General features: G+C 46.1%; 10 protein-coding genes and 3 long non-coding RNA genes across 31 annotated transcripts in view; 6 read left to right on the top strand and 7 right to left on the bottom strand.

Annotated features, from left to right (window-relative positions):
• Positions 1-342, bottom strand: part of LOC309527386 (zinc finger and SCAN domain-containing protein 23-like) — an 8,654-nt gene extending 8,312 nt beyond the window's left edge. The window contains exon 1 of one of the 2 annotated variants that reach the window (XM_082214208.1): positions 227-342. The gene's annotated coding sequence lies outside the window, so the exon portion shown is untranslated. The remainder of the gene's footprint in view (positions 1-226) is intronic. The other variant, XM_082214207.1, reaches the window with a different exon arrangement.
• LOC309527321 (E3 SUMO-protein ligase ZBED1-like) overlaps positions 1-10,515 on the top strand; it is a 57,159-nt gene extending 46,644 nt beyond the window's left edge. Inside the window, exons 2-3 of the mRNA XM_082214064.1 lie at positions 6,428-6,488; positions 8,328-10,515. Coding sequence (XP_082070190.1) covers positions 8,344-10,296 — 1,953 coding nt within the window. The 5' untranslated portion in view covers positions 6,428-6,488; positions 8,328-8,343 and the 3' untranslated portion in view covers positions 10,297-10,515. The remainder of the gene's footprint in view (positions 1-6,427; positions 6,489-8,327) is intronic.
• A 7,264-nt stretch (positions 10,516-17,779) lies between these two features.
• Positions 17,780-61,929, bottom strand: LOC309527264 (uncharacterized protein). Of its 8 annotated transcripts, none has more exons than XM_082213924.1 (4): positions 61,766-61,929; positions 60,106-60,279; positions 57,712-57,885; positions 45,387-48,629 (listed from the first exon to the last, which is right to left on the bottom strand). In XM_082213924.1, the coding sequence occupies exons 2-4, from the start codon at positions 60,203-60,205 to the stop codon at positions 46,072-46,074; spliced, it is 2,832 nt and encodes a 943-aa protein (XP_082070050.1). In that variant the 5' UTR covers positions 60,206-60,279; positions 61,766-61,929; the 3' UTR covers positions 45,387-46,071. The 8 variants fall into 8 exon arrangements, with proteins under 8 accessions (XP_082070057.1, XP_082070055.1, XP_082070056.1 ...); XM_082213925.1 differs by having other exon boundaries at positions 60,106-60,269; XM_082213931.1 differs by lacking the exons at positions 45,387-48,629; positions 57,712-57,885 and adding an exon at positions 17,780-20,621.
• A 3,906-nt stretch (positions 61,930-65,835) lies between these two features.
• On the top strand, positions 65,836-72,170 carry LOC309527385 (uncharacterized protein). Its single transcript, XM_082214206.1, has 4 exons — positions 65,836-66,030; positions 68,342-68,486; positions 68,860-68,937; positions 70,496-72,170. Exons 1-4 carry the CDS (start codon positions 66,028-66,030, stop codon positions 71,740-71,742), a joined length of 1,473 nt encoding a protein of 490 aa, XP_082070332.1. The 5' UTR covers positions 65,836-66,027; the 3' UTR covers positions 71,743-72,170.
• Positions 72,171-77,919: 5,749 nt separating this feature from the next.
• On the bottom strand, positions 77,920-84,452 carry LOC309527384 (uncharacterized protein). Of its 3 annotated transcripts, XM_082214204.1 has the most exons (5): positions 84,387-84,452; positions 83,305-83,485; positions 81,329-81,455; positions 80,452-80,532; positions 77,920-79,869 (listed from the first exon to the last, which is right to left on the bottom strand). In XM_082214204.1, the coding sequence occupies exons 2-5, from the start codon at positions 83,377-83,379 to the stop codon at positions 78,671-78,673; spliced, it is 1,482 nt and encodes a 493-aa protein (XP_082070330.1). In that variant the 5' UTR covers positions 83,380-83,485; positions 84,387-84,452; the 3' UTR covers positions 77,920-78,670. The 3 variants fall into 3 exon arrangements, with proteins under 3 accessions (XP_082070330.1, XP_082070329.1, XP_082070331.1); XM_082214203.1 differs by lacking the exon at positions 84,387-84,452 and having other exon boundaries at positions 83,305-83,989; XM_082214205.1 differs by lacking the exons at positions 80,452-80,532; positions 84,387-84,452 and having other exon boundaries at positions 83,305-83,991.
• An 8,681-nt stretch (positions 84,453-93,133) lies between these two features.
• On the bottom strand, positions 93,134-116,759 carry LOC309527272 (zinc finger protein with KRAB and SCAN domains 3-like). Of its 7 annotated transcripts, none has more exons than XM_082213958.1 (10): positions 116,687-116,759; positions 116,271-116,473; positions 114,694-115,180; positions 113,496-113,622; positions 111,650-111,729; positions 111,016-111,130; positions 109,814-109,899; positions 101,682-101,808; positions 100,172-100,255; positions 93,134-97,644 (listed from the first exon to the last, which is right to left on the bottom strand). In XM_082213958.1, exons 3-10 carry the CDS (start codon positions 115,108-115,110, stop codon positions 96,089-96,091), a joined length of 2,592 nt encoding a protein of 863 aa, XP_082070084.1. In that variant the 5' UTR covers positions 115,111-115,180; positions 116,271-116,473; positions 116,687-116,759; the 3' UTR covers positions 93,134-96,088. The 7 variants fall into 7 exon arrangements, with proteins under 7 accessions (XP_082070084.1, XP_082070086.1, XP_082070085.1 ...); XM_082213960.1 differs by lacking the exon at positions 116,687-116,759 and adding an exon at positions 115,271-115,328 and having other exon boundaries at positions 116,271-116,360; XM_082213959.1 differs by lacking the exons at positions 116,271-116,473; positions 116,687-116,759 and adding an exon at positions 115,271-115,342.
• LOC309527467 lies at positions 93,134-268,280 on the bottom strand. The gene is made up of 2 exons (XR_014217247.1): positions 267,314-268,280; positions 93,134-93,333 (listed from the first exon to the last, which is right to left on the bottom strand). It is a non-coding gene; the product is annotated as an uncharacterized lncRNA (long non-coding RNA).
• On the top strand, positions 118,503-119,860 carry LOC309527470. The gene is made up of 2 exons (XR_014217250.1): positions 118,503-118,625; positions 118,679-119,860. It is a non-coding gene; the product is annotated as an uncharacterized lncRNA (long non-coding RNA).
• LOC309527334 (uncharacterized protein) lies at positions 122,280-135,395 on the bottom strand. The gene is made up of 6 exons (XM_082214102.1): positions 135,375-135,395; positions 131,888-132,476; positions 131,538-131,652; positions 126,304-126,380; positions 125,269-125,395; positions 122,280-124,087 (listed from the first exon to the last, which is right to left on the bottom strand). Exons 2-6 carry the CDS (start codon positions 132,308-132,310, stop codon positions 122,976-122,978), a joined length of 1,854 nt encoding a protein of 617 aa, XP_082070228.1. The 5' UTR covers positions 132,311-132,476; positions 135,375-135,395; the 3' UTR covers positions 122,280-122,975.
• On the top strand, positions 135,704-150,427 carry LOC309527345 (zinc finger protein 213-like). Of its 2 annotated transcripts, XM_082214125.1 has the most exons (7): positions 135,704-136,065; positions 137,825-138,429; positions 139,976-140,105; positions 140,458-140,502; positions 141,772-141,857; positions 148,318-148,444; positions 149,123-150,427. In XM_082214125.1, exons 2-7 carry the CDS (start codon positions 138,013-138,015, stop codon positions 150,076-150,078), a joined length of 1,761 nt encoding a protein of 586 aa, XP_082070251.1. In that variant the 5' UTR covers positions 135,704-136,065; positions 137,825-138,012; the 3' UTR covers positions 150,079-150,427. The 2 variants fall into 2 exon arrangements, with proteins under 2 accessions (XP_082070251.1, XP_082070252.1); XM_082214126.1 differs by lacking the exon at positions 140,458-140,502 and having other exon boundaries at positions 135,706-136,065; positions 149,123-150,426.
• Positions 188,251-246,891, top strand: LOC309527278 (uncharacterized protein). Its single transcript, XM_082213975.1, has 4 exons — positions 188,251-188,346; positions 190,292-190,465; positions 208,977-209,771; positions 243,799-246,891. Exons 2-4 carry the CDS (start codon positions 190,333-190,335, stop codon positions 245,373-245,375), a joined length of 2,505 nt encoding a protein of 834 aa, XP_082070101.1. The 5' UTR covers positions 188,251-188,346; positions 190,292-190,332; the 3' UTR covers positions 245,376-246,891.
• LOC309527393 (uncharacterized protein) lies at positions 256,476-263,355 on the top strand. The gene is made up of 3 exons (XM_082214232.1): positions 256,476-256,561; positions 259,412-259,584; positions 261,606-263,355. The coding sequence occupies exons 2-3, from the start codon at positions 259,452-259,454 to the stop codon at positions 262,892-262,894; spliced, it is 1,422 nt and encodes a 473-aa protein (XP_082070358.1). The 5' UTR covers positions 256,476-256,561; positions 259,412-259,451; the 3' UTR covers positions 262,895-263,355.
• Positions 268,281-274,892: 6,612 nt separating the features above from the next.
• LOC309527448 lies at positions 274,893-283,554 on the bottom strand. Of its 2 annotated transcripts, XR_014217227.1 has the most exons (3): positions 283,062-283,543; positions 278,949-279,118; positions 274,893-277,848 (listed from the first exon to the last, which is right to left on the bottom strand). It is a non-coding gene; the product is annotated as an uncharacterized lncRNA (long non-coding RNA). The 2 variants fall into 2 exon arrangements; XR_014217226.1 differs by lacking the exon at positions 274,893-277,848 and having other exon boundaries at positions 278,966-279,118; positions 283,062-283,554.
• Positions 283,555-284,113: the final 559 nt, after the last annotated feature.

The raw sequence follows: 284,113 nt of genomic DNA, 5'->3' as shown, positions 1-284,113 counted from the left end.
GAAAGAGAGAGAGAGAGAGAGAGAGCGCACCTTTAGGGAGAAACCCGTGTCTCTTCTATGCAACGAGGATGAATCAGCTGCAAACCCCCCCCCCACCTGACTCGCAGCTTCCCTGCCTGCTCTCTCTCCAACCCCACCCTCAATTCCACGGGTATTGCATTGCATTGAACACACACAAACACACACACCCGGGAGCTTGCTGCACCCCAAGGCGCTTTGCACTCACCCGACTCCTTGCAGGGCAAAGGAGGCGCGCGATGGCAGAGGGGGCGGGCCAGCTGTTCCGCTTAAGCCACGCCCCCTTTCCCAAGGGAAGAGGTTGGGCGGAGTGGGGGGGGTCAGTATCCAGCATCCCCTTCTCTCTCTCTTTTTCTCTCTAGCAGCTTGCACTCTCTGGCTTTAACTCTTAAGGCAACTTCGCGCGTGGGGGGGGGGGAGGGAGGGAGGGGAAGGGATGGAAACTCCCCCCCCCCCCAGCCCCGCCAGGTTTGCAGAAAGCTTCTCTCTCCTTTTGCAAGGCTAGTCTGCGGCAGCGCCCCTGTCCGCCTAGAAAAGGAAACAAAATGCAAAGCCTGCGCTGCTCTTCCTTTCATGTACGCGGGTGCATGCAAAAGCGGGGAGGGGGGGGAGAAGGGGGCGGTCAGGATAGGAACTGCAGCAGCGGGCTCGGCAGAGGCTTTTCAAGTGGCGAGCGGTTCCCCTGGCCAAGACACGTCTGTTGGGAGAGTCTGAAAGGTAGTAAAGCAAAGACCATCTGCCCCTGTGGGGAAGGGGCACTCACTGAGTGCAAATGATAGCCATGTTCAAATATATAAAAGGATATCATATAGAGAAGGGAGAAAGGTTGTTTTCTGCTGCTCCAGAGAAGCGGACATGGAGCAATGGATCCAAACTACAAGAAAGAAGCTTCCACCTAAACATTAGGAAGAACTTCCTGACAGTAAGAGCTGTTCGACAGTGGAATTTGCTGCCAAGGAGTGTGGTGGAGTCTCCTACTTTGGAGGTCTTTAAGCAGAGGCTTGACAACCATATGTCAGGAGTGCTCTGATGGTGTTTCCTGCTTGGCAGGGGGTTGGACTCGATGGCCCTTGTGGTCTCTTCCAACTCTAGGATTCTATGAAATAACATTTGCTTTATAGGGGGGTTGGGCTAGATGACCCTCCCATATCTACAATTCCGCATAGTAATCCCGGGCTGCAGGGTTGGCCGTCTTACAAAACGCACTGATCCCAAGTCCTTTAAAACAGATCCTTTCCTTCAAAGTGAAATAAAAAAATTAAGGTCATATATATATATATATATATATATATATATATGCTTTCGTAGATTTTCACGGGTACAGGAATGCAGGTTTTGGTGTCTTCGGGTGTCTTCCCGTGTAAGAGTCGGGGTGTCTGTGCGACGTTTCGACGAGGTCTCACTCGTCATCTTCAGGCTGGTGCTTTCGGCTTCTTGTTACTGGAACAGAGCAGAATCTGGTGTTTGAGTTCCTATAAATACTGTTGAGGGGTGTGGTGTATAGCCTCCAACGTTCTGGGCAGAGAGGAAGTTCCTAGATTAGTGTGCCTCTTCTTCTTTTGTTCCTTAATTACTTGAGGGATATCTTGAGTGATTTCATGAGTGATATTCTGAATACCACTGGGTGGGTCATTAAGTGTAGATTAGTTGCTAAAGCTTTTGTGTCTTGACCTCTTGAGCTTGTGAAGAGTTTTTCTGAGAAGATGGCTGTGCTGCATTTAGTTGTGCTCTGGCTTGGCTTCGTGTATAGGGGCGAGCTGTGGTTTTGTGCCTTGTGCCAGCCAGATCTGTGTAGGGATTGCAGGGGGGTGCAGCATCCGGAGGTGCCACTATAGTTTGGCTACTGGATGGAGTCTGTAATATGTCTGTGGAGAGGGTCTGGGTTTGGGTCTGGTGTGGTTGATTGGTGACGGCGTTCTGTGTGCCTCTGGTTCTGGTGTCGGTTTTTGTGGGGAGGGCTAATTTCCAGATGTCTGGCAGGCGGGACGTGTCGTCACGCTTGTTCATGTTGTGAGGGTGTTTCTCTATCTCGATGGCTTCCATGATTATTCTCTTGTGGTGATGTTCCATGTTAAAGAGCAATTTGGAATCTGCAAAATTAATTTCGTGTCCTGTTTCTTTCATGTGTTGGAAAAGAGAGGAAGTTTTTTCTTCTTTTTTGACGGCATTCTTGTGTTCTGCGATACGTGCATTTATTCGTCTGTTTGTTTGTCCAATGTACGTGGCTGGGCAGACTTTGCAGGGTATTTCATAGACCCCTTGGTTTTCCAGCTGGATTTTGTCTTTTGGGTTTCTGAGGATATTGGCTATTTTTTGGTTGGTGCAGAAGGCTGTTTTGATATTGTGTTTATGGAGGATTTTGCTGATTTTGTCTGTAGTGCCCTTGATATAAGGAAGGAGGGCCATGCCATTGTTTTCTTCTGTGTCTTGGTTTTTGGGGGGTGTTTCTTTTTGGATTAGAAGTAGGATTAGAAGTAGCACCTTAAAGACCAACTAAGTTAGTTCTTGGTATGAGCTTTCGTGTGCATGCACACTTCTTCAGAACATGCATGCACACGAAAGCTTATACCAAGAACTAACTTAGTTGGTCTTTAAGGTGCTACAGGAAGGAATTTTTTTATAAAAATAATGAAATGCTTTCAATATGTATATTATATATAAATGCTGAAACATTTCTATAGCACCTCCATCCATATTTTTGGAATGGTGTATGGAATCATTGACCATGCAAGGGAAATAACACCGAAAACTGAAAACATGGGAGATGGAAAAGGGTTTTGGCTACTTTGTGAAAGGAATTCCAGAAACAAAGAGCCGTTTTGGAGGAGGATTTTTCATTCCGTCCTTCCTCTGCAGTGGGAAAATTCCTGCCTTTCCCCCCTCCTCTATTTCCAGGTTGACCAATGGCCTGACTTGGCTTGTCTGGGGCTCATAGAGGGGGAGGAGTTCGGCTTCCAGGAAGGGAGGGAGAGGTGGGCGAAGTGGACCCCACTTTTCAAGGATCCCTCTCTCAGATGACTTGAAGGAGACCCCCTCCCCAGAGTCTCTCCTGCGCCCAGAGCCCCCCCCCCCCGGCACAGCTCACCCCTCGCTCTCTGACTTCTCGCATCTTGAAGAAGTCACATAATATTCTGAGAGATCCCACCCACCCTGCTCACAACTTCTTTGAACTATTGCCTTCGGGCAGAAGATATAGGACAATGAAAACACGAACCACACGCCTTCTGAATAGTTTCTATCCAAGAGCTCTGATTGCACTAAATAATGATCTCAGGGCCAGTTGCAAGGTTTAGTAAGCAGGGAGTAGAAGGAATAAGATAGGTTTTAGGTTATGTTATGCCTTTAATAGGTCATGCTATATTCTGGATTATGTTATGTTTTATAGATTATGTCTAAATAGGATGAGAGTTCGGAGATACGTGCAAATGTATATGTGAACCCGGTCTTTGGGTGGGTGTTTGATTTTCGTTGTTGTGTATACTGTGTATATACGGACAATGACAATAAATTTATCTAATCTAATCTAATCTCCGTGCCGCATTTCTCCCGAGCGCACCAACCTCTCCATCTGGAGGGACCACCCTAGACGAGCGGAGAAGGGAGGACAGATGGGGGGGACGGACAAAGGGAGTGTCCCTTTCCAGGCCTTTCAAGGCATCCAGTCCTCTCTCGCTTCCTTTAACCCCTTCGTGGACTCCTTCTCTCATGTCTCTTCAGCCAAAAGGCCAGCTGCAACACGGGCGCACTTCGCCGCACTTGCACAGCCAGGAGGGATCCCTGCCATGGGAGGGGGTTGGGGAACTGGAACTGGCAGAGGGACATCCTAAGAGCCAACTCCTAGGGGCCCAGGGGGTCTTCACACACCCCCAATAAAATAAATAAAAAAATTCCTTCCAGTAGCACCTTAAAGACCAACTAAGTTAGTTCTTGGTATGAGCTTTCGTGTGCATGCACACTTCTTCAGATACACTGAAACAGAAGTTGCCAGACCCTTCTATGTAGTGAGAAGGTGGGGAGGGGTATTACTCAGAAGGGTGGTGGGAATGGGTGATTGGCAGATAGCTGAGATGAGCCTGTTGACGACTCTTAACGACTGTAACAGGTCTTACAGGAAAAGGCACGGGGTGAGAAGGTGAGAAATGGCTTAGTATAAAATAAAATATTTTAGGGTGTCCGTCCCCATAAAGTTGATAGACATTGTCATTCAAATGGTGTGATCAGTTATGCAGGGCGGGGCTTACCTGCCCACCACCCCAATATTTTATTCAAGATGGCACCCTTGAGGGGCATCATGTCCCTAAACCTCAGAAGGACGTTCTGACAGTAAGGGCTGTTGGGACAGGGGAAGGGTAGCTGCCTCTCTCATTTTGGGGGGGGGACTGCAGAAATTTATTTCCCACCAAAAGTCAGTTTACAAAGAGAAAAACTCACTCTTGCGTTTATTTACAAACTCCTTCACTAAGACGCCTAAATCCTTTTCACATGGTACTACAGGGATGCCAGGTGTCATCGTCGTCCTCGTAGTCGTCCCCTCCCCAAATCTTATATTGGATTTGCCCCTGTTGAAATTCACATTGTTAGTTTTGGTCCAGTTCTCCAATCTGTTAAGGTCATCCTGAATCCCAATTGTGTCTTCTGCGGCTTTAGCTACTCCTCCTAGTTTGGTGTCCTCTGCAAATTTGATGATAATCTCCTCAATTCCTTTGCCCAAGTAGTTTATTACTTTCCCCCTGCAAAGTTTAGCTCATGCATTGGGCTCTGGCCTATTTCCTGCAGTGCAAAGCAATCATTTAGCTTTTCCTGGATCTCTTTATTATTATTATTAATAATAATAATAATAATAATGACAATGACAACAATAACTGAATTTATATACTGCCCTATACCTGCAGGTCTCAGGGTGGTTTATAGATAAAAATCAAAATATGAAACCACAAAATCCATAATCAAAATAAACCCCACATTTTAAAAGAGCAGAGGATATAGATAACCTCAGTGCTTTTTTCTAAAAAAAAATACGTTTAGGGGTATTCTAATTTTCCTACATGGGGACGTGGGTGGCGCTGTGGGTTAAACCACAGAGCCTAGGACTTGCTGATTAGAAGGTCAGTGGTTTGAATCCCCGCGACGGGGTGAGCTCTCGTTGCTCGGTCCCTGCTCCTGCCAACCTAGCAGTTCAAAAGCATGTCAAAGTGCAAGTAGATAAATAGGTACCGCTTTGGCGGGAAGGTAAACGGCGTTTCCGTGCTCTGTTCTGGTTCGCCAGAAGCAGCTTAGTCATGCTGGCCACATGACCCAGAAGCTGTACGCCGGCTCCCTTGGCCAATACAGCGAGATGAGCACCGCAACCCGAGAGTCGGTCAGGACTGGACCTAATGGTCAGGGGTCCATTTACCTTTACCTAATTTTCCTACTCATATTGAAATACTGCCCCTCAATGAGGCCAAACTTAGATTCACAAAATGTTTAGGGGTATGTCCCCCCCCCCCAGAAGAAAAGGCACTGGATAACCTCAAGGTTGAATCCTGGTCTGAGGGAACCTCCTTGTATCCCCTCCACACACAGAGGGAGCACAATGGATGTCCACAAAACCATTGTCAGCCAGACTTTACGTCTCCCCCGCCCCCTGCGGTGATGGCACCTACACAAAGCCCACAGCCCCCCACCTTGGTCTCAAACCCCTGGCATGTCGGGGCTGGGAAAGGAGGAGGAAGGAGGCTCTGTGCCCCCACTGGTGGGTCCTGACTTTTTTCCTTCACAGGCCCCCTGAGCAGTTTACACAACCTCCCAATACGTGGAATACTCTGCTTTGCACCAGCTGATAAGACTCTGGGGAAAATAATAATAATAATAATAATAATAATAATAATAATTATTATTATTATTATTATTATTATTATTATTTATTTACACCCTGCCCATCTGGCTGAGTTTCCCCAGCCACTCTGGGCGGCTTCCTATCGAATGTTAAAAACAACACAGCATTAAATATTAAAAGCTTCCCTGGGGAAAAGGACGTTGCATCAGTCGTCAACCCAGGAAATCCACGCAGGCTGCCAGGTGATACGGGAGGCTTGGGCGGTGGGCGGAGGGGGACCACGACGACAGAGGTGGTTTTGTGTGTGTCAGGTTTCGGCCTGTGCAATACATATCAACTCATTGTTTAAAACCGATATTTAGAAAAAATCGTGATAACCTTATATATCTATCTCTCTCTATATAAAGACATGGCAAATTATCGTGCATCAAGCCCGGTATTGGAAAAGCTGTATGCTTCCTGCTGGGCAGCCCTCGCTAACTCCGCCTAAGCTCCTCCCTGCGAATCCGAGGCTGAAAGGATGGAGCAACCAAGCGCAGCGTTTCCTCCGCCTCCAGGTCGCCTCGCCCCCAGCAGCTGCTGCAGCTTTAGAGAGAGAGAGAGAGAGAGGCTGGCAAAAGAAAAAAATCGGAATCTCTCTGCAGCAAATCTGGTAGGTTGCTTAAGAAGGCTGGTCAGGGCTGGCTCTTTACAAGTCCTGGCTTCCGGAACCCATTTCTCACCTAAAACCATGAACAAACAAAGCCCCCCCCCCCCTTTGAACCTCTTCCTCTGCCCCCGTCTCTCTGTGTGTTTGTCTCCCTGTCTCTCTCTCTCTCTCTCTCTCTCTTTCCCCTCCCCAGGTTTTGCTTCTGCGAAGGAAGCAGCCCTCGGCCTCACCGGTTCGCTGTGCTGCGTTCACCGTGGGCGCTCACCATCACTGCTGCTAGAATGTTTTTCATAGTTAAAAGGAGAGCACTGCTCTTCCCTCCCCCCATCTGTGTCTCTCCCCTCCCTCCCATTACGCTGCCCATTTTCTCCTCCAGTGCCGCTCCCTGCCCTAGAACTGTTCTCAGTTCTCCCCACAACCATTTTGATTTCTCATGCATTGGTTCCTGCCAACCTAGCAGTTCGAAAGCAGGCAAGTGCGAGCAGATAAATAGGTACCACGGCTGCGGGAAGGTAAATGGTGTTTCCTTGCGCTCTGGCTTCCGTCATGGTGTCCTGTTGCGCCAGAAGCGGTTTAGTCCTGCTGGCCACATGACAACAGAAAGCTGTCTGCGGAGAAATGCCTGCTTCCTCAGCCTGAAAAGCGAGATGAGCACCACAAACCCATAGTCGCCTTTGACTGGACTTGACCGTCCAGGGGTCCTTTACTTTTAACCTTTTACATTTGTTGTGCAGAAATTAATATAATATTAATAACAAATTAATATATTAACATTGATCTATTGCTCTGAAATCGGTAATGGTATAGTTGAAGCATGCTCTACCTCTCTTTTAAATCAGAACCAGTGAAGGCGGTGAAGGTCCTGCGTGAGTGTCTGGAGGCGGTTGGAGGATGCATGGTAGCTAACAGATTGAGGTTGAATCCTGACAAGACAGAAGTATTGTTTTGGGGAAACGGGGGGTGGGCAGGTATGGGGGGGGGGACTCCCTGGTCCTGACTGGGGTATCTGTGCCACTGAAGGACCAAGTGTGCAGCCTGGGAGTCATTTTGGGCTCACACCTCTCCATGGAGGTGCAGGTCCATTCTGTGTCCAGGGCAGCTATCTAGCCGCTCCATCTGCTGCGCAGGCTGAGACCCTCCCTGCCCGTAGACTGTCTTGCCAGAGTGCTGCATGCCCTGGTTATCTCCTTCTTGGACTACTGCAGTGTGCTCTGTGTGGGGCTACCTTTGAAGGTGATTCAGAATCTACAGTTAATCCAGAATGTGGCAGCTGGACTGGAGACTGGGAGTGGCCGCCGAGACCACACAGCACCGGTCCTAAAGGATCTTCACTGGCTCCCAGTATGCTTCTGAGCACATTCACAAGTGTTGGTGCTGACCTTTAAAGCCCTAAACAGCCTCAGTCCAGTATACCTGAAGGAGTGTCTCCACCCCCACCATTCAGCCCAGACACTGAGGTCCAGTGCCGAGGGCCTTCTGCTGGTTCCCTCACTGCGAGAAGCGAAGTTGCAGCGAACCAGGCAGAGGACCTTCTCGGTAGTGGCGCCCGCCCTGTGGAACACCCTCCCATCAGATGTCAAGAATATAAAGAACTACATAACTTTTAGAAGGCACCTGAAGGCAGCCCTGTTTATGGAAGTTTTTGATGTTTGATATTTTATTATGTTTTATATTTGCTGGAAGCAGCCCAAAGTGTCTCGGGAAACCCAGCCTGAAGGGCAGGGTATAAATAATAAAATGATTGATGTTGTTGTTGTTATTATTATGCTATCATTGAGTAAATTTTCATACAATTAAATACATCAAAATTAAGAGTTTTATTGTTGTTCAATGTTTCCCCAGGTTATTTGTCTTCAGTATGCCTCGTCATCACCGTGCTGTAGATGTTCCCAAATACCACCATTTGGTAGAAAAACGAAAAACCAAGAGTGCTGTCTGGATGCATTTTGGATTGCCTGCTGATGAGAGCGGCCGTGTTTTGACTGACAATGGCGCCATTTGCAAAATATGTTTACATTCGGTATCAGCAAAAGGCGGAAACACCTCCAATTTAAGCAGCCACCTCAAGTTTCACCACCCTCTGAAATTTAGGGAGTTGTCCACACCTCTGGCAGTACCTTCCTCATCAAGAGGCATTTCCGTTTCTTCACGTACTGCTGCTAATTCAGACGATCTTCCAGCTGTAACGGCGTCAACAGCTAGAGCTGCTGAGCCGGCAAGAACTGCTAGGGAAAGTTCTAGACGACAGCAAAAAACAGCATTGGATTCCCAGCTGCTCCCTTCTAAGATCTCAAGGTCTTGCACTCAGGCAGTCGCGCAGTTTCTGGCTACGTGTATGCAGCCTTACAACACTGTAGAGCACCCAAAATTTATCCAGATGGTGAACACTCTAAACCCGAGGTATCGGTTGCCTAGTAGGAAATACTTCACAACCACGGGAGTTCCAAAACTGTACAGTGACACCATGGAGAAAATGAAGGGGGAGATACAGCGGCTAAGTGAGAGTGAAGTGGCCATCACTACGGACAGCTGGACGTCAGTGGCAGGCACTCCCTTTGTGGCTGTGACGGTACATTTCATTTCCGACGAGTGGAAGTTGACAAGCGCTTGCTTGGCCTGTAAGCATTTTTTGGAGGACCACACTGCAGATCATCTTTGTGAAATGCTCACAGACACCTTATCGGAGTGGGACATCGATGTGAAGAACATATTTTGCAGCACAACGGACAACGGCTCAAATATTCTGAAAGCGGTCAGGCAGCTTGGTTTTGAGCACATTTCCTGCTTTGCCCAGAATATAAATATGGGGGTTAACCGAGCTTTAAGCCTGACACCGTTGAAAAGGGCAATTGGGAAACTGAAGGGTCTGCAAAATAGCATTTGCTGCAGCTGGAAGATGAGGAGGGACCTCGCCAGAGCTCAAGAGTTACTTCAGATGGACCAAGTCAGTTTGCCAAGCGCTTGCCCCACAAGATGGTGGAGTACGCTTCAGCTGTGCCAAAGGTTTCTCGAAAACCAAGTTCCACTCTGCAAGGTACTTACGGAGCATCCATCTAAAAGACTTTTGATGTTGGAAGGGGGCGACGTCTCAGCCGTGCAGGACTTTGTGTCTGCAACTACTCTGCTGGAGGACATTACCACAACTCTAAGTGGAAGCAATTATGTCGCGGCGTCAACCGTTCTGCCTCTTTATAGGCAAATTAAGAAAAGTCTCCAGCCTGATGAGGGAGACAGTGTGCTGCTGAAGGACATTAAATGTGCAATTTTAGGCGCACTGTCAGAAAAGTACGATAGCGCTCCCACGGCAACCACTTTAGGCCTGGCCTCGTTGTGCGACCCGAGGTTTCGCCTGCGTTTCTTAGAGGCGCCAGAGGCCGTCAGGCAGGAGGCCATCAAGAAGATGACAGACTTGCACGGGAGTCTGCATTCTGCTTCTACGGAGCCAAATACTTGCCCTGCTCCACCCAAAAAGAAAAAGGGGCTGGCGAAAATTTTTGATTTGGACGAAGAAGAGGAGGACCTGGCAGTGGCAGATGGTGAGTCGAAAGCAGAAAAAGAGCTAAAGGAGTATATAGCCATGCCAAGAGTGGACATTGATGGATGCCCTCTGACGTGGTGGAAGGCACACGAGGCTTCCTTCCCAGTGTTGAAGGTGCTGGCAAAGAAGTTTTTGGCTATCCCAGGGACGAGTGTGCCATCTGAAAGTGTGTTCAGCACGGCTGGCAATGTTTTTCAAAGACAAAGGTCATCTCTATTGCCAGAGAATGCTGAAATGCAAATTTTCCTTGCAAAAAACATAGATTTCATGTAGTATTTTTTTTTTGTTCTGTGAAATTTTATCCATCCTTTCTCGTTTGGCCTGGTTTATAAAAGAAATGCACATTTTCCTTGCAAATATATATATATATTGTTTAATATATTTTTTTGTTCTGTGAAATGTTATCCATTCTTTGTAGTTTGGCCTGGTTTGTAAAAGAAACGAAAATTTTCCTAGATAGATAGATAGATAGATTAATATTTTTTCTGTAAAATTTTAATCATTCTTTCTGGTTTGGCCTGGTTTATTTTTAAAAATGCACATTTTTGGCAATAAAAATATTGTTTAACCAACTTTTGTTCTGTTAAAATTTATCCCTTCCCTTCTTTCTATTTTGGCCTAGTTTAGAAAAGAAAATTAACTAACAATCAGATAACTGGTGGGATGTACACATGTTCAATTAAGACTCAATAGTTAATTATATTTGAATATCTTAAAGTGTGATGTTGAATTGGCTTTTTTCTTGTTTAGTAATGTAATTAAATTTTTAGGGAACATTGTCTCACCTCACCTTTTGATATCTATGCTGCTGATTATTTCTACAGCTTTAATTTTAGAGAAAATGTGCTAATTCAAACATTACTGGTATGGTAGTTCCATAACACAAGAGTTGTAACAATATTTTAAAGGTTAGCAAAAATTTACCAGTTTTAAAGTTAGACCCGTAAGTACAGTGGTGCCCCGCAAGACGAATGCCTTGCGAGACGAAAAACTCGCAAGACGAAAGGTTTTTTCGTTTTCGAGTTGCTTCGGAAGACGAATTTCCCTATGGGCTTGCTTCGCTAAACGAAGCTTGCCCCCGCACCCCGGACCTCTTTTGAAGCAAGGGGCGGCGGGGAGAAGATCGCTTCTCCCCGTTGCCAGCCCCGCAATCTCCGGGGACAGAGGGGAAGGCGCGCGCACGCCTTCCCCTCTCTCCCCAGACCCCTTTTGAACCAAGGGGCGGCAACGGGCAGAAGCAATTCTCCCCGCTGCCCCTTCCCTTGCTTTAAAACAGGTCCGGGGACAGAGGGGAAGGCCCGCGGCGCTTCCCCTCTGTCCCCGGACGGTCTCCATAGGAACGCATTGATTGATTTTCAATGCATTCCTATGGGAAACCGTGCTTTGCAAGACGAAAAACCCGCAAGAAGAAAAAACTTGCGGAACGAATTAATTTCGTCTTGCGAGGCACCACTGTATTAGCAGTTGCCAGGTCATTAGCATGTTTAGCTCTACATAGCCCCAGCCTTATTTCAGATATTGCAATACAGTCATACCTTGGTTCCTGAATGCCTTAGGCTCCTGAATGTCACAAACCTGGAAGTGAGTGTTCCGCTTTGTAAACTTTTTTTGGAAGCCAAACGTCCGACACGGCTTCTGCGGCTTCCGATTGGCTGCAGGAACCATCTCGCTGATCACCCCCTATTGCAAATGATGGGGGGATGGCCTGTCCCTGAACATGGCCTTCCACACTAGCTGAGACCTAGGACCAACTGGCTAAATGCCAGATGGCCCAAAATACCCCAAACAAACACCTATATGACTACATATAGGAAATTCTCTACAACCTACCCCCTACTCTTTAATCCAAATGTAACTCTAATCCCACTAGTCCCCCACCCACTACACTCTAGGTCAGTGCAACCCCATTGGTTCGTTAAACAACATGAAGTGAGAGACACAGGACAACCCGGATGGGCTGGCAGGGAATCGCCCCACATAATAGATAAGCAAGATGGCTAACGTAAAAGCAATTACATTAAATGTGACGGGGTTGGGAAACCCCATCAAAAGAAAATGCATCACTTCATACATAAATACCATGAAACCACACATCACCTTCCTAAAAGAAATACACAACCCACCCAAAAGGAGCAAACTCCTGAAGGACCCTCACTTCAGTCAACAATGGGTTGCACCTGACTCAGGGAAGGCCTGCAGAGTAGCTATAATACTCAGTAGAGACCTGAACTTCAACGCCACACAGTCCTAAAGGACAAAAGAGGCAGATTCATTTTTGCTAAAGGGACACTAGATGGCAAAATTAAACTGACAATCGGCTCCATATATGCCCCAAACTCAAAACAACTAGGATTCTTCCAGAAGACACTAAACAAGTTCCTCTCCTTCTCTGGGGAAGCAATCCTAGGAGGTGACCTCAACCTAAATATGAAAGGCATATCCCTGAAAAACATTCACCTTACAACCCCATGGGCAACCTTCTTCCGAAGGAAACCCCCAACAACTAGGGACTCTTACAAATTACTAAAAATGTTTTAAAAATGGGGTCTCTATGACATTTGGGGTGAGCAAAACCCGGGAGACACCAGCCATGCATTCCAATCCGGACGCCATGGTACAGTGTCCAGTCTGGACAGCATTCTGCTCACGCAGGGTCTGATCCCCTCAATGGAATCAACAAACATAGGTAACATTAAAATCACAGATCACACCCCAGTAGAAGTCACTGTTAAAATAGGAGAGGGAACACAAACCACCCCAGCATGGTCCTTCAGTCCCATCCTAACTACAAAGAAACAAATTAGAGAGAGTCTCACAAAAACTAGTTTTTACTTCAAGGAAAATGATGTAGACGCTATAACAACCCCCCTCTTATGGGATGCAATGAAAGCAGTCACCAGAGGAGCTTGCATAAAAGACAAAGCATTCCTTAAAAAAACCTCCTCAAAAATTAGCAAAATAGAGTAAGACATCACTGCCCTCTCATCACACTACAAACAGGATCCAAAAAAACTCCAAGACAATAATGACCACTTACACCACAAAGAACTCATAACCCACCTACTTTCAGCAGCCAGAAACATCATAAACAGACACTGGAGAGACCTGTCAGGAGTAAGCATGGACCAATGGTACCAAATAGTATGGGAAACAGCCTTACTAGAAAAATAAACCAATAAACTGAAACTGACACGGGGACAAATAGAAGAAGACGCCATCACCCCAGTATGGCTCCCCTTTATCACACACACAGCCCAACAAGACAATGACAAAAATCCACCAACAGCATACAAATCAATATGGCTAACCTGATCCAAAACACCCACCCACCCCACTCACACATGAAAACAAAGACCACCACAGCCAACCACAAATGAACAACCACACCCCAGGGCAACCCCAACCTCTCTCACCACCAAAGAAACACAAGTGAACAGCAGAGAACCTGCACAAGCAACGCTGACACCAAACCCTACATATTTTAAGTAAAATAGAAACATTGCAACCCAATCCCCCATCTCCACCCCACCTCTTTCTCCCTTTTATTCCTAATGTCTCAATAAATGAAACTGATTTGTAAAAATGTTACATGTGGGGGGGGGGGAATACGAGACATTGTACATACTTTTGTAAATCAAGAAAATCTTTAATAAAAATACATTTAAAAAATAATTCTCTGGTTGGTCTCTGTTATTTTCTCCTACCGAAAGAGAACCTACAAAAGGACTCTATGGGCTCTTAGATACCCCATAGGGGAAAACGAGCAGTTGTTTTTTTTATAACATTGGCCCAACGGAGGAGGCCTCTCCATTGGGACATGCCAGACAAGTGGCCTTGGGGGATCTGCCAGGTTCTGCGCCAGGACAGGCGAAGAGGGCGAGGAGGGCAAGGCCCTCTCTGTCTCTGAGGCCAAAAGAGAATAACAATAATAAGGGCTTTTATCCCCTCCAAAGTGGAGGGTTCCCTCAGGGGAGTTTGACCTCCGGACCAGTTTCCTTTGCTTCCCCAGACAAGACTGGATACTCCCCTTCTTGGTCCCTCAGGATCCCAGGAGCCCTTTCTGGATGGCCCTTGCTTGCCACCCAAACGGGCTAAGACATCTGTTCCTCCTCCTCAGGCGGTAGTTCAACAGAAGTCGCTCCCCTCTGGATCCCTGTGGGTCTCAGGGGGCCACTGGAGCCCAGTGGAGGGACTCCGGGGAACTGCCTGAACTGGGGTCCTCCCAGTCCAGCTCAGAAGAGGAAGCCATTGCAGAAAAGAACCGAACTTGTGCTGAGGGTCTGCTGCCTTTCTGAAAAGGTTTCCTGGGAACTGCCATGGCCAGAGGAGGAGACAGGCCCCCCACCCTGAATCCCCTGCAGGGCCATTGGGAGCAACCAAAGCCATGGCTCAGCCTGCCTCAGTTTCCTTCCCCAAAGCCTTGGAGGAACCTTGGGGTGAGGAATGAGGAACCCCAAATGGAACTTAGGCTCCTGGCAAATGGGGAAAGGAACATGATATGGCACTTTCCAGATGAGCCGAGGAATCGCCTCCAAGGTCCAGGGATTGATCCACCCTGGCGGCCCTGGTTTCCTCCTCGGAGGTCCCTTTAAAAGGAGAGGGGGTCCCAGGTCTCCCTTCGAGGCCAATCCTTTCAGGCTCCAGCCTCCTTCTCCAGGGTGTTTATGTCAGCTGTAGAGATGGGATCACATGCAGACGTTCCCAGGTTTACTAAGGATCACTTGAAAAAGATGGGCTCTGCTTCGGCATGTTGTGCCCTCCCCCCGCCCCAACCATCTGTAAACAGAACTGTAAACACTAAGGAAAACTTATGTTTTAAAATGTATTGCTGATTCATTTTTTGAATGTTTTAAATTGTTTCTACCAATAATGATATTCAATCTCATTATAAATCACTTTCAATTTTTTTTTTTAATCCTGTCATGTAGAAATTCAAAAAGAGGTTCCCAGACTGGAGGTTATCCACACAGAAACCCAAAAGAAAAGGAGGAAATCTGCAAGTAGAAAGATAGGCCTTTACTGAAATACAAATGTTCCTGCAAAGAACCACATCCGATAAAATGCTTTTTAAAATAAACTTCCAAATTGAACATCATTCCTTTTCTTTAATTAAAATATTTTATTAACATATAGAACACATACATTTACATAGTACATATGCACAATACCTTATTTTCCTAACATAAAGCATACCTACATTACTCTGTATTATGCCTACCTATACTATACATACCAACACATCTACGCCACACAAACACCCACAAAGTGACTTGACTTCCAGCCGTTCTTGTTACACTACTTTATTTTTCCAATTGCCTTAAACACATTTCATTATTTCTTTAATCTCTTCTTCTATCTTTACTCTCCTTTCACTCTAATCATGTTCTGGATTTACTCAATATCTGTCAAAAGTTCGACTTTTTCCACATAGCTTTTGATGTATTCCTTAAAGAAATTCACTTTTTCAACTTGTTGTAAATATTGTAAAATGCAGTTTTATGAAATTGTTATTTTCTACAACGTATACATGTTATAGAATCATAGAATCATAGAGTTGGAAGAGACCACAAGGGCCATCAAGTCCAACCCCCTGCCAAGCAGGAAACACCATCAGAGCACTCCTGATATATGGTTGTCAAGCCTCTGCTTAAAGACCTCTAAAGAAGGAGATGCCACCACACCCCTTGGCAGCAAATTCCACTGTCGAACAGCTCTTACTGTCAGGAAGTTCTTCCTAATGTTTAGGTGGAATCTTTTCTTGTAGTTTGGATCCATTGCTCCGTGTCCGCTTCTCTGGAGCAGCAGAAAACAACCTTTCTCCCTCCTCTATGTGACATCCTTTTATATATTTGAACATGGCTATCATATCACCCCTTAACCTCCTCTTCTCCAGGCTAAACATGCCCAGCTCCCTTAGCCGTTCCTCATAAGGCATCGTTTCCAGGCCTTTGACCATTTTGGTTGCCCTCCTCTGGACACGTTCCAGTTTGTCAGTGTCCTTCTTGAACTGTGGTGCCCAGAACTGAACACAGTACTCCAGGTGAGGTCTGACCAGAGCAGAATACAGTGGCACTATTACTTCCCTTGACCTAGATGCTATACTCCTATTGATGCAGCCCAGAATTGCATTGGCTTTTTTTAGCTGCCACGTCACACTGTTGGCTCATGTCAAGTTTGTGGTCAACCAAGACTCCTAGATCCTTTTCACATGTACTGCTATCAAGCCAGGTGTCCCCCATCTTGTATTTGTGCCTCTCATTTTTTTTTGCCCAAGTGCAATACTTTACATTTCTCCCTGTTAAAATTCATCTGGTTTGTTTTGGCCCAGTTCTCTAATCTGTCAAGGTCGTTTTGAAGTGTGATCCTGTCCTCTGGGGTGTTAGCCACCCCTCCCAGTTTGGTGTCATCTGCAAATTTGATCAGGATGCCCTTGAGTCCATCATCCAAGTCGTTGATAAAGATGTTGAATAAGACCGGGCCCAAGACAGAACCCTGTGGCACCCCACTAGTCACTCTTCTTGAAAGGATTCCTGAGATTCCTGACTTGCAGGGGGCAGGACCAAGTGACAGCCAGGCTCCCTTCCTGTGGGATGTGAAACTTATAGCAGTTAAGTACAACATTCCTACAGTGGACATGTTTGGGGATGTTTTGTAGCACTCTGGGACAGACTTCCACTGCATGTGACCTGAAGTAGGTGTGGCCTATTCTGGGTAGAGGAGCCCATGTCCTTCATGTTCTGCTCTTTTTCTCCATTTTGCCTTTCTATATGTTAGGAGAAGTGACAGCTCAGTTGCAGTCACTTGGGACTAACTCCCTTATGGGATAGATTGCATTGTGTCTTTTAAGGAAGCCTGCAACAAGGTAACCACCGTGCAAATTTAAAAAGGGGAATGTTTGGAACTCTGCTAAGTTAAAGAACTTGCTAATGCAAGTTAGGAAGGATATTAGTAAACAATATATCCTTCTCCTGCCTCCCTAAACATCCCCACACTTCCGACTCTCCCATTCTATGATTCTGTGATGGAAACTTGAGCCAAAGTGTTGCCACAGAAACTAGGGAGCTAAAGATGTTTTTCTGGCAGTGGGACAAAATGTCATGGCTAAAATCTTGAGGGCAGAAACCGGAAAATACTGGAAAACACTGGTTCTTCTCTTTTTTACTTTCATTTTCTAACTTTCACATCTGTGAAGTCTCCTGAAGCTTTTTTCTGTAACGAAGCTGAAAAACCTTTAGTAGAAAGTTCTTCTTTTGCCAATGAACTTTGCCTCTGCCTGATTTATGGAGAACCAGATGCATCCACTCCAAACAAGCTTCTGGGATTCTGCTCCCCATCCAGACATGGAGCACCTTGGCATTGAAGACCAAGATTGGTCCCAGAAATAGAGACTGAGGTGAATGTGTGGGTTGTAAGCCGGGGGTCATTGGAAAGGAGTCGCTGGGAGTGGCAGAAGGTTCTGTTGAGCGGGTGAGGGAAGAACAGGAGGAGAGAAAAAGAGCTCCATGGAAAGACAAGGCTGCGTTGGGATGAGCTGGTGTGGGAATCGTCAGCAGAGAAAAATGTACATCCAGCAAAAGGGGATGCAGTGCAACTCCTGAAACTGTTCACAACACAAGCTATGATCTCGTATGAGGAAAGGGATTTAATGTGCCTTCTTCCTCATCCCCAGTGGATTAGGAAAGAAGATTAGTAAAAGAAGAGGAAGCAGGATTGGATGAACATTGAAAGAGACAATAATTTTGGACTGTGACTTGACTGAGACTTGTTGGAACAGTTTTAATAAGGCTTTATAGAAACTGGACCTAAAAACTGGGGAAATACTAATTTGGATTATTAGATTATCATTATAAGAGTCATATTGCACTGTCTGAGAGGTTAAAATTTGAAGGCTGGGCTGGGGGGGGTGGAATGTAGGGAAAGTGTCATCTTGCTGAAGGGGAGGAAAAAGTCTGGATACTAAATACAGCTGGGTTTATCCTGGACTGCAGATTTTGAATAATTACTACTACAGAAGAATAATCACTCAGGATGGGAGAAGGGGAGAAGGGGGCACCCAGGGGAGCGCTGGGGGAGCCTGCCTTTCTATGTGTTGACAAATGATATGATACAAATGTGATAAAGGGCATTTTTAGTTATTCTCCCCCGCCCTTTCTCTCTTCTATACAAATGTGTTTTATAAGGGTTGTTTAATAATGTTGTTTAATAATGCATTATTATTTTTCTATTTTGGTTTTACCTCTGTATGAATTCTTTGATGGGAAGTGAGACTCTGTCTGTGACTGAAGCTCTTCCCACATTTCAAGCATTGATATGGTTTCTGACCTGAGTTCTTTGATGGGTCATGAGATAGGAACTCTGACCAAAGCTCTTTCCACACTCATGGCATTGAAAAGGTTTCTACCCTGTATGAATGCTTTGATGAAAAGTGAGAGTGGAACTGTGACGAAAGCTCTTTCCACACTCATGGCATTGAAAAGGTTTATCCCCTGTATGAATTCTTTGATGGGTGGTGAGATGGATCCCCTGGCTGAAGCTCTTTCCGCATTCCAAACACTGATGTGGTTTCTCCCCTGTATGAATTCTTTGATGGAAAGTGAGCCCGGCCCCCTCCCGGAAGCTCTTTCCACATTCAAAGCACTGATAGGGTTTCTCCCCCGTATGAACCTTTTGATGTGAAGCAAGACTCTGCCTGTAACGGAAGCTCTTTCCACATTCCAAGCACGGATAGGGTTTCTCCCCTGTATGAATTCTGTGATGGGAAGTGAGCTGCATCCTCTTACTGAAGCTCTTTCCACATTCCAAGCACTGATAGGGCTTCTCCCCTGTATGGACTCTTTGATGGGAAGTGAGGTTGGTCCTCTCCCGGAAGCTCTTTCCACATTCCAAGCACTGATAGGGTTTCTCCCCTGTATGGACTCTTTGATGAGAAGTTAGACGGGAACTTTGACTGAAGCTCTTTCCACATTCTAAGCACTGATAGGGTTTCTCCCTTGTATGGACTCTTTGATGAGAAGTTAGACGGGAACTTTGACTGAAGCTCTTTCCGCATTCTAAGCACTGATAGGGTTTCTCCCCTGTATGAATTCTGTTATGGGAAGCGAGACTCTGTCTGTGACTGAAGCTCTTTCCACATTCTAAGCACCGATAGGGTTTCTCCCCTGTATGGACTCTTTGATGGGATGTGAGGTTGGTCCCCTCCCTGAAGCTCTTTCCGCATTCTAAGCACTGATAGGGTTTCTCCCCTGTATGAATTCCTTGATGGGAAGTGAGACTGGAACTGTGACGAAAGCTCTTTCCACATTCCAAACACTGATGGGGTTTCTCCCCTGTATGAATTCTTTGATGGGAAGTGAGTTGCACCCTCTGACTGAAGCTCTTTCCGCATTCCAAGCACGGATAGGGTTTCTCCCCTGTATGAATTCTGTTATGGGAAATGAGACTCTGACTCTGACTGAAGCTCTTCCCACATTTCAAGCACTGATAGGATTTCTCGCCTGTATGAACTCTATGATGGCTAGTTAGATTGGAACTGTAACGAAAGCTCTTTCCGCATTCTAAGCACTGATAGGGTTTCTCCCCTGTATGAACTTTTTGATGCAAAGTAAGACTCTTCCTGTAACGGAAGCTCTTTCCACATTCCAGGCATGGATATGGTTTCTCCCCTGTATGAATTCTGTGATGGGAAGTGAGATGATTCTTTCGATTGAAGCTCTTTCCACATTTCAAGCATTGATAGGGTTTTTCCTTTGTATGAATTCTTTGATGGGAAGTGAGACTATCATTCCGATTGAAGCTCTTTCCACATTCCAAGCACTTATAGGGTTTCTCCCCTGTATGAATTCTTTGATGGGAAGTGAGACTGCAACTGTGACGAAAGCTCTTTCCACACTCATGGCATTGAAAAGGTTTATCCCCTGTATGAATTCTTTGATGGGAAGTGAGACTTTCCTTCCAACTGAAGCTCTTTCCACATTCCAAGCACTGATAGCGTTTCACCCCTGTGTGAATTCTTTGATGGGCCTTGAGATGGCTGCTTTGACTGAAGTTTTTCCCACATTCACAGCACTGGTATGGTTTCTCCCCTGTATGAATTCTTTGATGGGTAGTGAGATGGATCGCCTGGCTGAAGCTTTTTCCACATTCCAAGCACTGATGTGGTTTCTCCCCTGTATGAATTCTTTGATGGAAAGTGAGCCCGGCCCCATCCCGGAAGCTCTTTCCACATTCGAAGCACTGATAGGGTTTCTCCCCCGTATGAACTTTTCGATGGGAATATAGACGGGTACTTTGACTGAAGCTCTTTCCGCATTCCAAGCACGGATAGGGTTTCTCCCCTGTATGAATTCTTTGATGCGAAGTGAGACTATGCTTCCGAGTGAAGCTCTTTCCACATTCCAAGCACTGATACAATTTCTCTCCACTGTGAGTTCTTTCATGTGAAGTAAGGCTATCCCTCCAAATGAAGCTCTTTCTTTGATGGGAGGTGGACTGGGAGCTCTGATGGATGTTCTCTCCACACCCTGAATATTTATAAGACTTCTCCGCTATGTGAATTCTGTTGTGATCCCCCTTGTTCTTCCCTTCCAATTGATCACCATCTGCAATGAAGAGAGAAGCTAATTAGAGCTTCGGGCAGAACAAAATTAATGAATGCTTGTGATAGAGGAAGAACTGAAGAGAGTTAGAAGTGTTTAGCCTGAATTAGGTCTTGAGTCACTTGAGCTACTAGTCTCAATGCCAGAGCTGACTTAGCAGTTGAGCTGCTCAAATATGGTCGCAACATGTGGATAATTAATATAGTAAATGTGGTATTAATAGTAATAGATTATCACCCAAAATTTACAAATCATAAACTTCAAAATTTTATATAAAGGTAAAGGTACCCCTGCCCGTACGGGCCAGTCTTGCCAGACTCTAGGGTTGTGCGCTCATCTCACTCTATAGGCCGGGAGCCAGCGCTGTCCGCAGACACTTCCAGGTCACGTGGCCAGCGTGACAAGCTGCATCTGGTGAGCCAGCGCAGCACACGGAACGCCGTTTACCTTCCCGCTGGTAAGCGGTCCCTATTTATCTACTTGCACCCAAAGGTGCTTTCGAACTGCTAGGTTGGCATGCGCTGGGACTGAAGGACGGGAGCGCACCCTGCTGCGGGGATTCGAACCGCCGACCTTTCGATCGGCAAGTCCTAGGCGCTGAGGCTTTTACCCACAGCGCCACCCGCGTCCCATATATATATATATATATATATATATATATATATATATATATGCTTTCGTAGATTTTCACGGGTACAGGAATGCAGGTTTTGGTGTCTTCGGGTGTCTTCCCGTGTAAGAGTCGGGGTGTCTGGGCGACGTTTCGACGAGGTCTCACTCGTCATCTTCAGGCTGGTGCTTTCGGCTTCTTGTTACTGGAACAGAGCAGAATCTGGTGTTTGAGTTCCTATAAATACTGTTGAGGGGTGTGGTGTATAGCCTCCAACGTTCTGGGCAGAGAGGAAGTTCCTAGATTAGTGTGCCTTTTCTTCTTTTGTTCCTTAATTACTTGAGGGATATCTTGAGTGATTTCATGAGTGATATTCTGAATACCACTGGGTGGGTCATTAAGTGTAGATTAGTTGCTAAAGCTTTCGTGTCTTGACCTCTTGAGCTTGTGAAGAGTTTTTCTGAGAAGATGGCTGTGCTGCATTTAGTTGTGCTCTGGCTTGGCTTCGTGTATAGGGGCGAGCTGTGGTTTTGTGCCTTGTGCCAGCCAGATCTGTGTAGGGATTGCAGGGGGGTGCAGCATCCGGAGGTGCCACTATAGTTTGGCTACTGGATGGAGTCTGTAATATGTCTGTGGAGAGGGTCTGGGTTTGGGTCTGGTGTGGTTGATTGGTGACGGCGTTCTGTGTGCCTCTGGTTCTGGTGTCGGTTTTTGTGGGGAGGGCTAATTTCCAGATGTCTGGCAGGCGGGACGTGTCGTCACGCTTGTTCATGTTGTGAGGGTGTTTCTCTATCTCGATGGCTTCCATGATTATTCTCTTGTGGTGATGTTCCATGTTAAAGAGCAATTTGGAATCTGCAAAATTAATTTCGTGTCCTGTTTCTTTCATGTGTTGGAAAAGAGAGGAAGTTTTTTCTTCTTTTTTGACGGCATTCTTGTGTTCTGCGATACGTGCATTTATTCGTCTGTTTGTTTGTCCAATGTACGTGGCTGGGCAGACTTTGCAGGGTATTTCATAGACCCCTTGGTTTTCCAGCTGGATTTTGTCTTTTGGGTTTCTGAGGATATTGGCTATTTTTTGGTTGGTGCAGAAGGCTGTTTTGATATTGTGTTTATGGAGGATTTTGCTAATTTTGTCTGTAGTGCCCTTGATATAAGGAAGGAGGGCCATGCCATTGTTTTCTTCTGTGTCTTGGTTTTTGGGGGGTGTTTCTTTTTGGATTAGCTTCGTAACCCTGTTTTTCTGGTATCCATTGGCGATTAACACATTTGAGAGATTCTGTAACTCAGTTGTCAAGTGGTCTTTGTCAGCCAGGCGTTTGGTTCTGGAGATGAGAGTCTTGGCTACGGAGTCTATGAAATACCCTGCAAAGTCTGCCCAGCCACGTACATTGGACAAACAAACAGACGTGCAGCTTTGGCATCGCTCTGGGAGCTTGCGGCGCTGGAGGAGGGGAAGCCCTCCGCCAGCCTTCTCCTGCTGTCCCCCGAGTTTGCGGGGCTGGCTACGGGGAGGAGCAGGCTTCTCCCCCTCGCCAGCCTTCTAGCCAAGTCGGGGGACAGTGGGAAAGGCTCGCTGCGCCTCTCCCACTGTTCCCCGAGTTTGCGGGGCTGGCGATGGGGAGGAGCAGGCTTCTCCCCCCCGCCAGCCTTCTTGCCAAGTCGGGGGACAGTGGGAAAGGCTCGCTGCGCCTCTCCCGCTGTTCCCCGAGTTTGCGGGGCTGGCGATGGGGAGGAGCAGGCTTCTCCCCCCCGGCAGCCTTCTTGCCAAGTCGGGGGACAGTGGGAAAGGCTCGCTGCGCCTCTCCCGCTGTCCCCCGAGTTTGCGGGGCTGGCGACAGGGAGGAGCAGGCTTCTCCCCCCGCCAGCCTTCTAGCCAAGTCGGGGGACAGCGGGAAAGGCGCGCTGCGCCTCTCCCGCTGTCCCCCGAGTTTGCGGGGCTGGCGACAGGGAGGAGCAGGCTTCTCCCCCCGCCAGCCTTCTAGCCAAGTCGGGGGACAGTGGGAAAGGCGCGCTGCGCCTCTCCCGCTGTCCCCCGAGTTTGCGGGGCTTGCGACAGGGAGGAGCAGGCTTCTCCCCCCGCCAGCCTTCTAGCCAAGTCGGGGGACAGTGGGAAAGGCGCGCTGCGCCTCTCCCGCTGTCCCCCAAGTTTGCGGGGCTGGCCAAAGGCTCTCCTGAAGGCTGGAGAGCAAGAGGGGTCGGTGCGCACCGACCCCTCTCGCTCTCCAGGCTTCAGCGAAAGCCTGCATTCGCCCAATAGGACGCACACACATTTCCCCTTCATTTTTGGAGGGGGAAAAGTGCGTCCTATAGGGCGAAAAATACGGTAAAAGGTTATCCACAGATGTGGGAAATAACAAATATTTAAGGACAATGCAAGAAAATGTAAAGGTACAGAGTATCAAATCTGGCATCGCAACACAAGCTGAAACCATTATTTACAGACTTTAAATAAAACAATTGAAATCTAGCTCTGAGTTCAACCCCCCTGGATGTGTGGATTTGAATAAATAAATCAACCTAGTTTCTTCTTGTCGCAATAACCTCTCGTAATCTTTCCTGATCCCACGTTTTCTCTGGTTGACCCATAGAACCGTGTATAAATCTGTGTCTGAATGAAGGTATTTGATTAAGTGTTCAACTAGGGGTGCCTCTATTACTGCATTTCTTATACAGGATCGATGTTCACCTATACAAACACCTACCGCTTGTGTGGTGGATCCAATGTACAAGAAGTTGCAAGGACACATAATTAAATAAGATCCCGTGACACGAGTATTAGACAATGTAAGTAAATGAGCTCTGATCCACAAATATTACATTTACCTGTATGGATATTCTGACTAAAATTATTTGGTACGTATTCTTCATTTATTATTTATTCATTATTTAATTTGCAGGTTGCTCAGTATTATTTTTGTTGTCATTCATTGTATGTAACGTATTCAATTTCATCATCAGCTGACGAAGCTATAATGTCTTGGACATCATCCATTGAAAGGCGTTGTGGTGTTCCCCACCAGCAATCCATTACATTGACTACTTCTTGGTTATGGACTGAGATATATATACCTAGACAGCATCTTAAAAAGTAGAGACACCACTTTGCCAACAAAGGTCCGTATAGTAAAAGCTATGGTTTTCCCAGTAGTGATGTATGGAAGTGAGAGCTGGACTATAAAGACTAAATGACTAAACAGCAACAACATATATATTATTTTGAAGTTAATGATTTTAATATAATTATCTTGAAATATTAGGAGGTTTGTTGTTGTTTATGCTGTTAACGATACTCCAATATATTTCACTTTATTCTTTATCACCAATCCACTCACTCTCTGTAATTCATTTTTTGACTGTGCATCCATGCTTTTCATTAACACCTTAGTTTCCCCTCTATTTATTTCAAAACCTGCAGCATTTCCAAGCAGCCTTATTGCTTCTAATACACTACTAATCCGCCTCTTTCTTTCACATCTGTTAAAATTTTATTTTTTATCCTTGGCTTTTTCCCATTCCAGACAAATCTTGATATTTCTCTCTGCCATTCTTTGAAGCACACATTCCCTGTTATTGCTGGAACAGTTTGGAAGAGAAATAACATCCTTGGAAGTACATTCATTTTTAGAGTTGCAATTCGTCCCATTAAACAGAGATTCATCCTGTTCCATGTTTACATGTTTCTTTTAATTTCCACTTAGCCCAAAACCAAACCTTCACAGAATTCGCCATGATGCTAGAAGCTCAAAGGTTTCGTGAACCCATCTGCCAGGTTCTTATGGCTTGGACAGTACTGCAACTTCACCAAGCCTGATTGGACACTCTGACACACATTCTGGGAACATATGTCCAGATGTTTGGTTCTGGCCTTAAATTGCCCAGACTATGCCAACTTCAGACAGGGCTGATTGTCCTCCCAAACAGTGCTGGGCAAGCAACACTCCCCGCAGATTTCTTGAACCAGACATCTATAGAACTCCAGTTCCCCGCACAGCTCTGACAGTGCACTGAACTCAGCTTCAGTAGAGGACAGCGCAATGAGACTCTGCTTCCGGAACTTCCACCCAACTAGAGATTCCCCAAACTTTATGACCATCCCAGATATGGACTTCCTGTCATCCAGATTTGCCCACTCGCTATCTGTACAGCACGTGAGCTTGGCGTCACCTGTAACTGACAGTTTGAGACGGAGGTTTTTGGTATCCTGCAGGTATCTCAGCACCCGCTTAATACCATTCCAGGCATTTACACTGGGTTTTGTAGCTTCCCAAGAGAAGCCCCATTTCTAAACATGGCGAACTTCTTCGTTCACTCTAAATAGGGGGTTCTGAAGTTTGGCACAAGGACCCAAGCATCGCAGCCAAACACACGGAAGAAATGCACCTTGGGCTTCTTGCTGTGCAGCAGAAAATAGGGTGTGTCCCCACAACAGAACAGAACAAACGATTCAGAGTGAACAAAGAAGTTCGCTATGCTTCTCCCCAAAATCTCCGGGGGTGCCCAGCATCAAAAAGCAAAGATGCGGACATCTCCTGAAGCGTTCTGCCCCTGTGTTCTGCAACGCCATTCTGTTGGGGACGGTGCGGAACTGTCAGCCTATGACATATTCCCTTCTGGCGGAAGAAACTGCAGCACAGATCCGGTGAACTCCTCATGTTGGGGAGAAGCATGGCGAACTTCTTCGTTCACTCTAAATAGGGGGTTCTGAAGTCTCTCCCCGAGCTTTGAAACTCTGGGTCTTTGCAATGTTTCTTCAGAAATTCCTGTACCTGACTCTCTGACATTAATCTGAACCTCTCTCTCCTATAAGTAAAGGAAACTCCCTCCGGGAATTCCCATTTGTAATTTATTCCTGCTCCTCTTAGAATTGATGTCAGGTTTCAATACTTCCTTCTCTTGACTCTCAATTTAAATGGGATTTCTTTAAAAATGTCAACTTTCTGCCCTTCAACCACCAGGTCATCCTCAAAGCTTTCGGCATTACTGCATCTTTCCTCTTCCTTGTTGTAAAAGTCAAGGGTATGTCTGGTGGCTGTCTTTTCTCTCTTGAACCTCGGGTCCAAACTCTGTAAACATTCTCAAAACATTCTTCCATTCCTTCTTGTATCCCCATCCATTCCCCCAATATTCCACCCAGATAGCTAGCAAGGCCTTGCTCCTCTTCTCTTTCCAACAACCATGTTAGCATTCAATTTTAATTGTAAAAGTAAATTCTGTTGTTCCAGTTCATCTTGTCTTTCTGCCAGGCCCCCTATCGCCCCAACCAAAGCCAGTTGATCTTCCTTTAATCCCTCAGTCGACTCCACTCTTTTTTTTCTAATTTTTCTACCTTTACCTCCAAAGCATTTACTTTTTCATCCTGTTTATCAAATTTCTGCAACAATACTTCCTTGGTGTTCTCTATGTCTGATCTTCCATCCATAAATTGTTTGTTCATAGTCTGCTCCAGCCCTTTCCTGAATTCTGCAAAATGTAAAGCCATACGTTCAGCCATTTCTGTTTTTGGAGTTTTTTCTTTCTCTTGTGCTGAACCTCTCCTTCTTTCTGATACTCTCTGTTTTACTGGCTCTTGTTTAGATTTCTCTTCCATGTCAGTTCTCAAAACAAACTGTTCCCAAACACTTCTGTCTCAAAGACACTTCAGCCCTCCTGTCTTTTTCTCACTCTCGCCTTGTATACAACAGTTCTCCCACCAATCCAATTCCCACACCCTTTTAAACCAAACTGTAACACTTTCAAACTTACAGAATTATAAAAGTTCCACAATATCCAAGAGAGCGAAAAGAGGGCAAAATCACCTTTATATACAATCTACAAAAAAAAAGCAGGCCACAACAAAAGTCTAATAGTTACCATTGTTCAAACTTACTGTTACATTGTCTCTTGATTATGATTAGCACTTGCCAAGCTTCTAGTTATATTATAATCCACAATGCGTCTTATAATCCAGAATATTTCCACTGTGAGTCCAAAAATTTTCTAGACGTATTTATAATTCAAATTAGATTTGTAATCCAAATGGTAATTGTAATCCAATATACTGTGTCCAGTGTATAAGGCGACTTTTGAACCCCGGAAAATTTTCTCCAAAGTCGGGGGTCGCCTTATACGCCAGGTATGGGTGGCGCGGAACAGAGCCCGCCCCCTGTTGCTGCCCAGCGTATTAGGCAACTGGGCTTATAAGACGAACCTCCAAATTGCAGCTGCTAATAGGCCAGAATCTACAGTATATAGGATATTTCTATCAGTTTTTATTCAAATACAGGCCCCGTCCCCGTCCCGTCCCCCTTTCTCCTACTAAGGCTCTTACCAGGGACTTCCCCTCCCTGGGATTACCTCCCAGTTATGGAAGTGTCCTCCTGCCAAGCTTTGGTAGAACTTGCCAAGATCCAGGGTCCTTTTTAGAGGTTTTTTTAAAAAAAGAATTTGCAATGTTTTCAAGCCTTTCAGTGCTTTCATTCATAAAATCTGCAACCCCATTCAAAAAAACAGAGTACTCCAATCGCTTCCTGTATCTTCCTTTTAAGGAATCAAAGAACAAAGAGCTACAGTTTCTTCTTGTATCCAGAGTACATAGTGCTAATAGGTAGCTGTCAGGGAACTGACATCGGAGGAAAGGGAAGTGGTAGGGCTCCCAGAGACTGGGAGAGAGTCAACAGCTAAAGCAGGGACCAGTAGGGGGAGCGCGGGGTCTCTGGAGGAGGATCTCAGTAATGCTGAGAGAGACGCAGCAGCCCAGGCAGGAAGCAGAAGGGGAGAGAAAGGGGTGAGAGACACTTCGAGCGAAAATAGCGGGGAGGTGTCAGAAGCAACTGCAGGGAGACCTATGCTTCGCCGGAAGCTGTCACGTCGTGAGTCCAGGAGACGCGTTTCTGTTAAGGAACTTCTTTGCTGGAAGCGCTTCCGCAGACAGCCACTGTCGGACTCTACAAGTGACTAGAGCAGACATGTCTGAGGAGCTCTGTCACACACAGAGGTTTGTGGGGTCGCACAAACTCTGAAGGGGCACTATTTTAAGCACAAGCAGCTAATCATCCCCTGACAGCAGTCCGACAGTCTCTGTACGCTGCCTGTGCAGGAGAAGGCATCATGAGCGACCCAGCAGGAGCCGGAGCCGCAGGGGGTGGAGCTGGTCCAAGCTTGGAAGACAGATACCGAGCATTGGAGGTCCAACTTGCGCTGCAGACGGCGAGGCTCGAGGAGAGGAGGGCTCAAGATGCAGACAAGAAGGGGAGAACCACTCAGTTCCCCAGAAAGGTACCAGGATTAGTACAGAAGTTTGGGGGGGACCCCAAGGATTACCATGCCTTTAGGACTGAAATGCAATATGCCCTGAATGTACAGTTTGATGAGTTCCCTGATGAGGAATCCCGAGTTGCTTTCGTAATTGGGCATCTTGAGAAGGGGGCGCGAGATTGGGTTCGACCCCTGATGGCAACGCACAACGATATCCTGAAGGACACTATGAAATTCTTTCGTGCAATGGATATCATGTTCTCCAGCGATATTGAGGAGGGGGTAGTGCGCAGACAGCTAATGGCTTGCAAGCAGGGAAGCAGATCTGTCCGTGAGTACTGGACTGAATTTACCATGCTGATTCACAGATTGGGGTGGGATTTATCGGCAGCACCCATTCAGATGCTATTTGAAGAAGGTCTTTCTTCAGCTGTGAAAGACGAGCTGGCCAGGAGCCCCAGGGCGGTGTCTATGGATCAGCTGACCAAATCTGCGCTGACCATTGGAGCGCGCCAGGAGGCAAGAGCCTTGGAGAGGCGGGAAGGGAGAGGGGAACGTTGGAAGGAGTTACGCATTCCAGACATTCCTGAGCCAGCTTTCCCGCCGGCAGAGCCGATGGAAATCGGAACAGCCCGCGCGCGCGCAGTTTCAAAGCCCAGTGAGGGGGCGAAGAAGGAGGGAAAGGGACCCCGGAAATGCTATCTCTGCCAACAGCCAGGCCACTTTGCCAGAGTCTGCCCCCAGAGGAAGGAATGGCAAGGGATGGTGGGAACTGTTGAGGGGGAAGAGCAGGGAGAAACGGAGCAGGTAAAAGCCAACGCCTGGTTGCCAGCAGGGCACTGCAGCCAGGCCAAAGAGCAGTGAAAGTGCCCCTTTCCCAAGTGCCAGTGCCAGAAGCTCCTCGACCTGCTCTAGTGATTGAAGTGTCGCTAGAGTTGCAAAATGGACACCCCCTAAAAATAAAGGCGCTGTTGGACTCAGGCAGCTCCTGCAATTTCATGAGCAAGGAGTTTGCGGCTGAACACCAGATACAGACTATCCCCTTAAGCAACCCCCTGCAGGTGACCACGATCGATGGCAGAGAACTGTTGGGAGGAGGCGTCAGCTTGCAGACCATCCCAATGATAATGAGGGTGGCAAGGCACACAGAACTGATAGCGTTTAATGTGGCCACCTTGGGAGGCGCTCCCATTATTTTGGGAATGAGCTGGCTAGCCCTACATGATCCGCTGGTGGGCTGGCATCAAAGAGTGGTTTCCTTCGGTTCCGCACATTGCTTAGAACACTGCAGGGGGGAAAAGGGGTCAGCAGGGCCCAAGCCACCCTAGCAGGGACGGAAGTGATGGAGAAGGGGAAGGTGCCATCACAGTATGCTGATCTCAGCGACGTGTTCAGCGAGAAGGAAGCTGACCAACTACCCCCGCATAGGCCCTTTGATTGCCAGATCAATTTACTCCCTGGAGCACAGCTTCCTGTAGGCAGGTTGTATGCCATGTCAGACAGGGAGATACAGGAGTTGCGAGCGTTCATTGACAAGAACCTGAAGAGAGGCTTCATCAGAGAGTCCAAGGCAGCGGGGGGTAGCCCAGTGTTTTTTGTGGATAAAAAGAACACGGACAAGCCGAGACTGGTATGTGACTTTCGGGCCCTAAATGCAGTGACAGAGCCGGTGGCTTTTCCTATGCCCAGGATTGATGATATTTTGACCAGGGTGCGAAAAGGAAAGATTTTTACAAAGCTGGACCTAAGGGGGGCGTACAACCTGATACGTATAAGGAAAGGGGATGAATGGAAGACCACCATGTTCACCCCTTTGGGGGCATTTGAATATCTCGTTATGCCTTTTGGATTACAAGCAGGCTCCGCGTGTTTTCAAGCCTTTATGAACCATGTACTGGGGCCTTTGCTCTACAAGAATTGCGTGGCCTTCTTAGATGACGTGTTGGTGTATTCGGAGAATGAGGAGCAACATGTGAGAGACGTCAGAGAAGTGTTGAGCAGGCTGCAAGCCAACAGACTGTGGGTGAAACTGGAGAAGTGTCAGTTTCATACCAAGGAGGTGGAATTCCTGGGGTACCGCTTGTCAGACAAGGGGTTGGCCATGGACCCCGGCAAGGTTCAAGCGGTGCTGGAATGGAAAACCCCCAAGACTAAGAAGGATGTGCAGAGGTTCCTAGGGTTTGGAAACTTTTATCGTAAGTTCATCCGAAACTTCGCTCACCTGACGGCGCCCATCACGGACTGTCTCAGCAGCAAAAAGAAGTTTGTTTGGACGGGGGAGGCGGAGCGAGCGTTTGAGGAACTGAAAAAGGCCTTCGCCTCTGACGAACAACTTCTACATGTGGATTTACAAAAAAAGTTGAGGGTCGAAACAGACGCTTCTGACAGAGCCATAGGGGCGGTGCTTCTTCTGCAGCCAGGGAAGGAGGGGTCCGAGTGGCGACCGTGTGCCTTCTTTTCGCGAAAGCTGAACAAATCTGAGAGAAACTACACGGTGTATGACCGGGAACTTCTTGCGATTTATGAGGCCTTCCGGAGATGGAGGCACCTACTAATTGGTGCACAACAGAAGGTGCAAGTACGCACGGACCATAAGAATCTAGAATATTGGAGAACTGCGCGAGTGCTCAACCAACGGCAGTTGAGATGGGCCCAGGAGTTCTCCAAATTTAACTTTGAGATTTGTTACGTACCAGGCCAGGAGAACGTCAGGGCGGACGCTCTATCACGCAAACCTGAATATTTGGAGGGAGAGGGTGCACCCGAAGAGACCCATGTCATTCCCGAGGATCGCTGGGTGTGTGGGGCGGCACTGGTGGGGCTAAGGGAACTGATAGAGGGAACGGTGCAGGATGAATATGCCCAGGACAAACTCAGGGGTCTCAGGAGGGAGGGAGACAAACCCGGGGGTTTTGAGGAGAGAAACGGGGCGTTGTACTACAAGGGAGCGTTATACGTACCTGAAGGAGAATTGAGGGAAAAGGTACTCAAGCAACTGCACGATAGCCCCACAGCAGGGCATTTTGGGCAACACAAAACCATGTGGCTGGTTACCAGGGAATTCTGGTGGCCCAAGGTCAGGGAAGATGTGCGGGAGTATGTGAGAGGGTGTGACCGATGTCAACGAGCCAAGGGGGAGAGGCGGGCACCGGCAGGTTTATTAGAACCACTACCCACGCCGGAAAGACCATGGGAGGCAGTGGCAATAGATTTTATGACTGATCTGCCCAGGTCCAAAGGGAAGACAGCCATTATGGTTGTGGTAGACCTGTTAACCAAGATGGCCCACTTTATAGCCTGCTCACATGCGGTCACAGCAGAAGAAACCGCTAAATTGTTTGTGGAAAATGTGTTTAGATTGCATGGTGCCCCCTTGAGGGTGGTTTCGGACCGAGGGAAACAATTTACTTCCAGGTTCTGGAGGAAGCTCATGAGCTTATTGCATGTAGAGGTGAATTTCTCAACTGCCCGTCATCCAGAAACCAACGGGCAGGCGGAAAGAGCTAATGGTGTCCTCCAGCAATATTTGAGGTGTTATGTGAATGACAGAGAGAATGATTGGGTGGAGAAGCTGGCGTTGGCAGAATTTGCCTATAACAATGCGGAGAACGTGTCCACGGGAATGAGCCCTTTTTTGGCCAATCACGGGTGTCATCCCCGAGCCTTCCCAGGGGGGGAGGGGGAGAACTGGAGCGTTCCAGCCGCAGAACAGTTCGTTGAAGAAATGGAAGCGATCCATCGCCAGCTCCAACTTAATTTAAACAGGGCGAAGGAGGAATATAAGAGGCAGGCAGACAAAACCAGAAGGGAAGGAGAAAGCATTAGGGTGGGGGACCAGGTGTGGTTGTCCACCCAAGGGTTACCATTTAAAGGAGGTTGTAAGAAGTTAAGACCCAAAAGACTGGGCCCATTTGAAGTCACGCAACAGGTCAACCCAGTGGCTTTCAGACTCCGGTTACCTAACCACATGAAGTTGCACCCAGTGTTCCACAGATCATTGCTGTCACCGTATATAGGGGACAGAGAGGGGAGGGTCAATAGGGGACCAGCTATGGAGGAAAAAGAACACAGCTACCATGTAGCGGAGATTCTCGATTCCAGGTGGAGGGGAGAGCAAGTAGAGTATTTGGTAATGTGGGAAGGGGAGCCGGAGTCGGAAAACACCTGGGTCAGGGCAGAGGATGTAGATGACGAGGTTTTGATTGAAACTTTTCATCAGAGATTCCCTCGGAAACCCCAGCCAGTGGCGAGGTTCCGGAGGGAATACTTCGCCACCACCGACGAAGAAGAAGAGTTGGAGGGGTTCGCTGATTCCGAGGTGGAGGAGGATTCAGCGAGTCGGAACGAAGACCGATGGAGGGAAATGTTCGAGACGTCGGAAGATGAAGAGGATTCTTTTAGGGGTTTCAGCTCCTCACCGCCCAGAGGAGAGAGTAGGGGCGGGGGAGAGGGGGGCCCTGGAGGGGAGGTGGATGTCAGGGAACTGACATCGGAGGAAAGGGAAGTGGTAGGGCTCCCAGAGACTGGGAGAGAGTCAACAGCTAAAGCAGGGACCAGTAGGGGGAGCGCGGGGTCTCTGGAGGAGGATCTCAGTAATGCTGAGAGAGACGCAGCAGCCCAGGCAGGAAGCAGAAGGGAAGAGAAAGGGGTGAGAGACACTTCGAGCGAAAATAGCGGGGAGGTGTCAGAAGCAACTGCAGGGAGACCTATGCTTCGCCGGAAGCTGTCACGTCGTGAGTCCAGGAGACGCGTTTCCGTTAAGGAACTTCTTTGCTGGAAGCGCTTCCGCAGACAGCCACTGTCGGACTCTACAAGTGACTAGAGCAGACATGTCTGAGGAGCTCTGTCACACACAGAGGTTTGTGGGGTCGCACAAACTCTGAAGGGGCACTATTTTAAGCACAAGCAGCTAATCATCCCCTGACAGTAGCAAAGTAACAAAGTGCAGTTTAAAAAGTATCTAAAGACTGATGTGTCTCCAAAGGTTTTCTTCCCATTCACAAGCCTGTACTGCAAAATCTTCCCTTCAAACTACGGAAGTTGACTTCCTGTTTAGATTCCGTCTTTGACAAATCAAAATTAAATCCAATTCTTTTTATTTTGAAAAGTCCATTGTTGTTGACAATGCCTTTTTTCCTTTGAAAGTCTGCTGCTTCAGATGGCGATTTCTGGTTTCGGGTTTCTGAATTGCGCTGGAGCCATGGGTCGGCTCAAGCCACTGTCACACACACACACATTCGCTGCCAATGCAGCGTCGGGGCTCCAGCAATCACGACAAGCCTCCTCACGCCTGGCTGGTCCCCTGGACACCCCACTACCTGTAGGGCACTTTTTTGGGGGGGGTCTAACCCTGGAACTCAAACCCGCTGCTCAAAAGCCCCAGTAACGGTCGTCTTTTAGACGGACGACTCGCACCGCCTTGCCATTTCCCTTTGCAGACAAATCGGAAGCCCAGGATCAGGTTACTTTCAAAAGTCATAGCTTCCAGTGCTGCCCAATGGATCGGTAAGTTTTCTGGTAGAGCATTCAATCACGGTGTTGGTTTTAGACATTTTGAGCTGCCAATACATCGCAGTGGTCGGAGAGCTGTGATGTATTCCTAGCTCAAATTGCCTGCAGATGACAAAGGCGCAGGCAGGCAGGTGGAGGAGCCCAAAATGGTGCCCCCCTGAGCAATCCCCAATACCTCTCTGGCTCCATCCATCCATGTCCCAGTCTCCCCTCCCCTGGGACTCACCAGATATCTCGGAGGTCCCTGGGAGGGAACGCTCAGAGGCTGTGAGGAGGGATGCAGGAGACAACCTGACCAGGTCAACTGTCCATCTTCCCCCTTCCATCCTTACGAGCTTTGCAGGATCCGTCTCTTTCATCCTTCCTGAGCAGTCAAGAAGCGAAAACAAGATGCAGGGTCCTGGGAGAGAGGAAGAAACAAAAGGAGCCTCAGAGGCCCTGCAGGGATTCTCTTGCCCTAGATATTCCCCTGCCCCTGGAGAAGCGCAAATGGGGCAGCCCCTTCCCAAGAGAAGCCGCATATCTAAACATCTCCAGTGATTCCAATTTCTTCCGTATGCTCCTCACCCCACTTGCAAGCCTGGCATGGTCTGCACAGTAGTGACCTGAGAGTAGATCCCATTGAACTCAGTGGGGATAACTGACAGAACTTGGTACCAAAACCAGTCCACCGTCCTGTCCCCAAGCCTGAAAACTGAAACCCCAGAGCATGGGCAGAAAAGAGAAGAGTAGATATTACATATAAGTGCCCCCATGCTGGGTGCTTTGTATGGAGAGCCATATTCACAATATTTGAGCTCTCTCATCACAAGCCAGGCAGATGTTGTGGCCATATTTGCCTCTGTAAGGAGTTGCATGGGGACCAAATCTGTATGTGGAAGCAGAGGAGCTGGTGATGCCACATTTTTGAAATACCAGGAAACTAATACACCCCTCCTCCTTAGATATCATCTGTGCTTATACACCATCTTCGCAAGTCTTCAGTCTTGAAATGTGGTCCCCACCCTGGCATGGAGGCCTTCAAAGTATAGATCTTCCACATGTCCTAAATCTGTAGTGTTCTTAAGAACACCAGGCATGTATATCCTCCAAAAACTCCAGAGCTAAGCTTTATGCTCCTCTTGTGACAAGATTCCCAAAGGCTTAGGGTAGCTTGATAGAACTAGTATACTTTGAGAAAGCACCAATTTCCAATTCTTGTTTATCAAAACCCACAGACACTCTGCTAGATTTTTTTTGTAAAGGTTTTACAAGGACCTATCAGGACACAGGTGGCGCTGTGGCCTAAACCAATGAGCCTAGGGCTTACCAATCAAAAGGTTAGCGGTTCGAATCCCCATGACGGGGTGAGGTCCCATTGCTCGTTCCCAGCTCCTGCCAACCTAGCAGTTCAAAAGCACGTCAAAGTATTAGTAGATAAATAGGTACTGCTCCGGCGGAAAGGTAAATGGCTGGGCTCAGGGCGGCTAACACCAATAATATCACAGTAAAAACATAATTGGGGGGGGACCCAATTTAAATTACAGGTTAAAATGCAATTTAAAATGCAGCCTTGTTTTAAAAGTAGCCGATAAATCAAGACCATAAGGGGAGGGAAACATAAGGGTCAGACTGAGTCCAAACCTAAGGCCAAGCGGAACAGCGCTGTCTTGCAGGCCCTGCGGAAAGATGTCAAGTCCCGCAGGGCCCTAGTCGCTTGTGACAGAGCATTCCACCAAGTCGGGGCCAGTACTAAAAAGGCCCTAGTTGAGACCAATCTAACCACCCTGCGACCTGGGACCTTCAAAATGTCATTTGTGGGCCTTAAGGGAGCCAGTGTGGTGTAGTGGTTAAGAGCTGTAGATTCGTATTCTGGAGAACCGGGTTTGTGTCTCCACTTCTCCACATGCAGCTGCTGGGTGACCTCCGGCTAGTCACACTTTTCTGAAGTCTCTCAGCCTCACTCACCTCACAGAGTGTTTGTTGTGGGGGAGGAAGGGAAAGGAGAATGTTAGCCGCTTTGAGACTCCTTCGGGTAGTGATAAAGCGGGATATCAAATCCAAACTCTTCTTCTTCTGCGGGGCATACCAAGAGAGGCAGTCCCGTAGGTGCATGGGTCCTAGGCCGCATAGGGCTTTAAAGGTCAAAACCAGCACCTTAAACCTGACCCTGTACTCCACCGGGAGCCAGTGAAGTTGGTAAAGCACTGGATGAATGTGATCCCGTGGCAAGGACCCCGTAAGCACACTAACCAGTGTAGCTAACTGATACTGATAAAACAGATGTATAGAACTTATAAGCTTATCCACAGGTGTGGGAAATAACAAATAATTAAGGACAATGTAAGAAAATTGAAAGGTACAGAGTATCAAATCTGGCATCACAGCGCAAGCTGAAACCATAAAGTTACAGACTTTAAATAAAACAGTTGAAATCTAGCTCTGAATTCAAACCCCCTGGATGTGTGGATTTGAATAAATAAATCAACCTAGTTTCTTCTTGTCGCAATAACCTCTTGTAATCTTTCCTGATCCCACGTTTTCTCTGGTTGACCCATAGAACCGTGTATAAATCTGTGTCTGAATGAAGGTATTTGATTAAGTGTTCAACTAGGGGTGCCTCTATTACTGCATTTCTTATACAGGATCGATGTTCACCTATACAAACACCTACCGCTTGTGTGGTGGATCCAATGTACAATAAGGTGCAAGGACACATAATTAAATAAGATCCCATGACATGAGTATTAGACAATGTTGGTGTAAGTAACTGAGCTCTGATCCACAAGTATTACATTTACCTGTATGGCTATTCTATCTAAAATTATTTGGTATGTATTCCTCATTTATTATTTATTCATTATTTAATTAATTTGTAGGTTGCTCAGTATTATTTTTGTTGTCATTCTTTCTATGTAATGTATTCAATTTCATCATCAGCTGACGAAGCTATACTGTGTTGGACATCATCCATTGAAAGGCGTCGTGGTGTTCCCCACCAGCAATCCATTACATTGACTACTTCTTGGTTATGGACTGATATATATATATATTATTTAGAAGTTAATGATTTTAATATAATTATCTTGAAATATTAGGAGGGTTGTTGTTGTTTATGCTGTTAACGATACTCCAATATATTTCACTTTATTCTTTATCACCAATCCACTCACTCTCTGTAATTCATTTTTTGACTGTGCATCCATGCTTTTCACTAACACCTTAGGTTCCCCTCTACTTATTTTATAACCTGCAGCATTTCCAAGCAGCCCTATTGCTTCTAATACACTACTAAGAGGTTCCCCTAAAGATAATACCACATCATCTGCAGAGGACTTCAGTCTGTCATTTTGTTGCCCCACCCTCACCTCCTTTTATATCTGGAGTTTTCCTTATTCTTCTTGATAATACATAAATAAATGCCCCCTTCTGTATCTTACATTTTTCTAAGAGAGTATTAGTCACAATCATGCTAGCCATGTATAGATTATTTCCCTTTAGAAAAGTCTCTCCAATCCCTGGCTCCTGCGGGAGGGAGTTCCAGTTTTACCTACGTGAAAGTTATAACTTTAATGTAAATAAAGCATTCTGCAATGGAAACAAGACTGGGGTTCCTCCTTTGGGAAGGGATGGGCGACCAGGGGACTCCAAAGGCTATGGGCTTGTTTTTTAATAGTAGCAGCTGCAGAGAAACTCCAGGACAGGGAACATCCTTGAAAGCTCACTCTGGGATCGGAGAGAGAAAGGTTGGCAGACCTGCCACCCAGAGCCCCCCCCTCCTTCTCCTCCCTGCATCGCCTCACCCCCTTCAGGACAAGATCTTGGGGTCCTTCAGGCGGCTTTTCACCCTCTCCTCTCAAGGAAGGCAGCTCCCTTCCCTTGAACCCTGGCAAGCCCAGTGCAGCCCGCTCAGCCCTCTGGCTCTCCCCTTTTCTCCACGGAGGAGCCCCAGGCGTGGCCCCTGCCCAGAGAGGCTTCCCCTGAGGCTCTGGGCTGGAGGAGGATCTGGCAGGGGGGGGGGGAAAGGCCGGCCTGGCAGGGGCTCCTCCACTGGAAGGGGCATTCTGGGGGCATGCCCTCTCCCCCCCCCGGACCCCTCCCTCCTTCCCCAAAGAGGATGCCAAGGAAGAGCAGAGCTGCAGCCCCCCCCCCTGGAAACTGGCCCCCTCCCAGGCTTGGCAGAGAGGAATGGGGGGCAGGACCCCCCTCTGCCCCCAGACTCGGGGGTCTCCCCCTGCAGCCCCGGGACCCCCTTCTCCCATGGGCCCCCCAAGGGGGGAGAGAGAGGAGGAGACTCACCCCCGGATTCTTCTTCCCAGGAGGGAAACCGAGGCAGCGCGGGGAGGAGACAAGAGGCAAGAGACGGAGGGAGGGGATTCGGCTCTGGAGGACCCGCCCCGCCTCTCCACTTCCTGTCCTCTCTAGGACTCCGGCTCTGTTCCCTTTAACCCTTCGCAAGCTGAGCACAGCCCCCGGGCTGGCTGGCTGTCCTCCTTCCCTCCCAGAACCCGGGTGCTCCAGGGCATGTGCAGAGTTCTCTGTGATTCTCGGCTCAGAGGCCGCTTAGTGCCCTGCGCCCAGACGGGTGGGGGGCAAATAAAATAATAATAAAGATGCTTCCCCTGCTCACTCGCAGAGGGAAAGTCTGTTGCAATATTAGGAGGGTCCCTGGGAGAGAGACCCGGGTCCCTTGGGAGCAAAAGCCTCCGCTGACGAAGCAGGAGACTCTCGACTGGAGGGTCCTGGGTTCAAACCCCACTTGAGGCACCGCCAAGGGTTGGACTGCAGGACCCTCGACCCCCCCCCCTGGGAATCTGTGAAAGGCAAATAAATAAATCAGGACACCCCCCCCCCCAGTGGGAGACCTCGCTCCAGACTTGGAAAGTGACCTTCAGCGGGGACGAAGGTCGGGTTCTGCATTCAGGCAGGAAGACTCAGAGGCGCCAAGGTCAGATGGGGCGCCCCCCCCGCTGCTCTCCCTCCCGCCCGCCCCCAAATTCTGGAGGAGGAGGCAGCTTGTTTCCCGCTGGTTCCGATTCAACTTCAGAATCTTAGTGTTATGTACTGAGTCGAATAGGATCCAAACTGCAGCAGTCTGATTGGTCCTAGAACAATAGGATCCAAACTGCAGCAGCCTGATTGGTCCTAGAACAATAGGATCCAAATTGCAGCAGTCTGATTGGTCCTAGAACAATAGGATCCAAATTGCAGCAGTCTGATTGGTCCTAGAACAATAGGATCCAAATTGCAGCAGTCTGATTGGTCCTAGAACAATAGGATCCAAATTGCAGCAGTCTGATTGGTCCTAGAACAATGCAGCAGTATGATTGGTTGGCAGGAACCACCCAATCCTGCTCCAGATAGAAGTGAATCCACAACCTGATTGGCTTACAGTAGAATTCCAGAATTAGCCAATCATGTGCAGCCCATGGTGTAAATAATGTATATAAAGCAGATACTTTGAGGGGACTTTCATTCATTCCTCCTCACCACTATGAGCTGAATAAAGAGCATGAAATCACTTTGTGACTCTGAGTATATTTCACTTAGAATTCAGAGAACCGTAGAATTTTGGAGCTGGAAGGGACCCCTGAGGGTCACCTAGTCCAGGCGGGGGGAGGTGGGGCGGCATGGCCAGGATCCGGGAGGGCGCGGGGAGGAGGAGGGGAAGGTGGCCCGGGATAGCCCCTCCCCTTTCCTGAAGAGGGCCTCTTCGCGTGGGGGGAGCCTGGTCCCCTTTGGGCTCTGCTTTGTCCCCGCGATGCCCAAGGGGATCCTCCATGGACAGAGCCAGTCTACCTTGGAGCGGGGGAGAAGGGGAAGGGGAGGATGCTCTTCCGCTCCTGCTTGCGGAGTTCCCGGGGGGGGGGGCACAGGGTCGGCTGCTGCCAGGAGGCTGGGCTAGGTGGGAGGGGTCCCCTTGGTCCGGACCCAGATTCTGCTGCTGCTGCTGCTGATGATGATGATGATGATGATTTGGGGCTCTCCCGAGGCCCTTCCGCTCCTAGAATCACACCCAGGAGCCATCTAGTCCACCCCCTTTTCTCCTCCTCCTCGCAGGAGCATCCTTCGGCAGATCCTCGCCTCCAGTGGCCAAGCTGGGCTGCTGGATCCTGGAGGAGGCTGGGGGCAGAGGCTCAGTCATGCCCAGTGCCCTCAAGCAGCGCCCCGCCATTTTGTTCCTAACCCCACCCGGGAGACGCCTGGAAGAATCTGCCCTGGAGTCCGAGTTGCCCCCAGAGGTCAAGGCCGGCCTGGTCTTCAAGGTCCTGGGTCTGGAGACCCCCAATATAAGACCGCCACCCTTAAAATAAAAACCAGGCCCTTTGTAAAGCCCAGCCTGCCCCCTTCCCATCCCTGCTTCTCATTCACCTTGAAGCACCTCTAAATTCAGCCTCACTGTGATATACCCATTTCACAGGCGCCACAACTGAGGCTGGGAAACTGCACCCATTTCGCTGGTTAAGACATCTGTTCCTCCTTCTCAGGTGGTAGTTCAACAGGAGAAGTCGCTTCCCCTCCAGATCCCTGTAGGTTTCAAGGGGCCACTGGAGCCCAGTGGGGGGACTCTGAGGAACTGGCTGAACTGGGGTCCTCCCAGTCCAGCCCAGACAAGAGAAAGAACTCTCAGAAGAGGAAGCCATTTTGGAGAGGAACCGAACTTGGCTGTTCTGTGCTGAGGGTCTACTGCCTTTCTGAAAAGGCTTCCTGGGAACTGCCATGGCCAGAGGAAGAGACAGGCCCCCCACCCTGAATCCCCTGCAGGGCCATTGGGAGCAACCAAAGCCATGGCTCAGCCTGCCTCAGTTTCCTTCCCCAAAGCCTTGGAGGAACCTTGGGGTGAGGAATGAAGAACCCCAAATGGAACTTAGGCTCCTGGCAAATGGGGAAAGGAACATGATATGGCACTTTCCAGATGAGCCGAGGAATCGCCTCCAAGGTCCAGGGATTGATCCACCCTGGCGGCCCTGGTTTCCTCCTCGGAGGTCCCTTTAAAAGGAGAGGGGGTCCCAGGTCTCCCTTCGAGGCCAATGCTTTTGCCTTTCAGGCTCCAGCCTCCTTCTCCATGGTGTTTATGTCAGCTGTTGAGATGGGATCACATGCAGACATTTCCAGGTTTACTAAGGATCCCTTGAAAAAGATGTCAGCATGTTGTGCCCCGCCCCCCAACCATCTGTAAACAGAACTGTAAACACTAAGAAAAACTTATGTTTTAAAATGTATTGCTGATTCATTTTTTTGAATGTTTTAAAGTGTTTCTACCAATAATTATATTCAATTTCATTATAAATCACTTTCTTTTTTTTTAAACAAACAAACCTATCATGTAGAAATTCAAAAAGAGGTTCCCAGACTGGAGGTTATCCACACAGAAACCCAAAGAAAAGGAGGAAGTCTCCAGGTGGAAATATATCTGTTCAAAAGTTCAACTTTTTCCACATAGCTTTTGATGTCTTCCTTAAAGATAGCCCACTCCTTATTCACTTTTTCAACATGTTGTAAATATTTTCCCAGAATCCCACTATCTCTTTGCACTCCCACCCCATGTGTAGAAAGGTTCCCGCCCCGTTGTTGTATCTCCAACAAACATCACTACAGTTTTTATACATTTTTACCAGTCTAACCAGGGTCAGGTACAATCTGTATTGCATTTTCGTTACATTCTCTCTTAAATTATAGCATGCCGTAAATTTAATACCCCTGTCTCACAGCAGTTGGCTCATCATATTTTCCCCTAAATCCTGGGCCTACTTTACCATCACTGTCTTCACTTGCTCCTCCTTTACCTCCCATTCTAGGAGCAAATCATATAGTTTGGAAATATGTTTACTTTTAGATTGGAGTAAGTACTCATCCAATCTTGAAATTTATTTCTCAAATCCTTTTTCTTCCTCTTTTGTCATCTCTGATTAATTTGAAAGAACTGCAGCCAGTTGTTCAAATATTTCTTAACTTCCTTATATCCTTTCAATTTAAGTTTATTATTTTCCTCTTTCAGTAATCCTTATATGTTGCCCAGTTGTTATTCATATTCTTTTCTTTACAGTCATGATTTCTAAGGTGAGGTCCACCAAGGTGTTTTGGGTTCTAGAATCCCTTTATATTTCATCCATATTTTATACAATGATTTCCTTATAAAACCCATGTGGACTCTCTCCTTTCCATCTATTAGGTATGCATGCCATCCAAATTGAGTTCCTACTTCCTCCAGATCTAACACATCAGTGTCCTTTAACTTAATCCACTCCCTTAACCAGGTCAGACCTGCTGCAGCATGATATAATTCCAGGTCAGGTAGGTCAAATCCGCCTCTCTTTCTCCGATCAATAAGTAATTTATATTTTATTGTAGGTGTTTTTTGGATGGAATGGCAAATTGCACATCATTCCTATTCACCAATCAAAGGATCACAGCAATCCTTTTTTTTACTTCATTTTTTTATTGGTTTTCACAAAATTATAAACAAACAAACATAAATCATAACCGTATTAAAAATTACACTTATTAACATTGTTAAGTGCCTTCATCGCTTCCCCTTGGTTGAATTTCAATGCATATCCTTTTAAGGGTTTTCCAAATCACAGTTCTTATAAAGTTTAACTTGAACATTAACATCCTTAGATCTTTTCATTTTGAAATTACACCTATTAATTCATCACTTAACTTATATAAAATCCTAAGTCGATTAAGTATCTGCAAGCTGATTCCAATTCATCTAACTTGACATATTTAACTAAATAATCATTAAATTTAGTCCATTCTTCCTGATATTCCTCCTCCTTCTGGTCACGGACTCTTCTGGTTAGGTTGGTTAGGTCCGAAAAACCCATCATCTTCAAGGATCACAGCAATCTTAATAGTTGCAGCCCAATGTCATCATCCTGAACTAACCAAAATCATTTGGCTCTTCAGATAAGCCCTCATCATATCATATGATGACATATAACAAGTTTTTTTGTCTTTCTTTATTAAGACTTTGGCTAATATTCCTATTCACTAAATGTCTTCCAACGTCCTCTTTCATCCGTCTACAAAACAGTTCAAGATGAATCACAATTGCCATGCCTGGCTAATTTTCTTTTCATGCATACAACTCCCACTTTATTCTTTTCAGGGTACTGGAGCAGACATTTGCTACATACAGTACCTAAAAGCAGCTTGTTCTGTTCCGTCAAAGGTAGGCAGGCACAGGCCTTTTCAATTAAGTGAGGCCATAGGCTTAAAAGAAATCGGAATCATCCAAATGCAGTTTTATGAAATTGTTACTCTCTACAACGTATACATGTTATGAAAGGGCTGTCACCTGCAGGATGGAGCAGGGTGTTCAGGATGGAGCAATGGCTTCAAGTTACAAGAAAGGAGATTCCAGCTAAACCTCATGAAATACTTTAGGACAGGAAGAGTTCTTCCAGAGTGGAACAGACTTCCTTGGTAGGTGCTGGACTCTCCTTCCATGGAGTTTTTAAAGCAGAGGTTGGATGGCCATCTGTCTTGGACAAGATTCCTGAGATTCCTGGCTTGCAGGGGGCAGGACCAGGTGACACCCAGGCTCCCTTCTATATGTTAGGACAGTGTTTCCCAACCGGTGTTCCGTGGCACACTAGTGTGCCGCGAGACATTGCCTGGTGTGCCGTGGGAGGGAGGCGGGTGAGTCGGGCGGCGAGAGGCGGGGCGGCGGCGAGAGGCCGCCCAGCGCGGGGCTCTCGCCGTCTGCCTGCCTGGCTGCCTGCGTGGCGCTGACGTCACGGGGCTGTAACGTGCCCCACATAGGCACACGCGGGGCGGCGAGCGAGCTTCCTCCCACATCCCATCGCCGCTCGCTTCGGCCGGCCTACTGGGCTGTCGCAGGCGGAAGGCCTGCACATGCGTGAGGTTTTCGCGCCTTCGGGATTCCCTTCACGCCTTCCTCCTCCCGGGTCCTTGAGAGCGCGGGAAGCGGCAGCGCGAGACCGGCGTTGAGCCTGGTAGGTATTGCGCTTGCCAAGGCAGTCATTTGGGAAATGAAAACTTGCAAAGCAAGCAACCAGTTCAATCTGAAGTACGTGTATGCTTAATATCCTGTATCTGAAACCTGTTCTGCCCCCTCCCCCACACTTGGTGCCATTTTCATGTACACATGCAGCAGAGTAAGTTGACCCAGAATAGTACCAATTCAGATGGCAGATGGGAGAATGACAGTGCTGAATGCTTTCCCATGTAGAACACTCCCTGCAAATAAAAACCTAGCATATTTGGAAGAGGGATGCTAGCCTAACCATTACCTTCTATGCTGTTACTATTTTTTTATTTTTTTTTACATAAGTAAAAAGTGACCTTTCCCCATCTGGCATGGTGGTGTGCCTCGAGATTTTTTTCATGAAACAAGTGTGCCTTTGCCCAAAAAAGGTTGGGAAACACTGTGTTAGGAGAAGTGACAGCTCAGTTACAGTCACTTGGGACTAACTCCCTTATGGGACAGTTCATATAGTTATACACTTTTGTAACCTAAGTCTGCCTTCAGGGATGCATCTGTGAACTGAATGAGTAAACTACTTTTACATTTACTATAATAAGATTGTGTCATATCTTTATTAGGGAGTAGAAGGGATCTTACCAGGAATCCTATATTTCAAGAGGCTTAAGCAAGCCTGCAACAAGCTAACCACCGTGCAAATTTAAAAAGGGGAATGTTTGGAACTCTGCTAAGTTCTAGAACTGGCTATTGCAAGTTAGGAAGGATATTAGTAAACAATATATCCTTCTCCTGCCTCCCTAAACATCCCCACACTTCCGACTCTCCCATTCTATGATTCTGTGATGGAAACTTGAGCCAAAGTGTTGCCACAGAAACTAGGGAGCTAAAGATGCTTTTCTGGCAGTGGGACAAAATGTCATGGCTAAAATCCTGAGAGGAGAAACCGGAAAATACTGGAAAACACTGGTTCCTTCCAGAAGGTTTTGTTCTTTTCTGCTGAGGCAGCTGGATTTATTATGATTTGCATTTTGTTATCTCAAGGTCACACTGAGCCCATCCAGACGGAGCTCCTTGGCACTGAAGACCAAGACGGGTTCCAGAAAAAGAGACCAAGGTGAATGTGTGGGTCATAAGCTGGGAGTCGTTGGAAAGGAGTCTCTGGGAGTGGCAGAAGGCTCTGTTGAGCAGGTGAGGGAAGAATAAGAGGAGAGAGAAAGAGCTCCATAGAAAGACAAGGCTGCATTGGGATGAGCTGGTGTGGGAATTATCGGCAGAGAAAAAGGTACATCCAGCAAAAGGGGATGCAGTGCAACACCTGAAACTGTTCATAACACAAGCTATGATCTCGTATGAGGAAAGGGGTTTAATATGCCTTCTTTCCCACCCCCAGTGGATTAGGAAAGAAGATTAGTAAAAGAGGAAGAAGCAGGATTGGATGAACATTAAAAGACACAATAATTTTGGACTGTGACTTGACTGACATTTGTTGGAACAGTTTTAATAAGGCTTTATAGAAACTGGACCTAGAAACTGGAGAAATACTAATTTGTATTACAGTGGTACCTCGGGGTAAGTAGTTAATTCGTTCCGAAGGTCCGTTCTTAACCTGAAACTGTTCTTAAACTGAAGCACCACTTTAGCTAATAGGGGCCTCCTGCTGCCGCTGTGCTGCCGGACCACCATTTCTGTTCTCATCCTGAAGCAAAGTTCTTAACCCGAGGAACTATTTCTGGGTTAGCGGAGTCTGTAACCTGAAGTGTATGTAACCTGAAGCGTATGTAACCCGAGGTACCACTGTATTAGATGATCACTTTCTGAGTGGTTAAGATTTGAAGGCTGGGCTGTGCGGGCACAATGTAGGAAAAGTGCCATCTTCCTGAAGGTTACTGGATACTAAATACTGGATACTAAATACAGCTGGGTTTATCCTGGAGAGCATATTCTGAATAATTATTGCTACAGAGGAACGATCACTCAGGGTGGGAGACGAGGAGAAGGGGGGCACCCAGGGGAGAGCTGGGGGAGACTACCTTTCTATGTGTTGACAAATGATATGATATATATGATACAAATGTGATAAAGGGTATTTTTAGTTATTCTCCCCCGCCCTTTCTCTCTTCTATACAAATATGTTTTGTAAAGGTTGTTTAATAATGTTTGCGTTATTGTTTTTCTTTTGGTTTTCCCTCTGTATGAATTCTTTGATGGGAAGTGAGTATATTTTTCCGATTAAAGCTCTTTCCACATTCTAAGCACTGATATGGTTTCTGACCAGTATGAGTTCTTTGATGGGTCACGAGATAGGAACTGTGACCAAAGCTCTTTCCACACTCATGGCATTGAAAGGGTTTCTCCCCTGTGTGAATTCTTTGATGGGAAGTGAGCTTGGCCCCCTCCCAGAAGCTCTTTCCACATTCCAAACACTTATATGGTTTCTCCCCTTTATGAATTCTTTGATGTAAAATGAGATTGGAACTATGACGAAAGCTCTTTCCACACTCATGGCATTGAAAAGGTTTCTCCCCTGTATGAATTCTTTGATGGGAAGTGAGCTTGGCTCGCTCCCGGAAGCGCTTTCCACATTCCAAACACTGATATGGTTTCTCCCCTTTATGAATTCTTTGATGTAAAATGAGATTGGAACTATGACGAAAGCTCTTTCCACACTTATGGCATTGAAAAGGTTTCTCCCCTGTATGAATTCTTTGATGGAAAGTGAGAGTGGAACATTGACGAAAGCTCTTTCCACACTCATGGCATTGAAAGGGTTTCTCCCCTGTATGAATTCTTTGATGGGAAGTGAGAGTGGAACGGTGACTAAAGCTCTTTCCACACTCATGGCATTGAAAGGGTTTATCCCCTGTATGAATTCTTTGATGGGAAGTGAGCTTGGCTCGCTCCCGGAAGCGCTTTCCACATTCCAAACACTGATGTGGTTTCTCCCCTGTATGAATTCTTTGATGGGAAGTGAGACTACTACTCAGACGAAAGCTCTTTCCACATTCAAAGCACTGATAGGGTTTCTCCCCCGTATGAACTTTTCGATGCGAAGTAAGACTCTGCCTGTAACGGAAGCTCTTTCCACATTCCAGGCATGGATATGGTTTCTCCCCTGTATGAATTCTGTGATGGGAAGTGAGCTGCACCCTCTCACTGAAGCTCTTTCCACATTCTAAGCACTGGTAGGGTTTCTCCCCTGTATGGACTCTTTTATGCTTTGTGAGCTTGGTCCTCTCCCGGAAGCTCTTTCCACATTCCAAGCACTGATAGGGTTTCTCCCCTGTATGGACTCTTTGATGGTATGTGAGGTTGGTCCTCTCCCGGAAGCTCTTTCCACATTCTAAGCACTGATAGGGTTTCTCCCCTGTATGGACTCTTTGATGAGAAGTTAGACGGGAACTTTGACTGAAGCTCTTTCCGCATTCTAAGCACTGATAGGGTTTCTCCCCTGTATGAATTCTGTTATGGGAAGTGAGACTCTGTCTGTGACTGAAGCTCTTTCCACATTCTAAGCACCGATAGGGTTTCTCCCCTGTATGGACTCTTTGATGGGATGTGAGGTTGGTCCCCTCCCTGAAGCTCTTTCCGCATTCTAAGCACTGATAGGGTTTCTCCCCTGTATGAATTCTTTGATGGGTAGTGAGCCCGGAACTGTGACGAAAGCTCTTTCCACATTTGAAGCACTGATAGGGTTTCTCCCCTGTATGAATTCTTTGATGTCTAGTGAGAGTGTACTTCCGACTGAAGCTCTTTCCACATTTCAAGCATTTATGGGGGTTTTCCCTGGTATGATTTGGTTGATGCAAAGTGAGACCCTGCCTGTGCCTGATGCTATTTCCACACTCCAAACGCTGATAAGGTTTCTCCGTTGTATGAATTCTTTGATGGGAAGTGAGCTTGTACCCCTCCCGGAAGCTCTTTCCACATTTCAAACACTTATATGGTTTCTCCCCTTTATGAATTCTGTTATGGGAAGTGAGATTTTGTCTGTGACTGAAGCTCTTTCCACATTCTAAGCACTGATAGGGTTTATCCCCTGTATGAATTCTGTTATGGGAAGTGAGACTCTGTCTGAGACTGAAGCTCTTCCCACATTTCAAGCACTGATAGGCTTTCTCCCCTGTATGGACTCTTTGATGGGAAGTTAGATTGGAACTTTGAGTGAAGCTCTTTCCGCATTCTAAGCACTGATAGGGTTTCTCCCCTGTATGAATTCTTTGATGGGTAGTGAGATGGATCGCCTGGCTGAAGCTTTTTCCACATTCCAAGCACTGATGTGGTTTCTCCCCTGTATGAATTCTTTGATGGAAAGTGAGCCCGGCCCCCTCCCGGAAGCTCTTTCCACATTCAAAGCACTGATAGGGTTTCTCCCCCGTATGAACCTTTTGATGTGAAGCAAGACTCTGCCTGTAACGGAAGCTCTTTCCACATTCCAAGCACGGATAGGGTTTCTCCCCTGTATGAATTCTGTGATGGGAAGTGAGACTATCCTGCCGAGTGAAGCTCTTTCCACATTCCAAGCACTGATACAATTTCTCTCCACTGTGAGTTCTTTTGTGTGAATTAAGGCTATCCCTCCAAATGAAGCTCTTTCTTTGATGGGAGGTGGACTGGGAGCTCTGATGGATGTCCTCTCCACACCCTGAATATTTAGTTGACTTCTCCACAATGTGGATTCTGTTGTGGTCCCCCTTGTTCTTCCCTTCCAATTGATCACCATCTGCAATCAAGGGAGAGAGAAGCTAATTAGAGCCTCGGGAAGAACAAAGTCAATGAATGCTTGTGATAGAGGAAGAACTGAAGACAGTTAGATGTGTTTAGCCTGAATTAGGCCTTGAGTCACTTGAGCTACTAGTCTCAATGCCAGAGCTGACTTAGCAGTTGAGCTGCTCAAATATGGTCGCAACATGTGGCTAATTAATATAGCTAATGTGCTATTATTAGTAGTTGATTGTCATCTAAAATTTACAAATCATAAACTTCTATATATATGTATATATATATAATTTACAAATCATAAACTTCAATATATATATATATATATATATTACACGGGAAGACACCCGAAGACACCAAAACCTGCATATATATATATATATATATATATATATATATATATATATATATCAATCAGTCCATAACCAAGTACTCAATGGAATGGAAAGCTGGTGGGGAACACCATGATGTCTTTCATTTTTTTAAAATAAATTTTTATTAAGGTTTTACAAGTTTTTAAACAGACATAAAAAGCACAAATAAACACCACTCAAAAAAAGAAAAAAAGGACAAGTATAATTCCAGATCCTTATTTTCTTACCATCTTTCCCTGACTTCCCCACACCTCCCCTTCTTGTATTCCAATTCCAATAATTAACTCAGCAAGTTCTTATCCCCATCATTTACCTTATTATTTTTATATTTGATTCATCTTAGTTATCCAATTTTAAACTTATAACCCTCATTTTAAACAACAATATTCATTCTTAACATCTTTTTCTAAGGTCGACCCACGTTCCCTTCCACGAATTTCCCAATTTTTATAATGATTACCAAATAAAGATAGAAAAGAAAGATGACATATAAATATACACCCTTTGGGTTCCCAAGCTCATATCCCCCCTTCCCGGTTTCGATCCCCAAAAAGAAATGTCCATTAATCTATAAATCTAGCCTGGAGATCTTGTATCCGAGGCTCTCAAGTCCCTCTCAGTCCCTCTCTGCCGGTTTTTTTTTTTTTTTTTGTAGTCCTTTATATTAAACGTCAAGTCACGGAGAAGCTCCATTCCATTAAAGTTTATGTTTCTTCGAGCAAGACCTCCATATTCAAAAGTGGAGCCTAAATCTTGTTTCTTCTTTCTTTTAAATCCAAATGTCCCAAATGTCTCGACAGCTCCAACTTTCACCTTGGTCAAATTTGTAATCCCTGGGTCTTCAGATCTCCCCTTAGGGAGATCCTTCCATTCTTCATTTTCTATTTTCTTTATAACCATCTTAGCAGGCCTCAAGCTCTCCTTTGTCTTCTGCGACATTTCAGCTTCTCCTTCCCATTCCTCTAAAACAAAACATATCTCTTCTTGTTCAGCTGCAAATGTATCTTGAGTCAAGTCCTTGACAGATTCAGCAAGATTGTTTACATTTACTTTCAAAGTTGTAGCATTTGTAGCCAAAGCTTCATTCTGACCTTGTAACTTTCCCATGAGAAGAAACATTCTATCCAGCTCAGCCTGTATTTTTCCATCTGAAGCCATTGTAATGTCCAGAACCTCTAGAGGGATTCTGATTGCTTATTATTTTTTCCAACTCCAGTCCAACAGTCCAATTTTTTCGTTTCTAATTTAAAGTCAATTTGTATCAAGAATAACCAGCAAAGATAGCAAAAAAGGAATTTTCTTCTATTTTCTTCTTTCCAGCTTCGACAGCTGGTTTGACAGCTGTCAAACTCTTTATGGCTCCTCAACAGGCTCTCTCTCAGATCACTCCCGGGTCCCGGGGGGTTGCACCTTAGTTCTTAAAAACAACTCTTATCCTCCAGCAAGTTTGCTTATAATGCCAAATTGTGAAATTTGTAACTTTTATCCAATAAGGAGAAGAATGTTCTCTCGACCTTAGTTATAAAATTCTTGCTTTAATTTGTCCACAGGGGGTGGAGGCGGACTTCCTCTTAGCACTCCCCCCGATTGTGCCCAATTCAAAAGAAAAATTTTTAGTTCCAATTTCCGTACTACTCACGGGTTGTTGCTTTTTACCATGATGTATTTCAAAGGATGATGTCCAAGACATTCGGATTGAATCAACTATTTTGAAGATGAATCTTCATCAGCTGATGATGAAATTGAATACATTACATATAATGAATGACAACAAAAATAATACTGAGCAACCTGCATATTAAATAAAGAATAAAAAATAAAAAATTCATACCAAATAATTTTAGACAGCATTTCCAAGCAGCCCTATTGCTTCTAATACACTACTAAGATGTTCCCCTAAAGATAATACCACATCATCTGCAGAGGACTTCAGTCTGTCATTTTGTTGCCCCACCCTCACCTCCTTTTATATCTGGAGTTTTCCTTATTCTTGATAATACATAGATAAATGTCCCCTTCTGTATCTTACATTGCTCTAAGACAGTATTATTCACAATCATGCTTGTCATGTGTCAGTATAGATTGTCTTATTTCCCTTTAGAAAAGTCTCTCCAATCCCTGGCTCCTGCAGGAGGGAGTTCCAGTTTTACCTACGCACTGTGAAAGTTATAAGTTTAATGTAAATAAAGCACTCTGCAATGGAGACAAGACTGGTGTTCCTCCTTTGGGAAGGGATGGGCGAACTGGGGACTCCAAAGCCTATAGGCTTGTTTTCTAATAGCAGCAGCAGCTGCAGAGAAACTCCAGGATGGGGAACATCCTTGAAAGCTCATGCTGGGATCCGATAGAGAAAAGTTTCTTTTAATTTCCTGCCAAATTTTTTCATAATTGTCTTTAAAAATATTTATATATTTTTGCAGTTATCCAAACTCCTAAATATGTTACTTTTTTATATGCCTCTATCCCTACCATCTCTGTGTGAAATATTGCTCAGGGTGAGGGCCCTGCAGGCTTCCGTGGCGCCTCTCTGTTTCTTCGGATCTCTGAGCACAGTAGAGTAAACACAGCGAACTGGCCTTCTGTCCTCTGTGGCTTGCATAGTGTGCATAAATCAAGAGCCCACTCAGCTTCTTTCTATTCTAGAAGCTTTATTTTAAAAGCAGTAGAAATCAGCCAGTGTCCGGCAGGAAAAACATCTCCGGCTCGGACAAAAACGAAAGCAGAATACAGAACAAAGAAACAGATCCCGAATGTAGGATCTCTCCGCCCCTCAGAGGCAGGACAATGGAACTGAGCCGTTTAACCCTGTAAGCTCTGGTTCCCCTCACACCCCCTCTTGTCCTGCGCTGCTGGGGGGCTTGTAAGTACCACCATTTACCCCAAAACCAAACCTTCACACAACTCGCCATGATGCTAGAAGCTCAAAGGTTTCGTGAACCCATCTGCCAGGTTCTTATGGCTTGGACAGTACTGCAACTTCAGCAAGCCTGATTGGACACTCTGACACACATTCTGGAAACATATGTCCAGATGTTTGGTTCAGGCCTTAAATTGCCCAGACTCTGTCAACTTCAGACAGGGTTAAATGTCCTCCCAAACAGTGCTGGGCAAGCAACATTCCCCAGAGATTTCTTGAACCAGACATCTATAGAACTCCAGTTCCCCGCACAGCTCTGACAGTGCACTGAACTCAGCTTCACTAGAGGACAGCGCAATGAGACTCTGCTTCCGGAACTTCCACCCAACTAGAGATTCCCCAAATTTTATGACCATCCCAGATATGGACTTCCTGTCATCCAGATTCGCCCACTCGCTATCTGTCCAGGACGTGAGCTTGGGGTCACCTGTAGCTGACAGTTTGAGATGGAAGTCTTTGGTATCCTGCAGGTACACTGGGCTTTGTAGCTTCCCTGCTGAGCAGATTGGTAGCAAAAGCAATGCCTGGCCTGCTCCACTGGGACAGATACAATAGACTAACCAGAGCTTACTGAAAGACCTCAGCGTTCTCGAACTCAGCACATTCTGCTAGCTGACTGTCTTTCACGTAGCCTGTCTCCATGGGGGTCCTAACCCCTGCACAATCAGACATCCTGAACTTCTCAAACAACTGCTCAATCTTGCCTTTCTGACTGAGCAAGAAACTTCCATCTTCAGTCCTATCTGTACACACAGGTAAATCTTTACTGCACCCAGATTCTTGAGTTGGAAATGTTTTCCAAGCTCTTTGGCAAACTTCTGCACCTGTTTGTCTGCCCGTGAAACATGAATGATGTCGTCAACAAAGACCAAGACCAGTTATTGTGACTCTCCAGGCCCCTCGAGGTACAGGCAGCTGTCAGCAAGACTCTTCTTGCAACCTAACTTCTCTAAGGCTTCATTCCAACATAAGTCTCAATTCCTTGGTGATTGTTTTAGCCGGTAAATTGACTTGTGCAGTTTCCACACAGTTCCTGGCCCATTGCCCTCAAACCCTGGAGGAGGAAGCATGCACAGATCCTCCTGGAGGTCTGTTAAAATAGGCCATATCCACATCAAAGTGATGCACCGGAAAACCTCTTTGTGCAACAATGGCTAAGAGCATGCGCAGTTTCACTTCTGGAAGTGGGAGCATATACCTCAGTGTAATGCAGCCCCTTCCTCTGTGTGAACCCTCTGGCTACTAGTCTAGCCTTGTACTGTGGTTCTCCAGTTGCTGTGGGTTTAAGACGGTAAGCCCAGCGACTGCTCACAGCTTGTTTGCCCGCTGGCAACGTCATGAGGGAGAACACACCTAGAGACTCCATTGAGCCCATCTCCTTCTGCATTGCCTCATGCCATTTCCTGGCTTCATCCTGAGGCGGTTTCTGAACATTCTCAAAACTCTCAGGTTCACATTGAGCCATACCTACCCACACATTTGGGACTGCGGCCTGGGAATCTGATTCAGACGCTGAACCTGAGGAATCCCAGCCTGCACAGGAGTCCCCGCCTCCAGGGCCGGCTGAGCCGGGGCAGGGGCTTGAAACTGAAGGGCCCGCTCCTGTGCCGGATCCTCAGGAGCAGACACCAGATGAATCCACTCTGGCTCTGGAGGTGATCGAGGACCCATTGCCTGCAGGTGCTCCTCTCCCAGCCCCGTCAGGGGAAGGTGAGGTTGCCTCTGGGTCCACAAACCCTCCAGCCTCTCCTGAGCTGCAGAGGCTCAGGGCAGAGAGGCGGAGGGAACTAAGTTCTCTCAGGAGGAGTGCTCGCCTTAAGGCCAGGAGAGGCGAGTCACCTGTGGGCCGGGACTGCCCTAGGCCTCAGAGGAGATAAAGGCCAGTCAGCCCAGTCCCAGGTTGCGGGAGCAACATTGCTGGAAACCTGTTCCTGCCAGCACCCTGACCTGCTCTTCCAGAGTTCCTGACCACGCCCAGCTCCTTGCCTTGGACCTCGCTTCGCCCCTGATGGACAGCCTCCAGACCCTCGACCCAGGACCGGACTCAGACCACGCCGCATGGTAACACCCCCCCCCAGGACCAGCACATGTAACAATACATTCAAACTTAGAGAATTATAAAAGTTCCACAATATCCAAGAGAGAGAGAGAAAAGAGGGCAAAATCACCTTTATATACAATTGACAAAAAATAAAAAAGCAGGCCACAACAAAAGTCTAACAGTTACCATTGTTCAAACTTACTGTTACATTCTCTCCTTGATTTTGATTAGCACTTGCCAAGCTTCTAGTTATATTATAATCCACAATGTGTCTTGTAATCCAAAATATTTCCACTGTGAGTCCAAAAATTTTCCAGACGTATTTATGATTCAAATTAGATTTGTAATCCAAATGGTAATTGTAATCCAATATACTGTAGATTCCAGTGTATAAGGCGACTTTGAACCACAGAAAATGTTCTCCAAAGTCGGGGATCGCCTTATACGATGGGTTTGGGTGGCGCGGAGCTGAGCCCGCCCCCTGTTGCTGCCCAGTGTATTAGGTAACTGGGCTTATAAAACGAACCCCCAAATTGCAGCTGTCAAATTGAGGGGTCGTCTAATAAGCCCAGTCGCCCAATACGCCGGAAGCTACGGTATATATGCTATTTCACTCAATTTTTATTCCAATACAGGCTCCCCCGTCCCCGCTTTCTCCTACTAAGGCTCTTACCAGGGACTTCCCCTCCCTGGGATTACCACCCAGTTAGAATCATAGAATCAGAGTTGGAAGAGACCACAAGGGCCACCGAGTCCAACCCCCTGCCAAGCAGGAAACACCATCAGAGCACTCCTGATATGGTTGTCAAGCCTCTGCTTAAAGACCTCCAAAGCAGGAGACTCCACCACACTCCTTGGCAGCAAATTTCACTGTCGAACAGCTCTTACTGTCAGGAAGTTCTTCCTAATGTTTAGGTGGAAGCTTCTTTCTTGTAGTTTGGATCCATTGCTCCATGTCCGCTTCTCTGGAGCAGCAGAAAACAACCTTTCTCCCTCCTCTATGTGACATCCTTTTATCTATTTGAACATGGCTATCATATCACCCCTTAACCTCCTCTTCTCCAGGCTAAACATGCCCAGCTCCCTTAGCCGTTCCTCATAAGGCATCGTTTCCAGGCCTTTGACCATTTTGGTTGCCCTCCTCTGGACACGTTCCAGTTTGTCAGTGTCCTTCTTGAATTGTGGTGCCCAGAACTGGACACAGTACTCCAGGTGAGGTCTGACTAGAGCAGAATACAGTGGCACTATTACTTCCCTTGATCTAGATGCTATACTCCTATTGATGCAGCCCAGAATTGCATTGGCTTTTTTAGCTGCCGCGTCGCACTGTTGGCTCATGTCAAGTTTGTGGTCAACCAAGACTCCTAGATCCTTTTCACATGTACTGCTCTCAAGCCAGGTGTCCCCCATCTTGTATTTGTGCCTCTCATTTGTTTTGCCCAAGTGCAATACTTTACATTTCTCCCTGTTAAAATTCATCTTGTTTGTTTTTGCCCAGTTCTCTAATCTGTCAAGGTCGTTTTGAAGTGTGATCCTGTCCTCTGGGGTGTTAGCCACCCCTCCCAGTTTGGTGTCATCTGCAAATTTGATCAGGATGCCCTTGAGTCCATCTTCCAAGTCGTTGATAAAGATGTTGAATAAGACCAGGCCCAAGACAGAACCCTGTGGCACCCCACTAGTCACTCTTCTCCAGGATGAAGAGGAACCATTGATGAGCACCCTTTGGGTTCGGTCAGTCAGCCAGTTACAAATCCACTGAGTGGTAGCATAGTCAAGACCGCATTTTACCAGCTTCTTTACAAGAATATCATGGGGCACCTTGTCAAATGCCTTGCTGAAATCAAGGTAGGCTACATCCACTGCGTTCCCTTCATCTACCAGGCTTGTAATTCTGTCAAAAAACGAGATCAGGTTAGTCTGACATGACTTATTTTTCAGAAATCCATGCTGACTATTGGTGATCACAGCATTCCTTTCTAGGTGCTCACAGACTGTTTGCTTAATGGTGCTCCAGAATCTTCCCTGGTATTGATGTCAGACTGACTGGGCGGTAATTATTTGGGTCCTCTCTTTTCCCCTTTTTGAAAATAGGGACAACATTTGCCCTCCTCCAGTCTGCCGGGACTTCGCCTGTTCTCCAGGAATTCTCAAAGATGACTGCCAGTGGTTCTGAGATCACATCTGCCAGTTCTTTTAATACTCTTGGATGCAGTTCATCTTGCCCTGGAGACTTGAATACATCTAAACTAGCCAAGTATTCTTGTACTATCTCCTTAGTTATTCTGGGCTGTGTTTCTTTTGCTGAATCATTTGCTCCAAGTTATGGAAGTGTCCTCCTGCCAAGCTTTGGTAGAACTTGCCAAGATCCAGGGTCCTTTTTAGAGGTTTTTTAAAAAAGAATTTGCAATGTTTTCAAGCCTTTCAGTGCTTTCATTCATAAAATCTGCATCCCCATTCAAAAAAACAGAGTACTCCAATCATTCCTGTATCTTCCTTTTTAGGAATCAAAGAACAAAGAGCTACAGTTTCTTCTTGTATCCAGAGTAACAAAGTGCAGTTTAAAAAGCATCTAAAGACTGATGTGTCTCCAAAGTTTTTTCCCCCATTCACAAGCCTGTACTGCAAAATCTTCCCTTCAAAATACAGAAGCTGACTTCCTGTTTAGATTCCGTCTTTGACAAATCTAAATTAAATCCAATTCTTTTTATTTTGAAAAGTCCATTGTTGTTGACAATAGCTTTTTTCCTTTGAAAGTCTGCTGCTTCAGGTGGTGATTTGTGGTTTCAGGTTTTTGAGCTGCGCTGGAGCCACGGGCAGGCTCAAACCACTGTCTCTCTCTCTCTCTCTCTCACACACACACACACACACACACTTGCTGCCGATGCAGTGTTGGGGCTCCGGCAATCGCGGCAAGCCTCTTCACGCCCGGCTGGTCCCCTCGACACCCCACTACCCTTGGAGCTTTTGGGGGGGTATCTAACCCTGGCACTCACCCCCACATTAGTTTAATGTTAAGTAAACGTCCAGTGCGCTTCCAACGCCATAAATCCTATCTCAGCAAAGAATTTCATGCAGCGGTTGAAGGAGGCAGGAGAGTCAGTGCCTTTCAATGAAGAATCCTGGAGCAAGCACTTTGGAACTCAGGAAAAACTTTATTTACAAAAGAAAAAAACCCTGGTGATAAAGCACACATGCTTTTATCTCCGGCATAAAGAAAACGTTACTCTAAACTTAACTCATATCAGCAAACACGGGGAAAGAGCGGCCGAGAACACACGGGTGAACTGACTATTTATACAAACTAACTCACATTCCTGGATGCTTAATGACTTCCAGCTGCTCAGTGATTAGAGTGACTTGTTACCTCTTAACCCTTTAGTACCAACAGCCCCGGAAACGGTCGTCATTTAGACGGACGACTCGCACTGCAGCACCATTTCCCTTCGCAGAGAAATCGGAAGCCCAGAATCAGGTTACTTTCAAGAGTCGTGACTTCTAGTGCTGCCTGATGGATAGGTAAGTTGTCTGACATTGGTAGAGCATTCAATCACGGTACAGGTTTTAGGCATTTTGAGCTGCCAATACATTGCGGTGGCCGGGGAGCTGTGATGTATTCCTAGCTCAAATTGCCTGCAGATGACAAAGGCGCAGGCAGGCAGGTCGAGGAGCCCAAAATGGTGCCCCCCTGAGCAAGCCCCAATACCTCTCTGGCTCCATCCATCCATGTCCCCATCTCCCCTCCCCTGGAACTCACCAGATCTCTTGGAGGTCCCTGGGAGGAAACGCTCAGAGGCTGTGAGGAGGGATGCAGGAGACAACCTGACCAGATCAACTGTCCATCTTCCACCTTCCATCCTCGCTAGGTTTACAGATTCAGTCTCTTTCATCCTTCCTGAGGAGTTGAGAAGCCACCACAAGCTGCAGGGTCCTGGGAGAGAGGAAGAAACAAAGGGAGCCTCAGAGGCCCTGCAGGGATTCTCTTGCCCTAGATATTCTCCTGCCCCTGGAGAAGCACAAATGGGGCAGCCCCTTCCCAAGAGAAGCCCCATTTCTAAACAGCTCCAGTGATTCCAATTTCTTCTGTATGCTCCTCACCCCACATGCAAGCCTGGCATGGTCTGCACAGTAGTGACCTGAGAGTAGATCCATTGAACTCAGTGGGGATAATTGACAGAACTTGGTACAAAAACCAGTCACCGTCCTGTCCCCAAGCCTGAAAACTGCAACCCCAGAGTATGGGCAAAAAATAGCAGAGTAGATATTACATGTAGGTGCCCCCATGCTAGGTGCTTTGTATGGAGAGCCCTGTTCACAATCTTTGAGCTCTCTCATCACAAGCCAAACAGATGTTGTGGCCATATCCACCTCTGTCAGGAGTTGCATGGGGACCAAATCTGTATGTGGAAGCAGAGGAGCCGGTGATGCCACATTTTTGAAATACCAGGAAACTAATACACCCTTCCTCCTTAGATATCATCTGTGCTTATACACCATCTTCACAAGTCTCCAGTCCCAAAATGTGGCCCCCACCCTGGCACGGAAGCAATCAAAGTATAGATCTTCCACATGTTCTAAATCTGCAGTGTTCTTAAGAACACCAGGCATGTATATCCTCCAAAAACTCCAGAGGTGAGCTTTACGCTCCTCTTGTGATTATATTCCCAAAGGCTATGGGTAGCTTGATAGAACTAGTCTACTTTGAGATAGCACCAATGTCTCCTTCCCTTTTTTTATGTGATTTAACAAGAACCCCCTCCCCTAATGAGTCAGAAATCAAGGACAAGCTGTGGATTTAAGACTGTGTGGAGATAAACTTTCGATCCAAAGCAATGTTTCAAGATGAAGCTGGAAAGCTAAGAGTTTTGGGATGACGCAGTTAAAAATACCGTCGCCATTTTGGGAGGCATTGTTGGAGCTCTGGGTCTGGGAGGAGAAAGAGAGAAATAGAGTTGTTTACATATTGTGGATCAACTCCTTGGTGGGACTTATGAGCGACAAATGCCAAAATTTACGATGGAAAGAGCGATGTTATCTACGAAGGAGATATATAGAAACCATCTGGACTTAGTGGAGGAACGGGAAATCCACACAGGATCATTATACTTGCTATCGGCTTAAGGAGACTAACAGAAGAGATCATAAAGGAAAAAGAGAAATTATATGAATAAGATATGATGTGGAAACAACAAGATAAGACTGGATAGAATTATGAACTTTGTCTGGACTGATTGGGACTGATTTGGACATTAACGCAGTACTAAGAAGATGATCTGAATCCCCCTTTGGATCTTGAAGTATGGGTTCCCCAAACAAAATTTAAAAATTTGGCTTTGTAATTTGGAATTTCTGCGATGTGATTTAATTTGATGTGATTGGCCAGTTAATAATCATTATTTAAAAAAACAAAAAACAAAGTTTTTTTCCCAATTCACAAGTCTGTATTGCAAAATCTTCCCTTCAAAATACAGAAGTTTACTTCCTGTTTAGATTCCGTCTTTGACAAATCAAAATCAAATCCAATTCTTTTTATTTTGAAAACTCCATTGTTGTTGACAATACCTTTTTTCCTTTTAAAGTCTGCTGCTTCAGGTGGCGATTTCTGGTTTCGGGTTTCTGAGCTGCACTGGAGCCATGGGCAGGTTCAAGCCACTGTCACACACACACACACACACACACACCCCACGCGCTGCCGATGCAGTGTTGGGGCTCCGGCAATCGCATCAAGCCTCTTCATGCCTGGCTGGTCCCCTCGACACCCCACTACCAGTGGGGTTTTGGGGGGGCTGTCTAACCCTGGCACTCACCACCACTGCTCAAAACCCCCAGTAATGGTCGTCTTTTAGACAGACAACTCGCAATTTCCCTTTGCAGACAAACCGGAAGTCTATGTTTCAAGAGTCATGCCTTCCAGTGCTGCCCAATGGATCGGTAAGTTTTCTGGTAGAGCATTCAATCATGGTGCTGGTTTTAGACATTTTGAGCTGCCAATACATTGCGGTGGTCAGAGAGCTGGGATGAATTCCTAGCTCAAATTGCCTGCAGATGACAAAGGCACAGGCAGACAGGTGGAGGAGCCCCCCTGAGCAAGCCCCAATACCTCTCTGGCTCCATCCGTCCATATCCCCATCTCCCCTCCCCTGGAACTCACCAGATCTCTCTGAAGTCCCTGGGAGGGAACGCTCAGAGGTTGTGAGGAGGGATGCAGGAGACAACCTGACCAGGTCAACCGTCCATCTTCCCCCTTCCATCCTTCCACGCTTTGCAGGATCTGTCTCTTCCTTCCTTCCTGAGGAGTTGAGAAGCCACAACAAGCTGCAGGGTTCTGGGAGAGAGGAAGGAGCAAGATTCCCAAATCTTAGGGTAGCTTGATAGAACTAGTCTATTTTGAGATAGTACCAATGTCCCATTAGTAGTAGGAGCCACACAATGACTGATAATCCCTCTTTTGTCCCAGAAGGTGGGGAGTAGGTGTCAGCATCGCCCTAGAGCCAGTGCACCAACTGGACTCATGCACCTCAACCCCAACTGGGCTAGGCGAGCTGGGTAGCACCGCCAGAGACCTCCTTTCTCACAGGAACAGGTCACAGTGCTGTGGACTCACAGCTTATAGCTGAGAGCACCGGATTCACTGTCTCAATAATACAGTCGTTGCGCAGCAGAGTTTTGCACAGTCTTGCAGAGTATAAACCACTCGGAGAGCAGCTCTGTAGAATATCTTCCTTTTATTCTGTAACTACAACTATGATAAAAAACTATATACAGAGCTGAATATTCTAAGCATAAATCAATGCTACACTGAGAGTCTGCAGCTGCACTTAGCATCAATCTTATCTCTAGGATCTCCAACACTCTCACTTTCTCCGATACACTGACTGACTGACTGACTCTCTCTCACACACACAGATATGTTGCTGGGCAGAATAAGTAGATAGGCAGGACACGCCTCCTCCTCTCTGGAGAGTCAGCAGAAACCATCAGGAGATCATCAGGAGATTATTGGGTATGGGAGGGGTGAAATCTCCTCATCAGGTGTCTTTTATCCTTGCTTTATTCTTCTTGATAATACATAAATAAATGTCCCCTACTGTATCTTACATTTTTCTAAGAGAGTATTATTCACAATCATGCTTGCCATATATTCCGTATAGATTGTCTTAGTTCCCTTTAGAAAAGTCTGTCCAATCCCTGGCTCCTGCGGGTTGGAGTTCCAGTTTTACCTATGCACTGTGAAAATTATAAGTTTAATGTAAATAAAACATTCTGCAATAGCAGCAGCTGCAGAGAAACTCCAGGATGGGGAACATCCTTGAAAGCTCACTCTGGGATCAGAGAGAAAATTTGGCAGACCTGCCACCCAGAGCCCCCTCCTTCTCCTCCCTGCATTGGCAAGCCCAGTGCAGCCAGCTCAGCCCTCTGGCTCTCCCCTTTTCTCCACGGAGGAGCCCCAGGCGTGGCCCCTGCCCAGAGAGGCTTCCCCTGAGGCTCTGGGCTGGAGACCTGAGCTGATCTGGAGGAGGGTCTGCCGGGGGGGGGGAGGCCGGCCTGGCAGGGGCTCCTCCACTGGAAGGGGCATTCTGGGGGCATGCCCTCTCCCCCCCCCGGACCCCTCCCTCCTTCCCCAAAGAGGATGCCAAGGAAGAGCAGAGCTGCAGACCCCCCCCCCTGGAAACTGGCCCCCTCCCAGGCTTGGCAGAGAGGAATGGGGGGGCAGGACCCCCCTCTGCCCCCAGACTCGGGGGTCTCCCCCTGCAGCCCCGGGACCCCCTTCTCCCATGGGCACCCCAAGGGGGGAGAGAGAGGAGACTCACCGGATTCTTCCCAGGAGGGAAACCGAGGCAAGAGACAAGGGACTGGGCACGGAGGGAGGGGATTCGGCTCTGGAGGACCCGCCCCGCCTCTCCACTTCCTGTCCTCTCTAGGACTCCGGCTCCGGTCGGTTTAACCCTTCGCAAGCTGAGCACAGCCCCCGGGCTGGCTGGCTGTCCTCCTCCCCTCCCAGAACCCGGGTGCTCCGGGGCATGTGCAGAGTTCTCTCTGTGACTCTCGGCTCAGAGGCCGCTTAGTGCCCTGCGCCCAGACGGGTGGGGGGTAAATGAAATAATAATAATTAAGGCGGGTGTTCCCGCTTTCTAAAAACGGGGGGGGGGGGCCAATGTTCCCCCTGGGTTTCTGCTCCTTCCCTGAGTTTTGTCCCCGTTCAGTCCTCGGGACGCAGCCCTGCTTCCACCACAGATTCAGACCTGGGGGGGGGGTTCGTGAGCGAGGGGCCCTTCTCCCTCCCAGCCACTCCGGAGGGGTTTCCAGTCACAGTCTCGCGGGCCCAGGGGGTCCCCTCAGCCCTGGGGACTGGCCTGCGGGGGGGGGGTCTCCTTTCCCCCTCCTCACTGGAAGGACACTCCGCTTTCCTCCGCCTCCCCATGGCTTCTCCCCATAGCCTCTTCCCGCCTGACTCCTCCTCTCCCCAGACCCTCCTCTCCCAGGGGAGATTCTCCTCACCTTCCGCCCTCAGCCCATCCCTCTCCCAACCCGCCCTTTCTCTCCCTCTCAGAAAACTCCCTCAGAAATGGCTCCTTTTATTTTCCCTCCAAAAGGGCTGGCTCCGCCCCTCGCTGTCTTGGGAGCCAATCAGAGCGAGGCTCCAGACCCACGGTGGTATTTCTGAGAGACTACGCACCCTGACTGGCTTGGCTCTGCTGTCCATCACAGACCCAAACAAGGGGGGGGCATCCCGTCTTTCAGTAACTGTCTATTTTAAACCCTTAGGGTTTAAGGTGATTGAAAGTCACTGTGCCAGGTGCCAGGGCCCCGCAAAGCCTGGGGGAATCCCCCAGCAGAATTGGACTCCGAAGAGAGACCCACGGATACGAATAAAGCAAAGTTATTATGAGGGCCAACAGGCCTGGCTCCATGTTCAAACACACACACACACTTTAAATGGAGAACATTTGAATAATAAAAACAAAGAAATAAAAAGGGGTGTTATAGGGATTTTAAGGTCTTACATATATAAAATGTTCATAACTGTACAAGGCAAACACATACATAACTATATAAACCACATGTCTGGAAAAAGTACAGGAAAACAGTCCTAAAGTCATTTTGACTCTTTCAGGCACCTCAAATATTTCTCTGCAAAGAGGAAGGAAATGGAAAAGCCTCCCCACTGTCTCTTTATTCACAAATCCTGTCTGTGTATTAATAGGGTTGTGTCTGTGTATGAATAGGGTGAGCCTGTGAGCTGGATTCAGGAATTAAGTAGTTAACATCACAAAAGAGTGGCCAAATGGCCCAGGTAATGCAATCAGTGATCCAATATCCTGGCAGACAGGAGAAAAACAACACACTCGGATTTCTGCTGTAGACCACCCCTTCTCTGATGTATGTATGATGTATGGGAGTCTTGGGCTCCAGGGCAGGCAATTTCAAATATCTATCTTCTTCTTTGGCGATCCCTCATAGCCGAGTAAGATTGCCTTCCATAAACACGGTTTTAACAATGAGTCCAGAAGTGACTGTGGAGGCCAATTCTGGATCCACATGTCATTCCACAGTGGGGACATTGGTTTCAGGGCGAGAGTTGATCATGGTATGGATTTGCCAAGCGTGCAACACGTTTCTCCCTTGAATCCTGAGTTTGAGTGTCTTCAAAGCCCACGACACCTTTGGTAAAGGCTGTTCTCCAATTGGAGCGCTCGCAGGCTTGTGTTTCCCAGTTGTCAGTGTTTATATTATATTTTTTTAGATTTGCCTTGAGATAGTCTTTAAACCTCTTTTGTGGATCACCAGCATTACGCTTTCCATTTTTAAGTTTGGAATAGGGTAGTTGCTTTGGAAGACGATCATCAGGTATCCACACAACATGACCAGTCAGAGGAAGTTGATGTTGAAGAATCATTGCTTCAACACTGGTGATCTTTGCTTCTTCCAGTACACTGATATTAGTTCGCCTTTCTTCCCAAGTGATGTGTTAAAATTTTTCGGAGACACCGTTGATGGAATCTTTTGAGGAGTTGGAGATGACATTTATAAGTGGTTTATATAAGGGCTTGCGCGCCATTGTTCGGGGTCCCTCCTGCCTCCTGCGTGGGGTTGTGAGCACCCTGTTGCAACAGTTAATAAAGATCAGGCTTACTAGCTTCTTTGCTTCTCAATATTCTCTGGTTGGCCTCTGTTATTTTCTCCCACCGACAGCAAACCTACAAAAGGTCTCTATATGGGTTCTTGGGTACCCCATAAGTGAAAAAGAGCAGTTGGTTTTTTTGTTGTTACTTATATCACCTTCTCTCGCTTCTCTTCCAGAACAATGCTCATTTTGCTTAAAAGCACCCCACGCACACCCCATCTTTTCTGAAATAGGGGCTGGTGGTAGAATCCACCCCTAACAGCAGAGAAAAGGCAGAGGGAGAGGTGCAGGTGGGTGGGCTGATACCACGTAAAAGAGCTTTGCAGTTTGTTTGTTTGTTTGTTTGTTTGTTTGTTTGTTTATGCCAGTGGTTTTCAATCTTCTGAGTCCACGGCTCCCTTGACCAAGAACAGTCTTTCTGCAGCTTCCCTGTGGGGTGGGGGTGGGGGCAGAAATCTCCACTTACATTCAGGGCCACTGGGATGCACATCAGTGGCATGGGGAGAAGCAGGATTCTTGTGGGGGGGTTGTTTATGGAGACAGGCCTTTTTTGGGGGGCAGAACCTCGATTAGCTATGTACTTTTATTGATTTAGGGGTGGGCAGCTGCCTTTCCCAACTCCCCCCCCGGCTAGCCCCATGGACTCATTGGGGATTCTCCCGTTCTGCCCCCACCCCATTCCGCCCCCATCCATTTTCGGCATGGGGATGCCCCTGTTTTGCTTTTTACTAGTGCTTGCTAAATTTAAGCGCGTGGAATTCTGGAAGCAGAAGGAACAAAACAGCAGGCAACGTTGCACCAAAACATTACTAGCAGTCATGGGAGAATGCCATCAGCGCTGACTGACACCTGCCTTGATTTTGCAGTTTTATATATTTGCCCTTCCAACACTCTGCATCTTTACCTCTTTGTCCTCTCTGGCAATCAGCCCTCCCCTTCCGGATTTCCCATCCATTGACGCTCCCCCCCCCCCCAAGAGACTGCCTAACCCTAGAGCTATGGCTACAGAGCAGCCTGTGGTCGGTTGGGAACCAGAAGTGACGAGCTGCCCCCCCCTTGCCCTCCTGCTCTTGGGGCTTCGTTGGGAAACTGCCCCTCCCCCGCCCCAATTAACTGGAGGAATTAGAACCATAGAACCGGAAGGGGCCCCAAGTGTCATCTAGTCCGACCCCCTGCAATGCAGGGATCTCAACTAAAACAAAATGAAATACTTCTGACACAGTTTGGAATGCGTTATTATTTGGAATAAAATAATCGTGGGAAAGGGTATCCATAACCAGAAGAATGCCAAGAAGTGCAAGTGATTCTGTTGCAGGAAGGGAACACAGTATGAATGGAGGCCAGGGAAAAAGAGAACCAATCAGAAGAGACCCGAGAGGCGGCGGCGAACCAATCAGGGGAGCCGGAAGCTGGAAGCCCATTGAAGCCGTTGCGTCTTGGTCATTCATCTTCTTCCGCCCCGGCTGCTGCTGCTCCTCTCCAGGGGAGAGACAGGCTTCGCCTCCAGTCTGCATCTTCCCTGGATCCTGCCCTCCGAGGCAGTGGCGTAGCGGGGGGGTGCAGGGGGGGGCAGCCGCACCGGGCGCAACATGGGGGGGGCCCCTCGTACTCTCAGCTCTCTGACCCTACCAGGCTCACTCACTCTCTCTCACTGCAGTGCTGGCTGTGCGAATCCGATCCGGTCGCCGCCCACTGTGGAGGGGGGGGTGCCAGGCGTGCGGTGCGGAGAGAGCGCTAGGGACTATCTGGGGGAGGGACAGTGCAGCGGCCACCCAGCGCAGCGCTGAGCGCGGGAGAGAACCACACCAGACCAGACCAGGCAGCAGCAAGAAGAAGCTGGCAGCGGCGGCAGGTTAGGGGTTAGGGGGTGCAAATTACTTGCCTTGCCCCGGGTGCTGACAACCCACGCTACGCCACTGCTCCGAGGAAACCACCTGAGGCTGCCTAATGGTAAGGCTGCCCCTGAGGAATCGAAGAATTGAACCGGGCACCTCCTTCTGCATGAAAAGCAGCTGCTCTGCCTTGGAGCTACGCCCCCTCCCCTAATAGCATAGCCCAACATCCAGGACCCTGCCTTAAAATACAGTGGTGCCTCGCAAGACGAAATTAATTCGTTCCGCAAGTCTCTTCGTCTTGCGATTTTTTCGTCTTGCGATGCACGGTTTCCCATAGGAATGCATTGAAAATCAATTAATGCGTTCCTAGGGAAACCGCCTTCAGACCAGGTCCGGGGACAGTCTGTCCCCGGACCTCTTCTGAAGGCTGGGGGGGGGGGATAAGGGCTTTTCTTCCCACCCCCAGCATTTTAAAAAACCCCGGGACAACGGAGGACTTCTCCGCTGTCCGGGCAATATTAAAATGCTGGCGGGCGGCATTTTAAAATCGCCCCGGGACAGCGGAGGACTTCTCCGCTGTCCGGGGCGATTTAAAAGCCCCTGGGAAGGCAGGCAGGGGGGACAAAGACTTTTGCCCCCCGCCAGCCTTCAGAAGGTGTTCCCGCCCCCCCTGCCCCGCTTCGGAGCACCGTTCCGAAGCCGGGCGGTGGGGGAAGGTGTTCCCACCCCCCCACCCCGCTTCGGAGCACCGTTCCGAAGCCGGGCGGTGGGGGAAGGTGTTCCCACCCCCCCCGCCCCACTTCGGAGCACCGTTCCGAAGCCGGGCGGTGGGGGAAGGTGTTCCCACCCCCCCCACCCCGCTTCGGAGCACCGGGAGAAGCGATCTCCCCGCCGCCCCTTGCTTCAAAAGAGGTCCGGGGGCAGCGGGATTCCCGCTGCCCCCGGACCTCTTTTGAAGCAAGGGGCGGCGGGGAGAAGCGATCTTCTCCCCGCAGCCCCAGGTCCGGGGACAGCGGGAAGCGCTTCCCGCTGTCCCCGGACCTGGGGCTGCGGGGAGAAGATCGCTTCTCCCCGCCGCCCCTTGCTTCAAAAGAGAAGACCCGCTGTCCCTGGGGCAAGCTTCGTTTTGCGAAGCAAGCCCATAGGGAAATTCGTCTTGCGAGGCAACTCGAAAACGAAAAAACCTTTCGTTTTGCGAGTTTTTTGTCTCGCGAGGCGTTCGTCTTGCGGGGTACCACTGTAAAAGCTATCTATGATAATGACACCGGACTTCCCTTTAGGGTTGTCGTAAGGTACTGTGCATAACCCCTCTAGCAAAACGGGCCTAACGACACCAGGCTGCTCTGAGGGGCTGTTATAACGGGGGGGGGGTGACACCCTCAGACACAGCCCTGCCCCCCTTTGTAAACAGGTGTAATAATGAGGGATCTTTTCTCCCATGGGGTTAAAGGGGGGGGATGTAACACTGTGCAACCTTCATTCACATGGTGAGTTTTTTGGGAGGGGGGGTCTCTTTCGTTGCCTCTGCCAGGGATTGGACCTGGGACCTTCTCACAAAGCAAATGGGGAAATAGAGCTTTTTGGGGAGCAAGGGAATTTATGTTTGTAGTGAGGGGAGGGGGAATCGCCTGCCAACCACCCCTCCTCCCACTTCCTAGAGAGGCGGGTTTTCCATGAAACCTCATTAAGGGGTCTTGGATATGATCCTAAAACCTCACAAACCTGAGTGACTGGGCAAACCCAGGCTAAATGTCCCCTAAAGGCCAAGACATGGTTTTCTAAAGCTTCTATGTAAAGTTTGACATTCTTCCTGTTCCCCGTCTCTCCCTTGCAGTCCCTGGACTGGTCCCTGCTCCCCCCCCCCTTTAAATTTATATGTATTCTATAAGTTTTGTTTTTTCAAAATTGTTGAACATAACAAACATATAAAAACAACTCTCTATTTTGAAGAGGAAAAAATGCCCCACAAATAACCCAGAGATGCATTTTAAATAAAAGCATACATTCTACTCATGTAAAAACACACTGATTCCCGGACCGTCCGCGAGCCAGATTGAGAAGGCGATTGGCCCGCATCCTGCACCCGGGCCTTAGCTTGCCTACCCCTGGTCTAGCGTCTAGAGGCATGTGCAGTAACTGTTTGGTTTGTTAGAAAAGGTATAATTTGAGGCACATTTAGCCAGTTCCAGATGTTGTCTAGCTTTGCTTAATATTTGTTTGCCAGTCATAGGTCTGCCCTCTGTGTAAATGTCTCCAACCCTAAATGAATCTGTATTTCTCCATTGTTCACATCAAAGAGCTGCTCTCTGCTTTGAAGTGCATCGTGGCAACAAGTGAGAGAGTCCCAGAAGTAGCCCAGTTTACACTTGCTTGTGTGTCAAGTAGGGAAGGGACCTTAAAAAAGTTATCTTTTCTTCTTCTTCCAGAATCTGGTGACCATCCAGGCCCTCTTGACCTTTGAGGAGGTGGCTGTGTTTTTCACGGAGGAGGAGTGGGCTCTGCTGGATCGTGGCCAAAGAGCTCTGCACAAGGAAGTCATGGAGGAGAATTATGAGATGGTGGCCTCTCTAGGTAAGGGCAGATTTTTATGCCTCTGGACTGCTAGACGTTGAAGGTGTGGATCCACTCTTCTGTGCCATTTATTCATGCAGAGTAGGAATAAGAATAGCCTGCTGGGTCCCTCTTTATGTGTATGTACGATATTTGCAGCTTTGCTCTCTGAAGCTACATCCATTTACACACACACACACACACACACACACACACACACACCCTTGTAACAGTGGGAACCACAAGTCACTCTCCTGCTCATGTTGCGTGTCTTTATAGGATCTGGATATGCTAATCCCTCCTCTTTACCTTTGCAGTCGTAGATACGGATTGATTTGAAACGGCCAGGTGATTTGTGGCCAAACGTAGCAAATATTATCTCTTTGCTTGACAGAATCTGACCTCAGTTCCTATTGGGAAGAAGGACAAGATTCATTCCTCCAGAACCCCAAAGAAGGGAATAGCTCAGCAGGTATGCACTTAGCTGTGTTGTTGGGCCCCTTTTGCTCTAATAATAATAGTAATAGTAATAATAATAATAATAATAATAATAATAATAATAATAATACCCCGCCCATCTGGCTGGGTTTCTCCACCCACTCTGTGCAGCTCCCAACAGAATATTAAATACAATAAAACATCAAACATTGAAAGCTTCCCTAAACAGAGCTGCCTTCAGAGGTCTTCTAAAAGTCAAGTAGTTGTTTATCTCTTTGACATCTGATGGGAGGGCATTCCACAGAATGGGCACTACCACGGAGAAGGCCCTCTGCCTGGTTCCCTGTAACTTGGCTTCTCGCAGTGAGGGAACCGCCAGAAGGCCCTCGGTGCTGGACCTCAGTGCCTGGGCTGAACGATGGGGGTGGAGATGCTCCTTCAGGTATACTGGCCCAAGAAAGAGAAGTCCTGCTTCTGGGGCTTCCTATCAGTATTTAGTTGGCCCCTGTGGGGCCAGGTGGACAAATGCAGCCTTCAAACCTCTCCAACTGGCCCTTGGGACTCTCTTCTCCCCAGACCCTGACCGGCTTCCCATCTTCCTTGAGTGTTTTTGGTCTGGCTAGGTTGTTTCCTTGAAATCAGATGGGGCTTCTTGCCAGCCTGGATGGAGGACAGAGAAGGGTGTGTGGAAGCTCTGCTCCTGTCCAAAGGTCGCATTTACATTCGTTGTAAATGCCTCTGGCCCCACAGCATACAGGCAAGCCACTCTCAAGCCGCATAATGTTGCCCACACAGGGTGTTCTTCTAAAGAGCAGAGACGGCCTCCAGGCTGAGGTTTCCCTTCCATGTGCTGAGATGCACCCCAAATTAAAATGTCCTCTGTAGTGCCACTGAGCTGAGATCCTCTTCACGGGCGCCAGGGGGGTTCTGTTGGGCCCACGTGTCCCCTCTGCTATCCCTCAGCAGGAGAGCTAAGATCTTGCCTTTCCCTGCTTTTGGGAAGAGAGCCATGGCAGCAGTAGCACTAGGAGTGTCTGGCTATTTTGTATTTTGTCATTTGGGTTGAAGGATAATATCCAGTTGGATGGGGCTCTGAGGAAGGGGAGACATGAGCAGACACAGCTCAGCAAGTTTGAGGAGGAGCAGGAAGGGACTTGTGTTGGTGTCCTGAGACAACATATTCATAGCCAGAAGCATATTCAGAAGCTAACCTCAGATTCAGCTGGGCAGGGAAGGAAGGAGGGGGGCATGCTTGAAAATGGTAAACTCATCCACCACCCCTCACCCTTTGTGTTAGACTTCCAATCTACTCAATTGCAATTTCTTTGGATGGTGGATGGTGATGGGAATTATCTGTGGGATTGAGTGTAGGTATGTTGTAGGTATGTTGTATGTATGTAGGTATGTTGTATGAATTGTATGTATGTGTATTAATGTTGAATTATTTTAACAATAAAAAAATTAAAAATTTAAAAAAGGGGGGGAGAAAATGGTAAACTCAGAGAAGTGGAAAACTGGGCTCGATCTATGATGAGTGTCTCTGCTTCTGAGTTGTAATTTGAATTGCATTTTCTTTTTCTGACTCAAAACAGGTAGTGGGCAGAAAAGTGAGAATTATGGTGAGCCATCTGTGGTGTCTGTAGAAAATGTGGGGCATGAAGCACAGAAAGAGACCTTTGTAAATCAACGATCACCTGAAAAGCATGTAGGAAATGTGTTGAAGAACTGGAAAACCAAATCCCTTACTACTCACGACACTGATGTCCGTGTATCACTGAGTCCACAGGAAGAATGCACAGGAAGTAGCAGTGTGGAGTGTGGAAAGAGCTTCAGTCAGAGTGGAAGCATTAGTTTACATCAAAGAACCCAAGCAGGGGAGAAAGCGTTTCAATGCACGGAATGTGGAAAGAGCCTCAGTAGTGCTGGTAACCTTGTCAAGCATACAAAAACCCACAGAGGGGAGAAACCATTCAAATGCATGGACTGTGGAAAGAGCTTCAGCCAGAGCGGAAACCTTATTGCACATCAAAGAACCCACACAGGGGAGAAACCATATGAATGTATGATATGCAGGAAGAGTTTCAGTCTCAATCACCATCTTACTTTACATCAAAGAAGCCACACCGGAGAAAAACCATTTAAATGTATAGAGTGTGGAAAGAGCTTCAGCCAGAGCGGAAACCTTATTGCACATCAAAAAACCCACACAGGGGAGAAACCATTAAAAACTATGGAGTGTGGAAAGAGTTTCAATCTCAATACCCATCTTACTTTACATCAGAGAAACTGCACAGGAGTGAAACTGCATAAATGCATGGAGTGTGGAAAGAGCTTCACTTGTAGGAGTGCACTTACAGAACATCTACGAATCCACACAGGAGAGAAACCATATGAATGCATAGATTGTGGAAAGCGCTTCCGTATTGGGAGTGTCCTTACTTTACATCAAAAAACCCATGCTGGGAATAAGCCATTTAATTGTATGGAGTGTGGAAAGAGCTTCAACCAGAGCGGAACCCTTACTGCACATCAAAGAATTCACACTGGGGAGAAACCATTTAAATGTATGGAGTGTGGAAAGAGCTTCAGTCAGAGTGGAAGCCTTACTGCACATCAAAGAATTCATACTGGGGATAAACCATTTAAATGTATGGAGTGTGGAAAGAACTTCAGTCAGAGTGGAAACCTTACTTTGCATCAAAGAACTCATACCAGGGAGAAACCATTTAAATGTATGGAATGTGGAAAGAGTTTCAGTCTCAATCACCACCTTACTTTACATCGAAGAACCCACTGCACATCAAAGAACACTTACAGGCAAAGTGAACATGAGAAGTAAGAGTTTGGATTTGATATCCCGCCTTTCACTCCCCTTCAGGAGTCTCAAAGCGGCTAACATTCTCCTTTCCCTTCCTCCCCCACAACAAACACTCTGTGAGGTGAGTGGGGCTGAGAGACTTCAAAGAAGTGTGACTGGCCCAAGTTCACCCAGCAGCTGCATGTGGAGGAGCGGAGACGCGAACCCGGTTCCCCAGATTATGAGACTACCGCTCTTAACCACTACACCATGCTGGCTCTCCAGTAACTGGCCGACTTATAGAGAGCTGCTAACCGAAGTGCAAAATCAGTTAAAATTAAAATATTTTGAAGAGATAAGGGAACTAGTAACAGATTGGTTACAGTATTTTCTCCCCCCCTCAATATTTTTTATTAAGTTTCCATTTGCCAGATTAAACATATCATACCAATTAGTCCAAATTATATCAATACAGGGGGTACTCATGCTTCTCGATCGTCAGGAATCCAAACATCCAAATTCGTGCTGCTTTTCCTCACTGCAGTGATGTTTCCAGTCACATCTTCTCATCTTTGTCATTATTCATTTTCCTTTTCAGTCACCTCCGAGTTTTCTCCACAAGTGGATTGAAAGGAACAGTCTTATTTTGTCTCTGTGTGGGTTTTGTAATGCTTTCTTGTATGTCTCTCACAGAAATCCAACAATCAAGTTTTCGAGCAGACACGCCATCTTGTCATTCCAATGAAATACAATCTAAATGTCCACTCGTTTACTTTCCAGACCCGCTGCCTCATAATTAGTCTTCCAGGAGGATAACAGCCCTTTCAGATTTACGATTTCAGCCTGATATCCAAGCGGTTCTTCCTCCCTAGACCATCCATCTTGCAGCCAAAGTCTGCCTACGCATCAAAACATTTCTTGCTGCGTCACCGAGAGAGACTCACTTCTTTCCAAATCTTTCACAAACATATTATTTTTTCCACACAGTTCATTTTCTCTCCCACTTGCAAATTGGTCATCGAGACGGTTTTTTAAGGCGGAGGGTTATTAAATACTCACAAAAAAATAAAATAAAAAAGTCTCCCCCCCCCTTTCGTACCGTTCCACATACCAACATGTCGGCCGTTCTCTGATGTTATCTCTGTTCCTTCCTTCCGTCCTTCCGTCCCGATCTTCTTCTCAGTGGTAAAATTATTAGCAGATAAAAGCATTCCTGACTTCTCTTGAAGCATGTGCGTTTATTTATCCAATTCTTTTCTTTTTAAACATCGCAACCAGGCTCGCTGATATACTCCCCATAATCAGCCTCTAATTACCTCGTGCAAGCTGGACAAGATGTTATTGGCAGCCATCTTTCAAGGCGCCCCTAGCGGCCCCCCTGGTTACAGTATTTTCAATTGAATGATAACTTCAAGATAGACAAAAAAGAGAGGTTTTAGTTATGAGATATCAAGATTCCAAAAAGAACTTCTAGAAAATAATATTAAAACTGTCAAAAATGTATAACTTGCTCCTAGAATGGCATACAAAGGATAAACAGGTTAAATTGGCTATGATAAACTGGGCAAAGGACTTAGGACATAATATACAAATGGCAGATTGGGAGAGGCTATGGAGAACAGATTGGATTATTTTTTTTAATAGTAAATTTTATTACTATTTTCCACACAACAAAAAATGAAAAATAACAATACACAATACACAAAAACAAATCCAAATCTTACAAATTAATAATATAAACACTAAAAAGGAAAACAAACGTTGACTTCCACCAATCCCACAGCACCTCCTTTACCTCTCATTGTATCTTCCTGTTTTCTTTATCATATCGATCCTAGCAGCTAAATATATATCCCTCTTTCTTAACCTTTCACTTCACAAGGTTATTCCAGACTCAGCCAGATTTCTGTCCTCGAACCTTGTCTTTTAAGGTATTCGTTTAGGCATTCCCATTCCACTACACCTTTTGGTTTTTGTCTTATTATATCCGTCAGTTTGGCTAACTCTAAGTATTCTGAAAGCTTACATAACCATTCTCCCCTAGTGGGTAACTGATTCCCTTTCCAATACTTAGCCACCAGAATTCTTGCTGCAGACATCACTTATAATTCAGTTTGATCTTTTGGGATATTGTCGTTTAATATTCCTAAAAGGAATGCCTCTGGCCTTTTACTATATGATATTCTTAGTATTTTCTTTATTTCTTCATGGATCATGCTCCAAAATTTCCCAATTTTGGGGCATGTCCACCACATAAGGCAGAAAGTTCCTTTTTGTTTCTTACATCTCCAACACTTATAATTATATGTTTTATTCATTTTTGCCAGCCTTTCTGGTGCCAGATACCACCTGGGATGCTTTTTCATATAGTTTTCTCTTATTAGGTAACATGCTGTGAAATTTATATTTTTTTGTCCACAGTCTTTCCCATTCTTTATATTCAACTGAGTAGCCTAGATTTGTTCCCATTTTTTAATAGCGTCACCTTTTTCCTCCTTTTCTATTTTCCTATTTTGTAACAATTTATATATTTTTGAGAGGGACGCGGGTGGCGCTGTGGGTTAAAGCCTCAGCGCCTAGGGCTTGCCGATCGAAAGGTTGGCGGTTCGAATCCCTGCGGCGGGGTGCGCTCCCGCTGCTCGGTCCCAGCGCCTGCCAACCTAGCAGTTCGAAAGCACCCCCGGGTGCAAGTAGATAAATAGGTACCGCTTACCAGCGGGAAGGTAAACGGCGTTCCGTGTGCTGCGCTGGCTCGCCAGATGCAGCTTTGTCACGCTGGCCACGTGACCCGGAAGTGTCTCCGGACAGCGCTGGCCCCCGGCCTATAGATGTGAGATGGGCGCACAAACCCCAGAGTCTGTCAAGACTGGCCCGTTCGGGCAGGGGTACCTTTACCTTTACCTTTATATATTTTTGAGAGAGTCTGTTGGTTGTTGTATAATATTTCCTTTTCCCATACCAATATTTTTTTTATCAAACCCCTTAAATTTATTATCCTTCTCAAATATTGTTTTTAATTGGAAATATTCTAGAGAACGGCTTTGAAATTCACAGCACCTACGCTGAAAGAAAATTATATGAAAATGATGTATCGGTGGTATCTGACTCCACACCTATCAGCCAATCACCCATTCCCACCACCCTTCTGAGTAATACCCCTCCCCACCCTCTCACTATACATAAGTGTCTGGTGACTTCTGTTTCAGTGCATCTGAAGAAGTGTCCATGCACACGAAAGCTCATACCAATAACAAACATGGTCTCTAAGGTGCCACTGGAATTTTTTTATTTTGTTTTGACTCCTACTAAGTTATCTAAATTGTATAGAACAAGCTCCAATATTTGTTGGAAGTGTAAAGAAAAGGAGGGTACCTTTTATCATTTGTGGTGGTCATGTAAGTTAACAAAGTCTTTTTGGGAATTGATGTACAATGAATTGAAAAAAAATGTTTAAAATAACATTTGTCAAAAAACCAAAAGCCTTTCTATTAGGAATTACAGACTCCGATATCTTAAAAGACCAGAAAAGACTGTTTATGTATGTGACAGCAGCTGCAAGGATGCTACTAGCCCAAATATGGAAAGAACCAACAGTTCCAACAAGGGGAGAATGGCAATGCTGAAATGGCAAAACTGACTGGGAAATTCAGGAATCAAGAAGATCATGACTTTAAAAAAGAATGGGGAAAATTTATAACTTACTTGGGAGACCATTGTAAACAAACAAAAACGTTAGCTGGACTTTAAAAATAGCTTGCAAAGAAACAAAAGACATGGATGATTGAGAGAGATGAAAACCGTGGAGAACATAATATGTAGTTTTAGAAAAATTATTTTAAGGACCCATTCAGGGGCGGGGCTAGTCACAAGATTCAGAGTATCTCATATATGGATATGTTAATCCAATCAGGTAACCTGGCAGACAGGATAAAAACAACTCACTCAGATTTCTGTTGTAGTCCGTCCTTTCTCTGATGTACATATGATGTAAATAGGGGGTGGTCCTGGGCTACACCCCTTCTGTGATGTATGTATGATGCATGGAGGGGTGGTTTTGAGCTACAGGGTGGGCAGTTCAAAAGTCTATATAAGGGCTAGCACACCTTTGTCCTCCTCTTTCTTGCGTGTGGGGGGAGCATCCTGTTGTAACAGCTTTAATAAAGATCAGGCTTACTAGCTGTTTTGCTTCTCAGTATTCTCTGGTTGGCCTCTGTTATTTTCTCCGACCGATGGAGAACCTACAAAGGACTCTATAAGGGCTCTTGTGTACCCTATAAGGGAAAGGGAGCCGTTTTTGTTTACAACACAATTGATAGGAGTTTGTTGATATGAAGAACGAAGTGAACACTAGACACACTCCATACATCTAAATGGGTTTTCCCGTGAGAGCACAGTGGTACCTCCGGTTATGAACTTAATTCATTCCGGAGGTCTGTTCTTAACATGAAACCGTTCTTAACCTGAGGTGCACTTTTGCTAATGGGGCCTCCCACTGTGTTTGCTCGCATCCCGGGGCAAAATTCGCTTCAGGAGCACCTACTTCTGAGTTAGCGGAGCTCGTTACCCGAAGGAGGTATTTGCAAGGAGGATGGTATATAACCAGAGGTGTTACTGTACACAGATGAACTTCACTGAAGAACTATCCAAACTTCTTCCATGTAAATGGTTTCTTCTCTGAGTTTCTTGGTGTTTTGTAGGTGCTCCACTCTCATTGAAGCGCATTTCACACTCCATACATTAAATGGTTTCTCCCCTGTGTGAGTTTGTTCATGAACTGTAAGTTTCCACCTTTCTCTGAAGCTCTTCCTGACAGTAAGAGCTGTTCGACAGTGGAATTTGCTGCCAAAGAGTGTGGTGGTGTCTCCTTCTTTGGAGGTCTTTAAGCAGAGGCTTGACAACCATATGTCAGGAGTGCTCTGATGGTGTTTCCTGCTTGGCAGGGGGTTGGACTCGATGGCCCTTGTGGTCTCTTCCAACTCTATGATTCTATGATTCTTCCCACATTCCATACATTTAAATGGTTTCTCCCGTATGAGTTCATAGATGTATGTTCAGCTTTAAACCTTTAGTGAAGCTCTTTCCACACTCCATACATTTAAATGGTTTCTCCCGTATATGACTTTGTTGGTGTACATTAAGGATTCCATTCTGACTAAAGCACTTTCCACACACCGTACCTTTAAACATAGTTTTTTCAGGTCTCAAATTCAATGCTTTGCATGCAGAAGGTGGTCCCTTTGCCTGAAATCCTTGTCAGGCAAAGAGACCCTGTTGGCATCCGTCTGTCTTGGGGGGCGATGGAGGAGGTGGCCTTTGGGGGTGAAGTCCAACTGTGGGCATCTTGCAGCACCTGCTGTGTCTGCTTCATGTGAGGGGCAAATGCTCAATGCCGACAGAGGGGCAACTCCAGATGATCTCTGCTTTCAGCCTCCTATACTACCTGCTCCTTCTATGGATTTCTGAAAGATGGGCCAGTTATGGGGGAAGATTCCTCTCTCCACAGGGAAATGACTCTCCTGAAACGACTGGCAATGCCCACGTTTCCCTGTGCCACCTTCCCTCCCCATGTTGGTTGTTCCCCACCGCACCTCCTTTGTTCTGGCTGCCACCAGGGATTTTGTCCACTTTGCAGTTTAGTGACAGGGGCTGGTATGAATCGGAGGATTGGGGAATGCAATTTCAGGAAGATCAGCTTCTAACAGAAGAGGAGAGGGAAGTCGTCCCCCCCCCCCCGCTCTTCCAGAGTTTCATGAAGCAGAGAGACAGGCAGATTCAGAGGCTGCACCAATGAGACAGGAGCTACCCAGCTTTGAGATAATAGCTAGGAAACAGAAAGGAGAGAGGCAGCTGAGCAATACAACAATCAGAGTGAGGGTAACTCCTTCACACCCCCCCCCCCACTCTCTGAGATATGAGCCTGTCAGAGAACGAAGGAGAAGCTGGGAAGGAGGGACATCCCGTTGGACGTGGGTAAGAACTGCTATCCTTGCAAGGAGTTGCCTGTTTGTGCTAGTAACATGATACGGTAATAAAAAGAGCAGAAATCTACCAATTGCTCATTAATTCTCATCGGTGAGTTACCAAAAAAGGAGGGGGGACTTCTGAACATGACTGTAGCCATGAATGAGAAGGTTTTGTAAAACAATGAATTTGTAAAATATAAACAACGTAGGACGGTTTAAGGATTACTTTGTGCACATGAGACTATGCATTTTAGTCTTTCTGCATTTTCATTGTTCCTTTATTGCAACTATAAAAAAAGATTTATGCTGTTGTTCTTGTAACAAGGAGTTGGACTAGAAGACCGTTGGAGTCCCTTTCAACTCTACAGTTCTAGTTACAGGTAGGTAGCCATGTTGGTCTGCCGTAGTCAAAATAATAAAATTCCTTCCAGTAGCACCTTAGAGACCAACTAAGCTTGTTATTGGTATGAGCTTGGTGCATGCACACGAAAACTCATTCCAATAACAAACTTAGTTGGTCTCTTAAGGTGCTACTGGAAGGAATTTTATTAGTTTGTTTCAACTACAGCTCTACGATTCCAGAGCCAATCCTGCTTCCTAAACACCACTGTTGTGCTCCCCAACTCTCCATTTCCAACTCTCTCTGCCAAAGACCAAATATCAACGGACTCTCAGCACATGTTCACTCAAAATGACCCCTCCAGGGTCACATTCTGCACATCCCTAACTGTACATTGTATATTTCATTATACTTACTATTATGAGACACTTACATTCATTGTCTTAATACATATATGTACAACTTTCCATACAAACACCAGAACATCAAACACACTCCATGCATTTACAAATGATTTTTCCCTATATGAGTTTGTTGATATGAGAGACAAAGTGAACTCTGTGGGGAAAACTTGGCACACTCCATACATATAAATGAGTTCTTCCCTATGAGTCCATAGGTGTTAATAACTCCATTATAATTAAAACACTTTCCACACTTTTTCCATTTAAACTGTTGCTTCTCTGTGAGATCGCTGATGTCTTGTAAGAGTTCCACTCTCACTGAAGCACCTCCCACAATCCATACACTTATATGGTTTCTCCCCTGTGTGAATTCGTTGGTGTACAGTAAGTCTTCCATTTTGACTGAAGCTCTTTCCGCACTCCATACATTTAAAGGGTTTCTCCCCTGTGTGAGATCGTTGATGTGTTGCAAGAGCTCCTCTCTCAATGAAACCCTTCCCACACTCCATACATCTAAATGGTTTCTCCCCTGTATGAGTTTGTAGGTGTCTTGTAAGTTTTCCACCTTCACTGAAGCCCTTCCCACAATCCTTACATTTAAATGGTTTCTCCCCGGTATGACTTTGTCGGTGCACAATGAGTTTCCTACTACAAATGAAGGACTCTCCACACTCCAAACATTTATATGGTTTCTCCCCTGTGTGAGTCCGTTGATGTACAGTAAGTTTCCCCCCTTGACTGAAACCCTTCCCACACTCTAAACATTTATATGGTTTCTCCCCTGTGTGAGTTCGCTGATGTTTTGTAAGTGACCCACTTTCAGTGTAACTCTTTCCACACTCCAAACATTTATATGGTTTCTCCCCTGTGTGAGTTCGTTGATGTTTTGAAAGAGCTCCACTCTCAATGAAACCTGTCCCACATTCCATACATTTATATGGTTTCTCCCCTGTGTGAGTTCTCCGATGAATAGTAATGTGTGAATACTGACTGAAGCTCTTCCCACACTCCATACATCTAAATGGTTTCTCCCCTGTGTGAATACGTTGATGTACAGTAAGCTTTCCCCTATCCCTGAAGCTCTTCCCACACTCCATACATTTAAATGGTTTCTCCCCGGTGTGAGTTCGTTGATGTCGGGCAAGACTTCCATTTTCACTGAAGCTGCTTCCACACTCCATACAATGAAATGGTTTCTCCCCTGTGTGAGTTCGTTGGTGTCTTGTAAGAGCTCCACTATCAATGAAGCCCTTCCCACAATCCATACATTTATATGGTTTCTCTCCTGTGTGAATTCGTTGATGTGCGCTAAGATTTCTATTTTTACTGAAGCTCTTTCCGCACTCCATACATTTAAAGGGTTTCTCCCCTGCGTTAGTTTGTAGTTGTGTGCTAAGGTGTTCACTCATGCTGAAGTACTTCACAGATGGCCCCTCAAAATTTTGATTGTCTTCTCCATCACCTGGTTTAAAGTGGGGAAGGGGGAGATAAAATATTGTTAGGTATTCAAGGAAGAGAACAAGAGATCTTAACACACAGCAAGACCAATCACCACCTTCTATTATTTCAACACCTCCAGCGATCTTCCCTCTCCTATGTACATTTTTAGGAAAGGAAATCTAAAAATAGCCTCAATAACCCCTAGTATCCAGCTCTACCTTCAATTCCCATGTAACACTGAGCACCAAGAGAAACCTTCTATGCTGAGATGAGGCATCTATGGCCCTCCAGATGTGGTTGGACTCTAAGTACCATCAACCCAAGTAAACATGGTTGTAGTGCAGCAACATCTGAAGGGACACACTTTCCCCATCTTCCCCCTCCTGTGAAAATGCTACGCCTCTGTATTCAGTTTTCTCCTTCCTCCCTGATCTGTAATATTTCTCTGATACTTTCCAACCAGCAGTTCACATCACCTAAACCTGCACCAGGATGCTGGAAAAGATGGGCCCTCGTTCTGATCCAAAAAGGCTCTTTTTATATTTCTACACACTGAAAGGAGACATAGAAAGTTACAGTCTCACAGCAAAGTGGAAATATGTACCTCTGAATTGGTCCAGGACAACATCCCTGTATTTTTCTGTTCCAAGCGACGAGATGAGCTCAGACTTGAGTATCAGAGTCTCTGTTATGAGGAATAAGTAAAACAGAAGTGCTGTTTGTCATACGGGACTATAAAAATATTCAAAAATATTAATCTTGTGAAACAAAGACAGCAGAGTATCTGGTGGCCCATTAAAAGTTAATAAATAACACTGACCAGCAAACCATATGCCACCATTTTTACCCTGTGGAATAAGTAAAACACAGGATTTTTTTGCAATTCATGCAACAATATCAGCTTACTGACAAAAGTACAGAGTTGCTATAAACTACAATCTTCAATATCAACTTCATTGGGCTGGTCATGTTGTTTGGATACCTGATTATTGTCTTCAAAAGCATCTACTTTATTCCAAACTTAAGAATGGAAATTGATATACCAGTGGGCAACAAAAGAGGCTTCAAGACACTCTCAAGGCAAATCTAAAAATATGCAGTATAAGCACAGAAAATTGGGAAACACTGGCCTGCGAGTGCTCCAATTGGAGAATAGCCTTTAGCAAAGGCGTCATTGACTTTGAAGAAGCAGAAACTTGGGATGAAAGGGAGAAGTTAAGAGGAAAGTACATTTGGTAAAACGTCACTGTGATTAACTCCCGCCCAGAAACCTATCTCCCCACTGTGGAAGGATGTGTGGATCCAGAATTGGAATCTACGGTCACTTATGCACATACATTTAAGACCATGTTCATGGAAGACCATCTTACTCAGCTACGAAGGGTCGCCAAATAGGAAGACATGGCATGAATAGATGGCTCAAACAGCAGGTTCACACCTCCAACGTCTAGCAGCCAAGAGGAATAAAAATGTGCCCTTACCTAAAGAGGCCACCATCTCATAATTCTCCTCCATGACTTCCTTGTGCAGAGCTCGTTGGCCTGGATCCAGCAGAGCCCACTCCTCCTCTGTGAAAAACACAGCCACCTCCTCAAAGGTCAAGAGGGCCTGGAAGAAGAAGAGGAGGAGGAAGAAGAAAAAAACAGAGCTTCTCTTAGATCCCCATCAACCCCACTCAACACTGGAACTACCGTCACTACAGCATTGGCCACCAGCACATTATCAGAAACTACTACTGATAGACAACCACTTTTATTACAGACCTGTGACGTACAACGTGCCTTTCGGAGCATTAACATCAGGAAGGCAGCTGGACCGGATGGAATCATGGGACGGGCTATTAGGGACTGTGCTGCAGAATTAGCCGGCGTATTTACGGACATTTTCAACCTATCCCTGTTGCAGGGTTATGTCCCTACCTGCCTGAAGACATCGATTATAGTGCCAGTCCCCAAGCAGTCAGTGGTGGTATCTCTCAATGATTATAGACCAATAGCCTTAACATCTGTTGTTATGAAATGTTTTGAGAGATTGGTGCTAGATTATATTAAGGCTAGTCTTCCATCCACTTTAGACCCGTTCCAGTTTGCATACAGAAGAAACAGATCTACTGATGATGCTATTTCCATCGCCGTCCATACTGTATTGAGTCATCTAGAACGACAGGGAACCTACGCAAGGCTGTTGTTTGTGGACTACAGTTCTGCCTTCAATACAATTCTGCCAGACAGGTTATTTCTTAAAATGACCAACTTGGGTATACATCAGAAGATCTGTCTGTGGGTAAGGAATTTCCTGACTGATAGGCCGCAGACAGTGAGAATGGGACCTTACTATTCTTCTACTCTAGTATTAAGCACAGGAGCCCCTCAGGGATGCGTGCTAAGTCCCTTTCTCTATTCTCTGTACACATTTGATTGCACCCCACTGTATAAGTCCAACACAATCATCAAATTTGCGGATGATACAACAGTGGTGGGGCTCATCAGTGAGAACGATGAGACTGCTTATAGGAAAGAAGTACAGGGGTTAATTCAATGGTGTAAAGAAAATAATCTTATGCTTAACACCAAAAAAACCAAAGAACTCATAATTGACTTTAGGAGAAAGAAAAGTGTATTGTTACCATTGCACATAAATGGCGAGGAAGTGGAGAGGGTTGGTAGTTTTAAATACCTGGGCATTTATATCTCGGAGGACCTCTCATGGACTGCAAATGTTAATATGGTTGTGAGGAAGGTGCAGGGGAGGTTGTATTTCCTGAGAATGCTCAGGGGACTGAATCTATCCCAGCACCTACTCCTGTCCTATTATCATAGTACCATCGAGAGTGTCCTAACCTATAGTATATTATCGTGGTATGGGAGCAGCTCTGAAACGGATAAAAAAGCTTTACAGCGAATAATTAAAATTGCCCAGAACGTTATTGGGCTCCGACTACCAACCCTGGATGAGATCTTCACGTCTCGCATCTTGAAGAAGTCACATAATATTCTGAGAGATCCCACCCACCCTGCTCACAACTTCTTTGAACTATTGCCTTCAGGCAGAAGATATAGGACAATGAAAACACGAACCACACGCCTTCTGAATAGTTTCTATCCAAGAGCTCTGATTGCACTAAATAATGATCTCAGGGCCAGTTGCAAGGTTTAGTAAGTAGGGAGTGGAAGGAATGAGATAGGTTTTAGGTTATGTTATGTTTTTAATAGGTCATGCTATATTCTGGATTATGTTATGTTTTATAGATTATGTCTAAATAGGATGAGAGTTCGGAGATACGTGCAAATGTATATGTGAACCCGGTCTTTGGGTGGGTGTTTGATTTTCGTTGTTGTGTATACTGTGTATATACGGACAATGACAATAAATTTATCTAAATCTAAACACAGAGGGAGGCTGGGTTGTCCCATCTGTGCCTCTTCCCTCCTCCCTGCTCCCGTTGCTCTTTCCCTACCTGAGGAAGCTGCATGGCTCCTCTTTCCACTCCACCTTTAAGAAGAGACCGTTCAGAGGGGGTCTCGGAGGCCATTGCACTGCCAGTGGAAAGGACGGAGGAGGAGGAGGAGGCAGAAACAGGGCCACTTCTGAGACTCTCTCAGCTGTTGCCACGATGCACTTCAATGCAGGGAGCAGCCCTTTTAGGAGAACGATGAAGAAATTATTATTATTGATTGAATTTATATACCACCCTATACCCGGAGGTCTGAGAGCAGTTCATAGAAAGGCGGATTTATTTAGAGTGGGAGACATTTACACAGAGAGCATACGTTTTACAAATACTGTACAAATAGCAATAATAATAAATTAATACTCCCAAATTCTAATTATGAAAGCTCTGAAACACTTGAGATTATCACAACAGAAACTATTGACTTTTGGTTTAAGTATTTGTGTATCTGTCTCTCTCTCCCCTCCCGCCCAGACCGGCTCCCTGACGCAGGAGGCCAAGGGAGGGGGGTGTTCCAGGCTGAGTGTGAAGAAATACACAAAAATGGGTTAGGAGGCTGGGTCTAAAATGGGGGGGGGATGTCACCTGGTGACTTTCATTGCATAGGTGCCAGCTTCCCGGGTCCCTGAGCACCCACCCATTTCCCCATGAAGGGGCCAGGGACCCACAAATTTCGGTGCCAGGGCCATGCATACTGAATGGCAGCCCCAGCCCCAGGGGGTCCCACGGTCGTGGGGTGAAACTGGCACAACTGGTTCCCTGTCCCAGTCAGGTTGCACGGGGGGGGGGGGAGGGGAGGAACATCTCAGGAAGCAAAATGTCTCCCCCCCCCCCGGAGTCTGGTTGATCTCTCCGCTTCCAAGAGGATCCTGCAATGCAAACCTTGTTTGGGGGAGAGGACGCCCCCCCGCCTTGCTCAGATTGCCTCTCCTGGTTCCCAGAGGGAAAGGGGGGGGAGCCCTTCCTTGCTTTGATGACCCCCTCACCTTCCCCCCCCTCCCGCCCTGTTTGTAGATTCACGGGGAGGAAATGCAAATTCTTCTCCCTCCCTGCACCCCAAATCACGCCCCCCCCCCGAAACATTGCACCTTTCCCCTCCTCCTTTGCAGGCCTCCTTCTCTTCCGGGGGTGCGCATGGAGACCCCACCCCTCCAACATTGCCTCTACCCCCCCGCCCTCCTCCGTCACTTCCTGCCTCTCTAGGAAGCGAGTTCGTTCACCCAGGGGGAGGGGTCCTCCCGGCAAGACGAGTTATAGGAATGTAGTGGGAAGGGACTCTCCCCCCCCTCCAGCCCCCCTGGGTCTCGGAGCCGCGGGTCCCTCAGCCTTTTTCGGAATAGGGCCCCACTTTCAGACCTTATTTCCTTCCTGCTGTTAGATAGATAATTTATTACGGCTTATAAAACACACTTGGGGGGACAATCCCAGAAGGAAAACAAACATTTAAAACAATAGTAGATAGGTAGCCGTGTTGGTCTGTCATAGTCAAAATAAAAAAATTCCTTCCAGTAGCACCTTAAAGACCAACTAAGTTAGTTCTTGGTATGAACTTTCGTGTGCATGCACACTTCTTCAGATACTGTTATCTGAATAAGTGTGCATGCACACGAAAGCTCATACCAAGAACTAACTTAGTTGGTCTTTAAGGTGCTACTGGAAGGAATTTTTTTTATTTAAAACAATGTACAACAATAAATTTGAAATTTATAAATGCAATAAGCATATAGACACTTAAAACTTTAAGATAAGCTACAGCAGAGAGATGACCCAGAGTCACCCATTGTCAGGGTTACTTCCAGATCCTAGCTCACAGAGGATCACGCTAGCCAGCGATCGTTAAATAGAAGTCTTTATTGAGTTACAGTCTCCATTCTCGAGCTGCTGCGTGCAACCCTACGTCTTATGCTTAGATCGGCGAAGCTCCGTCTGAGTCTCCGCCCCTTGCGCACCAACTTAATATCCTAGCCCTGCTCCACCTTTTCCGCCTGACAGTTCTCCTCTGGGTCCCTCTGCCCCCCTGGGTCTCTTCCTTCCGGGATTCTTCTGACGCTGACCCCCCTGACTCTCCTGTCTCCTTGCGCCGGGCTTTAGGACCTGGCTCCCTTTCCGGGCTGCCTACTGCGCCACCTTCCTGTGCATTTGAACTTGGCGCGCGCGCCCAACCTTCCACTTTCCGTCTAACCGTCACTTCGCTCCCCGATGAAGGTGTGGCCACTCCTGACTCGTGCCCTCCCTCCTGTTGCGAGCTGCCAGCGCTTGCTCCCTGGCGCTCTTCCTCTTTCCTACTCTCTGGCGGTGACGTTGGTCCCGATCTCCAACTGCTCCCCTCTGAGTCCCCTCTGGCTCTTTCTTCCTGGGGTGTCCCCCTAGTCTTCCCCCTTGCCCTGGCCACTGGTGCTCCTTTTTGTGAATCTTCTGATTCACTGGAAAGGCTCGGAGATCTCGGGTCGTCGTCATCACTCATCCTTTCTTCTGCCTCCTCCCCCTCGCTCTCTGTTTCCTCCCTTGCCCTCGCCTCTGCTCCTGAACCCCTGACATCCATCCCCCCCTCGAAGCCCCCTCTTCCCCCCTCCCCTCCTTCCGGTGCGGGAACTGGGTGCTGCAGTGTCAAAGGGACGAATGTCGGGTACAGTTCGCTTCCCGTGGCGGGCCTCCATCCGAAGTCTTCCGGTTCTTCCTCCCTGCTCTCGTCGACGACGGTCACCTCTGCTTCCATCTCTGTGCCGCCGTGCTCGAGACCCTGGTCGTCCCCGAAAACGTCCATGTCCGTCTCTCCCTCGCTTCCTTCTGGAGGCGTTGCTCGTCCTGGACCCTCCAGCGACTTCCTGCGCCACTGCTCCTCTGGTCGATCATCCCACCAATACAAGGGTTCTGAAGCAGATCCCGAGGGCGACCCCTCCGGGGAACGGGCGTCTCGTGTCGGTTCCTCATCCGAGTCGAACCCCCGGAACGTGCTGGCTGAAAGCGTGGGCGTGAAAAGCCAGTCGTCGAAAAAGTCCGCTGGCATTGGCCTATGGGGGAAGAGGGCATGAAACTCTTCCTTGAGCAGAGGTTCATCTAAAGCGTAGCCCGGCACCCAGCTGTTGGCACTGGCCGGGGTGCCCTCCTTAGCGAGAAGGTATTCTACCCCCTCTTCCCCCCATCTGGAGTCCAAAATCTCCGTGACTTCGTTGAGGCGCACCTCCTGTGCCACTCCCCGTTGCCTGGTTCCCTCTCGGAGCGGACTCGGCGCCGTTCCGGGTTCCTGAAACCTGTGCGGTGCCTTGTAGGGAGTGAGCACCGATCTGTGGAACACCGGATGCATTCTGGAACCCTCCGGAAGCGCCAGCCTGAAGGCCACCGGGTTGACCTGCTCTTCGACTTGGTAGGGCCCCAGTTGCTTATGCCCTAGTTTCTTCTTGGCCAACGACCTGGCCGGCACTGCGTGGGCTGCTAACCAGACCCAGTCTCCCACATGGATCTCTTCGCCAACCCTTCTGTGTTTGTCTGCCTGCACCTTGTATGCGTGTTTGGCCAGCTCCAGGTGCCGCCGCAGCTGATCGTGGACCTCCTGCAACTTCGACGCGAACGCATCTGCTGTCTGCGGCTCCCCCTCCACCAGTCTTTCCAGTCCCGGGAAGGTTCTGGGGTGCCTCCCGTTGTTGGCGAAGAACGGCGTGACCCCCGTGGACACGTGCTTCGTGTTGTTGTAGGCGAACTCGGCGAGCGGCAGGTAATCCACCCACGTCGCAGGCTGTTGATTCGCATAGCATCTCAGGTACTGCTGCATGATGGCATTGACCCGCTCCGCTTGCCCGTTGGTCTGCGGGTGTCTCGCCGACGCCAGGTTGATCTTGACGTTTAGGAAGCCCATCAGCTTCTGCCAGAAATTCGAGATGAACTGCCGCCCGCGGTCGGACAGAATAGACCGTGGCAGACCGTGAACCTTGAACACGTGGTCTATGAACAGTTTGGCGGTTTGTTCCGCCGTGGCCACCTTCGCACACGGGATGAAATGTGCCATCTTGGAGAACAAGTCCACCACCACCAGCACGGCCGTCTTGCCCCTCGAGCTGGGCAGATCCGTGACGAAGTCCAGGGCGACTCTCTCCCATGGCTCGACCGGAGTTTGCAGCGGTTCCAACAGTCCGGCCGGCGGTCTGTGCACTGGTTTGGCCCTCTGGCAGGTGTCGCACCTCGCCACATAGTCCGCGACCTCCCCTCTCATTCCGGGCCACCAGAAATCCCTGGCGACTAATTCCACCGTCTTCTCCTTGCCAAAGTGCCCGGCAGTGGGCGCGTCATGCAGCTGATGCAGTACCTTGGCGCGAAGTTCGTCTCCCGGCACGTAGATGGCCCCTTTGCGGATGAGCAATCCATCTCTCAGCTGGAACCCGTCGGTCGCTGCCGTGCCCCTTTGCATCTCTGCCATCTTTGCTTGCGCGAAGGAGTCATTCTGCAACGCTCGTCGCACCGCCTCCAGGTCCACTGTCGCCGCAGCGCACGCCCACACTGTTGGTGCGAAGATGTGCATGGCGGCCGCTGGCGTGGCGTCCTCCAGATACTGTGGCTTACGGGAGAGCGCGTCCGCCATGATGTTGGTGTCCCCCGGGACATACTCTATCCGGAAGTCGAAGTTCGCAAAGAACTCAGCCCAACGTATCTGCCTCTGGTTCAGGAACTGTGCCGTGCGCCAGTGCTCCAGATTCTTGTGGTCCGTGCAGACCTGCACCGTGTGCTTGGCTCCAATCAGGAAGTGCCTCCATGCTTTGAACGCTGCATGAATAGCCAGCAACTCCCTGTCCCAGATGGTGTAGTTCTGTTCGGACTTGCTGAGCTTCCTGGAGTAAAACGCTCCGGGCCTCCAAACCCCCTGCGGGTCCTTCTGCAGCAGGACTGCTCCGACGGCCCTGTCCGAGGCGTCTGTTTCAACTCTCATCGGCCTGCTGGGGTCGACATGAAGCAGCTGTTCCTCCGACGCGAAAAGACGCTTGAGTGCCTGAAAAGACTGCTCCGCCTGCGCTGTCCAGATGAACTTCTTTTTCTTGGAACTGAGCGTGTCCGTGATGGCCGCTGTCTGCATAGCGAAGCCTTTGATGAACTTGCGATAGAAGTTCGCGAAGCCGACAAACCGTTGGACCTCCTTCCGGTTGCGTGGGCTTTTCCAATCCAACACCGCTCGAACCTTGGCGCTGTCCATGGTGAGCCCCTTGTCAGACAACTTGTAGCCCAGGAAATCCACCTCCGTCACGTCGAATTGGCACTTCTCCAGCTTGGCGTAAAGCCTATGTTGCTGGAGCCTGCTCAGCACTTCCCTGACGTGTCTGTCATGCTCCTGCTGCGATTCCGAAAAGATCAGGATGTCATCCAAGAAACAGACGCACGTCTTGTAGAGGAGCCCCGCCAACACGTGATGCATGAAAGCTTGAAAAACGTGGGAGCCATTTTGCAATCCAAAAGGCATAACTCTATATTCGTAGGTGCCCAGGGGCGTGAACATGGCTGTCTTCCACTCATCTCCTTCCCGCATGCGAATGAGGTTGTACGCCCCTCGCAGGTCCAACTTGGTGAACACGCTGCCCTTGCGTACTTTTGCGAGGAGGTCGTCGATTCGGGGCATGGGGAAGTCCGATGGCTTGGTGACACTGTTCAAAATGCGGTAGTCCACTACCAGTCTTTTTTGGGGCGTGTCTCGCTTCTTCACAAAGAATACAGGACTGCCCCCCGCTGCCTGGGACTCTCGGATGAAACCGCGCTTCAAATTATGATCTATGAACTCTTTGAGTTCCTGCAGTTCGTCTTCAGACATGGAATACAGCTTCCCTTTGGGCAGCGCCGCCCCCGGCAGCAGGTCAATTTTGCAGTCATATGGTCTGTGGGGGGGTAGCTTGTCTGCCTCCTTCTCGCAGAAAACCTCCAAAAATTCTGCGTATTTGTGGGGAATCGCTTGCAGCGTGCCTAGCAGCATCTGTGACTCCTCTTGCTCCCCTTCCTGCTGGGGCATGATGCAGTGTTCAGCACAAAAGGAAGAGCCGAAGGTCAGCTGCCTCTGGTACCAAGCCAGCGTCGGGCTGTGCTTGTCCAGCCAACTCATGCCCAATACAATAGGCGTGTCCGAGAGTTGAGTGACGTTGAAGCTGATGATTTCCCTGTGATTTCCAAGCTGCAGCACCATAGGTGGCGTCTGCTTCACCACTTGCCCCCCTAACAGCTCCCTGCCATCCACCGTGACAACCTGCAGGGGCAGCGTGGCAGGCAGCAACTGTATAGCGTGCCGGTCGACAAAGTCCTGCCCTATGAAGTCTGCATTGCTTCCCGAGTCGACGGTGATTGGCACGTCCATGGTGATTCCATTGGGTAGCTGGAGCGATGCGGTGAGCCTCACTACTGGCTTGGGCGGGAGGGGGTCCATGGGCGGTAAACTCTCTGGGGACTGCTTCACTGACACGTCTGGCTGGGCCCCAGTGCCTCTTCCTCCAGCCAGACATCGTCGTTTCCCTGCTGTGGTTCTCCGTGCTGCGTTGCTGCAGTCACCATTGCTGAGGCTGCAGTGTGCTTGTGGAGCCTCCGGGGACACTCTTTCGCCATATGCCCTGGATCCTCGCAGATATAACACTTCCTGTTCCCTCTAGGAGGCTTCGCTTTCACTGCTGCCGGTGCTAGGGCTCTGGCTGCTGACTGAGCCCTTGTACTCCCAACCTCCATCGGTTCCACCCCTCCCCCTGTTGGAGGCGTGGATTGCGCACGCGCTGCTTCTCTGGGAAGGAAGGAGGAGCCCCTGGCTGGTTCGCGCCCGCTGCGCCCTTCGTCCCTGCTCCACGGACGTTCTTCCAGCCGCACCCCCACCGCCAGCGCCCTCTGAACGATCTCCTGCGTGGTCCGGGGTCTCTCCCCCCTCGCAATCTCATCTTTAACCGAGTTGTGCAAGCCCTCCCAAAAAAGGTCTCTGACAGGAGCCGAATCTCTGTCCCATTCCAGGGCACTGACCAAAGCGAAAAAGCGGGCATGATACTGCCTTACACTGGCCCTCCCTTGCCTTAGTCCATGCACCTCCTTTAGGGCAAGATCCACGTCAATGCTTGATAAAAAACAGCCATCCATCGCTTTAATAAAGGCGTCCGCATTTTGGAGCGCAGGATCCTTATCTCTCCACAAATTGCGCAGCCATGCTTTTGCGTCTCCATGCAAATGGGACATGATGAACCCCACTTTTTCTTGTTCATCTCTAAAGTCTTTGTGCAGTAGTTGCAGTGCACACATTACGTCTGCTCTAAAGTTGGGGTACTGTTGCAAATTCCCATCGAAGTGCGAGACTAGACCGCCTGTGCGTCTCCCCAACCCAATCCCCTCTGATTTGGGTGTCTGTTGCCCTTGCTTCGTAAGCACGTCCAACCTGACCTGGAGATCCCTGTAGGCGGCAGCTGCTTCCTCCTCTCTCTTCCTGGACGCCAGCGCCTCGGCATTCAGTCGTGAAACTGCTTCTCTGAGTTCCGTTATTTGCTGTTCGGCCGTCATATTGTCTGCCGTTCGTGAGCTCTCTTGTAGGCACCCGCTTTCCCTCCTCTCCGCGAGGCCGTGGATGCCCACAATTTGATGGGACGGAGCTTACTGTCAGGGTTACTTCCAGATCCTAGCTCACAGAGGATCACGCTAGCCAGCGATCGTTAAATAGAAGTCTTTATTGAGTTACAGTCTCCATTCTCGAGCTGCTGCGTGCAACCCTACGTCTTATGCTTAGATCGGCGAAGCTCCGTCTGAGTCTCCGCCCCTTGCGCACCAACTTAATATCCTAGCCCTGCTCCACCTTTTCCACCTGACAGTTCTCCTCTGGGTCCCTCTGCCCCCCTGGGTCTCTTCCTTCCGGGATTCTTCTGACGCTGACCCCCCTGACTCTCCTGTCTCCTTGCGCCGGGCTTTAGGACCTGGCTCCCTTTCCGGGCTGCCTACTGCGCCACCTTCCTGTGCATTTGAACTTGGCGCGCGCGCCCAACCTTCCACTTTCCGTCTAACCGTCACTTCGCTCCCCGATGAAGGTGTGGCCACTCCTGACTCGTGCCCTCCCTCCTGTTGCGAGCTGCCAGCGCTTGCTCCCTGGCGCTCTTCCTCTTTCCTACTCTCTGGCGGTGACGTTGGTCCCGATCTCCAACTGCTCCCCTCTGAGTCCCCTCTGGCTCTTTCTTCCTGGGGTGTCCCCCTAGTCTCCCCCCTCGCCCTGGCCACTGGTGCTCCTTTTTGTGAATCTTCTGATTCACTGGAAAGGCTCGGAGATCTCGGGTCGTCGTCATCACTCATCCTTTCTTCTGCCTCCTCCCCCTCGCTCTCTGTTTCCTCCCTTGCCCTCGCCTCTGCTCCTGAACCCCTGACACCCATGGAACCAAGTTTGGGGATTTTCTTAACGAACTAGTTTGGGTCGGGGGATGGTCTATGCCTACAGATCTGTACACAGAATATGGCAACCATCCAGGTCGTCTTATGATCTTTGCCTAACAGGAAAAGGTCAAATTTTTGGTTTTCCAGGAGGTTGGCGAGCCTCACCAGTAGGGGATCAATGGTCTCACTACGTGCCTCTTCATAAAAGGGACATCTGAAGAACAAGGACTTCCTATATCCCCCAGTGAACAGGTGCAAAGTCTCTGAGCATATGGGACTGCTGCTGTTCATAAATGTACAAGGCAAACACACATGCATAAGTATAGTGTCTGAAGTATAGTACGGGAAAGCAATCCTGAAGCTGTTTTGACTCTCCAAAATTGACCTCAAATATTTCTCTGCAAGGAGGGAGGAAATGGGAAAAGCTTTCCAGTTGTCTTTGGACTGCAGGGGCTTAAATCTCCCTTTGCAAATACAGCCTGGCAAGTATCTGTTAAGCTGAGCAAACTACCAATATATGCAAGAGATTCATTATTAATAAATTATTATTACAGGGAACCAGGCAGAGGGCCTTCTCGGTGGTGGCACCCGCCCTGTGGAACGCCCTCCCAGAAGCAAAGCAGCTAGTAAGCCTGATCTTTATTAAACTCTTTCATCAGGGTCCCCCACTCCCCCCATGCAGGGAGAGAGGAGAGGAACCCAGAACAAAAGTGTGCAAGCCCCAATATAGACCAGGGGTTAGTAAACTTTTTCAGCAGGGGGCCAGTCCACCGTCCCTCAGACCTTGTGGGGGACCGGACTATGTTTTGAAAAGAAAAAAAAATGAACGAATTCCTATGCCCCACAAATAACCCAGAGATGCATTTTAAATAAAAGGACACATTCTACTCATGTAAAAACACGCTGGTTCCCAGACCGTCCGTGGGCCAGATTTAGGTGATTGGGCTGGATCCTGCCCTCGGGCCTTAGTTTGCCTACCCATGCTATAGACTTTTAAAACTGCCCACCCTGTGGCTCAAGACCGCCACACAACCCCCCCCCCCAAAAAAAAAATCATACATCACAGGGGGGCAGTATACAGCAGAAAATGTGTCTGTCCGGATACCAGATAATGGTCAATCGTTGCTCAACCTGGTAAATGGTAAATACTTTAGTTCCTGAATAATAATAATAATAATAATAATTTATTATTTATACCCTGCCGATCTGGCTGGATTTCCCCAGCCACTTTGGGCGGCTTCCAACAAAATATTAAAATACAACAATCTGTTAAACAGGCCCTTCCATCAGATGTCAAGGCAATAAGCAACTACCTTACTTTTAAAAGACATCTGAAGGCAGCCCTGTTTAATGTTTAATGCTGTATTGTGTTTTTAATATTCGGTTAGGAGCCGCCCAGAGTGGCTGAGGAAATAAATATTATTATTATTATTACCAAATGCAAGGTGGTTCTTTTAATGAGATTCAGAAGCAATACAAACACAAGTGAGTGAGAAGATTAAAGATTTTATTCTAAACAGCAAGCATTATATACATTACCAAGCAAGCACTTCAATCTGCCACTGGGGAGCCCTCAAGAAGAGGCGAGGTCACCTCCCCAGGTGGTCTCAGGTTGCACAATCTTCTGGCCATAAGTTCGTAGACGAGCTTCCTCAAAACCATCTGATTTACAGATTACAGTGGTACCTCTGGTTAAGAACTTACCGTATTTTTCGCTCTATAAGAGGCACATTTTCCCCTCCAAAAATCAAGGGGAAATGTGTGTGCGTCTTATGGAGCGAATGCAGCCTCCTTGGCTTCAGCGATAGCAACGCAAAGCCTCCGAAGCGCAGTGGGAGCGCTCCCGCCGAGCTCCACTGACGGGGCACTGCGCAGAGAGGGGGAGATTTTTCCCCCCTTGTTCTCCCCCTCTAAAACAAGGTGTGTCCTATGGTCGCGAAAAATACGGTAATTCGTTCTGGAGGGCCATTCTTAACCTGAAACTGTTCTTAACCTGAAGCACCACTTTAGCTAATGGGGCCTCCCGCTGCCGCCGTGCAGCCAGAACACGATTTCTGTTCTCATCCTGATGCAAAGTTCTTAACCTGAGGTACTATTTATGGGTTACTGGAGTCTGTAACCTAAAGCGTATGTAATCCAAGGTACCACTGTATTGATAGCTAGCCTATATGGTTTGCCCAACTGCCTACGGCAGATTATTCACCAGCCAGCCCTCTCTGCACATCTTTCCAAACAATGTCTAACATCAAAGGTCAGAAGGTACCTTGCCTTATCACTTCTTCCTTCCACCAGATTATACATTAAAGCAGGGGTCAGCAACCTTTTTCAGCCATGGGTCCCTCAGACCGTGTGGAGCGCCGGACTATATTTTGAAAAAAATATGAACAAATTCCTATGCCCCACAAATAACCCAGAGATGCATTTTAAATAAAAGGACACGTTCTACTCATGGAAAAACACGCTGATTCCTGGACCGTCCGCGGGCCGGACTTAGAAGGCGATTGGGCCACATCCGGCCCACGGCCCTTAGGTTGTCTACCCCTGCATTAAAGGCTGCTCTCAGCCATCAAAGAACTTTATGAAGAGATAGAGAAGGAAAGTAAACAGAAGCAGGAAGAGAAGACTAAGTTAGATCACTTATCTCCTCGAAGTACAAATGTTTTCCGGAAAAGGTTGCCCATTAATCCCCCTCTTTTTGGGGGGTGACCCTAAGAGTCACCTAGTCCAACCACCTGGCATTGCAGGAATCAGAGCTAAATAATCCCTGGCACATGGCCACACAACCCCAGTTTAAGAACATCCTTCCAAGGTAGTCCTTTCCACATTGAACAAATGGATTCAAATTACCAGGCAGCAGGGTGGATTTGATTTCAATCATCTTTTTACAGAAAGACTCATTTTTGCTGGTATAATCTTAATATTTACAACCAGATGCAGGTTTCGTTTTCGGAATAAGAAATTTTCAGAGTACTATTTACAGCTATTATCAAAAATTACTGATTTGTTTATACTATTAGAAACAGATAATTATGAGATTATTGTGAGGTTTAATAAGATAACTGTTTATATTTGGACAACTTTCCTGCTGTACTTTATTGGAAGTCATTCCAGTAATAACTTAGACTGATTTTTAGCACACATGAAAAACTTAAAACAAATCTTTATTTCCTGATGAATAGCCTTTGGACTATAATGTAACTGAGATAGAAAACTATCTTTAGAAATTTTTTTTGTCCAAAAGCATTTTATTTTAAAAATCCAATTTAAATTTTAAAAAATCTGATTTTCTATATTTTTTTAAAAAACTGATTTAAATAATAAAAAAAGCTGATTACTTATTTATTTATTTTAAAAAATCATTGCTTTTTATCCACCCTGGTGGAAAGGAGATTCCGAGTAAACATTAGGAATAACTTTCTGATGGCAAGAGTCAATCAACATGGGAACAAGATCCCTTGGCTGCCCTTCATTGAAGGTTTTTAAATGGATGTTGGGAATCTGCCAGGGAATCTTCAGTTGTGATTCCTGCATTGCAGAGGGTTGGACTATATGGCCTTTAGGGGTCCCTTCCAATCCTTCGATAACTGCAATCATGATAATAATAATTGCTTTCAACTCCTTGGGCCCATGGAAACAGCAGGATGCCATAGACTATGGGGACAAGTTCAAGACTGCCCCAGGCCCGGAGGGGGGAGAGTGCCGTCTCCATAGGCTGACCTATCGCCAAATGACTGATATTTGTGGAATACATTTATCTACATTGTAATATTGCAAACAGGTCTGCTTAACATTTAACTTGGAAGGTACTGGTTCAATAAAGCCCCAAAGGAAGGTTTGGACAATTAATGATTGGGAGTTGCTGCGCCATTAAACTTCAGATAACAGATTTGGACAACATCCCGGATCGGAACGGTGTCGGAGGAAGCTGCGCTGATAAAAAGACAGTCGGAAAAATATATACTAACAAAGCTGTATTCGACGGATGAAAGTACATGATGTTTGACACGACTGAGAATAAAACTCAGGGACGGGAATTATAAAACGTCAAAACCGATGTGTGGAAAATATGGAACGACGAGGAGAAGCAGGACTGAGATGTGGAGATATGCTTCAGAGATCCAGACTGTGGGGAGCCCCGAAGAATTAATAATTATAACTTGGATTATAATTTGTTCTTTTTTATTTTAGTTTTTTTAATTTTAATTGGAGTATTGTGATTGGATATATTAATTGGATGTTTTTTATTGGAAAATCAATAAAAATGATTTTAAAAAGACTGCCCCAGGCGAAACCGGCAGTCGGAAATTCTTCCTGCCACGTAGGGGAGTTTGAGGGACAGGCTTCCTTGCAGAGGGACCCCCTCCACCCCATGTCTTCTGTGTCCCTCCCCCCGAGCTTCAATGGATCAGCCACTGGCGGATTCCCAGCCCTCCTAGATATGTCAAGGGAAAACAAGAATATAAATGGTGCCTTGGGGAGGGGACAGCCTTGTGGGCATACAATGGAAGGTCTGTGCAGGCTCTGTGGCAGAGGGAGTTGCATCAGGGAAGGATGATGCGCGTGGTTTCTTCCTCCCGTGGATGCCCTCATGCTTATAAAGGCTCCCTCTGTTTCTGAAGCTCTCTCCACATGCCGTGCATTTATACGGCTTCTCTCCCGTGTGGGTTCTTTTGTGAGCAGTGAGAACCTCGAGCCAACGGAAGCTCTTCCCGCACTCCACACACGGATATGGTTTCTCCCCTGTGTGGATTCTCTGATGGGAGAGAAGTCTCGAGTGGCCCCGGAAGCTCTTCCCGCACTCGACGCACTGAAACGGCTTCTCCCCCGAGTGAACGCTTTTGTGAAAAGCGAGGCTCACGCTGTTGTTGAAGGCCTCTCTGCACTTCCGGCACTTATAGGACTTCTCAGCTACATGCGTTCTCTGATGTTGACAAAGGTTTCCTTTGGTCCGGAAGCTCTTTCCGCACTCCACACAAGGGTACGGCTTCTCCCCCGTGTGGATCCTCTGGTGTAAAGTCAGGCTTGACCTTTCGGCAAAGTTCTTTCCACACTCGGTGCATTTATGTGGCTTCTCTCCTGTGTGAGTCCTTCTGTGGTAAGCGAGGCTTGGTCTCTCGCGAAAGCTCTTTCCACATTCCACACACGCATACGGTTTCTCTCCAGTGTGAGTTCTCTGATGAGTGGTAAGGCCAGAGCTCATCCTGAAGCTCTTCCCACACTCCACGCATTTGAACGGCTTCTCCCCTGAGTGGATTCTTTTATGGAAAGTAAGGCTTGTGCTGTCACTGAAGTCCTTCCCGCATTCTGTACATATATATGGCTTCTCTCCTGTGTGGATTCGCTGATGTTTACAAAGGTTTCCTTTATTGCTGAAGCTCTTCCCGCAGTCGGTGCATTTATACGGCTTCTCCCCCGTGTGGATTCTCTGATGTTTACAAAGGTTTCCTTTCGTGCTGAAGCTCTTCCCGCAGTCCGCACATTTATATGGCTCCCCCGTGTGAGTTCTGTAGTGCGAAGTCAGCTTTGAACTCACTCTGAAGCACTTTCCACACTCAGCGCACTGATAGGGCTTTTCCCCCGTGTGAGTTCGGTAGTGTATCGTCAGGCTACCACTCTGAGTAAAACTCCTTCCACACTCCATACACTTATAGGGTTTCTCCCCTGTGTGGAGGAGCTGGTGCTTTTTAAGGTTCCCGCTATTGCTAAAGCCTTTTCCGCACTCCTTACATGTATACGGCTTTTCCCCTGTGTGGGTTCTGAAGTGTTTATTTAAGTCCGATTTAAACTTGAATATTTTCCCACATGCCGGGCACGTTCTCCTTCTCTTTCCTTTACAATCTCCTTGGGGGATGTGGAGTTTGTGGACATCTGCACCCTGAAAAGCAACGGATGTCTTCCTCTGGTTTTCCTTGTGACCTTTGCTTCCAAAGGTCTCCCCTCTTACTTTGGGCTTGATGGCTTCTGATGGAGGTACAGAATCCTCATTGTCCTGCCCACCTGTTTGGAGAGGGGCACAAATCCTGTTAGTAGTGCAAGGCAGGAACTAAGGGTCCCAAAACGGATCAAAAGCAATTGGCTGCTTCCCTTTATTTCAACATCCCTATCATGACCCGCCGAGTCCAGTAACCATCAAGACACATAGGCTGCAGAGCCTTTGACTAAGGAGCCAGACCAGGTAGCTGACTCTGAACCAGGTGAGGAGAGGGTGGCGGCACTAAAACAGAGATTGGTGGGTAGGAGATCCCTGGATCAGAACCCACAACATGAGAGCCATAATTGGACAACCCTCTAATGTCCACTTTTGCTAGCAGCCAGGCTTGAAATAACGAGACGCTGGAAGAATTCGGAGGGTACTTCTTTGACAAATGGGTACCATAAAGTACCATAGGGTCGCATCTTACGTGAATACAACTTGCACAGTTTCAACCCTATGTGGTTGGGGGAAGGCTGGTTGAAATTGTGCGAGTTAAACCCAAGCAAGATGCAGTGATTAGAGGTTCATCTTTGCACTGTGTCTTTGCTAGACCAGGAAAATCTCCATGATTCTTCCCTTTGTTGAAAGCTTGCTTATTTTGTTAAATTTATACACTGCTTGGTTGTTTGGGAGAAAAACCCTCAAAGCAGTTTACAAAGAGAAAGCCGAAGTACCCTAGGTCAATGGGATCACTGCTATCTATCTATAAGCTTGCTGACACTCTCAAAGAACTCTAACAGGATTGTGAGACAGGACTTTCCCTCGCGGAAGCCAAGCTGGCCCTGCTTCCGCAAGGCTTGTTCTTCTACAGGCTTCGCTCTTCTATCTTTAACAACGATTTCCACAACTAAGCAGCTACCTGATGATGTCTCCTCTACCACCTCTTTTTGGGGGTTCTCCTTCTTCCCACCAGGAAATGAAGTCTGGTTCTTCCAGGGGGAGAAAAAGACATGGTTGGTATGGAAATACCTCCATATGTACTTTAATTTTATTTGATGTAACTGACAAAGTGGAAACCTGTATTACAAGCTTTGTTTTGCTGTGTTCACTATTCTGGAAAACCAGTAAAATGCATTCTAAAAAATGACATGATTTGTTACTTTTGAGCACAAAGTATTAAGAAATCCCATATCAGAGAGTGTGAGGGTGAGAGAACAGCCAAACATCTGGGAAGGGAATAAAGCAACTTTTCTTCCTAATAATAATAATAATTTATTATTATACCCCGCCCATCTGGCTGAGTTTCCCCAGCCACTCTGGGCGGCTCCCAATCAAGTGTTAAAAACAGTACAGCGTTACATATTAAAAACTTCCCTGAACAGGGCTGCCTTTAGATGTCTTCTGAATGTCAGGTAGTTGTTTATCTCTTTGACATCTGATGGGATGGCGTTCCACAGGGCGGGCGCCACTACCGAGAAGGCCCTCTGCCTGGTTCCCTGTAGCTTTGCTTCTCGCAATGAGGGAACCGCCAGAAGGCCCTCGGTGCTGGATCTCAGTGTCCGGGCTGAACGATGGGGGTGGAGACGCTCCTTCAGGTATACAGGACCGAGGCCGTTTAGGGCTTTAAAGGTCAGCACCAACACTTTGAATCGTGCTCAGAAACATACTGGGAGCCAATGCAGATCTCTCAGAACCGGTGTTATGTGGTCCCGGCAGCCGCTCCCAGTCACCAGTCTAGCTGCCGCATTCTGGATTAATTGCAGTTTCCGGGTCACCTTCAAAGGTAGCCCCACGTGAGTGCGTTGCAGTAGTCCAAGCGGGAGGTAGGGTCTCATCCTGCGTACCAGATGGAGCTGGTAGACAGCTGCCCTGGACACAGAATTAACCTGTTCCTCCATGGACAGCTGTGAGTCCAAAATGACTCCCAGGCTGCGCACCTGGTCCTTCAGGGGCACAGTTACCCCATTCAGGACCAGGGAATCCTCCCCACCCACCCGCTCCCTGTCTCCCAAAAACAGTACTTCTGTCTTGTCAGGATTCAACCTCAATCTGTTAGGTGCCATCCATCCTCCAACCACCTCCAGACACTCACACAGGACCTTCACCGCCTTCATTGTTTGATTGTTTTGGCTGCCCTTTTTCTGAACCTTTTCCAACTCTACAATATCCTTTTTGAGGTCAGGCGACCAAACTGGCACAGTGCTCCCAATGCAGCTGTACCATGGGTCTATATAAAAGCACTGTGATATTGCCAGTTTTATTTTTGGTTGTTTTCCTAATGATCCCTAGCATGAAATCTGCCTTTCTCCCTGGTCTGCTGTCAAATTGAAGCACCCAGGCTGGAGATCATAGAATCACAGAATCGTAGAGTCAGAAGGGAACCCCGAGGGTCATCTAGCCCAACCCCCTGCAATGCAGGAATATGCAGCTGTCCTGTACCAGGATCGAACCTGCAACCTTGGCATTATCAGCACTGCGCTCTAGCCAACTGAGCTATGATTAGGTGCCAAGTGAAATAGAGTAATAGGGGCAAAATCATCAGGATCATTGGGAACAGGAGATAAATTAGTCAGTTCCACAAAGGGCCCAATGACACACCTAAAGACTAACCTGCTAATGTCCTTTCCTCCTCTTCTTTGAGGTCTTGGATGAGCAGATATTCTCCTTCTCCCCAGTTGGAACCGAGCTCTGATTCTGTCAAGGAAAACAGGGAAGGCTGTTACTTTTGACTACTAAACTCTTCAGGTCTCCTCCAGGCAGCTGTTACTTGAAAGCCAAGCCAAATATTTAACTTTGGGGAAACAGCTGGGCAGGTGGAAGGGGAGGTTCGACCTGCAGGCCAGCTCTCCTCTTTAAAACAAGAACTGGGCTGAATCAAACCCAAGTCCTACCTATCTATTGCTTCTGAATACCTATAGGCTGCGGAATATTGAACGCAGCCATCTTCGCTCTCAATCACATGTAACCTGCGGAACGTTTCAGTATGGGCATGGTTTTCAATTACCTTCATATCTTACGATTTTGTCAGTGCCCAGTTATCACAGACAATATACCAAAGCTGGATTAAATGTTTTCCCTATCACAGAGGTTTACCCCACTATACAGTGGTGCCCCGCAAGACGAATGCCTCGCAAGACGGAAAACCCGCTAGACGAAAGGGTTTTCCGTTTTTCGATGCGCTTCGCAGGACGAATTTCCCTATGGGCTTGCTTTGCAAGACGAAAATGTCTTGCGAGTCTTGAGATTTTTTTCCGCTCCCCCCTTTTTCTAAGCTGCTAAGCCGCTAATAGCCTTTTAGCCGCTAAGCCACTAAGCCTTTAATAGCTGCTAAACCGCTAATAGCGCTAATCCGCTAATCCGCTAATAGGGTTGCTTCGCAAGACGAAAAAACCGCTAGACGAAGAGACTCGCGAAACGGATTACCGTATATTTCGCTCTATAACACGCACCAGACCATAACACGCACGTAGTTTTTAGAGGAGGAAAACAAGGAAAAAAATATTCTAAACGAAATAGTGGCTATATGATTTTTGTGGTTCATGCTGTGGCCACAGACATGTGATCTGACAGTGGGTTTGGAGTAGCCCAATGCAAAAATCCTGAGGATCCATGTGGATCCATGCTTTGTAACCACGGAGGAGGAAAGGAAGGGGAACCATGGATTCTCTGCTCACGACTGCAGCAGATCCCCCCCCCCCCGCCACCCGCAGGCATTCGCTCCATAACACGCACAGACATTTCCCCTTACTTTCTAGGCGGAAAAAAGTGAGTGTTATGGTGCAGAATATACGGTAATTTCATCTTGCGAGGCACCACTGTACCAGTCTTTGGACTGTAATAAAGAGTGTGTGTGTTTGAATACCAGTTGTTGGAAACCGCAGGAAAGGGCCAGTGTGTTTTTCTGCTTGTACTTGTGGCTTTCCTACAGGCATCTAGTATTATTATTATTATTATTATTATTATTATTATTAAGCAGGACTCTTACTTTCTTATCCAGCGCACATGGCCCAAACACCCATTTTCATCACAGCATCACTGCACTGCAGGTTTAAGTGGCAAAAATAGCAGATTCACACCGACGATACCTATCAATCAAGAAGGGGCAGAAAAGAATTCTTACCGAGAGAGGCCACTGCCTTGTGATTCTCCTCCATGACTTCCCTGTGCAGAGCTCTCTGGCCCGGATCCAGCAGTGCCCACTCCTCCTCTGTGAAACGCACAGCCACCTCCTCAAAGGTCACTGGATCCTGGGGGGAAAGAACACACTCCCTACTCAGGAGGTAATCTCTCCCACAGAGACCATTGCTCCCAGTTTGAAAGGGGAAAGGGTAACAAGGTGAGGTGCTGGTGGGCTTTATTTACTCATCTATTTAATAAATAATAATAATAATAATAATAATAATAATAATAATAATAAATTTTTATTAATATCCCGCCCTCCCCAGCTGAAGCCGGACTCACAGCGGCTAACAACAATAAAAGTAACACAGCAGCATTTATTTGCAGCATTCAAGAGTTTGTTCTGTGCTGCAGCAGCAAAAAAGACTAATGCAATGCTAGGCTGACTCAATGGAAGTATAGTGCCCATGGCGTATAGAGGGTGGCAACACGAGAACGGGGCCTTCTCACAGTGGCTCCCCGTTTGTGGGATGCTCTCCCTAGGGAGTTTTGCCAGGCACCTTCATTATGCACCTTTTATCCTGTGAACAACCCTAATGTCTGCAGGCATTGGGCAGTATACAAATTGTTGTTGTTGTTGTTAACAACAGCAGCAGCAACAACAACTTGTATAATTATTATTATTATTGCTATTATTAATTGTAATAGTAATGGTAACAGTACCGCTCTATTCTGCCTCAGTCAGGACGGATGGAGGAGGATGCCCAAGATGATTCAGGGTCTGCAAACCAAGCCTTTAGAAGAAGTGTTGAGGAAATGGGTACGTTCGGGATGGAGAATAGGAGACTTGAGAGGAGAGATGACAGCCACCTTCCAATATCTCAAAGGCTGTCACAGGGAAGGTAGAGTTAGCTCATTTTATTGGGAGCCACCCAGAGTGGCTGGAGAAACCCAGCCAGATGGGCGGGGTATAAATAATAATTTATTATTATTATCCTGCTCTGGAGGGTAGAACTCGAACCCATGGCTTCAAGCTACAAGAAAGGAGATTCTGACTGAACCTCAGGAAGAACCGTGTGATGGCAAGAGCCGTCCGACAGCGGCTACCTTTGAAGGTGGTGGGTTCCCCTTGGCTGGTAGCTTTTAAAGCAGAATTTGGGTGGCCACCTGTCAGGGATGCTTTGGCCGAGATCCCTGCATTGCAAGGGGTTGGGCTAGATGACCCCTGGTGCCCCTTTCACCTCTACAATCCTATGATTCTCCGAATGAGGAAGGTCTGCAGAACCTCTTTCTGTGTGACCTTGAGAAACCTGCAATGTGCCGTGGGAATGTAAGAAAGTAAAGAACTTCTGGGAAATGATATATAATGAGATGAAAAAGATGTTGAAATATACATTCTTAAAAAAAAAAACAGAAGCGTTTTTACTTGGTATTATAGGCCAAGACATTAACAGACAAGATGTCAAACTGTTCTTATATGCAACAACAGCGGCAAGAATATTGTTAGCCCAGAAATGGAAGCAAGAAGAAATTCCGACGAAAGAAGAATGGCAGATGAAATTAATGGGCTACGCAGAATTGGACAAAATGACAGGAAGGATTCGAAACCTGGGGGACCAGAGATTTACAGAAGATTGGAAGAAGTATATGAATTATTTGAAGAGCAACTGTCATCAACAAATTACGCTAGTAGGACTACAAGACGTTTTGTAAGGAGAAATATACGAAGCGTTACCAAGTAGAAAAAGATAGAGATATTGGTTATGAGTTTGGAATGTAATAGGGAAAATAAGAAATGCCTACTAAGAGATTAGATTGGAACATTTTCAGACAGGGCTGATGGAAGTCAAAAAAACTGAATAAGATGTAAAAGTACCGGTATGTTTAATCACTGTTGAAAATGGTATGCATCTCTCCCCTCCTGCATCCCAGTTCTCCTTCCCTTACCTGAGGCGGCAGCACCTGAGGATCTCCTCCCACTCCCACTTCATCCCGAGAACCAAGAGAAGGTCCCAGGGATTCCATGCTGCTGAAAACTTGGCCACCTCTGAGACTCTCAGGGCTGCCCTCCCTGTCATAAAAGATTTGGAAAAGCTTCAGAAAAGAGACACCCAAATCACAGAATGGCAGAGTTGGAAAGGTGCCCGATGATGCAATTTGGGGGCACTGGGATGCAGTGGCGTAGCGTGGGTTCTCAGCACCCGGGGCAAGGCAAGTAATTTGCGCCCCCTAACCCGAAGGCTGGCGCGGGGAGAAGGTCTCTCCGCCCCACCGCCAGCCTTCGGAGGAGGTCCGAGGACAGTGGGGTTCCTGCTTCCTCGAGGAGGGCCGGCCAAACGCGCCCCCCCCCAAATGTTGCGCCCGGTGCGGCCGGCACCCCTGGCACCCCCCACGCTACGCCACTGCTGGGATGGTAATTCTGTCCTTTCCTTCTTTGGGGGGGGGGCGGACAGGGCGAGAGAGCACCCTCCCTCCCTCCTCTTCTGCCCTCCCCGTCCCAGCAAGGCTGCTTTCTCTGCACCAAGCCCCCCCCCACCCACTCCCAGCTCCGTATTTGGGGGTGGGGCTTCTAACAGGATCGTGCAATAGAAATCGTGCAGTGGGTGTTTCTTCCTAAACCTTGGGGGGGGGGTCTCCTCTGCACCTATGCATCTTTCTCTCTCCCCCCCCCCAATCCAATGAATTTTACTTGGCAGTGGGCTGGACGCGGCTCCTAGGATGCAAAAGCCACGCAGCTGTTGGGGGAGCGATTCTGAACCCGGGTTGCATGCAATGCATCAGAGCACCCCTCCCTTCTATAGGTTTCCGGGGGGGGGTTATGGAGAGGAGGGACCCCCCCTTCTCCCCCCCCCCTGCACCCAAAGCAAATCCCTGCCCCTTCCCTCTTGCACCGTCCCGCACCTCTTTCTCAATCCGCTGTCCGCTCCGCATCTCAGCTTCCCTCCTCCTCTCCGAGGGAGTTTGATCAAGCCTATTTGCCCCTCCTTGCCTTTCACTATTGTCCGCCTGTCTGTCTGTCTGTCTGCCCACCCCTTCCAACACTGCCCCCACTTTGGTTACAACATCCTGCCTCTCTAGGAAACAGAGTCCAATTCTTTACACAGCTGGAGGGCTGAGTGACAGATGAGCTCTCTCTTGCGCTTCGCTCTCTTAATACATTGCAAACTGCAATCAATATATTGCAAACTGCAGTATCAATATATTGCAAAGTGCAGTTGATCAGTTAATCTCTCTTATTGCTGCACTGAAGGGGTTTAGAGTAGATGGCTCTTGCGCTCCCTTCCAACTCTACCATTCTATAATCAGAGAATTGTAGATTTGGAATGGAATCTTTCGCCCAACATAGGACTTAGGGTTGCCATATGTCTGGAGTTAGGCTAAAGGTAAAGTAAAGGGACCCCTGACCGTTAGGTCCAGTTGCAGAGAAAGCTTAGACCACAGTGCTACCAGCATGGTGGAATTAGGCTAAAAGGTAAAGGGACCCTTGACCATTAGGTCCAGTCACGGACGATTCTGGGGCTGCGGTATTCATCTCGCTTTATTGGCCGAGGGAGCTGGCGTACAGCTTCCGGGTCATGTGGCCAGCATGACTAAGCCACTTCTGGCGAACCAGAGCAATGCATGGAAACGCTGTCTACCTTCCCGCCGGAGTGGTACCTATTTATCTACTTGCACTTGGACGTGCTTTCAAACTGCTAGGCTGGCAGGAGCAGGGACCGAGCAGCGGGAGCTCACCCCATCTTGGGGATTTGAACCGCTGACCTTCCGATTGGCAAGTCCTAGGCTCTGTGGATTAACCCACAGCGCCACCTGTTCTGTTAGGCTGAAATAAATTGTAATAAAATAAAATGCCCTCCAACCATCCCACCCTGCCCTGTATTTTTGCCCGAACAAAGGAAAGCCAAGCAAGACATTTGGCACCAGCTTGGCGCCAGGAATTGCCTGGAAGGAGGCATGCAAGGCACCATCTGACCATCTTAGGGGCTCCAGTCCAAACATTTGTGTAATGTTTACTCCTTAGCCTTTTCTTCCCCCTTAGAGTCATGCAGGCAACTGCATGGTGTTGGGGGTTGCACTTTTGGCAACTGTTTACTTACTTTCTGCTGGGATCCTTCCTGCAAGTTTTGGCAATGGTTTTTGAAATGCTGTTGATTTGTGCTTTTCGCATGTTGGTGGTGGCGGTGGGAATGGGTTGATGATTTTTAGGAACTGTTCAGATAACTGTGCGTGTGTGTTTGAAAGCTGCTGTGTGCTGCTGCAGCAGCACAAGAACGAGCAAGGCCTTTGCATCCTGTCATGAACTCATCATAGTTAACAGCCCAATGTGACTGACTGGGTAAGCTGCTCCAGGTTGCAGAACTGTGGCTAGGGAGGGGTCCCCAAACTAAGGCCCGGAGGGCCGGATAAGGCCCAAAGGACTCGTTTATCCGGCCTGCGGTGACCCCCGCCACCCGCTGCCACCGCCCACTTTTACCGCCGCTGCTGACTTCCAGGTCAGAGGAGCACCGGAAATACCGTATTTTTTGCACCATAACACTCACTTTTTTCCTCCTAAAAAGTAAGGGGAAATGTCTGTGCGTGTTATGGAGGGAATGCCTACAGGTGGCATGCCTACGGATTTTCCTCCTCTAAAAACTACGTGCGTGTTATAGAGCGAAAAATATGGTAGCTTGTGCACATGCGCAAGTGTTATTTGCACATGCACAAGTGTTATTTCCGGTGCACATCCGGGTCGGAGGAGGCCCGTACATGTGTGCACAAGCTATTTCTGGTGCTCCTCCAACCCGGAAGTGCGCCGGAGATAGGGTGCGCGCACGCATATGAGCACACGCTCTCCCACCCTCTGGCCCGCCGCACGATCAGCGCTGGAGACACCGGCGGTAAGTTTGCTGACGCCTGGGCTAGGGAGTGTTCACCAAGGAGAAAGACGAAGGCCTGAAGAGGTGGACTGGGATTTGCTTGAAGCTGTTACCGTACTAGCTTGGGTTAAGAAATATCACATTAGTGGAATTGAGGGATAGGGCCATTTTACGGAGGTCCCCACAGCTTCGGAAATCCTTTCCCACTGAACTCTGCCAACCACCCAAATGTGCTGGTCTTCAAATGGACCTCAATCCATTTAAATATATATATATATTTTAAAAATTAGTTTTCCAATAATCAAAGTGCCAATCAACTTCCAATTAATACATTTTAATTAAAGTGGCTCCCTGCATGGTGGTTTGGGTGCATTTCCGATCTTATATCACTGCGTTCCATGACCTTCATTAATGTCAGTTACATTTCAGTTATAATAATCCCTCAGTCAACAGCTACATAATTAATTATTTCCATTCATGATGTTACATTATATAAATTTATAAAGCTTCAAGTGAGGAACTCAAACTATTATCTTTATTCTGCTATGCGTGTGAAAACTGATGTCCATAGAGATTCCTTCTCTCCATATATGATATTATCTCTTTCGCTTCCCAGATGTTGTTTTCTCCCATCGTGGCTTTGGGCAGAACTGAATCTCGAAGTTTCTCAGTCTTATCTCTCCATCCCTTGCTTCGATGTCTTGGAACAGGTGACAGTCTGCTAGAAACCATTCTGTCTCACTGGTAAAACATGTTGCAGATCTTCTCCATTTCCCCCTCAGCCTTGGAAAAGGTGGACAGTTTTCGAACGTGCTGAAGATTTAATACAGTGGTACCTCTGGATGCGAACGGGATCTGTGTCTGCGCGTGCACGTGACATCATTTTGAGCATCTGCGCATGCGCGAGTGGCGAAACCCAGAAGTAACGCGCTCTGTTACTAACGGGACGCCGCAAAGCACAACCTGAAAATGCTCAACCCGAAGCTACTTCAACCCGAGGTATGACTGTACTCCATTCCAAATCAAAGAATCTTTGCAGCGTTCTTATCACAGCCGCCATATTCTTTTCCTTCCAGCAAGAGATTTGTGGCCCAATTAAATTTTATCTTAGAGTACCTTCCGTCAGTAGAACACACAAATATAAGATTCCATGATTCTAATACGATTTTTATTTTAACCTGTATGAATGCTCCTCCCCGTGTGAGTTCGCTGGTGCGAGGTAAGGGTGTTCATGTGGCTGAATCTCATTCCGCACACCAAGCATTTGTATGGCTTTTCTCCGGTATGGATCCGGTAGTGCCGCTTGAGGTTTGCAGTAACGCTGAAGCTCTTTCCACACTCAGAGCACCGATATGGCTTCTCGCCCGTGTGGATTCTCTGGTGTCTTGTGCGGGTTGTGCTCTCGGCGAAGCTCCTTCCGCATTCCAAGCACGTGTACGGCTTCTCCCCAGTGTGGATTCTCTGGTGTGACGTCAAGCTTATGTTCCTACTGAAGCTCTTGCCGCACTCGGAGCATCGGTAGGGCTTCTCGCCGGTGTGGGTCCTCTGATGGGAGATCAGGGTCGTTTGTTGGCTGAAGTGCTTTCCGCACTCCGAGCACGTGTACGGCTTCTCCCCGGTATGGATCCTGTAGTGCCTTCTCAGGGTTGTGTTCAGAGTGAAGCTCTTGCCGCACTCCGCACACACATATGGTTTCTCCCCTGTGTGGATTCTCTGATGTGCTCTAATGCCCGCTTTGCCAGTTGCGCCATCTTCACGTAGCGGAATATTATTCCTTTTGCTTGCTTGGCAACGCTCTTCATGCACTCGGATTTCTGAGCAGTCACAGCTCTGGAAATCAACAAGCTTCCTCTTTGTTTCAGTTTTCCTGCTCTGCTGCTCACACGCTTCTCCGTTTCCTCTCCCACCCCCTGGAGGAACAGAAAGAGAAAACGGGTAAGAAATGGATCTTTCAAATCAGGAAAGAAACCCTACTAACTGTGGTATTCATTAAACAGTAAGGTGTTGGTTTTCAAGAAGCTTTTACTGTTTAAAGTGGTACAATACTTCTCGTAGACAGTGGCGGAGCTTCATGCTCCAGCACTGGGGGGCGAAAAGCAGGTGGGAGCAGGGCTGATGCGTGTCCCGGGGGTGTGGCATGCCACCCACGGGGCGTGGCACATGTCCTGGGGCGTGGTGCGGCGCCTGCGGGGCGTGGCACCCAGCATGGGCGGGGAGGCAGCCGCGATGGCACCCCACCAGGATCACGCTGCCGGGGGCACTGCGCTCCCTCCCCCACTCCTCTTCCTCCGCCAGTGCTTGTAGTGTAAAGTTCAGACGGGCCCTCACTCCGTACAGTGGAACCTTGGTTCTCAAATGCCTTGGTACTCAAACAACTTGGAACCCAAACACTGCAAACCCAGAAATAAGTGTTCCTGTTTGTGAACTTTTTTCGGAAGCCGAACGTGCTCCTTTGTGAGTGTTACGCTAAGGTCCGTCTGTTTTTGCTATTTATTTTGCGTTTTTGTTTTTGTGGCTCTTTTGTTTTTGTGACTGTGTGGAACCCAGTTCAGCTACTGATTGACTGATTGTGTGACTGCAATACATTGTTTATTGCTTTTATTTTATGGAACAATGGTCAGGTTAGATAGTAAAATTCATGTTAAATTGCTGTTTTAGGGGTTGTTTTAAAAAGTCTGGAACAGATTAATCCATTTTGCATTACTTTCTATGGGAAAGCGTGCCTTGGTTTTGGAACACTTTGGTTTTGGAACAGACTTCCAGAACGGATTAAGTTTGAGAACTAAGGTACCACTGTATTGGCAACTAAGCTTACAGTCTAGGCCATAAGATGTGCAGAAGGCAAAGAGGGTTGCTTACTCAAGGAGACCAGATCCCCATAATTCTCCTCCATGACCTCCCTATGCAGACATTTTTGGTCTGGATCCAGCAGAGCCCACTCCTCCTCCGTGAAATCCACGGCCACCTCCTCGAAGGTCACCACACCCTGAAAGGAGAGAAGGAAAATATTTTCTTCCCATGGGCAATGTTAAGAATCCAGCAATGAAGTTAAAAAAGGTGGAGGTACCTAAAATTTCCCCTGTAAGATCTAAGGTGCATTCAAAAAACTTCCAAGTAGACAGTCTCTGAAAGCATCACAAAGGATGCCCAGTCTTTGCTGCCACCCCTCTCGGCCAATCTCTGCCATCGGTCAGGGATTATTTGGCTGTGATTCCTGCATTGCATGGGTTTGGACTTTCTATGAATGTGTCCCTGAAAGCAATTCTTCTCGTACCTGATCCATGGACGGCACATCAACTGCTTTAGCTCTATCCCAAAGAGGGGAAGAACCAGAATGAAGCTCCAAGATCATTTCACCACCTGAGAGGAAGGAAAAAAAAGCAGAAAGGTTCTGCAGCCATCTGATCCCGTTAGCTGCCTGGGCTCATTCAAGAAGTTGCCAAGAAGTTGATAAGGCTCATTACTGAGTTATTTGAAGTTCGACAGCTTGCTCCCCCTCCCAGGCTGAGAGAAAGATGGGGAAAAGTGGAAACTTATTGGGACAGTGTGACTTTTGTAGCTGTAAAACAATGGAGATTTTCTGAAACAGCAATGGGACACCCAAGACATGCAGGAGAACAACAACAATTGACAAAAGATAGACATAATAAATGACAAGGATGGGAAGAAATACTACAGGCACACAGGAAGGAGGGAGTTTGAATGCTTCATCTGTAGATGCAGAAATTATTCAATGTGTCAGTACGAATGGAAGTCGTTAAAACTGCAGGTGCGATATAAGGGGTTGGTACGCTGTGGTCTAAACCACAGAGCCTAGGACTTGCCGATCAGAAGGTCGGCGGTTCGAATCCCCGTGACGGGGTGAGCTCCCCTTGCTCGGTCCCTGCTCCTGCCAACCTAGCAGTTCGAAAGCACGTCAAAGTGCAAGTAAATAAATAGGGAAGGTAAATGGTGTTTCTGTGCGCTGCTCTGGTTCGCCAGAAGCGGCTTAGTCATGCTGGCCACATGACCTGGAAGCTGTACGCCGGCTCCCTCGGCCAATAAAGCGAGATGAGCGCCGCAACCCCAGAGTCAGTCATGACTGGACCTAATGGTCAGGGGTCCCTTTACCTGGAATGGAGCGTGAATGAAATTTATAAGACTTTGGAACACAGACAGAAAGGGAAACATCAAACCATTAATTCCAGCACGCAGAGGGCCACCTAAATTGCATAATTTGGCATCTCAATGATTGGTATTTTTAATTGTATTATAATTTGGCATTGTTATAATGAGGCTGTTATTGGATTGGATTGTTGTAAATGAGAACTAGTAAAAACTATTATCAAAAAAACAACAAATGTGTGCTATATGAAGAGGTGCTCTCATTTATCCATCCCGAATGTCTATCACAAGCTGGAAAAAAGGGAGGAGCCGGCAGTGGCTAACACCGTCAAGGGACAGATCAGGCTGAAATTGACCCCTATTAATCCTTACCTGGGGGGGAGGCGTCTCCATCACCCTCTTCCACAACCCACCTGAGCCACGGCCTCTGTGTGGGATCCAGGGGAGCCTTCTTGGTCTTGGGGACCAGTTTGCACTCTCCCACCTCCTAAAACAGCAGGCAGAAAAAGGGAAAGAGGAGGGAGGCAAAGAATGTGCGGTTTGCAAAGGGGCGAGAAAGAAACTTTTACAAGTGCTGGGTATTTCAAGATTGCACTGGTGTCTCGTTACGTAAGACACGGATAGCCAGATAGGGCCTGGGTGGTGGCAGCGAGAAATAAAGTGGTGGCACAGGGATCAATAGACGGTGAAATGTCCGGGGACCCTGTGGTGATCGCCACAGTAAAGTGGAGACAGCGGTGGGATTCGATAAGCCTAAGAGCCTGTGAGGGGAAAGTAACCTCAACAGCCCCCTCCATTTACAGCCCCATGGAGATATGGAAGCGTCATGAGCGGCCACACAGACCAGTGCAGCCTGGCAGTGCAGTCTCATCGGGAGAAGGCCTGGGCAGCTTCCTCCCGACGCAGCAATCGTCACACACGCAATACGCATGCTGCTGTTGCTTCTTCGGGGCAGCTGGTTAGCCACTGTCTAGGACTCGTTCGCCTCGTGTGGTCCTCTCCCTACCTGAGCAGTAGGTCTAGCAGCCATTTCCGACCCGCCGTAAAGAGATGTTTTCAAGAGCATCAGTGACGTCGTCTCGTTCTCTGTGAGATGGTGGTGGGAAGAAACATTGAAATTGTTGCGAAGCACCCTGAGATCCACAGGTGAAAGGTAGTATACAAATTTAATAATTTTTAAAAATTGTGCATTAATGGACTCTGCATAAGGCTGGATACAATAAAGTGGTATCTTGGGTTACACACGCTTCAGGTTACAGACTCTGCTAGCCCAGAAATAGTACCTCGGGTTAAGTACTTTGCTTCAGGATGAGAACAGAAATCGTGCTCCAGGGGAGCGGCGGCAGCAGGAGGCCCCATTAGCTAAAGTGGTGCTTCGGGTTAAGAAGAGTTTCAGGTTAAGAACAGACCTCCAGAACAAATTAAGTACTTAACCCGAGGTACCACGGTATAAATAAAGTCATACCTTGGGTTGCAGCTGCTTCAGGTTGTGTTTTTTCGGGTTACAGACCACCAAAACCTGGAAGTACGAGAACGGGTTACTTCCGGGTTTCAGCGGCCGTGCATGCGCAAAAGCGCTAAATCGCGCTTTGCGCATGCGCAGAAGCACCGAATCACAACCCGAGCGTGCGCTGATGCACAGACGTGGGTTGCGAACGCTTCGGGTTGTGAACGTGCACCCCGCACAGATCACGTTCGCAACCCGAGACTCCACTGTAATATAAATATAAATAATATAAAAATAAAATTATTATTTATATCCTGCCCATCTGCCCGGGTTTCCCCAGCCACTCTGGCCGGCTCCCAACAAAATATTAAAAACACGAAAAAACACCAGAAACTTCCCTAAGCAGCGTGGTGCTCATAATGCCAAGGTTGCAGGTTTGATCCACGTACGGGACACCTGCATATTCCTGCATCGCAGGGGGTTAGACTAGATGACCCTCAGGTCCCTTGCAACTCTATGACCCCTCTGCAAAAACACACAGTGGGGGGGGGGGTGAGTCAGCCAAGCATATAAACAGCTCATTACAAACCATTTCCACAAACTCACAGAGCTTGATTTGCCATTCTAATAATGATGGTGTTTTCTCCTCCCTCCAATTCTTTGCTGTGGAAATGGCAAAATCGACAGCAATCATTAGAGGCCATTCAAATCGGAGAATAATTTAAGAGTGGGATGGAGTGAAGGAATACATGAAAAAAAATAAGGTTCCGGAACTGGAATATTAATAGATAATGTGTAAAACGTGCAGGGGTAAGGAAGGAAATAATAAAAGAATCAATTGAATAACTATTAAATTACAACAACACAACAAGATAGAAGAAGTAAAAAATACTGAGATCACACATGGGTGAAGGGGAGTGGGAGGGTATAGGGGAATTTATAAAAATTCTAATATAATATTTCTAATTGCGTTGCATTTATAATATTTCTAATTGCGTTGCAAAGGGAAGTCTATGGCAATCAGGTATATTTTAATTTAGTCAGCTATATAATAGGCTTACATTAAGAAACGAATATGGATTTTGAATTTGAAGTTTGTAATTCTTTTTCGGTTTTGGAATAAAGTGTTGCTGGTTTTTTTAAAAAAAGGTAAATTGAAAAAATAAATAAATTAAAATAAAATAAAGTAAAGTAAATAAACAGCTCATTATGTTCTAGGCGCCCACAAAAGGAGAGACCCAGTGGTCTTGGAGCTGTTCATGTAGGAATTTCTCCTGAGAACGTGTAGAATTGTAGAATGATAGAGCTGGAAGGGCCCCAGTCATCTAGTCCAACCCCCTTGCAATGAAGGAAACACAACTTCTCACAATTCCAACAACTTAGGAAGAAAGGAATCCTCTCTTACCCAGCAAAGCGCCCCGACTTTGAATCTCTTGGGCGACGCCAACAGAGAGCAGCTTCCGACAGGGATTGTGTGGGGCGTTCTCCAACTCGGAGGAACCAGCGGCGACCCCCAGGAGTGGGCCTTGCACCTGAAACAGAAGCAAGGATCCCATGGAGGCAACAGGTTAAGAGCAACGATCCATGCGGGGGGGGGGGGGTCGTCAAGAAAGGAACCGAAAACGAAAACAGCCAGTATCACAATGCCATCATACAGCTCTATGGTATGATTGCATTTGGAATTCTGTGGATAGTTCTGGTCGCCTCGCCTAGGAAAGGGTACTGTTGAGTTGGAAGTGGTTCAGAAAAGGATCAAGATGATGGAGGCAACACTCCCCGCCCCCATGGGGAAAGGTGGCAGATTCTAGAGCTTTTTAGTCTAGCAACAAGGTAAGTAAGGGGCAACATGGTATATGCTTATAAAATTATGCAATGGCATGGAGAAAATAATAAGAATAATAAATTCCCTCCCCAGCCGAAGCCAGGCTCAGAGCGACTAACAACAGTAATAATAACACAGTTTACATAAAATCATAATCATTTAATTGAAACACATTCTAAAATCAATTCATTCTAAAATCAATGCAGAGTCAAATTAATGGCAGCCATTGGGCTAGAGTTCGATGAGGATTACAAAAGGAAGGGGTCAGACTGTGCCTTGGCCAAAGGCCTGGTGGAACAGCTCTGTCTTGCAAGCCCTGCGGAAAGATATCAAGTCCCGCAGGGCCCTGGTCTCTTGTGACAGAGTGTTCCACCAGATCGGGGCCACGGCCGAAAAGGCCCTGGCTCTGGTCGAGGCCAGCCTAACCTCCCTGTGGCCCGGGACCGCCAAGATGTTTTTATTTGAAGGCCGTAAGGTCCTCCGTGGGACATACCAGGAGAGGCGGTCCTGTAGGTACGAGGGTCCTAGGCTGTATAGGGCTTTAAAATGGGAAGGGAACGTTTATTTCTCCCTCTCTCATAACACTAGAAGTCGTGGACACCCCAGGAAACTGAATGTTGGAAGATTCAGGACAGATGAAACGAAGGACTTTGTCACACAGTATGAAGCTAAACTACGAAGGAGCGTCTCCACCCCCATCGTTCAGTTGGGCATGTTGGAATATAATCTTCTTGCATGCATTTTCCAACTCTCCAAACTACTTGGATGAAAATACTCTCACCTGTTTCTCCTCTTCCTGCTTCTTCCCCTCCTCCTGGCTCAGGAGGAAGCCTTCTGCCAGGGCCACCGCCTGGGAGCTGGTCTCCACTCCACACTCCCGGACCCAGTTCTCCATCTCCGGGGGGAGGACAGCCAGGAACTGCTCCAGGATCACCAGGTCCACCATCTGGGCCTTGGTGAGCCTTTCCGGCTTCAGCCACTGGCGGCAAAGGCCATGGAGCTGGCTGCAAACTTCTCGGGGCCCCTCGGCCTCCTGGTAGCAGAATTCCCTGAACCGCTGGCGCCAAAGGTCTGAGCTGGTATCTGCCTTATCCGGGATCTTCTGCACAGTCCCTTCCCAGCATCTCCCACTGCATCCAGACTGCATGGGGTGAGGGTCTTTTTCTGCTTGCTCTCCTGCCCGGGTTGGCACTTCCATTGTGGAACTGAAGGAAGAGGCAATGTCTCAATCCTACAAGGGCATTTCCTGCTGCCAATCTGATCTTCTCCTGCAGGAAAGAAAGCAAACCCCCCAAAGAATCAGGGAAGGCCACTGGCCAGGTGATTTTGCACCGTTCCCTTCCCCTAGAAGCATTTGCCTATCGCTCTCTTCTCACCACAGGGACACGGGTGGCGCTCTGGTGTAAACCACAGAACCTAGGACTTGCCGAATCCGAATCCCTGCAACGGGGTGAGCTCCTCATGCCCACCTAGCAATTTGAAAGCATGTGCGCTGCTCTGGTTCGCCAGAAGCGGCTTAGTCATGCTGGCCACATGACCCGGAAGCTGTATGCTGGCTCCTTTGGCCAATAAAGCGAGATGAGCGCCGCAGCCTAATGGTCAGAAGACATCTGAGGGCAACCCTGTTTAGGGAAGTTTTCAATGTTTGATGCTTTAACATGTTTTTAATATTCTGTTGGGAGCTGCCCAGAGTGGCTGGGGAAACCTCGCCAGTTGGGCGGGGTATGAATAAATCATCATCATCATCATCATCGCTTCATTCTAAGGTCCCGGGGCAGGTTACAACATTAAAGCACAATATTGAGAACAGTTTTAAAGCCAGGCCCCTGAGGTTAGACCATACCATGTCAAAACGCACACAGGGTCCAGGAACTCTGTGCATTCACAGAGGAGCCACAGAATGACGGGAATTGCGTTCCCTAGGAAACCTACACCTGGGGAGTGGAGTTTGGAGGGTGGTGGGATCCTCCTGCCCTCTCCACAACCCCCCCCCCCCGTTCTCTGGGAGCATCAAGAGCCTTTCAGGGGCTTCTGTGGACCAGCTGCATGCAAAACTCCAGAACCATGAAATAATAAATATATTTAAATACCAGTTGCATGGGGAGGGGAGGACAAACTGCTAGCTCCTGACCAGGACAGTCCTCCCGCCTCCCCCCCCCCCGACTGGCAGCGGCTCTCCCCCTGCCCCGCACATAGCTGAGCCTTCGCTCAGAGTCTTGCCCCCCTCCCCAAATTTTTAGCAGGAACCTTATTGCGTTCTGTGCAGCCGTGGCTCGCCCCCACCCCAAATGCATGCATGCAATTGCGTGCGTGCACCCACCCACCCATGCATGGACCCCCCCCATCACGTCTCCTTACCTCTCAGCAAAAAGCTCCTCCCTCCACCGTCCCAAAATTGGAGGAGGAAGTGGCTCTCCGACGCAGACAGGGGCCTCTCCAGGAATGCAAAACTAGCCAGTCTCTCTCTCTTTCTGCATTTTTTTTTTTTAAAGGCCACCAGGAGTCGTCGTGGGGATTGGAGAGGTTTCGGGGAAGGTGGGGCTTTGCATTGGATTGCAACCCTCCCTCTTCAAAATAAAAAAATTTCTTCCAGTAGCACCTTAAAGACCAACTAAGTTAGTTCTTGGTATGAGCTTTCGTGTGCATGCACACTTCTTCAGATACACACACGAAAGCTCATACCAAGAACTAACTTAGTTGGTCTTTAAGGTGCTACTGGAAGAAATTTTTTTTATTTTGACTATGGCAGATCAACACGGCTACCTATCTACTACCTCCCTCTTCAAGACAGGCTGCCTCCTCCACAGGGTTGTTGTTTTCGCCTTTACGCACCGTTATGTTCCCGGGTTTTTGAATTATGGTGCTGGAGGAGACTTGAGAGTCCCATGGACTGCAAGAAGATCAAACCTCTCCATTCTGAAGGAAATCAGCCCTGAGTGCTCACTGGAAGGACAGATCCAGAAGCTGAGGCTCCAAGACTTTGGCCACCTCATGAGAAGAGAAGACTCCCTGGAAAAGACCCTGATGTTGGGAAAGATGGAGGGCACAAGGAGAAGGGGAAGACAGAGGATGAGATGGTGGGACAGTGTTCTCGAAGCTACCAGCATGAGTTTGACCAAACTGTGGGAGGCAGTGGAAGACAGGAGTTCCTGGTGTGCTCTGGTCCAGGGGGTCACGAAGAGTCGGACACAACTAAATGACGAAACAACATTTTCCCGGGAGCCACGCAGAGGGGGAAATGTAGGTGCAAATGGCAAATGGCCTTCAATGCTCCTGTGCTTGGAGTGCTGTTCCGTTTGGGAACATGGCTTCCCACCCCCCAAAATCCAGAAGGGGGTCATAGAAAAACAAGCAAGATTTCTGGGTTGCCAGAGCCCGCCTTCTCATGCAGGGGAAGCCCCTAACTCACTGAGGGTTGAGAACCGTCGGCTACCCTCACCTGGTTTAGCCGGCCCATTTCCCAAGATGTGGCTGCTTCTGACCGTCTCTAGGAGCTGCAGGTGTGAGCCATAGGAGCCAACTCCCAGGGGGCTTTGGCCCCCCCTGTGAAATACTTGAGGGGGCCAGCCCTCCCAGCAAGCTAATGGGCTTTGCCATTCAAATGGTATGCACTGTGCCATGTGATCAATATTTTATTCAAGTTGGCATCCGTGGAGAGAGAGCTGAGTGCTGGGTGGGGACCAGAAGGGGCATGATGTGCCCCTTGCCCATCAGATGTCAAGGAAATAAACACCTGACTTTTAGAAGACATCTGAAGGCAGCCCTGTGGAGGGAAGTTTTAAATGTGTGATTTTATCATCCTCATTATCATAATAATCATCATATTTTGGTTGCCCTTTTGTGAACGTTTTCCAACTCTCCTCTGCCCCATGGAAGGCAAGGTCAACTAGTTTCATGTCTCATCCACCCACACTCAATAACAATACAATTATTATTATTATTATTATTATTATTATTATTATTATTATTATTAATACTGCGCCCATCTGGCTGGGTTTCCCCAGCCACTCTGGGCGGCTCCCAAAGGTAAAGGTAAAGGACGCCTGACAGTGTTAAGTCCAGTCGCAAACGACTCTGGGGTTGCGGCGCTCATCTCGCTTTACTGGCCAAAGGAGGCGGTGTTCGTCTGCAGACAGTTTTTACAGGTTATGTAGCCAGCATGACTAAGCTGCTTCTGGCGAAACCAGAGCAGTGCACAGAAAAACACCATTTACCTTCCCGCCGGAGTGGTACCTATTTATCTACTTGCACTTTGACGTGCTTTCGAACTGCTAGATTGGCAGGAGCAGGGACTGAGCAATGGGAGCTCACCCCACTGCAGGGATTCAAACCGCAGACCTTCCTATCGGCAAGCCCTAGGCTCATTTGTTTAGCAGCTCCCAACAGAATATTAAAAACACGATAAAACATCAAACATTAAAAACTTCCCTAAACAGGACTGCCTTCAGATGTCTTCCCAAAGTCAGATAGTTGCTTATCTCCTTGACATCTGATGGGAGGGCATTCCACAGGGAGGGTGCCACCACCAAGAAGGCCCTCTGGTTCCCTGTAACCTCACTTCTCGCAGGGAGGAAACCGCCAGAAGGCACTCGGAGTTGGACCTCAGTGTCCGGGCAGAACGATGGGGGTGGAGACACTCCTTCAGGTATACTGGACTGAGGCTGTTTAAGGCTTTAAAGTTCAGCACCAACACTTTGAATTGTGTTTGGAAACGTCCTGGGAGCCAATGCAGATCTCTCAGGATCGGTGTTATATGGTCTCGGCAGCCGCTCCCAGTCACCAGTCCAGCTGCCGCATTCTGGATTAGTTGTAGTTTGCAAGTCACCTTCAAAGGTAGAGCGCATTGCAGTAGTCCAAACATGTCTCTCCCTTATCGGTCTCTACTGGCACAACAAGCACTGTGACCTTTGAATAGCTCAACTTCATTCCCAAAGGCACAGTCCTCCACTATCTCCCAAGAGAGATGAATGCAGACCAGTAATAAACATGTTAGTTTTTGAATTGCCACAAAGACTCCTTGTTATAGATGTATGAAGGTTATCTAGCCTGCGGTGAGGGATAACTGAGCACATTGGGCAAAGGCCAAAAAGATGTTATTACACTCCCAACTCCCTTCAGGATTTGTTACCAAAGTCGCTTTAAAAATGCAGACAGAGCCCAGAGAGGAATTCTGATTAACACTGCACTGAGTCAAACTGAGCAAAAACAGCATATCATTTGAGGAGAAAGAACAAGGGAAGTTTTGTCTTTTTTAGGTCAGGCCTTGTACATAGGAGGAAGACATTCAACTAAACACAGAAAGGGAAAACTGCCTCAGACTATACAGCCAGTGTCTCTGACTTGATATAAGATACAGCAGAATTGTAGCTAGGGTCAGAAAATGAATGTCATTCTTGATTTCCCAAAGTGTTCATAATTAATAAATGCATATGACTCATACAAAAAGTTAATAACTACACAACCAATCAGAGAATGTGTTACCTCAGTGAAGATCATGCAATACTATCTGGTCTCTAAGCAACAGCACCACCCCTCTTAGCTAATGTACTAACATTAGCAGAATTAACCCTTACGTGGCAAACTGTATGATCCCTGCTGCTGCACTGCCAATACCCCTGACCACTGGGCATGCTGTGACTGGGGTGGGGAGGGGAGATGTACTTCAGCAACGTCTTGGGGGGACGGGACAGGACAAAGTTAAATTACAGAGGGCAAAGCGAACACAACATTGCTAACAAAATATTTGTAAAATATCCAAGACAAATTACAGCCACCACAAATACTGCTCTACTTTACATGAGAAGAATTGGGAGATCAGAATTCTATGGCAGAACACATGTGTTGCGAACATAATCATAGAGTTTGAGGTGTTGGGGGGGGGGCTTCGTAAGCTGTCTAAACCCAGCCCCCTTTCTTGAGGCAAGACATCTTGAGCCAGGGCACCCCCCAAAATATTGGGTGAACTGGACTTTGCTGGCAGGCCTCAAGTCCAGTCTTCCATGTCCTAGAAAGCAAGGCTGGCTAATTCTCCAGAGCCGTTTCCAAAGGAGACTATGAAAGGTGAGACTTTGGAGCTGTAAACCATGCTCCTACGCCCACAAAGGGGCATCATTGCAGACACCAGCCCCGTAGCCTTTGGCCTCCCAATCTAACAACTCCATTGATTTCCAAGCATTTTGCCATCTGTCATCTGCTGTCCTTCAGACCAACTATTATATGTGGAGAAGCCAGCCTTGAATCTCTTAGCCACCAGCAGGCCTGCCCTTCTAGAAGTTGCCTACTCCGAGACTAAGTTATTATCAAGAATGTATAACTTGCTGCTTAAATGGAATACCCAGGATGAGACAGTTAAATCGGCCATGATAAAGTGGGCTCAAGATATTGGGCACAACATCATGTTTGAAGACTGGGAAAGGTTATGGACCACTGGTATGAAATTTACGGCATGTAATGCCCTGAAAGAAAACATTATGAAAATGATATACAGGTGGTACATGACCCCAGTCAAGCTAGCAAAGATATATCATTTGACTGACAACAGATGTTGGAAGTGTAAAGAGGCTGAAGGGACATTCTTTCACCTATGGTGGACGTGCCCTAAAGTGAAGGCCTTCTGGGAAATGATATATAATGAGTTAAAAAAGGTGTTTAAGTACACCTTCCCTAAGAAACCGGAGGCCTTGTCGGACAAAAGGTGTTAAAGAAGGATAGAACATTTTTTATGTATGCAACTACTGCAGCAAGGATTCTCATCGCAAAACATTGGAAGACTCAAGATTTGCCCACACTGGAAGAGTGGCAAACGCAGCTGATGGACTATATGGAACTGGCCGAGATGACTGCCAGGATTCGAGACCTGGGTGAAGAAGCAATGGAGGAGGACTGGAAAAAATTTAAAGATTATTTGCAAAAGTTTTATAAATTATATGAACTATAAGAATTCGCACGAATTGGAAAGATCAGCTCCAGCAAAGAGGGCACAAGACATTGAAATTAAATAAATAAATTAATGAAAGGATTAATGTTTAAAGGTTCGAAATGCTATTATATTGGCTGTTTTAAGTAAATTGGCAATAAGTAATTTAAACTAAAACGCAAGTTTTGAAGGTATAAAAAAATGCATGAAACAAGGTTATAATTTGCTGAATTTTTTTTGGTTAAGAATGCACTGCGAGGGAGATACGGGGAAGTCCGATAAATAGATTGGAACAAGCTTGAAATAACCATTTTTTCTTTTCTTTTCTTTCTTCTTTCTGTAACTGATATTTCTCTGTATAATTTGATGAAAAATTTCTTATCTGGAAAAAAAACAATAAAAATATTTATAAAAAAAGAAGAAGTTGCCTACTCCGTTTCTAATAATACCCTGTCCTGCGTTAGTAAGACCTACATCTCTTCAAGCGTGGCAGCAGCTACCCTTGAGAACTCCCTGCCTATTGATATGAGGCAGGACACTTCACTGTACAATCATTATTATTATTACTCTTTTTGGTGCCTCCTAAAAATGTTTAGTCAAGTTTATAAAGCTGATGCGGGTTTTAATCTGTTTTTGGTCTATTGCTATTTTTTAGAAAGCTTAGAATCATAGCTGTCAACCGTCCCTTATTTGACGGGAACGTCCCTTATCCCAGCGCTGTGTCTCGCTGCTGTCCCTTATTGATGATGTCCCTTAAATTTCCCGGGTTTCAAAGGAAGCAGTTCCTCTCCCTCCCTCCCTGCCGGCCAGGAAGGAGGGAGGCTCCAACTGTGGTGCTTGGCTGCGTTGCTCACCCAATAAGGAGTCTAAGAACGACTGGCGGGTGGAGCTTGCATGCCTTGTGCCCATCAAATCGGCAGTGTTGCCTGGGGACTCGCCTTTGCTCAGCACTTCCCAGCGGAGAGGTGACGGTGGTTTTCCTTGCTGCATCCCCTTTGCCGGGTTGCTGCGCTGTGGGAACCACCGCTTGAGGCTTCGTTTGGCTGCTGGCTGGGCTTTCTGCCTTCGGCTCGGAGGGGCTCAGAAGTTGAACATAGCCGTGCTCTTAAAATCCCTTATTTTGGCTGCTGGTCCCTTATTTTCGAGGCTGCTGGTCCCTTATTTTCAAATCTGTAAGCTGACAGCTAGGCTTAGAATTATAGTTGTTAATTTTTCTTAAGTGATAATTTTAATGTTTTATCTTCTTTTTCTTAAAAAACAACAACAACACACAACTCCTAGGCTTTTTACAAAGCGATGTATAAATGGTACAAAAAAAGAAAAAGAAAACTACATGTCTAAGCTACATGTCCCCATTACAACCATGTGGAAGCGATTCCTGCAACTTGACCGTGGTGTGGTTGGTGAAGAAGCTGCTTCACCTTTGTTGGTGAACTGACCCTCCAACTGGCGGTGTGCCCAGATCTTTGTGTTTTGAGAGTGAGGAATTCTCTCCATCCACAGTTAATAAATTCATAGAATCATAGTTCTTCTGTAGAGTTGGAAGGGATCCGAATGGTCATCTGTTCCAATCCCCTGCAATTCTGGAGCAATTCTGGGGCAACCCAGTCCAATGGGCGGGATACAAATAATAAAGTTGTTGTTGTTGACCTCTTCATATTGACCTGTCACAATATCCGTTGTTCTCTCAAAACCCTGCAGCCAAGCTCCTGGTTCCAGTCAAGCAGGAACCACCGTCAAGCCATGACAACGTCACATTAAAGGATTCATGGCATTGTAGAGAACGAGTTCCAATATCATAGCTAGAAAACAGTTAATTGCTGAAAGATACATTTCTCCCTCTCTTTCTGATTAAAGGTTACTTGTAAGTATTCATCTATCCCTCTGGTGGCTTGGCTAGAATATTTACTAGGAGGACAGATTTATTTGATAAAATGGACCGGGGGGAAAGCATAACAAAACAAAAGTCATTCAGATTTTTCTACATTTTCACCAAGCTTAGTTTTCTCCCCTTCATGGATTCTCTCTTAAAACCAGAGAAGCTCCACTCTGCTTGTAATACATTGCCTCCGTGTGAATCACTGGAGAGGAAAGTCACCCTCATATCTTTCTCATGTGCCTTCCACATTCCAAAGATGTTTCTGTCCTCAGGATGCCCTCCCTTTGTGCACTCTCTGATGTCTAATAAGGTTTATCTTCTGGCTGAAACTCTTCCCGCACTCTGGGCATTCGTAGGGTTTCTCCCCCGTGTGGATTCTCTGATGGTAAGTGAAGTTGGTGAGTTGGCTGAAGCCCTTTCCACACTCAGCACATTTGTACGGCTTCTCTCCGGTGTGGATTCTCTGATGGGCACTAAGGCTTGAGCCGTCACTGAACCTCTTCCCGCACTCCGAGCACCGATATGGTTTCTCCCCTGTATGTACCCTCCGATGCCTCGCAAGGTTTATCTTCTGGCTGAAGGTCTTCTCGCACTCAGAGCACTCGTACGGTTTCTCCCCTGTGTGGATTCTCTGATGTTCGTTAAGGTTTGAGCAATGGCTGAAGCTTTTCCCGCACTCGGGGCATTGGTGTGGTTTCCCTCTAGAGTGAAGTCTCTGGTGGTACGCAAAGCTGGTGGTCTGGCTGAAGCTCTTCCCGCACTCGGGGCATTTGTAAGGTTTCTCCCCCGTGTGGATTCTCTGATGGTCATTGAGGCTTGAGCTGTGGCTGAAGCTCTTGCCACACTCGGGGCATTTGTAGGGTTTCTCTTTCGCGTGTGCTCTTTGATGCCTGGTGAGATTTATCTTCTGACGGAAGCTATTCCCACATTCGGAGCATGTGTACGGTTTCTCCCCCGTGTGGATTCTCTGATGTATTTTCAGGGTTGTGCTCTGACTGAAGCTCTTCCCACATGCCGAGCACTCATGGGGTTTATCCCTCGTGTGGACTCTCTGATGTCGCGTAAGGTTCATCTTCTGGCTGAAGCTCTTCCCGCACTCAGAGCATTTAAACGGCTTCTCTCCCGTGTGGATCCGTTGGTGGCGAGTCAGGTTTGTGCTCCGGTTGAAGCTCTTCCCACACTCCGAGCATATCAAGAGCGTCTCCCCTTCCTGGATCACCTGATCTGTGCTAAAGATAGACGGCTTTGAACACAGAGTCTTTCCTTTTTCTCTTTTGTGATACACTTGTGGGAGTGGGATTTCTTGGGAACAGACAGAATTCATCTTCCCCGGTTGTTCTGATCCAGCTTTCCTTCTCCCTCGCCTTTCCTGCCCACCATCTGCAGGAATAAAAAAAGATAATCAGAGATAACCAGAGACTCAGATTGTCAAGTAGCTATTGGGCAATTTACACTACAGCTGTCTTTTTGTAAGGTGTTTCAGATTTTGCGTTTTGTGCCTCAAGATCATGGGTAGGCAAACTAAGGCTCGGGGGCTGGATCCGGCCCAATCGCCTTCTAAATCAGCCCTGCAGACGGTCCAGGAATCAGTGTATTTTTACATGAGTAGAATGTGTGCTTTTATTTAAAATGAATCTCTGGGTTATTTGTGGGGCATAGGAATTCGTTCATTATTTTTCCAAAATATAGTCCGGCCCTCCACAACGTCTGAGAGACACTGGACCAGCCCCATGCTGAAAAAGTTTGCTGACCCCTGCTCAAGATACTCCTGATGAGGCAATCAATAAGTAATAATGATAAGTAATAATGAAAAACTGCAAGGAAAGGGCCAAAACTGTCTTTTGTCCTAATTTCTTTCAGGGCAGAAACTGGAAAGCGCTAGAAAGTCACGAATACAGCTGTTTTAAAACGGGGGTTATATAAGCTCTGCAGGTAGGGTAAAGGGTTGAGTCCAGTCAAAGGCGACTATGGGGTTGCAGCACTCCTCTCACTTCAGGCCGAGGGAGCCGTCGTTTGTCCACAGACAGCTTTCTGGGTCATATGGCCAGCATGAGTAAACTGCTTCTGGCGCAACAGGGCGCTGTGACGGAAACCAGAGTGCACGGAAATGCTGTTTACCTTCCTGCCGCAGCCGTACCTATTTATCTACTTGCGCTCGTGTGCTTCCAAACTGCTAGCTTGGCAGGAGCTGGGAGAGAGCAACAGGAGCTCACCCCATCGTGGATTTGAACAGACCTTCTGATCAGCAAGCCCAAGAGGCTCAGTGGTTTAGACCACAGAACCACCCGCTCCCCTAAGATCTGCGAGTAACCCCAGCCAGTAATCTGGCTGTTGCATTTGGGGCCAGTCTCTGAGTCGTCTTCATTGCATTGCAATAATGCAATTGGGAAGTAACCAAGTGCATGGCGTACTGTGGTCAGCTGATGAGTATCTTAATTTAAAATAAAAATAGAGCACGCTGCTGTCGTTCTGCTCAAACAGTGCAATGAATGAAGCAGGAAAAGAGGTTCTGAAATCCCTCCTACTGTGTCTGTCTGCCAGGGGAGAGCAGCGAGCCTTACACAGAGAGTTCAGATTCCCATAATTCTCCTCCATGACTTCCCTGTGCAGAGCTCTCTGGGCCGGATCCAGCAGAGCCCACTCCTCCTCCGCAAAATGCACAGCCACCTCCTCAAAGGTCACTGGGCCCTGAAAGACAAAGGAAACAGGTTGTCCTACTGGATAACACAAGAATTCATGGGGGAAGGACAGTAAAAGGTGGAGGAGAGGTTCTCCTGTAGGATCTGGAGGTTGGTCAGTGGTAGTCAAAAGTCTTCTGAACAGGCAGTTTTCAAGAGCATAAGAAGAACGTGCTGGATCAGGCCAATGGCCCATAAAGCCCAGCATCCTGTTCTCGCAGTGGCCAACTAGGTGCCTCAAACAGTGGGGTAGGAGAGCTGAAAACAATGCCAAACTATTTCACATCTAGCAATCAATGTGCCATTTTGGTTTCAGATGGGTAAAGGTAAAGGGACCCCTGACTGTTAGGTCCAGTCGTGGATGACTCTGGGGTTGTGGCGCTCATCTCGCTTTATTGGCCAAGGCAACTGGCGTACAGCTTCCGGGTCATGTGGCCAGCATGACTAAGCCGCTTCTGGGGAACCAGAGCAGCGTACGGAAACGCCGTTTACCTTCCCGCCGGAGTGGTACCTATTTATCTACTTGCACTTTGACGTGCTTTCAAACTGCTAAGTCAGCAGGAGCAGGGACCAAGCAATGAGAGCTCACTCCGTCGTGGGGATTCGAACCGCCGACCTTATGATCGGCAAGTCCTAGGCTCTGCGGTTTAACCCACAGCACCACCTGCGATGGGTAGATGAGTCTAAAAAGCCCAGGACACAAGTTTTCATGGCCCTCCAGCGGCTACAGTGGCGCATTGTCCAGAAGTAATGTATTCAGCGTTAACTCTGGGAGAGTGTACTCGATTCTGACCCAACTTAGCCTCCTGCCATATATTGTGCTCATGTCTATGCGCAGTACCTGGGAACACAACCTCAGCATAAGTGGGGCGGTTGACTGTAAATGGAATTAAACAAACAAATCTCTGCAATGATGACCTGATCCGGTGGAGAGTGTGCCACTTCCATTTCCACTCGGGCAGGAAGAGAATGAAGTCCTTCTGCCATCCCAACACCTGGGGAAGAGAAAGGATGTGAGGATGCGGCGCTTGCCCTTTTCTTCTAGAAAATACATAAATTTGGCACTTCAGTTTGTGGGCTGAAGTAAAATCTGTCTCCACGTTTGCTTTGGGCCTAGTTCAAGATGGCTGCTTTAGATTTCGGGCCTTGCACCTCCAAGCCTCTGGAATCAGTAGCTAGCCAAAATCAGGCCCCCAGCATCATGGGGCTGGATCCAAAATGCTGATCCTACTTAGAGGAAGGAAATGCATCCGAGTATGGCCACATTTACAATATGCATTGAGAGTGGCATCACACCACTTTAAACAGCTTCCCGCAAAGGGTTCTGGGAACTGTAGCTGAAGGGTGCTGTGAGTTGTTAGGACGCTCTCACGGCACTACAATTCCCGGAGTACCCTGTCTAGACGGATGGAATGTTAAACCACTCTGGGAATTGTAGCTCCGTGACGGGAAGGGGGATTCTCTGAACCAATCTCAGCACCGTACTGAACTACAGGTCCCATAATTCTTTGAGGGAAGCCATGACTGTGCAAAGCGGTATCACAGCACTTTAAATGTTAGGATGTGAATGTGCGCTTAGGCGGGTCCATGAACTTCAATGGGTCTCCTCTGAGTAGACCCAATACAAGTCCATGGTGTCGAGGTTCTGCATCCTGAAGACTATTTTGTTGTGGTTTAAGAAGGGTTTCCCTGAGGAGTGACCCTCCTGGTCATGTATGGACATTAATTGTAAGCCTGTAAGAACAGCTTTAATTATTCTCAATAGTTTTTGTGTATTTAATTTCACCTTCTACTTGGCTCTGATGGGCTCAGGCTGGGAAACGGTTTATTAACTTTTAAAATAAAATATGTGAACCCAAAGTCCCCAAAAAATAAGAGCGGGGGGGGGGGGGAGTCTGATTTTGATCCATGAAATGAAATGCTACCTGTATTTTATTTTTTAAAAAAACAACCTTTTATTCATTTTTAATTTATGAGATTTATATAACCGCCATCCACCGAAAGCGCATTTGTCAGGGGTTCAGGAGCAGAGACGCAGAGAAGGGAGGAGACAGAGAGCGAGGGGGAGGAATACGAAGGAAGGATGAGTGGGGATGACGACCCGAGATCGCCGAGCCTGTCCAGTGAGTCCGAGGATTCCCAGAAGGGAGCGCCAGCGGTCAGAGCAAGGGGGGAAAGCAGGGGGACACCCCAGGAAGAAGGGTTCAGAGAGGGATCAGAGAGCAGCAGTTGGAGATCGGGACCCATGTGCCCAGCCGGGAGCAGCGGGGAGAAAGGGGACCAGACATCGGGTTCCGGAGGCTTTCAGCAGGAGGGAGGGCATGAGTCAGGAGTAGTCACGCCCACCTCGGGGAGCGACGAAACGATCAAGAGGAAGGTAGAGAGTTGGGCGCGCGCGCCAAGTTCAAATGCAGCGGAAGCTGGCGCAGTAAGCAGCCCGGAGAGTGAGCCAGGTCCCAAAGCCCGCCGCAAGGAGGCGGAAGGGTCAGGGGGGTCCGCGTCAGAAGAGAGTAGGAGAGAAGAGACCACGGGGGGCAGAAGGACCCAGAGACGGAAGGAAAGGCGCAGGAGGTGGAGCAAGGCTAGGGTATTAAGCTGGTGTGCTAGAGGCGGAGACTCAGACGGGTCTTCGCCGGTCTGACATAGAAGACGTGGGGCTGCACATTGCAGTTTGGAAATGGAACCTGTAACCCAATAAAGACTCTTTTAACGTGAACGCTGGCTAACATGGTCCTATGTGAGCTGGGACTGGGTAGCAGCCCTGACAGTAAGACCCGTCTCTGTATAGCTTCGGACACCTGAAACCTCGCAGCGGAGGCAGAAGCAGCGAGAGGAGGAAATTGGTGTTTGGGAGCAAGCTCACAAAGGTTGGCAGAAATGACGGAAGCAGAAAAAATTTCAGCGCTGCAACAGGCAGTGACCCAATTGAACGCAGAGGTACTGGCATCCAAAAAAAGGGAGCAGGATGCTGCGGCCGCCTACAGAGATCTCCACGCCAGGTTTGAAGCGTTGGTTAAGCAAGGGCAACCGGGACCCAGACCGGAGGGGGTTGGGTTGGCACGGAGAGCAGGAGGGCTTGTGGCTCACTTCGATGGGAATTTGCAACAGTACCCCAATTTTCGAGCAGACGTAATGTGCGCACTGCAACTGCTGGCAAAAGACTTTAGAGATGAGGAAGAGAAAGTGGGGTTTATACTATCCCATTTGCATGGGGATGCTAAAGCGTGGCTGCGCAATTTGTGGAGGGATAAAGATCCGGCGCTTCAGAGTGCAGATGCCTTTATCAAAGCGATGGATGCGTGCTTTTTATCTACCATTGACGTGGATCTTGCTCGACGGGAGATACATGGACTGAGACAAGGGAGGGCGAGCGTACGGCAGTATCACGCCCGCTTTTTTGCGCTGGTCAGTGCCTTGGAATGGGACCGGGATTCACCTCCAGTCAGAGACCTGTTCTGGGAGGGTCTGAGCAGTGCTGTTAAAGACGAAATTGCGAGGGGGGAGAGGCCCCGGAGCACGCAGGAGGTGGTCCAAAGGGCGCTGACTGTGGGGGTGAGACTGGAAGAACGTCCATGGTGCAGAGACGAAGGACGTGGAGGGCGCGAAGCAGCGAGAAGTTTCTCTTTCGTTCCCAGGGAAGCAGCGCGTGCGCAATCCACACCTCCGCCAGGAGGGGGAGTGGAACCTATGGAGGTGGGAGGCGCCAGGGCTCAGTCAGCTACCAGAGCCCCAGCGCCGGGAGCAGTCAAGACTAAGCCTCCTAGAGGGAACCGGAAGTGTTACATCTGCGACAGCCCTCAACACTTGGCGAGAGAGTGTCCCCAGAGGAACTCCAAGCACACTGCAGCCTCCGCAACGGTGATAGCAGCCACGCAGCACAGCGAGACACCCGCAGACCAACGGGCAAGCGGAGAGGGTCAATGCCATCATGCAGCAGTACCTGAGATGCTATGCCAATCAACAGCCTGCGACGTGGGTGGATTACCTGCCGCTCGCCGAGTTCGCCTACAACAACACGAAGCACGTGTCCACAGGGGTGACGCCGTTCTTCGCCAACAATGGGAGGAATCCCAGAACCTTCCCGGGACTGGAGAGAGTGGGGGAAGGGGAACCGCAGACGGCGGACGCTTTCACGTCTGAGTTGCAGGAGGTCCACAATCAACTCCGACGGCAGCTGGAGCTAGCGAAGCACGCATACAAGGTGCAAGCTGACAAGCACAGGCGGGTTGGCGAAGAGATCTGAGTGGGAGACTGGGTCTGGTTGGCAGCCCACGCAGTGCCGACCAGATCGTTAGCCAAGAAGAAGTTGGGGCACAAGCAACTCGGTCCATACCAAGTCGAAGCACAGATCAACCCAGTAGCTTTCCGGCTGGTGCTGCCGGAGGGTTCCAGGATGCATCCGGTGTTCCACAGGTCGGTGCTCACTCCCTACAAGGCACCTCACAGATTCCAGGAACCAGGAACAGCACCGAGTCCGTCTCAGGAGCGGACGGAGGCGGGGAGATTGCCACAGCAGGACCCCATCAACGAAGTCACGGAGATTTTGGACTCCAGATGGGGGGAAGAGGGAGTAGAATACCTCCTAGCCAGAGAGGGCACCCGGGCCAGTGCTAATAGCTGGGTGCCAGACTACGCTTTGGAGGAACCCCTGCTCAAGGACGAGTTTCATGCCCTTTTCCCACACAGACCCATGCCAGCAGGCTTCTTCGACGACTGGTTGTTCACGCCCACACTTTCCTCCAGCACGTTCCATGGATTCGACTCGGACGGGGAGCCCGCACCGGGCACCCGTTCCCCAGAGGGGTCACCGGAGGGTTCGGCGTCAGACTCCTCGTATTGGTGGGATGATCGACCGGAGGAGCAGTGGCGCCGGAGGTGGCTGGAGATGCCAGGTCGAGCGACCGACGCAGAGACTGACATGGACGTGTTCGGGGAGGATCTTGGGTTCGAGCACGGCGGCACTGAAATGGAGGCGGAGCAGATCAACGTTGACGAACGCGAGGAGGAAGACTCGGAGGTCTTCAGTTGGCGGCCAGCGACGGGGAGCGAACTGTATCCGGCATTCACTCCCGTGATGATGGAGCACCCAGCACCCACACCTGAAAGCGGGGAGGGGGGAAGGGGGGGCTTCGAGGGGGGGATGGATGTCAGGGGTTCAGGAGCAGAGACGCAGAGAAGGGAGGAGACAGAGAGCGAGGGGGAGGAATACGAAGGAAGGATGAGTGGGGATGACGACCCGAGATCGCCGAGCCTGTCCAGTGAGTCCGAGGATTCCCAGAAGGGAGCGCCAGCGGTCAGAGCAAGGGGGGAAAGCAGGGGGACACCCCAGGAAGAAGGGTTCAGAGAGGGATCAGAGAGCAGCAGCTGGACAGCGGGACCCACGTGCCCAGCTGGGAGCAGCAGGGAGAAAGGGGACCAGACATCGGGTTCCGGAGGCTTTCAGCAGGAGGGAGGGCATGAGTCAGGAGTAGTCACGCCCACCTCGGGGAGCGACGAAACGATCAAGAGGAAGGTAGAGAGTTGGGCGCGCGCGCCAAGTTCAAATGCAGCGGAAGCTGGCGCAGTAAGCAGCCCGGAGAGTGAGCCAGGTCCCAAAGCCCGCCGCAAGGAGGCGGAAGGGTCAGGGGGGTCCGCGTCAGAAGAGAGTAGGAGAGAAGAGACCACGGGGGGCAGAAGGACCCAGAGACGGAAGGAAAGGCGCAGGAGGTGGAGCAAGGCTAGGGTATTAAGCTGGTGTGCTAGAGGCGGAGACTCAGACGGGTCTTCGCCGGTCTGACATAGAAGACGTGGGGCTGCACATTGCAGTTTGGAAATGGAACCTGTAACCCAATAAAGACTCTTTTAACGTGAACGCTGGCTAACGTGGTCCTATGTGAGCTGGGACTGGGTAGCAGCCCTGACAGCATTTTTCAAAATTACTGTTTATCAAATTTGTATTAACACCCTTCATCCGTAGATATCGGAGGGGGGTGGTTTGCAGCATTAAAAGAAAGGACAAAAACACAAAATACAGAGAGAATAATAGAATCGTAGGGATGGAAGGGACCGCAAAGGTCATCTAGCCAAACCCCCAGCCTTGCAGCCACCTCACCTAACTCCCTCCCCAATCCCACCCCTCTGGCCAACTTGCAATATGTCCCCTTGATTCTTACCTCCGTCAACCTTCTGCTGGGTCCCCCCTAACAATGACCTCAGTCCAGTGTCCGATGGGGTTTCTGCTACCCCAGAGAAATCTGCCATGGCTGCTATGGCTGAAGTCTTCTCCACCTGAAATGGAACCCCAGGCAGAGAAGATACAGGTGAGGAGCTTTGCTTCTAAGACTCCTTGAATCCCTGGACATTTCTAAATCTTTGTGGTTGTCTGTCCGTCTCTGAGCCCAATTCCAAGTGCTGGCTTGGGACCTATAAAGCGTGGGGACCCCAATCTCTCCTGGAATGCCTCCCCCATACCAGACCCTTCAATCCCCTGCTATTTGCAACCACCAAGAGTTAACCCTCTCACCTGCTTCTCCTCTACCTGCTTCTTTCCCTCCGCTTGGCTCAGGATGAGACCTTCCACCAGGGCCACCGCCTGCGAACTGGTCTCCGCTCTGCACTCCCTGGCCCAGTTCTCCATCTCCGGGGGGAGGACAGCCAGGAACTGCTCCAAGACCACCAGGTCCAGCATCTGGGCTTTCGTGTGCCTTTCCGGCCTGAGCCACAGACGGTAAAAGTGATGGAGGCGGCTGCAGACCTCTCTGGGACTCTCGGCTTCCTGGTAGCAAAACTCCCTGAAGCGCTGGCGTTGAGCATCCAGGTGGGCATTTTTCCCACCTAGGGCCTTCTGCCCTGTTTTCTCCCACAATGCCCCGCTGCTTCCAGCCTGGGTGGCCCGAGGGTCCTTCCCTGACGCCTCATTGCCCGGGGAGATTCCTGGCACCTCCATTTTCTTTCTGTGCTCAGAAAGGACCCTCAAATACCTTCATGGACGAAAGGTTCTTTTCCTTCCCAAGGCAAGGAGGATGCAAGGGGGTCACTGGCTGGCTTTACAAGGCGGTCTGTTCCAAACTGCTTTCTCTGGGAAATACTTCACAGGCGAAAGGCTTGAGCTGCTACCCGAAAGGGGGGGGGGGGGACAAGGAAAACACCGAGAGTTCAGAAAGAGCCATGGAATCATAATGCAGTGGTGCCTCGGGTTACAGACGCTTCAGGTTACAGATGCTTCAGGTTACAGACTCCGCTAACCCAGAAATAATACCTCGGGTTAAGAACTTTGCTTCAGGATGAGAACAGAAATCGTGCTCTGGCAGCGGGGCAGCAGCAGGAGGCCCCATGAACTAAAGTGGTGCTTCAGATTAAGAACAGTTTCAGGTTAAGAACAGACCTCCAGAACGAATTAAGTTCTTTACCAGAGGTACCACTGTAATCATAATCATAATTTATTTATACTGCACCCTTCTGGCCGGGTTTTCCCAGCCGCTCTGGGTGGCTCCCAACAGAATATTAAAAATGGAATAAAAATCAAACATTAATAACTTCCCTAAACAGGGCTGCCTTCAGATGTCTTCTAAAAGTCGGATACAGTGGTACCTCGGGTTAAGAACATAATTCGCCGCCACAAAGTTCTTAACCCGAGGTACTATTTCTGGGTTAGCGGAGTCTGTAACCTGAAGCGTCTGCAACCTGAAGCGTCTGTAACCCGAAGTACCACTGTAGTTGTTTATTTCCTTGACATCTGATGGGAGGGCGTTCCACAGGGCAGGTGCCACCACCAAGAAGGCCCTCTGCCTGTGTCCTCCTCAGTTAGAAATATTCCCTTCGTTGTTATTCTCTGATGTAGCTGTTAATAGCTAAAATTTGACAAGGATGGCAAGAAATGAACACAAGAGGATTCCTGACCAAAGGGGTCTAATTTAGTCCAGCATTCTGTTCTCACAGAGTCCAACCAAAGGGAAGATCTTAGGCAGGATTCGAGCACCAAACCTGAAAGAACTAAATGGGGAATCAGGAAAGGTTGGACTGAAGGCTGCTATGGCTAAAGTAATGGTTGAAGAAGAGAACGATATATACAATTAGAAAATAACGAAACAGAGCAAGTCAAAGGATATGTCAATTTAGGACAAAGAACAGGGAAGAGGAAATCAACCAGAGGAAGAATAAAACAATTGGGGGAGTCCTTTGCAAAAAATCAGATCATGACGAAAAGAAAAACAACAACACTTCATTAGACTTGAAAGCTGAAATGTCCAGTGCATGCATATAATCTATTTAAAGGTACCCCTGCCCATACGGGCCAGTCGTGTCCGACTCTAGGGTTGCACGCTCATCTTGCTCTAGAGGCCGGGGGCCAGCGCTGTCCGGAGACATTTCCGGGTCACATGGCCAGCGTGACGAAGCTGCTCTGGCGAGCCAGCACCAGCGCAGCACACGGAAACGCCGTTTACCTTCCCGCTATAAAGCGGTACCTATTTATCTACTTGCACTTAAGGGTGCTTTCGAACTGCTAGGTGGGCAGGAGCTGGGACCGAACAACGGGAGCTCACCCCGCCGACCATGCGATCAGCAAGTCGTAGGCACTGAGGTTTTACCCACAGCACCACCTGCGTCCCTATAATCTATTTATCAGTCATTAATTTATTTCAGCAGCAAGGCCCACATGGGTGTAGGAAGCAAACAGCAGAGAACCATGGAGAGAACTCGAAGAGGCGTCTATCCGAAGACAGATGTGAGATGCAGAAGAGGAAAGACTATTTCTTTAAGACGTCCGGCCTGATGAGGAGCCCTGCGTAACTCAAAAGCTCTGCAAAGTCGAAGGAGGGCGTTGTTTCCCTGGACCTGGTTCCACCAGTCTGCTCTCCCTGCCAGAGCGCAGGCCTGACACACTATAGACAGCAACCCATTTATCCTGAGCCCAGAGCACCAGGGTGCATTGAACTCAGAATTGCCCACACTGACTGGCAGCAGCGACTCTCCTGGGTTTCAGACTCGGGGCTCCCTCCCCCAGCCCTACCTAGAAAGGTCACCAGGGATTGAACCTGGGAACCTTCTGCACGCCCAGCAGGCGATCTCCCCCACTTCAGCCAGGGCCCCACTTCCTTATGACGCCAGCACTGCAGAGGGTTAGACTGGATGACCCCGCAAGGTCCCTTCCAACGCTGCAAGTCTGTGATCCTAATTGCATCGCAAGGACCAAGTGGCTCAATAATACATATGTGGTGGAGGTGTGAGGAAATTAAGAAATTTTGGATAGTAGTACACGAAGAACTAATGAAGATGTTGAAAATATCAATAACAAAGAAACCAGAGACATATCTCCTTGGATTGATAGATGATGAGATACGGGGGGGGGGGATTTTTCTATATGCAAATACAGCTGCTAGAGGAGGAAAGGATTTGTAAACTAAATGAATATATAATTTTGGCAAAATTAACTGCTATAATAAGAAACCAGTCGAATCAAAAATTTAAAAAAGGAGTGGAAATGTTTTGATAAATATATGGCAAAATCTTGCTCAAAAAAAAGATATGCTAATATGCCTAGATTAAAATGTGAAGTACTGGATGGAAGAAAAATGGGTAAGGAAAGATAATAAGAATATGTAGATGATTTGAGAAGGTTGTAGAATGCAAAGGTTATTGTAAATTGTATAATGTGGGGGAAATCGAGTGGGGGCGGAGGGAAGTGGGAGGAAGGAGAAAAGAATAATATGATGGATGGAGGAAATGGAAATGTAAATGTATGGGGAGGAAATGGTCTTGGCTTTGGTACATCTGTATTGTAATGTAATATGTGAAAACCGTCTTTGGGCTCCAAAAGAGGGGATCTCTCCTCGCCTGTTTGATCGAAAAAGCCCCATATGCCTTTTGCAGCCGCGGCGGACCTTAGCTATGCGTGGGGGGGGGGGCAGCAGGCAGAGAAAGAGGGGGGGGACTTCTGCATGCAAGATTCCTGGGATGCACCCCTCCCCACTCTCATCCAGACCCCCCCCCCCAAGACCACCACCCCACACTCACCCAGGAGCGCAAACCCTAAACGATGCCTGGGAGCGGAGTGGGTGCGAGCAGGAAGTGATCTGCAGAGTGAGATCCCTTCAAGGGGGGGGGGTCTTTAACCCCGCCCCCCCCAAAGTCGCAAGGGAAGGAACAGAAGGAGATCCCCGCGCCAGAGAGCAGCGGCGCCCCTATGCGCCCCCAGCTGCAAAGTCCTCTTGCAGGCGCGGCTTTTGCAAAGGGATCCCGGGGGTGGGCGGGCGGGGGGGAGGCCCTCTGTGTGTGCGTCCGCGGCGAGGAAGGGGTTAAAGAGGCTGGGTTCCTGGAGAGGCGTGCAGGGAGGAGGGGAGGGTGGCATCGGAGGAAGGGAGGGGGCGCGCAGAGCATCAAACGAGCCTGGGATCTCCTCCCCCCCCCCTGCAAAAAAATAATAATCAGGGCGCTATTGCAGTAGGCAGCTGCTGACTCACCTTGCGGGCACGGAAGGGTTAACCCGAGCCCTGAGGTCAAGTTTCCCAAGTGGGCGGGGCTTAGCAGGTTCCCTCCCTCTTCTGCCTTGTAGGAAGAAGGAGGCGAGAGGAAGCAGAACCTGGGAATCAAATCTCTCCAAAGGGAGATCATTCTCCTGCCAAGTTCCTTTCTAAGTCCTTTTTCCTTCTTCGCTCTTTTTTTTTTTAACTTGTCTTGTTTGCTGCAGCTCCTGAAACTCTTGTAAGTAGAAATATAACCTCCACTGGTTTGTGGGTGTTTTAAAGGTCCAGGTTTTAATGGTCTGCATTGGGCTTAACTCTGCCAAGAGAGAGAGGGAAGAATTTTGGGACTTACCTCTCTCGCCAACAGCCCCTGCTGTCTCTTCCTCCAAGGGGAGAGGGGGGGGGAGGCAAATGCAACTGAGGTTGGGGAGAGAAAAGCTAAGTGGGCTTCTTGGCTGCACAGCCACCTCCTCAAAGGACACCGGGCCCTGAAAGACAAAGAAATCAGGTTACAGATAGGTAGCCGTGTTGGTCTGCCATAGTCAAAATAAAAAAATTCCTTCCTGTAGCACCTTAAAGACCAACTAAGTTAGTTCTTGGTATAAGCTTTCGTGTGCATGCACACTTCTTCAGATACACGGATACATGTGTATCTGAAGAAGTGTGCATGCACACGAAAGCTTATACCAAGAACTAACTTAGTTGGTCTTTAAGGTGCTACAGGAAGAAATAAATCAGGGTTGTCCTGGCGGATTACGTAAGAGTAATAATTTCTGAAGAGTTATTGAAAGGTTCTGTTGCAGGGCCTAGAACTTCCTTGTTGACATGTAAAGCCTTTGAAGTGAGCAAGTGGAAGTCAGCAATAATTTGGAGTATCAGTTGCTGGAAATTACAGGAGAGGAGAGGGCTCTTGGGTTCAGATCCTGCTTTCAAGATCCCCATAGGAATCTTGTTGGCCACTGGCCTGATCATCAGACTTCTTGGCCTCTTAATCCTGGCCCAGTACAGTGGTACCTCTGGATACGAACAGGATCCGTTCTGGAGCCCCGTTCGCATCCTGAAGCGAACACAGCCCGTGTCTGCGCGTGTGTGGATTGCGATTTGCCTCTTCTGCGCATGTGTGTGATGCCATTTTGACCATCTACGCATGTGTGACCAGCGAATCCATTACTTCCGGGTCACCGCGGAGCGCAACCCGAAAATGCTCAACCTGAAGCAACTTCAACCCTAGGTATGACTGTATACCAGTCCAGACACTGAGGTCTAGCTCCAAGGGCCTTCTGGTAGTTCCCTCGCTGGAGAAGTGAGGTTGTAGGGAACCAGGCAGAGAGCCTTCTCGGTGGTGGCACCCGCCCTGTGGAATGCCCTCCCACCAGTTGTCAAGGAAATGAACAACTATCTGATTTTTAGAAGACATCTGAAGGCAGCCCTGTTTAGGGAGGTTTTTAAGGACTGATGTTCTATCGCAGGGGTCTGCAACCTTTAAGACAAAAAGAGCCACTTGGACCCGTTTCCGAAGGAAAAAAAAACTGGGAGCCGCAAAACCATTGCGACATTTAAAATAAATATATCTCCGGAACTGCGATCTGACAGCGGGCGGGAAGGTGACGTCGGGATGGTGCGTGACTAACGCACGCACCGCCCCCATGCGATGTCACAGCCAGTACAGCACCCGCCACAGTGGGGAGTGTCGGGGCGCACAATGCCCTCGCTAGTATCCGCCCCGGAGCTGCGGCAAAGGTGTAAAAGAGCCACATGCGGCTCCGGAGCCGCGGGTTGCAGACCCCTGTTCTATCGTGTTTTTAGTATTCTGTTGGGAGTTGCCCAGGGTGGCTGGGGAAATCCAGCCAGATGGGTGGGGTATAAATAGTAAATTCTTCCTCCTCCTCTTCTTCATCTCCCATGTCGAAGCCCAACACACTAACCACTACACCAGACTGCCTCCACTGCTCCCCCTTGTCTCTCGGCTGCTTATAAGTCTCTGCCGTCTTTTACAGGTCCCAGCCGGGGTCACCCTTCGCTCCTAGCAAAGCATCTTTCCCTTAGGCGTGTGCAAGAGGGGGGCTTGCAGACTTTGCCAGACATCGACGCCCTCTCCTCCAACGCCAATCAAATTCCGGCAGCCTTTGGTTTGGGAACAAAATTCTCCAAGGATTCCTTGGATTCCTTCAGGGAACTTTGGAAGATGGAAAAGCCAGACTCAGCGGCTCCCAGGGGAGGAAAGGACCCCCACGTCACCCAGACTGGGAGCACTGGGGAGGTCTGGGAAAGGAACGTGCAGCAGATCTTGGGCGAGGGCAATGCCAGCTCAGACGTCCAGCGCCAACATTTCCGGGCGTTTTGCTACCAGGAGGCCGAGGGCCCTCGCGAGGTCTGCAGCCGCCTCCACCACCTCTACCGCCAGTGGCTGAAGCCGGAAAAGCACTCGAAGGCCCAGATGCTGGACCTGGTGGTCTTGGAGCAGTTCCTGACTATCCTCCCCCCGGAGATGGAGAGCTGGGTCAGGGAGTGCGGAGCGGAGACCAGTTCCCAGGCGGTGGCCCTGGCAGAAGGCTTCCTCCTGAGCCAGGCGGAAGAGAAGAGGCAGGAAGAAAAGGAGCAGGTGAGAGCGCTTTCTTTAAATCGTACCTACGGGACCGCCTCTCCTGGTATGTCCCACGGAGGACCTTACAGTCTTCAAACAAAAACATCTTGGAGGTCCCAGGCCACAGGGAGGTGAGGCTGGCCTCAACCAGAGCCAGGGCTTTTTCGGCCGTGGCCCCGATCTGGTGGAACTCTCTGTCACAAGAGACTAGGGACATCTTTCCGCAGGGCCTGCAAGACAGAGCTGTTCCACCAGGCCTTTGGCCAGGGCACAGCCCTGTAATCTTCACAGAACTCTAGCCCAATGGTTGATTCTGAATTGATTTTAGAATGAATTGATTTTTGAACGTATCTCAATTAATTGATTGTGATTTTATGTTAACTGTGTTACTTTTACTGTTTTAGCTGCTCTGAGCCCGGCTTCAGCTGGGGAGGGTGGGATATAAATAAATTTTATTATTATTATTATTGTTGTTGTTGTTGTTGTTGTTGTAGTTGGGAAGGAGCGAAATAGCAGGGTGGATAAAAATCAATGATAAAAAATTGGATTTTTTCATTTAAATCGGATTTTCAAATTGAAATGCCTTTGGAGTAAAAATATTTCTAAAGATAGTTTTCTATTTAAGTTACATTATAGTCCAAAGGAAATAAAATTTGTTTTAAGTTTTTCATGCTAAAACTCAGTATGGTTTATTTTAAATTATCTAATCACATCAGTTAACAAACATGCCATAATGTTATTGTTTTAGTTAAATAAATGGTTTAAATTGTTATTAAGTGCAGCAGAAAAGTTGTCCAAATATAAACAGCTAACTTATTGAACCTCACAATAATTTCATAACCATCTGTCCATGTATTTCTAATAGTATAACCAAATCAGTAATTTTTAATGTAACTGTAAAAACTACTCTGAAAATTTATTATTCCAAAAACGAAACCTTCATCTGGTTGTAAATATTAATATTATACCAGCAAGAAAGAGTCTTTCTGTAAAAAAAAAAAATTAAAATTAAATCAAGTCATACAGACTAGTGATTTAAATCCATTTTATTTAAATCAAATCCACCCTGCCAAAGGGCCATCAGGCATAGGCAAACTCGGCCCTCCAGATGTTTTTGGCCTACAACTCCCATCATCCCTAGCTAACAGGACCAGTGGTCAGGGATGATGGGAATTGTAGTCCCAAAACATCTGGAGGGCCAATTTTGGGGATGCCCAATCTAATCCGACCTCCTGGAATTCCTCCCCCCCCCGCCCCATTAATCTGTTACAATAAAAGAAAATAAAGTTAAATAACACATGCCAAATTAAAAAAGGGAGCAAATTTCTACACCAGAATCAAAGCATTACACTTTTTATGCCAAATCCCATTTTGACAGTCCAGTGGAGTTTCCCCATCTGAAATCTCTGTCTCAGCTACTTTGGTATGAATTCGTTTTAAGAGCTAAACTCCCCAAGGGGAGGATAGAATGTGCAAATGTTTGGTGTGTCCCACCCCCGTGATGACATCAGGACGCCTCTTCCTAATCCCTTTCCCGGCGTGGGGATCCCCATTTTTATTTCAGATCCAGAGGCTGAAAAATGGGGGCCTTCCATTTTACGACACAGAGAAGGTCCCGCCGGCCAGCAGGAGGAGGCAGCTGTTCTGGAGAGCCATTCCAGAGGGCAGTGGAATGGATGCTTCTCCTTCGCTGGGTAAGGAGGAATTGGGAGTGGGTTTTTGGTTTGATCACGGTCTCGGGGGTGGGTGGTGGTTTTATATGCCCAAACTGTCTTGCCTCCATGACTAACCGGGAAATTCTGCTCCAGCTGAAGGTTGTAGGATGGATGGTGGCTAACAGATTGAGGTTGAATCCTGACAAGACAGAAGTACCAGGTGCACAGCCTGGGAGTCATTTTGGACTCACAGCTGTCCATGGAGGCGCAGGTTAATACTGTGTCCAGTGCAGCTGTTTATCAACTCCATCTGGTACGCAGGCTGAAACCCTACCTGCCCGCGGACTGTCTTTCCTGGTTTTTTCTTTCTTTAATTCATGTTAATAAATAGATAAGACAACAAAAGATATTAAAAATACGAATCAGTTTAATTTATGTAAGTAAACAAAATACTACTTGTATATGCTTTTTCTTACACAGATTATATGTATGTTTACTCAAGAAGATGCACAATACATGTGTATATGTATACGTTATACGAGATATGCTATATGAAATGTGTCATATGATATAAGAGATTGTTAATAAATAAATAAAAAAGGAAAACAAATTAAAGCAACAAAATACAATGTAATCTAACCTAGAGGTTACCAGAGCGAAGGCAACAGAAGTTAGTCCAGGCTTCCTCTAACACGGCCCTCCGGATGTTTTCTGGCCTACAACTCCCATGATCCCTAGCTAGCAGGACCAGTGGTCAGGGATGATGGGAATTGCAGTCTCAAAACATCTGGAGGGTTGAGTTTGAGGACGCTTAATTTAGGCTATTCCTGCGCAGATAGGGGTGCAGCTTGGCCACTAGCCAAAGGTGATGGGTGGCACTTTGCACCACCAAAGTCTCAAGGGACAGAACTGAATCCAGATGTATCTCTAACAGAGTGGATTAAAAAAATCAATGATTTTTTAAAAACAACAACAACAACAACAACAAAAACTGGGGGTTTTTAAATTTTGGATTTTGTTTATTTAAATCAGGGTTAAAAAAAAATATTAAATTGGATTTTTAAAAATAAAATGCCTTTGGAGGAAATATCTTTCTAAAGATAGTTTCCTATTTAAGTTACATTATAGTCCAAAGGCTATTCATCAGGAAATAAGGGTTTGTTTTAAGTTTTTATGTCTTAAGGTTTTTTTTGGGGGGTGGAAATGTATAACCACATCAGTTAGCAAACATGGATACATATGTTACAATGTTATTGTTTTAGTTAAATTGTTTAAAATATTATTCTCCTTCCAATAAAGTACAGCAGGAAAGTTGTCCGAATATAGAGTTAACCTATTAAACCTTACAATAATTTCACTCTATGTATTTTTAATAGTAAAACCAAATCAGTAATTTTTGATATACCTGTAAAAACTACTCTGAAAATGTATTATTCCAGAAACGAAACCTTTATCTGGTTGTAAATATTAAGATTATAACAGCAAGAATGAGTGTTGTTGTTGTTGTTGTTTTTAAAAAGATTTAAATCAAGTCTTACTGACTAGTGACTTAAATCGTGGTTTAAATTGATTTGATTTAAATCAAAACCCACCCTGATCCCCAAGCTGCATACCTGCAAAGTATACCCAGGCAAAGTATACCCAGGCAGGTGACAGGAGACAGCAGAAGAATCCTTCCTGTTTCCTTTTTTCCTTTTGCTCATAGGCAGCCGAACTCCTCTGCCCGATCATCCCAGCCTTTCCTTACTGTGTGACAAAGAAGAAATGGTGTTCGTTCAGTTGCCTGGTCAGGTAGGAGATGGAAAAAACTTGGGATCTGGGAAGTGGTGTTAGCCAGGACTTGAAAGGATCTGCTCCTTGATCCCTTTCCAAGGATCTCTGCTTCCTTCGTAGAATCACAACAGATGGAGAGGGACCTGTGTTAAGGAAATGGTTTATTCTGACCAAGTGGAATGTAAAAGATTCCCTTTCCCCCCCTCAAGATTGCAGCTGCAGGGAGTCCCAAGTCTTTGTTGTTGTTTAGTCGTTTAGTCATGTCTGACTCTTTGTGACCCCATGGACCAGAGCACGCAAGGCACTCCTGTCTTCCATTGCCTCCTGCAGTTTGGTCAGACTCATGCTGGTAGCTTCGAGAACACTGTCCAACCATCTCGTCCTCTGTCGTCCCCTTCTCCTTTCCCAACATCAGGGTCTTTTCCAGGGAGTCTTCTCTTCTCATGAGGTGGCCAAAGTCTTGGAGCCTCAGCTTCACGATCTGTCCTTCCATAGAATCATAGAATCATAGAGTTGGAAGAGACCACAATGGCCATCGAGTCCAACCCCCTGCCAAGCAGGAAACACCATCAGAGCACTCCTGACATATGGTTGTCAAGCCTCTGCTTAAAGACCTCCAAAGAAGGAGACTCCACCACACTCCTTGGCAGCAAATTCCACTGTCGAACAGCTCTTACTGTCAGGAAGTTCTTCCGAATGTTTAGGTGGAATCTTCTTTCTTGTATTTTGGATCCATTGCTCCGTGTCCGCTTCTCTGGAGCAGCAGAAAACAACCTTTCTCCCTCCTCTATATGACATCCTTTTATATATTTGAACATGGCTATCATATCACCCCTTAACCTCCTCTTCCCCAGGCTAAACATGCCCAGCTCCCTTAGCCGTTCCTCATAAGGCATCGTTTCCAGGCCTTTGACCATTTTGATTGCCCTCCTCTGGACACGTTCCAGTTTGTCAGTGTCCTTCTTGAACTGTGGTGCCCAGAACTGCACACAGTACTCCAGGTGAGGTCTGACCAGAGCAGAATACAGTGGCACTATTACTTCCCTTGATCTAGATGCTATACTCCTATTGATGCAGCCCAGAATTGCATTGGCTTTTTTAGCTGCTGCGTCACACTGTTGGCTTATGTCAAGTTTGTGGTCAACCAAGACTCCTAGATCCGTTTCACATGTACTGCTCTCAAGCCAGGTGTCATCCATCTCATATTTGTGCCTCTCATTTTTTTGCCCAAGTGCAATACTTTACATTTCTCCCTGTTAAAGTTCATCTTGTTTGTTTTGGCCCAGTTCTCTAATCTGTCAAGGTCATTTTGAAGTGTGACCCTGTCCTCTGGGGTGTGAATACTCAGGGCTGATTTCCTAAAGTCTTACAGCAGGGCAATTTTTTTGTGTTCTACATTATTTATTGAAAAAATAAAGAAGTACAAAAGTACATAAGACACAGAAAAGAAGTTTACATTACAAAAAGGGGTGGGGTGGGGAATTGTTAGTGTAGTTAACCAGACCTTAACCTAATATGGTATTTATAAAAATGAATCTTCAATTGAATCGTTAAAGGGAACTCCATTTTTATTTTTCCAGTTCATCAACACCAGCAGTGAGAGCGAGGAGAGTCCGCTCATATTGCCCCTTTGTTAGATTCCATGTGTTGGGTATATCATTCAAAATGACATTTTCCTCTGCTGTCATGCTGATTATCTCTATTACCTTCTGCCAAAAGTTTTTCAATGTAGGACATTGTAAAGGTCAAGGGACCCCTGACAGTTAAGTCCAGTTGCGAACAACTCTGGGATTGGGCCCTCATCTCGCTTTACTGGCCAAGGGAGCCGACATTTGTCTGCAGACAGTTTTTCCGGGTCATGTGGTCACCATGACTAAGCCGCTTCTGGCGAACCAGAGCAGCGCACAGAAACGCTGTTTACCTTCCCGCCGGAGCGGTGCCTATTTATCTACTTGCACTTGATGTGCTTTTGAACTGCTAGGTGGGCAGGAGCTGGGACCGAAAGACGGGAGCGCACCCCATCAGGGGGATTCAAACTGCTGACCTTCCGATCGGCAAGCCCTAGGCTCTGTGGTTTACACCACAGCGTTGCCCGCGTCCCTTAGGACATTGTACAAACATATGTTTTAGGTAAGCTTAATCGCTGTCACATCTCCAGCAACTAGATGTCTTAGATAGTCCTTTCATAAACGAGCAGACTGGAGTCCAGTAAGTTCTAAATATTACTATTTGCCTGAGTCTTAATTTGAGGTCCAGAGACACCCTGGTTATAGAATTTGCCTAGAATGTTATTTTTGTTTCAAACTTTGCAGATTATTGACAAGATGGACTGTTTCAAGAGGTGGCAGAAAGATATTGCGAAATTTGTCTGGCAGGGCAAAAAGCCCAGAATAAAATATAAAATATTAACAGATGCAAGAGAAAGAGGGGGATTTGCCCTGCCGGACTTAAAATTGTACTATGAGGCAGCAGCATTCTGCTGGCTGAAAGAGTGGATGCTCCTCGAGAATACAGATATCTTGGACTTAGAAGGTTTCAATAACGCATTCGGTTGGCATGCATATTTATGGTATGACAAAATCAAAGTGCATAGTGCCTTTAAAAATCACATTGTAAGGAAAGCGTTGTTCAATGTTTGGATGAGATATAAAGACCTGTTGGAAAACAAAACCCCTAGATGGTTGTCACCCTTAGAGGCGAAGGCCCATAAGAAAGTTAATATGGAGGTCGGATGGCCAAAGTATTGTGAGATTTTAGAACAGGATGGAGAGAAACTGAAATTAAAGAGCCATGAAAAACTAAAACCCAAAGTACAAGATTGGCTCCACTATTATCAAATAATGGAGGTTTTTAAACAAGACAGGAAAATTGGCTTCCAGGTGGAAAAATCAAAACTCGAGACAGAACTGCTAGAACCCAATACTAAGAATTTGTCAAGAATGTATAACTTGCTGTTGAAATGGAACACACAAGATGAAATAGTTAAATCAACTATGATTAAGTGGGCACAGGACATTGGTCATAATATTATGTCTGCTGACTGGGAAAGGTTGTGGAACACCGGAATTAAATTTACGGCATGTAGTGCCTTAAAGGAAAATGTGATGAAAATGGTATACAGGTGGTACATGACCCCAGTTAAGCTAGCAAAAATTTACCATTTGCCTGACAATAAATGCTGGAAATGTAAGGAAACTGAAGGTACTTTTTATCATCTTTGGTGGACATGCCCGAAGATTAAGGTCTTCTGGGAGATGATATATAATGAAATGAAAAAGGTATTTAAATATACCTTTCTTAAGAAACCAGAGGCCTTTCTCTTGGGCATTGTCGGCCAATTGGTGCAAAAAAAGGATAGAACATTCTTTATGTATGCAACAACAGCAGCAAGAATATTGATCGCAAAGTATTGGAAAACACAAGATCTACCCACCGTGGAAGAATGGCAGATGAAAGTGATTGACTATATGACATTGGCGGAAATGACGAGCAGAATTCGAGACCAGGGAAAGGAGACTGCGGAAGAAGATTGGAAGAAATTCAAGATTTATCTTAAGGACTACTATAAACTTGATGAAGCTTAGAATGTCGAGATTCTATAGAGAGAAAGGGCTGCAGTAATATAAGATTAGAATAAGAAAGGACTATGATGAATTAGAGTTGGAAAAAACATTTATAAGTTGCTATAAAATTTGGACATGAGGATGCAGAAAGGGGAGGTATGGGGAAGTCCGAGGAAAGAAGTTTATGAAATGACATTATGAAATTATACTTGTTTGTTTGTTTGTTTTCTTTTTTGTGTTTGTCTGTTATAAAAACTTTTGTAAAACTAATAAAAAATATTATAAAAAAAAAAAAATAGAATTTACCGTGTAGCAGGGTGGCTTAGCATGTGTGAGTCTCCCACAGTCATCCGCATTTTTCTCAGTTTTGTGTTCAGAGAGAAGTGCTGTGTGTTTGTGAAAATGCAAACAAACCACTGAACAGGAATGTTTTAGGAAAGAGAGGAGACCAAGAAGAGCTTGCTGCGAGAGAGATTTGCGGCCTAGGGCCCACATACCTACGGGACCGCCTCTCCTGGGATGCCCCGCGGAGGACCTTAAGGTCCACAAATGACAACACTTTGGAGGTCCCAAGTCACAAGGTAGTTAGATTGATCTCACCTAGGGCCAGGGCCTTTTCAGTACTGGCCCCGACTTGGTGGAACGCTCTGTCCCAAGAGACTAGGGCCCTGCGGGACTTGACATCTTTCCGCAGGGCCTGCAAGACAGAGCTGTTCTGCCTGGCCTTTGGTTTCGACTCAGTCTGACCCTTGTGTTTCCCTCCCCTTATGGTTTTGATTTGTGGGCTACCTTTAAAATGAGGCTGCATTTTAAATTGCATTTTAACCTTTACAGTGGTACCTCGCAAGACGAACGCCTCGCAAGACGGAAAACCCGCTAGACGAAAGGGTTTTCTGTTTTGGAGGTTCTTCGCAAGACGAATTTCCCTATGGGCTTGCTTCGCAAGACGACAGCCCATAGGGAAATATCCGGGACAGCGGGGAAGCGCAGCGCGTCTTCCCCACTGTCCTCGGACCTCCTCCGAAGCCGGGCGGTGGGGCGGGAACACCTTTTGAAGGCAGGCGGGGGGAGCAAAGACTTTCGCCCCCCGCCCGCCTTCAGAAGAGGTCCAGGACCTCTTCTGAAGGCTGGCGGGGGGCAAAAGTCTTTGTCCCCCCTGCCTGCCTTCCCAGGGGCTTTTAAATCGCCCCGGACAGCGGAGAAGTCCTCCGCTGTCCCGGGAGCGATTTTAAAATGCCGCCCGCCAGCATTTTAAGATCGCCCGGACAGCGGAGAAGTCCTCCGCTGTCCCGGGGTTTTTTAAAATGCTGGGGGTGGGAATAAAAGCCCTTGTCCCTCCCCCCCCCCCCGCCTTCAGAAGAGGTCCGGGGACAGACTGTCCCCGGACCTGGTCTGAAGGCGGTTTCCCTAGGAACGCATTAATTGATTTTCAATGCATTCCTATGGGAAACCGTGCATCGCAAGACGAAAAACTCGCAAGACGAAGAGACTTGCGGAACGAATTTATTTCGTCTTGCGAGGCACCACTGTATTTTAAATGGCTTTATTTTGTTTTTTTCTATTACCGTATTTTTCGCCCTATAGGACGCACCGTCCCATAAGGCGCACCTAGTTTTTTGGGGGGGAAATAAAGGGGGGGAAATTATTTTTTCCCCAGGTGCGGGGCTGGGGTGGGGGAAGCCCGAGCTTCCCCTGATCCCAGCCCCCAGAACAGGCAGATCTCTGCAAGCCGTGGGAGCCCAGCGCTGGCTCCCGCTGCTTGCTGAGAGCTGTGCGAAGCCTGGACGCGCTGAGCTCAGCATGCCCAGGCTTCAGCATGCAGGCAACTCTCCGCAAGCAGCGGGCGCTGGGCTCCCGTGGCTTGTGGAGAGCTGCGCAAAGCCTGGAGAGCGAGAGGGGTTGGTGCGCACTGACCCCCCTCGCTCTCCAGGCTTCAGCGAAAGCCTGCATTCGCCCCATAGGACGCACACACATTTCCCCTTCATTTTTGGAAGGGAAAAGGTGCGTCCTATAGGGCGAAAAATATGGTATATTTTTATTGTACTTTTATTTGTGTTAGCTGCCCTGAGCCCAGCTTTGGCCAGGGAGAGCAGGGTATAAATAAAATTTATTATTAGTAGTAGTAGTAGTAAGAGTCACAGAGAGAGACTCAAGAGCAAGCTGCTGGGCTTTAAAAACTGTTTAGAAGCTTAGAGATACCATCTCGTTTTATACGTGAAAGAAGGCACCAGGGTGGCGCTGTGGTCTAAACTACTGAGCCTCTCGGAAGGTCGGCTGTTCGAATCCCCACAACGGGGTGAGCTCCTGTTGCTTCGTCCTGCTCCTGCCAATCTAGCAGTTCGAAAGCATACCAGTGCAAGTAGATAAATAGATACTGCTGCGGCAGGAAGGTAAATGACGTTTCCATGCACTCTGGCACTCATCATGGTCCTCCCTGTGCCAGTAGCGGTTTAGTCATGCTGGCCACATGACCTGGAAGACTAACTGTGGACAAATGCCGGCTCCCTTGGCCTGTAAGCGAGATGAGCGCTGCAACCAAATAGTCACCTTTGACTGGACTTAACCATCTGGGGGTCCTTTACCTTTACCTATATGTGAAACATGGAACATATATTACTACGTGTGCGGAGGCAACATTTGGTGAATACTTTTAAACCTCCGTATTGGAGGTTGCCCCTCGGTCATGGAAGCTTAAATTGAGATTCCTGGACTAGGGGACGCTTGGGGAGGTCCCATTCAAGCCTACAATTTTATGGGGCTATGTTTCTATGATGTGCTCTTCTTGCTTCACTGGAGTCCTGACCGCATAAACCCCAGCAACCCAACGGGTCATCAAGTCATGCAATGCCAGAATCACAGCTCTCTACGTCAGTTGCGAGGAGCAAATATTTTCTAACCCCCTTTTCTCTCTCCAGGGCTCACTGACCTTTGAGGAGGTGGCTGTGTTTTTCACGGAGGAGGAGTGGGCTCTGTTGGATCCAGGCCAAAGAGCCCTGCAGTGGGACGTCACGATGGAGAATTATGGGAACTTGGTCTCTCTGGGTAAGGACCCCCTCTTCCCTTGTTAGGAGAAACTATGCAGCACAGAGATGGTCAACAGTTGTCAGGCTATCCCAGACCAGAAGCTCATAGAACAGCGGTTCTCAACCTGTGGGTCTCCAGATGTTGTCGGACTACAACTCCCATCATCCCTGAGCTCTGGCCTTGCTAGCTAGGGGTGATGGGAGTTGTGGTTCAACAACATCTGGGGACCCACAGGTTGAGATAGGCTGTCATAGAAAGTCTTCTGTAGCATCCTTTGGTGTCTGCTTGCCCTCTTTGATACCGAAATTTGAGTTTCTTTTCGTTCTCTTCATTTGGGCAAGACTTCAATTTTTTGAAGGGAGCCTTCTTGCCTCTAATAGTTTCTTTGACTGCTGACTAACCATATCAAGTCTCCTGTCAGGTTTCTGAGAGGGATATCTCCAGTGTAGGAACCTCTCTTTATAATTTATCCCAACAACAGCAAGTGGAAGGTGGAGCAGGAATTTTGGTGTCATCCTGAGATTGTAGCATATTCAGAAGCTAACCTCAGATTCAGCAGGGCTTGGGGAGAAGGAAGGGGAGACGCTTGAAAACGATAGAATCGGAGAAGCAGAGAACTGGGCTCGATCCATAACGAGAATCTGCTTCTGCCTTGCAATTGAAACGCATTTTCTTTTTCTCCCTCCCCCAAAACAGGTAATAGGCAGAATAATGAGAATAATGGTGAGACATCCATGTTGACATCAGAGAATGAAGCATGGAAAGAGATGTTTGCCAATCAAGAAGCACTCCAAAAGTCAATGAATGGGGAAGAGAAATCCACCGCAACTCAGGACATTGATGTCCATGTACCCCTGAATTCTCAAGATCACAAAGGAAGCAGAAGGAAGTCATGTCCAGTACGTGGTGAGCCATATAAGTATCAATCACAATCTAGTATATGTTACAGCATCCACACAGAGGAGAAAGCATATAAATGTTTAGAATGTGGAAAGAGCTTCAGTCGTGGTGGGGATCTAAATGTGCACCAAAGAACTCACACAGGGGAGAAACCATTTACATGCATGGAGTGTGGAAAGAGCTTCAGTCGACGTGACCATCTTACTTTACATCAAAGAACCCACACAGGGGAGAAACCGTTTAAATGTATGGTGTGTGAAAAGAGTTTCAAACATGGTAAAAGCCTTACTGCACATCAAAGAACACACACATGGGATAAATCGTTTATATGCACTGAGTGTGGGAAAAGCTTCCATGAGAGTAGTGACCTTACTGAGCACCAGAGGACCCACACAGGAGTGAAACCTTACAAATGTATGGAGTGCGGAAAAAGCTTTAGCCAGAGTGGAGGCCTTGCTGCACATCAAAGAACGCACACGTGGGCAAAACCGTTTAAATGCATGGAGTGTGGCAAGAGCTTCCATAGGAACTGTGACCTTACTGTGCATCAGAGAACCCACACAGGAGTGAAACCTCACAAGTGCATGGAGTGTGGAAAGAGCTTTTGCCAGAGTGGAGGCCTTGCTGCACATCAAAGAACCCACACAGGGGAAAAACCCTTTAAATGTTTGGAGTGTGGAAAGAGCTTTAGTCGCAATTACCACCTTACTTTACACAAAAGAACCCACACCAAGGAGAAACTGTATCAATGAATAGGGTGTGGAGAAAGCTTTATTGGGAGTGATGGCCTGACTGCGCATCTGGGAGCCCACGCTGTGGATAAACCCTCTAAGTGAATGTGAAAAAAGCTGTAGTGGGAGCACTAAACTTACTTTATTACAGTCCAAAGAACCTCAAAATCAATTTTGAAAACAAAATATAGCAGAGATACAGGAAAAACATTGCTGGGCAACCCTGTTTAGGGAATCTTTTAATGTTTGGTGCATTACTGTATTTTAATATTTTGTTGGACGCCGCCCAGAGTGGTTGGGGAAGCCCAGCCAGATGGGCGGGGGATAATTCATTATTATTATTATTATTATTATTATTATTATTATTATTATTATTATTGTTATTATTATTATTAGTATTATTTATTCATCTATCTATCCAGAGCATGTCAATTTCTAATTCTTATTACCCCTGAGAGAAATTTTGCCACAGCCAGGATTATATTATTTATCTTCCAAGGAGATATTTGAGATAAAAGGTATCAGACTTACCAGATGAATTCACCAAGAAAGCTTTGATGAATTGGTTCCTGGCTTGTTTATAAAGCCCACAGTGTAGTAAAATTTGTTTCGTACAGTTGACAGCCTGAAGACATAAACAAAGTCTATTCTGCAGCGGTTTTCAACCAGTGTGCCCTGGCACCCTGGGGTGCCGTGAAGGATGCTCAGGGGTGCCACAGGCAACACTGGCCTCCATCCCTCTTTCCTTCGCTCCCTCCTTGGGTGCCCTCTTGCATCTCTACCTCCCAAAGGCTTGCACAGCTGTTTGTGGCAGCAGCCCTGGCTACAAGCTCCCTAGGCGAATGGTCCCTCTGGGGCTGGCTAGGTGGTGCTGGGTGCCAGGAACTAAGGTGGCCTTGCAGTAAGCAAGCCCTTGCTGGTCCGCCAGCCCTTGCTGTTGGGAACAGACAAACAAGTCCCACACCCCTGTGGTACATAAAAGCACGTACATAGATCAGCACAGGAAGACCAACCTGAAACCATTTTTGATTCCCAAACTGACCAAACGTTTTCTCTGCAAGGAGGGAGGGGGTCAGGGAGCCTTCCTATTGTCTCAGGAATTGAGTAATCAGCATTTTAATGGGTGACAGACTATCAGGAAAGGCAATCAGATAACCTGGCAGACAGGAAAAACACATTCAGATTTCTGCTGTAGACTGCCTTTTCTGTGATGTAGGTACGGTATGTGGGGGTGATCTTGTGTTACACCCCTTCTGTGATGTATGTATGATGTATGGAGGGGCGGTCTTGAGCTCCAGGGCAGGGAATTTAAAATGTATATATAAGGGCAGGCACACCTTGATTCTGGGGCCGTCCTCCTTTCCTGCGTGTGAAGGGGGCACCCTGTTGCAACAGATCAATAAATATCAGGTTTACTAGTTGCTTTGCTTCTCAATATTCTCTGGTTGGCCTCTGTCATTTTCTCTTACTAATGGGGAACCTATATGGTCTCTTGGGTACCCCATAAGGGAAAAGGGAAGATTTTTTGTTTACAACAGGAACCAGAATTGGCCTCCACAGTCACTTATGGACTCACTGTTGAGACCATGTTCATGGAAGACAATCTTACTCTGCTATGATGGGTGGTGAAAGAAGAGGAAAAAGAAAAAGAGAGTCATTGGAGCACCCCACAATTGCCTAACCTTGGCTCCCATAGGTTCCGGTCGGGGGTCACAAGCGAGAGACTTCAGCCAGGACATAGACGCCAAACAGCGGCCCGGTGGCATGATCTTAATTGTTGCAACAAGACTTCCCACTACCACAAAGATGAAGCAGCCAAAAGCCCCAAACAATGGATAGATAAGTATTTTAAAGTTTCCCATCATACATTTCCAGAAGCATCATCAATACATCATAGGTATGTCACAGGAAAGGTGTGGTCTCAGGTAGAACCTGAGATCCAGTGGTTGCCCCTGTCACTCAAATATAGTATTTCACACTTACTTCATCACAAAGGAAAGCATTTACAGTTCCCTGGTCCTTAAAAGGTAAAGGGACCCCTGACCATTAGGTTCAGTCGTGGCGGACTCTGGGGTTGTGGCGCTCATCTCGCTTTATTGGCCAAGGGAGCCGGCGTATACGGTAGCTTCCGGGTCGTAGCCAGCATGACTAAGCCACTTCTGGCAAACCAGAGCAGCACATGGAAACGCCATTTACTTTCCCACCAGAGCAGTACCTATTTATCTACTAGCACTTTGACATGCTTTCAAATTGCTAGGTTGGCAGGAGCAGGGACCGAGCAACGGGAGCTCACCCCGTTGCAGGGATTCGAACCACCGACCTTGCGATCAGCAAGTCCTAGGCTCTGTGGTTTAACCCACAGTGCCACCCGCGTCCCTCCCTGGTCCTTGAATCAAGTTAAATACACCCCTTTGTCTTGTCCCACTATGGGGTGGGTAGGCATGGTGAATGAGATGATTGCCTGTCTGACATGCTTGGGGCAGGATATCACCTTGGGAAGCCCCTGCAGCCATGACTGTACATCTCGGGGGATTATGCTGGGCTCGGTCACCTCAACCCTTATTCCTGGGTCCTACATGCCATTGGAACTGAGAAGATTTAGGGCAACCAAAATGGTCAAAGGCCTGGAAACGATGCCTTATGAGGAACAGCTAAGGGAGCTGGGCATGTTTAGCCTGGAGAAGAGGAGGTTAAGGGGTGATATGATAGCCATGTTCAAATATATAAAAGGATACTACAGAGAAGCGGACACGGAGCAATGGTTCCAAACTACAAGAAAGAAGATTCCACCTAAACATTAGGAAGAACTTCCTGACAGTAAGAGCTGTTCGACAGTGGAATTTGCTGCCAAGGAGTGTGGTGGAGTCTCCTACTTTGGAGGTCTTTAGGCAGAGGCTTGACAACCATATGTCAGGAGTGCTCTGATGGTGTTTCCTGCTTGGCAGGGGGTTGGACTCAATGGCCCTTGTGGTCTATTCCAACTCTATGATTCTATGAGATTCAACGATGTGATTTCTTATGAATTTCTAAAGTTTTCCCATTGAGCCAGTACGTAAGATGCATTTATCAGTGAACTGCGACATTTGAGAATGTGCAGCGGAGGCTCTTTGTCTTTGCCTGGTAGTGTGGAGAGCAAGGCTGGGGGTGTCTCTCTCTCACCCCCCCTCCAATTCCCCGGTAGCACATCCATCCCCCGCCGTTCTAGGATTCCACACCAAATTGCCTTCCAATAGGTGACTGAGTTGCCACTTCTTGCTAGCTACTGATGCCTAACTTGTAATTGTATCCTGAGCTGCAGGATCTTGTTCTCTGGTGCTGTGATTCTCCTTGTGTTCATGAAAATGCGCTCTGGGGTTTTGCAGCCTGGAGAGAAGACCTTGCTCTTCATCCCTGGCGTCTTCACTTCCTGGAGTAGCCAGGATTTTTTTGGGGGGTGTGTGCGTGTGCGCAGAACCTCAGTTCCCTATGTATTTTTTCCAGATTTTTGAAATATACTCGAGAGTGGATTTCATGCTCTTTATTCAGCTCATAGTGGTGAGGAGGAATGAAAGTTCCCCCAAAGTATCAGCTTTATATACATTATTTAAACAATGAGCTGCACGTAATTGGCTAATTCCAGAATTCTCCTGTAGGCCAATCAGGTTGTGGATTCACTTCCATCTGGAGCTAGATTGGGTGGCTCCTGCAGACGAATCATACTGCTGCATTGCTCTAGGACCAATCAGACTGCTGCATTCTGAATCCTATTCAACTCAGTAAACAACAGTTTTCATTGTTTGGGGGCAGCTGCCCCCCCCCTCTGTGCTCTTGAGAAGGCTGCGTTAACATTCACTTATTTAGTCATTTAAAAGTTGGGATCCAGATGCACACGGCAGAATGGTAACGGGGAACCCCCACCTCCCTTGTAGTCAGTGTGCATAAGATGGGGGGGGGCCCTTGATGCAGAGCCCTTGGCCCAGATGGAGAAGGGAGGGCAGCCCTAGAGCGCAGAAGCAGGCAGGGAGGGGGAGGGAGGGAGGGGCGGTCTGGGCGCCCTCGGCTTGCCAAGGGTTAAAAGGAGCCGAGCGGGATTCCTAGAGAGGACAGGAAGGGGAGGGCGGGGGAGGGCAAGGTCCTCCCCAGCAGAAGCCCCTCCCTGCCCAGTCCCTCCCTGCGAGCAAAGAGGAGGCTGCTTTGTTCTCTCTGCTTTGCAAAAACTTCCTCGGTGCCCCTCCTGGAACCCGGTGAGTCTCTTCTCTCTTCCCCCTTGGGGTGCAGCGGGGAGAAGGGGGTCCCAGGGCTGCAAGGGAGGAGGCAAGGGGCCCCCCGTTCAGCTCATGCAAGGGGGGGGGAGACCCCCAAGTCAGGGAGCAGAGGGTCCTGCCCCCAGTTCCTCTCCGCCAAGCCTGGGAGGGGCTGAGTGTCCAGCAGGTCTGCGACTCTCTTCTTCCTTTGGATCAAGGTGCTGCCTTCCTTTTTGGGGAGGGGTCCTTTTGGGGGCAACAAAAGGGGGGCATGCAAATAAGCCCCCTTCAGATTGAGGGGAAAGTCGCATTTCATAACACAGAGAAGCATCCGAGGACTCCGAGGAAGGAGAAGCCCTGTGGAGTGGGGAGATACAGCCCCCCCCCAAGTGTGGAGACTGGAGGGGAGACCCTCTCCCACCATCTACCCAAATACAATTCCCAGAGTTCCCTGGCAAGAAGGGGGGATTGGTGACCACCCTGGGAATTGCAGTCTTTGCGCAGCAGGGCTGAAGCTGTCTCCTTGCAACTCTCAGGGTCCTGAACCAATTCTGGCTCCCAGGATTCTTGGGAGGAGTCCCCAGGGCCGGGTGAGATCTGGTTTCCAACCTTGTAAAACATCTGCCCCCTCCCAGCTGAGCCAGTGCACAGACTGGCATGTGCCACTCTTGGGAGCAGGAGCTGCATCCAGCCTTGCTCAGCTCAATATTTTTAGGAAGACCAAGCCCCCCCTGCCCTGGCAAGGCACTGGGGTGAACCTGCCACCGCCATCAGCATCCTGTGTGAATAATAATAATAACAATAATATTTACCTGCTACCCATCTGACTGTGTTTCCTCAGACACTCCGGGCGGCTTCCAACACATATAATATACAGGGCTGCCTTCAGGTGTCTTCTAAATGTTACATAGTTACTCATTTCCTTGGCATCTGATCAGAGTGTGTTCCACAGGGAGGGCGCCACTACCAGGAAGGCCCTCAGCCTGCTTCCCTGTAACTTCTCTTCTTGCACTGAGGGAACCACCAGAAGGCCCTTGGTGCTGGACCTCAGTGTCCAGGCTGAATGATGGGGTTGGAGATGCTCCTTCGGGTATCCTGGGCCAAGGCCATTTAGGGCTTTAAAGGTCAACACCAGCACTTTAAATTCTGCTTGGAAACATACTGGGAACCATTGTAGTTCCTTTAGGAGCGGTCTTACATGGTTCCAGCAGCCACTCCCAGTCACCAGTCTAGCTTCCGCATTCTGCAGAACACTAAGTGAATGACACAGAAGTTGTTGCAGACTAAAGTTAGAAAAGCTTTAATTGCTACAAATGGTATAATGAAACATGATATGGAATTAAGGGAAATGATGGTGTTGACCTGGAGTGGTTACAAAATTTCTGGTCTCTCCCCGAGTGCCACGGGCCCTGCTCCAAAGAGAGCTTCTCTAAAGAAAGCACAACCAAAAATCACTCCATTTTGCGTGAATAAGGAAAATGAGGAGGTGGCTAAGAAACAGCAGGAGCCAGATCCTATTCCCAACCTTCTAGGGTCTCTCAGCAGCTCTAATGAGGAGCCGAAAGAGGTTTGGGGCCCAGCCAGCTCAACTGCTAAGACATCTCTTGCACTGAGACGTGGGGGCACCTACATGTAATAGCTACTCGGCTGTATTCTGCCCATGCTCTGGGGCTGCAGTTTTCAGGCTTGGGGACAGGATGGTGCCTGGTTTTTGCACCAAGTTCTATCCATAAGCCCCACTGAGTTCAATGGGGTCCACTCTCAGGTCACTAGTGTGCATACCATGCCAGCCTTATGAAGTGGGGTGAGGTGCAAACAGATTAAATTGGAACCACTGGAGATGTTTCAAATGGGGTTTCTGTTGGGAAGGGGCTGCCCCATTTGTGCTTCTCCAGGAGCAGGGGAATATCTAGGGCAAGAGAATCCCTGCAGGGCCTCTGAGGCTCCCTTTGCTTTTTCCTCTCTCCCAGGACCCTGCAGCTTGTGGTGGCTTCTCGACTCCTGAGGAAGGATGAAAGAGACTGAATCTGTAAACCTAGCGAGGATGGAAGGAGGAAGATGGACAGTTGACCTGGTCAGGTTGTCTCATGCATCCCTCCTCACAGCCTCTGAGCGTTCCCTCCCAGGGACCTCCAAGAGATCTGGTGAGTCCCAGGGGAGGGGAGATGGGGACATGGATGGATGGGGATGGAGAGGTACTGGGGCTTGCTCATTTTGGGGGTGGGATGAGGCAGGCAGGAAGATGGAGATTGAGAAGGTGGACACCTTTTTGGGCGCCTCCACCTGCCTTCCAGCGCCTTTGACATCTGCGGGGAATTTGAGCCAGGAATACGTCACAGCTCCCCGGCCACCGTGATGTATTGGCGCCAGTACTGTGCTCTGAATGCCCTACCAATGTCAGAGAACTCACTGATCCATCGCGCAGCACTAGAAGCCATGATCCTAATTTCAGGATTGACTGCAAATGGGCCCTCTGTGTTTTGCCTTTTTCTTTTCTTTTAGGAATAATTTTTCATTTTCTTTTAAAAACAAGGATGCATTACTTTCTTTTTTAAATTTTTATTTTATTTTATTCGAGTTTGGGATTTTTTACATACATATATTATATTTTTAAATTTCCTGTACATTTTTTTCCTTTCCCTCCCCCCCCCCCCCATATCCATTGGAAGGGTTGAAACAATTATCCTCAGCCACGGGCATAGTGTCTTTAGTTTCCACTGAATGTCTTTTGTTCCAGTAGTTGTTTCCTGTGACATGACTGTGACAGTGTCCGACTGATTGTTGTTGTTGTTTAGTCATTTAGTCGTGTCCGAATCTTCGTGACCCCATGGACCAGAGCACGCCAAGCACTCCTGTCTTCCACTGCCTCCTGCAGTTTGGTCAGACTCATGTTTGTGGCTTCGAGAACACTGTCCAACCATCTCGTCCTCTGTCGTCCCCTTCTCCTTGTGCCCTCCATCTTTCCCAACATCAGGGTCTTTTCCAGGGAGTCTTCTCTTCTCATGAGGTGGCCAAAGTCTTGGAGCCTCAACTTCACGATCTGTCCTTCCAGTGAGCACTCAGGGCTGATTTCCTTAAGAATGGATAGGTTTGATCTTCATGCAGTCCATGGGACTCTCAAGTGTCTCCTCCAGCACCATAATTCAAAATCATCAATTCTTCGGTGATCAGCCTTCTTTATGGTCCAGCTCTCACTTCCATACATCACTACTGGGAAAACCATGGCTTTTACTATACGGAACTTTGTTGGCAAGCTGCTGTCTCTGCTTTTTAAGATACTGTCTTGTTTTGCCATCGCCTTTCTCCCAAGGAGCAGGCGTCTTTTAATTTTGTGACTGCTGTCACCATCTGCAGTGATCATGGATCCCAAGAAAGTAAAATTTCTCACTGCCTCCATTTCTTCCCCTTCTATTTGCCAGGAGATGATGGGCCCAGTGGCCATGATCTTCGTTTTTTTGATGTTGAGCTTCAGGCCATATTTTGCGCTCTCCTCTTTCACCCTCATTAAAATGTTCTTTAATTCCTCCTCACTTTCTGCCCTCAAGGTTGTGTCATCTGCATATCTGAGGTTGTTGATATTTCTTCCGGCGATCTTTATTCCAGCTTGGGATTCATCCAGCCCAGCCTTTTGCATGATGAATTCTGCATGTATTTGAAATAAGTAGGGACACAATATACAGCCTTGTCGTACTCCTTTCCCAATTTTGAACCAATCAGTTGTTCCTTATCCAGTTCTAACTGTAGCTTCTTGTTCCACATAGAGATTTCTCAGGAGACAGATGAGGTGATCAGGCACTCCCATTTCTTTAAGAACATGCCATAGTTTGCTGTGGTCAACACAGTCAAAGGCTTTTGCATAGTCAATGAAGCAGAAGTAGATGTCTTTTTGGAACTCTCTAGCTTTCTCCATAATCCAGCGCATGTTTGCAATTTGGTCTCTGGTTCCTCTGCCCCTTCGAAATCCAGCTTGCACTTCTGGGAGTTCTCGGTCCACATACTGCTTGAGCCTTCCTTGTAGAATTTTAAGCATAACCTTGCTAGCGTGTGAAATGAGTGCAATTGTGCGGTAGTTGGAGCATTCTTTGGCACTGCCCTTCTTTGGGATTGGGATGTAGACGGATCTTCTCCAATCCTCTGGCCACTGCTGAGTTTTCCAAATTTGCTGGCATATTGAGTGTAGCACCTTAACAGCACCATCATTTAAAATTTTAAATAGTTCAGCTGGAATATCATCACGTCCACTGGTCTTGTTATTAGCAGTTGTCAGGGGTTCAGGAGCAGAGGCAAGGGCAAGGGAGGAAACAGAGAGCGAGGGGGAGGAGGCAGAAGAAAAGATGAGTGATGACGACGACCCGAGATCTCCGAGTCTTTCCAGTGAATCAGAAGATTCACAGAAAGGAGCACCAGTGGCCAGGGCAAGGGGGGAGCCTAGGGGGACACCCCAGGAAGATAGAGCCAGAGGGGACTCAGAGGAGAGCAGTTGGAAATCGGGACCAGCGTCACCGCCGGAGAGCAGGGAAGAGGAAGGGAGCCAGGGATCAAGCGCTGGCAGCTCACAACAGGGGGGAGGGCATGAGTCAGGAGTGGCCACACCTCCATCGGGGAGCGAAGAAACGGTCAGACGGAAAGTGGAAGGTTGGGCGCGCGCGCCAAGTTCAAATGCACAGGAAAGTGACGCAGTAGGCAGCCCTGAAAGAGAGCCAGGTCCTAAAGCCCGGCGCAAGGAGACAGGAGGGTCCGGGGGGTCGGCGTCAGAAGAATCCAGGAAGGAAGAGACCCCGGGGGGCAGAGGGACCCAGAGGAGAACAGTCAGGCGGAAAAGGTGGAGCAGGGCTAGGATATTAAGTTGGTGCATAAGGGGCAAGGGGCGGAGACTCAGACGGAGCTTCGCCGATCTAGCCACTAGACGTAGAGTTGCACGCAGCAGCTTGAGAATGGAAACTGTAATTCAATAAAGACTTTTACTTAATGATCGCTGGCTAGCGTGATCCTCTGTGAGCTAGGATCTGGAAGCAGCTCTGACAGCAGTGCTTTCTAAGGCCCATTTGACTTCACTCTCCAGGATGTCTGCCTCAACGTCAGCAACCACACTACCTGGGATGTACGAGACATCCATATCTTTCTGGTATAATTCCTCTGTGTATTCTTGCCACCTCTTCTTGATGTCTTCTGCTTCTGTTAGGTCCTTACCACTTTTGTCTTTTATTATGGTAATCTTTGTACGAATCTTGAACAGATCTCTGGTTTTTCCCATTCTATTGTTTTCCTCTATTTCTTTGCATTGCTCGTTTAAAAAGGCCTTCTTGTCTCTCCTTGCTATTTTTTGGAAATCAGCATTCAATTTCCTGTATCTTTCACTATCTCCCACGCATTTTGCTTGCCTTCTCTCCTCTGCTATTTGTAAGGCCTCGTTGGACAGCCACTTTGCTTTCTTTCATTTCCTTTTCATTGGGATGGTTTTAGTTGCTGCCTCCTGTATAATGTTACGAGCCTCCACCCACTCTGTCCACCAAATCTAAATCCTTAACCTGTTCCTCACTTCCACTGTGTATTCATAAGGGATTTGACTTAGATTGTATCTTACCGGCCCAGTGGTTTTTCCTACTTTCTTCAGTTTAAGCTTGAATTTTGCTATAAGAAGCTGATGATCTGAGCCACAGTCAGCTCCAGGTCTTGTTTTTGCTGACTGTATAGAGCTTCTCCATCTTTGGCTGCAGAGAATATAATCAATCTGATTTCGATGCTACCCATCTGGTGATATCCATGTGTAGAGTCGTCTCTTGTGTTGTTGGAAAAGAGTGTTTGTGATGACCAGCTTGTTCTCTTGACAGAACTCTATCAGCCTTTGGCCTGCTTCGTATTGAACTCCAAGGCCAAGCTTGCCAGTTGTTCCTTTTATCTCTTGATTTCATACTTTAGCATTCCAATCCCCTATAATGAGAATTACATCCTTCTTTGGTGTCATTTCCATAAGGTGTTGTAAGTCTTCATAGAATTGGTCAATTTCAGTTTCTTCAGCACCAGTGGTTGGTGCATGAACCTGGATTACTGTGATGTTAAAAGGTCTGCCTTGGATTCGTATTGAGATCATTCTATCATTTTTCAGATTGCATCCCAGTATACCTTTCGCCACTCTTTTGTTGACTATGAGGGCCACTCCATTTCTTTTACGGGATTCTTGCCCACAGTAGTAGATATGATGGTCATCCGAACTGAATTTGCCCATTCCCCTCCATTTTAGTTCACTGATGCCCAGGATGTCAATATTTATTCTTGCCATCTCATTTTTGACCACATCCAACTTACCAAGGTTCATAGTTCTTACATTCCAGGTTCCTATGCAATATTTTTCTTTACAGCATTGGACTTTCCTTTTGCTTCCAGGCATATCCGCAACTGAGCGTCCTTTCGGCTTTGGCCCAGCCGCTTCATCAGCTCTGGATCTACTTGTACTTGCCCTCCGCTCTTCCCCAGTAGCATGTTGGACGCCTTCCAACCTGAGGGGCTCATCTTCCAGTGTCATAACTTTTATATGCCTGTTGCCTTTGTCCATGGAGTTTTCTTGGCAGAGATACTGGAGTGGCTTGCCGGTTCCTGCTCCAGGTGGATCACGTTTGGTCAAAACTCTCCACTATGACCTGTTCATCTTGGGTGGCCCTTCACGGCATAGCTCATAGCTTCTCTGAGTTATTCAAGCCCCTTCGCCATGGCAATGAAGGGGACAAGGATCATATAGGACTATATATGATCCCTTCCAGTCGGGATTCATGCCTCATCATGGGACTGAAACTGCCTTGGTCGCACTGGTTGATGATCTCTGGTGGGCTAGGGACAAAGGTGAGAGCTGTTTCCTAGTTCTGCTGGATCTCTCAGCGGTGTTTGATACCATCGAGCATAACATCCTTCTGGACCGTCTTGAGGGGCTGGGAGCTGGGGGCACTGTCATACAGTGGTTCCGCTCCTTCCTCCTGGGCCGTGTTCAGAAAGTGGTGGGGGGGATGAGTGTTCAGACCTCTGGGCTCTCACTTGTGGGGTGCCTCGGGGTTCTGTCCTCTCCCCCATGCTTTTCAACATCTACATGCAGCCGCTGGGAGAGATCATCAGGGGGTATGGGCTGGGTGTTAATCAGTATGCAGATGATACCCAGCTCTACCTCTCTTTCAAATCAGAACCAGTGAAGACGGTGAAGATCCTGTGTGAGTGTCTGGAGATGGTTGGAGGACGGATGGCGGCTAACAGATTGAGAATGAATCCTGACAAGACAGAAGTACTGTTTTTGGGGGACAGGAGGCGGGCAGGTGTGGAGGATTCCCGGGTCCTGAATGGGGTAACTGTGTCCCTGAAGGACCAGGTGCACAGCCTGGGAGTCATGTTGGACTCATAGCTGTCCATGGAGGCACAGGTCAAATCCGTGTCCAGGGCAGCTGTTTACCAGCTCCATCTGGTACGCAGGCTTTGAATAACAAGATAAAAGATAAAAGTTGAAGAAAGGTTTGTAGAAGATCCAAATGAAATAAAGAAAAATTTTCTAAGTTTTTTCGAAAAACTTTATCAGAAAGAGGAGGAAGACACAATAGAAATAGGAAAATATTTAGAAAATAGCAGAATAACAACTATAACGGAGGAAGAGAAAACACAATTGAATAAATGCATAACAGTAGAGGAAGTTCAGGAAGCAATAAAGAAAATGAAATTAGGGAAGGCACCGGGCCCAGATGGTCTATCGGCCAAATATTATAAAGTCCTCGAGGAAGACTTAGCCCCAGTACTATGCGAGGTAATGAATAATATTCTACAAGGAGGGAAGATCCCAGACTCCTGGAAGGATGCTCACATAACACTGATACCTAAAGCGGACTCAGACAAATTAAATGTAAAAAATTACAGACCGATATCACTTCTTAACAACGACTATAAAATTTTTGCTGAGATAATGGCGAATAGATTTAAAAGTTATTTAAAAAGGGCAATAAACACGGATCAAGCTGGATTCCTTCCCAATAGATATCTAAAAGACAATATTAGGCATATAATAAACATCATCGAATATCTGGAAAAGAAGAATGAAATCCCGGCAGCATTAATTTTCATTGATGCTGAAAAAGCATTTGATAACGTATCTTGGAGTTTCTTATTAAAGTTTATGGAGACTGCAGGAATTGAAGGTGCTTTTTTGGAAGGAATCAAAGCAATTTATTCAAAGCAAAGAGCTAAACTGATCATTAATAACAACCTATCTGACACATTCGAAATTTCCAAGGGCACGAGACAAGGCTGCCCTTTGTCACCACTCCTATTTATAATGATATTAGAAGTAATTGCAAACAAGATAAGAGATACATCAGAGATAAGAGGAATCAGAATTGGGGTAAAAGAATTTAAACTGAAAGCATACGCAGATGACCTGGTAATTTCAGTTGAGGATCCCATACAGAGCATGGACAAAGTTCTGACACTTCTAGAGGAATTTGGGAAAGTGGCGGGCTTTAAGTTAAATAGAAACAAAACTAAAATGATGGTTAAGAACATGGGAGAAGATCTAAGGAGACAGTTAGAACATCAATCGGGAATTAAAGAAGTAAAAAAGATAAAATATCTAGGAGTATGGCTGACGATGAAAAGTATAAATTTAATGGCTGATAACTACACTAATACCTGGAAGGAAATACAAAAGGAACTAGATATTTGGAACAGGATTAAACTCTCCTGGTCAGGCAGAATGGCTGTGATTAAGATGTGCATACTACCGAAACTCTTATTTTTATTCCAAAATGTCCCAGTGATTAGAGGAACTGCAATATTTAAAAATTGGCAAAAAATCTTATCCAAATTTATATGGCAAGGTAAAAGACCAAGAATTAGATTTAAATTATTAACGGATAGAAAAGATAGAGGAGGTTTCTCGGTCCCAAATCTAAGACTGTATTATGAAGCCTCGTGCCTTTGTTGGCTCAAAGAATGGGTCACCTTAAAAAACACAGATCTGTTAGACCTAGAGGGCTTCGATTTAAGATTTGGATGGCATGCTTATCTTTGGCAGAATAAGGAAAAGGTGCATAAAGGCTTCTCAAACCACATCATCAGAGGAGCACTTTTAGAGGTGTGGGAAAAGAACAAAAGACTACTGGAAAAAAACACCCCCTGGTGGCTATTGCCTATTGATATATTAACTGTTAAAAAAATAAATATAGAAGGTGAGAGACTGACCTATGAAGATTTACTGGAATGATCGGAAAGAGGATGGAAAATTAGACCCTATGAAGAGTTGAAGAGTAGACTGATAGGTTGGTTGCAGTACTACCAAATTAATGCACTATGGAAGGAAGACAGAAAGATTGGAATGAATGAGAAAAAATCTAAATTCCAGGTAGAAATAATAGAAAGTAAAACTAAACTGCTATCTAAAATGTATACTCAACTGTTGGATTGGGACACCAAGGATGAAGAGGTCAAAGAAGTTATGGTAAAGTGGGCCATAGATATTGGATATAATTTGGATTTTGAAAAATGGACAAAGTTGTGGACTAAAGGAATGAAATTTACAGCCTTTCTCCTGGGCATGGTTGGCCAATTGGTGTCAAGGAAGGATAGGATGTTTTTCATGTACGCCACCACAGCAGCAAGGATTCTTTTAGCAAAGTATTGGAAGACACAAGAATTACCCACGCTGGAAGAATGGCAGATGAAGGTAATCGAGTACATGGGACTGGCCGAGATGACAGGCAGAATCCGCGACCAGGGAAAAGAGACGGTGGAAGAAGATTGGAAGAAATTTAAAGTTTATCTTAAGAACTGTTGTAAAATTAATGAGTGCTAAAATGTCAAGGGTATAGGAAAAAAGCGGATTACAGCTGTAAACGATTATGTAAAAGAGAAGGAGGGAAAAATGAGCAATTTGATCAATTAAGTAAGGACTTGCTGAAGAAATTTTGAAACAGGTATGCAGAAGGGGGAGGTATGGGGAAGTCGGAGAAATAAGATTTAAGAAAAGAAGGTTTTGAAAGTATACGTGTTTATGTGTTTGTTTGTTTATGTATTTTGTATTGTATTGTCTTTATTATGTGTTGGAAAATTAATAAAAATTTTATTAAAAAAAAAGAGGGCCTTCTCAGTAGTGGCACCCAACCTGTGGAACACCCTCCCACCAGATGTCAAAGAGAACAACAACTACCAGACTTTTAGAAGACATCTGAAGGCAGCCCTGTTTAGGGAAGCTTTTAATGTTTGATGTATTACAGTATTTTAATATTTTTTTGGAAGCCACCCAGAGTGGCTGGGGAAGCCCAGTCAGATGGGCGGGGTATAAGTAATAAAATTATTATTATTACTACTAATAAATTATACAAATATGTAGACTGTCTCAGTCTTCTCATATGATTCTCAAAAATAGCAGAATAAATTTACAGGAATATCTATAACATATGGTTTATCAATAGTGGTCAGTGTATGAGTTCTGAGTTCATGAATTGGTTTAAATTGGGGGGAAAGGAGAGATAGGAGAGAACAGAGTACATTGAACATCTCCTTGCTAAATGCCTAGTCAGGAGCTCTTGTGACTGTTGTGCTTAAGTGTGAGTCATAGTCATTTTTCCTCTACTGTTACCAATGAAACAATACAGAGTTGATCTTCTCATGAACATGGGAGGGTGCTTCAAAGTGAAGAAAGTGATTTATAAATTTAAATTGAGACCAACCAAGTTGAGTTAGATGCTGATGGGGAGTGCGCAAATGAAGACATTGCTGTTCGTTGAGGCATGGAGATTGCTGGATCCTGACCAGAGAGCTCTGCATAAGGAAGTCAAGGAGGAGAATCGTGGAATCATGCACCCTCTCGGTGAAACTCCCTGTTGGATCATAAGATGAGTTTTGACATTCCATACATACCTCTATGTGAGGAACCTCCACTGTTTGGATGGAGACCAACAGCATCTGGGATTCTAACATCCACACCATGAGCCCTGAATGGAGGGATATCAACTGGTTTCTCTGTGAATATTCTTTGTCTAGTCATGCCTTTTTAAACAATGACCAGATTTCCCTGAACTGCCCAGGCCTTCTTAAATGTCGGCTTGAGAGTTTTTAAGGACGTTGAAGTAACTTCTGTCAGGTTTGGGTTTTTTTTGCTTTTGCTTCTGTCTGCATTTTGTTGACCAAAGAGATGACTGACCTTTGAGATGGTGTGGACTCCATGACTGTGTTGGGAGACATTCTACACAGAAACATGTGTGTATACCTTTAAGAAGTTTCTGGGTTAATTGGTTGCAGCTGGCCGTGGCTGTAAAAAGGGAAAAGGAGCATTTTGTAGCCTGCCTGCAGGAATAACACCCACCAGAGTTTGTGTTCATTTGTTTGGTAATAAAGTCTTCGTTTTAGTTTTGGTTTTTACACCTATGTCTCCTGGAGTCACTCTGTCCTCTGCCACCAGCTGGAAATCCCCCTCCAACAGGTTATGGGCCCAGTCCTGAGTGGGCAGAGACAGAGTGTGAAAAGAACCCAGAGTCTGGAAGCAACTCAGCGTTTCTCAAGCAGCTGGCTGTGTGAAGGCGTCGGCAGGGAGAGTCTGTTTGAGACCAGGAGCCGAACATTCCTTCAAGCCACGTGTGAGTAAGGACTGAGTGGAAACCTGAAAACTGGGTGGTGCCATGGCTGGACTTGGAGCTGGAGCTCAAGGGGGAGCTTCCTATTTTCCAGTAGAGAAACTGGGAGAGTCCAACTATATGTCATGGAGTTTACAGATGCAGGCATTTTTAAAGAAAGAACAATGTTGGACTGTTATTGTTAACCCTCCTGTAAAAGAGGAGGATGAAGAAGTAGATGAAGCAGACCAAAGGCTGGCGGACAAAGCCTATGCCAATTTAATTTTGAGTTTAGTCTCAGTTATCTCATGTGCGAGACCTTGAAACAGCAAGTGAGATTTGGCAAGCACTGAGAGCGATACACATTAGAGACACTGCTGGCAGCAAAATTACTCTGAGAGCTCTGTACCGAGCCAGACTAAGTGAGGGTGAAGTGTTTCAACACACCTTCAAAGAATGCGTGATTTGTTTTCACAGTTAAATGAACTTGGGGAACATTTTTCTTAACAGAGAAAGGTTTATATTGTGCTGTCTTCACTTCCTGAGTCATGGGACAATTTAGTGATGACGCTGGAGGCAATTCCAGAAAGCCAATTAACAATGCATTTCTTAACTGGGCGTTTGCTTGCTGAGGAAGAAAGACGCCATGAGAGGAAGGCCACAACCCCTCACCGTAACTCCAGAAATGGGAGGCAGTCCAGTAAAAGATATGCAACTGATGAGGAGCGGGAACCTAAAGAGGTTGAAGACCACAGAGAGGAAGCAGCTTTCACGGTCAGAAGATGCTATCGTGGGTCAACCAAACATTTAGTATGTCAGTGCACTGTGTCTGTGGGAGAAAACACAAGAAAATGGCGGCCTGCATTTGCTGAGAAGCGAGGAGACAGGAAGAGTCGAGTCCAGTATGTTTCTGCAGCAGTTTGAGGCACCAGTCACGACGTTGGACAAGACTGGATTTTAGACTCAGCAGCGACAAACATTTTTGTTAAGTCTGCACAAAGCTTTGTAGAAAAGCAGCCTTGTAAGTCTGTAAATGTAGTACTAGCTGACGGAACAGTACATGAGTCAGCTGGAAAGGGTAGTGTGAATATCAACTGTTTTAAGTACCAAGTTTACCAATGTTTTATGTGTACCAAGTTTAGAAAATAATTTGCTTTCAGTTACAAGTCTTGTTAAGCAGGGATTTAAGGTAACCTTCTCGGGTTCAGGCTGTAAAATAGAGAAAGCTGGAAAAGTGGTTACAGCGTCACTAAAAAATGGTTTGTTTGTTTTGAAAGACCAGCTAGTAAGTGAGTCTGGGGCATGTGTTAAAGCCTGTAATAGAGCCTTGCATGATGAGTGCCAGCATCTGTGGCATCGTCGTTTGGGGCATGCCAATTTCCGCAGTATTGCAAAAATGCCAGAATTAAGCAAGGGAATTAAAATGAAAAAATGTTCAGTTTTTCTGGACTGCAATACCTGCAAGGAGTCTAAAAGTAAGCGGGGGTCCTATCCTGAAAGTACTAGAATTAGCAAGAGGCCATTTGCTTTAGTGCACTCAGACCTTTGTGGGCCATTTGCAGAGTCTGAAGGAGGAGCAAAGTTTTTTTTGGTTCTTGTGGATGATTATAGCCGGTATACTTGTTAAAACACAAAAATGAAACTGGTCAACTGATTAAAAATTGGGTCAACTATATAGAAAGGCAGTTTCCCTACAAAGTTACCCAGTTGCAGAGTGACCGTGGAGGCAAGTTCATGTCTGAAGCCCTCCAGGTCTGGTTGAAAAAGCGTGGTATTAGTCACCGTAAATCGTGTCCTTTTTCGCCTGAAGAAAATTCAGTTGCAGAACGCAAGATAAGGTCTTTGCAAAAAATGCTAGATTCTATGGTATGTGATTCTGGCTTATCCAGGAAGTATTGGGAGGAAGGAATTCTCTGCGCTAACTACATACAGAACAGATTGCTTCATTCTGTCGGATTCTCAGGCCTCAGTCAGAGGTAACTGGCCACTCTCCAGGCATTAGGCTTGAGATCCTTGTTGACCTCCCCGTCTGCGTCTCCCGGCAGGATACAGGCAAGGTCACGATCGGCGATCCCACTCAGCATGAGAGGGACACACCATTTCTCCCTCCTCCCTGTTTCCCTCAGGGAGGGGAAAGAGACAGACAGAAATCTATTTACATGTCTTTATTTCTGTCATTGCAGCAGTACAGAGAAACACGTCTGCACTCTCCCGTCTCCAACAGTAGAAAGACTCCACCCCTGTACTTTCAGTACAGGTCAGATGACACTCTGAGCTAACATCCGGTGCTCAGTACAGTGAATAGACTGTCCCTTTGTTCCCACGGTACAGTCCCAAACATCAACATCCTGTTTGGCTTTGCAGCCAGCTGCAGCTCGCTGCCGCATTGCTGCTTTTTCCTGACATCCTCCCCCAAAAGTATCAATGTGGGTTGTGAGCAAAGTGTTATCCAGAGAAGAATACAAACAGTTGTTATACATATAACAATCCCCTGTTGTTTCAGTTCCACCCTTGGAACTCCCCGCCACTGGTTTCCCCAGTGTATCTCTCTGGTTGTCTGGCTTCCAAGGAATGAGTGCATCTGCATTACCTTGGCTAGCAACTCTCTGTTGTGTCTTAGTCTCTGACTTAGACACAGCTTCAACCTGTCCTCGGTTGTGTACAACAGCAACACATGCAACAGCTAAGTTAGCAAACTCTTTTGAATACCTCTTGGGTGGTACACCCTTTGTAACTCTCTCAGACCTACGTATGAGGTGCTGATCCTCTCTGCTCACTGGTTCATCCTCTGGACTCTTAGGAGAACCAGATCCAATAGTAAACAGTGGTTCTTCCTTCATCTGCGAAGGCCTATCCATTATGTGAGACTTCCTCTCAATGACTGTGTCAACTGAGCTCTGTGAGCTATCACTGTCATCATCACCACTGTTATCTGTAAAATCATCATCATCATCTGAATTGTGCTCTGTGGGAAATGTGTGCACAATTACTCTCTCCTGTTCAGGAGCACTCTCTAGAAATTTTGTGAGAATCACCTGTCCAGATTCAGACAAAATTACTCTGTAGAGACCCTTTTCATATCCTACAAAAATGCCTCTGGCATTCTTTACTCCACCTGGAGCTTCTGTTCTCACATGAGACCCGAAAACCTTGAAATAGGCAACAGAAGGTTTTCTATGGAACAGCTTCTCAAAAGGAGAACTTCCCAACTCTTTTGAGACCTTTCTCAACCACGTGTGAACATAGGACATTAACGACTCCGCCCAATACTCATGTGGCAAATGTGAACCAAGCAATTGCGCATTCATCCCCTTTTGCAATTCTTTGTTCACCCTCACACAGACACCTCTGTTCCACGCTTCCGCTGAAACAGCAACCTTGTGCCTTATCCCTTTCTTCTGCAGGAACTTCTGGAAATCCTGTAACAGAAAAATTGGCTTCTCATCTGTGAAGAGACAATCAATGTTAGCATCTTGCACACTCTTAACCTTGTCACAAAACTCCTTAAACCTTTCTAAGGCTTCTTTTGGTTTCTCTAATGTATATACCCGCACATAATGAGAGAAACAATCCACACACACAAGATAATATCTTGCATTGCCTCTAGATGGTGCTAGAGGACCGGACTTCCGGGTTGGCGCCATCGCCGAATGGCGGACTCCCTCTGAGCTCCGGAGGGAGCCTGCTCGGCAGGGGTTGGGTCCTACCGCGCCGGCGACGCGGGGACCCTCAAAAACCATGGGCACGGAGCCCATGGACATGGTTGACTCGGCGGGCACCGTTAGCGCCCCCCGACCCGCGAAGGAGCCTTTTTAAAGGCTACGGAGCGGGGGACGGGGGTGACGTGGTGCTATGAGTCCTCTGCTTTCCCTGCCGAGCGAAGCCGCATGCCATTCAACGGAGAGCGCTGACTTCTTCTATTGAAAATTTGGACTATAAACAACAACCCGTGAGTAATTTGGAAATCGGACTTAAAAGGAGAAAAAAAATTTTTTTTGGATTCGGCACGAGCGGGGGAGATCCAAAAAGGAAGTCAGTCTGCCCGCTATTGTAGACATTTTAAAACAAGGATTTGGCAACTAAGGAGCTTGCTTCTGTTTATTGATAAAAATTATTAATTCCACGATGCGAAATTATAAGAAGTGCTGGAGGAGAAGAGTGGATGGTGAGAGTGAAAGTGCAACCCCCCCGGGAACCGGGGCAATCCGCGAGAGAGCCTGGTGAAGAGAGACAGAGACTTTGACAGCTGTCAAAGTTGGAGAATATAAAGAGAACTTTGCTATGAGGACTTTGCTGGTTAGATTTGTTACAATTTGGATATAAATTGTCGAAAATAAGGAATAACAATTTGACTTTTGGATTTGAGGAAACAAAGTTACTATAATCCCCCTAGAGGGGTTTCGGGACATTACAAGAACGGTCGTAAGTGGAAAAATACTCTTGGAATCGCACAGGACTTGTTATCTTCTGGGAAAGCTGCAAAAACGAATCAGTATTTTGTCTACAGAGGTGTTTATATTAAAGGAGACAATAGAATTATCTATTGAAGAACGGAAGGGACTGGACGCAAGTTTTTGTTCCTGACTTAACAATAACCCCTGTAGAAGTATTAAATTTTTGAATTAGAATGTCTTTGCAGCGGAACAGGAAAAGAAACCTGAGAAAGTGAGAAAAAAGAACAAAGGACTGATGACGACTTGGAAAGAACAAGGGAGGAGCCATATTATTGTGAAAGACCAAGGAAAACCAAAGGCCTGTCAGGGGCCTATTTAAGACTGGGCGTTTGAAGTTAAACATTATTTAAAAAAAAAAACAAAAAAACCCGGCAAGGTGGAACTGGGAAAAAAAATTGGCTATGGACGTGAGATCTCCAGGCCGACAGTAGATAGACTGATGGACATGGGGAATCGAAACCGGGGAAGGGAGGGGGGAGATCTGGAATCCAAAGGGTGTACAACTATTTTTTGAACTTTTTATATTTTTTACCTTGTTTGGACGTCTTTACCAATAAAAGGGAATTTGTGGAAGGAAATTGGGGTGGACCTTGGGGGAAAAAGCTTTCTTTTAATGATGAGGGATGGTGGAATGTAAGGGGAAAGGGGTTATATAACTAATTTGAATAGTGGGTTAAACAAAATAAGTTTTAAATTGGGAGTAAGAACTTGTGGAACCAAATTAATGAAAGGGGAATACAAATAGGGAGGGGGATGGGGGAGTCCTGAAAAGATGTTAATGAAAGTAAGGCTTTAATTGTAAAGGTTTTCTTTTTTCTTTTTTGAGTTCTGGAAATTTCAATAAATAGCATATATATAAAAAATAGATGGTGCTAGAGGACCAATCACATCAGCATACACCCGCTGAAATGCTCTGTCGACCCTGGCCACCTTCCGGGGGCTCTTGGTCACACCTGCAAGAGATATTTCATTAGTATCAAATGCATTACATTTCATGTAATCACTTTGATCAAAAGTCAACAAATACAGTCCATCTTTCTCTCTGGCAGAATGATACAGCTCTCCATCTTTGAAGATCTTGCAGCTTTTACTATCATAGGACAGTCTCAGTCCTTTCTTTGCAATCTGCGACACACTCAGCAGATTGAACTTCAACTCAGGAACCAGGTACACATTGTCTATAGTCAAGTTCAGACTCTCAAGATACACAGTTCCAAACCCGGTCGCTTCCAGCTCCTGACCGTTGGCCTGCTTCACAGTGAAGCTTTGCTTCTTAAACGTCGAAAACAGACCTCTGTGTGGGGTCATGTGTTTCGTTGCTCCAGTGTCAATTACAAACGTGTTCTCCACCTCTGGTGTGGTTCCTTTCGACATCAAAGCCTTTGCAGGTTTCACCTGGGACTTGGTACGACTTTTGCCTGACGCCTCAGGCGTTGCAGAGCTCTCCTTGGCTCCTTTCTGCTCATGTGGCTTCTTACAGTTCCGCTGAAGATGCCCAGTCTGTCCACAATTGTAACATTGGACAGCGCTCAATGCTACAGCACGCTCCTCAGTAGCAATAGCAGTGGGGGAGTCAGAACTCCGTGCCTCTCTCCCCCTGTCCTTCACATCCAGTGCAGCAAGGCGATCGTGTTCATTCAGAACAATGGCACACACTCTCTCCGACGTGGGATGCTTCCTGGCTTTCACATTCTGTGAATTCCAACCTGGCATTGGTGCTGCAGGGATGGGGTTCTCAATCACCCCAAATAACCTCTGATTCTGCAGCAGGGCTTTCATCTTTATAGACCATGATGAGTAATTGTCATTAGTCAGGGGAGGTGGGTAAGGTAAGCGTCCCCCCTTCTTGGCATCCATTTTGAATCCAAGCCTCAGCTCTCACTCTCGAGCCTGTAAAATCCAACAGTCTCTTTTTGTTGTTTACTGCCTTCTCTTCACTTGGCAGATAAACCGCAAGCTGCTTGAAAGTCCTTGCAAAGGACAGCGAAGTTAGTCAAAACACACTCCGTGTTCCAGCCCCCAGTCAGTAACTCTTCTGACTCCTCGTCGCTTAGCAACTGTGCATTCCAGCGTTATCTAGGAATGCAAGGTATGTGGCTGTTTTCCCCACAGTGCTGGTTTCTCTCAAACGCAGACACTTTTTGAACCGAAGACAGCCTCTTAACGCGTTCACTTCACAGCCATAAATTCTCCATACCTTTGGGGCTCCGTCGCTTGGCATTCACCTCCTCTCTATGCCCAGCCGTCTGTTCAGCTTCAAGCTGCGCGCAGACTTATCTTCCTCCCTTGGTGCAGAGGATGAAGAACGATCCATCAACCTCTCATGCAGATTTACATGGATCAGAACCACCGGCATTGCTACCAGATGTCGGATTCTCAGGCCTCAGTCAGAGGTAACTGGCCACTCTCCAGGCATTAAGCTTGAGATCCTTGTTGACCTCCCCGTCTGCGTCTCCCGGCAAGATACAGGCAAGGTCACGATCGGCGATCCCACTCAGCGTGAGAGGGACACACCATTTCTCCCTCCTCCCTGTTTCCCTCAGGGAGGGGAAAGAGACAGACAGAAATCTCATTGGAAGACCCAAGATTTGCCCACGCTGGAAGAATGGCAGACGCAACTGATAGACTACATGGAGTTGGCTGAAATGACTGGCAGAATTCGAGACCTGGGAGAGGAGACGGTGGAAGAGGACTGGAAAAAGTTTAAAGACTACTTACAAAAACACTATAAGTTGTATGAATGTTAAGAAATTGCACGATAGAAAACAATATGGCATCAGCCATTTAGTTGAAAGATATATGAGAATAAGTGATGGTTAAGAAAATGATGAAATTTGAAGTAATATTATGTCTAAATTAAGCAGTTCAGTATTTGATAAAAATATTTAAAGTTTAGGACATAATATTTGAGAATTACAGAATAAGAACTGAAATAAGGTAATAAATTGCTGTTGATAATTTTATTATTGAGAACGCAGGAAAGGGAGATGTGAGGAAGTCCAAAGGTTATGGAAATTTGATTTATGGACAGTTGTTTTTGTTGTATTTTTTCTATTCTATGTCTAATTTCTTGTTGCTTTTTGTTTTTCTTCGTTTGTTATACTGTGGTGATGGTATTATATATGTTTGGTGTTTTCCTTTTTTCTGTTCAAAATTTGCAATAAATATCTTTTTTTTTAAAAAAAGAGACAGACAGAAATCTATTTACATGTCTTTATTTCTGTCATTGCAGCAGTACAGAGAATCACGTCTGCACTCTCCAGTCTCCAACAGTAGAGAGAAAGACTCCACCCCTGTACTTTCAGTACAGGTCAGATGACACTCTGAGCTAACATCCGGTGCTCAGTACAGTGAATAGACTGTCCCTTTGTTCCCACGGTACAGTCCCAAACATCAACATCCTGTTTGGCTTTGCAGCCAGCTGCAGCTCGCTGCCGCATTGCTGCTTTTTCCTGACACATTCTACCATAAACAATACCCCTCATTTTTTGCTTTATGGAAAAAAAACCTTTTTAGACCATGTTAAAACTTTTGGTTGCTGGGCTTGGGTTCACATCCCAAAAGGACAGAGAAGGAAAGGAGAACCCAAGGCAAAGAAACTTAGGTTTGTTGGCTATCAAACTTGGTCAAAGGGGTATCGTTTTGCACTACTGCGTGGCAGAGTTGTGATATCAAGACATGCAGAGTTTTGTGAGCAAGATGGTTGGGCTCGTTTACATGGAAATTCAGAAGTTGTGTTATCTTCTGATGATACAGATAAATTTGTGAAATCTGAGGTAGAAAAGCCACAAATTAAAGAAAATTCTGAAAGAGACAGTGGTGAGAACTCAGGGATGAGGGTCCCAGTACACAATCTCCTAAAGCTGAACCAATTTCTCCTGAGCAAGATGAATCAGAAGGGGAAGATAGTTCAGAGGGGGAGAGTGTTCAAGTTAGAAGATCACAAAGAAGCAATAAGGGGGTACCCCCAGAAAGGTTTACTATACAAGAAGTTAAAACTGTTGATGTGAAGAAAGAACCTTGTGATTATGAGGAGGTTTTAAAGTTACCACACCAGGAAATAGTAAGGTGGAAAAATGCAATGAAAGCAGAAAAATCTTTAGCAGAACATAATGTGTTTACCATAGAGGCATTGCCAGAAGGAAAAAAGGCAGTGGACTATAGATGGGTGTATAAAATAAAACACTTGGCAGATGGTGGTGTTATGTACAAAGCTAGGCTGGTAGCACGAGGCTTTACTCAAAGAAAAGGTGAAAGCTTTGATGAAACCTTTTCTACTGCAAGGAGTGAAAGTATACGTTTATTGCTAGCTCTTGCAGCACAATGTGGGTTTAAGGTAAATCTTTTTGATATTGAAACAGCCTATCTTAACGCAAATCTGCAAGAAGAAATTTTTATGAATCAAGTGCCAGGTTTTGAGCCAAACAAAATCTATCCCAGATAAAAGCCAAGCAATTCCAGCCAACAAAGGCAGAGAAAACTATAGTAAGGACTCACATCTAACTCTCTTCAGTTCTTCCTCTATCACAAGCATTCATTAACATTGTTCAGTAATCTGGAGCTCCATTTCTTCCTGAGGCTCTAATTAGCTTCTCTCTTCATTGCAGATGGTGATGAATTGGAAGGAATGAACAAGGGGAACCACAACAGAATCCACATAGCGGAGAAGTCCGATAAATATTCAAAGTGTGGAGAGAACATCTGTCAGAGCTCCCAGTCCCCCTCCAATCAAACAAAGTCCTTAATTCGAAGGAAAAGTCTTACTTCCCATCAAAGAACTCATACCGGGGAGAAACCATATCAGTGCTTGGAATGTGGGAAGAGCTTCAGTCGAAGCTCACATCTCACTTCCCATCAAAGAACTCATACTGGGGAGAAACCCTTTCAGTGCCTGGAATGTGGAAAGAGCTTCAGTCAGAGAAAACATCTCACTTGTCATCAAAGAATTCATACAGGGGAGAAACCCTTTCAGTGCCTGGAATGTGGAAAGAGCTTCAGTCAAAGCTCACATCTCACTTCCCATCACAGAATTCATACCGGGGAGAAACCCAATCAGTGCTTGGAATGTGGGAAGAGCTTTCGTCTGAGTGGGGATCTCACTTCTCATCACAGAATTCATACAGGGGAGAAACCCTATCAGTGCTTGGAATGTGGAAAGAGCTTCCGTTACAGGGAGAGTCTCACTTACCATCAAAAACTTCATACAGGGGAGAAACCCTATCAGTGCTTAGACTGTGGAAAAGGCTTCCGTCTGAAGAAAAGTCTCACTTCCCATCAAATAATTCATACAGGGGAGAAACCCTATCAGTGCTTGGATTGTGGAAAAAGCTTCTTTCACAGACAACATCTCACTTCCCATCAAAGAATCCATACAGGGGAGAAACCCTATCAGTGCTTGGAATGTGGGAAGAGCTTCAGTCAAAAGGCCCATCTCACTTCCCATCAAACAATTCATACCGGGGAGAAGCCCTATCACTGCTTAGACTGTGGAAAAGGCTTCCGTCTGAAGAAAAGTCTCACTTCCCATCAAAGAATTCATACAGGGGAGAAACCCTATCAGTGCTTGGATTGTGGAAAAAGCTTCTTTCACAGACAACATCTCACTTCCCATCAAAGAATCCATACAGGGGAGAAACCCTATCAGTGCTTGGAATGTGGGAAGAGCTTCAGTCGAAAGGACAAGCTCACTTACCATCAAACTATTCATACAGGGGAAAAGGCCTATCACTGCCTAGACTGTGGAAAAAGCTTCTGTCTGAAGGAAAGTCTCACTTCCCATCAAAGAATTCATACAGGTGAGAAACCATATCAGTGCTTGGAATGTGGGAAGAGCTTCAGTCAGAGGCAGGGTCTCACTTCCCATCATAAAATTCATACAGGGGAGAAACCCTATCAGTGCTTGGAATGTGGAAAGAGCTTCCGGGATGGGACCTATCTCACTTCCCATCAAACAATTCATACAGGGGAGAAACCATATCAGTGCTTGGAATGTGGGAAGAGCTTCAGTCAGAGGCAGGGTCTCACTTCCCATCATAAAATTCATACAGGGGAGAAACCCTATCAGTGCTTGGAATGTGGAAAGAGCTTCCGGGATGGGACCTATCTCACTTCCCATCAAACAATTCATACAGGGGAGAAATCCTATCAGTGCTTAGACTGTGGAAAATGCTTCCGTCAGAAGGAAACTCTCACTTGCCATCAAAGAATTCATACAGGGAAGAAACCATATCAGTGCTTGGAATGTGGAAAGCGCTTCAGTCACAGCAGCAGTCTCACTTACCATCAAAGAATCCATACAGAGGAGAAACCCTTTCAGTGCTTGGAATGTGGGAAGAGCTTTAGTCAAAGCCACAATCTCATAACCCATAAAAGAATTCATACAGGAGAGAAACCACATACGTGCTTGGATTGTGGAAAAAGCTTCAGGCACAGCCACGGTCTCACTTCCCATCAAAGAATTCATACAGGGGAGAAACCCTATCAGTGCTTGGAATGTGGAAAGAGCTTCAGTCAGAGGCAGAGTCTTACTTCCCATCATAAAATTCATACAGGGGAGAAACCATATCAGTGCTTGGAATGTGGAAAGAGCTTCAGGCACAGCCACAGTCTCACTTCCCATCATAAAATTCATACAGGGGAGAAATCCTATCAGTGCTTCGAATGTGGGAAGAGCTTCTGTCACAGATCACATCTCGCTTCCCATCACAGAATCCATACAGGGGAGAAACCCTATCAGTGCTTGGAATGTGGAAAGAGCTTCAGTCAGAGCCAGAATCTCGCTTCCCATCAAATAATTCATACAAGAGAGAAAACCTCTTAGTGTTTGGAATGAGGGAAGAGCTTCAGTCAGAATGCCACTCTCATGGCCCACCAAATAGTTCATTCAGGGTTTAAAGCATATCAGCGCATGGAATGTGGATAAAATTTCAGTCGTGAAAAAAATTCAATTAAAAACTCACAGCAGGGTGGATAATAGAATGGTAGATTAGGAATCTAGTCCAACCCCTGCTAATGCTGAAAAAAACTCATTTCAAGCATCCATGACAGATGGCCATCCAACTTCTTCTTAAATACCTCCAATGAAGGAGAGTCCACCCCCTTCTGAGGGAGTTCCTTTTCACTGCTGGCTCTTACTATCAGAAAGTTCTCCCTGATCTTTAGGAGGAATCTCTTTTTCTGTTGCTTGAATCACCTCTTCAGATTCATTCATGACCTTGAGAAGGACTTCTGTATGAGAATGTCCAGGGGATTGGACCATGCTCTATATTTGGGGGGAAACCCATGGAGGGGAGTCTGATATAGGGCTTAAGTCGTCTAGGCATTGGTCAGATTGTCATAATTACAGACATATTTACTGGTTTGGACGGAAGTGATTCTTATTCCAGGGGAAGTGGTGACTGTGAGATTACAGGCGCTCTCGCCAATATTATCCAACCACCCAGTAAAACTTTGACACAGCAGACCAATAGTTTACCCGCTGAGGTTGATGTATTGGGAGGTTAGGTTTAGGGCCGTGTGCTATTGCTTAATTGTATGTGGTATCCCTATAAAGGGAACTTCTTCCTCTAGGTGGGAGGGAGACTGGTTAAGTTACCATCAGTTGAATGCAACATTTAAGTTAGATTTTTTTAAAAAAGTGGATTTGCAGAACAAAACTCACAGTTTGAAAGGGAGTTATTAGGCTCCAGGGTTAAAATAGCATCCAAAATGTATAACATATTATTTGAGTGGGACACAAAGAATGCAATGATGAAATCAGCAGTGACAAGCTGGGCCAGAGATGTAGGACACAACATTGACTTTGCTTTATGGGAACAACTGTGGAAAGTAAATTCAAGGTTTACAGCTTGCTACATGCTAAGGGAAAACTTCATGAAGATGATGCAGAGGAGTCAATCAAGATGATCCAGGGTCTGAAACCAAGCCTTATGAGGAGGGCTTGAAGGAACTGGGAATCTATTTCAAGTGAAGTTTGCCGAAATCTACACTTGCGACATGGGCTGCCATAGGTCCAGATTTTCCCGGACATTTCAGCAATTTCCTCCCAGACGCTACTTGCAGTTCTGTACATATGGCAACCATATCTACATACAGTGGTTTTCAAACAGCTTAGTTCCTGAACAACTTTGAACTCGAATGCTGCAAACCTGGAAGTCAGTGTTTCAGTTTGCGAACTTTACTTCGGAAGCCGAACGTGCTCCTGAGCTTCTGTTTTCACTGTTGCACTGCTAATTTGTGTCCCCCTGCATTGGAATCAAAGCCTTCTTCCTTCTGTTTTCACTGTTCTGCTGCTAATTTGCATCCCCCCATTGTAATCAAAGCCTTCCATTTCCAATTGTAGTGTTCTGAGGTGATCTTTGGAGCTTATATTTGGTGCTTTTATTTTTGCCACAAAAAAATTGCGTTTTTATTTGCCTTTTTGTGATTGTGACTTGTTCTTTGTTTTTGATTGATTGTGTGACTGTGGCAATGTATAAAAAGACCCCCATCCAAACAATGTCTATCATCAGTGCTGGTAAGGACAAAAATTAATTTTACTTTTAATGTACAGTACTGTTTTCTTTATTTTTCTAGTACAGTACATTGATTATTGCTTTCATTTTATGGATCAATGGTCTCGTTAGATAGTAAAATTCATACTAAATTGCTGTTTTAGGAGTTGTTTTTAAAAGTCTGAAACTGATTAATCTCTTTCGCATTACTTTCTTTTTTAAATTTTTATTTTATTTTACTCGAGTTCAGGATTTTTTACATACATATATTATCTCCTTCCAAATTTTACATTTCCCGTACAATTTTTTTTCTTTTCCTCCCACCCCCCATACCCATTGGAAGGGTTCAAACAATTATCCTCAGCCACGGGCATAGCGTCTTTAGTTTCCACCAAATTTCTTTTGTTCCAGTAGTTGTTTCCTGTGACATGACTGCAACAATGTCTGACTGAATTGTTGTTTAAACAACATTTAGTTGTGTCCGACTCTTCGTGACCCCATGAACCAGAGCATGCCAGGCACTCCTGTCTTCCACTGCCTCCCACAGTTTGGACAAACTCGTGCTGGTAGCTTCGAGAACACCATCCAACCATCTCGTCCTCTGCCGTCCCCTTCTCCTTGTGCCCTCCATCTTTCCCAACATCAGGGTCTTTTCCAGGGTGTCTTCTCTTCTCATGAGGTGGCCAAAGTATTGGAGCTGCAGCTTCACAATCTGTCCTTCCAGTTGAGCACTCACGGCTGGTTTTCTTAAGAATGGATAGGTTTGATCTTCTTGCAGCAGCATAATTCAAAAGCATCAATTCTTCAGCGACCAGCCTTCTTGATGGCCCACCTCTCACTTCTATACATCACTACTGGGAAAACCATAGCTTTAACTATAGGAGGTGCAGTGGTACCTCGGGTTAAAAACTTAATTCATTCTGGAGGTCCGTTCTTAACCTGAAACAGTTCTTAACCCGAGGCACCACTTTAGCTAATGGGGCCACCTGTTGTCACTGCCACACAATTTCTGTTCTCATCCTGAAGTAAAGTTCTTACCCCAAGGTACTATTTCTCGGTTAGTGGAGTCTGTGACCTGAAGTGTCTGTAATCCGAGATACCACTCTACTAGGATGTTTTTGAACTGCTAGGTTGGCAGAAGCTCGGACAGAGCAACAGGAGCTCACCCCGTCACAGGGATTCGAACCCCGACCTCCCTTGTCCTTCAGATGAGGGTCCCCACCGCCAAAGAGGGTAGCTTCGAGAACACTATCCAACCATCTCGTCATCTTTCTCCCCTTCTCTTTGTGCCCTCCATCTTTCCCAACATCAGGGTCTTTTCCAGGGAGTCTTTTCTTCTCATGAGGTGGCCAAAGTCTTGGAACCTCAGCTTCAGGATCTGTCCTTCCAGTGAGCACTCAGGGCTGATTTCCTTCAGAATGGATATGCTGGATCTTCTTGCAGTCCATGGTACTCTCAAGAGTCTCCTCCAGCACCATAATTTAAAAGGATCAATTATTCGGCGATCAGCCTTCTTTATGGAAGCTCTCACTTCCATACATCACTACTGGGAAAACCATAGCTTTAACTATATGAACCTTTGTTGGCAAGGTGATGTCTCGGCTTTTTAAGATGCTGTCTACGTTTGTCATTGCTTTCCTCCCAAGAAGCAGGCGTCTTTTAATTTCATGGCTGCTGTCACCATCTGCAGTGATCATGGAGCCCAAGAAAGTAAAATCTCTCACTGCCTCCATTTCTTCCCCTTCTATTTGCCAGGAGGTGATGGGCCCAGTGGCCATGATCTTCGTTTTTTTGATGTTGAGCTTCACACCATATTTTGCGCTCTCCTCTTTCACCCTCATTAAAAGGTTCTTTAATTCCTCCTCACTTTTTGCCATCAAGGTTGTGTTCATACAGTGGTGCCTCGCAAGACGAAATTAATTCGTTCAGCGAGTCTCTTTGTCTTGTGGTTTTTTCGTCTTGCGAAGCACGGCTATTAGCGGATTAGCGCTATTAGCGGCGCTTAGCGGCTTAGAAAAAGGGGAAAAAAGGAAAAGAACTCGCAAGACATTTTCGTCTTGCGAAGCAAGCCCATAGGGAAATTTGTCTTGTGGAGCACCTCAAAAATGGAAAACTCTTTCGTCTAGCGAGTTTTTCGTCTTGCAAGGCATTCATCTTGCGGGGCACCACTGTACTCATATCTGAGGTTGTTGATATTTCTTCCGGCAATCTTAATTCCGGCTTGGGATTCATCCAGCCCAGCCTTTCGTATGATGAATTCTGCATAAATCAAATAAGTAGGGAGACAATATAAAGCCTTGTCGTACTCCTTTCCCAATTTTGAACCAATCAGTTGTCCTATATCCAGTTCTAACTGTAGCTTTTTGTCCCACATAGAGACTCTGACTGAATAAGTTCAAACAAATAACTATTCCATGCCTCTACTGTCCATTTTCCTCTCTCTCTCCAACCTAAAGCTATCGTTGCCTTTCCCGCTAATATCATAGCTTTGAAGGTAAACTGGTCACCTTTCTCTATAGCCATGTTTCCAAGTATACCCATTGTCATGAAATCAAAATCTATTAAAAGCTTCATTTTAAAAATTTCATTAATAACCTTTAGGATTTCCCCCCAGAATTCCTTTACCTCTGGGAATTCCCAGTACATATGGGAAAACCATCCCTTGGCTTGTTTACAGTGCCAACAGCTAGAATTCAATCCTGCTACCATATTAGCAAGCTGGGCTGGAGTTCTGTACCATTTTAGAAATAATTTTAATTTCAGCTCTCTAAATTTGCTTACTTTAATCTCACCTATTCCTTTCATTAGCCTTTCAACCGTTGCTTCGCTAACTTGTTCTTCCTTACTTATCTTTTGAATAAGTTGGGTTGTCTGTTTCTTATTTGTAATCATTCTCTTATAGATTTTACCTGTCATTCCTTGGTTGTTGTTTTTTTCATTCGTTTGTATAGTTCCTCTATTGGCTCTTCTAAACTCCCATTTCCTGTCTCTTGGACTTTGGAAATTTTGTTGTAAAGTCCTCCAATTTTTAACCAATATTGGTTACCTATATTTTGTATTACCGTATTTTTTGCACCATAACACTCACTTTTTTCCTCCTAGAAAGTAAGGGGAAATGTCTGTGCGTGTTATGGAGCGAATGCCTGCGGGTGGCGGGGGGGGGGATCTGCTGCAGTCGTGAGCAGAGGATCCATGGTTCCCCTTCCTTCCCTCCTCCATGGTTACAAAGCATGGATCCACATGGATCCTCAGGATTTTTGCATTGGGCTACTCCAAACTCACTGTCAGATCACATGTCTGTGGCCACAGCATGAACCACAAAAATCATATATCCACTATTTCGTTTAGAATATTTTTTTTCTTGTTTTCCTCCTCTAAAAACTATGTGCGTGTTATGGTCTGGTGCGTGTTATAGAGCGAAAAATACGGTACTTCCTGCAATGACTTTAAGGATTCTCCTCTATACATACCTTTGACTATATGATATCCGTTAGCGTTTAGAATTTCCCACCATTTGGGATCATCTGTTACCTCATAAATACTTTCTAAGGGTGCACTTAGAGAAATCCCTTTTAACCATAAAGGTTGCCATTTCCTCCATAAACCTAATGCCAATTTCCTGGGGCCTATTGCAGATTTCAAATCTTTGATTACATTATTTGTTAAAATTCCAAATCTTACTGTGCCATTGTTTGCCTCATCCTCAAATTTGATCCACTTTTGTTTGTTTTCAACTGCAATTTCTATTAATTTTTTTAACTGAACAGCTTTGTAATAATTGTAAATGTTTGGGAGGCCCAATGCTTAGCGTTTTGTTTCTCCATCTTTTCATATCCTTTAGTATTTTATTCCATACCTTCTTATAGTTGAATTCTGCAGTCTTGTTAATATTTCTGCAGAGTTCGATGCCTAGGTATTTTGTTCTTTTAGACCCCAGGCCTATTCCATTTATTAGGTTTTTCCCAGCTACATTTACATTAAAATACATTATTTCTGATTTTGTTATATTTACCCCTAATCCAGAATATTCCTCAAAATCTTCTAATATTATCTTTATTTCTTTTATCCCTTCCTTAGGATTTGTTATGATTCCAATAATATCATCTGCAAACAAATTGATTTCCATCTTCTCTTTCCCAAGCTTATAGCCCTCTATCCTTCCACAGTTCCTTATCCTTTCCGCTAGTTGTTCTATAGCCGTTATAAATAGGAACGGTGAAAGAGGACACCCCTGCCGAACGCCTCTGCCTATTGCGAAAGGTTGGGAGTATTCCCCATTAACTCTCCCCACTGTTGTTCTTTCCTTATATAGTTCTTGTATCGCGAACCAAAAAACCTCTCCTATTCCATATTTTATACACTCTGAGAGTGTATCAAATGCTTTAAAGACGTCTAATTTCAGTAGCCCGAACTTTTTTACTTGTCCGTGATATTGGTCTTCTTTTATTATTTGGGGGATGCCATAATTTTGGCGAAGATTTTATAATCTTGGTTTAATAGACTTATAGGTCTATATGAACCAACTTCTTTAGGGTCTTTGTTTGGTTTTAAGATTACCATTATTTCTGCCTTTCTCCATGTTTCTGTGGCCTTTCCCCCTTCTAGTATACTGTTAAAAAGTTGTTGTAGTTCCGGGGCCAAATTTTCTACCTTATAAAATTCGGCTGTAAAATCTTATGTCGTTATTATGCAGTTTTTGTGCACTGTTGTACTGTTTTATTGTTGTTAGCCGCCCTGAGCCCGGCTTATTATTATTATTATTATTATTATTAGGTTTCATTGGGCTTTCTTGCCTTAAAGTAGCCAGGCATACATCTCGACTCACCCACACTCTTTTCCCTTGGAAACTCAACTCTTTAATTTCCTTCAAAGTCTGGTATACCTGCTGTTGCAGCTTCTCTCTAGAAAATTTAATTATTACATTCCTGGGGGATTTTCTCCCCTTAGGCCCTCGGCAGAGATGGGCTCGTTCCACATCTTCTGCCTTCAGACTAACTCCTTGAGTACATAGCCAGGTTCTCAAAGTTTCTTCCAACTCTTTAGCCTGTATTTCTTCCAGAATTCCTCCCAAAATCATATTAGCTCTTCTCTGGGGGGTCCGGCAATTCTGCCCCCTGTTTAGATAGTTACCTTTTTTCATTTTCCTGGGCTAGCTCTTTAGCTTGAATTGCTAATTGCTTCACCCCCTTACTTTTGACTCCTTCAAGCATTACAATTTATAAATAGTAGTTAAAATATTTTTAAAGAGTTCCACCGCATTCACGGCACGTCTCTTCGTTATCTTGCTCGCCTTCAATCATTTCTCTTCCTTAGGTTTTTTCATAATCCGTCAAATCTTTATGTTCTCTATATTCTTAACAAGGTTAGTCTAAGCACAACCAAACTTTCGTATTTGAGCCCTGCTTGTATAAATATTCATTTCGGCATTCCCATTGTTTCTGTATTATAGTTTTGGATTTATGCCTTATTAAATCTGTCAATTTTTCTAACTCCAGGTACTCACATAGTTTACTTAATCAGTCCCCTTTTGTTGGGATATAATTTCCTTTCCAATGACTGGCTACCAACATTTTCGCTGTTGTTCTTGCATACAAAAAGGTGTTAATTTTGTCTTTGGGGATATGCTTACTCAAGATTCCTAGTAAATATGCTTCTGCCGATCTGATATATGATACTTTTATCGATTTTTTAATCTCTTCAGGGACCACCTCCCAAAAAATTTTGACCTCTGGACATGTCCACCACATATGGTATAGAGTGCCTTTCATTCTATTACATCTCCAGCATTTATTACTATTTGATCTATTCATTTTTGCCAGTCTGTCTGGTGCCATATACCATCTGTGGTGCATCTTCATATAATTCTCTCTTAATGAATAGCAAGCTGTAAAATTTATATTTTCCCCCCAAAACTTTTTCCAATCTCCAGAATCAATTGTATATCTTAAATCCAGTTCCCACTTTAGCATATTCTCTCCTTTGACGTCTTGATCTGGGAGGACTTTATCTAATAATCTATATATTTTACAGAGTGTTTTTTGATTATTTTGTAAAACCTCTCTTTCCAATTTTGATATTTTATTCCCAAATCCCCTAGTTTTTATATCTTTCTCATATGTAGCCTTAAGTTGGAAATATTCTAACCAATTTATTCCCAGTATTTTGAGTTCTTTGTATTCTTTCAATTTGATATTTTCATTCATTCCTTCTGCTAAATCTCTATAAATTGGCCAGGCAATTTTTTTTTTTTATGTCAAGGTTCCCTCTATTGGAGAGGTCCACCATGGGGTTCTTTCTATAATTCTCTCTTTCGTTCTCTGCCATACCTCAAATAGGGCCTTTCTCACTAGGTGGTTCGTAAATCCTTTATGCAATTGTATTTTCCGATAGAATAAATATCCATGCCAACCGTATATTTTGTCCCAGCCTTCTAGTTCCAAAACTTCAGTATCTTTTAGTAACATCCACTCTTTCATCCAACTCCAGCACACTGCTTCAGAATATCTTCTTAAATCTGGGACTGCAAATCCCCCCGTTTCTTTTGGCCCCATCATTATTTCTGATTTTATTCTGGCTTACTTCCCTTGCCATATAAAGTTGGTAAGGCCTCTTTGCCAGATTTTAAAATATTTTGTCCCAATCATCATTGGGATAGTTTGAAATAAAAGTAGGATTTTTGGTAATATCACCATTTTAATCACCATTTTAAGCTGATGGAAGGCACTCCGGGCCACCGAGGCCACCTGAGCCTCGAGCGACAGCAAAGGCTCCAGGAGTACCCCCAAGCTGTGAACCTGCTCCTTCGGAGGAAATGTGACCCCGTGAAGAGCAGGTGGCCTAGGGAACCACCCACTAACAGTGCCTCGGTCTTATTTGGATTGAGCTTAAGTTTGTTGGCTCTCTCCAGTCCATTACCGAGGCAAGACACTGGTCCAGCACTTCCACTGCCTCACCTGCAGATGTAAAGGAGAAACAGAGCTGAGTGTCATCAGCATACTGCTGACAACGTACTCCAAACCTCCAGATAACCCCACCCAGCAGTTTCATGTAGATGTTTAACAACCTGGGGGATAGGCTTGAGCCCTGAGGAACCCCACATTGAAGGTTGCATGGGGCTGAAAATCACTCCCCATGTACCACCCTCTGGGAATGACCATCCAACTAGGACTGGAACCATCAAAAAGTCATGCCAAACTCTCCTAATTCGGAGTGTCGCTCCAGAAGGATACCATGGTCGATGGTATCAAAAACCGCTGACAGGTCGAGAAGAATGAACAGGGACATGTTTCCCTTATCTCTCTCTCGACAGAGGTCATCATCATACAGGGCGACCAAAGCAGTTTCTGAACCCAAACTGGGCCTAAAACCCAATTGAAATGGATCCAGAAAACTAGTTTTTTCCAAAAGCACCTTGATCTGACCTGGCTTACTTCTCAGCAGATGTGCCGGCTTGAATAAAATAATAGGAGGGCCCAGGCAATCACTGTCCAGCAGAATTGATCATATGATGCCGTGCACACACTCTATTTGAATGGCAGTGCCGGTGAACTTTGGGGGTGCCAGGACCCCACAAATATTTTATTGGCAAAGCCGATCAGCCCCTAGGAGTTGGCTCATGTGCGTCAGGGCTGCAAAGGGCTGGGCTGCAGATTCTTCCACCCGGATCTCTGCAACTGCTGAGAAGAGTTGAGTGCTGACCATTCCTGGCTCCCTGGAGCAGTCCTTGTTTCTGCTAATAAAGAGTTAGCTTCACATGCTCTCTGCGATTTTTGCTGGCTGGCTCTAGGATTCCATGAATCCAACCCCCCTGGAGGAAGGGGGTGCAGTGGGAATAGGACACACACACCCCCGCTTTACTTCAATCAGATTCCTGAGCAGGAGGAAGATGCCCAGGCAGCTCTGGAGCCCCTCCAGGAAATTTTCTGCCAGCGTCCCCAACCGTCCCCTGGCAATGCTTGGCTGTGCTTCCCTCCCCCACCCTCTTCCTCCCAGTCTAATGGATGAGATGATGCCACACATCACACACCATTTTAATGTTGTAGCAGGAAACCCCCCCCCATCATTCAGTTTGTACAAACTTCACACACACTCACACACTACATACGCTACGCTTCTATTATAAATTCATAGAAAATCAACCATACATCAGATTTGCACTGTTCCACTTTTATTTTACTCCATGAAGGAAGGACTACAAAATGGGGAAGGTTTGATACAGGCCAGCCATAATCCCTTCACCATCCCAGCACATCCACAGGAGCCCTGCCCAGTTGCTATGCCAACCCTGATGGTCCTAGACAGAAGACAACCAAGATCACAAAGAACTTCCATATGGGAGTGGATTCAGCATGGACTGGAACAAAGGACAATGATCAGATCTTCCCTCAGGGGGCAGGAAACTGCGACTACCTTTTGTCTTCAGAAAATGATTCATGGGGAGGGGTAGAAGGGAACCAGCCAGGTGACAGGACACTCAGGTTACCACCACAACTCCTCCTTCAACCCCTCCTTTCTGTAATGTATGCATGATGTTTCTGGGGGTGGGCTTGACCTAGAGGATGGGAATTTCAAAAGTTTTTATAAGGTCTTGCAGCCCATTGTTCTGTGTCTTTCCTCTCACCTGCAAGTGAGAGGAGCACCCTGTCGTGACAGTCTTTCTTCAATAAAGACCAAACCTACAGGCTGCTGATTTGCTTCAGTTTACTCTGGTAGGTGTCTTTACTTTTTGCCCTCGGATTTTTCCGGTAACAATGTCAATCAACTTTTTGGGAGGTGGGGGACAACGGGACCACTTCTTCCCTGCCTCGGGTTTACAGAAAGCTGCGAAATCTGCACATGCCCAGAATATGAAGGATTTTCAAAACTGTGGTTATGTTTGGTGTGGGGGAAGAAAGGGGGGGAGCTCTCTGTGGACAAAGGTCCAGGAGTCCTTCACCTTCCCTTTGATGGGCATCACACTTCAGTTTCCGCAAAGGGGCCCCTGGGGGTGCAGGGCAGGGGGAGCATCTCTTGGCCCCCCAGGAAAAAAGAAACGCGTGTGTGGGGGGGGAGACTTCCAAGGAGCCCCTGCAGGTCCCCAACTTTGCAGCCGGATGGCACGTACCCTGCCGGTGGGTCCCAGGGAAGGCGATTCCAGGAGAGGCGCTTTAACATTCAGGTTTTTAGTCATTTCAAAGTTGGGATCCAGATGCACACGGCAGAATGGTAACGGGGGACCCCCATCTCCCATGTCGTCAGTCTGCATAAGATGGGGGGGGGCCTTGATGCAGAGTCCTTGGCCCAGATGGAGAAGGGAGGGCAGCCGCTAGAGCGCAGAAGCAGGCAGGGAGAGGGAGGGAGGGGCGGTCTGGGCGCCCTCGGCTTGCCAAGGGTTAAAAGGAGCCGAGCGGGATTCCTAGAGAGGAGAGGAAGGGGAGGGCGGGGGAGGGCAAGGTCCTCCCCAGCAGAAGCCCCTCCCTGCCCAGTCCCTCCCTGCCAGCAAAGAGGAGGCTGCTTTGTTCTCTCTGCTTTGCAAAAACTTCCTCGGTGCCCCTCCTGGAATCCGGTGAGTCTCTTCTCTCTTCCCCCTTGGGGTGCAGCGGGGAGAAGGGGGTCCCAGGGCTGCAAGGGAGGAGGCTCATGCATGGGGGGGGGGAGACCCCCAAGTCAGGGAGCGGAGGGTCCTGCCCCCAGTTCCTCTCCGCCAGGCCAGGGAGGGGCTGAGTGTCCAGCAGGTCTGCAACTCTCTTCTTCCTTTGGATCAAGATGCTGCCTTCCTTTTTGGGGAGGGGTCTTTGGGGCAACAAAAGGGGGGCATGCAAATAAGCCCCCTTCAGATTGAGGGGAAAGTCACATTTCATAACACAGAGAAGCATCCGAGGACTCCGAGGAAGGAGAAGCCCTGTGGAGTTGGGAGATACAGCCCCCCCAAGTGGGGAGACTGGAGGGGAGACCCTCTCCCACCATCTACCCAAATACAATTCCCAGAGTTCCCTGGCAAGAAGGGGGGATTGGTGACCACTCTGGGAATTGCAGTCTTTGCGCAGCAGGGCTGAAGCTGTCTCCTTGCAACTCTCAGGGTCCTGAACCAATTCTGGCTCCCAGGATTCTTGGGAGGAGTCCCTAGGGCCGGGTGAGATCTGGTTTCCAACCTTGTAAAACATCTGCCCCCTCCCAGCTGAGGCAGTGCACAGACTGGCATGTGCCACTCTTGGGAGCAGGAGCTGCATCCAGCCTTGCTCAGCTCAATATTTTTAGGAAGACCAAGCCCCTCCTGCCCTGGCAAGGCACTGGGGTGATGCTGCCGCCGCCATCAGCATGCTGTGTGAATAATAATAATAACAATAATATTTACCTGCTACCCATCTGACTGTGTTTCCTCAGACACTCTGGGCGGCTTCCAACACATATAATATACAGGGCTGCCTTCAGGTGTCTCCTAAATGTCACATAGTTACTCATCTCCTTGACATCTGATGGGAGCGTGTTCCACAGGGAGGGCGCCACTACCAGGAAGGCCCTCAGCCTGCTTCCCTGTAACTTCTCTTCTTGCACTGAGGGAACCACCAGAAGGCCCTTGGTGCTGGACCTCAGTGTCCAGGCTGAAGGATGGGGTTGGAGATGCTCCTTCGGGTATCCTGGGCCAAGGCCATTTAGGGCTTTAAAGGTCAACACCAGCACTTTAAATTCTGCTTGGAAACATACTGGGAACCATTGTAGTTCCTTTAGCAGCGGTCTTACATGGTTCCAGCAGCCACTCCCAGTCACCAGTCTAGCCTCCGCATTCTGCAGAACACTAAGTGAATGACACAGAAGTTGCTGCAGACTAAAGTTAGAAAAGCTTTAATTGCTACAAATGGTATAAGGAAACATGATATGGAATTAAGGGAAAAGATGGTGTTGACCTGGAGTGGTTACAAAATTTCTGGTCTCTCCCCGAGTTCCACGGGCCCTGCTCCAAAGAGAGCTTCTCTAAAGAAAGCACAACCAAAAATCACTCCATTTTGCGTGAATAAGGAAAATGAGGAGGTGGCTAAGAAACAGCAGGAGCCAGATCCTATTCCCAACCTTCTAGGGTCTCTCAGCAGCTCTAATGAGGAGCAGAAAGAGGTTTGGGCCCAGCCAGCTCAACTGCTAAGGCATCTCTTGCACTGAGACGTGGGGGCACCTACATGTAATAGCTACTCGGCTGTATTCTGCCCATGCTCTGGGGCTGCAGTTTTCAGGTTGGGGACAGGATGGTGCCTGGTTTTTGCACCAAGTTCTATCCATAAGCCCCACTGAGTTCAATGGGGTCCACTCTCAGGTCACTAGTGTGCATACCATGCCAGCCTTATGAAGTGGGGTGATGTGCAAACAGATTAAATTGGAACCACTGGAGATGTTTCAAATGGGGTTTCTGTTGGGAAGGGGCTGCCCCATTTGTGCTTCTCCAGGAGCAGGGGAATATCTAGGGCAAGAGAATCCCTGCAGGGCCTCTGAGGCTCCCTTTGCTTCTTCCTCTCTCCCAGGACCCTGCAGCTTGTGGTGGCTTCTCGACTCCTGAGGAAGGATGAAAGAGACTGAATCTGTAAACCTAGCGAGGATGGAAGGAGGAAGATGGACAGTTGACCTGGTCAGGTTGTCTCCTGCATCCCTCCTCACAGCCTCTGAGCGTTCCCTCCCAGGGACCTCCAAGAGATCTGGTGAGTCCCAGGGGAGGGGAGATGGGGACATGGATGGATGGGGCTGGAGAGGTACTGGGGCTTGCTCATTTTGGGGGTGGGATGAGGCAGGCAGGAAGATGGAGATTGAGAAGGTGGACACCTTTTTGGGCACCTCCACCTGCCTTCCAGCGCCTTTGACATCTGCGGGGAATTTGAGCCAGGAATACGTCACAGCTCCCCGGCCACCGTGATGTATTGGCGCCAGTACTGTGCTCTGAATGCCCTACCAATGTCAGAGAACTCACTGATCCATCGCGCAGCACTAGAAGCCATGATCCTACTTGATCCTAATTTCAGGATTGACTGCAAATGGGCCCTCTGTGTTTTGCCTTTTTCTTTTCTTTTAGGAATAATTTTTCATTTTCTTTTAAAAACAAGGATGCATTACTTTCTTTTTTAAATTTTTATTTTATTTTATTCGAGTTTGGGATTTTTTACATACATATATTATATTTTTAAATTTCCTGTACATTTTTTTCCTTTCCCTCCCCCCCCCCCATATCCATTGGAAGGGTTGAAACAATTATCCTCAGCCACGGGCATAGCGTCTTTAGTTTCCACTGAATGTCTTTTGTTCCAGTAGTTGTTTCCTGTGACATGACTGTGACAGTGTCCGACTGATTGTTGTTGTTGTTTAGTCATTTAGTCGTGTCCGAATCTTCGTGACCCCATGGACCAGAGCACGCCAAGCACTCCTGTCTTCCACTGCCTCCTGCAGTTTGGTCAGACTCATGTTTGTGGCTTCGAGAACACTGTCCAACCATCTCGTCCTCTGTCGTCCCCTTCTCCTTGTGCCCTCCATCTTTCCCAACATCAGGGTCTTTTCCAGGGAGTCTTCTCTTCTCATGAGGTGGCCAAAGTATTGGAGCCTCAACTTCACGATCTGTCCTTCCAGTGAGCACTCAGGGCTGATTTCCTTAAGAATGGATAGGTTTGATCTTCATGCAGTCCATGGGACTCTCAAGTGTCTCCTCCAGCACCATAATTCAAAATCATCAATTCTTCGGTGATCAGCCTTCTTTATGGTCTCACTTCCATACATCACTACTGGGAAAACCATGGCTTTTACTATACGGAACTTTGTTGGCAAGCTGCTGTCTCTGCTTTTTAAGATACTGTCTTGTTTTGCCATCGCCTTTCTCCCAAGGAGCAGGCGTCTTTTAATTTTGTGACTGCTGTCACCATCTGCAGTGATCATGGATCCCAAGAAAGTAAAATTTCTCACTGCCTCCATTTCTTCCCCTTCTATTTGCCAGGAGATGATGGGCCCAGTGGCCATGATCTTCGTTTTTTTGATGTTGAGCTTCAGGCCATATTTTGCGCTCTCCTCTTTCACCCTCATTAAAATGTTCTTTAATTCCTCCTCACTTTCTGCCCTCAAGGTTGTGTCATCTGCATATCTGAGGTTGTTGATATTTCTTCCGGCGATCTTTATTCCAGCTTGGGATTCATCCAGCCCAGCCTTTTGCATGATGAATTCTGCATGTATTTGAAATAAGTAGGGACACAATATACAGCCTTGTCGTACTCCTTTCCCAATTTTGAACCAATCAGTTGTTCCTTATCCAGTTCTAACTGTAGCTTCTTGTTCCACATAGAGATTTCTCAGGAGACAGATGAGGTGATCAGGCACTCCCATTTCTTTAAGAACATGCCATAGTTTGCTGTGCTTGACACAGTCAAAGGCTTTTGCATAGTCAATGAAGCAGAAGTAGATGTCTTTTTGGAACTCTCTAGCTTTCTCCATAATCCAGCGCATGTTTGCAATTTGGTCTCTGGTTCCTCTGCCCCTTCGAAATCCAGCTTGCACTTCTGGGAGTTCTCGGTCCACATACTGCTTAAGTCTGCCTTGTAAAATTTTAAGCATAACCTTGCTAGCGTGTGAAATGAGTGCAATTGTGCGGTAGTTGGAGCATTCTTTGGCACTGCCCTTCTTTGGGATTGGGATGTAGACGGATCTTCTCCAATCCTCTGGCCACTGCTGAGTTTTCCAAATTTGCTGGCATATTGAGTGTAGCACCTTAACAGCACCATCATTTAAAATTTTAAATAGTTCAGCTGGAATATCATCACGTCCACTGGTCTTGTTATTAGCAGTTGTCAGGGGTTCAGGAGCAGAGGCAAGGGCAAGGGAGGAAACAGAGAGCGAGGGGGAGGAGGCAGAAGAAAAGATGAGTGATGACGACGACCCGAGATCTCCGAGTCTTTCCAGTGAATCAGAAGATTCACAGAAAGGAGCACCAGTGGCCAGGGCAAGGGGGGAGCCTAGGGGGACACCCCAGGAAGATAGAGCCAGAGGGGACTCAGAGGAGAGCAGTTGGAAATCGGGACCAGCGTCACCGCCGGAGAGCAGGGAAGAGGAAGGGAGCCAGGGATCAAGCGCTGGCAGCTCACAACAGGGGGGAGGGCATGAGTCAGGAGTGGCCACACCTCCATCGGGGAGCGAAGAAACGGTCAGACGGAAAGTGGAAGGTTGGGCGCGCACGCCAAGTTCAAATGCACAGGAAAGTGACGCAGTAGGCAGCCCTGAAAGAGAGCCAGGTCCTAAAGCCCGGCGCAAGGAGACAGGAGGGTCCGGGGGGTCGGCGTCAGAAGAATCCAGGAAGGAAGAGACCCCGGGGGGCAGAGGGACCCAGAGGAGAACAGTCAGGCGGAAAAGGTGGAGCAGGGCTAGGATATTAAGTTGGTGCATAAGGGGCAAGGGGCGGAGACTCAGACGGAGCTTCGCCGATCTAGCCACTAGACGTAGAGTTGCACGCAGCAGCTTGAGAATGGAAACTGTAATTCAATAAAGACTTTTACTTAATGATCGCTGGCTAGCGTGATCCTCTGTGAGCTAGGATCTGGAAGCAGCTCTGACAGCAGTGCTTTCTAAGGCCCATTTGACTTCACTCTCCAGGATGTCTGCCTCAACGTCAGCAACCACACTACCTGGGATGTACGAGACATCCATATCTTTCTGGTATAATTCCTCTGTGTATTCTTGCCACCTCTTCTTGATGTCTTCTGCTTCTGTTAGGTCCTTACCACTTTTGTCTTTTATTATGGTAATCTTTGTACGAATCTTGAACAGATCTCTGGTTTTTCCCATTCTATTGTTTTCCTCTATTTCTTTGCATTGCTCGTTTAAAAAGGCCTTCTTGTCTCTCCTTGCTATTTTTTGGAAATCAGCATTCAATTTCCTGTATCTTTCACTATCTCCCACGCATTTTGCTTGCCTTCTCTCCTCTGCTATTTGTAAGGCCTCGTTGGACAGCCACTTTGCTTTATTTCATTTCCTTTTCATTGGGATGGTTTTAGTTGCTGCCTCCTGTATAATGTTACGAGCCTCCACCCACTCTGTCCACCAAATCTAAATCCTTAACCTGTTCCTCACTTCCACTGTGTATTCATAAGGGATTTGACTTAGATTGTATCTTACCGGCCCAGTGGTTTTTCCTACTTTCTTCAGTTTAAGCTTGAATTTTGCTATAAGAAGCTGATGATCTGAGCCACAGTCAGCTCCAGGTCTTGTTTTTGCTGACTGTATAGAGCTTCTCCATCTTTGGCTGCAGAGAATATAATCAATCTGATTTCGATGCTACCCATCTGGTGATATCCATGTGTAGAGTCGTCTCTTGTGTTGTTGGAAAAGAGTGTTTGTGATGACCAGCTTGTTCTCTTGACAGAACTCTATCAGCCTTTGGCCTGCTTCGTATTGAACTCCAAGGCCAAGCTTGCCAGTTGTTCCTTTTATCTCTTGATTTCATACTTTAGCATTCCAATCCCCTATAATGAGAATTACATCCTTCTTTGGTGTCATTTCCATAAGGTGTTGTAAGTCTTCATAGAATTGGTCAATTTCAGTTTCTTCAGCACCAGTGGTTGGTGCATGAACCTGGATTACTGTGATGTTAAAAGGTCTGCCTTGGATTCGTATTGAGATCATTCTATCATTTTTCAGATTGCATCCCAGTATACCTTTCGCCACTCTTTTGTTGACTATGAGGGCCACTCCATTTCTTTTACGGGATTCTTGCCCACAGTAGTAGATATGATGGTCATCCGAACTGAATTTGCCCATTCCCCTCCATTTTAGTTCACTGATGCCCAGGATGTCAATATTTATTCTTGCCATCTCATTTTTGACCACATCCAACTTACCAAGGTTCATAGTTCTTACATTCCAGGTTCCTATGCAATATTTTTCTTTACAGCATTGGACTTTCCTTTTGCTTCCAGGCATATCCGCAACTGAGCGTCCTTTCGGCTTTGGCCCAGCCGCTTCATCAGCTCTGGATCTACTTGTACTTGCCCTCCGCTCTTCCCCAGTAGCATGTTGGACGCCTTCCAACCTGAGGGGCTCATCTTCCAGCGTCATAACTTTTATATGCATGCCTGTTGCCTTTGTCCATGGAGTTTTCTTGGCAGAGATACTGGAGTGGCTTGCCGGTTCCTGCTCCAGGTGGATGATCACGTTTGGTCAAAACTCTCCACTATGACCTGTTCATCTTGGGTGGCCCTTCACGGCATAGCTCATAGCTTCTCTGAGTTATTCAAGCCCCTTCGCCATGGCAATGAAGGGGACAAGGATCATATAGGACTATATATGATCCCTTCCAGTCGGGATTCATGCCTCATCATGGGACTGAAACTGCCTTGGTCGCACTGGTTGATGATCTCCGGTGGGCTAGGGACAAAGGTGAGAGCTGTTTCCTAGTTCTGCTGGATCTCTCAGCGGTGTTTGATACCATCGAGCATAACATCCTTCTGGACCGTCTTGAGGGGCTGGGAGCTGGGGGCACTGTCATACAGTGGTTCCGCTCCTTCCTCCTGGGCCGTGTTCAGAAAGTGGTGGGGGGGATGAGTGTTCAGACCTCTGGGCTCTCACTTGTGGGGTGCCTCGGGGTTCTGTCCTCTCCCCCATGCTTTTCAACATCTACATGCAGCCGCTGGGAGAGATCATCAGGGGGTATGGGCTGGGTGTTAATCAGTATGCAGATGATACCCAGCTCTACCTCTCTTTCAAATCAGAACCAGTGAAGACGGTGAAGATCCTGTGTGAGTGTCTGGAGATGGTTGGAGGACGGATGGCGGCTAACAGATTGAGAATGAATCCTGACAAGACAGAAGTACTGTTTTTGGGGGACAGGAGGCGGGCAGGTGTGGAGGATTCCCGGGTCCTGAATGGGGTAACTGTGTCCCTGAAGGACCAGGTGCACAGCCTGGGAGTCATGTTGGACTCATAGCTGTCCATGGAGGCACAGGTCAAATCCGTGTCCAGGGCAGCTGTTTACCAGCTCCATCTGGTATGCAGGCTTTGAATAACAAGATAAAAGATAAAAGTTGAAGAAAGGTTTGTAGAAGATCCAAATGAAATAAAGAAAAATTTTCTAAGTTTTTTCGAAAAACTTTATCAGAAAGAAGAGGAAGACACAATAGAAATAGGAAAATATTTAGAAAATAGCAGAATAACAACTATAACGGAGGAAGAGAAAACACAATTGAATAAATGCATAACAGTAGAGGAAGTTCAGGAAGCAATAAAGAAAATGAAATTAGGGAAGGCACCGGGCCCAGATGGTCTATCGGCCAAATATTATAAAGTCCTCGAGGAAGACTTAGCCCCAGTACTATGCGAGGTAATGAATAATATTCTACAAGGAGGGAAGATCCCAGACTCCTGGAAGGATGCTCACATAACACTGATACCTAAAGCGGACTCAGACAAATTAAATGTAAAAAATTACAGACCGATATCACTTCTTAACAACGACTATAAAATTTTTGCTGAGATAATGGCGAATAGATTTAAAAGTTATTTAAAAAGGGCAATAAACACGGATCAAGCTGGATTCCTTCCCAATAGATATCTAAAAGACAATATTAGGCATATAATAAACATCATCGAATATCTGGAAAAGAAGAATGAAATCCCGGCAGCATTAATTTTCATTGATGCTGAAAAAGCATTTGATAACGTATCTTGGAGTTTCTTATTAAAGTTTATGGAGACTGCAGGAATTGAAGGTGCTTTTTTGGAAGGAATCAAAGCAATTTATTCAAAGCAAAGAGCTAAACTGATCATTAATAACAACCTATCTGACACATTCGAAATTTCCAAGGGCACGAGACAAGGCTGCCCTTTGTCACCACTCCTATTTATAATGATATTAGAAGTAATTGCAAACAAGATAAGAGATACATCAGAGATAAGAGGAATCAGAATTGGGGTAAAAGAATTTAAACTGAAAGCATACGCAGATGACCTGGTAATTTCAGTTGAGGATCCCATACAGAGCATGGACAAAGTTCTGACACTTCTAGAGGAATTTGGGAAAGTGGCGGGCTTTAAGTTAAATAGAAACAAAACTAAAATGATGGTTAAGAACATGGGAGAAGATCTAAGGAGACAGTTAGAACATCAATCGGGAATTAAAGAAGTAAAAAAGATAAAATATCTAGGAGTATGGCTGACGATGAAAAGTATAAATTTAATGGCTGATAACTACACTAATACCTGGAAGGAAATACAAAAGGAACTAGATATTTGGAACAGGATTAAACTCTCCTGGTCAGGCAGAATGGCTGTGATTAAGATGTGCATACTACCGAAACTCTTATTTTTATTCCAAAATGTCCCAGTGATTAGAGGAACTGCAATATTTAAAAATTGGCAAAAAATCTTATCCAAATTTATATGGCAAGGTAAAAGACCAAGAATTAGATTTAAATTATTAACGGATAGAAAAGATAGAGGAGGTTTCTCGGTCCCAAATCTAAGACTGTATTATGAAGCCTCGTGCCTTTGTTGGCTCAAAGAATGGGTCACCTTAAAAAACACAGATCTGTTAGACCTAGAGGGCTTCGATTTAAGATTTGGATGGCATGCTTATCTTTGGCAGAATAAGGAAAAGGTGCATAAAGGCTTCTCAAACCACATCATCAGAGGAGCACTTTTAGAGGTGTGGGAAAAGAACAAAAGACTACTGGAAAAAAACACCCCCTGGTGGCTATCGCCTATTGATATATTAACTGTTAAAAAAATAAATATAGAAGGTGAGAGACTGACCTATGAAGATTTACTGGAAAGATCGGAAAGAGGATGGAAAATTAGACCCTATGAAGAGTTGAAGAGTAGACTGATAGGTTGGTTGCAGTACTACCAAATTAATGCACTATGGAAGGAAGACAGAAAGATTGGAATGAATGAGAAAAAATCTAAATTCCAGGTAGAAATAATAGAAAGTAAAACTAAACTGCTATCTAAAATGTATACTCAACTGTTGGATTGGGACACCAAGGATGAAGAGGTCAAAGAAGTTATGGTAAAGTGGGCCATAGATATTGGATATAATTTGGATTTTGAAAAATGGACAAAGTTGTGGACTAAAGGAATGAAATTTACAGCCTTTCTCCTGGGCATGGTTGGCCAATTGGTGTCAAGGAAGGATAGGATGTTTTTCATGTACGCCACCACAGCAGCAAGGATTCTTTTAGCAAAGTATTGGAAGACACAAGAATTACCCACGCTGGAAGAATGGCAGATGAAGGTAATCGAGTACATGGGACTGGCCGAGATGACAAGCAGAATCCGCGACCAGGGAAAAGAGACGGTGGAAGAAGATTGGAAGAAATTTAAAGTTTATCTTAAGAACTGTTGTAAAATTAATGAGTGCTAAAATGTCAAGGGTATAGGAAAAAAGAGGATTACAGCTGTAAACGATTATGTAAAAGAGAAGGAGGGAAAAATGAGCAATTTGATCAATTAAGTAAGGACTTGCTGAAGAAATTTTGAAACAGGTATGCAGAAGGGGGAGGTATGGGGAAGTCGGAGAAATAAGATTTAAGAAAAGAAGGTTTTGAAAGTATACGTGTTTATGTGTTTGTTTGTTTATGTATTTTGTATTGTATTGTCTTTATTATGTGTTGGAAAATTAATAAAAATATTATTAAAAAAAAGAGGGCCTTCTCAGTAGTGGCACCCAACCTGTGGAACGCCCTCCCACCAGATGTCAAAGAGAGAAACAACTACCAGACTTTTAGAAGACATCTGAAGGCAGCCCTGTTTAGGGAAGCTTTTAATGTTTGATGTATTACAGTATTTTAATATTTTTTTGGAAGCCACCCAGAGTGGCTGGGGAAGCCCAGTCAGATGGGCGGGGTATAAGTAATAAAATTATTATTATTACTACTAATAAATTATACAAATATGTAGACTGTCTCAGTCTTCTCATATGATTCTCAAAAATAGCAGAATAAATTTACAGGAATATCTATAACATATGGTTTATCATTAGTGGTCAGTGTATGAGTTCTGAGTTCATGAATTGGTTTAAATTGGGGGGGAAAGGAGAGATAGGAGAGAACAGAGTACATTGAACATCTCCTTGCTAAATGCCTAGTCAGGAGCTCTTGTGACTGTTGTGCTTAAGTGTGAGTCATAGTCATTTTCCCTCTACTGTTACCAATGAAACAATACAGAGTTGATCTCCTCATGAACATGGGAGGGTGCTTCAAAGTGAAGAAAGTGATTTATAAATTTAAATTGAGACCAACCAAGTTGAGTTAGATGCTGATGGGGAGTGCGCAAATGAAGACATTGCTGTTCGTTGAGGCATGGAGATTGCTGGATCCTGACCAGAGAGCTCTGCATAAGGAAGTCAAGGAGGAGAATCGTGGAATCATGCACCCTCTCGGTGAAACTCCCTGTTGGATCATAAGATGAGTTTTGACATTCCATACATACCTCTATGTGAGGAACCTCCACTGTTTGGATGGAGACCAACAGCATCTGGGATTCTAACATCCACACCATGAGCCCTGAATGGAGGGATATCAACTGGTTTCTCTGTGAATATTCTTTGTCTAGTCATGCCTTTTTAAACAATGACCAGATTTCCCTGAACTGCCCAGGCCTTCTTAAATGTCGGCTTGAGAGTTTTTAAGGACGTTGAAGTAACTTCTGTCAGGTTTGGGTTTTTTTTGCTTTTGCTTCTGTCTGCATTTTGTTGACCAAAGAGATGACTGACCTTTGAGATGGTGTGGACTCCATGACTGTGTTGGGAGACATTCTACACAGAAACATGTGTGTATACCTTTAAGAAGTTTCTGGGTTAATTGGTTGCAGCTGGCCGTGGCTGTAAAAAGGGAAAAGGAGCATTTTGTAGCCTGCCTGCAGGAATAACACCCACCAGAGTTTGTGTTCATTTGTTTGGTAATAAAGTCTTCGTTTTAGTTTTGGTTTTTACACCTATGTCTCCTGGAGTCACTCTGTCCTCTGCCACCAGCTGGAAATCCCCCTCCAACAGGTTATGGGCCCAGTCCCCAGTCCTGAGTGGGCAGAGACAGAGCGTGAAAAGAACCCAGAGTCTGGAAGCAACTCAGCGTTTCTCAAGCAGCTGGCTGTGTGAAGGCGTCGGCAGGGAGAGTCTGTTTGAGACCAGGAGCCGAACATTCCTTCAAGCCACGTGTGAGTAAGGACTGAGTGGAAACCTGAAAACTGGGTGGTGCCATGGCTGGACTTGGAGCTGGAGCTCAAGGGGGAGCTTCCTATTTTCCAGTAGAGAAACTGGGAGAGTCCAACTATATGTCATGGAGTTTACAGATGCAGGCATTTTTAAAGAAAGAACAATGTTGGACTGTTATTGTTAACCCTCCTGTAAAAGAGGAGGATGAAGAAGTAGATGAAGCAGACCAAAGGCTGGCGGACAAAGCCTATGCCAATTTAATTTTGAGTTTAGTCTCAGTTATCTCATGTGCGAGACCTTGAAACAGCAAGTGAGATTTGGCAAGCACTGAGAGCGATACACATTAGAGACACTGCTGGCAGCAAAATTACTCTAATGAGAGCTCTGTACCGAGCCAGACTAAGTGAGGGTGAAGTGTTTCAACACACCTTCAAAGAATGTGTGATTTATTTTCACAGTTAAATGAACTTGGGGAACATTTTTCTTAACAGAGAAAGGTTTATATTGTGCTGTCTTCACTTCCTGAGTCATGGGACAATTTAGTGATGACGCTGGAGGCAATTCCAGAAAGCCAATTAACAATGCATTTCTTAACTGGGCGTTTGCTTGCTGAGGAAGAAAGACGCCATGAGAGGAAGGCCACAACCCCTCACCGTAACTCCAGAAATGGGAGGCAGTCCAGTAAAAGATATGCAACTGATGAGGAGCGGAACCTAAAGAGGTTGAAGACCACAGAGAGGAAGCAGCTTTCACGGTCAGAAGATGCTATCGTGGGTCAACCAAACATTTTGTATGTCAGTGCACTGTGTCTGTGGGAGAAAACACAAGAAAAGGGCGGCCTGCGTTTGCTGGGAAATTCAGGAGACAGGAAGAGTCGAGTCCAGTATGTTTCTGCAGCAGTTTGAGGCACCAGTCACGACGTTGGACAAGACTGGATTTTAGACTCAGCAGCGACAAACATTTTTGTTAAGTCTGCACAAAGCTTTGTAGAAAAGCAGCCTTGTAAGTCTGTAAATGTAGTACTAGCTGACGGAACAGTACATGAGTCAGCTGGAAAGGGTAGTGTGAATATCAACTGTTTTAAGTACCAAGTTTACCAATGTTTTATGTGTACCAAGTTTAGAAAATAATTTGCTTTCAGTTACAAGTCTTGTTAAGCAGGGATTTAAGGTAACCTTCTCGGGTTCAGGCTGTAAAATAGAGAAAGCTGGAAAAGTGGTTACAGCGTCACTAAAAAATGGTTTGTTTGTTTTGAAAGACCAGCTAGTAAGTGAGTCTGGGGCATGTGTTAAAGCCTGTAATAGAGCCTTGCATGATGAGTGCCAGCATCTGTGGCATCGTCGTTTGGGGCATGCCAATTTCCGCAGTATTGCAAAAATGCCAGAATTAAGCAAGGGAATTAAAATGAAAAAATGTTCAGTTTTTCTGGACTGCAATACCTGCAAGGAGTCTAAAAGTAAGCGGGGGTCCTATCCTGAAAGTACTAGAATTAGCAAGAGGCCATTTGCTTTAGTGCACTCAGACCTTTGTGGGCCATTTGCAGAGTCTGAAGGAGGAGCAAAGTTTTTTTTGGTTCTTGTGGATGATTATAGCCGGTATACTTGTTAAAACACAAAAATGAAACTGGTCAACTGATTAAAAATTGGGTCAACTATATAGAAAGGCAGTTTCCCTACAAAGTTACCCAGTTGCAGAGTGACCGTGGAGGCAAGTTCATGTCTGAAGCCCTCCAGGTCTGGTTGAAAAAGCGTGGTATTAGTCACCGTAAATCGTGTCCTTTTTCGCCTGAAGAAAATTCAGTTGCAGAACGCAAGATAAGGTCTTTGCAAAAAATGCTAGATTCTATGGTATGTGATTCTGGCTTATCCAGGAAGTATTGGGAGGAAGGAATTCTCTGCGCTAACTACATACAGAACAGATTGCTTCATTCTGTCGGATTCTCAGGCCTCAGTCAGAGGTAACTGGCCACTCTCCAGGCATTAGGCTTGAGATCCTTGTTGACCTCCCCGTCTGCGTCTCCCGGCAGGATACAGGCAAGGTCACGATCGGCGATCCCACTCAGCATGAGAGGGACACACCATTTCTCCCTCCTCCCTGTTTCCCTCAGGGAGGGGAAAGAGACAGACAGAAATCTATTTACATGTCTTTATTTCTGTCATTGCAGCAGTACAGAGAAACACGTCTGCACTCTCCCGTCTCCAACAGTAGAAAGACTCCACCCCTGTACTTTCAGTACAGGTCAGATGACACTCTGAGCTAACATCCGGTGCTCAGTACAGTGAATAGACTGTCCCTTTGTTCCCACGGTACAGTCCCAAACATCAACATCCTGTTTGGCTTTGCAGCCAGCTGCAGCTCGCTGCCGCATTGCTGCTTTTTCCTGACATCCTCCCCCAAAAGTATCAATGTGGGTTGCGAGCAAAGTGTTATCCAGAGAAGAATACAAACAGTTGTTATACATATAACAATCCCCTGTTGTTTCAGTTCCACCCTTGGAACTCCCCGCCACTGGTTTCCCCAGTGTATCTCTCTGGTTGTCTGGCTTCCAAGGAATGAGTGCATCTGCATTACCTTGGCTAGCAACTCTCTGTTGTGTCTTAGTCTCTGACTTAGACACAGCTTCAACCTGTCCTCGGTTGTGTACAACAGCAACACATGCAACAGCTAAGTTAGCAAACTCTTTTGAATACCTCTTGGGTGGTACACCCTTTGTAACTCTCTCAGACCTACGTATGAGGTGCTGATCCTCTCTGCTCACTGGTTCATCCTCTGGACTCTTAGGAGAACCAGATCCAATAGTAAACAGTGGTTCTTCCTTCATCTGCGAAGGCCTATCCATTATGTGAGACTTCCTCTCAATGACTGTGTCAACTGAGCTCTGTGAGCTATCACTGTCATCATCACCACTGTTATCTGTAAAATCATCATCATCATCTGAATTGTGCTCTGTGGGAAATGTGTGCACAATTACTCTCTCCTGTTCAGGAGCACTCTCTAGAAATTTTGTGAGAATCACCTGTCCAGATTCAGACAAAATTACTCTGTAGAGACCCTTTTCATATCCTACAAAAATGCCTCTGGCATTCTTTACTCCACCTGGAGCTTCTGTTCTCACATGAGACCCGAAAACCTTGAAATAGGCAACAGAAGGTTTTCTATGGAACAGCTTCTCAAAAGGAGAACTTCCCAACTCTTTTGAGACCTTTCTCAACCACGTGTGAACATAGGACATTAACGACTCCGCCCAATACTCATGTGGCAAATGTGAACTAAGCAATTGCGCATTCATCCCCTTTTGCAATTCTTTGTTCACCCTCACACAGACACCTCTGTTCCACGCTTCCGCTGAAACAGCAACCTTGTGCCTTATCCCTTTCTTCTGCAGGAACTTCTGGAAATCCTGTAACAGAAAAATTGGCTTCTCATCTGTGAAGAGACAATCAATGTTAGCATCTTGCACACTCTTAACCTTGTCACAAAACTCCTTAAACCTTTCTAAGGCTTCTTTTGGTTTCTCTAATGTATATACCCGCACATAATGAGAGAAACAATCCACACACACAAGATAATATCTTGCATTGCCTCTAGATGGTGCTAGAGGACCGGACTTCCGGGTTGGCGCCATCGCCGAATGGCGGACTCCCTCTGAGCTCCGGAGGGAGCCTGCTCGGCAGGGGTTGGGTCCTACCGCGCCGGCGACGCGGGGACCCTCAAAAACCATGGGCACGGAGCCCATGGACATGGTTGACTCGGCGGGCACCGTTAGCGCCCCCCGACCCGCGAAGGAGCCTTTTTAAAGGCTACGGAGCGGGGGACGGGGGTGACGTGGTGCTATGAGTCCTCTGCTTTCCCTGCCGAGCGAAGCCGCATGCCATTCAACGGAGAGCGCTGACTTCTTCTATTGAAAATTTGGACTATAAACAACAACCCGTGAGTAATTTGGAAATCGGACTTAAAAGGAGAAAAAAAAAATTTTTTGGATTCGGCACGAGCGGGGGAGATCCAAAAAGGAAGTCAGTCTGCCCGCTATTGTAGACATTTTAAAACAAGGATTTGGCAACTAAGGAGCTTGCTTCTGTTTATTGATAAAAATTATTAATTCCACGATGCGAAATTATAAGAAGTGCTGGAGGAGAAGAGTGGATGGTGAGAGTGAAAGTGCAACCCCCCCGGGAACCGGGGCAATCCGCGAGAGAGCCTGGTGAAGAGAGACAGAGACTTTGACAGCTGTCAAAGTTGGAGAATATAAAGAGAACTTTGCTATGAGGACTTTGCTGGTTAGATTTGTTACAATTTGGATATAAATTGTCGAAAATAAGGAATAACAATTTGACTTTTGGATTTGAGGAAACAAAGTTACTATAATCCCCCTAGAGGGGTTTCGGGACATTACAAGAACGGTCGTAAGTGGAAAAATACTCTTGGAATCGCACAGGACTTGTTATCTTCTGGGAAAGCTGCAAAAACGAATCAGTATTTTGTCTACAGAGGTGTTTATATTAAAGGAGACAATAGAATTATCTATTGAAGAACGGAAGGGACTGGACGCAAGTTTTTGTTCCTGACTAACAATAACCCCTGTAGAAGTATTAAATTTTTGAATTAGAATGTCTTTGCAGCGGAACAGGAAAAGAAACCTGAGAAAGTGAGAAAAAAGAACAAAGGACTGATGACGACTTGGAAAGAACAAGGGAGGAGCCATATTATTGTGAAAGACCAAGGAAAACCAAAGGCCTGTCAGGGGCCTATTTAAGACTGGGCGTTTGAAGTTAAACATTATTTAAAAAAAAAAACAAAAAAACCCGGCAAGGTGGAACTGGGGAAAAAAATTGGCTATGGACGTGAGATCTCCAGGCCGACAGTAGATAGACTGATGGACATGGGGAATCGAAACCGGGGAAGGGAGGGGGGAGATCTGGAATCCAAAGGGTGTACAACTATTTTTTGAACTTTTTATATTTTTTACCTTGTTTGGACGTCTTTACCAATAAAAGGGAATTCGTGGAAGGAAATTGGGGTGGACCTTGGGGGGAAAAGCTTTCTTTTAATGATGAGGGATGGTGGAATGTAAGGGGAAAGGGGTTATATAACTAATTTGAATAGTGGGTTAAACAAAATAAGTTTTAAATTGGGAGTAAGAACTTGTGGAACCAAATTAATGAAAGGGGAATACAAATAGGGAGGGGGATGGGGGAGTCCTGAAAAGATGTTAATGAAAGTAAGGCTTTAATTGTAAAGGTTTTTTTTTCTTTTTTCTTTTTTGAGTTCTGGAAATTTCAATAAATATGATATATATAAAAAATAGATGGTGCTAGAGGACCAATCACATCAGCATACACCCGCTGAAATGCTCTGTCGACCCTGGCCACCTTCCGGGGGCTCTTGGTCACACCTGCAAGAGATATTTCATTAGTATCAAATGCATTACATTTCATGTAATCACTTTGATCAAAAGTCAACAAATACAGTCCATCTTTCTCTCTGGCAGAAAGATACAGCTCTCCATCTTTGAAGATCTTGCAGCTTTTACTATCATAGGACAGTCTCAGTCCTTTCTTTGCAATCTGCGACACACTCAGCAGATTGAACTTCAACTCAGGAACCAGGTACACATTGTCTATAGTCAAGTTCAGACTCTCAAGATACACAGTTCCAAACCCGGTCGCTTCCAGCTCCTGACCGTTGGCCTGCTTCACAGTGAAGCTTTGCTTCTTAAACGTCGAAAACAGACCTCTGTGTGGGGTCATGTGTTTCGTTGCTCCAGTGTCAATTACAAACGTGTTCTCCACCTCTGGTGTGGTTCCTTTCGACATCAAAGCCTTTGCAGGTTTCACCTGGGACTTGGTACGACTTTTGCCTGACGCCTCAGGTGTTGCAGAGCTCTCCTTGGCTCCTTTCTGCTCATGTGGCTTCTTACAGTTCCGCTGAAGATGCCCAGTCTGTCCACAATTGTAACATTGGACAGCGCTCAATGCTACAGCACGCTCCTCAGTAGCAATAGCAGTGGGGGAGTCAGAACTCCGTGCCTCTCTCCCCCTGTCCTTCACATCCAGTGCAGCAAGGCGATCGTGTTCATTCAGAACAATGGCACACACTCTCTCCGACGTGAGATGCTTCCTGGCTTTCACATTCTGTGAATTCCAACCTGGCATTGGTGCTGCAGGGATGGGGTTCTCAATCACCCCAAATAACCTCTGATTCTGCAGCAGGGCTTTCATCTTTATAGACCATGATGAGTAATTGTCATTAGTCAGGGGAGGTGGGTAAGGTAAGCGTCCCCCCTTCTTGGCATCCATTTTGAATCCAAGCCTCAGCTCTCACTCTCGAGCCTGTAAAATCCAACAGTCTCTTTTTGTTGTTTACTGCCTTCTCTTCACTTGGCAGATAAACCGCAAGCTGCTTGAAAGTCCTTGCAAAGAACAGTGAAGTTAGTCAAAACACACTCCGTGTTCCAGCCCCCAGTCAGTAACTCTTCTGACTCCTCGTCGCTTAGCAACTGTGCATTCCAGCGTTATCTAGGAATGCAAGGTATGCGGCTGTTTCCCCCACAGTGCTGGTTTCTCTCAAACGCAGACACTTTTTGAACCGAAGACAGCCTCTTAACGCGTTCACTTCACAGCCATAAATTCTCCATACCTTTGGGGCTCCGTCGCTTGGCATTCACCTCCTCTCTATGCCCAGCCGTCTGTTCAGCTTCAAGCTGCGCGCAGACTTATCTTCCTCCCTTGGTGCAGAGGATGAAGAACGATCCATCAACCTCTCATGCAGATTTACATGGATCAGAACCACCGGCATTGCTACCAGATGTCGGATTCTCAGGCCTCAGTCAGAGGTAACTGGCCACTCTCCAGGCATTAAGCTTGAGATCCTTGTTGACCTCCCCGTCTGCGTCTCCCGGCAAGATACAGGCAAGGTCACGATCGGCGATCCCACTCAGCGTGAGAGGGACACACCATTTCTCCCTCCTCCCTGTTTCCCTCAGGGAGGGGAAAGAGACAGACAGAAATCTCATTGGAAGACCCAAGATTTGCCCACGCTGGAAGAATGGCAGACGCAACTGATAGACTACATGGAGTTGGCTGAAATGACTGGCAGAATTCGAGACCTGGGAGATGAGACGGTGGAAGAGGACTGGAAAAAGTTTAAAGACTACTTACAAAAACACTATAAGTTGTATGAATGTTAAGAAATTGCACGATAGAAAACAATATGGCATCAGCCATTTAGTTGAAAGATATATGAGAATAAGTGATGGTTAAGAAAATGATGAAATTTGAAGTAATATTATGTCTAAATTAAGCAGTTCAGTATTTGATAAAAATATTTAAAGTTTAGGACATAATATTTGAGAATTACAGAATAAGAACTGAAATAAGGTAATAAATTGCTGTTGATAATTTTATTATTGAGAACGCAGGAAAGGGAGATGTGAGGAAGTCCAAAGGTTATGGAAATTTGATTTATGGACAGTTGTTTTTGTTGTATTTTTTCTATTCTATGTCTAATTTCTTGTTGCTTTTTGTTTTTCTTCGTTTGTTATACTGTGGTGATGGTATTATATATGTTTGGTGTTTTCCTTTTTTCTGTTCAAAATTTGCAATAAATATCTTTTTTTTAAAAAAAAGAGACAGACAGAAATCTATTTACATGTCTTTATTTCTGTCATTGCAGCAGTACAGAGAATCACGTCTGCACTCTCCAGTCTCCAACAGTAGAGAGAAAGACTCCACCCCTGTACATTCAGTACAGGTCAGATGACACTCTGAGCTAACATCCGGTGCTCAGTACAGTGAATAGACTGTCCCTTTGTTCCCACGGTACAGTCCCAAACATCAACATCCTGTTTGGCTTTGCAGCCAGCTGCAGCTCGCTGCCGCATTGCTGCTTTTTCCTGACACTTTCTACCATAAACAATACCCCTCATTTTTTGCTTTATGGAAAAAAAACCTTTTTAGACCATGTTAAAACTTTTGGTTGCTGGGCTTGGGTTCACATCCCAAAAGGACAGAGAAGGAAAGGAGAACCCAAGGCAAAGAAACTTAGGTTTGTTGGCTATCAAACTTGGTCAAAGGGGTATCGTTTTGCACTACTGCGTGGCAGAGTTGTGATATCAAGACATGCAGAGTTTTGTGAGCAAGATGGTTGGGCTCGTTTACATGGAAATTCAGAAGTTGTGTTATCTTCTGATGATACAGATAAATTTGTGAAATCTGAGGTAGAAAAGCCACAAATTAAAGAAAATTCTGAAAGAGACAGTGGTGAGAACTCAGGGGATGAGGGTCCCAGTACACAATCTCCTAAAGCTGAACCAATTTCTCCTGAGCAAGATGAATCAGAAGATAGTTCAGAGGGGGAGAGTGTTCAAGTTAGAAGATCACAAAGAAGCAATAAGGGGGTACCTCCAGAAAGGTTTACTATACAAGAAGTTAAAACTGTTGATGTGAAGAAAGAACCTTGTGATTATGAGGAGGTTTTAAAGTTACCACACCAGGAAATAGTAAGGTGGAAAAATGCAATGAAAGCAGAAAAATCTTTAGCAGAACATAATGTGTTTACCATAGAGGCATTGCCAGAAGGAAAAAAGGCAGTGGACTATAGATGGGTGTATAAAATAAAACACTTGGCAGATGGTGGTGTTATGTACAAAGCTAGGCTGGTAGCACGAGGCTTTACTCAAAGAAAAGGTGAAAGCTTTGATGAAACCTTTTCTACTGCAAGGAGTGAAAGTATACGTTTATTGCTAGCTCTTGCAGCACAATGTGGGTTTAAGGTAAATCTTTTTGATATTGAAACAGCTTATCTTAACGCAAATCTGCAAGAAGAAATTTTTATGAATCAAGTGCCAGGTTTTGAGCCAAACAAAATCTATCCCGGATAAAAGCCAAGCAATTCCAGCCAACAAAGGCAGAGAAAACTATAGTAAGGACTCACATCTAACTCTCTTCAGTTCTTCCTCTATCACAAGCATTCATTAACATTGTTCGGTAATCTGGAGCTCCATTTCTTCCTGAGGCTCTAATTAGCTTCTCTCTTCATTGCAGATGGTGATGAATTGGAAGGAAAGAACAAGGGGAACCACAACAGAATCCACATAGCGGAGAAGTCCGATAAATATTCAAAGTGTGGAGAGAACATCTGTCAGAGCTCCCAGTCCCCCTCCAATCAAACAAAGTCCTTAATTCGAAGGAAAAGTCTTACTTCCCATCAAAGAACTCATACTGGGGAGAAACCCTATCAGTGCTTGGAATGTGGAAAGAGGTTTCGTCAGAATGGGGATCTCACGACCCACAAAAGAATTCATACAGAGGAGAAACCCTATCAGTGCTTCGAATGTGGGAAGAGCTTCAGTCGAAGCTCACATCTCACTTCCCATCAAAGAATTCATACAGGGGAGAAACCCTTTCAGTGCCTGGAATGTGGAAAGAGCTTCAGTCAGAGAAAACATCTCACTTGTCATCAAAGAATTCATACAGGGGAGAAACCCTTTCAGTGCCTGGAATGTGGAAAGAGCTTCAGTCAAAGCTCACATCTCACTTCCCATCACAGAATTCATACCGGGGAGAAACCCAATCAGTGCTTGGAATGTGGGAAGAGCTTTCGTCTGAGTGGGGATCTCACTTCTCATCACAGAATTCATACAGGGGAGAAACCCTATCAGTGCTTGGAATGTGGAAAGAGCTTCCGTTACAGGGAGAGTCTCACTTACCATCAAAAACTTCATACAGGGGAGAAACCCTATCAGTGCTTAGACTGTGGAAAAGGCTTCCGTCTGAAGAAAAGTCTCACTTCCCATCAAATAATTCATACAGGGGAGAAACCCTATCAGTGCTTGGATTGTGGAAAAAGCTTCTTTCACAGACAACATCTCACTTCCCATCAAAGAATCCATACAGGGGAGAAACCCTATCAGTGCTTGGAATGTGGGAAGAGCTTCAGTCAAAAGGCCCATCTCACTTCCCATCAAACAATTCATACCGGGGAGAAGCCCTATCACTGCTTAGACTGTGGAAAAGGCTTCCGTCTGAAGAAAAGTCTCACTTCCCATCAAAGAATTCATACAGGGGAGAAACCCTATCAGTGCTTGGATTGTGGAAAAAGCTTCTTTCACAGACAACATCTCACTTCCCATCAAAGAATCCATACAGGGGAGAAACCCTATCAGTGCTTGGAATGTGGGAAGAGCTTCAGTCGAAAGGACAAGCTCACTTACCATCAAACTATTCATACAGGGGAAAAGGCCTATCACTGCCTAGACTGTGGAAAAAGCTTCTGTCTGAAGGAAAGTCTCACTTCCCATCAAAGAATTCATACAGGTGAGAAACCATATCAGTGCTTGGAATGTGGGAAGAGCTTCAGTCAGAGGCAGGGTCTCACTTCCCATCATAAAATTCATACAGGGGAGAAACCCTATCAGTGCTTGGAATGTGGAAAGAGCTTCCGGGATGGGACCTATCTCACTTCCCATCAAACAATTCATACAGGGGAGAAACCATATCAGTGCTTGGAATGTGGGAAGAGCTTCAGTCAGAGGCAGGGTCTCACTTCCCATCATAAAATTCATACAGGGGAGAAACCCTATCAGTGCTTGGAATGTGGAAAGAGCTTCCGGGATGGGACCTATCTCACTTCCCATCAAACAATTCATACAGGGGAGAAATCCTATCAGTGCTTAGACTGTGGAAAATGCTTCCGTCAGAAGGAAACTCTCACTTGCCATCAAAGAATTCATACAGGGAAGAAACCATATCAGTGCTTGGAATGTGGAAAGCGCTTCAGTCACAGCAGCAGTCTCACTTACCATCAAAGAATCCATACAGAGGAGAAACCCTTTCAGTGCTTGGAATGTGGGAAGAGCTTTAGTCAAAGCCACAATCTCATAACCCATAAAAGAATTCATACAGGAGAGAAACCACATACGTGCTTGGATTGTGGAAAAAGCTTCAGGCACAGCCACGGTCTCACTTCCCATCAAAGAATTCATACAGGGGAGAAACCCTATCAGTGCTTGGAATGTGGAAAGAGCTTCAGTCAGAGGCAGAGTCTTACTTCCCATCATAAAATTCATACAGGGGAGAAACCATATCAGTGCTTGGAATGTGGGAAGAGCTTTAGTCAAAGCCACAATCTCATAACCCATAAAAGAATTCATACAGGAGAGAAACCACATACGTGCTTGGATTGTGGAAAAAGCTTCAGGCACAGCCACGGTCTCGCTTCCCATCACAGAATCCATACAGGGGAGAAACCCTATCAGTGCTTGGAATGTGGAAAGAGCTTCAGTCAGAGCCAGAATCTCGCTTCCCATCAAATAATTCATACAAGAGAGAAAACCTCTTAGTGTTTGGAATGAGGGAAGAGCTTCAGTCAGAATGCCACTCTCATGGCCCACCAAATAGTTCATTCAGGGTTTAAAGCATATCAGCGCATGGAATGTGGATAAAATTTCAGTCGTGAAAAAAATTCAATTAAAAACTCACAGCAGGGTGGATAATAGAATGGTAGATTAGGAATCTAGTCCAACCCCTGCTAATGCTGAAAAAAACTCATTTCAAGCATCCATGACAGATGGCCATCCAACTTCTTCTTAAATACCTCCAATGAAGGAGAGTCCACCCCCTTCTGAGGGAGTTCCTTTTCACTGCTGGCTCTTACTATCAGAAAGTTCTCCCTGATCTTTAGGAGGAATCTCTTTTTCTGTTGCTTGAATCACCTCTTCAGATTCATTCATGACCTTGAGAAGGACTTCTGTATGAGAATGTCCAGGGGATTGGACCATGCTCTATATTTGGGGGGAAACCCATGGAGGGGAGTCTGATATAGGGCTTAAGTCGTCTAGGCATTGGTCAGATTGTCATAATTACAGACATATTTACTGGTTTGGACGGAAGTGATTCTTATTCCAGGGGAAGTGGTGACTGTGAGATTACAGGCGCTCTCGCCAATATTATCCAACCACCCAGTAAAACTTTGACACAGCAGACCAATAGTTTACCCGCTGAGGTTGATGTATTGGGAGGTTAGGTTTAGGGCCGTGTGCTATTGCTTAATTGTATGTGGTATCCCTATAAAGGGAACTTCTTCCTCTAGGTGGGAGGGAGACTGGTTAAGTTACCATCAGTTGAATGCAACATTTAAGTTAGATTTTTTTAAAAAAGTGGATTTGCAGAACAAAACTCACAGTTTGAAAGGGAGTTATTAGGCTCCAGGGTTAAAATAGCATCCAAAATGTATAACATATTATTTGAGTGGGACACAAAGAATGCAATGATGAAATCAGCAGTGACAAGCTGGGCCAGAGATGTAGGACACAACATTGACTTTGCTTTATGGGAACAACTGTGGAAAGTAAATTCAAGGTTTACAGCTTGCTACATGCTAAGGGAAAACTTCATGAAGATGATGCAGAGGAGTCAATCAAGATGATCCAGGGTCTGAAACCAAGCCTTATGAGGAGGGCTTGAAGGAACTGGGAATCTATTTCAAGTGAAGTTTGCCGAAATCTACACTTGCGACATGGGCTGCCATAGGTCCAGATTTTCCCGGACATTTCAGCAATTTCCTCCCAGACGCTACTTGCAATTCTGTACATATGGCAACCATATCTATATACAGTGGTTTTCAAACAGCTTAGTTCCTGAACAACTTTGAACTCGAATGCTGCAAACCTGGAAGTCAGTGTTTCAGTTTGCGAACTTTGCTTCGGAAGCTGAACATGCTCCTGAGCTTCTGTTTTCACTGTTGCACTGCTAATTTGTGTCCCCCTGCATTGGAATCAAACCCTTCTTTCTTCTATTTTCACTGTTCTGCTGCTAATTTGCATCCCCCCATTGTAATCAAAGCCTTCCATTTCCAATTGTAGTGTTCTGAGGTGATCTTTGGAGCTTATATTTGGTGCTTTTATTTTTGCCACAAAAAAATTGCGTTTTTATTTGCCTTTTTGTGATTGTGACTTGTTCTTTGTTTTTGATTGATTGTGTGACTGTGGCAATGTATAAAAAGACCCCCATCCAAACAATGTCTATCATCAGTGCTGGTAAGGACAAAAATTAATTTTACTTTTAATGTACAGTACTGTTTTCTTTATTTTTCTAGTACAGTACATTGATTATTGCTTTCATTTTATGGATCAATGGTCTCGTTAGATAGTAAAATTCATACTAAATTGCTGTTTTAGGAGTTGTTTTTAAAAGTCTGAAACTGATTAATCTCTTTCGCATTACTTTCTTTTTTAAATTTTTATTTTATTTTACTCGAGTTCAGGATTTTTTACATACATATATTATCTCCTTCCAAATTTTACATTTCCCGTACAATTTTTTTTCTTTTCCTCCCACCCCCCATACCCATTGGAAGGGTTCAAACAATTATCCTCAGCCACGGGCATAGCGTCTTTAGTTTCCACCAAATTTCTTTTGTTCCAGTAGTTGTTTCCTGTGACATGACTGCAACAATGTCTGACTGAATTGTTGTTTAAACAACATTTAGTTGTGTCCGACTCTTCGTGACCCCATGAACCAGAGCATGCCAGGCACTCCTGTCTTCCACTGCCTCCCACAGTTTGGACAAACTCGTGCTGGTAGCTTCGAGAACACCATCCAACCATCTCGTCCTCTGCCGTCCCCTTCTCCTTGTGCCCTCCATCTTTCCCAACATCCGGGTCTTTTCCAGGGTGTCTTCTCTTCTCATGAGGTGGCCAAAGTATTGGAGCTGCAGCTTCACAATCTGTCCTTCCAGTTGAGCACTCACGGCTGGTTTTCTTAAGAATGGATAGGTTTGATCTTCTTGCAGCAGCATAATTCAAAAGCATCAATTCTTCAGCGACCAGCCTTCTTGATGGCCCACCTCTCACTTCTATACATCACTACTGGGAAAACCATAGCTTTAACTATAGGAGGTGCAGTGGTACCTCGGGTTAAAAACTTAATTCATTCTGGAGGTCCGTTCTTAACCTGAAACAGTTCTTAACCCGAGGCACCACTTTAGCTAATGGGGCCACCTGTTGTCACTGCCACACAATTTCTGTTCTCATCCTGAAGTAAAGTTCTTACCCCAAGGTACTATTTCTCGGTTAGTGGAGTCTGTGACCTGAAGTGTCTGTAATCCGAGATACCACTCTACTAGGATGTTTTTGAACTGCTAGGTTGGCAGAAGCTCGGACAGAGCAACAGGAGCTCACCCCGTCACAGGGATTCGAACCCCGACCTCCCTTGTCCTTCAGATGAGGGTCCCCACCGCCAAAGAGGGTAGCTTCGAGAACACTATCCAACCATCTCGTCATCTTTCTCCCCTTCTCTTTGTGCCCTCCATCTTTCCCAACATCAGGGTCTTTTCCAGGGAGTCTTTTCTTCTCATGAGGTGGCCAAAGTCTTGGAACCTCAGCTTCAGGATCTGTCCTTCCAGTGAGCACTCAGGGCTGATTTCCTTCAGAATGGATATGCTGGATCTTCTTGCAGTCCATGGTACTCTCAAGAGTCTCCTCCAGCACCATAATTTAAAAGGATCAATTATTCGGCGATCAGCCTTCTTTATGGAAGCTCTCACTTCCATACATCACTACTGGGAAAACCATAGCTTTAACTATATGAACCTTTGTTGGCAAGGTGATGTCTCGGCTTTTTAAGATGCTGTCTACGTTTGTCATTGCTTTCCTCCCAAGAAGCAGGCGTCTTTTAATTTCATGGCTGCTGTCACCATCTGCAGTGATCATGGAGCCCAAGAAAGTAAAATCTCTCACTGCCTCCATTTCTTCCCCTTCTATTTGCCAGGAGGTGATGGGCCCAGTGGCCATGATCTTCGTTTTTTTGATGTTGAGCTTCACACCATATTTTGCGCTCTCCTCTTTCACCCTCATTAAAAGGTTCTTTAATTCCTCCTCACTTTTTGCCATCAAGGTTGTGTTCATACAGTGGTGCCTCGCAAGACGAAATTAATTCGTTCAGCGAGTCTCTTTGTCTTGTGGTTTTTTCGTCTTGCGAAGCACGGCTATTAGCGGATTAGCGCTATTAGCGGCGCTTAGCGGCTTAGAAAAAGGGGAAAAAAGGAAAAGAACTCGCAAGACATTTTCGTCTTGCGAAGCAAGCCCATAGGGAAATTTGTCTTGTGAAGCACCTCAAAAATGGAAAACTCTTTCGTCTAGCGAGTTTTTCGTCTTGCAAGGCATTCGTCTTGCGGGGCACCACTGTACTCATATCTGAGGTTGTTGATATTTCTTCCGGCAATCTTAATTCCGGCTTGGGATTCATCCAGCCCAGCCTTTCGTATGATGAATTCTGCATAAATCAAATAAGTAGGGAGACAATATACAGCCTTGTCGTACTCCTTTCCCAATTTTGAACCAATCAGTTGTCCTATATCCAGTTCTAACTGTAGCTTTTTGTCCCACATAGAGACTCTGACTGAATAAGTTCAAACAAATAACTATTCCATGCCTCTACTGTCCATTTTCCTCTCTCTCTCCAACCTAAAGCTATCGTTGCCTTTCCCGCTAATATCATAGCTTTGAAGGTAAACTGGTCACCTTTCTCTATAGCCATGTTTCCAAGTATACCCATTGTCATGAAATCAAAATCTATTAAAAGCTTCATTTTAAAAATTTCATTAATAACCTTTAGGATTTCCCCCCAGAATTCCTTTACCTCTGGGAATTCCCTGTACATATGGGAAAACCATCCCTTGGCTTGTTTACAGTGCCAACAGCTAGAATTCAATCCTGCTACCATATTAGCAAGCTGGGCTGGAGTTCTGTACCATTTTAGAAATAATTTTAATTTCAGCTCTCTAAATTTGCTTACTTTAATCTCACCTATTCCTTTCATTAGCCTTTCAACCGTTGCTTCGCTAACTTGTTCTTCCTTACTTATCTTTTGAATAAGTTGGGTTGTCTGTTTCTTGTTTGTAATCATTCTCTTATAGATTTTACCTGTCATTCCTTGGTTGTTGTTTTTTTCATTCGTTTGTATAGTTCCTCTATTGGCTCTTCTAAACTCCTATTTCCTGTCTCTTGGACTTTGGAAATTTTGTTGTAAAGTCCTCCAATTTTTAACCAATATTGGTTACCTATATTTTGTATTACCGTATTTTTTGCACCATAACACTCACTTTTTTCCTCCTAGAAAGTAAGGGGAAATGTCTGTGCGTGTTATGGAGCGAATGCCTGCGGGTGGCGGGGGGGGGGGATCTGCTGCAGTCGTGAGCAGAGGATCCATGGTTCCCCTTCCTTCCCTCCTCCATGGTTACAAAGCATGGATCCACATGGATCCTCAGGATTTTTGCATTGGGCTACTCCAAACTCACTGTCAGATCACATGTCTGTGGCCACAGCATGAACCACAAAAATCATATATCCACTATTTCGTTTAGAATATTTTTTTTCTTGTTTTCCTCCTCTAAAAACTATGTGCGTGTTATGGTCTGGTGCGTGTTATAGAGCGAAAAATACGGTACTTCCTGCAATGACTTTAAGGATTCTCCTCTATACATATCTTTGACTATATGATATCCGTTAGCGTTTAGAATTTCCCACCATTTGGGATCATCTGTTACCTCATAAATACTTTCTAAGGGTGCACTTAGAGAAATCCCTTTTAACCATAAAGGTTGCCATTTCCTCCATAAACCTAATGCCAATTTCCTGGGGCCTATTGCAGATTTCAAATCTTTGATTACATTATTTGTTAAAATTCCAAATCTTACTGTGCCATTGTTTGCCTCATCCTCAAATTTGATCCACTTTTGTTTGTTTTCAACTGCAATTTCTATTAATTTTTTTAACTGAGCAGCTTTGTAATAATTGTAAATGTTTGGGAGGCCCAATGCTTAGCGTTTTGTTTCTCCATCTTTTCATATCCTTTAGTATTTTATTCCATACCTTCTTATAGTTGAATTCTGCAGTCTTGTTAATATTTCTGCAGAGTTCGATGCCTAGGTATTTTGTTCTTTTAGACCCCAGGCCTATTCCATTTATTAGGTTTTTCCCAGCTACATTTACATTAAAATACATTATTTCTGATTTTGTTATATTTACCCCTAATCCAGAATATTCCTCAAAATCTTCTAATATTATCTTTATTTCTTTTATCCCTTCCTTAGGATTTGTTATGATTCCAATAATATCATCTGCAAACAAATTGATTTCCATCTTCTCTTTCCCAAGCTTATAGCCCTCTATCCTTCCACAGTTCCTTATCCTTTCCGCTAGTTGTTCTATAGCCGTTATAAATAGGAACGGTGAAAGAGGACACCCCTGCCGAACGCCTCTGCCTATTGCGAAAGGTTGGGAGTATTCCCCATTAACTCTCCCCACTGTTGTTCTTTCCTTATATAGTTCTTGTATCGCGAACCAAAAAACCTCTCCTATTCCATATTTTATACACTCTGAGAGTGTATCAAATGCTTTAAAGACGTCTAATTTCAGTAGCCCGAACTTTTTTACTTGTCCGTGATATTGGTCTTCTTTTATTATTTGGGGGATGCCATAATTTTGGCGAAGATTTTATAATCTTGGTTTAATAGACTTATAGGTCTATATGAACCAACTTCTTTAGGGTCTTTGTTTGGTTTTAAGATTACCATTATTTCTGCCTTTCTCCATGTTTCTGTGGCCTTTCCCCCTTCTAGTATACTGTTAAAAAGTTGTTGTAGTTCCGGGGCCAAATTTTCTACCTTATAAAATTCGGCTGTAAAATCTTATGTCGTTATTATGCAGTTTTTGTGCACTGTTGTACTGTTTTATTGTTGTTAGCCGCCCTGAGCCCGGCTTCGGCTGGGGAGGGCGGGATATAAATAAATTTTATTATTATTATTATTATTATTATTATTATTATTATTATTAGGTTTCATTGGGCTTTCTTACCTTAAAGTAGCCAGGCATACATCTCGACTCACCCACACTCTTTTCCCTTGGAAACTCAACTCTTTAATTTCCTTCAAAGTCTGGTATACCTGCTGTTGCAGCTTCTCTCTAGAAAATTTAATTATTACATTCCTGGGGGATTTTCTCCCCTTGGGCCCTTGGCAGCGATGGGCTTGTTCCACATCTTCTGCCTTCAGACTAACTCCTTGAGTACATAGCCAGGTTCTCAAAGTTTCTTCCAACTCTTTAGCCTGTATTTCTTCCAGAATTCCTCCCAAAATCATATTAGCTCTTCTCTGGGGGGTCCGGCAATTCTGCCCCCTGTTTAGATAGTTACCTTTTTTCATTTTCCTGGGCTAGCTCTTTAGCTTGAATTGCTAATCGCTTCACCCCCTTACTTTTGACTCCTTCAAGCATTACAATTTATAAATCCTAGTTAAAATATTTTTAAAGAGTTCCACCGCATTCACGGCACGTCTCTTCGTTATCTTGCTCGCCTTCAATCATTTCTCTTCCTTAGGTTTTTTCATAATCCGTCAAATCTTTATGTTCTCTATATTCTTAACAAGGTTAGTCTAAGCACAACCAAACTTTCGTATTTGAGCCCTGCTTGTATAAATATTCATTTCAGCATTCCCATTGTTTCTGTATTATAGTTTTGGATTTATGCCTTATTAAATCTGTCAATTTTTCTAACTCCAGGTACTCACATAGTTTACTTAATCAGTCCCCTTTTGTTGGGATATAATTTCCTTTCCAATGACTGGCTACCAACATTTTCGCTGTTGTTCTTGCATACAAAAAGGTGTTAATTTTGTCTTTGGGGATATGCTTACTCAAGATTCCTAGTAAATATGCTTCTGCCCATCTGATATATGATACTTTTATCGATTTTTTAATCTCTTCAGGGACCACCTCCCAAAAAATTTTGACCTCTGGACATGTCCACCACATATGGTATAGAGTGCCTTTCATTCTATTACATCTCCAGCATTTATTACTATTTGATCTATTCATTTTTGCCAGTCTGTCTGGTGCCATATACCATCTGTGGTGCATCTTCATATAATTCTCTCTTAATGAATAGCAAGCTGTAAAATTTATATTTTCCCCCCAAAACTTTTTCCAATCTCCAGAATCAATTGTATATCTTAAATCCAGTTCCCACTTTAGCATATTCTCTCCTTTGACGTCTTGATCTGGGAGGACTTTATCTAATAATCTATATATTTTACAGAGTGTTTTTTGATTATTTTGTAAAACCTCTCTTTCCAATTTTGATATTTTATTCCCAAATCCCCTAGTTTTTATATCTTTCTCATATGTAGCCTTAAGTTGGAAATATTCTAACCAATTTATTCCCAGTATTTTGAGTTCTTTGTATTCTTTCAATTTGATATTTTCATTCATTCCTTCTGCTAAATCTCTATAAATTGGCCAGGCAATTTTTTTTTTAATGTCAAGGTTCCCTCTATTGGAGAGGTCCACCATGGGGTTCTTTCTATAATTCTCTCTTTCGTTCTCTCCCATACCTCAAATAGGGCCTTTCTCACTAGGTGGTTCATAAATCCTTTATGCAATTGTATTTTCCCATAGAATAAATATCCATGCCAACCGTATATTTTGTCCCAGCCTTCTAGTTCCAAAACTTCAGTATCTTTTAGTAACATCCACTCTTTCATCCAACTCCAGCACACTGCTTCAGAATATCTTCTTAAATCTGGGACTGCAAATCCCCCCGTTTCTTTTGGCCCCATCATTATTTCTGATTTTATTCTGGCTTTCTTCCCTTGCCATATAAAATTGGCAAGGCCTCTTTGCCAGCTTTTAAAATATTTTGTCTCAATCATCATTGGGATAGTTTGAAATAAAAGTAGGATTTTTGGTAATATCACCATTTTAATCACCGAAGCTGATGGCAGGCACTCCGGGCCACCGAGGCCACCTGAGCCTCGAGTGACAGCAAAGGCTCCAGGAGTACCCCCAAGCTGTGAACCTGCTCCTTTGGAGGAAACGTGACCCCGTGAAGAGCAGGTGGCCTAGGGAACCACCCACTAACAGTGCCTCGGTCTTATATGGATTGAGCTTAAGTTTGTTGTCTCTCTCCAGTCCATTACCGAGGCAAGACACTGGTCCAGCACTTCCACTGCCTCCCCTGCAGATGTAAAGGAGAAACAGAGCTGAGTGTCATCAGCGTACTGCTGACAACGTACTCCAAACCTCCAGATAAGCCCACCCAGCAGTTTCATGTAGATGTTTAACAACCTGGGGGATAAGCTTGAGCCCTGAGGAACCCTACATTGAAGGTTGCAGGGGGCTGAAAATCACTCTCCATGTACCACCCTCTGGGAACGACCATCCAACTAGGACTGGAACCATCAAAAAGTCATGCCAAACTCTCCTAGTTCAGAGTGTCGCTCCAGAAGGATACCATGGTCGATGGTATCAAAAGCCACTGACAGGTCGAGAAGAATGAACAGGGTCATGTTTCCCTTAACTCTCGACAGAGGTCATCATCATACAGGGCGACCAAAGCAGTTTCTGAACCCAAACTGGGCCTAAAACCCAATTGAAATGGATCCAGAAAACTAGTTTTTTCCAAAAGCACCTTGATCTGACCTGGCTTACTTCTCAGCAGATGTGCCGACTTGAATAAAATAATAGGAGGGCCCAGGCAATCACTGTCCAGCAGAATTGATCATATGATGCCATGCACACACACTATTTGAATGGCAGTGCCGGTTTGGGGGTGCCAGGACCCCACAAATATTTCATTGGCAAAGCCGATCAGCCCCTAGGAGTTGGCTCTTGTGCGTCAGGGCTGCAAAGGGCTGGGCTGCAGATTCTTCCACCCGGATCTCTGCAACTGCTGAGAAGAGTTGAGTGCTGACCATTCCTGGCTCCCTGGAGCAGTCCTTGTTTCTGCTAATAAAGAGTTAGCTTCACATGCTCTCTGTGATTTTTGCTGGCTGGCTCTAGGATTCCATGAATCCAACCCCCCTGGAGGAAGGGGGTGCGGTGGGAATAGGACACACACACCCCCGCTTTACTTCAATCAGATTCCTGAGCAGGAGGAAGACGCCCAGGCAGCTCTGGAGCCCCTCCAGGAAATTTTCTGCCAGCGTCCCCAACCGTCCCCTGGCAATGCTTGGCTGTGCTTCCCTCCCCCACCCTCTTCCTCCCAGGCTAATGGATGAGATGATGCCACACACCCCTCACCATTTTAATGTTGTAGCAGGAAAACCCCCCCCCCCATCATTCAGTTTGTACAAACTTCACACACACTCACACACTACATACGCTACGCTTCTATTATAAATTCATAGAAAATCAACCATACATCAGATTTGCACTGTTCCACTTTTATTTTACTCCATGAAGGAAGGACTACAAAATGGGGAAGGTTTGATACAGGCCAGCCATAATCCCTTCACCATCCCAGCACATCCACAGGAGCCCTGCCCAGTTGCTATGCCAACCCTGATGGTCCTAGACAGAAGACAACCAAGATCACAAAGAACTTCCATATGGGAGTGGATTCAGCATGGACTGGAACAAAGGACAATGATCAGATCTTCCCTCAGGGGGCAGGAAACTGCGACTACCTTTTGTCTTCAGAAAATGATTCATGGGGAGGGGTAGAAGGGAACCAGCCAGGTGACAGGACACTCAGGTTACCACCACAACTCCTCCTTCAACCCCTCCTTTCTGTAATGTATGCATGATGTTTCTGGGGGTGGGCTTGACCTAGAGGATGGGAATTTCAAAAGTTTTTATAAGGTCTTGCAGCCCATTGTTCTGTGTCTTTCCTCTCACCTGCAAGTGAGGGGAGCACCCTGTCGTGACAGTCTTTCTTCAATAAAGACCAAACCTACAGGCTGCTGATTTGCTTCAGTTTACTCTGGTAGGTGTCTTTACTTTTTGCCCTCGGATTTTTCCGGTAACAATGTCAATCAACTTTTTGGGAGGTGGGGGACAACGGGACCACTTCTTCCCTGCCTCGGGTTTACAGAAAGCTGCGAAATCTGCACATGCCCAGAATATGAAGGATTTTCAAAACTGTGGTTATGTTTGGTGTGGGGGAAGAAAGGGGGGGAGCTCTCTGTGGACAAAGGTCCAGGAGTCCTTCACCTTCCCTTTGATGGGCATCACACTTCAGTTTCCGCAAAGGGGCCCCTGGGGGTGCAGGGCAGGGGAGCATCTCTTGGCCCCCCAGGAAAAAAGAAACGCGTGTGTGGGGGGGGAGACTTCCAAGGAGCCCCTGCAGGTCCCCAACTTTGCAGCCGGATGGCACGTACCCTGCCGGTGGGTCCCAGGGAAGGCGATTCCTGGAGAGGCGCTTTAACATTCAGGTTTTTAGTCATTTCAAAGTTGGGATCCAGATGCACAGGGCAGAATGGTAACGGGGAACCCCCACCTCCCATGTCGTCAGTCTGCATAAGATGGGGGGGGGCCCTTGATGGAGAGTCCTTGGCCCAGATGGAGAAGGGAGGGCAGCCCCTAGAGCGCAGAAGCAGTCAGGGAGAGGGAGGGAGGGGCGGTCTGGGTGCCCTCGGCTTGCCAAGGGTTAAAAGGAGCAGAGCGGGATTCCTAGAGAGGAGAGGAAGGGGAGGGCGGGGGAGGGCAAGGTCCTCCCCAGCAGAAGCCCCTCCCTGCCCAGTCCCTTCCTGCGAGCAAAGAGGAGGCTGCTTTGTTCTCTCTGCTTTGCAAAAACTTCCTCGGTGCCCCTCCTGGAACCCGGTGAGTCTCTTCTCTCTTCCCCCTTGGGGTGCAGCGGGGAGAAGGGGGTCCCAGGGCTGCAAGGGAGGAGGCAACCCCCCCATGCAGCCCCCATGCATGGGGGGAGGGAGACCCCCAAGTCAGGGAGCAGAGGATCCTGCCCCCAATTCCTCTCCGCCAAGCCTGGGAGGGGCTGAGTGTCCAGCAGGTCTGCGACTCTCTTCTTCCTTTGGATCAAGATGCTGCCTTCCTTGTTGGGGAGGAGTCCTTTTTGGGGCAACAAAAGGGGGGCATGCAAATAAGCCCCCTTCAGATTGAGGGGAAAGTCGCATTTCATAACACAGAGAAGCATCCAAGGACTCCGAGGAAGGAGACGCTCTGTGGAGTGGGGAGATACAGCCCCCCCCCAAGTGTGGAGACTGGAGGGGAGACCCTCTCCCACCATCTACCCAACTACAATTCCCAGAGTTCCCTGGCAAGAAGGGGGGATTGGTGACCACTCTGGGAATTGCAGTCTTTGCGCAGCAGGGCTGAAGCTGTCTCCTTGCAACTCTCAGGGTCCTGAACCAATTCTGGCTCCCAGGATTCTTGGGAGGAGTCCCTAGGGCCGGGTGAGATCTGGTTTCCAACCTTGTAAAACATCTGCCCCCTCCCAGCTGAGGCAGTGCACAGACTGGCATGTGCCACTCTTGGGAGCAGGAGCTGCATCCAGCCTTGCTCAGCTCAATATTTTTAGGAAGACCATGCCCCTCCTGCCCTGGCAAGCCACTGGGGTGATGCTGCCGCCGCCATCAGCATGCTGTGTGAATAATAATAATAACAATAATATTTACCTGCCACCCATCTGACTGTGTTTCCTCAGACACTCTGGGCGGCTTCCAACACATATAATATACAGGGCTGCCTTCAGGTGTCTCCTAAATGTCACATAGTTACTCATCTCCTTGACATCTGATGGGAGCGTGTTCCACAGGGAGGGCGCCACTACCAGGAAGGCCCTCAGCCTGCTTCCCTGTAACTTCTCTTCTTGCACTGAGGGAACCACCAGAAGGCCCTTGGTGCTGGACCTCAGTGTCCAGGCTGAAGGATGGGGTTGGAGATGCTCCTTCGGGTATCCTGGGCCAAGGCCATTTAGGGCTTTAAAGGTCAACACCAGCACTTTAAATTCTGCTTGGAAACATACTGGGAACCATTGTAGTTCCTTTAGCAGCGGTCTTACATGGTTCCAGCAGCCACTCCCAGTCACCAGTCTAGCTAAGTGAATGACACAGAAGTTGCTGCAGACTAAAGTTAGAAAAGCTTTAATTGCTACAAATGGTATAATGAAACATGATATGGAATTAAGGGAAATGATGGTGTTGACCTGGAGTGGTTACAAAATTTCTGGTCTCTCCCCGAGTTCCACGGGCCCTGCTCCAAAGAGAGCTTCTCTAAAGAAAGCACAACCAAAAATCACCCCATTTTGCGTGAATAAGGAAAATGAGGAGGTGGCTAAGAAACAGCAGGAGCCAGATCCTATTCCCAACCTTCTAGGGTCTCTCAGCAGCTCTAATGAGGAGCCGAAAGAGGTTTGGGGCCCAGCCAGCTCAACTGCTAAGACATCTCTTGCACTGAGACGTGGGGGCACCTACATGTAATAGCTACTCGGCTGTATTCTGCCCATGCTCTGGGGCTGCAGTTTTCAGGCTTGGGGACAGGATGGTGCCTGGTTTTTGCACCAAGTTCTATCCATAAGCCCCACTGAGTTCAATGGGGTCCACTCTCAGGTCACTAGTGTGCATACCATGCCATCCTTATGAAGTGGGGTGAGGTGCAAACAGATTAAATTGGAACCACTGGAGATGTTTCAAATGGGGTTTCTGTTGGGAAGGGGCTGCCCCATTTGTGCTTCTCCAGGAGCAGGGGAATATCTAGGGCAAGAGAATCCCTGCAGGGCCTCTGAGGCTCCCTTTGCTTCTTCCTCTCTCCCAGGACCCTGCAGCTTGTGGTGGCTTCTCGACTCCTGAGGAAGGATGAAAGAGACTGAATCTGTAAACCTAGCGAGGATGGAAGGAGGAAGATGGACAGTTGACCTGGTCAGGTTGTCTCATGCATCCCTCCTCACAGCCTCTGAGCGTTCCCTCCCAGGGACCTCCAAGAGATCTGGTGAGTCCCAGGGGAGGGGAGATGGGGACATGGATGGATGGGGATGGAGAGGTACTGGGGCTTGCTCATTTTGGGGGTGGGATGAGGCAGGCAGGAAGATGGAGATTGAGAAGGTGGACACCTTTTTGGGCGCCTCCACCTGCCTTCCAGTGCCTTTGACATCTGCGGGGAATTTGAGCCAGGAATACGTCACAGCTCCCCGGCCACCGTGATGTATTGGCGCCAGTACTGTGCTCTGAATGCCCTACCAATGTCAGAGAACTCACTGATCCATCGCGCAGCACTAGAAGCCATGATCCTACTTGATCCTAATTTCAGGATTGACTGCAAATGGGCCCTCTGTGTTTTGCCTTTTTCTTTTCTTTTAGGAATAATTTTTCATTTTCTTTTAAAAACAAGGATGCATTACTTTCTTTTTTAAATTTTTATTTTATTTTATTCGAGTTTGGGATTTTTTACATACATATATTATATTTTTAAATTTCCTGTACATTTTTTTCCTTTCCCTCCCCCCCCCCCCATATCCATTGGAAGGGTTGAAACAATTATCCTCAGCCACGGGCATAGTGTCTTTAGTTTCCACTGAATGTCTTTTGTTCCAGTAGTTGTTTCCTGTGACATGACTGTGACAGTGTCCGACTGATTGTTGTTGTTGTTTAGTCATTTAGTCGTGTCCGAATCTTCGTGACCCCATGGACCAGAGCACGCCAAGCACTCCTGTCTTCCACTGCCTCCTGCAGTTTGGTCAGACTCATGTTTGTGGCTTCGAGAACACTGTCCAACCATCTCGTCCTCTGTCGTCCCCTTCTCCTTGTGCCCTCCATCTTTCCCAACATCAGGGTCTTTTCCAGGGAGTCTTCTCTTCTCATGAGGTGGCCAAAGTCTTGGAGCCTCAACTTCACGATCTGTCCTTCCAGTGAGCACTCAGGGCTGATTTCCTTAAGAATGGATAGGTTTGATCTTCATGCAGTCCATGGGACTCTCAAGTGTCTCCTCCAGCACCATAATTCAAAATCATCAATTCTTCGGTGATCAGCCTTCTTTATGGTCCAGCTCTCACTTCCATACATCACTACTGGGAAAACCATGGCTTTTACTATACGGAACTTTGTTGGCAAGCTGCTGTCTCTGCTTTTTAAGATACTGTCTTGTTTTGCCATCGCCTTTCTCCCAAGGAGCAGGCGTCTTTTAATTTTGTGACTGCTGTCACCATCTGCAGTGATCATGGATCCCAAGAAAGTAAAATTTCTCACTGCCTCCATTTCTTCCCCTTCTATTTGCCAGGAGATGATGGGCCCAGTGGCCATGATCTTCGTTTTTTTGATGTTGAGCTTCAGGCCATATTTTGCGCTCTCCTCTTTCACCCTCATTAAAATGTTCTTTAATTCCTCCTCACTTTCTGCCCTCAAGGTTGTGTCATCTGCATATCTGAGGTTGTTGATATTTCTTCCGGCGATCTTTATTCCAGCTTGGGATTCATCCAGCCCAGCCTTTTGCATGATGAATTCTGCATGTATTTGAAATAAGTAGGGACACAATATACAGCCTTGTCGTACTCCTTTCCCAATTTTGAACCAATCAGTTGTTCCTTATCCAGTTCTAACTGTAGCTTCTTGTTCCACATAGAGATTTCTCAGGAGACAGATGAGGTGATCAGGCACTCCCATTTCTTTAAGAACATGCCATAGTTTGCTGTGGTCAACACAGTCAAAGGCTTTTGCATAGTCAATGAAGCAGAAGTAGATGTCTTTTTGGAACTCTCTAGCTTTCTCCATAATCCAGCGCATGTTTGCAATTTGGTCTCTGGTTCCTCTGCCCCTTCGAAATCCAGCTTGCACTTCTGGGAGTTCTCGGTCCACATACTGCTTGAGCCTTCCTTGTAGAATTTTAAGCATAACCTTGCTAGCGTGTGAAATGAGTGCAATTGTGCGGTAGTTGGAGCATTCTTTGGCACTGCCCTTCTTTGGGATTGGGATGTAGACGGATCTTCTCCAATCCTCTGGCCACTGCTGAGTTTTCCAAATTTGCTGGCATATTGAGTGTAGCACCTTAACAGCACCATCATTTAAAATTTTAAATAGTTCAGCTGGAATATCATCACGTCCACTGGTCTTGTTATTAGCAGTTGTCAGGGGTTCAGGAGCAGAGGCAAGGGCAAGGGAGGAAACAGAGAGCGAGGGGGAGGAGGCAGAAGAAAAGATGAGTGATGACGACGACCCGAGATCTCCGAGTCTTTCCAGTGAATCAGAAGATTCACAGAAAGGAGCACCAGTGGCCAGGGCAAGGGGGGAGCCTAGGGGGACACCCCAGGAAGATAGAGCCAGAGGGGACTCAGAGGAGAGCAGTTGGAAATCGGGACCAGCGTCACCGCCGGAGAGCAGGGAAGAGGAAGGGAGCCAGGGATCAAGCGCTGGCAGCTCACAACAGGGGGGAGGGCATGAGTCAGGAGTGGCCACACCTCCATCGGGGAGCGAAGAAACGGTCAGACGGAAAGTGGAAGGTTGGGCGCGCGCGCCAAGTTCAAATGCACAGGAAAGTGACGCAGTAGGCAGCCCTGAAAGAGAGCCAGGTCCTAAAGCCCGGCGCAAGGAGACAGGAGGGTCCGGGGGGTCGGCGTCAGAAGAATCCAGGAAGGAAGAGACCCCGGGGGGCAGAGGGACCCAGAGGAGAACAGTCAGGCGGAAAAGGTGGAGCAGGGCTAGGATATTAAGTTGGTGCATAAGGGGCAAGGGGCGGAGACTCAGACGGAGCTTCGCCGATCTAGCCACTAGACGTAGAGTTGCACGCAGCAGCTTGAGAATGGAAACTGTAATTCAATAAAGACTTTTACTTAATGATCGCTGGCTAGCGTGATCCTCTGTGAGCTAGGATCTGGAAGCAGCTCTGACAGCAGTGCTTTCTAAGGCCCATTTGACTTCACTCTCCAGGATGTCTGCCTCAACGTCAGCAACCACACTACCTGGGATGTACGAGACATCCATATCTTTCTGGTATAATTCCTCTGTGTATTCTTGCCACCTCTTCTTGATGTCTTCTGCTTCTGTTAGGTCCTTACCACTTTTGTCTTTTATTATGGTAATCTTTGTACGAATCTTGAACAGATCTCTGGTTTTTCCCATTCTATTGTTTTCCTCTATTTCTTTGCATTGCTCGTTTAAAAAGGCCTTCTTGTCTCTCCTTGCTATTTTTTGGAAATCAGCATTCAATTTCCTGTATCTTTCACTATCTCCCACGCATTTTGCTTGCCTTCTCTCCTCTGCTATTTGTAAGGCCTCGTTGGACAGCCACTTTGCTTTCTTTCATTTCCTTTTCATTGGGATGGTTTTAGTTGCTGCCTCCTGTATAATGTTACGAGCCTCCACCCACTCTGTCCACCAAATCTAAATCCTTAACCTGTTCCTCACTTCCACTGTGTATTCATAAGGGATTTGACTTAGATTGTATCTTACCGGCCCAGTGGTTTTTCCTACTTTCTTCAGTTTAAGCTTGAATTTTGCTATAAGAAGCTGATGATCTGAGCCACAGTCAGCTCCAGGTCTTGTTTTTGCTGACTGTATAGAGCTTCTCCATCTTTGGCTGCAGAGAATATAATCAATCTGATTTCGATGCTACCCATCTGGTGATATCCATGTGTAGAGTCGTCTCTTGTGTTGTTGGAAAAGAGTGTTTGTGATGACCAGCTTGTTCTCTTGACAGAACTCTATCAGCCTTTGGCCTGCTTCGTATTGAACTCCAAGGCCAAGCTTGCCAGTTGTTCCTTTTATCTCTTGATTTCATACTTTAGCATTCCAATCCCCTATAATGAGAATTACATCCTTCTTTGGTGTCATTTCCATAAGGTGTTGTAAGTCTTCATAGAATTGGTCAATTTCAGTTTCTTCAGCACCAGTGGTTGGTGCATGAACCTGGATTACTGTGATGTTAAAAGGTCTGCCTTGGATTCGTATTGAGATCATTCTATCATTTTTCAGATTGCATCCCAGTATACCTTTCGCCACTCTTTTGTTGACTATGAGGGCCACTCCATTTCTTTTACGGGATTCTTGCCCACAGTAGTAGATATGATGGTCATCCGAACTGAATTTGCCCATTCCCCTCCATTTTAGTTCACTGATGCCCAGGATGTCAATATTTATTCTTGCCATCTCATTTTTGACCACATCCAACTTACCAAGGTTCATAGTTCTTACATTCCAGGTTCCTATGCAATATTTTTCTTTACAGCATTGGACTTTCCTTTTGCTTCCAGGCATATCCGCAACTGAGCGTCCTTTCGGCTTTGGCCCAGCCGCTTCATCAGCTCTGGATCTACTTGTACTTGCCCTCCGCTCTTCCCCAGTAGCATGTTGGACGCCTTCCAACCTGAGGGGCTCATCTTCCAGTGTCATAACTTTTATATGCCTGTTGCCTTTGTCCATGGAGTTTTCTTGGCAGAGATACTGGAGTGGCTTGCCGGTTCCTGCTCCAGGTGGATCACGTTTGGTCAAAACTCTCCACTATGACCTGTTCATCTTGGGTGGCCCTTCACGGCATAGCTCATAGCTTCTCTGAGTTATTCAAGCCCCTTCGCCATGGCAATGAAGGGGACAAGGATCATATAGGACTATATATGATCCCTTCCAGTCGGGATTCATGCCTCATCATGGGACTGAAACTGCCTTGGTCGCACTGGTTGATGATCTCTGGTGGGCTAGGGACAAAGGTGAGAGCTGTTTCCTAGTTCTGCTGGATCTCTCAGCGGTGTTTGATACCATCGAGCATAACATCCTTCTGGACCGTCTTGAGGGGCTGGGAGCTGGGGGCACTGTCATACAGTGGTTCCGCTCCTTCCTCCTGGGCCGTGTTCAGAAAGTGGTGGGGGGGATGAGTGTTCAGACCTCTGGACTCTCACTTGTGGGGTGCCTCGGGGTTCTGTCCTCTCCCCCATGCTTTTCAACATCTACATGCAGCCGCTGGGAGAGATCATCAGGGGGTATGGGCTGGGTGTTAATCAGTATGCAGATGATACCCAGCTCTACCTCTCTTTCAAATCAGAACCAGTGAAGACGGTGAAGATCCTGTGTGAGTGTCTGGAGATGGTTGGAGGACGGATGGCGGCTAACAGATTGAGAATGAATCCTGACAAGACAGAAGTACTGTTTTTGGGGGACAGGAGGCGGGCAGGTGTGGAGGATTCCCGGGTCCTGAATGGGGTAACTGTGTCCCTGAAGGACCAGGTGCACAGCCTGGGAGTCATGTTGGACTCATAGCTGTCCATGGAGGCACAGGTCAAATCCGTGTCCAGGGCAGCTGTTTACCAGCTCCATCTGGTACGCAGGCTTTGAATAACAAGATAAAAGATAAAAGTTGAAGAAAGGTTTGTAGAAGATCCAAATGAAATAAAGAAAAATTTTCTAAGTTTTTTCGAAAAACTTTATCAGAAAGAGGAGGAAGACACAATAGAAATAGGAAAATATTTAGAAAATAGCAGAATAACAACTATAACGGAGGAAGAGAAAACACAATTGAATAAATGCATAACAGTAGAGGAAGTTCAGGAAGCAATAAAGAAAATGAAATTAGGGAAGGCACCGGGCCCAGATGGTCTATCGGCCAAATATTATAAAGTCCTCGAGGAAGACTTAGCCCCAGTACTATGCGAGGTAATGAATAATATTCTACAAGGAGGGAAGATCCCAGACTCCTGGAAGGATGCTCACATAACACTGATACCTAAAGCGGACTCAGACAAATTAAATGTAAAAAATTACAGACCGATATCACTTCTTAACAACGACTATAAAATTTTTGCTGAGATAATGGCGAATAGATTTAAAAGTTATTTAAAAAGGGCAATAAACACGGATCAAGCTGGATTCCTTCCCAATAGATATCTAAAAGACAATATTAGGCATATAATAAACATCATCGAATATCTGGAAAAGAAGAATGAAATCCCGGCAGCATTAATTTTCATTGATGCTGAAAAAGCATTTGATAACGTATCTTGGAGTTTCTTATTAAAGTTTATGGAGACTGCAGGAATTGAAGGTGCTTTTTTGGAAGGAATCAAAGCAATTTATTCAAAGCAAAGAGCTAAACTGATCATTAATAACAACCTATCTGACACATTCGAAATTTCCAAGGGCACGAGACAAGGCTGCCCTTTGTCACCACTCCTATTTATAATGATATTAGAAGTAATTGCAAACAAGATAAGAGATACATCAGAGATAAGAGGAATCAGAATTGGGGTAAAAGAATTTAAACTGAAAGCATACGCAGATGACCTGGTAATTTCAGTTGAGGATCCCATACAGAGCATGGACAAAGTTCTGACACTTCTAGAGGAATTTGGGAAAGTGGCGGGCTTTAAGTTAAATAGAAACAAAACTAAAATGATGGTTAAGAACATGGGAGAAGATCTAAGGAGACAGTTAGAACATCAATCGGGAATTAAAGAAGTAAAAAAGATAAAATATCTAGGAGTATGGCTGACGATGAAAAGTATAAATTTAATGGCTGATAACTACACTAATACCTGGAAGGAAATACAAAAGGAACTAGATATTTGGAACAGGATTAAACTCTCCTGGTCAGGCAGAATGGCTGTGATTAAGATGTGCATACTACCGAAACTCTTATTTTTATTCCAAAATGTCCCAGTGATTAGAGGAACTGCAATATTTAAAAATTGGCAAAAAATCTTATCCAAATTTATATGGCAAGGTAAAAGACCAAGAATTAGATTTAAATTATTAATGGATAGAAAAGATAGAGGAGGTTTCTCGGTCCCAAATCTAAGACTGTATTATGAAGCCTCGTGCCTTTGTTGGCTCAAAGAATGGGTCACCTTAAAAAACACAGATCTGTTAGACCTAGAGGGCTTCGATTTAAGATTTGGATGGCATGCTTATCTTTGGCAGAATAAGGAAAAGGTGCATAAAGGCTTCTCAAACCACATCATCAGAGGAGCACTTTTAGAGGTGTGGGAAAAGAACAAAAGACTACTGGAAAAAAAACACCCCCTGGTGGCTATTGCCTATTGATATATTAACTGTTAAAAAAATAAATATAGAAGGTGAGAGACTGACCTATGAAGATTTACTGGAATGATCGGAAAGAGGATGGAAAATTAGACCCTATGAAGAGTTGAAGAGTAGACTGATAGGTTGGTTGCAGTACTACCAAATTAATGCACTATGGAAGGAAGACAGAAAGATTGGAATGAATGAGAAAAAAATCTAAATTCCAGGTAGAAATAATAGAAAGTAAAACTAAACTGCTATCTAAAATGTATACTCAACTGTTGGATTGGGACACCAAGGATGAAGAGGTCAAAGAAGTTATGGTAAAGTGGGCCATAGATATTGGATATAATTTGGATTTTGAAAAATGGACAAAGTTGTGGACTAAAGGAATGAAATTTACAGCCTTTCTCCTGGGCATGGTTGGCCAATTGGTGTCAAGGAAGGATAGGATGTTTTTCATGTACGCCACCACAGCAGCAAGGATTCTTTTAGCAAAGTATTGGAAGACACAAGAATTACCCACGCTGGAAGAATGGCAGATGAAGGTAATCGAGTACATGGGACTGGCCGAGATGACAGGCAGAATCCGCGACCAGGGAAAAGAGACGGTGGAAGAAGATTGGAAGAAATTTAAAGTTTATCTTAAGAACTGTTGTAAAATTAATGAGTGCTAAAATGTCAAGGGTATAGGAAAAAAGCGGATTACAGCTGTAAACGATTATGTAAAAGAGAAGGAGGGAAAAATGAGCAATTTGATCAATTAAGTAAGGACTTGCTGAAGAAATTTTGAAACAGGTATGCAGAAGGGGGAGGTATGGGGAAGTCGGAGAAATAAGATTTAAGAAAAGAAGGTTTTGAAAGTATACGTGTTTATGTGTTTGTTTGTTTATGTATTTTGTATTGTATTGTCTTTATTATGTGTTGGAAAATTAATAAAAATTTTATTAAAAAAAAGAGGGCCTTCTCAGTAGTGGCACCCAACCTGTGGAACACCCTCCCACCAGATGTCAAAGAGAACAACAACTACCAGACTTTTAGAAGACATCTGAAGGCAGCCCTGTTTAGGGAAGCTTTTAATGTTTGATGTATTACAGTATTTTAATATTTTTTTGGAAGCCACCCAGAGTGGCTGGGGAAGCCCAGTCAGATGGGCGGGGTATAAGTAATAAAATTATTATTATTACTACTAATAAATTATACAAATATGTAGACTGTCTCAGTCTTCTCATATGATTCTCAAAAATAGCAGAATAAATTTACAGGAATATCTATAACATATGGTTTATCAATAGTGGTCAGTGTATGAGTTCTGAGTTCATGAATTGGTTTAAATTGGGGGGAAAGGAGAGATAGGAGAGAACAGAGTACATTGAACATCTCCTTGCTAAATGCCTAGTCAGGAGCTCTTGTGACTGTTGTGCTTAAGTGTGAGTCATAGTCATTTTTCCTCTACTGTTACCAATGAAACAATACAGAGTTGATCTTCTCATGAACATGGGAGGGTGCTTCAAAGTGAAGAAAGTGATTTATAAATTTAAATTGAGACCAACCAAGTTGAGTTAGATGCTGATGGGGAGTGCGCAAATGAAGACATTGCTGTTCGTTGAGGCATGGAGATTGCTGGATCCTGACCAGAGAGCTCTGCATAAGGAAGTCAAGGAGGAGAATCGTGGAATCATGCACCCTCTCGGTGAAACTCCCTGTTGGATCATAAGATGAGTTTTGACATTCCATACATACCTCTATGTGAGGAACCTCCACTGTTTGGATGGAGACCAACAGCATCTGGGATTCTAACATCCACACCATGAGCCCTGAATGGAGGGATATCAACTGGTTTCTCTGTGAATATTCTTTGTCTAGTCATGCCTTTTTAAACAATGACCAGATTTCCCTGAACTGCCCAGGCCTTCTTAAATGTCGGCTTGAGAGTTTTTAAGGACGTTGAAGTAACTTCTGTCAGGTTTGGGTTTTTTTTGCTTTTGCTTCTGTCTGCATTTTGTTGACCAAAGAGATGACTGACCTTTGAGTTGGTGTGGACTCCATGACTGTGTTGGGAGACATTCTACACAGAAACATGTGTGTATACCTTTAAGAAGTTTCTGGGTTAATTGGTTGCAGCTGGCCGTGGCTGTAAAAAGGGAAAAGGAGCATTTTGTAGCCTGCCTGCAGGAATAACACCCACCAGAGTTTGTGTTCATTTGTTTGGTAATAAAGTCTTCGTTTTAGTTTTGGTTTTTACACCTATGTCTCCTGGAGTCACTCTGTCCTCTGCCACCAGCTGGAAATCCCCCTCCAACAGGTTATGGGCCCAGTCCCCAGTCCTGAGTGGGCAGAGACAGAGCGTGAAAAGAACCCAGAGTCTGGAAGCAACTCAGCGTTTCTCAAGCAGCTGGCTGTGTGAAGGCGTCGGCAGGGAGAGTCTGTTTGAGACCAGGAGCCGAACATTCCTTCAAGCCACGTGTGAGTAAGGACTGAGTGGAAACCTGAAAACTGGGTGGTGCCATGGCTGGACTTGGAGCTGGAGCTCAAGGGGGAGCTTCCTATTTTCCAGTAGAGAAACTGGGAGAGTCCAACTATATGTCATGGAGTTTACAGATGCAGGCATTTTTAAAGAAAGAACAATGTTGGACTGTTATTGTTAACCCTCCTGTAAAAGAGGAGGATGAAGAAGTAGATGAAGCAGACCAAAGGCTGGCGGACAAAGCCTATGCCAATTTAATTTTGAGTTTAGTCTCAGTTATCTCATGTGCGAGACCTTGAAACAGCAAGTGAGATTTGGTAAGCACTGAGAGCGATACACATTAGAGACACTGCTGGCAGCAAAATTACTCTGAGAGCTCTGTACCGAGCCAGACTAAGTGAGGGTGAAGTGTTTCAACACACCTTCAAAGAATGTGTGATTTATTTTCACAGTTAAATGAACTTGGGGAACATTTTTCTTAACAGAGAAAGGTTTATATTGTGCTGTCTTCACTTCCTGAGTCATGGGACAATTTAGTGATGACGCTGGAGGCAATTCCAGAAAGCCAATTAACAATGCATTTCTTAACTGGGCGTTTGCTTGCTGAGGAAGAAAGACGCCATGAGAGGAAGGCCACAACCCCTCACCGTAACTCCAGAAATGAGAGGCAGTCCAGTAAAAGATATGCAACTGATGAGGAGCGGAACCTAAAGAGGTTGAAGACCACAGAGAGGAAGCAGCTTTCACGGTCAGAAGATGCTATCGTGGGTCAACCAAACATTTAGTATGTCAGTGCACTGTGTCTGTGGGAGAAAACACAAGAAAAGGGCGGCCTGCGTTTGCTGGGAAATTCAGGAGACAGGAAGAGTCGAGTCCAGTATGTTTCTGCAGCAGTTTGAGGCACCAGTCACGACGTTGGACAAGACTGGATTTTAGACTCAGCAGCGACAAACATTTTTGTTAAGTCTGCACAAAGCTTTGTAGAAAAGCAGCCTTGTAAGTCTGTAAATGTAGTACTAGCTGACGGAACAGTACATGAGTCAGCTGGAAAGGGTAGTGTGAATATCAACTGTTTTAAGTACCAAGTTTACCAATGTTTTATGTGTACCAAGTTTAGAAAATAATTTGCTTTCAGTTACAAGTCTTGTTAAGCAGGGATTTAAGGTAACCTTCTCGGGTTCAGGCTGTAAAATAGAGAAAGCTGGAAAAGTGGTTACAGCGTCACTAAAAAATGGTTTGTTTGTTTTGAAAGACCAGCTAGTAAGTGAGTCTGGGGCATGTGTTAAAGCCTGTAATAGAGCCTTGCATGATGAGTGCCAGCATCTGTGGCATCGTCGTTTGGGGCATGCCAATTTCCGCAGTATTGCAAAAATGCCAGAATTAAGCAAGGGAATTAAAATGAAAAAATGTTCAGTTTTTCTGGACTGCAATACCTGCAAGGAGTCTAAAAGTAAGCGGGGGTCCTATCCTGAAAGTACTAGAATTAGCAAGAGGCCATTTGCTTTAGTGCACTCAGACCTTTGTGGGCCATTTGCAGAGTCTGAAGGAGGAGCAAAGTTTTTTTTGGTTCTTGTGGATGATTATAGCCGGTATACTTGTTAAAACACAAAAATGAAACTGGTCAACTGATTAAAAATTGGGTCAACTATATAGAAAGGCAGTTTCCCTACAAAGTTACCCAGTTGCAGAGTGACCGTGGAGGCAAGTTCATGTCTGAAGCCCTCCAGGTCTGGTTGAAAAAGCGTGGTATTAGTCACCGTAAATCGTGTCCTTTTTCGCCTGAAGAAAATTCAGTTGCAGAACGCAAGATAAGGTCTTTGCAAAAAATGCTAGATTCTATCGTATGTGATTCTGGCTTATCCAGGAAGTATTGGGAGGAAGGAATTCTCTGCGCTAACTACATACAGAACAGATTGCTTCATTCTGTCGGATTCTCAGGCCTCAGTCAGAGGTAACTGGCCACTCTCCAGGCATTAGGCTTGAGATCCTTGTTGACCTCCCCGTCTGCGTCTCCCGGCAGGATACAGGCAAGGTCACGATCGGCGATCCCACTCAGCATGAGAGGGACACACCATTTCTCCCTCCTCCCTGTTTCCCTCAGGGAGGGGAAAGAGACAGACAGAAATCTATTTACATGTCTTTGTTTCTGTCATTGCAGCAGTACAGAGAAACACGTCTGCACTCTCCCGTCTCCAACAGTAGAGAGAAAGACTCCACCCCTGTACTTTCAGTACAGGTCAGATGACACTCTGAGCTAACATCCGGTGCTCAGTACAGTGAATAGACTGTCCCTTTGTTCCCACGGTACAGTCCCAAACATCAACATCCTGTTTGGCTTTGCAGCCAGCTGCAGCTCGCTGCCGCATTGCTGCTTTTTCCTGACATCCTCCCCCAAAAGTATCAATGTGGGTTGCGAGCAAAGTGTTATCCAGAGAAGAATACAAACAGTTGTTATACATATAACAATCCCCTGTTGTTTCAGTTCCACCCTTGGAACTCCCCGCCACTGGTTTCCCCAGTGTATCTCTCTGGTTGTCTGGCTTCCAAGGAATGAGTGCATCTGCATTACCTTGGCTAGCAACTCTCTGTTGTGTCTTAGTCTCTGACTTAGACACAGCTTCAGCCTGTCCTCGGTTGTGTACAACAGCAACACATGCAACAGCTAAGTTAGCAAACTCTTTTGAATACCTCTTGGGTGGTACACCCTTTGTAACTCTCTCAGACCTACGTATGAGGTGCTGATCCTCTCTGCTCACTGGTTCATCCTCTGGACTCTTAGGAGAACCAGATCCAATAGTAAACAGTGGTTCTTCCTTCATCTGCGAAGGCCTATCCATTATGTGAGACTTCCTCTCAATGACTGTGTCAACTGAGCTCTGTGAGCTATCACTGTCATCATCACCACTGTTATCTGTAAAATCATCATCATCATCTGAATTGTGCTCTGTGGGAAATGTGTGCACAATTACTCTCTCCTGTTCAGGAGCACTCTCTAGAAATTTTGTGAGAATCACCTGTCCAGATTCAGACAAAATTACTCTGTAGAGACTCTTTTCATATCCTACAAAAATGCCTCTGGCATTCTTTACTCCACCTGGAGCTTCTGTTCTCACATGAGACCCGAAAACCTTGAAATAGGCAACAGAAGGTTTTCTATGGAACAGCTTCTCAAAAGGAGAACTTCCCAACTCTTTTGAGACCTTTCTCAACCACGTGTGAACATAGGACATTAACGACTCCGCCCAATACTCATGTGGCAAATGTGAACTAAGCAATTGCGCATTCACCCCCTTTTGCAATTCTTTGTTCACCCTCACACAGACACCTCTGTTCCACGCTTCCGCTGAAACAGCAACCTTGTGCCTTATCCCTTTCTTCTGCAGGAACTTCTGGAAATCCTGTAACAGAAAAATTGGCTTCTCATCTGTGAAGAGACAATCAATGTTAGCATCTTGCACACTCTTAACCTTGTCACAAAACTCCTTAAACCTTTCTAAGGCTTCTTTTGGTTTCTCTAATGTATATACCCGCACATAATGAGAGAAACAATCCACACACACAAGATAATATCTTGCATTGCCTCTAGATGGTGCTAGAGGACCGGACTTCCGGGTTGGCGCCATCGCCGAATGGCGGACTCCCTCTGAGCTCCGGAGGGAGCCTGCTCGGCAGGGGTTGGGTCCTACCGCGCCGGCGACGCGGGGACCCTCAAAAACCATGGGCACGGAGCCCGTGGACATGGTTGACTCGGCGGGCACCGTTAGCGCCCCCCGACCCGCGAAGGAGCCTTTTTAAAGGCTACGGAGCGGGGGACGGGGGTGGCGTGGTGCTATGAGTCCTCTGCTTTCCCTGCCGAGCGAAGCCGCATGCCATTCAACGGAGAGCGCTGACTTCTTCTATTGAAAATTTGGACTATAAACAACAACCCGTGAGTAATTTGGAAATCGGACTTAAAAGGAGAAAAAAAAATTTTTTTGGATTCGGCACAAGCGGGGGAGATCCAAAAAGGAAGTCAGTCTCCCCGCTATTGTAGACATTTTAAAACAAGGATTTGGCAACTAAGGAGCTTGCTTCTGTTTATTGATAAAAATTATTAATTCCACGATGCGAAATTATAAGAAGTGCTGGAGGAGAAGAGTGGATGGTGAGAGTGAAAGTGCAACCCCCCCGGGAACCGGGGCAATCCGCGAGAGAGCCTGGTGAAGAGAGACAGAGACTTTGACAGCTGTCAAAGTTGGAGAATATAAAGAGAACTTTGCTATGAGGACTTTGCTGGTTAGATTTGTTACAATTTGGATATAAATTGTCGAAAATAAGGAATAACAATTTGACTTTTGGATTTGAGGAAACAAAGTTACTATAATCCCCCTAGAGGGGTTTCGGGACATTACAAGAACGGTCGTAAGTGGAAAAATACTCTTGGAATCGCACAGGACTTGTTATCTTCTGGGAAAGCTGCAAAAACGAATCAGTATTTTGTCTACAGAGGTGTTTATATTAAAGGAGACAATAGAATTATCTATTGAAGAACGGAAGGGACTGGACGCAAGTTTTTGTTCCTGACTAACAATAACCCCTGTAGAAGTATTAAATTTTTGAATTAGAATGTCTTTGCAGCGGAACAGGAAAAGAAACCTGAGAAAGTGAGAAAAAAGAACAAAGGACTGATGACGACTTGGAAAGAACAAGGGAGGAGCCATATTATTGTGAAAGACCAAGGAAAACCAAAGGCCTGTCAGGGGCCTATTTAAGACTGGGCGTTTGAAGTTAAACATTATTTAAAAAAAAAACAAAAAAACCCGGCAAGGTGGAACTGGGAAAAAAAATTGGCTATGGACGTGAGATCTCCAGGCCGACAGTAGATAGACTGATGGACATGGGGAATCGAAACCGGGGAAGGGAGGGGGGAGATCTGGAATCCAAAGGGTGTACAACTATTTTTTGAACTTTTTATATTTTTTACCTTGTTTGGACGTCTTTACCAATAAAAGGGAATTTGTGGAAGGAAATTGGGGTGGACCTTGGGGGAAAAAGCTTTCTTTTAATGATGAGGGATGGTGGAATGTAAGGGGAAAGGGGTTATATAACTAATTTGAATAGTGGGTTAAACAAAATAAGTTTTAAATTGGGAGTAAGAACTTGTGGAACCAAATTAATGAAAGGGGAATACAAATAGGGAGGGGGATGGGGGAGTCCTGAAAAGATGTTAATGAAAGTAAGGCTTTAATTGTAAAGGTTTTCTTTTTTCTTTTTTGAGTTCTGGAAATTTCAATAAATAGCATATATATAAAAAATAGATGGTGCTAGAGGACCAATCACATCAGCATACACCCGCTGAAATGCTCTGTCGACCCTGGCCACCTTCCGGGGGCTCTTGGTCACACCTGCAAGAGATATTTCATTAGTATCAAATGCATTACATTTCATGTAATCACTTTGATCAAAAGTCAACAAATACAGTCCATCTTTCTCTCTGGCAGAATGATACAGCTCTCCATCTTTGAAGATCTTGCAGCTTTTACTATCATAGGACAGTCTCAGTCCTTTCTTTGCAATCTGCGACACACTCAGCAGATTGAACTTCAACTCAGGAACCAGGTACACATTGTCTATAGTCAAGTTCAGACTCTCAAGATACACAGTTCCAAACCCGGTCGCTTCCAGCTCCTGACCGTTGGCCTGCTTCACAGTGAAGCTTTGCTTCTTAAACGTCGAAAACAGACCTCTGTGTGGGGTCATGTGTTTCGTTGCTCCAGTGTCAATTACAAACGTGTTCTCCACCTCTGGTGTGGTTCCTTTCGACATCAAAGCCTTTGCAGGTTTCACCTGGGACTTGGTACGACTTTTGCCTGACGCCTCAGGCGTTGCAGAGCTCTCCTTGGCTCCTTTCTGCTCATGTGGCTTCTTACAGTTCCGCTGAAGATGCCCAGTCTGTCCACAATTGTAACATTGGACAGCGCTCAATGCTACAGCACGCTCCTCAGTAGCAATAGCAGTGGGGGAGTCAGAACTCCGTGCCTCTCTCCCCCTGTCCTTCACATCCAGTGCAGCAAGGCGATCGTGTTCATTCAGAACAATGGCACACACTCTCTCCGACGTGGGATGCTTCCTGGCTTTCACATTCTGTGAATTCCAACCTGGCATTGGTGCTGCAGGGATGGGGTTCTCAATCACCCCAAATAACCTCTGATTCTGCAGCAGGGCTTTCATCTTTATAGACCATGATGAGTAATTGTCATTAGTCAGGGGAGGTGGGTAAGGTAAGCGTCCCCCCTTCTTGGCATCCATTTTGAATCCAAGCCTCAGCTCTCACTCTCGAGCCTGTAAAATCCAACAGTCTCTTTTTGTTGTTTACTGCCTTCTCTTCACTTGGCAGATAAACCGCAAGCTGCTTGAAAGTCCTTGCAAAGGACAGCGAAGTTAGTCAAAACACACTCCGTGTTCCAGCCCCCAGTCAGTAACTCTTCTGACTCCTCGTCGCTTAGCAACTGTGCATTCCAGCGTTATCTAGGAATGCAAGGTATGTGGCTGTTTTCCCCACAGTGCTGGTTTCTCTCAAACGCAGACACTTTTTGAACCGAAGACAGCCTCTTAACGCGTTCACTTCACAGCCATAAATTCTCCATACCTTTGGGGCTCCGTCGCTTGGCATTCACCTCCTCTCTATGCCCAGCCGTCTGTTCAGCTTCAAGCTGCGCGCAGACTTATCTTCCTCCCTTGGTGCAGAGGATGAAGAACGATCCATCAACCTCTCATGCAGATTTACATGGATCAGAACCACCGGCATTGCTACCAGATGTCGGATTCTCAGGCCTCAGTCAGAGGTAACTGGCCACTCTCCAGGCATTAAGCTTGAGATCCTTGTTGACCTCCCCGTCTGCGTCTCCCGGCAAGATACAGGCAAGGTCACGATCGGCGATCCCACTCAGCGTGAGAGGGACACACCATTTCTCCCTCCTCCCTGTTTCCCTCAGGGAGGGGAAAGAGACAGACAGAAATCTCATTGGAAGACCCAAGATTTGCCCACGCTGGAAGAATGGCAGACGCAACTGATAGACTACATGGAGTTGGCTGAAATGACTGGCAGAATTCGAGACCTGGGAGAGGAGACGGTGGAAGAGGACTGGAAAAAGTTTAAAGACTACTTACAAAAACACTATAAGTTGTATGAATGTTAAGAAATTGCACGATAGAAAACAATATGGCATCAGCCATTTAGTTGAAAGATATATGAGAATAAGTGATGGTTAAGAAAATGATGAAATTTGAAGTAATATTATGTCTAAATTAAGCAGTTCAGTATTTGATAAAAATATTTAAAGTTTAGGACATAATATTTGAGAATTACAGAATAAGAACTGAAATAAGGTAATAAATTGCTGTTGATAATTTTATTATTGAGAACGCAGGAAAGGGAGATGTGAGGAAGTCCAAAGGTTATGGAAATTTGATTTATGGACAGTTGTTTTTGTTGTATTTTTTCTATTCTATGTCTAATTTCTTGTTGCTTTTTGTTTTTCTTCGTTTGTTATACTGTGGTGATGGTATTATATATGTTTGGTGTTTTCCTTTTTTCTGTTCAAAATTTGCAATAAATATCTTTTTTTTTAAAAAAAGAGACAGACAGAAATCTATTTACATGTCTTTATTTCTGTCATTGCAGCAGTACAGAGAATCACGTCTGCACTCTCCAGTCTCCAACAGTAGAGAGAAAGACTCCACCCCTGTACTTTCAGTACAGGTCAGATGACACTCTGAGCTAACATCCGGTGCTCAGTACAGTGAATAGACTGTCCCTTTGTTCCCACGGTACAGTCCCAAACATCAACATCCTGTTTGGCTTTGCAGCCAGCTGCAGCTCGCTGCCGCATTGCTGCTTTTTCCTGACACATTCTACCATAAACAATACCCCTCATTTTTTGCTTTATGGAAAAAAAACCTTTTTAGACCATGTTAAAACTTTTGGTTGCTGGGCTTGGGTTCACATCCCAAAAGGACAGAGAAGGAAAGGAGAACCCAAGGCAAAGAAACTTAGGTTTGTTGGCTATCAAACTTGGTCAAAGGGGTATCGTTTTGCACTACTGCGTGGCAGAGTTGTGATATCAAGACATGCAGAGTTTTGTGAGCAAGATGGTTGGGCTCGTTTACATGGAAATTCAGAAGTTGTGTTATCTTCTGATGATACAGATAAATTTGTGAAATCTGAGGTAGAAAAGCCACAAATTAAAGAAAATTCTGAAAGAGACAGTGGTGAGAACTCAGGGATGAGGGTCCCAGTACACAATCTCCTAAAGCTGAACCAATTTCTCCTGAGCAAGATGAATCAGAAGGGGAAGATAGTTCAGAGGGGGAGAGTGTTCAAGTTAGAAGATCACAAAGAAGCAATAAGGGGGTACCCCCAGAAAGGTTTACTATACAAGAAGTTAAAACTGTTGATGTGAAGAAAGAACCTTGTGATTATGAGGAGGTTTTAAAGTTACCACACCAGGAAATAGTAAGGTGGAAAAATGCAATGAAAGCAGAAAAATCTTTAGCAGAACATAATGTGTTTACCATAGAGGCATTGCCAGAAGGAAAAAAGGCAGTGGACTATAGATGGGTGTATAAAATAAAACACTTGGCAGATGGTGGTGTTATGTACAAAGCTAGGCTGGTAGCACGAGGCTTTACTCAAAGAAAAGGTGAAAGCTTTGATGAAACCTTTTCTACTGCAAGGAGTGAAAGTATACGTTTATTGCTAGCTCTTGCAGCACAATGTGGGTTTAAGGTAAATCTTTTTGATATTGAAACAGCCTATCTTAACGCAAATCTGCAAGAAGAAATTTTTATGAATCAAGTGCCAGGTTTTGAGCCAAACAAAATCTATCCCAGATAAAAGCCAAGCAATTCCAGCCAACAAAGGCAGAGAAAACTATAGTAAGGACTCACATCTAACTCTCTTCAGTTCTTCCTCTATCACAAGCATTCATTAACATTGTTCAGTAATCTGGAGCTCCATTTCTTCCTGAGGCTTTAATTAGCTTCTCTCTTCATTGCAGATGGTGATGAATTGGAAGGAATGAACAAGGGGAACCACAACAGAATCCACATAGCGGAGAAGTCCGATAAATATTCAAAGTGTGGAGAGAACATCTGTCAGAGCTCCCAGTCCCCCTCCAATCAAACAAAGTCCTTAATTCGAAGGAAAAGTCTTACTTCCCATCAAAGAACTCATACCGGGGAGAAACCATATCAGTGCTTGGAATGTGGGAAGAGCTTCAGTCGAAGCTCACATCTCACTTCCCATCAAAGAACTCATACTGGGGAGAAACCCTTTCAGTGCCTGGAATGTGGAAAGAGCTTCAGTCAGAGAAAACATCTCACTTGTCATCAAAGAATTCATACAGGGGAGAAACCCTTTCAGTGCCTGGAATGTGGAAAGAGCTTCAGTCAAAGCTCACATCTCACTTCCCATCACAGAATTCATACCGGGGAGAAACCCAATCAGTGCTTGGAATGTGGGAAGAGCTTTCGTCTGAGTGGGGATCTCACTTCTCATCACAGAATTCATACAGGGGAGAAACCCTATCAGTGCTTGGAATGTGGAAAGAGCTTCCGTTACAGGGAGAGTCTCACTTACCATCAAAAACTTCATACAGGGGAGAAACCCTATCAGTGCTTAGACTGTGGAAAAGGCTTCCGTCTGAAGAAAAGTCTCACTTCCCATCAAATAATTCATACAGGGGAGAAACCCTATCAGTGCTTGGATTGTGGAAAAAGCTTCTTTCACAGACAACATCTCACTTCCCATCAAAGAATCCATACAGGGGAGAAACCCTATCAGTGCTTGGAATGTGGGAAGAGCTTCAGTCAAAAGGCCCATCTCACTTCCCATCAAACAATTCATACCGGGGAGAAGCCCTATCACTGCTTAGACTGTGGAAAAGGCTTCCGTCTGAAGAAAAGTCTCACTTCCCATCAAAGAATTCATACAGGGGAGAAACCCTATCAGTGCTTGGATTGTGGAAAAAGCTTCTTTCACAGACAACATCTCACTTCCCATCAAAGAATCCATACAGGGGAGAAACCCTATCAGTGCTTGGAATGTGGGAAGAGCTTCAGTCGAAAGGACAAGCTCACTTACCATCAAACTATTCATACAGGGGAAAAGGCCTATCACTGCCTAGACTGTGGAAAAAGCTTCTGTCTGAAGGAAAGTCTCACTTCCCATCAAAGAATTCATACAGGTGAGAAACCATATCAGTGCTTGGAATGTGGGAAGAGCTTCAGTCAGAGGCAGGGTCTCACTTCCCATCATAAAATTCATACAGGGGAGAAACCCTATCAGTGCTTGGAATGTGGAAAGAGCTTCCGGGATGGGACCTATCTCACTTCCCATCAAACAATTCATACAGGGGAGAAACCATATCAGTGCTTGGAATGTGGGAAGAGCTTCAGTCAGAGGCAGGGTCTCACTTCCCATCATAAAATTCATACAGGGGAGAAACCCTATCAGTGCTTGGAATGTGGAAAGAGCTTCCGGGATGGGACCTATCTCACTTCCCATCAAACAATTCATACAGGGGAGAAATCCTATCAGTGCTTAGACTGTGGAAAATGCTTCCGTCAGAAGGAAACTCTCACTTGCCATCAAAGAATTCATACAGGGAAGAAACCATATCAGTGCTTGGAATGTGGAAAGCGCTTCAGTCACAGCAGCAGTCTCACTTACCATCAAAGAATCCATACAGAGGAGAAACCCTTTCAGTGCTTGGAATGTGGGAAGAGCTTTAGTCAAAGCCACAATCTCATAACCCATAAAAGAATTCATACAGGAGAGAAACCACATACGTGCTTGGATTGTGGAAAAAGCTTCAGGCACAGCCACGGTCTCACTTCCCATCAAAGAATTCATACAGGGGAGAAACCCTATCAGTGCTTGGAATGTGGAAAGAGCTTCAGTCAGAGGCAGAGTCTTACTTCCCATCATAAAATTCATACAGGGGAGAAACCATATCAGTGCTTGGAATGTGGAAAGAGCTTCAGGCACAGCCACAGTCTCACTTCCCATCATAAAATTCATACAGGGGAGAAATCCTATCAGTGCTTCGAATGTGGGAAGAGCTTCTGTCACAGATCACATCTCGCTTCCCATCACAGAATCCATACAGGGGAGAAACCCTATCAGTGCTTGGAATGTGGAAAGAGCTTCAGTCAGAGCCAGAATCTCGCTTCCCATCAAATAATTCATACAAGAGAGAAAACCTCTTAGTGTTTGGAATGAGGGAAGAGCTTCAGTCAGAATGCCACTCTCATGGCCCACCAAATAGTTCATTCAGGGTTTAAAGCATATCAGCGCATGGAATGTGGATAAAATTTCAGTCGTGAAAAAAATTCAATTAAAAACTCACAGCAGGGTGGATAATAGAATGGTAGATTAGGAATCTAGTCCAACCCCTGCTAATGCTGAAAAAAACTCATTTCAAGCATCCATGACAGATGGCCATCCAACTTCTTCTTAAATACCTCCAATGAAGGAGAGTCCACCCCCTTCTGAGGGAGTTCCTTTTCACTGCTGGCTCTTACTATCAGAAAGTTCTCCCTGATCTTTAGGAGGAATCTCTTTTTCTGTTGCTTGAATCACCTCTTCAGATTCATTCATGACCTTGAGAAGGACTTCTGTATGAGAATGTCCAGGGGATTGGACCATGCTCTATATTTGGGGGGAAACCCATGGAGGGGAGTCTGATATAGGGCTTAAGTCGTCTAGGCATTGGTCAGATTGTCATAATTACAGACATATTTACTGGTTTGGACGGAAGTGATTCTTATTCCAGGGGAAGTGGTGACTGTGAGATTACAGGCGCTCTCGCCAATATTATCCAACCACCCAGTAAAACTTTGACACAGCAGACCAATAGTTTACCCGCTGAGGTTGATGTATTGGGAGGTTAGGTTTAGGGCCGTGTGCTATTGCTTAATTGTATGTGGTATCCCTATAAAGGGAACTTCTTCCTCTAGGTGGGAGGGAGACTGGTTAAGTTACCATCAGTTGAATGCAACATTTAAGTTAGATTTTTTTAAAAAAGTGGATTTGCAGAACAAAACTCACAGTTTGAAAGGGAGTTATTAGGCTCCAGGGTTAAAATAGCATCCAAAATGTATAACATATTATTTGAGTGGGACACAAAGAATGCAATGATGAAATCAGCAGTGACAAGCTGGGCCAGAGATGTAGGACACAACATTGACTTTGCTTTATGGGAACAACTGTGGAAAGTAAATTCAAGGTTTACAGCTTGCTACATGCTAAGGGAAAACTTCATGAAGATGATGCAGAGGAGTCAATCAAGATGATCCAGGGTCTGAAACCAAGCCTTATGAGGAGGGCTTGAAGGAACTGGGAATCTATTTCAAGTGAAGTTTGCCGAAATCTACACTTGCGACATGGGCTGCCATAGGTCCAGATTTTCCCGGACATTTCAGCAATTTCCTCCCAGACGCTACTTGCAGTTCTGTACATATGGCAACCATATCTACATACAGTGGTTTTCAAACAGCTTAGTTCCTGAACAACTTTGAACTCGAATGCTGCAAACCTGGAAGTCAGTGTTTCAGTTTGCGAACTTTACTTCGGAAGCCGAACGTGCTCCTGAGCTTCTGTTTTCACTGTTGCACTGCTAATTTGTGTCCCCCTGCATTGGAATCAAAGCCTTCTTCCTTCTGTTTTCACTGTTCTGCTGCTAATTTGCATCCCCCCATTGTAATCAAAGCCTTCCATTTCCAATTGTAGTGTTCTGAGGTGATCTTTGGAGCTTATATTTGGTGCTTTTATTTTTGCCACAAAAAAATTGCGTTTTTATTTGCCTTTTTGTGATTGTGACTTGTTCTTTGTTTTTGATTGATTGTGTGACTGTGGCAATGTATAAAAAGACCCCCATCCAAACAATGTCTATCATCAGTGCTGGTAAGGACAAAAATTAATTTTACTTTTAATGTACAGTACTGTTTTCTTTATTTTTCTAGTACAGTACATTGATTATTGCTTTCATTTTATGGATCAATGGTCTCGTTAGATAGTAAAATTCATACTAAATTGCTGTTTTAGGAGTTGTTTTTAAAAGTCTGAAACTGATTAATCTCTTTCGCATTACTTTCTTTTTTAAATTTTTATTTTATTTTACTCGAGTTCAGGATTTTTTACATACATATATTATCTCCTTCCAAATTTTACATTTCCCGTACAATTTTTTTTCTTTTCCTCCCACCCCCCATACCCATTGGAAGGGTTCAAACAATTATCCTCAGCCACGGGCATAGCGTCTTTAGTTTCCACCAAATTTCTTTTGTTCCAGTAGTTGTTTCCTGTGACATGACTGCAACAATGTCTGACTGAATTGTTGTTTAAACAACATTTAGTTGTGTCCGACTCTTCGTGACCCCATGAACCAGAGCATGCCAGGCACTCCTGTCTTCCACTGCCTCCCACAGTTTGGACAAACTCGTGCTGGTAGCTTCGAGAACACCATCCAACCATCTCGTCCTCTGCCGTCCCCTTCTCCTTGTGCCCTCCATCTTTCCCAACATCAGGGTCTTTTCCAGGGTGTCTTCTCTTCTCATGAGGTGGCCAAAGTATTGGAGCTGCAGCTTCACAATCTGTCCTTCCAGTTGAGCACTCACGGCTGGTTTTCTTAAGAATGGATAGGTTTGATCTTCTTGCAGCAGCATAATTCAAAAGCATCAATTCTTCAGCGACCAGCCTTCTTGATGGCCCACCTCTCACTTCTATACATCACTACTGGGAAAACCATAGCTTTAACTATAGGAGGTGCAGTGGTACCTCGGGTTAAAAACTTAATTCATTCTGGAGGTCCGTTCTTAACCTGAAACAGTTCTTAACCCGAGGCACCACTTTAGCTAATGGGGCCACCTGTTGTCACTGCCACACAATTTCTGTTCTCATCCTGAAGTAAAGTTCTTACCCCAAGGTACTATTTCTCGGTTAGTGGAGTCTGTGACCTGAAGTGTCTGTAATCCGAGATACCACTCTACTAGGATGTTTTTGAACTGCTAGGTTGGCAGAAGCTCGGACAGAGCAACAGGAGCTCACCCCGTCACAGGGATTCGAACCCCGACCTCCCTTGTCCTTCAGATGAGGGTCCCCACCGCCAAAGAGGGTAGCTTCGAGAACACTATCCAACCATCTCGTCATCTTTCTCCCCTTCTCTTTGTGCCCTCCATCTTTCCCAACATCAGGGTCTTTTCCAGGGAGTCTTTTCTTCTCATGAGGTGGCCAAAGTCTTGGAACCTCAGCTTCAGGATCTGTCCTTCCAGTGAGCACTCAGGGCTGATTTCCTTCAGAATGGATATGCTGGATCTTCTTGCAGTCCATGGTACTCTCAAGAGTCTCCTCCAGCACCATAATTTAAAAGGATCAATTATTCGGCGATCAGCCTTCTTTATGGAAGCTCTCACTTCCATACATCACTACTGGGAAAACCATAGCTTTAACTATATGAACCTTTGTTGGCAAGGTGATGTCTCGGCTTTTTAAGATGCTGTCTACGTTTGTCATTGCTTTCCTCCCAAGAAGCAGGCGTCTTTTAATTTCATGGCTGCTGTCACCATCTGCAGTGATCATGGAGCCCAAGAAAGTAAAATCTCTCACTGCCTCCATTTCTTCCCCTTCTATTTGCCAGGAGGTGATGGGCCCAGTGGCCATGATCTTCGTTTTTTTGATGTTGAGCTTCACACCATATTTTGCGCTCTCCTCTTTCACCCTCATTAAAAGGTTCTTTAATTCCTCCTCACTTTTTGCCATCAAGGTTGTGTTCATACAGTGGTGCCTCGCAAGACGAAATTAATTCGTTCAGCGAGTCTCTTTGTCTTGTGGTTTTTTCGTCTTGCGAAGCACGGCTATTAGCGGATTAGCGCTATTAGCGGCGCTTAGCGGCTTAGAAAAAGGGGAAAAAAGGAAAAGAACTCGCAAGACATTTTCGTCTTGCGAAGCAAGCCCATAGGGAAATTTGTCTTGTGGAGCACCTCAAAAATGGAAAACTCTTTCGTCTAGCGAGTTTTTCGTCTTGCAAGGCATTCATCTTGCGGGGCACCACTGTACTCATATCTGAGGTTGTTGATATTTCTTCCGGCAATCTTAATTCCGGCTTGGGATTCATCCAGCCCAGCCTTTCGTATGATGAATTCTGCATAAATCAAATAAGTAGGGAGACAATATAAAGCCTTGTCGTACTCCTTTCCCAATTTTGAACCAATCAGTTGTCCTATATCCAGTTCTAACTGTAGCTTTTTGTCCCACATAGAGACTCTGACTGAATAAGTTCAAACAAATAACTATTCCATGCCTCTACTGTCCATTTTCCTCTCTCTCTCCAACCTAAAGCTATCGTTGCCTTTCCCGCTAATATCATAGCTTTGAAGGTAAACTGGTCACCTTTCTCTATAGCCATGTTTCCAAGTATACCCATTGTCATGAAATCAAAATCTATTAAAAGCTTCATTTTAAAAATTTCATTAATAACCTTTAGGATTTCCCCCCAGAATTCCTTTACCTCTGGGAATTCCCAGTACATATGGGAAAACCATCCCTTGGCTTGTTTACAGTGCCAACAGCTAGAATTCAATCCTGCTACCATATTAGCAAGCTGGGCTGGAGTTCTGTACCATTTTAGAAATAATTTTAATTTCAGCTCTCTAAATTTGCTTACTTTAATCTCACCTATTCCTTTCATTAGCCTTTCAACCGTTGCTTCGCTAACTTGTTCTTCCTTACTTATCTTTTGAATAAGTTGGGTTGTCTGTTTCTTATTTGTAATCATTCTCTTATAGATTTTACCTGTCATTCCTTGGTTGTTGTTTTTTTCATTCGTTTGTATAGTTCCTCTATTGGCTCTTCTAAACTCCCATTTCCTGTCTCTTGGACTTTGGAAATTTTGTTGTAAAGTCCTCCAATTTTTAACCAATATTGGTTACCTATATTTTGTATTACCGTATTTTTTGCACCATAACACTCACTTTTTTCCTCCTAGAAAGTAAGGGGAAATGTCTGTGCGTGTTATGGAGCGAATGCCTGCGGGTGGCGGGGGGGGGGGATCTGCTGCAGTCGTGAGCAGAGGATCCATGGTTCCCCTTCCTTCCCTCCTCCATGGTTACAAAGCATGGATCCACATGGATCCTCAGGATTTTTGCATTGGGCTACTCCAAACTCACTGTCAGATCACATGTCTGTGGCCACAGCATGAACCACAAAAATCATATATCCACTATTTCGTTTAGAATATTTTTTTTCTTGTTTTCCTCCTCTAAAAACTATGTGCGTGTTATGGTCTGGTGCGTGTTATAGAGCGAAAAATACGGTACTTCCTGCAATGACTTTAAGGATTCTCCTCTATACATACCTTTGACTATATGATATCCGTTAGCGTTTAGAATTTCCCACCATTTGGGATCATCTGTTACCTCATAAATACTTTCTAAGGGTGCACTTAGAGAAATCCCTTTTAACCATAAAGGTTGCCATTTCCTCCATAAACCTAATGCCAATTTCCTGGGGCCTATTGCAGATTTCAAATCTTTGATTACATTATTTGTTAAAATTCCAAATCTTACTGTGCCATTGTTTGCCTCATCCTCAAATTTGATCCACTTTTGTTTGTTTTCAACTGCAATTTCTATTAATTTTTTTAACTGAACAGCTTTGTAATAATTGTAAATGTTTGGGAGGCCCAATGCTTAGCGTTTTGTTTCTCCATCTTTTCATATCCTTTAGTATTTTATTCCATACCTTCTTATAGTTGAATTCTGCAGTCTTGTTAATATTTCTGCAGAGTTCGATGCCTAGGTATTTTGTTCTTTTAGACCCCAGGCCTATTCCATTTATTAGGTTTTTCCCAGCTACATTTACATTAAAATACATTATTTCTGATTTTGTTATATTTACCCCTAATCCAGAATATTCCTCAAAATCTTCTAATATTATCTTTATTTCTTTTATCCCTTCCTTAGGATTTGTTATGATTCCAATAATATCATCTGCAAACAAATTGATTTCCATCTTCTCTTTCCCAAGCTTATAGCCCTCTATCCTTCCACAGTTCCTTATCCTTTCCGCTAGTTGTTCTATAGCCGTTATAAATAGGAACGGTGAAAGAGGACACCCCTGCCGAACGCCTCTGCCTATTGCGAAAGGTTGGGAGTATTCCCCATTAACTCTCCCCACTGTTGTTCTTTCCTTATATAGTTCTTGTATCGCGAACCAAAAAACCTCTCCTATTCCATATTTTATACACTCTGAGAGTGTATCAAATGCTTTAAAGACGTCTAATTTCAGTAGCCCGAACTTTTTTACTTGTCCGTGATATTGGTCTTCTTTTATTATTTGGGGGATGCCATAATTTTGGCGAAGATTTTATAATCTTGGTTTAATAGACTTATAGGTCTATATGAACCAACTTCTTTAGGGTCTTTGTTTGGTTTTAAGATTACCATTATTTCTGCCTTTCTCCATGTTTCTTTGGCCTTTCCCCCTTCTAGTATACTGTTAAAAAGTTGTTGTAGTTCCGGGGCCAAATTTTCTACCTTATAAAATTCGGCTGTAAAATCTTATGTCGTTATTATGCAGTTTTTGTGCACTGTTGTACTGTTTTATTGTTGTTAGCCGCCCTGAGCCCGGCTTATTATTATTATTATTATTATTATTATTAGGTTTCATTGGGCTTTCTTGCCTTAAAGTAGCCAGGCATACATCTCGACTCACCCACACTCTTTTCCCTTGGAAACTCAACTCTTTAATTTCCTTCAAAGTCTGGTATACCTGCTGTTGCAGCTTCTCTCTAGAAAATTTAATTATTACATTCCTGGGGGATTTTCTCCCCTTGGGCCCTCGGCAGCGATGGGCTTGTTCCACATCTTCTGCCTTCAGACTAACTCCTTGAGTACATAGCCAGGTTCTCAAAGTTTCTTCCAACTCTTTAGCCTGTATTTCTTCCAGAATTCCTCCCAAAATCATATTAGCTCTTCTCTGGGGGGTCCGGCAATTCTGCCCCCTGTTTAGATAGTTACCTTTTTTCATTTTCCTGGGCTAGCTCTTTAGCTTGAATTGCTAATTGCTTCACCCCCTTACTTTTGACTCCTTCAAGCATTACAATTTATAAATAGTAGTTAAAATATTTTTAAAGAGTTCCACCGCATTCACGGCACGTCTCTTCGTTATCTTGCTCGCCTTCAATCATTTCTCTTCCTTAGGTTTTTTCATAATCCGTCAAATCTTTATGTTCTCTATATTCTTAACAAGGTTAGTCTAAGCACAACCAAACTTTCGTATTTGAGCCCTGCTTGTATAAATATTCATTTCAGCATTCCCATTGTTTCTGTATTATAGTTTTGGATTTATGCCTTATTAAATCTGTCAATTTTTCTAACTCCAGGTACTCACATAGTTTACTTAATCAGTCCCCTTTTGTTGGGATATAATTTCCTTTCCAATGACTGGCTACCAACATTTTCGCTGTTGTTCTTGCATACAAAAAGGTGTTAATTTTGTCTTTGGGGATATGCTTACTCAAGATTCCTAGTAAATATGCTTCTGCCCATCTGATATATGATACTTTTATCGATTTTTTAATCTCTTCAGGGACCACCTCCCAAAAAATTTTGACCTCTGGACATGTCCACCACATATGGTATAGAGTGCCTTTCATTCTATTACATCTCCAGCATTTATTACTATTTGATCTATTCATTTTTGCCAGTCTGTCTGGTGCCATATACCATCTGTGGTGCATCTTCATATAATTCTCTCTTAATGAATAGCAAGCTGTAAAATTTATATTTTCCCCCCAAAACTTTTTCCAATCTCCAGAATCAATTGTATATCTTAAATCCAGTTCCCACTTTAGCATATTCTCTCCTTTGACGTCTTGATCTGGGAGGACTTTATCTAATAATCTATATATTTTACAGAGTGTTTTTTGATTATTTTGTAAAACCTCTCTTTCCAATTTTGATATTTTATTCCCAAATCCCCTAGTTTTTATATCTTTCTCATATGTAGCCTTAAGTTGGAAATATTCTAACCAATTTATTCCCAGTATTTTGAGTTCTTTGTATTCTTTCAATTTGATATTTTCATTCATTCCTTCTGCTAAATCTCTATAAATTGGCCAGGCAATTTTTTTTTTTAATGTCAAGGTTCCCTCTATTGGAGAGGTCCACCATGGGGTTCTTTCTATAATTCTCTCTTTCGTTCTCTCCCATACCTCAAATAGGGCCTTTCTCACTAGGTGGTTCATAAATCCTTTATGCAATTGTATTTTCCCATAGAATAAATATCCATGCCAACCGTATATTTTGTCCCAGCCTTCTAGTTCCAAAACTTCAGTATCTTTTAGTAACATCCACTCTTTCATCCAACTCCAGCACACTGCTTCAGAATATCTTCTTAAATCTGGGACTGCAAATCCCCCCGTTTCTTTTGGCCCCATCATTATTTCTGATTTTATTCTGGCTTTCTTCCCTTGCCATATAAAATTGGCAAGGCCTCTTTGCCAGCTTTTAAAATATTTTGTCTCAATCATCATTGGGATAGTTTGAAATAAAAGTAGGATTTTTGGTAATATCACCATTTTAATCACCGAAGCTGATGGCAGGCACTCCGGGCCACCAAGGCCACCTGAGCCTCGAGTGACAGCAAAGGCTCCAGGAGTACCCCCAAGCTGTGAACCTGCTCCTTTGGAGGAAACGTGACCCCGTGAAGAGCAGGTGGCCTAGGGAACCACCCACTATCAGTGCCTCGGTCTTATCTGGATTGAGCTTAAGTTTGTTGGCTCTCTCCAGTCCATTACCGAGGCAAGACACTGGTCCAGCACTTCCACTGCCTCACCTGCAGATGTAAAGGAGAAACAGAGCTGAGTGTCATCAGCGTACTGCTGACAACGTACTCCAAACCTCCAGATAAGCCCACCCAGCAGTTTCATGTAGATGTTTAACAACCTGGGGGATAAGCTTGAGCCCTGAGGAACCCTACATTGAAGGTTGCAGGGGGCTGAAAATCACTCTCCATGTACCACCCTCTGGGAACGACCATCCAACTAGGACTGGAACCATCAAAAAGTCATGCCAAACTCTCCTAGTTCAGAGTGTCGCTCCAGAAGGATACCATGGTCGATGGTATCAAAAGCCACTGACAGGTCGAGAAGAATGAACAGGGTCATGTTTCCCTTAACTCTCGACAGAGGTCATCATCATACAGGGCGACCAAAGCAGTTTCTGAACCCAAACTGGGCCTAAAACCCAATTGAAATGGATCCAGAAAACTAGTTTTTTCCAAAAGCACCTTGATCTGACCTGGCTTACTTCTCAGCAGATGTGCCGACTTGAATAAAATAATAGGAGGGCCCAGGCAATCACTGTCCAGCAGAATTGATCACATGATGCCATGCACACACACTATTTGAATGGCAGTGCCGGTTTGGGGGTGCCAGGACCCCACAAATATTTTATTGGCAAAGCCGATCAGCCCCTAGGAGTTGGCTCTTGTGCGTCAGAACCGCAAAGGGCTGGGCTGCAGATTCTTCCACCTGGATCTCTGCAACTGCTGAGAAGAGTTGAGTGTTGACCATTCCTGGCTTCCTGGAGCAGTCCTTGTTTCTGCTAATAAAGAGTTAGCTTCACATGCTCTCTGTGATTTTTGCTGGCTGGCTCTAGGATTCCATGAATCCAACCCCCCTGGAGGAAGGGGGTGCGGTGGGAATAGGACACCCCCCCCCCGCTTTACTTCAATCAGATTCCTGAGCAGGAGGAAGACGCCAAGGCAGCTCTGGAGCCCCTCCAGGAAATTTTCTGCCAGCGTCCCCAACCGTCCCCTGGCAATGCTTGGCTGTGCTTCCCTCCCCCACCCTCTTCCTCCCAGGCTAATGGATGAGATGATGCCACACACCCCTCACCATTTTAATGTTGTAGCAGGAAACCCCCCCCATCATTCAGTTTGTACAAACTTCACACACACTCACACACTACATACGCTACGCTTCTATTATAAATTCATAGAAAATCAACCATACATCAGATTTGCACTGTTCCACTTTTATTTTACTCCATGAAGGAAGGACTACAAAATGGGGAAGGTTTGATACAGGCCAGCCATAATCCCTTCACCATCCCAGCACATCCACAGGAGCCCTGCCCAGTTGCTATGCCAACCCTGATGGTCCTAGACAGAAGACAACCAAGATCACAAAGAACTTCCATATGGGAGTGGATTCAGCATGGACTGGAACAAAGGACAATGATCAGATCTTCCCTCAGGGGGCAGGAAACTGTGACTACCTTTTGTCTTCAGAAAATGATTCATGGGGAGGGGTAGAAGGGAACCAGCCAGGTGACAGGACACTCAGGTTACCACCACAACTCCTCCCTCAACCCCTCCTTTCTGTAATGTATGCATGATGTTTCTGGGGGTGGGCTTGACCTAGAGGATGGGAATTTCAAAAGTTTTTATAAGGTCTTGCAGCCCATTGTTCTGGGTCTTTCCTCTCTCTTGCAAGTGAGAGGAGCACCCTGTCGCGACAGTCTTTCTTCAATAAAGACCAAACCTACAGGCTGCTGATTTGCTTCAGTTTACTCTGGTAGGTGTCTTTACTTTTTGCCCTCGGATTTTTCCGGTAACAATGTCAATCAACTTTTTGGGAGGTGGGGGACAACGGGACCACTTCTTCCCTGCCTCGGGTTTACAGAAAGCTTCGAAATCTGCACATGCCCAGAATATGAAGGATTTTCAAAACTGTGGTTATGTTTGGTGTGGGGAAGAAAGGGGGGGGGAGCTCTCTGCGGACAAAGGTCCAGGAGTCCTTCACCTTCCCTTTGATGGGCATCACACTTCAGTTTCCGCAAAGGGGCCCCTGGGGGTGCAGGGCAGGGGAGCATCTCTTGGCCCCCCAGGAAAAAAGAAACGCGTGTGGGGGGGGGGAGACTTCCAAGGAGCCCCTGCAGGTCCCCAACTTTGCAGCCGGACCCCTCGTACCCTGCCTGTGGGTCCCAGGGAAGGCGCTTTAACATTAACTTATTGAGTCATTTCAAAGTAGGGGTCCAGATGCACAATGCATAATGCAGAAACCCCCACCTCCCTTGTCGTCAGTCTGCATAAGATGGGGGGGGGGGGCCTTGATGCAGAGTCCTTGGCCCAGATGGCGAAGGGAGGGCAGCCCTAGAGCGCAGAAGCAGGCAGGGAGAGGGAGGGAGGGGCGGTCTGGGCGCCCTCGGCTTGCCAAGGGTTAAAAGGAGCAGAGCGGGATTCCTAGAGAGGAGAGGAAGGGGAGGGCGGGGGGGGCAAGGTCCTCCCCAGCAGAAGCCCCTCCCTGCCCAGTCCCTCCCTGCGAGCAAAGAGGAGGCTGCTTTGTTCTCTCTGCTTTGCAAGAACTTCCTCGGTGCCCCTCCTGGAATCCGGTGAGTCTCTTCTCTCTTCCCCCTTGGGGTGCAGCGGGGAGAAGGGGGTCCCAGGGCTGCAAGGGAGGAGGCAAGGGGCCCCCCGTTCAGCTCATGCATGGGGGGGGGGAGACCCCCAAGTCAGGGGCTGAGTGTCTGCAACTCTCTTCTTCCTTTGGATCAAGATGCTGCCTTCCTTGTTGGGGAGGGGTCCTTTTGGGGGCAACAAAAGGGGGGCATGCAAAGAAGCCCCCTTCAGACTGAGGGGAAAGTCGCATTTCATAACACAGAGAAGCATCCAAGGACTCCGAGGAAGGAGACGCTCTGTGGAGTGGGGAGATACAGCCCCCCCCCCCAAGTGTGCAGACTGGAGGGGAGACCCTCTCCCACCCTCTACCCAACTACAATTCCCAGAGTTCCCTGGCAAGAAGGGGGGATTGGTGACCACTCTGGGAATTGCAGTCTTTGGGCAGCAGGGCTGAAGCTGTCTCCTTGCAACTCTCAGGGTCCTGAACCAATTCTGGCTCCCAGGATTCTTGGGAGGAGTCCCTAGGGCCGGGTGAGATCTGGTTTCCAACCTTGTAAAACATCTGCCCCCTCCCAGCTGAGGCAGTGCACAGACTGGCATGTGCCACTCTTGGGAGCAGGAGCTGCATCCAGCCTTGCTCAGCTCAACATTTTTAGGAAGACCAAGCCCCTCCTGCCCTGGCAAGGCACTGGGGTGAAGCTGCCACCGCCATCAACATCCTGTATGAATAATAATAATAACAATAGTATTTACCTCCTACCCAGTTGACTGGGTTTTTCCAGACACTCAGGGCAGCTTCCAGCACATATAATATACAGGGCTGCCTTCAGGTGTCTTCTAAAGGTTACATAGTTACTCATCTCCTTGACATCTGATGGGAGCGTGTTCCACGGGGAGGGGGCCACTACCAAGAAGGCCCTCAGCATGTAACTTCCTGTAACTTCTCTTCTTGCACTGAGGGAACCGCCAGAAGGCCCTTGGTGCTGGACATAAGTATCCAGGATGAAGGATGGGGGTGGAGACGCTCCTTCAGGTATCCTGGGCCGAGGCCATTTAGGGCTTTAAAGGTCAGCACCAACACTTTAAATTCTGCTTGGAAACATACTGGGAACCAATGTAGTTCCTTTAGGAGCGGTCTTACATTGTTCCAGCAGCCACTCCCAGTCACCAGTCTAGCCTCTGCATTCTGCAGAACACTAAGTGAATGACACAGAAGTTGCTGCAGACTAAAGTTAGAAAAGCTTTAATTGCTACAAATGGTATAAGGAAACATGATATGGAATTAAGGGAAAAGATGGTGTTGACCTGGAGTGGTTACAGAATTTCTGGTCTCTCCCCGAGTGCCACGGGCCCTGCTCCAAAGAGAGCTTCTCTAAAGAAAGCACAACCAAAAAGCACTCCATTTTGCGTGAATAAAGAAAATGAGGAGGTGGCTATGTAGCAGGAAACCCCACCCCAATCATTCAGTTAGTACAAACTTCACTCACACTCACACACTACATACACCACGATTCTGTTATAAATTCATAGAAAAACCAACCATACATCGGATTTGCACTGTTCCACATTTATTTGACTCCATGAAGGAAGGACTACAAAATGGGGAAGGTTTGATACAGGCCAGCCATAATCCCTTCACCATCCCAGCACATCCACAGGAGCCCTGCCCAGTTGCTATGCCAACCCTGATGGTCCTAGACAGAAGACCATCAAGATCACAAAGAACTTGCATATGGGAGTGGATTCAGCATGGACTTAAACAAAGAACAATGATCAGATCTTCCCTCTGGGGGCAGGAAGTGTCTCCTGGAAGTGACTCATGGGGAGGGGGAAAGGAGGAACCAGCCAGGTGACAGGACACTCAGGTTACCAGCACAACTCCTCCCTCAACCCCTCCTTTCTGTAATGTATGCATGATGTTTCTGGGGGTGGGCTTGACCTAGAGGATGGGAATTTCAAAAGTTTTTATAAGGTCTTGCACACCATCTTTCTGGGTCTTTCCTCTCTCCTGCAAGTGAGGGGAACACCCTGTTGCAACAGTTCAATAAAGGCCAAGCCTACAGGCTGCTGTTTTGCTCCAAGTTATCCTGGTTGGTGTCTTTGTTTTGTCCAAGAGAGCCCTCGGATTTTTCCAGTAACAGCTAAGAAACAGCAGGAGCCAGATCCTATTACCAATCTTCTAGGGTCTCTCAGCAGGTCTAATGATGAGCAGAAAGAAGTTTGGGGCCCAGCCAGCTCAACTGCTAAGTCATCTCTTGCAAAATAAAAAAAAAATTCCTTACAGTAGCACCTTAAAGACCAACTAAGTTACTTCTTGGTATGAGCTTTCGTGTGCATGCACACTTCTTCAGATATCGGAAAAAGTGTGCATGCACACGAAAGCTCATACCAAGAACTAACTTAGTTGATCTTTAAGGTGCTACTGGAAGGAATTTTTTTTATTTTGACTATGGCAGACCAACACGGCTACTCATCTCTTGCATAGAGAAGTGGGGGCACCCACATGTAATAGCTACTTGGTTATTTTCTGCCCATGCTCTGGGGCTGCAGTTTTCAGGCTTGGGGACAGGATGGTGCCTGATTTTTGCACCTAGTTCTATCCATAAGCCCCACTGAGTTCAATAGGGTCCACTTTCAGGTCACTAGTGTGCATACCATGCCAGCCTTATGAAGTTTGGTGAGGTGCCAACAGATTAAATGGGAATCACTGGAGATGTTTAAAATGGGGTTTCTGTCGGGAAGGGGCTGCCCCATTTGTGCTTCTCCAGGAGCAGGGGAATATCTAGGCCAGGAAAATCCCTGCAGGGCCTCTGAAGCTCCCTTTGTTTCTTCCTCTCTCCCAGGACCCTGCAGCTTGTGGTGGTTCTTGACTCCTCAGGAAGGATGAAAGAGTCTGAATCTGTAAACCTAGCGAGGATGGAAGGAGGAAGATGGACAGATGACCTGGTCAGGTTGTCTCCTGCATCCCTCCTCACAGCCTCTGAGCGTTCCCTCCCAGGGACCTCCAAGAGATCTGGTGAGTCCCAGGGGAGGGGAGATGGGGACATGGATGGATGGGGCTGGAGAGGTACTGGGGCTTGCCCATTTTGGGGGTGGGATGAGGCAGGCAGGTGAATGGAGATTGAGAAGGTGAGCACCTTTTCGGGCTCCTCTACCTACCTGCCTTCCTGCCTGCGCCTTTGACATCTGCAGGCAATTTGAGCTAGGAATACATCACAGCTCCCCGGCCACTGCGATGTATTGGCAGCTCAAGATGTCTACAACCTGTACTGTGATTGAATGCCCTACCAGTGTCAGAGAACTGGAGTACTGTGTCCAGTTCTGGGCACCACAATTCAAGAAGGACACTGACAAACTGGAACATGTCCAGAGGAGGGCAACCAAAATGGTCAAAGGCCTGGAAACGATGCCTTATGAGGAACGGCTAAGGGAGCTGGGCATGTTTAGCCTGGAGAAGAGGAGGTTAAGGGGTGATATGATAGCCATGTTCAAATATATAAAAGGATGTCACATAGAGGAGGGAGAAAGGTTGTTTTCTGCTGCTCCAGAGAAGCGGCACGGAGCAATGGATCCAAACTACAAGGAAGAAGATTCCACCTAAACATTAGGAAGAACTTCCTGACAGTAAGAGCTGTTTGACAGTGGAATTTGCTGCCAAGGAGTGTGGTGGAGTCTCCTACTTTGGAGGTCTTTAAGCAGAGGCTTGACAACCATATGTCAGGAGTGCTCTGATGGTGTTTCCTGCTTGGCAGGGGGTTGGACTCGATGGCCCTTGTGGTCTCTTCCAACTCTATGATTCTATGAACTCACTGATCCATCAGGCAGCACTAGAAGCCATGATTCTTTAAAGTAACCTGCTTTATAGATTGATTACAGATGGGGCCTTTGTGCATTACCTTTTTCTTTTCTTTTAGGAATAACTTTTCTTTTAAAAACAAGGATCATATAGGACTCATAAATGATACAAATATGTAGATTTGATTATCAAATCAAATTCTCATATGATTTCTCAAATGAATTCTCATGTGATTCTCAAAAATAGAATAAATTTACAGGAATATCTATAACATATGGTTTATCATTAGTGGTCAGTGTATGAGTTCTGAGTTCATGAATTGGTTTAAATTGGGGGGGGGGGAGGAGAGATAGGAGAGAACAGAGTACATTTAACATCTTCTAGCCGAATGCCTACTCAGGAGCTCTTGTGACTGTTGTGCTTAGATTAAGTGTGAGTCATAGTCATTTTTCCTCTACTGTTACCAATGAAACAATACAGAATTGGTCTCCTCATGAACATGGGAGGGTGGTTCCAAGTGAAGAAAGTGATTTATAAATTTAAATTGAGACCAACCAAGTTGAGTTAGATGCTGATGGGGAGTGTGCAAATGGAGACATTGCTGTTTGTTGAGACATGGAAATTGCTGGCTCCTGACCAGAGAGCTCTGCATAAGGAAGTCAAGGAGGGGAATCGGGGAATCATGCACCCTTTCGGTAAAGCTCCCCGTTGGATCATAAGATGAGTTTTGACATTCCATACATACCTCTATTTGATGAACCTCCACTATTTGGATGGAGACCAACAGCATCTGGGATTCTAACATCCACACAGTGAGCCCTGAATGGAGGGATAGCAACTTGTTTCTCCATGAATATTCTTCGTCTAGTCATGCCTTTTTAAACAATGACCAGATTTCCCTGAACTGCCCAGCCCTTCTTAAATGTCGGCTTGAAACTTTTTAGGGAAGTTGAAGTAACTTCTGTCAGGTTTGGGGTTTTTGCTTTTGCTTCTGTCTGCATTTGATTGACCAGAGATGACTGACCTTGCATATGGGGTGGATTCCAGGATTGAGCCAAATAAAATCTATCTCGGATAAAAGCCAAACAATTCCAGCCAACAAAGGCAGTGAAAACTGTAGTAAGGCCTCACATCTAACTCTCTTCAGTTCTTCCTCTATCACAGGCATTCATTAACACTGTTCAATAATGTGGAGCTCCATTTCTTTCTGAGGCTCTAATTAGCTTCTCTCTTCATTGCAGATGGTGATGAATTGGAAGGGAAGAACAAGGGGAACCACAACAGAATCCACATAGTGGAGGAGTCTGATAAATATTCAAAGTGTGGAGAGAACATCCATCAGAGCTCCCAGTCCTCCTCCCATCAAACAAAGAGCTTAATTCAAAGGAATAGTCTCACTTCCCATCAAAGAATTCATACCGGGGAGAAACCATATCAGTGCTTGGAATGTGGGAAGAGCTTCAGTCATAGGCGGAGTCTCTCTTCCCATCAAAGAATTCATACCGGGGAGAAACCATATCAGTGCTTGGAATGTGGGAAGAGCTTCACTCACAGAAAACATCTCACTTGTCATCAAAGAATTCATACTGGGGAGAAACCCTATCAGTGCTTGGAATGTGGGAAGAGCTTCAGTCGAAAGGACATTCTCACTTCCCATCAAAGAATTCATACAGGGGGGAAACCCTATCAGTGCTTGGAATGTGGGAAGAGCTTCAGTCGAAAGGACATTCTCACTTCCCATCAAAGAATTCATACAGGGGAGAAACCCTTTCAGTGCATGGAATGTGGGAAGAGCTTCCGTCTGAAGGAAAGTCTCACTTCCCATCAAAGAAGTCATACCGGGGAAAAACCTTTTCAGTGCTTGGAATGTGGGAAGAGCTTCAGTCACAGACAACATCTCAGTTCCCATCACAGAATTCATACAGGGGAGAAGCCATATCATTGCTTGGAATGTGGGAAGAGCTTCAGTCAACGCCGCCATTTCAATTCCCATCAAAGAATTCATACAGGGGAGAAACCTTTTCAGTGCTTGGAATGTGGAAAGAGCTTCAGTCACAGCCACAGTCTCACTTCCCATAAAAGAATCCATACAGGGCAGAAACCCTATCGCTGCTTAGACTGTGGAAAATGCTTCTGTCTGAAGCAAAAACTCACTTCCCATCAAAGAATTCATACAGGGGAGAAACCCTATCAGTGCTTGGAATGTGGAAAGAGCTTCCGTTACAGGGAGAATCTCACTCACCATCAAAAACTTCATACAGGGGAGAAACCCTATCAGTGCTTGGACTGTGGAAAGAGCTTCAGTCACAGGAGGAGTCTCACTTCCCATCAAACAATTCATACAGGGGAGAAATCCTATCAGTGCTTAGACTGTGGAAAATGCTTCCGTCTGAAGGAAACTCTCACTTGCCATCATAAAATTCATACAGGGGAGAAACCATATCAGTGCTTTGAATGTGGAAAGAGCTTCATTTACAGCCACAGTCTCACTTCCCATCATGCAATTCACACAAGAGAGAAAACCTCTTAGTATTTGGAATGTGGGACGAGCTTCAGTCACAGTGGCACTCTCATGGCCCACCAAATAATGAAATGTGGATAAAATTTCACTCGTAAAAAAGTCAATTCAAGAACTCACCGCAGGGTGAATAATAGAATGGTAGATTAGGAATCTAGTCCAACCCCCGCCAATGCTGAAAAAAACTCATTTCAAGCATCCATGACAGATGGCCATCCAACTTCTTCTTAAATACCTCCAATGAAGGAGAGTCCACCCCCTTCTGAGGAAGTTCCTTTTCACTGTTGTCTCTTACTATCAGAAAGTTCTTCCTGATCTTTAGGAGGAATCTCCTTTTGTGTTGCTTGAATCACCTCTTCAGATTCATTCATGACCTTGAGAAGGACTTCTGTATGAGAATGTCCAGGGGATTGGACCATGTTCTATATTCGGGGGGAAACCCATGGAGAGGAGTCCGATATAGGGCTTAAGTCATCAGATTGTCATAATTACAGACATACTTACTGGTTTGGACGGAAGTGATTCTTATTCCGGGGAAGTGGTGACTGTGAGATTACAGGCGCTCTCGCCAATATTATTCAACCGTCCAGTAAAACTTTGACACAGCAGACCAATAGTTTACCCGCTGAGGTTGATGTATTGGGAGGTTAGGTTTAGGGCCGTGTGGTATTGCTTCATTGTATGTGGGGTCCCTATAAAGGGAACTTCTTCCTCTAGGTGGGAGGGAGACTGGTTAAGTTACCATCAGTTGAATGCAACATTTAAGTTAGATTTTTAAAAAAGTGGATTTGCAGAACAAAACTCACAGTTTGAAAGGGATTTATTAGGCTCCAGGGTTAAAATAGCATCTAAAATGTATAACATATTATTTGAGTGGGACACAAAGAATGCAATGATGAGATCATCAGTGACAATCTGTTTTTTTTAAAATAAATATTTTATTAAGTTTTCACAATAAAAGACAAAGAAAATACAAAATCACAAAAAACAATACAATACAAAAATACACATATAATAACAAAAAACAAAAATTCCCTCTTTCTTAGTTTTTCATCTTCAATTAACTTATTTTCCGGACTTCCTTGCGTCTCCCATTCTTGTATCCCTTTTTAAAAATTAATTCAGCAAATTCATATCCTATTAATTTATCTGTTGTTAATCCAATCTTACATTTTACTTTGTTGCTAAAACCCCTGCGATTCATTTCAATGTCCTTAACATTCATAAATTTTGCAATATTTCTGCAAATAAATTTTAAATTTCTTCCAATCTTCCTCCACCGTCTCCTCTCCCTGGTCTCGGATACTGCCAGTCATTTCCGCCATTTCCATGTAGTCCATTAGTTGCATCTCCCAATCTTCCAAGGTGGGTAGATCTTGTGTCTTCCAATGCTTTGTGATGAGAATTCTTGCTGCTGCTGTGGCATACATAAAAAAGTTCTATCCTTCTTTAACACCGATTGGTCCACTATGCCCAGGAGGAAGGCCTCTGGTTTCTTCGGGAAAGTATATTTAAATACCTTTTTCAGTTCATTATATATCATTTCCCAGAAGGCCTTGATCCTTGGGCACGTCCACCAAAGGTGAAAGAATGTACCTTCAATCTCTTTGCATTTCCAACATTTGTTATCGGGCAAATGATATATTTTTGCAAGCTTGACTGGGGTCATGTACCACCTATACATCATTTTCATTATATTCTCTCTTAAGGCATTACATGCCATAAATTTAATCCCGGTGGTCCACAACTTCTCCCAGTCAGCAAACATAATGTTATGACCTATGTCTTGTGCCCATTTTATCATTGCCGACTTTACTGTTTCTTCCTCAGTATTCCATTTCAACAGCAGATTATACATTCTCAAAAGTATCTTTACATTGGGTTCTAACAGTTCTGTTTCCAACTTTGATTTTTCCACCTGGAAACCAATTTTTTTATCCAAGTTATAGACCTCTCTTATTTGAAAATAATGTAGCCAGTCCCGCACCTTCTCCTTAAGCTTGTCATAACTCTGCAATTTCAGTTTGTCACCCTCCTGTTCTAGAATTGCCCAATATTTTGGCCATTTGTCTTCCATGTTAAGTTTTTTTCAAGGCTTTCGCCTCCATAGGTGATAGCCACCTTGGAGTTTTATTCTCCAAAAAGTCTTTATACCTTATCAAGACATTAAACAGTGCTTTTCTGACAATATGGTTTTTAAATGCCTTATGCGCTTTTACCTTGCCGTATCAAAGATATGCATGCCACCATCAGTGACAATCTGGGCCAGAGATGTAGGGCACAACATTGACTTTGCTTTATGGGAACAACTGTGGAAAGTAAATTTAAGGTTTACAGCTTGCTACATGCTAAGGGAAAACTTCATGAAGATGATGCACAGGAGTCAATCAAGATCATCAAGGGTCTGAAACCAAGCCTTATGAGGAGGGCTTGAAGGAAGTGGGAATCTATTTTAAGTGAAGTTTGCCGAAATCTACACTTGCGACATGGGCTGCCATACGTCCAGATTTTCCCGGATATTTCAGCAATTTCCTCCCAGACGCTACTTGCAATTCTGTACATATGGCAACCATATCTATATACAGTGGTTTTCAAACAGCTTAGTTCCTGAACAACTTTGAACTCGAATGCTGCAAACCTGGAAGTCAGTGTTTCAGTTTGCGAACTTTGCTTCGGAAGCCGAACATGCTCCTAAGCTTCTGTTTCCACTGTTACACTGCTAATTTGTGTCCCCCTGCATTGTAATCAAACCCTTCTTTCTTCTATTTTCACTGTTCTGCTGCTAATTTGTGTCCCCCCCATTGTAATAAAAGCCTTCCATTTCCAATTGCAGTGTTCTGAGGTGATACTTGGAGCTTATATTTGGTGCTTTTAGTTTTGCCACAAAAAGTTGCGTTTTTATTTGGCTTTTTGTGACTGTGACTTGTTCTTTGTTTTTGATTGATTATGTGATTGTGGCAATGTATAAAAAGCCCCCCATCCAAACAATGTCTATCATCAGTACAGGTAAGGACAAAAATTAATTTTACTTTTAATGTACAGTACTGTTTTCTTTATTTTATAGTACAGTACATTGATTATTGCTTTCATTTTATGGATCAATGGTCTCGTTAGATAGCCAAATTCATGTTAATTCCTGTTTTAGGAGTTGTTTTTAAAAGTCTGGAACGGTTTAATCTGTTTTGCATTACTTTCTTTTTTAATTTTTTGTTTTATTTTATTCGAGTTCAGGATTTTTTACATACATATATTATCTCCTTCCAAATGTTACATATCCCGTACCATTTTTTCCCTTTCCCTCCCACCCCCATACCCATTGGAAGGGTTCAAACAATTATCCTCAGCCACAGGCATAGCGTCTTTAGTTTCCACCAAATGTCTTTTGTTCCAGTAGTTGTTTCCTGTGACATGACTGCAACAATGTCCGACTGAATTGTTGTTGTTTAAACAACATTTAGTTGTGTCCGACTCTTCGTGACCCCATGGACCAGAGCACACCAGGCACTCCTGTCTTCCACTGCCTCCCACAGTTTGGACAAACTCATGCTGGTAGCTTCGAGAACACTGTCCAACCATCTCGTCCTCTGCCGTCCCCTTCTCCTTGTGCCCTCCATCTTTCCCAACACCAGGGTCTTTTCCAGGGAGTCTTCTGTTCTCATGAGGTGGCCAGAGTATTCGAGCCTCAGCTTCAGGCTCTGTCCTTCCAGTTGAGCACTCAGGGCTGATTTCCTTAAGAATGGATAGGTTTGATCTTCTTGCAGTCCACGGGACTCTCAAGAGTCTCCTCCAGCACCATAATTCAAAAGCATCAATTCTTCAGCTCTCAGCCTTCTTGATGGTCCAGCTCTCACTTCCATACATCACTACTGGGAAAACCATAGCTTTAACTATAGGAGGTGCAGTGGTACCACGGGTTAAAAACTTAATTCATTCTGGAAGTCCGTTCTTAACCTGAAACTGTTCTTAACCTGAGGCACCACTTTAGCTAATGGGGCCACCTGCTGTCACCGCCACACAATTTCTGTTCTCATCCTGAAGTAAAGTTCTTAACCCAAGGTACTATTTCTCGGTTAGTGGAGTCTGTAACCTGAAGTGTCTGTAATCCGAGGTACCACTCTACTAGTATGTTTTTGAACTGCTAGGTTGGCAGAAGCTCGGACAGAGCAACAGGAGCTCATCCCGTCACAGGGATTCGAACCCCGACCTCCCTTGTCCTTCAGATGAGGGTCCCTATCACCAAAGAGGGTAGCTTCGAGAACACTGTCCAACCATCTTGTCCTCTTTCTCCCCTTCTCTTTGTGACCTCCATCTTTCCCAACATCAGGGTCTCTTCCAGGGAGTTTTCTCTTCTCATGAGATAGCCAAAGTATTTCAAACTCACAGTTTGAAAGGGAGTTATTAGGCTCCAGGGTTACAATAGTGCAGTGGTACCTCTGGTTACGTACTTAATTCATTCTGGAGGTCCGTTCTTAACCTGAAACTGTTCTTAACTTGAAGCACCACTTTAGCTAATGGGACCTCCCGCTGCTGCTGCTGCACAATTTCTGTTCTCATCCTGAAGCAAAGTTCTTAACCCGAGGTACTATTTCTGGGTTAGCGGAGTCTGTAACCTGAGGTGTATGTAACCTAAAGCGTATGTAACCCGAGGTACCACTGTATTTAAATTGTATAACATTACTTGAGTGGGATACAAAGAATGGAATGATGAAATCATCAATGAGAAGCTGAGCCAGAGACACAATATAGGACACAATATTGACTTTGCTTTATGGGAACAACTGTGGAAAGTAAATTTAAGGTTTACAGCTTGCTACACACTAAGGGAAAACTTCATGAAGATGATGCAGAGGAGTCAAGATCATCAAGGGTCTGAAACCAAGCCTTATGAGGAGGCCTTGAAGGAATGGGGGGCGGGCAGGGGGGGCGTATCTATTTTAAGTGAAGTTTGCCGAAATCTACACTTGCGACATGGGCTGCCATAAATCCAGATTTTCCCGGACATTTCAGCAATTTCCGCCCATACGCTGCTTACAGTTCTGGATGTATGGCAACCATGTCTATATACAGTGGTACCTCGGTTTTCAAACAGCTTAGTTCCTGAACAACTTTGAACTCAAATGCTGCAAACCTGGAAGTCAGTGTTCCAGTTTGTGAACTTCGCTTTGGAAGCTGAACATGCTCCTGAGCTTCTGTTTTCACTGTTGCGCTGCTAATTTGCATCCCCCTGCATTGTAATCAAAGCCTTCCATTTCCAATTGCAGTGTTCTGAGGTGATACTTGGTGCTTTTGTTTTTGCTAAAAGAAATTGGCTTTTTTATTTGGCTTTTTCGTATTTGTTACTGTGGCTTGTTCTTTTTTTTATTGATTGTGTGACTGCGGCAATGTAATAATAATAATAATAATAATAATAATAATAATAATAATAATTTATTTATACCCCGCCCATCTGGCTGGGCCTCCCCAGCCACTCTGGGCGGCTTCCAACAAAGATGAAAGATACACTAAAATGTCACATATTAAAAACTTCCCTGAGCAGGGCTGCCTTCAGATGTCTTCTGAATGTCAGGTAGATGTTTATCGCTTTGACATCTGATGGGAGGGCGTTCCACAGGGCGGGCGCCACTACCGAGAAGGCCCTCTGCCTGGTTCCTTGTAACTTGGCCTCTCGCAGTGAGGGAACCGCCAGAAGGCCCTCGGTGCTGGACCTCAGCGTCTGGGCAGAACGATGGGGGAGGAGACGCTCCTTCAGATATACTGGACCGAGGCCGTTTAGGGCTTTAAAGGTCAGCGCCAACACTTTGAATTGTGCTCGGAAATGTACTGGGAGCCAATGTAGGTCTTTCAAGACCGGTGTTATATGGTCTCGGCGGCCGCTCCCAGTCACCAGTCTAGTTGCTGCATTCTGGATTAGTTGTAGTTTCCGGGTCACCTTCAAAGGTAGCCCCACGTAGAGTGCATTGTAGTAGTCCAAGCGGGAGATAACCAGAGCATGCACCACTCTGGCGAGACAGTCTGCAGGCAGATAGGGTCTCAGCCTACGTACCAGATGGAGCTGGTAAACAGCTGCCCTGGATACAGGTGTGACCTGTGCCTCCATGGACAGCTGTGAGTCCAAAATGACTCCCAGGCTGCGCACCTGGTCCTTCAGGGGCACAGTTACCCCATTCAGGACCAGGGAATCCTCCACACCTGCCCGCCTCCTGTCCCCCAAAAACAGTACTTCTGTCTTGTCAGGATTCAACCTCAATCTGTTAGCCGCCATCCATCCTCCAACCGCCTCCAGACACTCACACAGGACCTTCACCGCCTTCACTGGTTCTGATTTAAAAGAGAGGTAGAGCTGGGTATCAATACAGGCAGCAAAGAAAGTCTTCACCATCGCTATCGCCATTTGGTAGGCTCGATGTTGAGCTCTAACCTGTGTCCGGTCAGATTTGGAATGAGTTATCCGCCACCGGCGCTCTAGCCGTCTCAACGATTGTTTCATCGCCCTCAGCTCCAGGGGAAACCATGCAATCGGAGAGGGCGCTTCGGAGCCACATTTCAGAGGGCCACCAGGGAATCGGCTGAAAGGCCATCAACATGGGATAAAGCATCCCCTACCACTCTCTGGAAACCATTTGGATCCATTAAGTGGCAGGGGCGGACCATCCGAATCGGTCCCACCTCCCTGCAGAGGGGATGGGTCGCAGAGAAGTCCAGTTGCACCAGGAAGTGATCTGACCATGGCACTTCTTTCGTTTTGCTTTTACTTAGTGTCAGATCACCAACATCCATAGAGGTAAACACCAGGTCTAAGGCATGTCCGCGGCTATGGGTTGGGCCAGACTTATTCAGGGACAGCCCCATGGAGGCCATGCTTTCCACGAAGTCCCGAGCGGCCCCTTGTAAGGTCGTGTCGGCATGGATGTTAAAATCCCTAGGGCAACCAAGCTAGGTGTCTCCAGGAGAACATCCGCCACAACCTGAAGCAGCTCGGGCAGGGAATCCTTGGTGCAGCGGGGAGGTTGGTACACCAAAAGGAATCCTGTACTGCCCCTATTGCCCAACTTCCAGAACATGCACTCGGAAAACTGGGTCTTCCCAATAGGACGCTTGGTGCAAACTAATGACTTCCTAAAAATCACTGCAACCCCCCCTCCCCGCCCACATGACCTGGGTTGCTGTGCGTAAGAGAAACCTGGTGGACAAGCAGCAGCAAGGACAGGTCCATCTGCTTCATCCAACCAAGTCTCTGTTACACATGCCAAGTCAAGTCCTCCATCCATGATCAAGTCATGGATGGCAGTGGTCTTATGAATCATTGACCTGGCATTGCACAGCAACACTTTCAGGTCATGTGGGTATCCCTTGCTGATTCTAGTATCCATCCGGTCAGGACCAGACCCGGAGGCAGGAATAGTCCTCAGACAACGACTAAACCTGCCTCCTCTGTAATGACATGGTCTGGTCTTAGCATAACTCCTCCTCCTACCCGTGATCAGTGAGATCGGTTGTCCCAGTGCATCCCCCCCTGTGGAACATGCCCCAGCCATTTTGTTGGCTGGGACCTACTCCCCAGCAGCCCTGACCCCTCCCCTTAAGAACAAAATAAAACCTTTACAAAAAACCAAATAAAGCAATACAAACAAAAAACAAGAAAAATTACAAAAACATAAAATCAAACAAATTCCCAGGCCCAATAAACACCCACCCCACCCCACCCCCCCACATACAAAAAATTCAAAAGAAAATTTTTAAAACATTTTTAAAGCACTCTGCACCCCTCCAGCAGTAACAGCAACTGTCCTAGTGAGGCCCGTCAGGCCCTGCCCTGGGCCAGGTGGTAAGTGGCAGGAAGGAGCAGGGCCCCCAGACACTCACACAGGAGAGTCCTCCTGGGCAGCAGAGCACAGCAGTCCCTGTGAGGCTTCAGGCCCTGCCCCGGGCCAGGTAGGTGGTAAACGGCAAGAGCAGGGCCCTCAGACACTCATACAGGGGAGTCCTCCTGGGCAGCAGAGCACAGCAGTCCCTGTGAGGCTTCAGGCCCCGCCCCGGGCCAGGTAGGTGGTAAGCGGCAAGAGCAGGGCCCTCAGACACTCATACAGGGGAGTCCTCCTGGGCAGCAGAGCACAGCAGTCCCTGTGAGGCTTCAGGCCCCGCCCTGGGTCAGGTAGGTGGTAAGCGGCAAGAGCAGGGCCCTCAGACACTCATACAGGGGAGTCCTCCTGGGCAGCAGAGCACAGCAGTCCCTGTGAGGCTTCAGGCCCCGCCCTGGGTCAGGTAGGTGGTAAGCGGCAAGAGCAGGGCCCTCAGACACTCATACAGGGGAGTCCTCCTGGGCAGCAGAGCACAGCAGTCCCTGTGAGGCTTCAGGCCCCGCCCTGGGTCAGGTAGGTGGTAAGCGGCAAGAACAGGGCCCTCAGACACTCACACAGGAGAGTCCTCCTCAATGTATAAAACCCCCCATCCAAACAATGTCTATCATCAGTGCAGGTAAGGAAAAAAATAATAATTTTAATGTACAGTACTGTCTTCTTTCTTTTATAGTACAGTACATTGATTATTGCTTTCATTTTATGGATCAATGGTCTTGTTAGGTAGTAAAATTCATGTTAAATTGCTGTTTTAGGAGTTGTTTTTAAAAGTCTGGAACGGGGACTTCCGGGGTTGACGCGATCTGGGAATGGCGGATTCCCTCCGAGCTCCGGAGGGAATCGGCTCAGCAGGGGACGGGTCTTGCCGTGCCGGCGACACGGGGACCCTTAAAACCGCAGGCGCGGTGCCTGCGGACTGAAGACTCGGCGGGTGCCTTAAGCGCCCCCCCTGATTCGCGAAGAGCCTTTTTAAAGGCTGCGGAGGGGATACGGGGGGTGGCGCGGCACTGAGAGTCCATCGCTACCTCTGCTGAGCGAAGCCGCGAGCCATGACCGGAGAGCGCTGACTTCCTTCCTTGAAATTCGGCTGAAAAAACAACCCGTGAGTAATTTGGACTTGGCTTTTAAGAAATTTATCCACTGAATTTGAGACGATCGGGGGATGTGCTAAAAGGAAGTCCGCACCCCCTACCTTGCAGACGATCTAGAGCAACGAAAAAAGAACTAAGCTGGAGTGCCTACCCTGTAAAGGGTGAGTTTTAAAAAAGACAGTGACTTCCAAGATTTGGAAATTTTGAGCAGGAGAGAGGAGTGTTGGATGTTTTATGCTCTGTTGTAAACAACCCCCCCTCCCGGGCCCGGGAGCGTCCTGCTTTGGAGCTGGTTTAAGAAGTGCAGAGTTTGACAGCTGTCAAAGCTGTCAAACGGACTGTTAATAGTGGAAAATTGCTACCTAAGTTACCTCTGGATTAAAAAGAGTTACAATTGATCTAAAATTGTTGGAAATAAAGAAACAATAACAAGACAGAGGACTGTTGGGGAAAAGAATACTAAGTAACCAGATTCCCTCTAGAGGGAATTCTGCGGAACTACAATGGCTGTGGATGGAAAGATACTGGGAGAAATCGAAAGGATGTTTTATTTGGTTGGAATCTTACAAGAGCAGACTACGGCTATGAGTGAACAATTGATGACCTTGACTTCTGAAACAAGTAGTCCTGCTGAATGTAACGAGGACCTCAATGAGAAAGAATCCACAGCTGAACCAGAAATGATAATAAAAGAAGAGAAGACAAAACAAGAAAGAGAAGAAGTGATGTGGGAAAATACTGAGCAGAAGCTGACGCCTGTGGAATACAAACAAGGAGATTATTGGAGTAAATCTACTATAAATCCACGAAAGATGCAGAAGACGAAAGTGGAGGCCCTGGGAGTCTATGAAATTAAGGAATTTAAAATAAAGAAATATAATCGGGGCCTCCACATAGACTCTGACTTTGATTACCTTCAAGATTCATGCCTTGTGGAAACTCTTCAGCAGCTGTTTGCAAATATGGGAAGAGACTTTGGATTGATGGTGAAAGAACTCTTTCGAGATGTGACGACTGGCATAAAGGATTACCAACAAGACCGGCGGAGAGGGACTGAAAGAGACTGGAGGGCCTCGGACGTGAGGAACCCGGGCTAATAACTGTTATTTTGGACATGCTTTGGGAAGGGACGCAAACCGGGGATGGGAGGGAGGGAAAAATTAAGTTCTAACAACACTCATGATTATGGGATTTGGTTAAAAAGATCATTATTTAAGACAAAATGGGAAATCGATGGAAGGGAATTGAGGTCCAACTTAGAAAAAATTAATTTTGTTTGCTTTTATAAAAGGACTAATATTAAGACAGGGAAATGCCAATTTGCTGACATAAATTTGGAAATGGGGATGCAAGAGAGGGGGTAGGGGGAAGTCAATGACCAGGGTTAGGAAATAACATTTTCGGGAAAGTATATATGTTTGTTGTTGTTTTCTTTTTTTTTTTCTTTGTTTATGTGTTTACTTGTTTTTTGTGTTTTTGTTTTTGTCTATATAAAATGTGAAAACCCAATAAAAATTTTAAAAAAAAAAATAAAAGTCTGGAACGGACTAATCTGTTATACATTACTTTCTATGGGAAAGTGCACCTTGGTTTTGGAACGCTTTAGTTTTCGAACAGACTTCCAGAACGGATTAAGTTTGAGAACCAAGATACCACTGTAGTCAGTTTCTTCAGTCAGTCCTGACTGACTATATAATCACAATGGGTTATCTTACAGTTTCTGTGTGAACGTAAACAAAGATCCTTGGCGACTCAGGCAGAAGTTGAACAAACAAGATAGATTTATTTTACAGAACAAAGTTGAAAAAAGCAAAGGATGTGTCAGGAGATAATGTTCTTTCAGGAAGCAGTGAACTCAATAATAAATTGTACTAAATTTAGTGTATGTTATAGGCTTCTAAAAGTAGCAAATGCACAGCTTCTTTTAAACTTCTGTTGCTTCTTTTAAGTTATTCCTCTTCGATGTTACAGGTGTCTAGAGAGGTTGGCCAATGCTGAGCTTATTTCCAGTTATTTCACTTCAGCTCCTTAACTTACTTGTTGCAGCTTAATATTTTGATTCTTAAACAAGGTGGTACTTTCTGTCAGTTTCCACGCTCCTGAGGTACTTCTGACAGTATAGCCGACCCAGGGGGTCACCACACCCCTCATAACTGGTTTGGGATTCTTATCTTTCTAGATCTTTCCCTTCCTTTTTTTTTAAATATATTTTTATTGCTTTTTTTCCAGATAAAAACTATTCAACAATTTACACAAAAAAATATCCATTTACAGAAAAAAGAAAAAGGAAAAAAGAGAGATTGATTATTCCAAGCTTGTTCCAGTCTGTTATCGGACTTCCCCACATCTCCCCCGCAATGCATTCTTAACAAATAAAAATTTCAGCAAATTATAACCTTGTTTCATGCGTTTCTTTTGTACCTTCAAAGCTTACGTTTTGGTTTAAATTACTTATTGTCAAATTACTTTAATCAACCAATATAATAACATTTCCAACCTTTGAACATTTAATCCTTTCATTAATTTATTATTTAGTTTCAATGTCCTCCACTCTCATTGCTGAAGCTGTTTTCTCCAAATCGTGCGAGTTCTTATAATTCATATAATTTGTAGAACTTTTGCAAATAGTCCTTAAACTTTTTCCAGTCCTCCTCCATTGTTTCTTCTCCCAGATCCCGGATCCTGGCGGTCATCTCAGCCAATTCCATATAGTCTATCAGCTGCGTTTGCCACTCTTCCAGTGTGGGCATATCTTGGGTCTTCCAGTGTTTTGCGATAAGAATCCTTGCTGCTGTAGTTGCATACATAAAAAACGTTCTATCTTTCTTTAACACCTTTTGGCCGACAATGCCCAAGAGGAAGGCCTCTGGTTTCTTAGGGAAGGTGTACTTAAACACCTTTTTTAACTCATTATATATCATTTCCCAGAAGGCCTTCACTTTAGGGCAGGTCCACCATAGGTGAAAGAATGTCTCTTCAGCCTCTTTACACTTCCAACATCTATTGTCAGTTAAATGATATATCTTTGCTAGCTTGACTGGGGTCATGTACCACCTGTATATCTAGATCTTTCCCTTCCTGACTGAAATGAGACCCAAGTAGACAGTATCCTCACAGCTTCTACTTCTCCTTGCTCCCAGCCTTCCAGTTAACTCCTGTCTGAATACTCTCTCAAAACTAGTCTTTCTAAGCTCAGAGACCCCTTTCTCTAGTTTGGGATAATTTCCTCAGAGTGCACTTCATACACAGACCAGAAACAACCCTCCTCCCTCCTCTCCCACAAAAACTATCCCTCCACTTTCTCAGAAACGGCTCATTTTATTTCCCCTCCAAAAGTGCTGGCTCCACCCCCCTGTCTTGGTAGCCAATCAGAGAGAGGCTCCAGCTCTCTCATGGAATTCTGAGGCCCTGGACCCCCTGATTCTGGCCAAGCTCAGCTGCCCATCACAGATAACTTCCTACAATTACTAATTACACACAATCAACACACCTTGGCTGGTTTGACAGTTGATTCAAAGCAGCTAAGAAAGCTCCAGCTAAGACAGTTAAGACATCACAATCCATCGGAGGAATCCATGGAAAATTTGATCAAACGTAGGTTGGAATACAAGAGTCTGCTCCACAACAAGAAAGCTGAAAATATGAAAGCCCTTGGGACTAGCTAATGGAAGACAAATGCTGGGAGCTGGTGGCCCAGGGTTTAATTGAAGACAGGTCAACAGAGGAAGCCTGAATGGCAACCAGTCTCCTGTAACGAGATGAAAACCCTCATTTCTTGCCTGAAATCAAACATAGCATCCCCACGAGCTCCTGGAATGGTAGATAGAATAAAAGGTGGGGAAGGGAGGAAGAAAAGGGATCTCAAAAGCAAAACACTGTAGGTCTTAAGATGGACTAATCATAGCCTAGCCACTAACAATATAGTATTTCAAGCACATTAATGAGCAGCACAGGGAACGGTCAGTTTCCCAGTGGTATGGAAGGTGCAGTTATGGACCCCGTGGCGAGGGTCAGTGGGGACAAAGCTGCTGTGCGTTCCACACACACTTTTGGGGAAGCAGCCTGTGTCTCCTCCTGGACATTGAGAGACACAGCCATTTAAAGCACGTTTCTCAAGTAGGCATCCTAAACTGCTCAGAGACCTGAGATCCAGGGGCTGCTTCGCTTAAAGGAAAGCCCGATGGAAGGAGACCAAGGCTTTTATTTCAATTTAAAAAAATTATTAAAGATTTTCTTGGGTTACAAAAGTATGTGACCATCTCCATTTTCAGGTTGCAGAGTCTTTTCTACAGAGCGGTTACATTTGGTGTGAGAGAAACCAAGGCCTTAATCCACATCCCTCAGCAAATGACTCAGAGACTTCTCTCCGTCTCTTGTCTCCCTTTCACACCCCTCAACCCCTTCCACAATTGTCCCTCAGCCCTAATTTTTCCACACGGTCCTTTAGAACATTTTTATGACCTAAGAGACGTGGAAAACCACCTTCATTAGTGACCTTCCATATATGTCACAAGCCAATGCATAATAAAAACACCTTTGGATTGATTGCTTCTGTCGACAGGTGTCTATTGTACAGGTACTGTAATGAGCTGGGATAAAAGGTAAGACCTCTCCCTTACAGCAGGTGCTTCTAATCTCAGCTCGTTACGTAACAGTGAAGATACCAGGTAGCCTGACATCTGGCTGGTGGATAAGGGATCAAATACTTATTTCACTCATTGTAATGCACATCAATCTCTGATCTGACTTCTAGGTTTCTAGGGTTTTTCCTGTTGTTATTCTGTTTCTCTCACAGCTAAAATAGACCTACCATTATGGACTGGTCATTTCTTCCTCCACCCCCCCCCCCAGTTATTATTAATACCCCGCCCTCCCCAGCCAAACCGGGCTCAGGGTGGCTAACACCAGTAAAATTACAGTAAAAACATAATAGGGGAAAAAACAACAATTTAAAATACGGGTTAAAATACAACTTAAAATGCAGCCTCATTTTAAAATAGCTGATAAATCAAGACCATAAGGGAAGGGAAACATAAGGGTCAGACCGAGTCCAAACCAAAGACCAGGCAGAACAGCTCTGTCTTGCGGGTCCTACGGAAATATGTCAAGTCCCGCAGGGCCCTAGTCTCTTGTGACAGAGCATTCCACCAAGTCGGGGCCAGTACTGAAAAGGCCCTGGCCCTGGTTGAGACCAATCTAACCACCTTGTGACTTGTGACCTCCAAAATGTTGTCATTTGTGGACCTTAAGGTCCTCCACCAAGTGTACCAGGAGAGGCGGTCCCGTAGGTACGTGAGTCCTGGGCAGCAATTAAAACAATGCATGTCATGCTGCCATTCCTATAATTCCAGTTTAACCAACTCATTTCCAGGTTTGAAATTGTCGTAATCCAAAATGTTCATCAACGAGGTTGTTCGTAACCTGAGGTACACTGTACAAAGCAACTTATTCTTTACTAACTATTGTGATACGCTACCTTGATTACTTTACTACATGAAAGTACAACTTTACATTGAAACACCAGATCATCACATACATGGGATGCATTTGAATTTGATTTCCACCTATAGGAGCCTGTTCATTAGAAGGAAGAAATGAACCCTTGAGAGAGCCAGTGTGGTGTAGTGGTTAAGAGCGGTGGTTCGTAATCTGGTGAACCGGGTTCGCGTCTCTGCTCCTCCACATGTAGCTGCTGGGTGACTATGGGCTAGTCACGCTTCTCTGAAGTCTCTCAGCCTCACTCACCTCACACAGTGTTTGTTGTGGGGGAGGAAGGGAAAGGAGAATGTTAGCCGCTTTGAGATTCCTTAGGTTAGTGATAAAGCGGGATATCAAATCCAAACTCTCCTCCTCTTGTTGAGGATAAATCTTTCTACACTCCATACATCTAAATGGTTCCTTCCATATAAGTCCATAAACATTTTGTAAGTACTCCATTAAACAGAAGCAGTTTCTGCACTCCTGGAATTTAAATGTTTCTTCCTTTGTGAGTCCATTGATGTTTTGTAAGGTGTCCACTCTGACTGAAGTTCTTTCCACACTCCATGCAATTAAATGGTTTCTCACCTGTGAGTCTGTTAATGTACTCTTAGTTTCCTTTAGACTGAAGCTCTTTCCACACTTCATACATTTGCTGTATAAGGTTTCTCCCCTGTGTGAGTCCTTTGATGGTTTCTTAGCATTCCGCTGTGACAGAAGCTCCTTCCACACTCCATACATTTAAATGTTTTTTCTCCCGTGCAAGTCTGTTGATGTACTCTTAGACTTCCCTTTTGAATGAAGCTCTTTCCACACTCCATACATTTAAATGGTTTCTCCCCTGTGTGCGTTCGATGATGTAAAGTCAGACGATAACCTGAACGAAAGCTTTTTCCACATTCCAAACATTTACAAGGTCTGTCACCCGTGTGAGTTTGATGATGTCTATTAAGTGATGAACTCTGAGTGAAGCTTTTTCCACACTCCATACATTGAAATGGTTTCTCCCCTGTGTGAGTACGTAGATGTTTTCTGAAGTTTCCATTATGTGTGAAGCTCTTTCCACAGTCCATACATTTAAATGGTTTCTCCCCTGTGTGAGTTCGATGATGTAAAGTCAGATGATCACTTGAACGAAAGCTCTTTCCACATTCCATACATTTAAATGGTTTCTCCCCTGTGTGAGTCTGTTGATGGCTGCTTAGGTTTTTATTATGTGTGAAGCTCTTTCCACAGTCCATACATTTAAATGGTTTCTCCTCTGTGTGAGTCCGTAAATGCTTGCTTAGCGTTATGCTATGACAGAAGTTCTTTCCACACTCTATACATTTAAATGGTTTCTCCCCTGTGTGAGTCCGTTGATGGTTTCTTAGGTTTCGATTATGTGTGAAGCTCTTTCCACAGTCCATACATTTAAATGGTTTCTTCTCTGTGTGAGTTCGTAAATGCCTGCTTAGCGTTATGCTATGATAGAAGCTCTTCCCACACTCTATACATTTAAATGGTTTTTCTGTTTCGTGAATCCTTTGATGTACAATAAGTTGTCTGCTCATACTGCATCTCCATCCACACTGCATACATTTGTAGGGTTTTTCACTCGTGAGTTAGATGATGTAAAGTAAGAGATGAAGTTTGTCTGACGCTCTTTCCACACTCCATACCTTTAAATGGTTTCCCCACTCTGTGAGTTTATTGATGTGAGTTTATTAACTGTGCACATGGACTGAAGCACATTCCACATTCACCACATTTAAATGGTCTCTTCATATTTCCAAATGAAATTACAGATGACACACTGTCTTCTCCATAACCTGCTTGGAAATGAGAGGAGAGGAAAACCCCTGTTAGTATTTCAAGGAAGAGAACAAAGACTGTAACACACATCAAATGCAATTAGCACCTTCTCTTATTTCAACCTATTGTACATTCCTCCCTGTCTTCTTTATGTCCCAAATTTTAAACAAATGAGGTGAAACAATGCCAAATAATAGGAATGCATCATCAACCTTCCATAATACTAAATTATCATTAATAAAGTAGTTTGATCTAAGAATACAGTTGTGGGATTGCCTTTTTAAATAAGGACCTGCCTGACAGGAAAGGGAGCTGTTCTCCTTCCACAAACTGTTGAATGTTTTTTTTAAATGTAAAGGTTCATCATTGTTCCACCAGTTGTGTATGTCTTTAAGGGGCCAGAGCAAAATAACGAGACCCAGGTTTATAGCTGTGAAACATAGGAGGTGCTGCTGAGTTGTATTGATTCAGCTGTGTCAGCATTTGGGTGTAGTATATAAGGAACAGCACCTAGCTCTCCCATTACCCTGGGGGATGGGTTGGTGGTTGGGTCATGGTTGTTTGTTGTTGTCTTTAGTGTAAATGGAGTTTTTGTTTTTGTTATTAAAACCTTGTTTAAGTTATTTTTGAGTCCTTTTTAATGTATGGTCTCCCCAGCAAGCTTTCTGCAGCGCTACCATACTGCAAATAGCCAACACAAACGTGTGCTCCATTTCTCAGAATCAGAGTTGCTAATGACATTTTTCATTCTCTGTCTAATATTATTCCACCCCTGGGGCACATTTTAGCCCTTTGGACCTCTGGATATTTATTAATCACCCACACAGTCCCTTGGGCCCCAGGAGGTGCATAGCAGCCATATTGGGAGACCCAGGGTTCGGGTTTTTCTAGGGACTATAGCATGGAACTAGTGAGAAGGCTTTGAGCTTGGAAGAAACTGAAGGTGTGCTCAGGTAGGCTAATGTCCTTGGAGCTGGACCTCCATCTGTCAGCCTTGCAGTGCAGAGGGAGAGCTGGAGATGCAGGAAAAGGCATCCAGGAGCCTGGCTGCTGGAATCCCAGATTGAAACACTCACCCCAATTTTTATTTATTAGATTTAGAAACCACCCTTCTAAGTTTGAGTGTGAGGGGGAGGCCAGGAGTCCTGTCTCATGCTGTGTGTAGGAGCAAGAGACATGGATGGCGAGGGAGCTGCTGCAGTGACCAGCAACACCTGTGCCATGTTTGTCCTCATGCCTGAGAATGCGCAGAACTACACCTGCAGCAGATGCAGGAAGAGAAGGAACAGCAAGCTGAGGTCCGCCTATCTGCCCTACGAGCTCCTGAGCAAGATGAGGGATTTCTTGAAAGAGAGCAGAGTGGATTGTCCTGGGACAGCAACACAGTTGGGCCCAGCCAGGAGGAAGATCGCTGGTTGCAGGAAACGAAAACCTGGAGGAATGTGGTACAGAGAAACGGGGCTGTTAGGAACCCTGATGTGTCACTCGAGCTGCAAAATCAATTCTGGGTCAGAGGAGGAAGATGCAGACCTCAGAACGCACCAAGGTGGCTGTGGAAGGGGCAGGGTATGGAGCAATTCCTACCATTCCCCAGAGGAGGAAGAGGGATGTGATGGTGGTACGTGACTTCCTACTAAGGGGGACAGAGGCAGCAGTGTGTGGAGGTAACAGGATCAGTGTTAGAAACTCATATATATAAGCTAGGTGCCAAATGTCTTGTTAAATCAAGGTAACAGCCGCCTAAAATTGAATGTCTAGGAGTCATGAGAAGAGAAGACTCCCTGGAAAAGACCCTGATGGAAGACAGGAGTGCCTGGCGTGCTCTGGTCCAGGGGGTCACGAAGAGTCGGACACAACTAAACGACTAAACAACAACAAGAGTTGCCATTTTGGGGTAGGATGGTTCTAAAGCCTTATTTTTCAAATGATGGACAGATTGTGATTGACTCTCAGTTAAACATCTGGCTAGTTCAAAGGACAACCTTGTGCTAGGTTTAAGAACTTCTGAGAACTTAAAGAAGAAATGTCCTTTGATCCAGGGACAGTACACATAGATATTGGCCTATTCTGACTTCTTTTTCTTAATGACTTCTCAATTATTACTTATTAAATTTATTAATCACACTTCATCTAAAGACCACGGAGCAATTATAATGGCGTATAATTCCCTGGGCCATAATGGGTAGGGAATGTGCCTCCTCATCCCATAGTCAGGACACAGCACTATCCTTGTAGGAATTCTCTGCCCAAGCTTCTCTCACTGTCCTTCTTTGGGGTGGGGGGCCATGGACTCCTCGCCCCGCACCCCAAGGGAGAGCCTCATCTGTGCTCCAACAGGGAAGATCTGCAGCACGGGAAAAGGTGGATATTAAAGGTCCAGAGGCCTGATTGTGGTGAAGAAAGGAAAGAGAGGAGGTGGAATCAGGGATGTTTCCACGGGAAGAGATTCAAAAGGTTAGTATAAAGAAGAAGCCAGCCTTCAAATCAGGGTCATTGTAGCTGGCTCCCTTTCCGACTCAGAACCTGAGAGACACTCCCTTCTGGAACATATCCAGGCCATTTTCTGGAATATAAGCCAGGCATATTTGGGGACATCATCCAGGCCTTCATTTAGTGTGGGAACCTTGGATCCATATGGTTGTTGGAATACAGATGTCATAGAATCATAGAGTTGGAAGAGACCACAAGGGCCATCGAGTCCAACCCCCTGCCAAGCAGGAAACACCATCAGAGCACTCCTGACATATGGTTGTCAAGCCTCTGCTTAAAGACCTCCAGAGGAGGAGACTCCACCACACACCTTGGCAGCAAATTCCACTGTCAAACAGCTCTTACTGTCAATCATGGTCCCTGAAAAATCTCCCAAGTGACACTGAGGCCCAAGAAACCTTCTCTGCTGAGGTTTCTCTGAAAATACTAATTATCTGCATTTTGCTTTCTCCTTCCTCTACGATCTGGAACATCCTCCTGGTGCGTTTGTCTGTCTCTGCTCTGTCCTCTTTTGTTTCACTCGTCTTTTATCATACCTGCCTTTTCCTCCAAGGAGGCAGGTGAGGCCAAGAGGCAAGATCCCCCAGGGGAATTTAACCCCCTGCCTCCCAGGTCCTTGTCGGACACTCTTTCTTCTCAGGCTGGTCTCATTCAGGGGCTTCACAAGAGGCTCCAATTGCTTTGACTAGAAGCCTCCTAAAGCAATCTTAGAATGATGGCTATTCTTCTTCTATTTATCTATACCCCGCCTTTTTATCCTGACACGGACTCCTTCAACTGCCCCTCTGCTCTCCTCTCCCAGTGGGACCAATGGTCTGGCTTGGAAGAATGCAGATCACGGGGCCTGGAGCTCCCAGCATCCGATGCAGAAGCTTCCCTGGGACAAAATGGGGGGGGGGGAGGGGGTTCAGCTTGCAGGAATCCTTCTCTAGGTCAATGGAGAAGCCAAGGCAGCCCCTGCAGAAACCCCCCTGCCAGCACCCCAGGGGGAGGCATCCCAGAAAAAGGCCCCATGCCTCTTTCTTTCTCCACCCCCCCCTGCCATTCATCAACATGGCGTCTCACCCCCAGGGACGCTTCCATTCAACCCTCTGCCCCCCAACATCATCTGCTCCCCCCCCTCTTCGCCAGAGTCTCCCCTACACCCTCTGGCCCTCCTCGCCCTGCTTGGGGGTGGGGGCTTTTGGGGGCACCCCCTTGGTGGGAAAACGTGTCTGGTGGGGGGGGGCTTCAAAGGAGACGGCGCAAGGGAAACATTGCAGGTGGGGGGGGGTCCACGCTTTGCAGCTGCATTGCACGGATCCGAGCCTCTCCATATGGGTCCCAGGACAAGAGATTAATGGGGGGGGGCTCTGTGCCCCTTTCTCTCCGACCCCATCGCCCCTCCCCGCCCTCGTCCCAAGGCAGGAGCTTTTGGGGGGAGCAAGAAAGGGTCTCTCTATCCTTTCCTCCCCCCACCGGCATCTTTACCTCTTTCTCCTCTGACCATCCGCCTCCCTTCGTAGCTATTCCGATTTCCTTTCTTGCAATATAAAGCGGAGAAGGGGGGGGGTCCGTGGTCGACTGGCGCCCCTCTTTACCTTTCTGAAACCTCTCGCTTCTCCAGGGGCTCCTTCTGCCCCCACTTCCTGCTAACTTCCGACCCACAGAGAGACCCCCTTCCTGGGAGAAATCCCTTCCTCTTTTTGCATGGGAGCCGGACGTGACGGCGCTGCCTTCGGCTTCCTCCCCTTTGGGCTCCCTTGCGAAGTTGCCCAACTCCACGCCCACCCCATTGACGGGGGAGGGGGTTTCTGGAGGAGGAGGAGGAGCACGGCCGGATCAAGACCCTTTGGTCCCTGAAAGAGAACCCAAACAGACTCCAAACTCTGCAGACAGCATTTTCCAGCTGCTGCCTGGACCACCGAGCAGGGAGGGGAGAGGTGCTCTTGGGCTGAAATTCTCCTTGCAGGATTCCCAAAACGGACATCTGGTTTCCCACTGGGACTCCGGGAGAGCAGGATTCGGGGCGAGATGGGACCCTTGGTCTGCTCCAACTATAGGGCCTTCTTATGTTCTGTGTGTTCGTGTTCACACGTGTGTGTGTGTGTGTGTGTGTGTATGCACCTTCAGGGAGATTCACTGGCTCTTCTCTGCAACGAAGATGAACCAGGTGTGCACCCACGTCCCTTCATGGGGGGGGGGGAGAAAATCTCTTCTTTCCTCACCTGTCCAGCATTTTCCCTGTCTGCTCTCTCTTGCTCCGCCCCCACATCCCACCGACATTGTAAAGGTAAAGGGACCCGGCCGTTAGATCCAGTCGTTGCCGACTCTGGGGTTGCGGCGGTCATCTCGCTTTACTGGCCGAGGGAGCTGGTGTACAGCTTCCGGGTCATGTGGCCAGCATGACTAAGCCGCTTCAGGTGAACCAGAGCAGCGCACGGAAACGCCGCTTACCTTCCCGCTGGAGCAGTACCTATTTATCTACTTGCACTTTGTGCTTTCGAACTGCTGGGTTGGCAGGAGCAGGGACCGAGCAACGG

This window comes from Podarcis vaucheri (genome assembly GCF_965113315.1).
Source record: "Podarcis vaucheri genome assembly, chromosome: 2".
NCBI lineage: Eukaryota > Metazoa > Chordata > Lepidosauria > Squamata > Lacertidae > Podarcis > Podarcis vaucheri.
The sequence above is the reverse complement of the archived record's forward strand: the minus strand, read 5'-3'. Positions and strand labels throughout refer to the sequence as shown.

Excerpts from the sequence above, each read along its gene's own strand:
- LOC309527264 (XM_082213924.1), bottom strand. The coding sequence starts at position 60,205 with ATGGAAGGGGGAAGATGGACGGTTGACCTGGTCAGGTTGTCTCCTGCA. Across the intron at positions 57,886-60,105 it reads AGGGACTTCAGAGAGATCTG|GACCCTGCAGCTTGTGGTGG; the intron begins GTGAGTTCCAGG and ends CCTCTCTCCCAG. Across the intron at positions 48,630-57,711 it reads AGGGACCTCCAAGAGATCTG|ATGGTGATCAATTGGAAGGG; the intron begins GTGAGTTCCAGG and ends CCTTGATTGCAG.
- LOC309527385 (XM_082214206.1), top strand. Across the intron at positions 68,487-68,859 it reads TGAGATGGTGGCCTCTCTAG|AATCTGACCTCAGTTCCTAT; the intron begins GTAAGGGCAGAT and ends TTTGCTTGACAG. Across the intron at positions 68,938-70,495 it reads AGAAGGGAATAGCTCAGCAG|GTAGTGGGCAGAAAAGTGAG; the intron begins GTATGCACTTAG and ends GACTCAAAACAG.
- LOC309527384 (XM_082214204.1), bottom strand. The coding sequence starts at position 83,379 with ATGGCCTCCGAGACCCCCTCTGAACGGTCTCTTCTTAAAGGTGGAGTG. Across the intron at positions 81,456-83,304 it reads GAGCCATGCAGCTTCCTCAG|GCCCTCTTGACCTTTGAGGA; the intron begins GTAGGGAAAGAG and ends TTCTTCTTCCAG. Across the intron at positions 79,870-80,451 it reads TGTCCTGGACCAATTCAGAG|GTGATGGAGAAGACAATCAA; the intron begins GTACATATTTCC and ends ACTTTAAACCAG.
- LOC309527272 (XM_082213958.1), bottom strand. The coding sequence starts at position 115,110 with ATGGAAGTGCCAACCCGGGCAGGAGAGCAAGCAGAAAAAGACCCTCAC. Across the intron at positions 113,623-114,693 it reads AGCAGGAAGAGGAGAAACAG|GTGCAAGGCCCACTCCTGGG; the intron begins GTGAGAGTATTT and ends CTTCTGTTTCAG. Across the intron at positions 101,809-109,813 it reads ATGTGCCGTCCATGGATCAG|GATCCAGTGACCTTTGAGGA; the intron begins GTACGAGAAGAA and ends CTTTCCCCCCAG.
- LOC309527334 (XM_082214102.1), bottom strand. The coding sequence starts at position 132,310 with ATGGAGGTGCCAGGAATCTCCCCGGGCAATGAGGCGTCAGGGAAGGAC. Across the intron at positions 131,653-131,887 it reads AGCAGGTAGAGGAGAAGCAG|GTGGAGAAGACTTCAGCCAT; the intron begins GTGAGAGGGTTA and ends GTTCCATTTCAG. Across the intron at positions 126,381-131,537 it reads CCAGCAGAAGGTTGACGGAG|GTGTTGGGATGGCAGAAGGA; the intron begins GTAAGAATCAAG and ends TCTCTTCCCCAG.
- LOC309527345 (XM_082214125.1), top strand. The coding sequence starts at position 138,013 with ATGGAAAAGCCAGACTCAGCGGCTCCCAGGGGAGGAAAGGACCCCCAC. Across the intron at positions 140,503-141,771 it reads TACGAATCAGTTTAATTTAT|GCAGCCGAACTCCTCTGCCC; the intron begins GTAAGTAAACAA and ends TTTTGCTCATAG. Across the intron at positions 148,445-149,122 it reads TGGGAACTTGGTCTCTCTGG|GTAATAGGCAGAATAATGAG; the intron begins GTAAGGACCCCC and ends CCCCCAAAACAG.
- LOC309527278 (XM_082213975.1), top strand. The coding sequence starts at position 190,333 with ATGAAAGAGACTGAATCTGTAAACCTAGCGAGGATGGAAGGAGGAAGA. Across the intron at positions 190,466-208,976 it reads AGGGACCTCCAAGAGATCTG|ATGGTGATGAATTGGAAGGA; the intron begins GTGAGTCCCAGG and ends TCTTCATTGCAG. Across the intron at positions 209,772-243,798 it reads ACCCTATCAGTGCTTGGATT|GCTTCCGTCTGAAGAAAAGT; the intron begins GTGGAAAAAGCT and ends ACTGTGGAAAAG.
- LOC309527393 (XM_082214232.1), top strand. The coding sequence starts at position 259,452 with ATGAAAGAGTCTGAATCTGTAAACCTAGCGAGGATGGAAGGAGGAAGA. Across the intron at positions 259,585-261,605 it reads AGGGACCTCCAAGAGATCTG|ATGGTGATGAATTGGAAGGG; the intron begins GTGAGTCCCAGG and ends TCTTCATTGCAG.